The 253,726-nt window shown below is 42.8% G+C and overlaps 2 protein-coding genes and 1 long non-coding RNA gene across 6 annotated transcripts; 1 reads left to right on the forward strand and 2 right to left on the reverse strand.

The window, feature by feature from the left end:
• The first annotated feature begins 105,179 nt into the window (after nt 1–105,179).
• Nucleotides 105,180–168,937, forward strand: PTPN1 (protein tyrosine phosphatase non-receptor type 1). 3 transcript variants are annotated; one of them, XM_050918138.1, is made up of 9 exons: nt 105,180–105,353; nt 149,475–149,565; nt 151,750–151,850; nt 155,142–155,240; nt 158,290–158,427; nt 161,263–161,472; nt 161,995–162,156; nt 162,983–163,209; nt 165,346–168,937. In XM_050918138.1, the coding sequence occupies exons 1-9, from the start codon at nt 105,195–105,197 to the stop codon at nt 165,548–165,550; spliced, it is 1,392 nt and encodes a 463-aa protein (XP_050774095.1). In that variant the 5' UTR covers nt 105,180–105,194; the 3' UTR covers nt 165,551–168,937. The 3 variants fall into 3 exon arrangements, with proteins under 3 accessions (XP_050774095.1, XP_050774096.1, XP_050774097.1); XM_050918139.1 differs by lacking the exon at nt 105,180–105,353 and adding an exon at nt 139,691–139,793; XM_050918140.1 differs by lacking the exon at nt 105,180–105,353 and adding an exon at nt 151,577–151,648.
• On the reverse strand, nt 113,903–159,399 carry LOC127031388 (uncharacterized). The gene is made up of 4 exons (XR_007768538.1): nt 158,427–159,399; nt 157,618–157,699; nt 129,597–129,708; nt 113,903–114,244 (listed from the first exon to the last, which is right to left on the reverse strand). It is a non-coding gene; the product is annotated as an uncharacterized LOC127031388 (long non-coding RNA).
• Nucleotides 168,938–170,246: 1,309 nt separating the features above from the next.
• RIPOR3 (RIPOR family member 3) lies at nt 170,247–240,392 on the reverse strand. 2 transcript variants are annotated; one of them, XM_050918106.1, is made up of 22 exons: nt 240,289–240,392; nt 213,758–213,886; nt 209,790–209,936; nt 207,118–207,196; nt 206,329–206,352; nt 206,113–206,166; nt 204,218–204,367; nt 203,020–203,083; nt 202,584–202,627; nt 201,735–201,860; nt 198,871–199,016; nt 190,484–190,613; nt 188,809–189,393; nt 186,678–186,817; nt 184,410–184,533; nt 179,795–179,930; nt 178,235–178,396; nt 176,626–176,784; nt 175,246–175,448; nt 174,773–174,856; nt 173,197–173,287; nt 170,247–171,938 (listed from the first exon to the last, which is right to left on the reverse strand). In XM_050918106.1, the coding sequence occupies exons 2-22, from the start codon at nt 213,856–213,858 to the stop codon at nt 171,838–171,840; spliced, it is 2,850 nt and encodes a 949-aa protein (XP_050774063.1). In that variant the 5' UTR covers nt 213,859–213,886; nt 240,289–240,392; the 3' UTR covers nt 170,247–171,837. The 2 variants fall into 2 exon arrangements, with proteins under 2 accessions (XP_050774063.1, XP_050774064.1); XM_050918107.1 differs by having other exon boundaries at nt 240,293–240,366.
• Between the last annotated feature and the right edge of the window lie 13,334 nt (nt 240,393–253,726).

Consider the following 253,726-nt stretch of genomic DNA (forward strand, 5'->3'; position numbering starts at 1 on the left):
CTTTGAGCAACGTAATTTATGACGACTTAAGTGTCAGAGAGCTTCTCCCAACGACATAGCTGCTGCTGCCAGGGGGCAGGGGGGCTGAAGTAATTAAGCCAACGGGAGAGCTCTCTCCAGTCAGCTTAGAGTGGCTACCCAGAGAGCTCGCAGCTGAGCAACAAGTCAATGGCCAAACAGCTATGGGAGCAGGATCTGGGTTGTAGTTACTGGTGCAATTCTGCCTTCTGCCTTCGTGTAATTTGATTGACTTAATTTGGGTTACTTACATCAGGTTGAATTTTTGTCCCAGAATAGTTTAATATATAACCAAAATGTTCCCTGCTCAAGGTCCACTGCATCTTGTTCTATCCTCAGAGCTACCAGTTAACTAAGCCCTGTCCTCTTCATAACTTTCCTGACTTTTAAGTCAATGAGAGACCACTCCTTACTCAGGGCAGATTGTACAGTTACCTTCTAGCCTATTATGAGCACCTCATTATGAGCAAGGACCATGCTGGTTCTGTGTCTTGTACAAATTCTGTGCTTTTAAGCATCAGCACATAGTAAAGTCTCTCCTTCTTGCTCTCCTGAGCAGTTAAGTGAGGACTGTGACAATCAAGTCCAAAAGAAATAGCTAATACATCTGGCCATCTATATAATCTTGATAGAAGATTAGCAATAAGAGCACAATAGCTGAGTGGGGACTGGGTGTCTCCCAACCCAGGGCATACACCAAATCAGAGTTATTAATCCTTATGTGTTAAACATTCACCCAGCTGCTTTCTGGGAAAAAGATTTAAGGCAAAAATGCGCTCCTAGTCCTCATGTGACAAGAAAAAATAGGCTAATCCCTTGGTTCTGGCTAGTCTAGAACCTGTGAGTGATGTATGAGCATATTGTGTTGGAAAACCCCAGTTTTCAACAGAAAAAGATTGCAAAATCTTAAATTTTTTACAGATTCTTTCAGCAAACAGCACCAGGGTGGCTGTTCTTTAGGGTACTCAAACAATGCAGTAGGAGCTTTATTTGACCATTGCATCTTCTGCTGGTGATCACCCATTGTTTAGCTGATCTTCATCACATAGACCCCAACCCTGCATTGAAAACCAGGGTGTGCCTAGCTGGTTCTCAAGCAACAAATGGGGCCTTAGATAATATGTTCTAAGCTAGGATCATACGGACCTCAGGAGGTCATCTAGTCCAACCCCCTGCTGAAAGCAGGACCAATCCCCAGATTTTTAGCCCAGTTCCCCAAATGGCCCCCTCAAGGATGGAACTCACAACCCTGGGTTTAGGAGACCAACACTCAAACCACTGAGCTATCCCTCCCCCTCATAAGTTTCCTCAGTGTTGCAAGGGAATTGGCTCAAGGAGAGCCTGAACAACTGCTTGTCTGACTCCTCCTACACATACTAGGGCACAATAATAAATTAACTTTGAAAAATCTTGATAATTCTGAGAGCTGAACAATCTAATATTTCTACATATAAAGGGCCAAATAGTTTTTCTCAGGCAAAACACTCATTGGACAAAATCCTGTAAGGCACTGAGCATCTGCACTAACCCTAACTCTGCCCCTCCCATTGATCTCAGCCTCTCACACAGTGGCCCCTTGACTTTACTCAAAGTTTTGCCTGAGGAAGGACATCGAGATTTGGATCTTGTATTTCTTATCTCACTCTAAGAGGTTATGTTAAGATAAAGAGTCTGGAATGTCATAGCTATTAGGCTTTTAGGGGAATTACTAATAGGCCATTAATATATTTCCTGGAGAGCTGAAGTCACTGTGTGCTCAGTTCTTGACGCTCAACATAGCCAAGGCAGATGTTAATGGCCCAGAGGCACTCTTATTAGCTTAAATAATATATGTCTGGCACTACTGAAATGTGCATAACAAGTTTCCTCTTCTTCCTTCTGCATGACTCTTGCGGTCTCGTATTGCCTGGGTCACACTGTTGGGCAAAAGCAGCAGGTCACTTCCTCTGCTGCAGATGTTTCCAGAAGTCAGATCCATCTTGATGGGAAATCAAATCTTTGCAGTTACAGAAAGCAGCTTTGCTTTACGTATGTTTGCAACAGATTGAGCTTCACTAAAATCAAGGGCTCAACCCAAAAGAACCCTTGGTTCACAGGATAGTCTTCTGCTTTTTAGATATGCATGGATGAAACTACTGTTGAATGTAACGGTACTTAGAATATAATAATTTTCACTAGCTAAACCAATTCGATGGACTGTTGAGATAAGCTGGAGAACATGGCAAAAAGGGGCACAGTGGGGTGCAAAGCTCTCTCCCTTTCTCTCTCTGTGCATCTATTTATTCATCTAACCTAAATGTTTAGACTGCACTCATCAACACAGTGCCCGAGTACCTGTAAGCAATATAACCAACCACTTGTTCTATTCATGTCGACTCAGCAATAAGTAAAACTAGTTCTATTTGTTTAATAAGAAGTGACAAACAACAATATTCTCTAAGAAAAAGTTAAGGTGCAAGAGAAATTGGAGAGAAAATACACTAAGGATCACAAGGAAAAAAGAGAAAGAAACAAACAAACAAGAACAGAAAAAAGAAAACCAGTGGTGGGATTTTGGTAGTGCTATGTGTAACTGAGAGTGCTTTTAAAATGTTAGATAGGATCTTCAAATCAACTGGTAGCATTTGCTTACAGATCATTGTGGGCATAGTGAGGTGCAAGGGGATAGGGAAAGATGTGATTAATGAAAACAAAGCCTTGTATGAATTACAAACAGCTATGGAACAAATGTTAAGGATGTTACTTCAGCTCTTACGCACACTGAAGTCACCAGCAAAATTCTAATTAATGTCAATAAATGTAGGAGCAAGCCCTCAGGTAGGCTCCCATGGAAATCAAAGGAGTCCTGTCGTTCTGGAGCAGGAAGAGCTGAGTTCTATCTCTGCTGCTCTGTGGTTTTGGGGTACAGCAGAGTGACAGCCATGATGTTCCTGTCTGATATCTTTACAGTAGGTTACTTTAAAAACAAAACAAAACAGGGTCCTTTTATGTCAATTACTTGGGGGCATTTAACTGACTAACTATGTATAGGCCTTAGTTCCAAAAATGAAGCCTCCTTTTCAGTGGGTTCAGTTTCCATCACAATTCAATCTTAAACTATATGCTTATGGATGGGAATCACGTAATTAGAGATTCTGATCTGAACCCACAAATCAGTTCAAAATCCAGACAATATGAGGGGTTCAAAATCAATTCAAAGGAGGGAAACTGAGGTTTGGACCTTTGAATATGTAGCCCTAAGACTCAATATTAAGATGAGGAACTAGTATCTCTATTCAGTGCCTGCAGCTACGATGGAAGTCAACATAGAGCTGCTTAAAACATGCCCTATGTCCATTAAGTCTTTCATGAAATACTCTTGAAATCAGCTGAGAAGGCATAACAAGAACCAATGGCAGGAAGTTGAAGCCAGACAAATTCAAATTAGAAATAAACCATAATTTTTTTTTTAAACAGGGAGGGTAACTAGCCATTGGAACAAACTATCAAGGGAAGTGATGCATTCTTCATCTCTTGTTGTCTTCATATAAAGACTGGATGCTTCTCTAGAAGGTATGTTTTATTTAAACAAAAGATATCGGGCTCAGTGTAGAGGAAACTGGGTGAAATTTAATGCCCTGTTATATAAAGGAGGTCAGACTAGGTGATCTAATAGTCTCTTCTCATCTAAAAGTCTATGAATGAAAAAATCAAGGATGGATTGTTCAAAGGCTCTTGCTACTTTGGTTATTCCCAAATCACAACTAGGAATATGGTGGGGAACTTTCAGGACAACTTAGGTATTGCTTGGAGCATTGACTCTCCCCATTAGCTTTTACTTTGAAGCGCTGGTCAATCCAAGGCCTCTTTGTCCAAGACACTCTGCCCTGGACAGGAACACCTCAATGGAATAGCCACCCTGTCCACTCAGACTTTAATCCAGGTCCCAAGTGGCTGTAACTCAGAGACAGAAAAGTCCCCTCTAATGGACTGCTTTTTTCCGCTGGCACCACACAAGTCCGATATTTGGCAAGGATGCCACAATGTAAGATATATGCTTTGGCTTTTAGCTAGTCCATCCTGTCCCAAACCAGCTTATTGAATGAATCCCAGAATCATAGAAATGTAGGGCTGGAAGGGACTTTGAGAGATCATCTAGTCCATCCCCCACATTAAGGCAGGATTAAGTACACCAAGGAGAGTTGATGCTGAAGAAACATCTGGCACTGTTGTTCCTGGCCAATGGGAGCTGCAGAGCCCAGGCTGTGGTGGGAGCAGTGTGCAGAGTCTCCCTGGCTGCCCATCCCCTAGGAGCTGCAGGGACACACTGGTCAGAGCCAGGTAGGAAGCCTGCCAGCTCCGCTAACCCTCCCCCCACCAGCACCAGCAGGGGTCCCTGACCACCACCCACAGCACCCCCAGAATACCCCCTCTGTCCCCAGAGCATCCACAGCCCCCCGGCCTAAGTTTTAGTTAGGGATATATAGTAAAAGTCATGGACAGGTCAAGGGCCATGAATTTCTGTTTACTGCCAGTGACCTGTCCATGACTTTTACTAAAAATGCCCATGACTAAAACGTAAAGGTGCCCAGGATGTGCTAGTGCTTTCCAGGCACTCAGAAAAATGTCCTGAGTAACTCTCAGTGTAACGACAGACAGACAAGCAGACAGAGGTTAAGGGAGGGTGAACCACCAATGCAATTTTAATGCAAGAATCAGACAGAATTGCAGTTATAGGGCTTAATTATGGGCAGAGTAAGGGTCCTGTGGATATACCGAGGTAGGTTATCTTCAATGGTTTTTCTCTCTTGGTACTAACAGTCAGCACAATCTGAAAGCAAAACCATTTTCTACAGGGGAAATGAAGGCTGTTTTTAGCAAATGTGTTTTGTGGGATTAACAAGTGAGCAGCATGACACACTGCCCCACATATATTTGTCCTGTGTTGTAAAGCACAGCAAGTGGGCATGATGGGGCAAATCTGAGGCTTAGAGTAACAAAAAGACACTTTCCTGTGCAAAATTCCCTCTGAAGTTGACCCTGAAGAAAAATTCATACAAAAGAATTCTAAAATCTGAATGACAGCACTGAAGGTACCAGTCTGACAGCAGGGAGAGAGAGAAGACCTCTGTCCACAGAATAGAGACAGTGGTTTTTATGACATAGACATCAACATTTAAACATTTTCCATCTCTAAAAGCTGAAAATACTGAGCCTGGAAAATGTGAGTAGAGACTGGGTGAGCTCACACCCTCCATTTTATCTTTCACAACTTTCAACTTTCTTTTTGAGTGGCCAATAGCTTGGCTGGTGGGTTGATGTCCATAGCCCCTTCCTGTTCCTCAGAAAGTGTCCTGCCTCCATGAAGCCTGATCGTGCACTCTACTTGGTTCCCCTACCAACCCCACAAGCAGACATGAAACAAAACTCTAGTATTGCAGCTGTTGGCAAGGGGTGGGGGAGCTCAGCCTCACAGAACGCTCTCCTTCCATGAATACCTATGGGAATCCTCCATCCAGGCTTACTGGAGCAAATAGTTCACTAAAGCAACCAAGATTGAATGTACAATAGAAGGAGACTATGTTATGGGTGGGCATAGTCTCCTCCACACCCAGAGGATTTCCCATCAGGTGTGATGATGCTGTTAAAGTTATATTAATATCCATTGACTCACACCCTGCTTCCTACTGCGCTGACCATAAAGGATTCAGCCAATGGCAGAGGTCCATGGAGTTACACTACAGTTTGATTTGACTCTGGATCTTTAAAACTGACCTCTGCAAGGATAGTGTGTGTGGTGAGCAGGGGTGGCTCCAGGCCCCAGCACGCCAAGCACGTGCTTTGGGCGGCATGCCGCGGGGGGCGCTCTGCCAGTCGCCGGGAGGGCAGCAAGCAGGCAGCCTTCAGCAGCATGTCTGCGGAGGGTCCGCTGGTCCCACGGCTCCGGTGGACCTCCCGCGGGAGGTCCACCAGAGCTGTGGGACCGGCGACCGGCAGAGCACACCCCACGGCATGCCGCCATGCTTGGGGCAGCGAAATGTCTAGAGCCACCTGGTGGTGAGATGGCCAGCATAGAGAGATTATGAAAAATCACACCACATTTCCTTTCTGCAACAAACAACTTATTGAAGAGCATTTCTGCATTCTGAATGAGAAGCCTATGATCTGCCTCTTACGGGTAGGTTACTAAGAATACCCCAAAACCACATTTGTTGAAATTCTTATTGACTCTTTTTATTCACTGAAGTTTCACTTTGAATGTTCAGGGAGAACCACCAAAGACCACACCAGGGAAAAGACAAATTATAACCAGTGCAGCCTGTTCTCACAAACAACCCAACAGGGCAAGCTGCATGGAAAGGACACTACTTCTGCTGGTGAAGGATATTAGACACTAGATGGTATCAATTACCATCACGCCCTTTAGTGTACATGGACTAATAGTGAAACCAACTCATGGGTTTTTTTTGTTGTTGGTTTTTTTTAGCACGAGAAAAAAAACGGATCACACTATCAGCTCATCTAATATACTATGCCTCTGAGGTCCTGCTGTGGTGCTTTTTTAAAACCTGTGTTTCTTTAAGGGTTGAAGGCTCCGTAGAGCATCTCTGTTAGCTGGGGGCATGGATCAGCGTTCACGTCACACTCCCCATCAGTGCCTGGCCTGAGTCAGGGAAGCTAAAGATCCAACCAGTGGATTAAATCTGTGATGGATCCTGGTCACATACCACCTGAGTCACATTGCGCGTCATAGACTAAGACGACTGGTTGGCTGCCTGTGACACAAAAGCTCTTCACCATGGTGTTTCTTTGCCAGCTCCCACAGCTGCCTGAAAGTTGCTCACACTCTTGGTGATACGTTTGATGTAGAAAATGTTGAGGTGGTGTCATCTGGATAGATGCATGATTGTTCAAGCTCTCCTGGATTTCTTGCACTAGTCAGAATTCCTGCTTGCCTTGGTTTTGTCTTTATGGAAGTGTGTGCGTATGTACTAACGGCTCTATGGATTATGCAGCTAAACACGGTTCATTAAATAAACCACAGCATTAAACTGCTTTTACTTTCAATACTTTTACTTTTCTCTATTTGTTGCTTTTTTCTGTTGTCCCATCCCCCAGTTTTAATCCTCGATATTTACCCAGAAAACTGTGAAGTTAATTTTTGAACCAATTTTTACCTGTTATTCATTTTTGTAATAAACACCAATAAATTCCTGGGAAATGGGAAACAAATTGAAAACTGAAGGGGAAGGGCCTAGGGACTTCTTATTAATTAGTATTATTATTACTACAATGGGACTACTTCCAGCAATGAGCACTACTCCTGACAGTGTTAGCGGGTTCAGGCCCTACCTCCTCACTCATGAGAATGAGACTTCTCTTACATGTTAGTGCAAAGCCAGCATTTGGAAATCCCAGCTGCTGCTACACCCACAGTCTGCAAATGGTTCTACATCTTTAAGGGAAGTGGAGCAGAATCAAAACAAAACTTCCAAGTAAAATCACTCGACTGAAGTGAGCTTCATCCTTTCAGTGAAGGAGAATCTCATTTCTACAGGTGGGTGTCTTAAGGTGGATCTTATTAACATAGAATTATAGAACTGGAAGGGATCTCGAGAGGTCATCTAGTCCAATCCCCTGCACTCAAAGCAGGATTCATTATCTAGACCATCTCTGACAGGTGTTTGTCTAACCTGCTCTTAAAAATCTCCAATGATGGAGATTCCACAACCTCACTAGGCAGGTTAAATACCCTGACAATTATGAAGTTTTTCTTAATGTCCAACCTAAACCTCCCTTGCTGCAATTTAAGCCCATTGCTTCTTATTATATCCTCAGAGGTTAAGAAAAACAATTTTTCTTTCTCTTCCTTGTAACAACCTTTTATATACTATAAAACTGTTATGTCCCCTCTCGGTCTTCTCTTTTCCAGACTAAACAAACTCAATTTTTTCAGTCTTCCTTAATAGGTCATGTTTTCTAGACCTTTAATCATTTTTATTGCTCTTCCCTGGACTCTCTCCAATTTGTTCACATCGTTTCTAAAATGTGGTGCCCAGAACTGGACACAATACTCCAGTTGAGGCCTAATCAGAACGGAGTAGAGTGGAAGAATTACTTCTCATGCCTCGCTTATGACACTCCTGCTAATACATCGCAGAATGATGTTCTCTTTTTTTGCAACAGTAGTCCTTATTGAATTTCATCCTATTTACTTCAGACCATTACTCCAGTTTGTCCTGATCATTTTGAATTTTAATCCTACCCTCCAAAGCACTTGCAACCCCTCCCAGCTTGGTATCATCTACAAACTTTATAAGTGTATTCTCTATGCCGTTATCTAAACCATTGATGAAGATATTGAACAGAACCACACCCAGAACTGATCCCTGCAGGACCCCATTCCTTATGCCCTTCCAGTCTGACTGTGAACTGCTGATAACTACTCTCTGGGAATGGTTTTCCAACTAGTTTTACACCCATCTTATAGTAACTCCACCTAGGTTGCATTTCCCTAGTTTGTTTATGAGAAGGTCATGAGGGATAGTATTAAAAGCTTTACTAAAGTCAAGATATACCACATCTACTGCTACCCCCCTATACACAAGGCTTGTTACCCTGTCAAAGAAAGCTATCAGGTTAGTCTGACACGATTTGTTTTTGACAAATCCATGCTGACTGTTACTTATCACCTTATTATCGTTGAGATGTTTGCAAATTGATTGCTTAATTATTTGCTTCATTATGTTTCCAGGTTCAGAAGTTAAGATGACTGGTCTGTAATTTCCTGGGTTGTCCTTATTTTCCTTTTTATAGATGGGCACTATATTTGTCCTTTTCCAGTCTTCTGGAATCTCTCCTGTCTTCCATGGCTTCTCAAAGATAATTGCTAATGGCTCAGATATCTCCTCAGTCAGCTCTTTGAGTATTCTAGGTTGCATTTCATTAGGCTCTGGTGACTTGAAGACATCTAACTTGTCCAAGCAATTTCTACCTTGTTCTTTCCCTATTTTAGCTTCTTCTGATCAGGGCCAGCTCCAGGCACCAGCTAAGGAAGCAGGTGGTTGGGGCGGCCCATATCCGCTACTGGGGCGGATCTTCAGTGGCAATTCAGTGGCGGGTCCCTCAGTCCCTGTCGGAATGAAAGACCTGCCACCAAAGAGTGGAGTGGCGCGATCGCGCTGCTGCGGCATTTTCTTTTTTTTTGAGCCGCTTGGGGTAGCAGAAAACCTGGATCCGGCCTTGCTTCTGATCCTACCTCATTTTCACTGGCATTCACTACGTTAGACATCCAATCTCCACCAACGTTCTTGGTGAAAATTGAAAAAAAGATGTCATTAAGCACCTCTGCCATTTCCACATTTTCTGTTATTCCTCCCCTCTCATTGAGTAACAAGCCTACTCTGTCCTTGACCTTCTTCTTGCTTCTAATGTATCTGTAGAATGTTTTCTTGTTACCCTTTACGTCTCCGGCTAGTTTGAGCTCATTTTGTGCCTTGGCTTTTCTAATTTTGTCCCTACATACTTCTGTTATTTGTTTACAGAAGCTCCCCAGGTTACGCAAACCCCGACTTACGGAAAGCCGGACTTACGGAAAAGAGGTGTGTTTGGGCTTTTTTTTGGGGGGGGGGGCGTTGTGCATAATTGTTGGAGATACGTTCCCAACTTATGCAAAATTCAACTTATGCAGGCATTCCGGAACAGAATGCTTGCATAAGTCGGGGAGCTTCTGTATATCCATCCTTTGTAATTTGACCTAGTTTCCAGTTTTTATAGGACTCTCTTTTGATTTTCAGATCCTTGAAGATCTCGTTAGTAAGCCAGGGTGGTCTCCTGCCATACTTCTATTTTTCCTACCCAGTGGGATAGTTTCATCTTGTGCCCTTAATAACGTCTCTTTGAAAAACATCCAACTGTCTCCTATTGTTTTTCCCCTTAGACTTGCGTCCCATGGAATCTTACCTACCAGCTCCCTGAGTTTGCTGAAGTCTGCTGCCATGAAGTCCATTGTCTTTATTTTGCTGTTCTCTCTCCTACCATTCCTTAGAATCATGAACTCTATCATTCCATGATCACTTTCACCCAAGCTGCCTTCCACTTTCAAATTCTCAACCAGCTCCTCCCTATTTGTCAAAATCAAATCTACAACAGCCTCTCCCCGCTAGCTGTCTCCACTTTCTGAAATAAAAAATGGTCTCCAATATATTCCAATAATTTGTTGGATAATCTGTGCCCTGCTGTGTTATTTTCCCAACAGATGTCTGGGTAGTTGAAATCCCCCATCACCACCAAGTCCTGTACTTAGGATGATTTTTTTAGCTGTTTAAAAAAAGCCTCATCCACCTCTTCTTCCTGGTTTGGTGGTCTGTAATAGACCCCTACCATGACCTCACCCTTGTTTTTTACCCCTTTTTTCCTTACCCAGAGACTTTCAACAAGTCTGTCTCTTATTTCCATCTCAATCTTAGTGCAAGTGTATACATTTTTAATATACAAGGCAACACCTCCTCCCTTTTTTCCTTGCCGATCCTCTGAGCAAGCTGTATCCTTCTATACCAACATTCCAGTCATGTTTATTATCCCATCAGGTCTCTGTGATGCCAACTATATCATAGTTGTGGTTTTTTACTAGCATTACGAGTTCTTCCTGCTTATTCCCCATACTTCTCGCATTTGTATGCAGACATCAAAGATACTGATTTGATACCCTCTTCCCCCCAGTTGCAATTTTTAAACCATAAATGGTGTTGTGTTGATATTTTGGGATTCCTCTGCATTTTTACGCCAGACAAAATGATTCTACAGCATTCAGCTGTAGAAGCAATTGAACACAGCTGCATTCAAAATACCAGCATAAAAAAAGTGTGATGGCTTATGCAAGACAATAAGCAGGTTGGTATCATTTCAAATATGCAGGTGAAGAAGCTATTAATGGACTATACCAGAAACATACCCATGTTCCTTTACTAATTTGTCGTCTGCTTCCTTTCTATTTGAAGATTCTTTCTGATCCCTCATTATATCATATCATGATATATGTACTAAATTCCAAAAATATTATGAGTCTTATTATTATTAATATTATTCTCAAAAACATTCTTTGACTTCAGTAGGAGCAGAGACAGGCCAACACTGGATGCTGTTGAAAAATCTCTTTCATTCACACAAATTAGATTAGAAAAATAGTGCTAATGGCACCCTGTTTAGCCTATACCAGTACCACCATGGCCCAGAACCACAAAGGTACTTACTCTCCTAACTTCCATTGATTTAATTCCTTTGAAAGCAATGAAAGTTAGGAACCTAAACTCCTTTGTGGATCTGGGTCCATCTGAACTAGGCAACCTTCTGTTTGAAGAGACCACATTCCAGCAATCCTAAATGAACTGAGTACAAAGCTGAGCATTCTGCTGCTTCACTCTTGGGTGAAGTCCCACTAGATTTTTTTGGACAGTTATGGCCTGACCCAAAGCCCACTGAGCCAATGGAAAAATTCCACTTTGACATCAGTAGGCTTTGGATCAGGCCCTTAAGGGGGGGTCTCACTGTGAATTTCTGTTATAAATGTCTCTGTTAGGTTTACGATGCACCATTAAAAACAAAAAACAGCCCTGTGTTTCAGTATTTGCTTGTTCTGTTACTATGAACCTGAATAATTTCAATATAAAGTTAAATAAAAGCTTAAATGAACACATGGGCCAATTCTCTTACTATAGAAAATTAAAGTACACCACAGGTCAGGCCCATCATTGGAGCAGATTTACACCAGTTCAGGATTTTTCCCCTGAATGCCTGTAATTTCTGAACAACAAAGGTTAAAGTGTGCCAAGAACTTAAGCTGTTTCTGAAAGAAGGAAATCTAAGATGAGTTGATTAACTGTTTTATTTTTCTCCTTTATGAAATGTACAATTACCCTTTGTACTTTACCCTATATCTCACATACTCTGAAATCCCGGCCTGATCCCCTCTCTCTCGTGAATCACAAGGATTTGGACTATCTGATAGGTACGTCAGCTTGTTACTCTTTGTTCCTTGTCCTCTGACCAATCAAGCCACCTACACGCATCCTGTCTGCCAGCAGGTGTGTTAAAAGGGAGTGCCTCTGGTCTCAGCCACTGCTGTAACTTGGTACACACTTTAAAGAGGAAAATACCATCAAAGCAGCCAAACAGCAAGCACCGTCAGCCCAGCAATTAAGCTGTCAGGGTTCTTATGTGTACAGTGCGCTACATGTTCATTAACTCTTTCCTTACCTCTTAGCAATGACATCTAGATTATACACTCTTTGTGACATACTGCAGGAAATCTGATTATCCCGTTTTAAACGATTTTAGTTTCAAGTTGATGTTACTTTCCCCTGACTCGTGCCCATTTCACCGCATCACAACAATACTCACAGTTCTCATTTCTTTGCTTGTACAACCCCCTAAATTACTCAGTGGTTTGGGTAATTTTAAGGTTTGTGCAATAGGTTCTTCCACACACAAAGAGCATCCTCATAGCTTCAGTCTGCATTACTTTCCTTTTTTAGATTAAGGGAAACGACAAAAGAAGAACGAACAAATACAAATTCTCCATTAGACAGAGGAAGAGAGACAGCACAGTGTGGCTGTCTCACTTGTAATACACTGCCCACTTGATATGAACCTGCTCTGCAAAAGGGAAAGTGGAAACAGGCAGACGGACTGCTTAGAAATGTAAAGGCACAGCATGCAGAAAATTGTCCTACCAGCTAAAACATACTGACCTAGAGTTTATGTCCAAACTTTTAAAACACAAACAAATGTTCATCCTTTGAGCAAAGCTGAGTAAATAGGCTGTGCATAGAAGTGCCACAAACAGTCACTCTGAGACTGCGAGACAAGAATTTCAGCTGGTGGATCTAAGTAGTCTGATAGTTTGTGGGCCCACCGGCCACAACCCTGGTCTTCCTCGTCCCCTTCCAAATCCCTCACCCATGTTTCTATAAAGAGAGCAGCCATGGAACAATGCCATGGCACACAAGGATCATGGAGCTGGTTTTGGAGCCAACCTCCAACCATAAAGCACCAGGTTTAAGGTACATTCCACATCAGGGATTTGAGTCAGTAACACACACCCTGACCCACGTAGGGTTTGGGTTTTGGCTTCTCGGGCTAATGGTAAATAATGTAGGACAAAATGATACTTCCAGAAGTTGGTCCACTACAAGATAGTATCTCAACCGCCTTGTCACTTCCAAAAGATCTCTATTTAACTATTATTGTCAACATTTAGGGAAAATACTCCTCAGTGCACCACTCCCACTCTCTGCTCCACTTAATGCACTTAATGGAAATGCCTGATGGCAGCATGGCTAGAAGGTGTACAGAATGGAATAACTTCAGATGGCGTGAGGAAGGCTGTCTGAATAGAATATGCTGGTGCTCAGAGTTTATGGCCTACCAGGGGATTCACTACTACATGGATTAGGGTGAGTATTTGCAGAGGGGACTAAATTAGTTAGGCACCCTAATTCCATTGACTTTCAAGAGCAGTTGGCTACCTAACTCCTTTAGGCCCCTTTGAAAATCTCAGCCTAAATGGTCCCAAATCCCTGCATACAAGACATGGAGATGGTTGGGTTTCAGAAGGTGCTCACAGGAGTTGCTCCACCCTGGAGGAGTGCCCCTTACTTTCGATGTGGTGCGGGGGAAGGCTCGAATTGCCACCTTAAGGGAAAAATATAAATATTTTCTGCCTTATTTTATTTTGACAAAGAGTTTCATTCAGCCACCACCCAGGTGTGTGCTGAGCCATAAGGCCCCAGGCCCAAAGCAAAGCAGAGATGCACACAGCAGCCCTTTTAAATGTGTGAGAAAGAGTTTCATCATCATATCCCAATTTAGGAAAAAACTAATTAGAGCAAGGGTTAACTCAGCAAAATGGTGAGTCAGCTCTGAGCATCAAACACTTAATAGGTATTCCCGATTCCTGAACCTAATGACAGCAGATGGAAACTTTCATATTTAATTGTGTTTTAATGAAGCAAAATTTCCACACGCAGAGATGCTTAATATTAGGCTCTGAGGTTATCATCTTCTCAAAGCCAACGTCCCTTCTGACTATTTGCACTCATTAAGGATCCATGGGCTTAAATGCTGGGGTGAAGCGTACTACAGAAAAAGCTAAGCTGGAGCCGAGAAGGCATTTTTCAGAAGAATGAAAAGCGAGTCCCTAGCTTAGTGTCCTGGCCAACTTCCAGTCTGGGGAATTACACTCTGCCTCCTTAAATCCCCCTCTGCAGTTTCAATTGGGCACAATATTCATTTTGACTTTGTGTTCCAACAGCTAAACAGCTGCTGCCGAAAGTTGGCTGCATTTCAGTGGTGGGTAAAGTGATTCCTTTGCAGATAACCTATACAGAATTTCTGGAGCCTTTGTGATGTGGAGTGTAAGATATTGTTATCACTAGGCCCTACAATTCTGTGGCATTTGGAACATAAACCTGTAAAGTGCTGACTATCCTGAGCACCTGCTAAGTTATTGGGAGTTAAGGGTGCTCAGCAGCTGGCAGAATCAGGCTCTTAAAGTCAAATTTCTGTGGCTGGATTCTACAGCATGGGTCAGAAAACAAGAGCTACAAATAAAGTACCAGTTGTCCCCAAGTGAGCTGTCTAGTGCCGACTGAAGGACAATTCTGGCTAGGGCCAGCTTTTGAGGTTTCAAAATTTGTTTTCATTCCCCACTGGAATGAAAACAAAACCTGTCAAACTTTTTCACAAAAAATGTAATTGTGTCAAAAAGTCCATTTTTCAATTAAACCTGAGCTTTTTGAGTCAGATAGATGTGTTGGGGCACAGCAGGGATATGGGATACCCAAGTCCAAGTCCTTGCTCAACCTGAGTCAGAACCAAATTTTTCATCCCAAAACACCAAACTGGGGGAGAAGGAATTTGAACCTGAGTCTTTCATCAATTAGGCCAGTGCAGTAACTTGTCTGCCTTTTGATTATAATACTTGTTTTGCTCACTGCTGCTTGCTTCAGCTCATTTTAAGTTGCTAGATGCCACATACAGTAGTTTGAGGATAATTTCCCATAAGCCAGGATTTCACCTGAAAGTCTTTTTCTGCCAGCTCCTATTACAGAAGCTTATTTTCTGTTGCAGAAGGAAGAGAAGGGTCCCTACAGTTGTAAGGAGCCCATTGTCAGTAATTTTGTATAGGCTATCATTTAGGCCATATCTAATGTAGAACCCAAACCATGTAAGCTAGCACTGTTTCAAGCCATGTGCATAGTCTTTTTATTATAGTATCATCTCAAGACCCCAAATGAGATCAGGGCCCCCTTGTGCCAGGCATGGTACAAGCACACAGAAAGTGGCTAAAGCCCATTCATCTGCTTTATAACCCATACCGAGAAATATTTCCAATGGGGCTCCAGAAATCTATGATACTTTTGACTCTCCTATATTCTCTAAGTCACAGATTCTGCTCTCTTTTAAACTAGTGGAAATTCAGAGAAAATACACCAAAATTCAGTGTAACTGAGAACAGAATCTGATCCTAACTCCCGATTGCTTGTGATATTTTTTGGCCTAATAGTGACACCATCCAATAAAGTACAGCAGGAAAATGCATTCTGCATAACTGTGTCTAATTTCACTTTCTCCTGCGCTGTACATGGGTTTTCAGGAGCAGTAGAAATTATATTAATTGTCATCCCTTGGGCTAGGACTCAGTTATAAACCACATTGGTGTTGAATCTCAAAAGTGACTTTTTATTTCAAATATGAGCTAGAGTAGCCGCCAGGGCGATTTCATCATCACTGGTTCTACCAGTGTGAAATGTAGTGCTGACCAAAAAAATTACTTGCAATATATTATTCACTGACTGTCAAAAAATACATATAATGACTATTATTGAACCAGCAATAGAGCCAGATGAACAGTCAAAACCTCAGTTCACAAATTACCATGTGATGGAAACAAATTAGTCAGATAAACTCTCTGAAATATTATTCACCTAGCTCTAGTGAGATGCTCATGTTGTCAGCTATCACGATTTTATCATAGTCTAGCAATATTGTGCTGTTTGTCTTAAAGACCTAGCTCCTGGAGTCCACTGATTACATGATTAGTTGTCTTGTGGTTGCATCTGGGTGTCTTAGTCATGGACCAGGACTCCATTGTGCTAGATGCTGAACAAACACACAAAAAAGAACATGAGAATCTCAACTTTCATTTAAAAAACAGTAATGTCTAGCCTTCATGAATGCAGATAAAAAGTTTGAAAAGGTGAATCCTAAAGCCACAAGATGAATATTAGACCCCCCCCCTCCAATATTTATTATTTAAAAATCTTATGATTTATCACCAGTCTCGGGATTTTGGGATGCCCAGCTCATGCTTTTTGAATTCATGGGTTTGGCTACACTGGTGCTGGTGCATGAATAGTCTGTTGCTTCCCAGGTGATTTGCTCTCCATGCTACTAGCAGACCCAGGCAAGGATTTTTTTTTCCCCGTGTGCGGGCACACACACATACACACAATGGTACTGACAGAACAACAAATAGTCAAGGCTTGTGAGACAAGTTCTTCCAGTGGTTTATGGGAAGGTACTTTGGGATTTGCCCTGTTCCTCTTCCTCTTCCTCTTCATTATTAGACTTAGCTCCCTGCCTCTTCAGTGGTACAGTATTTATGCCAGGTTCAATCTATATCTGATAGATAATCCCAGAGAATGCTAATACCATGCCAAGGAAATTTGGAGATGGAGAATTGCTAATGGAGATTTATAAGAATTTGGCTTGCTTGCACTTGCAGTTATAATTCCAGCTAATCATTAAATACGTTGCTGTTCTTATTCACCCATTTATTCACTAAAAGGCCCTATAGATTTAATTTGGATTTATTTCCACTAGTGACTTGCCCTCTGAGTGGCCCTTTCAAGTATGACTTCCTTAGATACACATTGATGTTCACCTCACTTACACTTCTGTAGTACAGTGGGTAAATCTCTCTACAGGTTTGGATTGGGTTGATATGAACAAATGCCAGGCTGGGCTAAATTCAGAGATTTGTCGTGTTTAAGGCCCGAAGGAGCCATCAGATTGTCTAGCCTGACCTTCGGTATATCATAGGCCATTAAATGTCATCCAGTTACCCCCACACTGAGGCCCATCAGTTGTGTTTGACTAAAGCATAACTTGTGTTTAGTTACATCATACCTTCCAGAAAGACATTGAGTCTTGATCTGAAGACATCAAGAGATGGAGAATCCAGCACTTCACCTGGTAGTTTAAGCACTGGACCAATCACGCTCACTGATAAAAATTTGTGCCTTGTTATGAACAAATTTGAATTCGACTGGCTTTAGCTTCCAGGCTTTGGTTCTTGTTATGCCTTTCTTTGCTAGGCTAAAGAGCCGCTTAGTATCCAGGATTTTCTTCCTATCAAGTGTTTATGCACTGTAATCCATCACCGCTTTACCTTCTTTTTGATGATCGAAACAAATTGATCTACAAGCATCTCGTTTTCACCAGCCTTTGGATCATGTTTGTGGCTCTTCTCTGCACCATCTCCAATTTTTCAACTCCTTTTCAAAAGGTGGGCACCAGAACGGGGCCCAGTATTCTAGTATGGGTCAATGTTTCTTCATTAAAATCTTCAGAGTCTAAGTAGGATTTTTAAAAAAATCTCAAGCCATCTGAGCTAGATTTTTACTTGTGTGCTAACTTCCAAATGTTAGTCCTGAGTATCACGTAGCATGGACCAGCAAGATAATTGCTACACCATCAGGTGTGTCCCAGCCGTCATATGCCACATACCCACCTCTCAGTTTCCCTCAGAGTTCAGGGTCCGAGTTGGTCTGAGTTGTCCCCTTGTAAATCCAGAGTCCAGTGGAATGACTATGAAACTACATGGTATAACCTAGAGCACAACTGCATGAGTGCCTAATTTATGGTTTTTAAGGACTACACATGCTTAAACACACCAGTATTTATAAATGTACAATCGCCACATGACACTGGTAGGTCCTCTGAGAAGATTATTTGAATCCCAACCATCTTGAATTCTGAAGTGATTCTTGGCCATATTAAAACCTTCCTCTGCTGATGTTGTCTGTTTCTACCTGGATTATCCTGAATTGGAATGCCCAAGCACCTTTATTGTGACTTCATTTACCCCAGCCCTCAGAAACAATAGATAGTTCTTTACTCTGGCCAGAAATGTCTTGGCTCAGGTCTTCCGAGCAGGGTTTGCCCTTTAAATCCCCTCCCCCACATACACACATAAACACACAGAGAGAGACATTGAGCCCAGTTACAGCCATGGTTCCATTGTAGCTTGAACACTTAAAAAAATATATCACTGGACATTTACCATAGATTAATTTGGCCCAATGGAATAATGATGGTAATGCAACTGAACTTGTAAAGATGCTAGTATCTTGCCATTTCTCTTCCCTATGAATGGGAAGGTAAGGAAATAGCTAACAGTACCTGAAAAACAAAAAAGAATGGAAGCACTTCCACAGCATTCAGGGGCTCCCTCTTAGATAGACTTACATATTTTTCTGGTGTCAAGTACAGAGGGGTAGCCATGAATCTGTAAAAAGCGACAAAGAGTCCTGTGGCATCTTATAGACTAACAGACGTATTGGAGCGTAAGCTTTCGTGGGTGATGCATACCCGATGAGGTGCCACAGAACTCTTTGTCACTTTTTATATTTTTCTGGATTTATCATGTGTTCTCGTGACTTAATGCAGGGCGTTGTTGCCTTTATCTTAATGCCCCAGCAGATTATGTTAGATTATCCATATTGCTAATTAGCAAGATAAATAATTAAGCAATAGCACATGACAGGCAAATTGCATTTCTGGGCTATTATCAACATGCCTTGGGTGGTGTTGTCAGGAGCATCTTATTGCAAAATGCGATTTAAAAAAAAGAAGGAATGAAGTGAGAACAGTGTGTGTGACGCTTAGTAACTATGCCATGAGTGTGACTTCACCAGCAGCCAACTATAAAGCTCCACTTGCACCCAGTGTGACAGTGCTGTTTTGCAATATTGTAGAAACCTGCCAAACGCACAACCTCATTGCATACAAGCTGCATTCATATAATACATGTGATCATTTAAGGGAAAAATCCAGCTTCCACTCAGCCTCTTCTGCACGCAAGCAAGGCCTGAACACTTGTGGAGCCACCTTGAGTCTACTGCAGAGGTTGGCAACCTTTCAGAAGTAGTGTGCCAAGTCTTCATTCATCCTCTCTAATTTAAGGTTTTGTGTGCCAGTAATACATTTTAACATTTTTAGAAGGTCTCTCTCTATAAGTCTATATTATATAACTAAACTATTGTTGTATGTAAAGTAAACAAGGTTTTTAAAATGTTTAAGAAGCTTCATTTAAAATTAAATTAAAATGCAGATCTTATCAGTTTAGTACAGTGATTCTTAACATGGGGTGCTGGGCCCAGGCCAGGAGCAGAACCCTGAGCTGGCTGCTGGTAGCCCAGGGCAGCTGCAGAGCGCTGGGCCCAGGCCAGAAGCAAAGCCCTGGGCTGGCTGTCAGTACCCCAGGCGGCTGCAGAGCACTGGGCCCAGTCCAGGAGCAGAGCCCTAGGCTGGCTGCCGGTACCCCAAGCTGACAGCGGGCTGAGCAGGGCCGGAGGCCTGGAGCCTGGCTGGCAGAGGACTGGACAGCTGGAACCCCAGATCAGCAGTGAAGTGAGCAGGGCTGGTGGCTAGTATCTCAGGCTGGCAGCAGGCTGAGCAGGGCCAATGGCCAGGACCCCTTCTGGCAAGGGGCCGGTGGCCAGAACCCCAGACCATCAGCAGGCTGAGCGGGGTGGCGGACAGAACCCCAGACTGGCAGCGGCTTACCCGATGCCTGTCTGGGGTTCCACCAGCTCCTGCCAGCCAGGGTCCCAGCCACCATCCCCATTCAGCCTGCTGCAGGCCTAGGGTTCCGGCGGCCAGAACGCTGGCTGGTAGCAGCGTGCCAGTAAAAATCGGTTGCTGACCCTCAGTCTACTGCATAAGATGTAGGCCAGGGAAAACAGGCACAGGTGGTGGCAGGAGAGGCAGGAAGGTGTGGGGCCAGCGTATGAACCACAACTGGCTCACTATCCCCGAGCCCTGTGTGTCTGGGCAGGGAACAGGCCATGGCTGCTATTACAGTCCTCAGGCAGCAGCAATGACTAGAGAGGGGTTGCATTTACTCTGCTGTGTTATAACTGCCTCCTCTGCCTGAGGCCTCATTAGGTCAGGCTTTGCAGGAAGAGAATTTGGCTCTTTGTTTGCAAGCTATTCCAAGTCCTCTTCATCTTCCTTGTGTTACGCTGAGAGGTATTGGCAACTTCTTAGATCATAAACCTCTGAGCCAGAGTGTGAATGGACCCTTCAGTTAACATAACTGTCAGGATAAATTAATCAGACCGCCCCATCTCTGAGAAAAAAGAGGGTTGTGAACCTGCCCAGGAGTTTTTGGACTGCATGGGCAGAGGGGTTTTGCTGAGTACTGTTTTTTGGGAGAGGGAGGAAGAAGGAGCAAAGGCAGAACACAGAACAGAACAGACAAGAACACAAACACACGTAGCTGGAAGGAGCAGCTGAAAGTACTGTGTTTACTCCGGCCTGGAAGAAACCTGGGGAAACATTTTTGGGCCAGGAGTGCAGGAGGAAAAAGTTGGTGCTGCTAGCAAAAGAAGCAGTTTCCCGCTATTTGATTCCTCCTGGGTTCCGAGACACAGGACTTTGTACTTTCTTTGTAAATAAACAAAACTGCATCAAAGAAAAACCTCAATTGCATCAGTTTCTCCTCCCAATTGGAACATCCCCAGAGCCTGGATGTTGGCTAGATGCTCAGGTCTAAAAGGGGCATCATTCTTTCATTGTTCTGCCCCACCCTATTAAACAGTTGCCATCTCCCACCAGAGATGTGGCGCTATTTCAATCTGGCAAGGGAAGCGATGCCTGATGGTCCCTAAACAGCTTTGGATGCTTTGGCTGGCAAGGTTCTGTACAAATGTAAGATATTAATATTATTATTGCCCATTCATTGCCCCAGAATTGACTATGCCCTAGGATGTAATCAGATCTCCAAACTAAGTAGGTTGAAGTCTGGAGAATGAGAAGCTCTCAAAGACGCAAGGTGCTGTAAGAAATGGTGTTGGTGGCTCCATAGACAGCATTTTCCCCTCTGTCAGTCAGTAGGTGCTGCGCCCTCACCCCAGTATGGTGTTAGGGAGTGCTGTTATTCAAGTGCCTTTTAGTATTAGAAGGTAATCCAATGCACTGGCTACTTATGACTATTAAAGATTCTTTGGCATATTTCACAAGGATAGATTGTTCACCTCAATATAGATATTTATATTCTGCCTCCTTAAATTTGTCTTGTAGTTTCCACTGGCTCTGATAATATCCACTTCCTCCCAAAAATGCTGTGTGGAGTTGCAGGTGCAGAATGGCTGCCGAGCATTTCCACCCCACAGGCTGCCATATTTCAGAGCCAGATGTAGTTATTGTGTATCCCAGCTGTAGTTTGGGTCAGTGTTATTTATATAGCTCAAGGGCCTTGACCAGGACTCAGGCCCACTGTCATAGGCACTGCCCAAACACCCCCCTCTCACAGTCCAGGAGAAAAGAGGAGGAAATTCTGGCTGAAAACTATTATGAAGCAGTTTTTAATTTCAGAAAGTCCTGTCATCTAAAATATAGGGCCAGATTCTCAGCTGGTGGAGTTAGAGAGACTGGCACTCAGGAGGCGGCCCTGCCTTTAGGAAGGATCAGTCATGGTGCTTAAACAGCCGTGTACATAATTATTATTTCTACTCATGCCTTTGTGGAGAAAAGGTCTTTAAACCAGAGAGAGAGCAAGCAGCTGTATCTCCTACTTTGTGGAGCAAGGGACAGTGACCAACTGTACTGTATAGCTGAACTTAATCAATGGCAGTCTTGTGACTGCTGACAGCAATGTTCATCCAGTTCAAACACTGCCATGGACCCTTGATCCCTGCAGTTCAGGTCAGTCAATTCTGAAGGTGGCTATAAAAGATTGCACCCGTACAGGATTTTTCCACAAGGGAGAGAACATGCAAGATGCCTTGCTTCATTCTGTGTCCCCCTCCCCTCTGAGGGGGCCAGTCACTGAGGCTATCAAAAAGGGAGAGGAGGAGGTGGGGCCATGACCAACCAATCCCCATCTGCACTGGGATCAGACAGAGTGGCAAGCATGCATCCCTCCCCCCTTCAGGCTGGAGTGCTCCAAAATGCATCCCAGGGTTCTCACTGGGAGTGTGCAGCTTCGTGCTGACTTGTACCAGGGCTGTGTCCCAAAGTTACAATCAGAGCTTCCATCAGTGGCTCATGACCAATGCAAACAGAAGCCACAGTGAAGCATTTTGTATAGTTCTGTATAGAAATGTTCCATTGTACAGCATGTGCATTGCAAGCTAGGGTCAGTGTTAGATCCATAGAAACGCATCGGTAATTCTCTATTGGAAAGGAATTCATATTTGTTTTCTTTTATTAAATGAATGTAGAACTCAGAAATGTGAAAGAACAGCTCTCCTGGCTGAGGCACCTTTTCCTGACAGCTCTCTAGTGCACTCCAGCTCTGCCTGACCACACACCTTTAAGTCTATGCAAAATGGCATAGTGTTTTTTTCTGTTGTGTGCACAAAAGGGTACACGTCTCACCAGGGATAAGACTGAGACAGCAAACATTTTAGAAGAGGAGGCTTGTTTCTTCTTCCTAGTTGCAGGTGAGAAGAGTATCATAGGAGAAAAGGCAGCCCAGGAACTGGGGGGAAATGTATGAAAGTAACTCCTTGAACCTACTGGGGGCTTTGTGCCATGCACTGTAGCATTCAGTTTTGCTGAAGTCAGCGAGAAGGAGCATGGAAATACCACTCTGTTCACTGCCCTTATAACAGGGGGACCTGGGTTGAGTTAATCACTACTGGCATGCCAGCTCGGCAGGTAACAGCCTCTCGTGACAAGTTGTATGTCACTTGCTATCACAGTAGCAAAAGGGAACACCAGGGGTTTCCAACCAGGCTGCAAAGGAAAAGCTCAGCGAGAGACAGCTGCCTCGTTGGTTGGCTCTGTGCATAGTCAGCCATAGACACTTGGGCCATGGTATTCTCTAGTGGATGAACCTTCTCCTTGCCTTGGCTTTTCCCCAGCTTCTCCCTTTCTCATAGCATCACGTCAATGTTAATGATTGATATTAAACCAACAAGTGCAGGTTAGGGCAACTCTTATCAAAGTGATCTTTTAAAAAGTGCCAAGCACGTCAGGTCATGCAGTGGCTTGGATAGAAGAAGGACCTGCCTGAACTTTTTCTGGTTTTTGGTATCAGTTGTGACCTTAAGCAGATGCACCATCTAGCCACCAAGTTCCAAGATACTTATAGGAATGATAGTCATGTGGCATAGGCCACTGAAATCAGTGGGATTTCTGGCCCTATCCCATGGCAAGGTTGCTGATATTCATGGCCCCCTAGCCCAGATCAGAGAGCTGGGGCTGGGAAGAGCATTTTCCTCTCTTACTGTTACTTCCACTGTACCCCATGATTGTACCTCTTTTCCCATAGCACTGACTTTACTAACAATAGTAGAGTTATTTTCAAGTTATTATGTTAAAGCACTATGGGTCAAGCCTTGTGGATTTGCATATGGCTTATATACACACATGGTTGTTAGTGGAACTTTCTTACTCAGGTTTCTCTTAGGTCCTACTCTGATACACTCTGATTGAAGTCAAGGACCTCAAGATTCAGCCTGATGTTAACTGGAAGGGGATCTGAATCAAAACCCCTTGTAAGCATGTGAGACTCACCCCTGTGGCACCTCCTGCTGGTGTCTTCTGGAAATTAGCTCTCCAGCCTCCAGAGCACCCTCCACAGGCCAGTGTCCCGCTGCCTCTTGGCCTTCGTGTCCCTCCATTTGGGGTGCTTCCCCATAACAGTAACCCCTCAGTCTTAGGTTCTCCCCTCCCCAGGGAACCCCCACCCACTATCCCCACCTCAGTATACAGATACTCCCAGTCATTGTCTAGCCCCCATCCCCTGGGGCAGACTGCAGTATCAGCCTACTCATCACTGCCAAGGTTGGGTTTGGACCTGCTGCCTTTGCCTACCCCTTGGCTGCCCTCTGCAACGCCTGGTACCTATTTGCCTTCTGCTAGGCCACAGCCTGGGGCTTTCAATGCTGGAACTCCCTGGCTCCTGTGCCTTTCCCCAGCCTTACTTCACTCACGTATCTTGTCTTTTGCTCCCTGCAGCCAGGCCCTTCTCCCTCTACAAACAGAGAAAGACTATCTGAGCTTCTGGCTCACAGCCTCTTATAGGGGCCATCTGGGCCTGATTGGAGCATGGCCACAGCTGAGCCTACTTTCCCCAATCAACCCAGGCTTCTTGCCCCAGCCACAGCCCCAGCCTCTCCTGGGCTGTTTTAAGCCCTTCAGGGCAGGAGCCGGTGGACTACCCTGCTACACCCCCAGATTTCAAATAGCCCCATGCTTTGGGGATGTTTGAAATCTGAACCCAGATTTAAACATTGTGGTTTGAACCAGCATCTGTTAATATTGTTTATTGACAAAACTATGGCAGAAACTGGACTTTAAGGAACCTGCTTTGATTCTAAGTTCTTTGAGGTAGGGACACACTACACATATATATATTCGTATGGTACCCATAAAAATGGGAGCCCATTTCAGACTGCGGCCTTTGAATGTTACCATAATAATCCTTGTAATAGTTAGCAAATAGAAATGATACATGAGTACAACTGTGGAAAAATCACCTGATTTCCATTACAACCTTGAAAATCAGATCGGCTTTGTCAAAAAGGCTTGATAAGGTTCAAAAACCTTTCAAGCGAACCTGGCAGTGGTTTCAAGGGAGACTGGTGTAAGGAATCTGTGGCTGCATATGGTACATACAGACACCATGGTTGTTAGTGGATCTTTCAGCACCAAAAGCTCAAGACTCAACTAGGGACAGCTTGCTACTTAGCTGTGGGGCAGCCACTAGCTAGGGGAAGACTCCACCCCAGTCTGAGGTCCATGGAAGTTCAAGGCCCATTGAAGTGTCATTCTCTAATTTAATCCATGGAGAAGTACTGACAGACTCTCATGTTTATCAGCCCTGAGGATGCCACAAATTTGAGCTCCAAGACCCACAAATCCCTGCTACCTTTCTAGATTAAGATGTAGGGCTTCAGTTTTAATGCTGTGGGTCCTGGGTTTATCCTCACTGAAACCCAAAGGAGCAGCCATAAGGTTGAGATCCCAGGTAGGGGTCGGGCGTCTGACTTGCGGGTACAAAGGTTCCAATCCCTTGAAGAATCTTGAAACTATGGGGTGAGAGAAGATTGATCGGCCATTTTCTTCTGGGTGGAAGGCGGAGATGGCTGCCAGATGCACCTTTATGGAAGAGACCACTGGGCCCTGTTCTTTCAACCCCAACCCAGAGATGACACGTCCGTGGTTAGGGCCATCGAGGGTTGTGGTGGGCGGAATGGCATCCCTGCACAGACTAGAGTGGGGTTTAGCCACCAGGTTAGGGAGCTCAGAACCTTCTGGGGAATAGTGAGCACCGAGTCCAGGCTGTCTCTGTGTGGTTGGTATATTGAAGCAAGCCAGGTTTGAAAGGGACGGAGGCGTAGCCTTGCATGCTTGGTTATGAAGGTGCAGGAGGCCATGTGACCTACTAGGCTGAGGCAGGTGCACACCGACGTTGTCGGGAAGGTTTGAACACCTCGAATAATTGAAGCCATTGCTTGAAAACGTGACTGCGGGAGGCAGGATCTGGCCAGATTGGAGTCCAGAATCGCTCCTATGAAGTCTATTCTCTGCGTGGGTGTCAGAGTAGACTTCTCTGTGTTGATCATCAGGCCCAGGCTCCCGAAGAGGTCTTTGACGATGCGCAGGTGCTGTGACACTTGTAACTGGGAAGTCCCTCGAATGAGCCAATTGTCAAGATACGATTAGACGTGTACCTGACGACGTCGGAGGGAGGCGGTGACTACAGCCATGCATTTTGTGAACACACACAGGGCTGTAGAAAGGCCAAATGGAAGTACAGTGAACTGAAAGTGTTGATGGTTGACCACAAAATGGAGGTACCATCTGTGTGGTGGGTAAATTGCGATGTGGAAATACGCTTCCTTCATATCGAGGGCAGCATACCAGTCTCCCAGATCCAGGGATGGGATAATGGTCCCCAGGGTTACCATGCAGAACTTCAGCTTTATCATGAATTTGTTGAGCTCTCACAGGTCTAGGATTGGTCGTAGACCTCCCTTTGCCTTGGGGATTAGGAAGTAGCGAGAATAAAACCCCTTGCCCCTCATGTCTTTTGACACCTCCTCTATGGCTCCCATGGCTAGGAGTGACTGGACCTCTTGTAAGAGGAATTGCTCGTGAGAGGGGTCCCTGAAGAGGGATGGGGAGGGAGGGTGGGAAGGCGGGGTTGAAACAAACTGGAGGTAGTATCCCACTTCCACCGTGCGCAGGACCCAACGATCTGAAGTTAGCTGGGACCAGGCAGGGAGGAATTGTGGGAGAGGCAGTTGAAAAAGGGAGGAAAGGATCCGGTAGAGCAACTGGTGGGCCACCCTCGGGCAACCCATCAAAAGTTCTGCTTAGACCCCGCTGGTGGTTTAGGATGCGCCTGATTTTGACCTCCCTAAGGGCCAGACTGTCTCCGACAATTCCCTCTACCACGCCTTCTGCTAAAGTCCTGATGCGGCCTAGGCGAGGTGCTAGGGCGGTGTGGCTGGGGCCGGAAGGTCCTGTGTTGGGTCACTGGCATGTGCATACCCAGCAAGCGCATTATAGCATGATTGTCTTTCAGACTTTGCAGTCTGGGGTCAGTTTTTATCTGAGAACAGGCCCTGGCCTTCGAAGGGCAAATCCTGAATAGTTTGTTGTAATTCAGGGTAAAGGCCTGATACCTGGAGCCAGGAGATACGCCTCATCGTCACTCCTGATGCCAGAGTTCTGGCTGCAGAGTCTGCCGCATCCAGAGAGGCTTGGAGGGAGGTTCTTGCTACCTTTTTACCCTCCTCAAGTAGGTCCGTAAATTCTTGACGGGATTCCTGGGGAAGAAGCTCCGTAAACTTCCCCAAGGACACCCACGTGTTAAAGTTATATCTACTTAGGAGGGCTTGTTGGTTTGCCACCCTAACTTGGAGGTCCCCAGCCGAGTATATTTTGCGGCCTAGGAGGTCCATGCGTCTAGCCTCCTTTGACTTAGGAGCCGGGGCTTGCTGGCCATGACGCTCCCTCTCGTTCACCGATTGCACCACTAAAGAGCAAGGAGGTGGGTGAATGTAGAGATATTCATACCCCTTTGAGAGGACCATATATTTTCTCTCTACTCCCCTTGCTGTAGGTGGAATCGAGGCTGGAGATTGCCAAATGGTATCCGCATTAGCCTGTATGGTGCGCATAAATGGAAGAGCCACTCTAGTAGGTGCATCAGCCAATAGGATGTCCACGACAGGGTCTTCTATTTCAGGGACCTCCTCCACCTGTAAGTTCATATTCTGAGCCACTCATCTCAAAAGGTCTTGATGGGCCCTGAGATCAATTGGTGGAGGGCCTGAGGAGGACTTTCCCATCACCGCCTTGTCAGGCAAGGAGGAGGAGGAGAGGCCCGGGACCAGGGGGTCCTGTGGGGGCTCCTGCACTTGAGGAGCATCATCTGTGTCAGGTGGAACCTGGGTGTCTGCAGATGGTATCAGAGCCTCATCCGTGCCTGTGGGGGGTGCAGCTTACTGTCGCCTCTGGTACCCGGTGTTCTGACGGAGCCGATCGTGGAGCCATTGATGGGAGCACCTAGGCCTGGTGGTATGACCACATTGTCGAGAAGGACCAGTGATGAGACTCTTGCTCATGGCTCTGGCTCTCTGGGAGTGACTGCGGGATACATGGTGCTGAGAGTGGTGCCGTGAGTCGGATCAGTACCGGGAGTATCCAGCCGGCAAATGAGATGTCGAACAATGCCGTGAATGTGACTGGTACCGTGATGGAGAGCAATGCCGGGACTGCGAGCGGCACTGGGAGCAGGAACTTCATGATCGAGAGTGTCTGTGAGACCGTAATCTTGAATGATGTCTCTCTGTTGGAACAATGGAAGGTGGCCGTACCAGGGCCGGTTTTCCGATGTATTGTATGACCAGCTCCGGCAGTGCCAGGGGTTGAGGCCGTGTCGACTCCTTTATGGCGATGAGCTCCCTTGCCGTGGAGAAGGTCTCTGGTGTAGAAGGGAGGGCAAGCTCAACCACAGCATGAGCCGGGGAGCTGTCAGGCACCGGACTCAACGGCCCTTGTGGGACCGGAATTGACCGTGTCGCGCTCAGTGGAGCCGCAATCGGTGGTACCACAGTCGACGGTGCCGCAGCAGAGGATGGTGCCGGACGAACTGTCTTCGAAGAGCGTTCCTTCTGTGGAGCTGAAGCAGCTGGAGCGCTATGTTGCTTCCTGGGTCTCGGGGAGCTCTGCCGAGCAGATGTTGGTGCCGGTAGGGGTCGGTGCCGGGGCTCCTTCTCGGTACCGGAGCGGTCAGGGGCCAAAGGGGCGCTCCTTACAGAAGCAGTCTGTTGGGCCGATGCTGCAGGACTAAGTGCGGACTCCATGAGAAGCTGTTTCAATCGAAAGTCCTGCTCCTTCTTCGTCCTTGGTTTAAACGACTTGCAGATGCGGCATTTATCGGTAAGGTGGGATTCCCCTAGGCACTTGAGGCAGGAGTCATGGGGATCCCCTATTGGCATCATTTTTTGGCACGCCGAGCACAGTTTGAATCCCGGTGCCTTGGGCATGGGCCTGTACTGGGGTGGAGGAAAGGGGGCTAATCCCCGATCCCCCCGGAAACTATATACACTAACTATAAATACAACAATTAATACTAACTATAACTACAAGAACTCAAACTATACACACAATAAACAGTAGCTAGGGACGTGGAGATTAGCAAAGCCGTGCTCCACAGTTCCAACGACCATCACGGGCGGTAAGAAGGAACTGAAGGGCTGTTGGGTCGGCCGGGGTATATATCCGGCGCCAAGCCAGGGGGCGACCCAGCCTACCCACCGAGTGTTGCTAGGGTAAAAATCTTTCGACGAACATGCACACGGTGTGCGCACACCTAATTGGAATCGATATGAGCAAGCACTCGAAGAAGAATAATGCAGATTTGGAGCTTTCTAGACACCAATTCTACATAGCTTCACCACTCTGTTCTTTACTCTCAGTAGGTTTTCATACCAAACGCATCACCTTGGAATCTGAGCACCTATACATGAAAACAGTGGAAGTTAGTACTTGTTCTCACAGATTAGAGGGGCTACAAATGCAGAAAACCCAATAATAATGGGGGATTTCAACTATCACCTTATTAACTGGGAACATGTCACCTCAGGACAGGCTGCAGAGATAAAATTTCTAGACACCATTAATGACTGCATCTTGGAGCAGCTAGTACTGGAACTCACAAGGGGAGAAGCAATTCTTGATTTAATCCTAAGTGGTGCACAGGATCTGGTCCAAGACATGAATATAGCAGAACTGCCCAGTAGTAGTGACCATAATGAAATTAAATTTAATATCTTTGGAGGGGAGGAAATACCAAACAAACCCACCACAGTAGCTTTTAACTTCAAAAAGGGGAACAACACAAAAATGAGGAGGCTAGATAAATGGAAATTAAAAGGAACAGTCACAAGTATTAAATGCCTGTAAGCTGCAATGTCTGCATGGGAACTTTTAAAAAAGATCGTAATAGAGGCTCAGACTATATGTATACCCCAAATAAAATAATAATTAAAAAAAAAACAGTAAGCAGACCAAAAAAATCCTGAATAGGAAGAAACCACTTCTGTCCTTAAAATCCATGAAAAAGCCTCTAGAACAGTGGTTCTCAAAGCCGGTCCGCTGTTTGTTCAGGGAAAGCCCTTGGCGGGCTGGGTCGGTTTGTTTACCTGCCGTGTCTGCAGGTTTGGCCAATCGCGGCTCCCACTGGCCACAGTTCGCTGCTCCAGGCCATTGGGGGCTGTGGAAAGCGGCGTGGGCTGAGGGATGTGCTGGCTACCCTTCCCACAGCCTCCATTGGCCTGGGACGGTGAACCTCAGCCAGTGGAAGCCACAGTTGGCCAAACCTGCAGATGCAGCAGGTATGCAAACCAGCCCAGCCCACCAGGGGCTTTCCCTGAACAAGTGGCGGATGGGCTTTGAGAACCACTGCTCTAGAAGGGACCATTATGATCATCTAGTCTGATTCCTGTATAACCCAGCCACAGGACATCCCTGAAGTAATTCCTGCTTCAATTCAATAGGCTGAACTAGAGCAGATATTTTTGGAAAACATCCAGTCTCAGTTTAAGTTACCAGTGATGGAAAATCAACCAGAACCCTTGGCAAGTCGTTCAGTTAATTACCCATGTACTCCTTATTTCTAACCTAAGTTTGTCTAGCTTCAACTACCAACTATTGGATCTTGTTATATTTTTGTCTGCTTGATAACAGAGGGCTGTTCCCCATGTAGGTACTTACAGACTGGGATCCAGTCACCCTGAACTTTCTCTTTGATAAGCTAAATAAATTGAGCTCCTTGAGTCTCTCTCTGAGGCATGTTTTCCAGTCCTTTAATCAGTTCCATGACTCCTCTCTGAACTCTCTCCAATTTTTCAACATCCTTTTTGAAGCATGGACACCAGAACTGGACACAGTATTCCATAGGCGTGACACCAGTACCAAATGCAGCGGTAATATAACTCCCTGCTGTTACTCAGTAGTCTCCTGTTTATACATCCAAGGAATGCATAAGCCCTTTTAGCAACAGCTTCATGCTGGAAGCTCATGGTCAGCTGATTATCCAGCATGGCTTGCAACTCTTTTTCAGAGTCACTGCTTCCCAGGATAGATTTCCCCATCCTATAAGTGTGGCCTACATTCTTTGCTCCTAGATGTCTGACCCTACGTTGGCTGTAATGGAAGTCTGTTTGCTTGTACTGAGTTTACCAAATAAATATGCTTATGCTCAAATAAATTTGTTAGTCTCTAAGGTGCCACAAGTACTCCTGTTCTTTTTGCAGATACAGACTAATACGACAGCTACTCTGAAACCTGTCAGTTTACCAAGGAGTCAAGATCACTTCATATCAGCGATCACTCCTCCAATCTGTGTCTCAGCTGAAAATTTTCTGAGTTATGGTTTTATATCTTCTTTTAGGCCACCAAAAAAATCATCTAGTGTAGGGCCTAGAACCAATCCTTGTGAGACCCCACTGAAACATACCTTCTCAGTTGCAATTCCCTGTTTGCAATATTTTGAGAACTCTGTTAGCTAGTTGATCATCCAGTTCACATGTGCCATATTTTATAAAGTTCCAGTAAAAACGTTGTACAGCACCATGTAAAATGCCTCACAGAAGTCAAAGTATATTCATAGATTCCAAGGCCAGAAGAGACCACTGTGATCATCTAGTCTGATCTCCTGTATAACCAGGCCAGAGAACTTCCCCAAAATTACATCAATACTAGTTATTACCTTTATCAATCGAACTTGTAAGCTCATCAAACATTGATATCAATGTTAATGTCACAAGATCTATTTTCTATAAAACCATGTTGATTGGTATTAACCAAAAATACCCTCCTTAAATTCTTGATTAAGCAAGTCCCATTTCAGCCCCTCCATTATTTTTTCCAGGATCAGTGACAGGCTCACAGGCCTGTAATTACCCAGATACTCTCATTTACCCTTTTTAAAATATTGGCACAGCATTAGATTTCTTCTAGTCCTCTGGAACCTCCCCAGTGTTCCAAGTCTTATTAAAAATGAAGACCGATGGTCCAAGGGAGCTCCTATGCCACCTCTTTTAAAAACACTTGGAAGCAAGTTTTCCAGACCTGCTGATTTTAAAATGTTTAATTTTTCTAGCTGCTGTTAGACAGCAGCCTCGGCTACTGTTGGAACGGAAAGTATTTCATCATCATATATGCTAGGATTACATCATCTGGCTTTTTCACCCAAATACTGAAGAGAAATATTTATTGAACCCTTCTGCCGTTTCTGGTCACAGATTTCTCTTTTTGTCCTTTGGCTTCCTTTATTAGTTTTTAGCTTCTAGTTTATATTCAATAGCTATCCACATCCTCTTTTTTCCATTTGTTGCATGCTGTTGTATAAGTGAGGGGGCAGTCAGCACCCATTCATTCCCAGGCCTCTTCATTCCCAGACTGATAGTACAGGCCCCAGTTCCTGTGAGCAAAATATTAAACCTACTCCTTTGACCTGCCCTTCCCACTTTAACACCACATTTTAAAGACACCCCCCATTTAAAATACACAGGATGATACCTTGGCCCCACTGAAGCCAATAGCAAAACTGCCATTGACTTCAGTGGGACCAGGATTTCACCCATAAAGTCCACTGCCTACAGGGAAGAGAGGTTGTGGGTACTCTTAGGTTCATGAAAATCAGGCCATAATTTGGGAAGGCCATCAGATATCACTGGGATGCAGGCCATATAGGAAGCTAGCTAGGTAGACATAATAGAAACAGCGATTTATGTAACATGGACTCACTTGACCCCAGTGAACAGAACCAAGAACCCATAATTCCCCTTTTAGTAGGCCACAGAATAGCCAGCAAGTGGCAATGACTACCACTTAGTCAATACCCACCAGCTGGATTAGAACCCATGATCTAGCTGCAAAAAGATCTGTGTCCTATTACCAAGCCCACTGAGCCATCCAATCCCTCAGGAATGCTAGCTTTTAATAAAGATTTGATTTATTTCAGTGTTTCTCAAACTAGGGTCACTGCTTGTGTAGAGAAAGCCCCTGGAGGGCCAGGCCAGTTTGTTTACCTGCCCCGTCTGCAGGTCCAGCCAATCACGGCTCCTACTGGCCGTGATTCACTGCTCTGGGCCAATGGGGACTGCTGGAAGCAGCACGGGCCGAGGCACATACTGGCCACCACTTCCAGCAGCTCCCATTGGCCTGCAATGGTGAACCGCAGCCAGTGGGAGCCGCGATTGGCCAGCCCTGAGGACGGGGCAGGTAAACAAACCGGCCCAGCCCGCCAGGGGCTTTCCCTGCACAAGCAGCAACCCCAGTTTGAGAAACAGTGATTTATTCCATAAAGAATCTCTCATGCCTAAAAGCTTTTTATGGAAATTCTCACACATGAACTGAAACCACTATAGTCAGAAGAGGGAAATTTGCAAACAGACCATAAAATTGTCTTTAATTAAAAAAATTAAATGGTAGACTTCAAATCCAGGCTAAACACTTGGCATCTGAGATAGCAGAAGGGTCTGTTTAGTCTCCCCTAAACCACATCATCTCCTTTCATGACAAGGTAGCATTTCACTAGAGAGAGCAATCTAATATTTCCTTCTTCTTACCTTCTCCCACACCTGATGCTCAGCTCCTGGGCTGAGATAACTGAGAGCTTACACTGAATGTCTGACTCGAAAGAAAGTAACTGTCAAACACACACTCCCTTCTGAACAGGAAGCTTAGTGAAACGTTCCTTGTGGTTTTAAGTTTCAGATCACACTACCAGCTCTACAACATGGCACTTTGAAGTTAGCTTGTTTGGTTTATTCTCTGCAGTGTCCTATTTCCCATAACATGACAGCTGAATACACATAGGCCTTGTCTACATTAGAATTTCAGACCTGCTTGTAGCTGCACCCATGCAAACACTTAGCACAGACAATCGACACCAATGCAGCATGACTTGCACTGGTGCAGTTTGCCTCAGTGCAAATCTCAGTTTATAGAGGTTTACCCTGTCTACAATAGGGCCAGCTGCACCCGTGGCTGAAATCCCAGTGTGGACAAGGCCTTAAATAGACCAGAAATGATGTCTCTTCATAACTATACCCACAAACCCATGCAAGCTATTTATCCATACTGTGCTTGAATGTAGCGAGCCGGGGCCAAATTCTGCAGTCCTTAAGTTAAAGAGAGCCTGATTTTGCAAGATGGTAAGTGCCTTCTTCAGTACTGATTGCCATCAGCTGCAACTAAAGCCAATGGGAATGTTACCTGAATAAGAATTGGTGGGGGGGCTTGATTATGTAGCCTTTAGTGCGGTTCCCAGTGGTTGCAGTAGAAGTTTAGCCTGAGTAAGCTCCGCAGCATCAGACCCTGCAGGATTTGGTCCATTGCCTCTGATGGGAGTTTTGGGCAAGTAACAACTGCAGGACTGAGCTCTATATTACTATCCCGTACTTCGTTTTCAAAATAGAATTTCAAAGCAATATTACCAGCACTTGCTTCTTTCTTTGGGGTTTGTAGAGTTGTTGTAGCTGTCTTGGTCCCAGGATAGAAAGACAAGGTGGATGAGGTAATATCTTTTATTGGAGCAGCTTCTGCAGGTGAAAGAGACAAACTTTTAGCTACAGGGAGCTCTTCTTCCAATAAAAGATATTATCTCTCCCACCTCATCTCTTTCGTTGGTGGCATTTTCATCTGTACAGGGAGGTCACTGGCTCTGCCAGATACAGCTCATTACTTTAGCAGTCACTTTGTGAATGGCAAGTGTCCAAATTTCTTGCACAAGTAAAGGAGTTTTCTCCTTTGGGAGTAGTGGTCTCCTGGAGAGAGGAAAAATGCAGAGTAGGAGAGTCTGGCTTTGTTCCATGCTGATACTGCATTATTTCCCTCGTACTAGGCATGCAGAGAATGGGACGCTTTTCCGGGCTTGCTCTGTGGGCAGCTAGCTTGGAATACTTAGCCTGCCATTCAGTACCAGCAACAAGCAGCCAAAAATAGAAGCAGAGGTGGGAAATGATAGGCAGAAAACTGAAGAAAAGTCAAGCCAGTTGAAGAAGGCATGAGAACTGATTGCATAGTGACTCCGGGAAAGGCACTGTTCTTGTACTGCTATAGTTTTTCTTGGTTCTCCTATGTCCAGGTAAAGCAGGCACTAGTCACTACAGACGTGAAAAGGTAGGTAATAAAATGAATGTCTTGATGATCAAATAAAAAAGTTGTTCTCAGATCTCAACTATCTCCTTACAACCTGGTACCTGTATAACATTTAGACATGCCAGAGTTCGTCTCACACCATCATGAATTAATACAGTTCAAACACACATGGCTTATTTTGATAAGAGTATAACACAAGGCCACATGTTCCTCAGTAATGTATCTAGCTGACTGAAGGAGGCAAAACAGCTCTGGCAGATCAGCTGAAGGGGGAAATCCCTATTCTGGTCGGTTTAGTTTCTTAATCTATTACCAACCCCGTGAGATCAGAGGGCCTGTCTGTTCTAGAGATATTTGTAGCTCACCCAGAGATAAACCCCCAATGAAGATGGCGGGCCCTCCTGTGACTTACCCCACTTTGAAGCCCCATTTTGCACCACAGAAAGGGGAGGGGGACGTTATAGCAGCATAGCTGCATTTGTGTACTAGTACAGATATCCCTTGAAAAACAGAGAGGCTTTGAGAACCTGAGCATTCTTCCAGAGCAGTGGTTCTCAACCAGGGGTACATGTACCCCTGAGAATACACAGAGGTCTTCCAGGAGATACATCAACTCATCTAGATATTGGCCTAGTTTAACAAACAGGCTGCATAAAAAGCACTAGAGAAGTCAGTACAATCTAAAATTTCATACAGACAATGACTTGTTTATACTGCTCTATATACACTGAAATGTAAGTACAATATTTATAAAACGATTTATTTTATAATTATATGGTAGAAACGAGAAAGTCAGCAATTTGTCAGTAATAGTGTGGCTGTGCCCTTTTTGTATTTATGTCTGAATTTGTCAGCGAGTAGTTTTTAAGTGAGGTGAAACTTGGGGTACGCAAGACAAATCAGACTCCTGAAAGGGTTACAGTAGTCGGGATAGGTTGAGAGCCACTGATCTGGAGTATGGATTAGAATACTCTGCTTGTGGGAGAAAAGCATTATTCTTGGATTCTTTTAAAAGTGGTGTATGGGGGGAGGCATTGAGGAAGCAAAGAGGTTTTTTTAAATGAATACTTCCCATTTTTAAAACATTTCAGATAATGTGATGACTTTGCATAAAAATGTTCCTCCTCCTCATGACCTGTCAGGTAATCTTATCCTCTCTTTGTCATGATCAGAATTAGTTCTTCTGTTCTTTTCAGTTCCCAGAAATAGCTAAATTAAATAGTTTCTGGTTAAGCTCAAAGGCAATTGTGTGCACAAAACAGGTGCAGTTATTGCCAATACAAATAGCTAATAAAGCACTTTTGAGTGTTCAGGTCCCTTATCTGAAGTCTCATTTTGTGCATCCACTCACCACACATAGGTGTGCAAATGTAACATATGCTTTTTATCAATCATTAAGTATAATAGCTAGCACGCACACACACACACAGAGGAATTTTTTTACTGGATTAAAAAGTAATTAAAATAAACCAAAAGAAAGGGGATTCCTTCTAAATTGCACATACACCTGTAGCCCGATATAATGTGACCCAATAATAACATGAATTCAGATATAACACAGTAAAGCAGTGCTCCGGGGGGGGGGGAAGGCAGGCTGTGCACTCCAGTGGATCAAAGCAAGTTCGATATAATGCAGTTTCACCTACAATGCGGTAAGATTTTTTGGCTCCCAAGGACAGCGTTATATCGAGGTAGAGGTGTATTAAAAAATATTTTTAAACCATCTTTTCCATGAACAAATATTTTTCAACATTCATTTAGGGCTACATTTTCAAAAGGGTGCTTTTCCTTTCGCCTGCAAAAATTGTTCCCACAACATTTGCTCCCACGTTTTGACCTACAGCCAGGGGGACAGAGTTTCAGAGTGAATGTTTGAGGAGTAGCTATTTCACCGCTTGCAAAATGAGTATGCAGGGCTTACGCCTGCAAGGTGCCAAAGGCCTAGCTTTCTACAATGAGTGTGTCTATAGTCAGAGAGCACAAGAGAGAACCCCACATTTTGGGCTAGACTGTCATCCCTGGGTCAGGCTGCTGGAGCAGTATAAAGCACTTGGAGATCTGCCCTTGGAGCAACTCAGGATTGTCCCTAACACAAAGGAGACCTTGGGTGACAGAGCCAACCTCGCTGGTTTTACATCACTGGCTTCTTTCTGCCTTGCACATAGAGGGTATATTGGGACCAGTTGCAACAGGAGCATGGTGGAGCACACAGTGCTCACTAGAACGTTTCCCAGCACAAACACTCCTGATGATATCTCTGCAGCTTAGGGTACTCTAAATTACAACAAGGGCTGTTTTGGCCCTGACTATCCCAAGGCCATGAAAAGGTGATCTAGTACCTCCCCCCTACCCCCCAATTCTCCTCAGCTGTATCAAACAAACTCAGCACAGCTGCGGATATGACCCTAGAACTCAAGTGTCTGTTGGTTTCAGAATGCCTATATTTCTATGTAATGTGGAGCTATGTATTTAGAAGGGTTGGAACATTCAGTTAGAACATTCCTAAAAATCACCTAACCCTGAAAGAATGTAGCTTTACAATCTCTTGGGAGGGCAGGGGGCGCATTTGCTGGCACCAAACTTTATTTCCAGATGTTTCATTCAGGCACAATAGCCTTTTTTTTCTACTATTCAATCAGGACATTGAATGTTGCCTGCACTTTGCATGGAATTCAAACAGTTGAAACCCCTCAGCATTCCTTATACATTTTTACCTTGTACTTCACAGCGTACATTTGCTTAGACTCAGCATTATAAGAGTTCATAATCTGGTGACATTTCCATTTCAAGGGCTTGAAATCAAGTGTAAAAAATTTGCTCTTGGCTGATTTAGCCTACGAAGTCTGAACATGGTAGAGGTCATTTTGCATCATACATCTCTCCTTTAAAACTTGTGATGGCTCCCTGTAAATGGTTATATATGTACATTTACATCTAAGTTAGATGTATACGTTAAACTAAATTTTAAAAATATATCCCTTGTTAAAGACATAGTAGCTGGCCAGGTTTGCGCAAATGTCCCATGTTGGAGATATCTAAGGTCAATGAGATTACCCACTTTAAGCACACGTTTAAATGCTTTGCAGAATCAGGGTCTGAGAGCTCAGCATCATGCAGGATCGAGACATGAGTGAGCCAAGTTAAATTTTGATTTCCAAAAGCATTTGTGCAAGTGAAACTCAGTGGAATAAATACTTACGGGAAAATGACACTCAAAGAGTGCAAACTGGCCAAAACATATTAATTCAAACAAATACCCTAGACCTAGGAATGGGATGGGGCTTTGGTTGGTTGGTTGGTTGGGTTTGGGGCTTGGTTTGGTTTGGTTTTTCGCACTGCTAGCTGCAAATGTGGACAATGCTCATTGGATCAGACTTCCTTCCATTAATGTGATATGATGTAACATACTATTGCTCACCTGCTAGGCTGAATTTCTATGCACTAATTATATTACAAAGTGAAAACTATTGAGCAAAACTTAATCCCTCAGAATGTGTCAATGATCTGTTAATTGTTTTGTGTGATTTTCTGTTTAGTTTTGTGTAACAGCCCTGCTGTGTGCTTGTAATGCTGATGCAATCCAGACAATCAAAAGTTATTTTTTCACTTCTTTTTTGTTTCCTTCTTTCCACTTGATTGTCAAAGATGAGGTGACAAAGGATTTCTCCTTCTCAGTCCATTCTGATTTATCCACTAGTAGCTGCAGAATAGTAACAAGCCAAATTGACATTTGCACTCCATGCAATGTTCCCATTAAAGCTATAGTGTTTTGCCTGAGTACACACTAAGTAGAAAGTTTAGGAATTAGCCAGTCATTAAAAATTGTTGCACTCATACAGCATTTCACTTGTTTGTACAATGCTTTAAACATCAGTTAATTAGTCATCTGTATGCATGTTAATAATGTTTAAAGGAGGAGAGGCAAAAAAGCTTAAAGGCTGGTATTTTCCAAAGGTTCATAATGGAGTGAGGAGCCCTACTTCTATAGAAAATCATGGGAGTAGGGCACTCAACTCCCTTAGGCACCTTTGAAAATCCCAACCTGAAGTATTAGTCATGCAAGTTTAAGAGCACAAAGACGTTATCTAAGAAGCACTCACCAGGGCTCACAAAGAGGAACGGTTCTACAAGGAGATCTTTGGACCCACGAGTCAGCCCAGGTTCTGTACAATAGGACTGGATGAAAAGGAAAATGGGAGTGTGGTAATGATTATGGCTGTTGATTATGTGTTGTCACCTCTTCTGAAATGGTTGGTTTCACCAGTAGCATTACATGTATTTATGCACATAAGCTACACCTAAATAACCATATTACAGAGTGACAGTCAGGTAGCATTATAGAGATAATAGTATAGGCTCAGCATACTCAGATACAGTCAGAGATGAAGGACATATAAGTAACTAGAGAGAGAGAAGCTTGCCCATTATTGAAGGTAAGTGTCTAAAACATCAGTTTCTTATGTGAATGATTCAATCCATACCAGCTGGTCATTTGCTAGTGCTAGATTCTTCTTCTAGATATTGAAAAGTTATAGATCACGTACATAGACTCATAGACTCATAGACTCATAGGTCAGAAGGGACCAATCTGATCATCTAGTCTGACCTCCTGCACAAGGCAGGCCACAGAACCCCACCCATCCAATTTTATAACAACCCCTATCCCAGGACCGAGTTATTGAAATCCTCAAAAATGGTTTGAAGACCTCAAGCTGCAGGGAAACCACCAGCAAGTGACCCGTGCCCCACGCTGCAGGGGAAGGCGAAAAACCTCCAGGGCACCTGCCAATCCGCCCTGGAGGAAAATTCCTTCCCGACCCCAAATATGGCGATCAGCTAAACCCTGAGCATGTGGGCAAGAGTCACCAGCCAGCACCCAAGAAGGAATTCTCCGCAGCAACTCAGTACCCATCGCATCCAACATCTCCCCGCAGACCATTGAGCAGACCTGTCTGGTGGTAATTCAAGATCAATTGCCCAAATTAACGATCCTATCATAACATCCCCTCCATATACTTATCAAGCTTTGTCTTAAAGCCAGGAAAGTCTTTTGCCCCTACTACTTCCTTCGGAAGGCTATTCCAGAACTTCACTCCCCTAATGGTCAGAAACCTTCATCTAATTTCAAGTCTAAACTTCCTAATATCCAGTTTATACCCATTCGTCCTCGTGTCTACATTAGTACTAAACTTAAATAATTCCTCTCCCTCCCTAACGTTAACCCCCTTGATATATTTATATAGAGCGAGCATATCCCCCCTCAGCCTTCTTTTGGCCAGGCTAAACAAGCCAAGCTCTTTGAGTCTCCTTTCATAAGGCAGTTTTTCCATTCCTCGGATCATCCTCGTAGCCCGTCTCTGAACCTGTTCCAGTTTGAATTCATCCTTCTTGAACATGGGACACCAGAACTGCACACAGTATTCCAGATGGGGTCTCACCAATGCCTTATATAACGGTACTAACACCTCCTTGTCCTTGCAGGAAATACCCCGCCTGATGCATCCCAAAATCGCATTTGCTTTTTTAACAGCTGAATCACATTGGCGACTCATAGTCATCCTGCTGTCAACCAGTACCCCAAGGTCCTTCTCCTCCTCCGTCGCTTCCAACTGATGCGCCCCCAACGTATATCCAAAATTCTTATTATTAATTCCTAAATGCATGACCTTGCACTTTTCACTGTGGTATTTCATCCTATTTCTATTACTCCAGTTTACAAGGTGGTTCAGATCTTCCTGAATAGTATCCCTGTCCTTCTCCGTGTTAGCAATACCCCCCAGCTTCGTGTCATCCGCAAACTTTAGTAGCACATTCCCGCTCTTTGTGCCAAGGTCAGTAATAAAAAGGTTAAATAAGATCAGTCCCAAAACCGATCCTTGAGGGACTCCACTGGTGACCTCCTTCCAGCCCGACAGTTCACCTTTCAATACGACCCTCTGGAGTCTCCCCTTTAACCAGTTCCTTATCCACCTTACAACTTTCATATTCACTCCCATCTTTTCCAATTTAACTAACAGCTCCCTGTGCGGAACCGTGTCGAACGCCTTACTGAAATCTAGGTAAATTATATCTACCGCATTTCCTTTATCTAAGTAATCCGTCACCTTCTCAAAGAAGGAGATCAGGTGGGATTTTGGGGCACTTGTAGTAGAAGCAGGTGATGGGTATTTAAGTGCAATATTGTTTCTTCAGAGATGAAAACCCATCTTGTTTATTTCTCCAAAGATTCCCGAAGTGTGGAAGTCATAAGCACTGCTTCCTCAGATAAGTGGTGCTCAGCAGTAAGTAGGCTTTCATATAGGGTGACCAGACAGCAAATGTGAAAAGAAAATAGGAGCCTATATACGAAAAAGACCCAAACATCAGGACTATCTCTATAAAATCAGGACATCTGGTCACCCTACTTTCATATGAGAGAGACAGAGAGAGACAGAGAACACAGAAGTCTTGCTAAGTACACTATTGATGCAGAAAGTAACCTCTCTGTTATTCAAGTTGTGCCCTGGCTGATTTCAGAACTGGTCCATGTTTATGCTAAATTCATTAAGTGCCAATAAAAACTGTCATGAGCTGGAAACAAGAGACTTTATTCTGCATCCAAAATGGAAACATTCAGATGACTGAACAGTTTATTTAGCACTTTGATTTTGTTCAGAAAAAAGGTTCCATCACATGCATTTATGAGCTGTCAAAAAGTTCAGTCCAATGTTTGCACCAGATTTTAATTGCCATTTCTTCCATGCAACTATAAATAGTCATAAATGCAGATGCTCACAATACACAGCTAAATAGAAGCCTCATCCTCTGTTGTGTGTCCAGCTGCATCGTGACCTACTTTCTCATCAGGGTTAGGGATGCCTAATGTGCATGCTGGAGTTAGCAAAAAGAGCTAAGTCAGTTTTGCTTTACTTTAGTCTAAAAATAATGCCAGAGCTTAGCAGTGCTATGTTTAACCCTTCTCCTAGGAGTCACTTTCTTCTGCTCATTAACCTCCCTCCATCTTCCTGTGAACAACATACCACCTCACTTCAACTCTTAGAGGCTGAAAATCTGTCTCTGATCAAAGGTTTCTCTCCAGAGATGGTGCATGACATTTCACAACCCTTGCCAATTTTATGCCATTTTGCCTTTCCCCCTGGTGGTTATTCCTGCACTCCTGCCACTAAATTGCTCGAGTCCATTTTATATCCTTTTAGTTCATGATGCAAAGCTGCCCGCTATGTAATGGCACAGCAAGGAATGACAAAAATAGATATGCTGAGTGGAGGTCTCCCTTGAAGAATTCTCACCCAAGGAGGATTCAAAAAGGAGAGGACACTAAGGGCTGTTCAGAAGCACAGGAGGTTAATGTGAAATAAACTAGAATGTCAACTGAAAGCACAATAGCTATTCCACACTAACTCCTTACTTGGATACTTTGATTCCACACTGCATTTAGGTTAGTCCACTTCCATGGGGAATAAGAGCATGGAAAAAAGAGGGTCCACATGTCCAGTTGGAATAGCTGTTCCTCATAGGGCTTGAATGTACGGGGGAATAGCTAAGACAAACTCAAGAAACCAGGCGACCAAGGACCAGAGTACACTTCATGTTTGTACGGTACCTACCTGAATGGGGTCCTAGTCCATAGCCAGGCTTGTAGGTGCTACAGTATAATGCCAAATAAGAATAATGTCTTGGCTTGAACACAGATGTGCAGTATAAAGAAGGCAGAAGGGCCTGAATAAAGATTAGACTTAACTGAGATTCCTAAGCTTAAATGAACACAGGGACAGCTTCCACCCATACTCCCAAAGGGAGCAAGGAGGGGCAGGTTAGTGGTCCCATGTCCTATCTGTAGCAGCCCACAAATCCAGACTGTACTGTGTGGGGGCAATAAGCAGCAAACCCTATAGAACAGGGATTCTCAGCCTTTCCAAACTACTGTCCCCCTTTCAGGAGTCTGAGCTGTCCTGCCAGGGCCGGCTCCAGGCACCAGCATCCGAAGCAGGTGCTTGGGGCGGCAATCTGCAAGAGACAGCAGTCCCTGTGTTTTTGCCCCCAAGCAGTGCACGAATTGCAGCCGCAGAGGGCAGGGGCAGTCCATGTGCCTTTAGGGCGGCTCGCGTGTTTCCGCGGTGGCTACAATACGGCAGCAGCTTCTATGTTCAGCTGTCCCCTGTGGTGCAGCTTCTGTCTTCCCGCTGAAGAGAGAAGCTGCCTCTGAATAGCCACCGCCGCGGAAATGCGCGTGCCGCCCTAAGGGCACAGGGACTGCTCCCGCCTTGCGAGGCAATTTGGCGTGCTGCTTAGGGCAGAAAAAACAGTAGAGCCGGCCTTGTGTCCTGCGTACCCCCAAGTTTTACCTCACTTCAAAACTCCTTGCTTACAAAAATTGGACATAAAAATACAAAAATGTCACAGCACACTATGACTGAAAATTTGCTGACTTTCTCCTTATCATATAATTGTAAAATCAACTGGAATATAAATATTGTGTTTACATTTCAGTCTATAGTATATAGAGCATTATAAACAAGTCATTGTCTGTGTGAAATTTTAGTTGGTACAGACTTCACAAGTGCTTTTTATGTAGCCTGTTGTAAAACTAGACAAGTAGAAGTTGTTCCCCCTGGAAGGCCTCTGTGTACCCCTGGTTGAGAACCACTGCTGTAGAACATGAGCAGCAGACTCTGAGCGAGGAGTCTTCCCTGAGCTTCTTCAGGGGCAGTGCAGCACTACACTATGCTGGGCTGTGCCTGTACAGCACAACTAATCCCAGTGATCCATTTCCTCTGAAACATCTGGCTGCGAGCCTGGGAGCAAATAGCTGCATTGGTATTAATTGCTTTCAAGTGTAATTAAGTTTTGCTATCAACTCCTAGTCCTTAAACACACACCTCCTGCAGATCTGATGCAGTGCAGCAGCCTAAATGCATCCCTGGCATTATTCTTATTGATCTCACTGGAATGTCACTCAGAATGAACCCAACACCTAAGGTACATTTTCTTTCCCTTCAATTCATTTTTTCTAGATAAGCCCATTACAGCAGAATGCAGCCAACACTCACTCCTAGCACACAGCCGAAGCAAAGCCTGGAACCATGCTGATGTTTCACTGACAGAAAGAGAGGTTTATCTTCCAGCCTGATAAATGGAGCATTTTTTTGTTTGGGGCTGCAGGAGGTGATACCTTTTTATTAAGGCTCTGAAGAAGTCTTGGTTGTTGTGTTTGGGGAGACATTTCTCCCCCAGAATCTACAAAACAGACTGGTGCTCTGAGCAAAGCTTATGTCAAAGGCTTTCTACTAGCTTTTTGGGGGCCAAAATATTTGTGTAGAGACCAGGGGCAGCTCCAGGCACCAGCACACCAAGCATGTACCTGGGGCGGCAAGCCATGGGGGGCAGCCTGCTGGTCGATGTGAGGGCGGCAGTCAGGCTGCCTTCGGCAGCACCCCTACAGGAGGTCCACCAGTCCCACGGGTTTGGCGGCGATTCAGCAGTGGGTACGCCGAAGGTGTGGGACCAGCGGACCTCCCGCAGGCATGCTGCCAAATCCGCGTTACCAGCGGACCTCCCGCAGGCATGCTGCCAAAAGCCGCCTGACTGCCATGCTTGGGGCAGCAAAATACATAGAGCAGCCCCTGGTAGAGACAATGACTGGGCCCCTTCCTGTCCAGCAGAATTTGGGGCACTTTGAGTTCGGCTGGTTGCCAATTTCTGAGGAGTTGAAGAAGCCAGCAACAACTTTGCATTTCCATGACAAGGGGAAAGTGGGGGTGGGGTGGGGTGCATGTCAAAGGGTTTCTACAGAGGAGATAGCTATTATGGTGCCCTGAAATACTCCTTCTGTGACTTGTGTTTCATCATGATGCAGAGTGAATGGTAATTTACCTTTTGGCTCAGCCTTCTTTTCTATTTAGTTTTAGTATTTATATGGCCCATGTAGTGAGGTGGAGTGGCCTCTCTCCAGACTTGAGAGCAAGGGACCAGCTCGCTCCCCCTGGCAGGTAGAGCTGAACCTGCCCCGTTCCCCTAGCTGGAAGTGCCAGGGCTGGACAAGAAGTATAAAGGGAGGGCTCTGTTGCTCAACCGAGTGGGAACCCAGGGAGGAGATGGACATCTCCACTTTTCTGTGGTGCCTTGGAGCTGAACCTGTGCTATGCAGCGCCCTGCCCCTGGAGAAGACTGATCCTGGAAAGGAGTTGCCGGGACTGCTGTCTGCTGTGTATACAGAGGAGCTGTGGACTACACACCACCCCACCCAGACTGTGGTAGGAAGTAGCCCAGGGAAACCAGACTGTATTCTGATTGTGTTACCGGAGCATGAGTCAATGTGTTTCGGCTGGACACCTCTCCCCCACACCACTTCCCCACTGTTATGGCCCTAGGCTGGGATGCGGTGGAGTCAGGTGGGCCCAAGTCCCCCTACCACTCCCCTGGGGAGTGGCAGCTTCCCCCCTGTAGGCCAAGAGGCCTACCTTTGACTATAGTCTGCCCGAGTTAAGACACCAGACATTTTTTTGCTCTGCCCTGTCTGAGGGCTGGGGCGTGCTAAACTTGTACTTGTTGTCAGCCCAGACCAAGACCCTGTGGGCTGAAGCCTGCGCCCTGCTCTGCCCCACCCAAAGGGCCAGAACTTCAGACTGTTAATTACTACCCACCCCAGCCACGGGCTAGAGCCTGATCACTGCTTTGCCCTGCTCAAAGGGGCGGAGGCACCAGATTGTTCCTGCTCGTTTGCCTCTGAGAGGTGGCTACAGAACTAGAGACTTTACACAGCTTGGCCTCGCCAGTGAGGCCCAAGCCTGAGGGTTATTTGACTGATACAGTGAGGCAGAGTGGCCTGTCTCCCTACTTCAGAGCAAGGGACCACTACACCCCTCCACCACCATAACATCAGAGCAGCTCACAATCTTTAGAGTATTCATTCTCTCAACACCCTGTGAGAGAGGGCAGTGCTTTTACCCTCATTTTACAGATGGGGAACTGAGGCACAGAGAGGCTAAGTGACTTGCCCAAGGTCACACAGGAAGTTTGTTGCAGAATAGGAACTTAAGTGCAGGTCTCCCAAGTCCCAGACTAGTTCATAAATGCCAGACCACCCTTCTCAACACAACACAAAACTCCTTCTGGGTCTCTGCAATCAATTTTCATCCTGGACATGGGTTTCATCCTGTACACCTGCCCCACTTAGGTGGTAATTTCAAAACCGGAGATATTAACACAAATCTCCACTCTCAGGATTGTTTTGCAGGGGGAGCTTATTCCCTTGTTTGTAAATCTCTTAGAGAAGAAATGTACAAGAGTCAGGCATGATAGATCACTGCTTCACCCAGATATTTATGTCAGTCTCCGTTTTCAAGGTCGCTGAGGACCTCTTGACTTGAGATCCACCACAGAATCATTACCACCGTACATCAGATCCTGCCATGCAGTGACTTCCACCCATTTGAATGCTTCCCAGTGAAATGTCTCTTTAGCCTTTGCATGGTGGCAAAGCAGTAGTAACCACCAGTGATCCAACTGCCGTCCTTGCATCAGAGTATATTACATTGCATACTGGGCTATTCACAGAAACGTCCCATGCCCAGCAACATTGTGAAACTGAGGCAGAGAGGCTCAGAGAGTCAGTCAAGGTCACATTGCAAATTACAGGTTGGATTAGATTTTAGGGGGTTGCTAGCTGCCGGTACCACTTAACATCTCTTCTGTGCTATAGTGAAGACCTGTGAGTTTATCACAGCGTGTACAGTGCTCAAAAGCATAGAATCACTTTGACATATGCACTGAAAGTTTAACTGCAACCTGCATGCAGGATACTTAAGGGAAACTAAAGGAGGAAAGGCACCATATTTATGTTTAGTGTGAGATGAGCTTCAAAGCTAGCTTTCCTTTGCAAGACACATCTTGACCTGGTTGATCAGTGCAGCTAATTTATTAGCACCAGAATACTTTAAAAGTGTGACCATCTAATCAAAGCAGCACAGGTCAGGCAAATCTTAGCTGATCACATGAAATTAACTGAATGAAAATGGTGTGGGAAGAACCAAAGAGATCTGCTGAATATTCAGACAGTAGCGTCCCAACCTGATAGAGAAATTCAAAACCCCTCCCTAACCTTCACTGCTTGGGTTCTTGGGAAGAGGAAATATCTCTGATTCCTTGAAACTGAGAACGCAGTGGCTGGTACTGAATACTTTAGACAGTTCTTGGAAAAAGTTAGCAGATAAAGTCATTGCATGGTGAAGAATTCCATTCTGGTATTAAAAATAGGATTTAAAACAACCACTTTTGGCAACTCCATGCTCCTGGGAAAATTAGCCTGTTCTTATCAAATGACTAACAGGTACACTCCAAAATAATCAGTTTATTGTTTACCTAAGTCCTCCACAGCTCTCAGAGGGCAGCCTGATTGGTTATTCATTACTTTCCTATAATTATTTTTAATAAAACATATAAAGTGCAATGATCATTCTGATTTTTTGATGTTGGTGCAGTTTAACCTCACAATACAACACTGTAGAAACAGACCTGCAATTAACCATGTTGGTATGGAAATTAGAACTTAATGAGGAACAGTGGGGGTTGTTCACACCTTGCAACACTCAGTTGCCAGTAGAATGTTAAGGGGTAAATCACGTCTCTGTAAAGCATCTTGCTTTGTATAAAGGGTTAGAAGAATGTGCTCTACATTCGCTGGTAGAACAAGACGATTCTTCCCCACCTCCTCTCTCTTTGATGAAGAGCTTTCTTTATCTCTAATATGTTCTGTGGAGAAAGTAAATACATATAATTCTCTGCATCCTTTTAACTACGCTGTGTCCTTGATCCCACGTGAGGCACTCTGGGGTGGAGTTTGGAACTGTACTGGTCTGGGCAAAATGTTCCAAGACATTCTGTCCAGCTAAGGCAGATGCAGGCAGAACACCGTCAGGCGCGGGCTGTTTGCTGTTCTATCTACATGCTGTTGAATGAAGCACTATGTGCTCCCTAGCAGTGTCTGCCGTCAGATGCGAGCAGGCTACCCTCCGGTGCTGCTGGACACACCCTCTCGGTGAGGTCCAATGTGCCAGCTGTTACAACTGCTGCAAGATGTAGCTGGCACTGGTGGTCTGTGGGAGTCAGACTAGATGTGATGGTCCCTGCTTGCCTTACATTCTAGGACTCTATGTAGATCTGCAACCAAGCCTGCCCCAGAGTTTTGGGGTGTTCCAGCCCAGGGTCTGGCTTTGGCCATTATAGGCACAAGGCCAGTCTCAGCGTGTGCAGCCGGATTCCTCCAAATCCAACGAGAGTTTTGAGCCAGGATTTTGGTTTGGGCTCTTCTCTTGTTGTAATGCAGGCACTTCAGAAGAAAGGGCAGACATACAAAGCAGCCTGGACAATATGTTTTTCCCTGCATACCTGGCAGTTTAAGCAACACAACTGTGGTTGGTTAAGACTAGCTTGGCTCACTTCACCATGCACAAGCTATCAATTCTCCCTCACTCAGGCAGGTGTTCACTGCACAGATTGTCCAAAAGCTGCATTTTCAGAGACTCGCTGATAGCCACAAAGCCGCAGGGGAGTTGGGGTAGCTAGGGCAGTTTCCAAAATCCAACCCTGAGCAGAAACACAGTAAACTGCCACATTCCCAGGCTGGAAAAGAATGCCAATGCTTAAACATCTCTGTTGTTAAGCCTGGGCCTGATGACTGCCCTCAAACTAAACAGATTGTTCTTTACTGCACGGCACATCCACAGGGTAATTAGATAAGTCTGCCCTTTGAAATCATCCTCCACCTACAGTTCAGTCAAATCCCCTGAACTCAGCACTGTGCTCATTATCTTCTTACTTGTTAAGTATTCCCTCCCCACCCCTTTTTATCTTCCCATAGGCCACAGGCCATACACCTGCAGAACTCGGAGATGCAAAGTAAACAGCCCCAAAGCACTGTGTGCCTGAGCTCTCCGGGTACAGGATGTACTGCTTCTCCTAGGTTTGACAGTTCAGGAGAGTTATTTTGGACACGTTTGTGGATAGACAAATGAGTTCATGTGCATCCTTAACAATTCTGTGCTCTATTATTAAGCACCTGCATGGAATGACCTGTCTAGCAGTAATGTTCCCACCCCGTACCACTCCTGAGACATCTCAGCTACTTGCATTGGAACCACAGCTTCTAATAATTGTATCAGGAGTCATAGGATTGTTTTGCTTGGGTGTTTCTGACTCAGTAGACCACATATGATTAGGTTTCTTATCTTGAAGCAGAGCTTGCGAGCAGTAAAACATGCAACAAGTATGTCATGTTTCACGGTTCTAAACAGTCAGGTCCCATTTACATTGCAAGATGGAACTGAGTTTTCAACTATTTCCGGGACAGCCATGTGGTAAGTGGGTCCCTAACATAATTGATATTGTAATGTAGAATTTTAATTTTGATCATTTTTTGCCTTCTTCCCCCCACCCCCGTCTTTCTAGACCTTTACTATGATGCAACAAGGGGACTCAAATCCCAAACTTCTAAAACTGGGTTCAATTAGATATCAAAATGTAAAATAATGAGACAGTTCCTGATAACTGGAGAGCTGCAGAGGGTAATAATGCTTTAAGCCGGGGCTCTCAACCTTTTCAACCTTTCAGGAGTCTGATTTGTCTAGCGTACCCCAAGTTCCATCTGACTTAAAAACTACTTGCTTACAAAATCAGACAAATAGAAAAGTGTCACAGCACACTTACTGAAAAATTGCTTACTTTCTCATTGCTACCATATAATTATAAATCAATTGAAATATAAATATTATGCTTCTATTTCAGTGTATAGTATATAGAGCAGTATAAGCAAGTCATCTGTTTGAAATTTTAGTTTGCACTGACTTCACTAGTGCTTTTTATGTAGCCTGTTGTAAAAGTAGGCAAATATCTAGATGAGTTGAGGTTCCCCATAGAAGACTTCTACAAAATGGGAACTGACTGCCTAGGAAGGAGTACTGCAGAAAGGGATCTGGGGGTTATAGTGGATCACAAGCTAAATGAGAGTCAACAGTGTAACCCTGTTGCACAAAAAGAAACCAAAAAAAAGAGGGAAAACGGCATCCTGGGATGTATTAGCAGGAGTATTGTAAGTAAGACCTGAGAAGTAATTCTTTTGCTCTACTCTGTGCTGATTAGGCCTCAACTGGAGCATTGTGCCTAGGGTTGCCAGGCATCTGGTTTTCAACCAGAATGCCCAGTTGAAAAGGAACCCTGGTGGCTCCAGTAATCACCTGTGATCAGACCACTAAAAGTCCAGTCACCCACCTGCAGCAGGGCACGCAGGCAGCCTGTCCATCTCTGTGTGACTCCCAGAAGTGGCCACATGTCCGTTTGACTCCTAGGGGCACAGGTGGCCATGGGAACTCTGCATGTTGCCCCTGCCTTGAGTGCGGCTCTGCAGCTCCCATTGGCTGGGAACCGTGGCCAATGGGAGCTGCAGGGGCAGCACCTGCAGGCAGAGGCGGCACCTAGTGGCAGCTGAACGTAGGAGCTGGCTGCTTCCTGGAGCCACTTAAGGTAAGTGCTATCTGGAGCCTGCACTTTGTACCCTCTCCTGGACACCAGCCTGGAGGCTCCTCCTGCACCCCAAACCCCTCGGCCCCAGGGACCACCCCAGAGCCCGTACCTGCAGCTGGAGCCCTTCACCCCAACCCCCAACCAAACCCAGAACTCCCTCCCACACCCTGAACCCTTCATTTATGGGCCCACTCTGGAGCCCCCTCCCGCACCCTGAACCCCTCAGCCCTACCCCCCATCCTGGAGCCCCTCCCGCACCCCAAACTATTTATCCCTGGACTCACTCCAGAGCCCGCACCCCTCCCACACCCCAACCTCCTGCCCCAGCCTGGTGAAAATGAGTGAGGGAGGGAAAGGAGGGGAGACCAAACAACAGGAGATGGAGGTCTGGAAAACATATGAGGGGAAGACTGAAAATATTGAGTTTGTTTAATCTGGAGAGAGAAGACTGAGAGACGACAAAACAGTTTTCAAGTACATAAAAGGTTGTTATAAAGAAGAGGGAGAAAAATAGTTCTTAACCTCTGAGAATAGGACAAGAAGCAATTGGCTTAAATTGCAGCAGTTTAGGTTGGACGCTAGGAAAAACTTCCTAACTGTCCAAGTAGTTAAGCATTGGAATAAATTGCCTAGGGAGGTTCTGGAATTCCATCATTGAAGATTGTTAAGAGCAAGTTAGACCAATACCTGTCAGGGATGGTCTAGATAATACTTCGTCCTGCCTTGAGTGCAGGGGACTGGACTAGATGACCTCTTGAGGTCCCTTCCAGTCTTACACTCCTGTGATTCTATGTGATAGTTCTCCTTTATTTCTAATTGGCTGAACCTGTCTTTGTTCAGCTCTGCAGAAGATTTTTTTTCTTGGCAGGAGAGTCTTCTTTTTCTTTGGTTCTTTGATCCAACTGGGAAAATGAAACAAAACAAATCCTCCTAGCCCTCATGTCTGTTTGACTCAGCAACCCAGAGGCCTAGAGCAGTGGTTCTCTGGCAGGGGTACGCCTACCTTTAAGTCTCTAGCTAGTTTAATCTCATTTTGTGCCTTGGCCTTTCTAATTTGGTCTCTACATACTTGTATTTGTTTATATTCATCCTTTTTAATTTGACCTAGTTTCCACTTTTAGTAGGACTCTTTTTTGAGTTTTAGACCATTGAAGATATACTGGGTAAACCAGGGTGGTCTCTTGCCATACTTCCTATCTTTCCTATGCAGTGGAATAGTTTGATCTTGTGACCTTAATAATGTCTCTTTGAAATACTATCGGCTCTCTTGAACTGTTTTCCCTCTTAGACTTGCTTCCCATTGGATCTTACCTATGAACTCCCTGAGTTTGCTAAAGTCTGCCTTCTTGAAATCCATTACTTTTATTGTGCTGTTGTCCCTCCTACCGTTCCTTAGAATCATGAACTCTACCATTTCATGATCACTGTAACCTAAGCTGCCTTCAAATTTCAAATTCTCAACCAGTTCCTCCCTATTTGTCAAAATCAAATCTAGAACAGCCTCTCCCCAGTAGCTTTCGTCACCTTCTGAAATAAAAAAAATTATCTCCAATACATTCCAAGAACTTGTTGGATAATCCGTGTCCTGCTTGTGTTATTTTCCCAACAGATGTCTTGGTAATTGAAGTCCTCCATGGTAAAGGCTCAGCCAAGTGGGAACAGAAGATATCATCTGACTTCTCCATTAGACCTATCCCAATGAAATTGGTCAGAACTTGAAAACATACCTCAAACAATAGCCTAACTAACATTTTGCAGCTCTTCAGACAGAGCAAAAACAGTTCACTGAAAGCCTCTGTGGACAGTTCAGATATGGACAAAGCCCCAGATCTAGCCCCCAGATTTAGACACCTAACGCTCATCAAAATCAGCAGGGGTTGGCACTTAAATAACTGTAAGGATCTGGGCCAAAACATCAGCAAATACTGCTAGTTTGCAGTTACAGTTCATATTTGAACCATGTGCCTTTTATTAGTATACACACACACACACACACACACACACACACACACACACACACACACACACACACACACACACAAAGTAAAGGTTTCAGAGTAGCATCCGTGTTAGTCTGTATCAGAGATTGTGCCACACACTCTCCAAGAAACTGCAAAACCACCTGATCAACATCCTGTACAGCAAACAGGGAAAGATTAAGACTGAACTCTCAAAACTGGATACACAAAATAAAGCACTTAGAGGCCCCATTGTACCAAGCAGAGTATAAACACATAATGGGAGACAGCCCTTGCTCCAAACAAACAGATATTTGGGCAAAAGGTGTGAAGAGAAACAGAAGGATGAAGTAACTTGCCCAAAGTCACACTGCAGTTTAGTAGACTCAGAAATAGAACCTAGACCTCCTGGATCCCAAATCACTGCTCTGTCTTTCAGAGTAAAAAACTTCACAAAGCCCTAGTTAAAAGTCCAAGCTTTAGTTTTAATTCTGAATTTTCTGGCTATGGAGTTTTTAAATCAGATCCTCATTATTATAATTATCAGAACTCTTATGTAACATAATTGACCAATGAATGAGCTATGTTATTAGACTCCAAGACACAGATTGTATTGAAAAGGGGCCAGCAATCCATGTATATTTGTGCACCTAAATTTGCACTCACAATTATCCCAATTGTGGGTATAAATTGGGTATTGGTGCATGCAAGTTGAGTTCTTTGACATTTTAAAGACCTTTTGCACCTGGGAAGCAACACTTTTTTAAACCTCTGCCCCTAAGTATAAGAAGCCAAGTCCTGGAGTTCTTATTCAGTGTTTACCTAGTTAAAAATTTCACTGAAGTCATGTGACTCCATGGGAATAGAGGAAGGCCTTCAGGATTTTGGCCAGTAAATAAGCAGAACGGCTGGTATAACAGATTGGTTCTGGAAATAAGTACGGTTTCAGAGAAAACCTTTGTTACTGCAATAGCTCATTTACAAGTAGATTTTGTTCCTTTGGATTGTTTGGAACACCTTCCAGTGGGTATCAGAGTACTCTCAGAATGTGCTCCCACAGTCCTCTGAGTAGTGGCTCCATATTATGTGCCACACATGGCTACTGAGGACAGTGGACCTTCACAATCCATTAATGACAGCAAAAGATGGTAGCTCAGCAGATGGCCATGGAAGTCTCACTGCCTTTGTGCCCTTGATTGAGGCTGAGTTGCACTGAGTTTCCAGCTGTGGTGCTTTTGCAGCTAGTGCACATGAAATGTCTAGTCAGCGAAGTACAAAACCCCAAAACATCAAAACTATATTTGGTTCCTCATTGATGAATGAAAAAAAAAAATCACTGCAAATGCCAGTGACCTGGTTTCCTAGAAGGAGGCCATTGGCCGCTTTATAAAAGTGTTCTCATGGCTCTTTGTTGTGGCTGGTATGGCAATCTGTCGATCGCTGCACACTCAAAAAGAGGTGTTAAAGCAAGTATAAAAAGGATCTGGAGAGAAGCCACATGAAGTGCTATCATCCACACATGATTTTTCACTGCATGGACACTGGCAACCCAAAAGATCATTAGCAATGCTTTTGAACAGTAACATGCTTACAACTCTTTTCACTCTGCTTCTGCAAAGATAAGTTCTGCTGCATCTGTAAGTCAAAGCATGTGACATGACATAAGGTATCACAAAGGACAGCAGGGCAAGCAGAGAAGAGGGGGGAAAAAAAACCAAACACTCTCCTTGACACTCCATAGCAGTCTCCCCTGGGCACAGGCACCAACTGTCCTTGGCGCCAGTGGGTGCTCGCGCCACCCACCTCACCCCTGTCCGCACCCCAACTCTGCCCCCTTCCTAACCCTACTGGACCCCTCCCCAAATCCCCAGCCCCGTCTCTTCCCTGAGCACTCCATGTTCCTCCTCCTCCTTCTCCACCTCCCTCCCATCACTTGCTGCACAAAACAGCTGTTTCATGGCGCAAGGGCTGGGAGGGAGGGAGGAGAAGCAGGACTTGGCAGCGTGCTCAGGGGAGAAGGCAGAGGTGGAGTGGAGGCGGAGGTGAGCTGGGGAGGAGGGATGGGTTGTGGAGCTGCCAGTGGATGCAGAGCACCCACCAATTTTTCCCCATGGGTGCTCCAGCCCTGGAGCACCCACGAAGTCGGCGCCTATGCCCCTCGGTTTGTCCAAGCTCCTGTCTCACTCAAGATCCTGACAGTTCACAGTGCTTTCTCCAGTGCAGCCTGGGTACTCACTGTGGCTACGTCTACACAGCAGAGGGGAGGGTACTTCCCAGAGCTGGCAGGCTAGCTTGTGCTAGCTCTGCTCATGCTACTGCACTGAAAATATCAGTGTGGCTGCAGTAGCCCAAGCCACCTCCTGTGCTAGTTGTATAAACTATAAAGTATAAACCCACCCAATCCTCGGGGTATGTACTCTGGCAGCTAGCCCAAGCTGCCACCCCACGCCATTGTGGCCACATAACTATTTTTAGTGCAAGCTCGAGCCAAGCTAGTGCCTGTCTGACTACCCACATCAGGAAGTGCCCTCCCAGTTACTGTGTAGACATACAGTGTGTGTGTGGGGGGGGGGGGGTTTGATGGAGCATATTCTGCAAGACTTTTTAAATCATCATTGCAGAAATGATTCTACTGGCACCAATACGAGTATCTGGTATATCAAAATGTATTTTAAACTGAAACAAAAGAACATTTTAAAGAGGTCGTAAGGTGTGGGGGGGAGTAAACAAAACATAATAACCAGGAAAATCTTTTCTGAACGCGTATAGAATCAGCTGTGGTTCTCAAGGCCAGAGAGACTCACATACCCATCTCTGAGGTAGGTATTATACTCCTTTTGCGGCAGGGTAAACTGGCACAGGGAGGTTAGTCTTGGATTCAGCAGAACACTCAGTGCTTCACTTAAGCAAGTTATTAATCTAAACTGAAGTAACCTGCGTAGAGTTAAGCATATGCTTAACCGCTGTGCTGAATCAAGGCCTAAATGGCTTGCCCAAGTTCACAAAGCAAGATGGTGACAGAGCTGGAAATAAGAACCTCAGAGTTCTGACTACCAGCCACCCGCTCTGATTGCTAGACACTACTTCCTACTGTACATACATATAACTAAACAAAGCAAAACTAGGAAAAGAAAAAAGTATTCTTATATCAATAAAAACAACAGCACTTCCTTAATATTATAGGTCCATAACCTGCACGTGTTGAAGTCAACAGTATGTCGTATTTATCAACAAAACATTTCCTGAAAGAACAGGAATTTGATATTTTTAGTTTTCATTGTTTTGAAATGCTATCTTTGCTTGACTGGCTAGATTCCTACCTCCTACATGACTGCCTACTATTAACTGCTTTAGCTGACTTCTAGTTTTGCAAAATTCAGGCCAGACTTTCATAGCTGCACATGCGAAAATGCAGGTGTAATTTAACCATACAGTTACTGTGCTCCAACATGCATTCCTGGTATTTTTACATACATGTGACCAGTTAGATGTGTAACTGATCCATTTTGTGAATAGCTACGATGATTGCACATGCAATCCTGATAATTGCCCACCCTAATTCTGTGCATATACATTCAAATATTATAAGGCCAGAAAGGACCATTATAATCATCTAGTTTGACCTTCTGTAAACCACTAGCTACAGGACTTCCCTAAATTAGTTCCTATTTGAACTGGAGTCTCTTTTGTACAAAAACATCCTCTCTGGATTTGTGAATTCCCAATGATGGAGAATCTATCACAACTCTTGTTCAGTTATTCCAAGGGCTAATTATCCTCACTGTTAAAAAAATTACACCTCATTTCTGGTCTAAATTTGTTTAGCTTCAACTTCCAGCCTCTGGATCTTGTTATATATTTGCCTAATACATGGAAGAGCCCTTAGAATCAAATTCTGTTCCTATGTAAGTGCTTATAAAGTAGGATCAAGTCACCCTTTAACCTTCTCTTTGTTAAACCGATTGAACTCCTTAAGTCTTTCACTTTAAGCCATGTTTTCCAATCTTTTAATAATCCTCATTGCTCCTCTCTGAACCCACTCCAGTTTAACAATATCCTTCTTGAATTGTTGACCCAGAATTGTATACAATATTACAGTACTGATTTCACCAGTGCCAAATACAGTGGTAATATAATATCCATACCCTTCCTTGAGATCCAAGGACTGTGCTAGCCTTTTTGGCTACAGCATCTCACTAGGAACTCGTGTTCCCCTGATTATCCACCATGAACCCCAAGTCCTTTCCAGAGTGACTGCTTCCCAGGATAGCATCCTCGATTCTGTAAGTAAGGCCTGCATTCTTTGTTCCTAGAAGCATGACTTCACACTTGGCCATATTAAAATGCATATTGTTTGCCAGTGCTCAGCTTACCAAGTGATCCACATAACTCTGTATCAGTGACCTGACCTCTTCATTATTTACCATTCCCCAATCTTTGGGTCATCTGCAAACTTTAATCAGTACTGATTTTATGTTGATAAAAATCACAACCAGTGTAGGGTCAGAGCCGATCCCTATGGAAGCCCAATAGAAACACACCCACTCAACGATGACTCCCTGTTTAAAATTACATTTTGAGACCTGTCAGAGACAGTTTTTAATCCAGCTATTGTGCAGCTGTGAAAATCTGAACTATGAATTTGGATTAATGTTCTTTCATCATAAACTCTAAAAACTTAAATCAGGCAATGTAGGGCTGTTTTACACCAATATATACATATATTTGCTTTAAATGCATTGTAGAGTGGGAGATTACAAACACTCAACCAAATGCCAATTCCAAATCTGCGTGCTACAGCACTGGGCTCACACGTATGATGTTCTAAAGCCAAAAATGCTGTATTTACATAAGTTATCAGCTTTCACGGTCAGCCCCTCTGACCACTGTAGACTTTTCCAAATACAACATGAAGTCAAAGCGTCACTCTAAATAGGACAATTTTCAGCAGTGTCCTTGTCCACCTGATTCCTGCTGTTTTTCCGTGTCCCTGTGTGTAGGCCAAATCTTGTATTCTTAATTACTCAGTCCTTACTTAGGAACAGGAGTTTCACAGGAGCTTTTTTAATTAATAAAAATTTCTAATAAACCCATAAAGGCTCAGGTATGGCATCAAATATGCATCATTTGTTTAGAACAGGAAGCTTTAGAGGGAGAATATAAGCTTCATAACACATGACCTTGCATGATTGCCTAACATTATTTGTGTATTCAGAGTTAACCCATCCTTCCCCACCCACCCCCCAGGATCATCCTGATTTCAACAAGGAGAACCAAAGTGATCATAGTTGAGGGGTATGAGAAATAAATTAATCTATCTAAGATCCAAGCAGATCTTTCTGAGCATCTTTTAGCATTTGGTCTCTCAAGAACAAATCTTAGCTTGGTGAATGCCCAGTTTCCCCACTGGCCTCTGCTCAAAGGAACCACCCACAGGAACAAAGCAAGTAGATGTCCTGCAATACAAGTAATTGCTCCTATATCTACTGACTTTCTCTCTCCCCACAGGGGTTGTTAAGGCAGAGCACAGCCCATTTCACGCTGCAGCCTTTCATAGGACTTGCCAAGATGAGTTACATAAAATTCATTTGAACTAGTAACTGTTAGAGTGTGGGCAGAATGGAAAGAGCTCTAATGTGATTGGGTTTGAAAGCAGGAGGTGGTGAGGCAGAGGCAGGATGACAGAAGCAGGAAGTGGAGAGAGCAATTTGCTCCTTTCCTGCCCTCTCTGGACTCCAACTGAGTCCTACTAGCCCTTGGATTCTTCTGATTTCCCCCCTACACCAACACTCTGCTGATAGGTGCAACCCACTTCCAGATCATGCCCTACCACTCGAGAAACATCTACTCCATCTGTTTGCACTGTGTCAGCATTCTGCTACCCCTAAATAATCTCATCCAACTTGAAACTTTCCAAGGAGGGTGACTCCATCACAAGGTACGTTTATGTCACCCATATGGGCCTAATTCTCATTTACTCTATGGCCTCTTTTACACTGATCTGGCAGTGTAGCTACCTACCAGATGGCAGCATAATACATAGACACTTGAGCAAGCTGACATTCCTTCTTGCCTTGGAAGATTACGAAAGAAACATCCTGGTTCATGCTGCTTTGCAACATGAAAGGAAATCCACCTGGATGGCACTGTGCAAGAGACCCTCTTTCTTATCCAACAACCCATTGCTGCTGGATAGCTTATTTAGTTGCTAGCTGTTGAGGTAGGCCAGCTTGTTTTTTGGTTGGAACTAACTGATTCTAAGGAGGTTACTTACCTAAATCCTATTGAATTTAAGTGGGATTTGAATGCCTAATTCTTTGGAGCTTTTGAAAGTCCCAACTTAACATGAAGGGTAATATTTTCAGCATTGGCCCCACACTGCTCTCTTTGAAATCAATAGCTGACTTCAAGGGAGCAGAATTTAACCCACTGACTTCAGGGGAAGCAAAATTAGGCCAAAGATGAGCCCTTCTGAAAGAAGAAAAAAAAAGTCTTAATTTCCATTTCTTTCTTTTTCTTTGCCATTTTTGCAATAACATACATCTGTAAAATGGGGATCATGTCACTTATTCACTCTTCTAAAGTGCTTTGGGATCTACCAATGAAAAGCAAAATAGTGAGTGCCAAGTAGAATTTATTTAATTACTACCATTAGTTACTTATGCACAGACAGAGGATTAATGAAGGAGTCTGTCACCGTCTTGGGCTCTGTTCCTCAGCACATGTTGCAAGCACTTATATTCATTCTTTTCCTGGCTCCTCATTGTCTAAAGGCCACCATAATTTACTGTTTCTAGCCATCTTTGGTGTGTACTGATGCTTGAGAGAAAAAGATCTGTGCTGGTTGCATGAAAACAAAGACATGTTATGGTTTCACCTGTGGTTGGTTGCTGTTTTTCTCCCCTCAACGCAGAAAAGACAATTATGAGAAGCAGAAGGAAAAAAAAACTCACACAAACAAAAAACACCCTTTGTGGCAGAGAAAATGGTAAATTTATGCCTGAGGTAAAATGTGTGAAGAGTTGGAGTGGAATTTTAGCAGGTTTCTTTAGCTTCAAGTGAATAAATAAGAGAAAGAAAAGTCTTTTCAACTGAATGTTTTGCAGTGCCTGGGGCTATGTACATTGGACACTGTCTGCAGCTGGTTTCATTTAGGGATGAGTGAAGTGGTTCAAAAGGAAAACTAGGAGTTGCTCTGAACCCTTGCCTTTGAATAAAAAGGTACCTTTTGAGGAGTCCATTTAATTTCTTGTCATTATTCACCACTTTGGCATGTAGGCTCTGCCAGAACTGCAAAGTGTCAAATACAAGCCATACTTTTTTTCCCTTTGATTCTTTTTGTAGGCTGAAGAGACTTGGACAGTTTGGGTTAGCAAGATGGAAATTCTGGGGGGCCAGTCTGAACCAAATCTCTGAAGCTTTCAAGTCCACCTATCGCTAGGTTCCAACACCTACTGGTGCACTAATAACTAGAAGAGCCATTTAGTTCTGTGGGAGAGAGAAATCTGTTGGCAATGTCTAGGATAGGCATGCATCCGAAGAAGTGAGCTGTAGCTCACGAAAGCTCATGCTGAAATAAATTTGTTAGTCTCTAAGGTGCCACGAGTACTCCTGTTCTTTTTATTGGAGCACCGTATGCCCCAGTTTCCTTTCACTGCTTCATAGTCAGCTACATCAGCAAGCCACAGCCGCTGGAATGTGCTCCTCATTTCCATAATTCACCTCCTTTGGGTTTGGCCCATGTCACTGTGAAGGCTCACCACACCCCAGCCAGCTGAGGGAGTCAGTTGTTTGTAACAAAACGCAGGCATCAAACCTCATGAAAAAGAGGGAGCGGGTAAGCAAAAGAGATAGACTTGGCCCTTCCTGTGCATCCCAGCCTGACAAGCTCAGCAGGTTCCCCTGGTTCAACAAACCTGAGCTAGAGGAGGATGCTACTGCTGATTCTGCTGCCCCAGGTGCCCTGTGCGTCGTCAGGGGGATAAAGTACATCCAAAGACATCACAGAAGACTTCAACACAGGTCCTATTAACTTGCACTTTTGCTGGTGGCATCAGAGGCCAAGGATTGAATGGGCCCTTGGAGGCTGAACTCCCCACTCAGCTCTGGCAGTGGTCACCTCAGAAGAGGACTGGGTCAATGTAAAGGAAGCTTGACCTGCTGCTCCTGCCCCGTACTGCACCTGTTCGTTGCGCAGAGGTTTGCATTCTCCAGGGCTGTTAATAATCCAGCTCCTTTTACCAGCATTGATCTGCACTAATACAGCATTAAATCTTACTGATTTAAAAGGCTAAACAGACCATTTCTTTTCAGGTTGAGCTACCTTACTGCCAGAGATCATTTAATGCTATTTATGTGTTCCCAAATGGCTCAGAGTTTCATTACCACCATCCGATGTTTAGTTTTGCACGTTGAGCAGTGAACATTAATACAGTCCATCTCCATGCAGATTGGTACCCAAGACAACAGCCAGCTCAGGAGGAGCACCTGGATCACTTAGCACCAGAGAAAATATACGCGTTGTTAGACCTACTATTGAAATCAGTGAAGGTAAACTTAAGTAGGAGAATGAACTTCAAATGATCGTGATGGCTCAGAAAAGGCTTGGTCTCAAGAAAACATCTACCTCATCTCTCAAGTGTTTTCCAAAGAAGGTGCCAAACAGGTATTACTGGATGCCAGAGAGGCTGACAGAGCTGGTGCTGTTATTGTTGTCTAGACTTTATTTTATTACTACTCAAATCATAACAGAGTCAAATGATCCCATACCCCCTCCTCCCACCTTTGTAACCCAGGCATATTAGAGAGGCATGGGTAGCAACTGCATAGCTAAGATAATATTAGCTTTACACCTAAAGTAAGACTAATTTTCACCCTCTAGGCCTCAGTCTTCAAAGATTTATGCATGTGCTTAACTTTACTAGTGCTGGATTACCCCCAGGACTAGAGTTAAGCACATGCATAAGTGTTTGCAGGATCAGTGCTTAAATGGCTGAATTTAGTCTCTGTATGTGGCATGATTCCTGACAGGACAGTTTAAATTTTCTGTGCAATGTATTTTGCAAAATATTCAGTACACTTGTCCAAAGGAAATATCTATAATTCTCCCCGTTTGAAATGTTGCAGTTTGCTTCATGCAACTTAAGCTTCCTTTAACCTAAAATAGGTCATCAAAACATTTGGCATTTTATACAACAACTCATCTTCTGAGAGTGAGTGAAACAAAAGAGGAAGCCAGAAAGAGAAGTTTCCTCAATGGATATTCAGGCAAGTTATTCCACATATGACACAGATAGAAAGACTATCTTAGTTGCCCAAGTACAAACTGGAAGTCATCTCTCCTCCTGTTATTAAACACTAGCAATAACATTGCAGGACTTATTTAATTCAGGTTTGTCCTTTGGCAATCAAACTATTGAAACTAATGAATAAACCTTCTTACAGAAGCTATAAGCTCAAGGAACAGACAACATCTGAAATAAATAAACAAATGCTCAGGACCGTAAACTGTGGCTTTTCAATGAAATAAGTAAATTCATCCAGGAATCCAATCTTTTGCTACTGGCCAACAGGATAGTTTTGTTTCCCTTATAAAAAGCCTTATGGATCATATGGATGCCAAGATCATTGGTGCTTTCCCTTACCAAGCGGAACAGTAACAAGTGCTCCAGATTTCTTTACCTTCATCCAGTGGCAGTATCAATTAGTAAGATTTTTTTTAATTAAAATTCATAAATTTCTTTTAAAAACAGATATGTATTTTTAATTTCTGAACTAGAATAAATTATTTCTTACCAGTGTTCTCTGTGTATTTGCATGTTGTATATTAGGGATTAGGACATTTAATAATACCCCACAGTGTGCTTTGTGTAAGAGCGCTAAGTACTAGACAGCTTTTAATCCTGAAATTTGCCTCTATAAACCACAATGCCTCCTGTAGAACCTATCAGGTGTAGTATGTCATTGCTTCCTCCCCGAGGGCTTTTGGTCTACAGATCTTTGACATAATTCATTGATACGATATCTTCTGTCCATGTGTGTTAAGTATATAGTGAAAGTAATAAACCAAAGAGCCTTGCGGTGCCATCTAATCAATTCCATACATTAGGCCAGTTTGTTTCCCACATTGCCAATCTAAGCTTGGGGATTTTTTCCTTCTTCTACTTCTGTGTTGAAAGATTCTGTGCAATAAAACTGAAAGTGACAATATATGGCATTTCCCCATTCATGTGGTGTTCACTGGGCAGAAAGACAGCAACTCATGTAATAGATGACAGGACCTACTAAGGTCACCCATGACCCTTCCCAAGATGTTAGTCCTCATTCAAAGTGGTTGAAGGCAAATTTTATCTGTTCTAGTGAATCTCTTTAACTCTTCTGCTGGCCTCCTTGAGCAAATTATCCCATTGTCTAATTGATTTTTTTGTCACAGTTAGCAATGTTTTCCTAATATCTACTTCAGTTTTCCCACACGTAGGTTTCAAGGTATCTAGTAGACTGGTCTGATTTTAGCAGCTTTCCTTTAGGCTATATACGTAGAGGGTGGAATTTTCAGAAGTGCCAAAAGCAGTTAGGAGCATAAATCCCACATTTGCTCTTTTCATAAATCCAATCATTACTCGATTAACCGTTTTCCTTATTCTTCTTTAGAAATAAAATTATAAGTGGGCATTTGTGCAATGCTGTGCAAACTCCTGAAGAAATGAAAGGAATACTTCATCCTTCTTAAATTACACTTGGGATATGAGTTGCTGAGCTTTGGACATTATTGTATGTGGCTGTTCTAAAGAAATATTGGAAGGGGAATGTAGCGTCTGAAGGGAACTAAGTGGCTGAGACCTGTGAGTAGATTCAGTGAAAATCCTTAGGTTGTCTCCTATGCCATGTACTGAAAGTTAACCAGTTACACCTAGGATTTTGCACTTTGCATAGTGTTACCATACATCTTGGTATTCCCCAGACATTGCCTCTTTTTTGACCCTCCGCCCTCCATTTTTCAAATAAAACACAATGTCCGGGGTTTTTGCAGAGCAGACATTGCAGCTCCAAAAAAGTCCCGATTGGTCCACTTCCCAATTGGGCCCCTCCTCTGCATCCACAGCTGATTGGTCCATTTCCCTGCAGCCACAGCTGCCGAGATCCCACCCTCACCCCCCAACTCCCAACCATGGGGAGGGGGAGAGGCCTGCAGGGAGGCACTGACTGACCACTGGCACTGGGTCCTGGGCTTGCACTAGCTGCCCTACCACCATGACAGGGAGCAACACTGTCCCCCACCTCCAATTAGTACGTTTGCTGCAGGTACCCCTTCCTGTACCCCCAAATGCCCCCTCCAGCATCCCCAAATACCCCTCCCAGTACACATACCCATCCGGCACAACCCACCCAACTGCACCCTTCCTGCTGTGTTCTCTTTTGGGAAACTTGAAATATGGTAACTCTAACTTTATGTTAGGGATAGGATGAGACACTAAATGGATTATCTGTCATTGCATGGACTGTAAGTAGAACAGGGAATGCTATAAACATCCCCTATTCTCAGTCCTTCTGGGATGATGATTCTAATGTCAAGAAATCATCAAGAAGAATAGGCAGTAACTAAACATAAGCTCTTGAGCTATAGGCAAACTTTTTAGTGCAGCATTTTTGCTAGAGATGGGCCAGAGAAAGGAGCCCAGATTGGGATGACGGGGTTGAATCTAAGTTTGTGCTTTGAACTTCCCATTGAAAACATGGATTCAAATGTGAATTTTGAATCCCAATTTTGATCTCTCAGGTTTGTGAGTGCTCAAATCCAAGGGGTTTGTGTGGGTTTTAATCTGGGTTCTTTTTTTTTTTTTTGACCATCAGAAACAAACAAGATCTCTTAAGTGAGCCAAGTCACTAACATTTTGTGTTTGGTTTTTCTTCCTTTTGATTACTGAACACTGGATAGCACCAGTTCTAGGCTCAGCAAACTTTCTCTTATTATATTTACAAGGCACCATCCGTCATGTGTTGCATCACGTCTTGCTTCTGTCACAATTATGACTATTCTTCATACAATTCTGAACTTAAACCTTAAATGATAAATTACATTTTTTGTCCTGAACAGCTTTCAATAGCACGATCTCCCTCCTAGACTCCCCTTCTAATTGGATGAGCAAACATTCTGGACTTTGATTCCCCAATGGGCTGAATATTAAGAGAAGATTCCTGGCTCCAAAGAAGACGACTACAATGTGAACTGAAGAAAAAAAAAAATCCACCCATTCATTCATTTCTTCCCAGCAACATTCCTTGGCCCAGAGCCAGCTACCATTTGACGTCACCGTCTTAACCAAGAACATAATGTACTGGCACTGGGACAAACGTTTATTATGGAAAAACACAGTAACAAGTTGAAACATATCAGAGAAGCCAGGGGAGAGGGAGCTAAACGGAGAAAAGGAGTTGGGGGCAGATTGGCAGAAAGTGAAAAACTTTATCTATCAAAACCCACAGGGGGAGGCACTTTCATTTTACTGTGAGCACTTATGTCAGTTACACACATTAAAGCCTCAGGACTTTGTGGTAAGTGCCAACGTTGTAACACTAGCACAGTCAAAACAATGGAAAGTTGCTTACTTAAAGCACTGTTTGCTCCTTGCTGTGTTTAGTAAGCTAATAAGGAAAAGGCCCAATTCTTTCATTCCTTTTTTCTTTGAACTGTTTCAAACCAAGTATTCCCAGAGCATTTTTTTTTCCTTACGCAGTAGCTGCTCTTTAAGTTCTGGTCATTGGGGTTAAAAATTAACTGGATTTTGTGGGAGGAGAGAGGGGAAAACCCAGTCTCTGCAGCCCGGAATTAATGCTGTAAAGCCGGTTTGAAGATGGGAAAAATAACCCTTCTATGGTCCCTTTTTCACAGCTGCAATTAGTGGCTGTTAGGGAAAAAAAGCCACAGAGTACTTCGTCCCTAAGGTACTCCTAGCAGGGGAGAAAAAATAAATACTGAAAGTGGGCAGAAAGGATGAAGAAATAGTTGGGTGGTGATGAGACTTTAGGACACCAGTGTGACTACCCACAAACTCAACATGGATTTTGGCAAGTGCAAGCTTCCCCCGTGACTGGTAAGAGAGATCAGGGCTTGGCTTCACTGCCGAGACTGCAAAAAAGGTATCATTTAATGGTTTATTTTCAGAGCAGTGTGGCCTAGTGGATAGAGCAGTGCACTAGCACTCAGGTGACCTGAGTTCAATGCCCAACTCAGCCTCTAGCCTACTGTGTAATCTTAGACAAGTCATTGCACCTCTGCACCTCAGTTTCCCCGTCTGTAAAGTGGGGCCAATGATGACCTTTTTTGTAAACCATTTTGACATCTACTGATGAAAAGTGCTATGTAAGAGGTATGTATACATTGTTGGTGCCATTTTTGTGATACGAAAATTGGGAACGGGACTGAGACCCACCACGCTCTTCTGGCACCCACATCGCTAAGCTGTTACATGGTAAACACTTTCAGTTACTATGACTCTAGGCTAGGATTGAACCAGTGACTAGCTGGTGGGATTGGCTCTGAAACAGTCCCTTCTGGATAGCTCCAGCAGAGCAGCCGTAAATCTGTTTCTAAGGATGCCCCCACACAGGTACTGATTCTGTGGGGGTGGGGAGTTCTAGGAACTAGCCCAGCAGAGTGGGAGAGGCATGCCCAGAGAAACACTGTCCTCTGGCACTCCCTAGTACAGTGTTTCCTCAAACTGGGGCCGCTGCTTGTGTCGGGAAAGCCCCTGGCAGGCCGGGCCTGTTTGTTTACTTGCCCCATCCGCAGGTCCAGCCGATCGCGGCTCCCACTGGCCACAGTTTGCTCCTCCAGGCCAGTGGGAGCTGCTGGAAGCAGAGCGGGCCAAGCGACGTACTGGCCGCCACCTCCAGCAGTTCCCATGGGCCTGCAGCGGCGAACTACACCCAGTGGGAGCCACGATCGGTTGGACCTGCAGCCACAGCAGGTAAACAAACCAGCCCGGCCCACCAGGGGCTTCCCCGACACAAGCGGCGGCCCCAGTTTGAGAAACGCTGCCCCAGCAGGTGTTATCAGTTGGTGCAAATTAGAGCAGCTGTGCGGCTAAATTGCACCAGTGACCAAGCCAGGCCCAGATATCAGAGAAATGAGGCCCACTGTCACCACCTCTATTTCCAATTACCAGTCCCAAGAACCATCAAGAAGCCCCAAAGAACCAGGTTTTGCCATTCGCTGTTGACTGCAATTGCTTCACTTACTAAAACCGTTTTGTTCCAGACACTGCAGTGACATTTTCCATCCTGCCCAAGTAATCCCTCCAACAACAGCCTTCAGCTTTGCTTATTTCCACCCATGTGTGTTCCACATCAAGTTTACCTATTGGCCTGCTAAACCCAGTGTTGGGAGTTCAATCCTTGAAGGAGCCATTTAGGATCTAGGGCAAAAATCTGTCTGGGGATTGGCCCTGCTTTGAGCAGGGGGTTGGACTAGATGACCTCCTGAGATCCCTTCCAGTCCTGATATTCTATGATTCTATTATTCTCAACCTACAAAGCAGCAGGTCTAGAAGATGCCCTAAAAGGGCTGCATAAGTAACACACCTGTGAAGTTCAGAAATAGATCTGATTCCTGAAGTCCACAAAGAAACCTTCAGAAGCAGGATCTAAAAACTTCAGGGACATCAGATGCACAATTCTGTTTTAAAATGCAGATTATTATTATTAATATTAAAGAACCCTGCAAAGTTCCCAGGTTGCCTATCCATTCTTTATTGCCCTGATGTCACCACCACTGCTACCCTTACTTAATTCTCTATTTCCTGTCACTCTGAAGTCATTGGGTCTGTTGCCCAAACCCAGCACCAAAGTCAATAGATGTTCAACGTCTCTGTAAATCAGGCCAATTATTTAGATTTGGAAGTGTGGGTCTAGGTGCCTAGATTTAGGCACTCAACTTTGAAACATCTGTCCAGTGTATATTAGGATACTGGGAGTGTGCATCTTTGTGCCCTGAAGACATTAAGCATCCCCTTGCATCCAAACAGCCACCCTAGTCCCCAGTCCAACAAGCCACCCTGAACACCATTGGTGCTACAGGCTATAAAATTGTTCATAGCAGTGCAAAATGCATTTGGAACCTGATGCAGATACTCATTTTGCAGGCTGGTATGCTTTTCACAGGGCTCACCAGAGAGGAAAATGAAGTGTGGATTCTGAATAGCAGCACTAGAGAATGCAGTGAAGGTTCTAGGCAGCAGATCCAGCCTTCCACAGTGTAACAGAAAATTTGGTGTTGAGTCTGGGCAGCCCCAGGGTGATAAAGAAGGTAGAGCTGGGGACTTCCAAGTAACTTCATTGGAAACTGGGAGGGCACAAGGCCTCACAAATAAGATTACTTATTTAGGTCCTCCCATATGGATTCAGACTGAGCTCTCCAGTGGCACCTAGGGGAGCTGTGCACTCAAATCTCATTAATTTTCAATGGATCTGAGTGCCTAACTCCCTAGGTGCCTTAGGCATGTAACTTGAGGCAACCACGCTTTATTATTTGGCATGGACTCTTTCGAATTTTTGAGAATAATCAAAAATAAGCCACATATCTTGCATTTTCCCTTTCCATATAGTGTGACCCCATTGCTGGAAATACAATTTCCAGAGGGGTCGTTCTAAAGCTAACATCAGTGAATTGGCTTCTCTGATACAGCAGTCCCCAAAGAAGCATCTTCAGGATGTGTCTGCACAACTTCTTGTTCCAGACAAAGGAACTGATCCTAGGAGCTGCTGGCCTCCTCCAGGAAGGTGCTGAGAACACTCAACCTCTTTTGAAGCCAAGGGATTTCAGGTGCTTCAGGTCTGGCCCTAAGCAATTCTGTGTTTCTTTGAGGGCAGGAGTTTCTCAGAGTTCCTGTTCAGTTCAAAAGAGGAAGGGGGTCTGGGAAAGAGCTTCACACATACCTCTGCAAAGTGGAGCCAAAAGGCGATCATGCAGAGGCATACATTCCAGAAGCCTGTGGTTTTATCAGTCACAAGACCATGCCTTCTTGGCACAGCTTATGACCATCAGACTCACAGCATTAGTAAGCAGAGTCCAAAATCCCTATAAAGTTGAGCGTTTGCAGCCATCACACACACACGTGCAGGAAAAAGTTCCAGATTCCAATAAAACACAACACAGAGGAACTAGTCGGGCTGAAATTAGACAAATATGGGGAATAATATACCCCACTCCTGCATGGAAAAAACCCTGCTCAAAGTGGCACAGAAAGCAACCCCATGGGAATTGTAAACTGGGGCACTAGTGTCCTAGGAATCTCTCGTATGTGATTTTACCTGTATAACCAGTTAATTGAGAGTGACTCCATAGAATGTCTCTACAGAGAATTCAGATTTATTAAAATCCAGTGGGTTACCTTTTATTCAACTCATTCAAAAGATATTCACCTACAAAAAAAGGACACCTGTCCAATTTTTTTGAGAAATTGGACATTTGAAAGACATGGCTGGTCTGTTAAATATGTATATAGAGCTTTCACTCAATTTAATAAAGTCTGTAGAAATGACATATTATAGGTGTTGTGACAATGCTCACTGTAATACAGTAAAATCTTGTTAAAGAGAGAGATTGATCACTATATTCTTGTATGTCTCTTTAAACAAAAGCTAATGGTTCTACGATTGTTTTGCTTGTGATGTTTACATGGCAACAATTAGTAAACTTGTTAAATCTTCCTAAATAAAATTAAAAAACAGAGTGGCTGAAAGTAGATGACGCTGCCTGGTGTTTCAAGATCTTGTCCTGAAGAACGCTGTGTCCTATCATTAGGTCATCCTCTCAACTGGAGAGAGTTAAGGGTGTCATAGGAATTGGAAATCCAACTTTCCTGACCTCTCTGACTTAAATCACAAGCACAATGCTCTGAGGGCAGCTTTTGGGGTTTCATTTGCAATAATTTGAATATTAAGGGCCATATTTTCAAAGTATTAATTTATCCCAGCACTTTTGCGTGCTGGATGGATCAAATCATGCATTTATGTGCACAAAACAGGAACTACCAGAATGATTTCTGTGTGGGAAAACAAGAATGTTTGCTGCAACAGAAGTGCAGGCAATATAGAAAGTCCCCATCTGAAAGTGTGTTCCTGAATGATAGACTGAGACAATCCATGCCACAGGAATATTATGTAGGGAATGCAATACATCTGCTCCCCAGCCTGTCTCCTACCCCCAAGTACCTGTAACAGCAGTTTGACCACAGGGATGGAAGACTAACCAGCTGGCAGAGTAACACGGCTAGAAGTGCTCTCCAGTCCCCAGGGGGAAGTCAAGGGATGCTGAGATCATGGCCACAAACTCAGACTCAGAGGCCAGTGCTTGGGGAGCACAAGCCACAGCTTTTCTGTAGGTGTAGCAAGGACTATTACTGAGCATGCTCCCCCAGAGGTATTAAGCCTCCCCTTGTCACTGTTTGTGTGGCTGTCCCCAATCCTATAATTAGGGCCCTACCAAATTCACGGTCCATTCTGGTCAGTTTCAGGGCCATAGGATTTGACAATTAGTCACATTTCCCATTTCCAGATGTTTACATCTGAAATTTCATGGTGTTGTAACTGTGGGGGCCCAACCCAAAAGGGGATCGTGTGTGGGGGAGTCACAACTGGTGTTGTAGGGCAGTTGCGGGGTTGCCACCATCACTTCTGCATTATGCGGCCCTGGAGCTTCCTGTGGGGTAAGGATTACACCACATGTTTCTGCTCTCTGTTAGAGGGTCTGAATATTATCCAACTAAAATATGGCTTTTATCTGCATTCAAGTTACCATTTTCTCCAAGCATTCAAATACTTCATCATATCACAAGTTAACAGTATCTGTCTACATGCATATCCAGGTTTTGTCTAACAAGCTCATCTCTGGAAGGGACATGCTACTTTGTTACCTATCAAACAGAAAATCTAACCCCACTACTGTAAGTGTGGTCTAGTGGTCAGTGTCGAGGACTAGAAGCCAGAACCCTTGAGTGGAGTTAGTCAAAAAGACTGATTCTGAAAAGAAAGGAAAAAAGCTTCATTTTGATGAAACATGTCAATTGTGTGTAACTTTCTGTGGGGATAGAATTTCTAGTCAAAGCCATAGTCAGACACACACAGAATAGCCAGGTGGGTAGGACTCTCACCTGGCACGGGAGACCCAGGTTCAACCCCTGTCGGATTTGGAGCAGGGACTCTTGCTTCCTATATGACTGCCTTACCCACCAGGCTATTCGCTATTCATACATTCCAGAGCCAGAAGGACCCATTGTGATCTAGTCTTACCTCCTGTATAACAGGCCAGAGAACTTCCCAAAATAATTCCTAGAGCAGATCTGTTAGAAAAACATCCAATCTTGATTTAAAAGTTCAGTGATGAAGAATCCACCAGGACTTTGGTCAGTTGTTCCAATGGTTAATTACTCGCTATTAAAAATGTGCACCTAACTTTCAATCAGAATTCGTCCAGGCTCAACTTCCAGTCATCGGATCCCATTATACTTTTCTCAGCTAGACTGAAAGCCCATTATCATGTTCCCCATGTAGCTACATATAAAGGGTGATCAAGACACTCCTTAACCTTCTCTTTGGTCAGATAAGTAGATTGAGCTCCTTGAATCTGTTATAAGGCAGATTTTCTCATAACTACCATTCTTATGGCTCTTCTCTGAACCCTCTTCAGTTTTTCCCCCCATCGTTCTTGAATTGTAGACACCAGAACTGGACACAGTATTCCAGCAGCAGTCACACCAGGGCCAAATACAGAGGTAAAATAAGCTACTCCTACTTGAGGTGCCCCTGTTTAAGCATCCAAGGATCGCATTAACTCTTTAGGCCACACCGTCACACTGGGAGCTCATGTTCAGCTGATTGTCCATATGATCCCCCATCTCTTTTTCAAAGTCACTGCTTCCCAAGGATAGGGTCCCCCATCCTGTAAGTATGGCCTACATTATTTGTTCCTAGACGTATACCATTAGCTATATAAAAAACACATTGTTTGCTTAGCCCACTTTACCAAGCAATCCATATCACTATGTATCAGTGACATGTCTTCACTATTTCCTACTCTTTTAATTGGGGTCTTCTGCAAACCTTCAGTGATGATTTTATGATTTCTTCCAGCTCATTAAGCAAGATTTTAAATAGTGTGGGGCCAAGAACCAATTGCTGCAGCACTCCACTAGAAACACACCTGCTTTATGATGATTTCTCTTCTTTAAAATTACATTCAGACTTATCAATTAGCCAGTTTTTAATGCATTTAATGTGTGCTGTATTAATTTTGTATAGTTTTACAGGCGGTGGGGAAGTTAAATCAAAATTAGGGCTAAATGATTTTTTAAAAAAATCACGATTATCGCTCAAACAATGGAAAGCCATTTATTTAAATATTTTTGGATGTTTTCTACATTTTCAAATATATTGATTCCAATGACACAGAATACAAAGTACAGTGCTCACTTTATATTTATTTATATTACAAATATTTGCACTGTAAAAAAGAAAATAAATACTATTTTTCAATTCACCTACTACAAATACTGTGGTGCAATCTCTTTATCATGAAAGTTAAACTTACAAATGTAGAATTATGTACAAAGAAATAACTGCATTCAAAAATAAAACAATGTCACCTGAAAGAGAGAACAGGCATTCGCATGGGACTGTTGCAGCCAGCACTGCAAGATATTGACGTGCCAGATGTGGTAAAAATTAATACTTCCCTTCATGCTTCACCCATCATCCCAGAGGACATACTTCCATGCTGATGATGGGTTCTGCTTGATAACAAGCCACAGCAGTGCGCACTGACGCACATTCATTTTCATCATTTGAGTCAGATGCCGCCAACAAAAAGTTGTGGTTTTTTTTTTGGTGGTTCAGGTTCTGTAGTTTCCGCATCTGAGTGTTGCTCTTTTAAGACTTCTGAAAACATGCTCCACACCTCATCCCTCTCAGGTTTTGGAAGGCACTTCAGATTTTTAACCCTTGGGTCGAGTGCTGTAGCTATCTTTAGACATCTCACATTGGTACCGTCTTTTCATTATGTCAAGTCTGCAGTGAAAGTGTTCTTCAATCAAACAACACATACAGGGTCCTCATCTGAGACTGACATAACACAAAATATACGGCAGAATGCAGGTAAAACGGAGCAGGAGTTCAGTCTCAAATTTAATTAATACATTATTTTTAGCGAGCGTCATTGGCATGAAAGCATGTCTTCTGGAATGGTGGACAAAGCATGCAGGGTCATACGAATGTTTAGCACACCTGGCACGTAAATATCTAGCAACGCCAGGTACAACGATGCTATGCCAACGCCTGTTCTCACTTTCAGATGACATTGCAAGTAAGAAGTCAGCAGCATTATCTCCATAAAGTTAAACAAACTTGTTGGTCTTAGCGATTGGCTGAACAAGAAGTAGGACTTAGTGGACTTGTAGGTGCTAAAACTTTTACATTGTTTTATTTTTAATACACGTATGTAACCAAAAAAATCTACATTTTTAAGTTGCACTTTCACGATAAAGAGATTGCACTACAGTACTTCTATGAGGTGAATTGAAAAATACTATTTCTTGTGTTTATCATTTTTACAGTGCAAACATTTGTAATAAAAAATATAAAGTGAGCACTATGCACTTTGTATTATGTGTTGTAAATTAAAAACTAATATTCAAAAAATGTAGAAAAGCATCCAAAATATTTAATAAATTTCAATTGGTATTCTATTGTTTAACAGAATTTTTTTTAAATCACGGTTAACTTTTTTTAGTTAATTGTATGAGTTAACTGTGATTGACAGACCTAATCAAAATATCATATGATACCACGTCAAATGCCTTACTGAAGTCTAAGTATATTATATCAACACTTCGCTTTATCAACTAAACATGTAATATTTTTTGATGAGATAAAGTTAGACAGGCTCTATTTTCCATAAACCCATGCTGATCCGCATTGATTATATTACCTTCATTTGTTTCTTCAATCAATCAAGTCCCATATCAGCTCCTCCATTAACTTACCTGAGACTGATGTCAGACTGACAGGCCTATAATTACCCAGATCATCCCATTTACCATTTTTAAATATGGGCACAACGTTAGCTTTCCTCCAGTCTTCTGGAATTTCCCTAGTGTTCCAAAATTGATGAAAATCAAAGTTACGGCCCAGAGAGTGCCTCACCCACCTCTTTCAAAATTGGATGGAAGTGAGCTGGACCTACTAATTTAAAAAATAGTTTAACTTTAGTAGCTGCTGTTTAACATCCTCCTGAGACATCAGTGAAAGGGAAAGTGTTCTGTTTTTTCCCAAATGCAGAACAGAAATATTACTGCAGAAAAGGTAGACATGTTCAGTAAATAATAATTTGCCATGCCTATCTAGTAATGGACTAATACCATTGTCAAGATTCTTTATGTTCCTAATATATTTAAAAAAAAAAAAACTACCTAAGTCTTCTGGCCATAGATTTCTCCTTTTGCTCTTCTTTTGCTTTCCTACAATTCCTAACTTCTGGATTATATTCATTACTATCAACCTCTCCTTTCTTTCAGTTTCTATAGCTGCCTTCACTTCACTTCTAAACCAAGCTGGGTTTTTTTAAAAACCAATATGGCCTTCTTCTTTGATTGTGGGCTTTCTAGACATGTAGTAAAGTATTCTTAAACAATTCCCAATTAGTCAAACTTCTGATTAATTCTTCTTTCTGGCTGATTTGGCTCAATTATTTTCATCTTTGGACCTTTAGAAGACCAGTATCGCTGGTCTGGATTTTTTTGCTTGCACATTATAAATGTGATCAAATCATGATCGCTTATATCTAAGTTACCATTAATTTTTAGTTCTGTGATCAGTTCCTCTTTATCTGTCAAGACAAGGTCTAATATAAAATTCCCCTGTGTTGGATACAATTCTTGGAATTAGGAAATTGTCATCTAATATTTAGAAATCCCAAGGATGTTTTAGTATTGGCAGCATGAAAGCTCCAGCATGTGTCACTCAAACTGAAGTCCTCCACAACCGCACAGCTTTTCCCCCTACATGTTATAGGTGGGTGCATAAGGAACTTATCATCCTGTTCCCCAGTGTGATATGGTGTCCTGTAGCAGAATGGTTCTCAAAGCCGGACCGCCACTTGTTCAGGGAAAGCCCCTGGCGGGCCGGGCCAGCTTGTTTACCTACATGTCCGCAGGTTCGGCCAGTTGCAGCTCCCACTGGCAGCAGTTCGCCACTCCAGGCCAAAGAGGGCTGCGGGAAGGGAGTCCAGGACATCCCTCGGCCCACGCCACTTCCTGCAGTCCCTGATGGCCTGGAGCGGCAAACCGCAGTCAGTGGGAGCCGCGATCGGCCGAACCTCCAGACACAGCACGTAAACAAATCGGCCCAGCCTGCCAGGGGCTTTCCCTGAACAAGCAGCGGACCGGATTTGAGAACCACTGCTGTAGCAAACACCAGCTAATACCCCTGCCCCATCTTGTGCTTTGTCATTTTCTTCTGAATTGTCAGTGACTTGGAAACAGTGAATACCATTTTTGACAGAGTGCCACTCCCTCTCCCCCTTTGCCCACTCAAACCTTCCTAAATAGATTATAACCATTGATTAGGACATTACAGTCATGGGAATCATCCAACTAAGTTTCAAGAATACCAACTAAATCAAATTTATGCTCATGAAATGAACAATTTCTGCTTCTCTTGTTTGGAACCAAGCTACTTGCATGGTGTGTAGCCAATAAAAGAATTTCTTCACTTTGTGTCCTTTGGTTTTTGATTCATTTTGTTCTCAACTTCTCCATTCTGTGCTGAGTGTGCATATCTTAAGCTAATTACAAAAGGGGAGAGGTAAACATCCTTCTGACCATTCTAGCCAGCTTGTCATTGAGAAGATTGAGTCCCCTTCTACTGAGGTGGAGGCCATCCAAACTATACAGCCCCTTCTCCCCATAAATGGTGAACCAATGTTCCACAAAAACCAAAACCCTCCACCACTTCTCTAGCCAGCTGTTCACTTCCAGACTCCGCCTTCTGTCTTCCTTTGCTCATGGGACAGGAAGGATCTCAGATGATCACTTGGAATTCTTCTTCAGCACAGAAACTAGTTAATGTTTGTTAAGCACTTTGGGTTCATTGACTGAAAGATGCTCTATGGGAACTGCTCAAAACAATCCAGATTGACAGTTCCAACGTTTGGCCAGATTTGTGCCTCACGTACATCTTCAGGTCACTAAGCTTGATGGAGTTCACCACCAACAGTAAATCTGGTGGGGAATTAGATTATAATGTCGTATACGAGGAATGCACAGCACTGCACTGTATTCAATCACTAGAACCACTATGTGAAGAAACACAAGTCAGTCTGCCTTCAGTTTTTATTTTATAGCAGCTTTAACTGTGAAGTCTAGCAAACGTAACACATCCTAATGTGTAATAGAAAAGCATGGCAGATAGTGTCTAGGAGAACTTTCACAGGACTGTATCACTTCCTACATTTTTAAATAAATACACAGCCAGCTTTTCAGGATTGTGACACCTTCTTCTCCCCCTCAATTCAACAACACTTAAGTACATATATAACTCAAGGGGATTACTCATGTGAGTAATGTTAAGCACATCAGTGTTTCGCGGAAGCAGGTGAAATGGGTAGCAAGGGAAACTCCATTACTATGAAACTGCTTAAAACCACAAAGGGACAAAATCTTTGCAAAATACCTTAAGCTTGATCAATTCACATCTGAACTGCTTTGACACTTGCAGGTCTGTAATTGTAATCCCAAAGGGTGCGGGCAGAATGTTGAGCTCCCTAGTACTGATTTCTCTTCTGATGCTGCCATTTCATTGAATCGTCTACTCTGAAAGGTGCCTTGAGCCTCTTTCCTCCTCCAGAGGAAAGTATAGACCTTTCCTGAAGTGCCAAACACTTTAACAGATCACAGCACTCATGCAATCTGACACACATTATTGGAGTGTCTATCTGGGCAGCAAGAGCTCTGTCAGACTGCAGGCAGGACAATGACGCCTTAAGGACTTTCCAGTCTTTTAGCACTCAGTTGTGACTTGGTGACGGCCTAGATTTTCAGTATTTTGCACATAAAAGCATACACAGTTACCTTGATTTATCTAGGGTAAAATATTCAGAAGTACCTAATTTGCGCTTAAAGTTAAATGCCTCTGGCAAATGGGACATAGTTGCTTTTGAAAATTTTACTGGAAGCTTGACATTTGCGCATAAATTTGTTGCAGTTGTGTACAAAGTAGTGGTATTGTGCATAACATTAGGTTTCCTGTTCTACGTTGTCCCTTAATGTTTAAGAATTGTCATATTAAAATATTTCACTTCAAATAAAAGTGAAGTGAAATTGACAAGCAAGGCAGAATAAATGCCTCCAAATAAGATATGGTTGGGGTATGAGGTCTTCTGCCTGCATTGATGGAAACCTGCTTCTCATCCCCTATTACACAAAGTTAAAAGAAATCCACATTAACAGGGCCTGGTTATGAAGGACTTCTCATGTGAATCATCCCAGTCTGAGCAAAGAATACTCATGTGAATAAGGGTTTGCAGAAGTGGGCCCTAAATACATATTAATTTTGTTGTCATTCAGACCTGCCCTTCAAAAAGGTTACAGTGACCTGTTCACACTGTGACCTGTTCACACTGATCTCCGTGCGGAAAGGAGTGGAATGCTTCAGCATTTTGTAAAAGCCGTTATTTTTATGTGACATTTTTCTCAGTAATCAGAGTATATAATTTTGACTAATCTTCCTCCTGTTTTTATACAATGTCAACAGGAATAATAAACTACAAAGAAATGCCACTGATTGATTCACTGTTGCTGCGCAGAGCTTCCCACATTTAAAAATAAAGAGATCTTTCAATTTAATCATCTAGCAGGAAGCATTCATAAGCGATTCACACACCGTGTCCTCTTTTATTAATGCCATGGCCAGACAGACTGATTTGCACACAGATTTGCATGTTTGGCTTGATTGGAAAAATGTGCACACACCTGCCCACTCCTTATTACCACGCCTGCACATGCAAATTGAGTAATTCTGCTCCACATCTTTTGTGATAGCCTGGCACATGTCCTTGCTTATTGCCTTGTTAGCCATGTGCACATGCAGCTTATGGATTCATTTGCACAAGCGTGGTAACTGTACATGCAAAATTGATTCACATGCATCTGCCTGCCTAACTAAGTAGGCACAAAATGTTCATTACTGAACACAGGAAAAATATCTATGGGCTGAAAATCTATGAACATATTTTAATCATGCGTTTTGACTAAGGGCAGGTCTACAAATTTACATGAGTGCATCTGCACTGGTTCAGCTGAGCCACTTGAGTGCGTCTGGTGAAGATGCCCTAAGCTGATGGGAGAGAGCCCTCTTGTCGGCTTAATAACTCCACCTTTGCAAGAGCCAGGGCCAGCGCTTCCATTTAGGTGGCCTAGGCAATCGCCTAGGGTGCCAGGATTATTGGGGGGGCAGCATTTTGCTGGGGAGGGGGGGTGGCAGGCGGCCCCGGTGGACCTGCCACAATCGTGCCTGCAGAGGGTCCCCTGGTCCCGCTGCTCCAGTGGAGCTGCCGCAGGCATTCCTGCAGACGGTCTGCTGCTCCCGTGGCTCCAGTGGACCTCCCGCAGGCACGGTTGTGGCAGCTCCACCGGAGCCATGGGACCAGCGTGCGGGGCGGTGAAATGGCCATGCTCCTAGGGCGCTAAAAACACTAGCACTGGTCCTGGCAAAAGCCAATAGCTATGTTGTCAGGAGAAGCTTTCTGGCCAACATAGCACGGTCTACACGTGTGTATGGGGGAGGGAGTATGTCGGTATAACTACATCTCTCAGGGGTGTAGATTTTTAACAACTCTGAGCAACATAGTTCTACCAAAGTATGTAGTGTAGACCAAGTGGTGCTACTCAAAGTGGTGGTCCGTGGACCGGTGCCGGTCCACGAGCTATTGGCTGCTGGTCTGCGGCGAGTTTCCAAGAAAGAGAGAAATAATACTATAATTTTAAAATCGCACCGGAATTCCACCAAGAATAATCATCAGTAGATAAAAGTCGACGATATTAAATAATACTACGTTTTCAGAAGCACATATTATAATATTGATAATTATGCCGTAGCGCTACAGCATGTTTTGCATGAGACATGTGAGTGCAGGCTTACCTCACTCTTTCGCATATAAAGACCCTGCCCCACCGGCAGTTACCATCGAGAAGTTGAATAGAGAGTGTCATACAGATCTCTGCATGTTTGTCATTTGGGACCCTGTCTGAACCTACTGAGAATGTAAGTACTAATAATATTATATATTTTAATAATTATTTTCTATCCTATCCTGCCGTATCCCTTACGAAGTAGATAGAGACAACTGAGCACCACACACCTATAGCCAAATAGACAGTCCTTGTAGGAGCAGGATTTTATAATTGTACTACAAGAATTGATGTAAACTTTGATTTCATTCTGCCAGCCACCCTTTTTGGAATAACATAAAGGAATGACCGTCTGAGACTGGGATCCTGTTTCCAATATGCATTACAATTAGGACCTGTTATAAAGTTTAGTTAGTAAGAGACAGGATTTTGTATTGTGTCTATGATAAATAGGTTAGAGAAATGTTGAGGACCTGAAGCCCCAATGTGAATTACTTTAGTTATAAGATTTAGCAAAGCTTGATTTATAATGCATTCTGCTGCATATAAAACACTGCTGTCTGTATACCTTTGAAGATGTCTGTGAGAGACTGTTTGTGTGAATGAGGAACGAATGCACCAGGAAAAGTTAAGGTGTGAAAGCCATCATAAGTGTCCAGATGGTCAAGAAAAAGAGAGAGACTTGGAAAGACCAAGAGACAATCGGAAAACATCCATTGTATCAGATGCTAAACATGTTAGCAGCACTGATGACCTCAGAGGTGAGGCAGGCACCCCCGAAGGCGAGACAACAAATAGGAGATAATGATGGGAAGCCCGACAATAACCATCAAATGATAACAGCAAAAAAAACCAAGATTAACACTACATAAGGACTAATGATTACAGGATGACATTGCAAAATGCATGGACTCAAATGGGAATTTACAACTATAAAACTGGGGTGTTTTGCCATGGAACTCTGGGTTCAGTCCTGCAAAGCCTCGGAGCATCAGCTTCTCACTCGTGCTCAATCTAACTAGCCATTAGATTGACTCGAGCTACAACAGACTGGCAATTGTAAACATTATCTGGCAGGAGTGCGTGTGTGTGTGGGCTGGTCTACACTACGGGGGGAAATCGATCTTAGATACGCAACTTCAGCTACGTGAATCCCTGTCGATTCCGCAACTCCGTTGGGGTTGGTGGAGTTCCGGAATTGATATAAGCGCGCTCGGGGATCGATACATCGCGTCTAGATGAGACGCGATATATTGATCCCCGAGCAATCGATTTTAACCCGCCGATATGGCTGGTAGTCTAGATGTAGCCTGTGAGAGAGAGACTGTTCCCCCTGAAAAGATCCCATGTGCTTTGTATGAGCATAACATCCTCACTTCCTCCATATCCACATATTGTTTCATACACCTCTCATTGTTCTTACTTATATGCTTCCTCTCTTCTAGAATCAAACCTACATGTTCCTGCCTGGAAACTCTCAAAATTCCTCGCTTTCTCACTCCATATCTTTCAGATAGGTAAATCTTACTTTTGATGTTCATTATTAATTCTTTCTATATGTTCAAACCATCTTAACTTTCCAATTATTATCCTGTTTGCAATTTAATTTTAAAATTTATATTATCATCTTCTTATCCTAACACTACTTACCCTATTAATCAATGTTCTCCCACACAAATTTCTCAATAAAAGCATTTCCACTGCATTTATTCGGCTTTCATCCTAATATCATAAATTAAGTATCTACCCAGGGTAATGGAATTTATATTAATTATTTTTATGCCTAATTTACAGATGGTTTAGCGAGGCCCAATTGACATATTTATCAAGCAGAGACATCCGGTTGCTGAACACACAAGTAATTCTGAATCAGATGACGGCAATGTAAATGAAACCATACTATTGTCAACAAAAAGAATTCGTACTAGCTCTACTCTGAAATATGACTCCTCATACTTTCAGTTCAGTTTTGTAGCCGCAAATGATGGTGGAGTGCCAAAACTGCAGTGCATTGTTTGTGGCCATGTGTTGGTTAAAGCTGTCAAAGCTCAAGAGATATTTAAAAACAAAACTTAATTAAATTAGTTCAAAGCCAGAAGAGTTCTTCAAAAGAGAGCACATTGATTTAAAAGGCTGTCAGAAACAGATCTTTGAAGTGTCACACATAAATACTTGTGCTTTGTGAGCTTCTTGTAAAGTAGTGTTTTGTGTTGCTAAAACTAAAAAGTCATACAGTCAGTGAGACGCTAGTGATAGGCTGTATTAAAGATGTCTGCATGGAAACGCTGGGCGAGCCGGCAGCAAAGAAAGTGGCTCAGGTGCCACTTCCAAAGGACACTATATCTTGACAAATTCATGATCTGGCTCCCGATATGGAAGATCAGCTCATAGGACAGATTAAATCAGCAAAGTACTTTTCTTTGCATCTTGACAAATGTACAGACATTGCTAATATAGCAATTCTGCTGGTGTATATGTGCTTTGAACATGAGAGTGATTTGAAGGAAGAGTTTTTGTTTTCTGCTTCACTACCAACGAAAACAACTAGTTCTGAGGTGTTCAAGACTGTGAGTGACTATATCATTAACAAATGTGGGTTGGATTTCAAGTTTTGTGTAGGTGCGTGTTCTGATGGTGCTGCCGCAATGACAGGACGGCATTCTGGAGTGGTACCCAGATTAAGGCGCTTGCACCCAAATGCAATTCGACGCACTGCATCTTTCACCGAGAAAGTCTTGCAACAAAAAAAATGTCAACAGAACTAAACAGTGCGCTCAGCGAGGTCATAAAAATTGTGAACCATGTAAAGGTGAATGCTTTAAATTTGAGACTATTCGCTGCATTATGTGATGATATGGGAGCTGAACATAAACAGCTCCTATTGCATGCCGATGTATGTTGGTTATCGAGGGGGAAAGTTCTGTCAAGAGTATTGAGTTCCGAAACAAGCTTGCTGAGTTTCTTCAGGACAAAAAACCAAATTGGTCACAATTGTTCTGAGATGTGGATTGAATAGCCAACCTGGCTTATTTGGCTGAGATCTTTGCCATCTTTAATGATCTCAACACTTCCATGCAGGGAAGGATGCGTTTGTGTCTTACAATGGCAGACAAGATCGACAGACAGAAAAGAAAGCTAAAAGCATGGACGAGTCGAGTATCAAGAGATTGTTATGACATATTTCACAACTTAGTGACAATCATCGCTGATGCAGGCGAAGACATCAGATAGTTTGAGAAGCACTGATCTAGCCCATTTCTGCCTGCTCCCCATAAGAGGCAGGCTTAAGTGTACCTCAAGACCATCCCTGACAAATGTTTTGTCTAACTTGTTCTTAACACCTTGAAGGATGGAAATTCTACAACCTCCCTAGGTACCTTCTTCCAGTGCTTAAGCTATCCTTATAGCTCAAAAGCATTGTCGAATATCTACTCTAATCTCCCTTGCAGCAAACTAAGCAGATTACTTCTTGTTCTACCTTTGGTGGACAAGAAAAGTTGATCTCTATCCTCTTTATAACAACCCATTATTACCTATAGGAACACTTGTCAGGTCCTCCTTCAGCAGCCTCTTCTCTAGAAGTAAGATGACCAATTCTTTTAACCTTTCCTCACAGGTGATGTTTTCTATACCTCTTCTTTTTGTTACTCTGCTCTGGATTCTCTCCCATTTGCCAACACCTTTCTTCAGAGCAGTGCCCAAACCTGGACACAGTATTCTAGCTGAGGCCTCACCACTGTTGAATAGAACAGAATAACTGCTTCCCATTTCTTACATATGATAATCCTGTTAATGGCACCTATGCTGAAGTATGACTGCATGGGTGCTCCGGGGCTGAGTAGCAGGTGCTCAGCACCCACTGGCAGGCCCTGCCCACCAGCTCCTCCCATCCATGGGCCCCGCCTACACAGGATCAGCTGTTCAGCAGCAGGCAGGAGGTGCTGGGGGGAGGAGCAGGGGCAGGAAGAGGCAGAGTGTGCTCAGGGGAGGGGCGGGGTCTTAGGGAAGGGGAGAAGTGGGGGCGGGGCCTGGGGCAGAGTTGGGGGTTGAGTTCCCCCCAGGGAAATGAGAAAGCTGGCACCTATGGACTCCAGAATGACATGCCATTCTCACAACAGCAGTGTGATCCACTATAGACATTAGACCCTTTTTGGCAGTATTACAAACAAGCTAGTTACTTGCTGGTTTGTATTTGTTCATGTGATTTTTCCTTCCCAAGTGCTTGTCTTTATTGACTGTCATCTTGTTGATTTCAGATGAATTCTCTAATTCATCAAGATTTTGAAGACAGGAGGTATAGCAGTTGCACCTACCTTCCGTCTCCCTTGCTTGACGACAGAGCAGGCCTAGGGACAGGCTGCACCATCGTAAAGGATGATGCTGCACAATACATGCTCTGCCGATGTGCTACGGAGCTGGGGAGGGATTGCATCTCTTGAGGCACAGTCCTTCCTGGAGCTCCTCTTGGGGCAATGCAGCTCTGAATCACCACTATCACAGACCAACATCTAAATGGCGAAATGTGTCTGCAAGGGATTAGCCACAGAAGATTTTATAAACAATGACATGATACACAAGGAGCTAATTAATGGAACAAAAATTTTTTTAAACAGATGAAATATTTCTATATCTGTTTGAAATCCCAATTCTGAGCTGGTCTGGTGGCTCAGATGAGTACGCACTACACTGGTCAGGAGTAGGGGAAGAAATCAGCTGCTTCATCAGCTATTGGGGGTGGGGAAGGGCACATGTAAAGGAGATACTGTCAGCCAATGCATAGTAGAGAGCTCAATACTTGTTCGAGGCAATGGCTCAGAGAGCCCTAATGGTAACAGAGACTGCTGGGGTATTGGGATGGAGGCGACCAGTGGCCCAGAAGACACCGAGGGCTTGTGAGTACTGAAGGCTGAGCAGAGTTGGGGTGGGAGGGGGCAGAGCAAGTTTATTTTTTTTGAATGTTCGTAGCACATAATCTTAGAAGTTCAGTTCATGCTTCATACACCTCATAGCCATTTTTTCAGGCCCTGTGGAGTCAGAGCTGGATACAGCTGTGTTACCCAATTTCTTCTGGCTGGTATCTAGGGTGACCAGACAGCAAGTGTGAAAAATCGGGATGGAGGTAGGGGTGGGGGTAATAGAAGCCTATATAAGACAAAGCCCCAAATATTGGGACTGTCCCTACAAAATCAGGACATCTGGTCCCCCTACTGGTATCTTGGCGGCTTTATACCAGCTGTTGGAATATGTGTCCCTTAAGGTCCGATAGAACATCTGCCCCTGTATGTTGGCAGCAGCCTGCCTGCCACCCTCCCCCACAACATCTCTGTATTGCATAACTTCACCCCTACCTGTTCAGGTGGTGAGTTGATCCTCCAGGGACTTTATCCCTAAACCAGTATGGAGCTTAGCAATACACCCTCCACCCCCACTACAGTACTTATCCCTTGCTCCACCCCACCCTCAACTGTTCCTTTCCCTTGCTCTGTTTATTTTTGGGTTTAAACAGTGAGCAAAAATTGACTTTGGCTTCTTTGCCTGAACTCTGAAGTGTTTGAGTTGATAAGATCCAGGTGATGCATTCAGAGACAGTTACACAGTTCCCAGGGAGAAGACTGGTTCCTGGCAGGCAGCAATGAGTGAAGCTAAGCGAGGGTTGACGTTTCTTTTAACTGCAGCAGCATTGCTCTGCTTGCCTGTTCACCAAACTGTTAAAGCTAGATCACCGATTAGGAAGAACATTAAAAATCTTTGGCATTGAGGATTCCTGCTTAGATCCTGGAGGGGGATGAGAGGCTACATAGTATGGTGGAGCACCCACAGCTGCTGGGAGGAATGTGGGGGAGAGCATTACACATTGCTCTTGAGTGAGTCTACCTCCTGCCAACCCAGAGGCGTGTTAGACTCGAAAGGAGTCACATCCAGCCCTTCTTGGACTAAAGGAAAGGTCAGACTGGACTCAGGAGGGGAAATAATGGGGGAAACAGAGTAGTGGAAGATCCACACACTTTAAAAATTCTCCAAGGGACAGAGCCCCCCTTCCCCTGTCCTAGGCAGTTGGCCATCTATACAAGAAAGCTGAGTGCAATTAAGTTGGGATCCTGTTATGGTGACATCTTTATTCTCATACACTAACTCCACTCTACATAGAGGTTTACCTACAACTAGGACATCATGGTGCATTGAAGCTGCCGAAGACTCATTCCACTGCCTGTAACTGGAGTTGCACTGCATGTGAGTTCACTACAAGGCCAGTTCCACCCCATAAAATAAGCCTGCTTATATGATTTTTCAATACTTCATTATAAGAAGTTCCACATTTTTAAAGAGAGGCTTGAGTGAATACAATTGTGCAACTAGGTCTGCAACTAGGCCATTAGCAATTATCTTTGAGAAGTCATGGAAGACAGGAGACATTCCAGAAAACTGGAAAAGGGCAAATATTGTGCCCATCTATAAAAAGGGAAATAAAGACAACCAGGGGAATTAAAGACCAATCAGCTTAACTTCTGTACCCAGAAATATAATGGAGCAAATTATTAAGCAATCAATTTGCAAACACCTAGAAGATAATAAGGTGATAAATAACAGTCAGCATGGATTTGTCAAGAACAAATCATGTTAAACCAACCTGATAGCTTTCTTTGACAGGGTAACAAGCCTTGTGGATGGGTTAAGGGAGAAGCAGTAGATGTGGTATATCTTGATTTTAGTAAGGCTTCTGGGATGTATTAGCAGGAGTATTGTAAGCAAGACATGAGAAGTAATTTTTCCGCTCTACTTTGTGTTAATTAGGCCTCAACTGGAGTATTGTGTCCAATTCTGGGCACCACATTTCAGGAAAGATGTGGACAAATTGGAGAAAGTCCAGAGAAGAACTACAAAAATGACTGATGGTCTAGAAAACATGGCCTATGAGGGAAGATTGAAAAAATTGGGTTTGTTTGGTCTGGAGAAGAGAATGAGAGGGGACATAACAGTTTTCAAGTACATAAAATGTTGTTATAAGGAGGAGGGAGATAAATTGTTCTTGTTAAGCTCTGAGGATAGGTCAAGATGCAATGGGCTTAAATTGCTGCAAGTGAGGTTTAGGTTGGACATTAGGAAAAACTTTCTAACTGTCAGGGTAGTTAAGCGCTGGAATAAATTGCCTAGGGAGGTTGTGGAATCTCCATCATTGGAGATTTTTAAGAGCAGGTTGGACAAACACCTGTCAGGGATGGTCTAGATAATATGTAGTCCTGCCTTGAGTGCAGGGGACTGGACTAGATGACCTCTCAAGGGTCCCTTCCAGTTCTATGATTCACATGCATTACTATCACTGCACATGCACCTCAGGACACTGTACACACAAATGGCTGATGGCTGCATGCACACACACGTGTGGCACAAACCTCTCAAGAAATGTGGCCCTATTTCTGTGTGCACCTATCATTTACTGTAGTCCAGAGATGTTCTAGTCACTGACATGTGAAAACAGTGCGGGACAAACATCCACCTGACCTCAGCTGCAGGCTGAAATATTTGCACCTGCAAGAGAAAAGGCCCAGTTATACGGGCAGGTTGAAAAACTCACCCTTTCTGCAGATTCAGCCATCATGTGTATTTTTCAGGAATACAGCGAAGAGGATTTCATATACAAATTAGCCATCACTGCTGGGAGGAACAGTGAGAAGAGGAGGATGGAAGGGAGCACCCATAATATTTTATCTCCTCAGGGGTTCTTCATATAGTACGTCTTAAATGCAGCCCCCTCTGGAGGGTAGAGTAGCAAACCACCAGCCTACAGCACACTTGCATCAGTTGCAGGGAAGGGAACAGAAGTGTAGTCAAGGACATTGGGGTAAGTTTCCTAACATGCTCTGGGATCATTAATGCCCCCAACTGAGAACATCAAACTGCAAGGGGCTTCTTTTCTCTACCTCAAAAACTGAATCAACGTTGACAGAATTTGAACACGAGGTTCCTAAAATCTGATGCTCAAAAACAGAGACAACCCTTTAAGAATAAGTGTGATTTTCTACTACTTCCCACTGCTTTCCACTAGCAATATATATCACTCTAGTTACTATTCTTTATTATTTGGTGCTTGACCTAAAGCTTCTATTAGGAGTCAAACTATTCAGCCTACACAGCACAAATAGACTGTGGGGTACTATGGACTAGAGCACCACCCAGTGGTAAGATGTTCTTCTGAAGAAAAAACTTGCCACTGAATGCTCTACCTCCCTCTGCTGTGTCCAACGTTAAGATCAGAAGTCTCAAAAAGCAGCAACAAACCCCAGAGAAATAAATTACACACACGTGAACAATCTGGCACCTTGCTACTGGTGATTGGAACCCTATAAATATTATAAATGGATGGATATTGCCAGTTTCATTTCCCCAGAAGCTAGCAGTCTTATGACAGACCATTCCCTAAGACCACTTTTCAACAGATTAATGTCCTAGGCAAAGAAATGTTGCTCCCACTCCTTTGACAGGTTTAGGGACCCCAGACATGGAGCAAGATGAAGAAATTCTAGCCCATCACCCTTCCAAACTAGCTCCTGCACAGCACGAGAGCCCATACTGCAGGTCCCCTTCTCAAACCTGGCCTCAAAAGATTAGGCTTCCCCATGAAATCACTAGTCTTTCAATCTCAGCTAAGGGTATGGGGGAGGGATTTTTCCTCTTCATTTGTGCTAGTGCTAGCTCAAGATGGCATGAACACAGACTTCAGGGATGGGAGTGAGGAGGTAAATCAGATACCAGCAAGAAAAACATTAAACGTTCACAAACAAGCCAAGATGGGCAAGGGTCAAATTTACAAGGAGAAACATCTCACTCTAAAATATTTTGCCTGTGAGAGGAGTGCATTTTCGTGGTAAAGCTGTATATGCAGTCACCCAACAAGTATTAGATGTTAGTAACTTTCAATCTTTTGATCTGGAGTAAAATTTTCAAAACACCTACGTGATTTAGGAGCCTATGTCTCATTTTCAAAAGGGAGTTTGGGCAATAAGGAGCTTAAGTCTCAATGAAAGTCAATGGATCTTGTACTCCTGAGTCTCAAGGACACTTTTTTGGAAATGAGACTTAGGTTTCTAAATCATGTAGTTGCTTCTGAAAAATTTTACCCAGTGTGAATCTGAATTAGTGGTCTAGTAATAGAAAGCTTCCATGCCATTTCCAAGGCTATAAGCCATCCAGCCTCCTTAGAGAGCAATTATGGTCAAAACATTTATAAAATTAAGCTAATCAGAAAATGGTAAAACTATTTCAAAATTTCAATGTGTTTTGTGAATTTGTTTCCACTTCACAGGGTACAAAATTGACTCTCTTCACAAAATTGTGATTTCTTATATTAATATTTTTAACCAAGTTTTTCAAAATCATTTACAAGTTTTTTTAGTTATCAGAACAGCCAGTTAAACAACCAGTTTTCTTCTATAAGAAAATATGGTGCATAGTAAATTTCTGCAACAGTTTTGAAAGTGACTGATTAAAACATTAGTTACAAATACTATGAAAGGTTTCACAAAATGTGGAAAATTGATTGTTTCAAAATTCAAAAATGAAATGTTTCCTGAAAAATTGACATTAAGGCCATTTTTTGATAAAGAGAGAAAAATTTTTCTAGAGAGAAAAATTCTGTTATATTCGCACAGAACTCTGATTCTTTGGGGCCAAATAAATTGAAAACCTACATATGATGTTGTCAACTCATTATATCTGGATTTTTGTCTTAAAGTCCCAGCTATTGGAGTCATGTGATTACATGAGACTTAGTTTACACTTAAGAAAAGCAGTAAATTTCTAGCTCTCGTAGTTTGGAGAAAAATCTTGAAAACAGGAATTCTTAAGGCTCAAACAACAAAAGCAAGACAAACTCCAAAATTCATTATGTTTTATAGTCTCATGATCTTTTTAAAATCTTTGGATTTGGCAATTCAGAAAAATCCAGGGCAGAAGTTTGTAGGGTTTTGTTTACTGAGGCTAACACAAACAGACAACTAGCCCATTGAGTCAAGACCACAGAGAACACCCCAGGCCTTTATGAAGTACTTCCATTGACAGGTAAGACAAATAAGTTTCCCTGCTTCCCATCCTAAATCCTCATTTAAATTATTGTGATGCTTGGGTTTATCGGTGATAGTTTTCATATTGAAGGACTGGCTTGGTTTATGATTTCAGTGAGAAATAAACAAATTAAAGCTGATAAGAAGTTTCTGCAGATCATTTACAGCTCTTCATAAGAAGTAGTTACTATTTTTCCCTGTTATACTATATTCTTATATCTGTGCATACACATGTATGAGAGAGAGAGAATGAGTCATGCAAAGCTTCTAGAACTGTGCTTTCTCACAAAAAGTTCTCCTTGTATATCAAGTTATTAGATAAATGAACAAGTAAGTTTTAAAAATCCTACATCACTGCTACAATGTGTATAAGTAACGGGGAAGTTCTTCAGCTGACCAAGTTCCAACTCTTTCAGCAGGTGTAAGAAACCTGCATAAAGCCACTGAAATTTGACCTCCTGTATATTTAGGATGGAACTAAAGTGGTTTTCTTGAAACAGAGGGATGTAAGGACCAAGTTGGCAAAGGTGCTTAGATACCTAACTCCTTAGGCACTTCTGAAAACCCCACTAGGCTTCTATCTGCATCTGTAGGCACCTAAATACCTTTGCAAGCCTGGCCTCTAAATACCTAGGTGAGAGGAGGTACAGGAATGAAATTGTAGGGATGGCCAATCTCAGGAAGAAGATGCTATTGAAAGAATAAGTTTAAGCTCTTGGGTCAGTGAGCATCTGTTCTAGGTTTGTGGGGCCTGATCCATGACTGGAGCTCCTAAGAGTTACTACAATATAAACATAAACAAAAATATAAATAGCTAGCTAGCTATTGATTGAGTTACCAATGAAGCCAAACCCCAGAAAGGGTGACTATGTGATCTGCTGAGAATGAGGTAGAAACTCAGACTGTCCAATGTAATACAGGTATCTAAAATTAGCATAAAAGAAACTGTATTAAGAACTGTTCTATAGCATTCTCATTTCAAAGCAGAAGTGGAGAAGGGCTAGATGTTTAACAGGCTGAACATTTCCTAGTCAATTCTACTACAATATTTACTCAACAAGATACCAGCTGAGAAAACAAGACAGCTTTCTGTGTTTTTCCATCTTGTGCACCTTTAACAGCTTGAAAAGAGTGACACCAAGTGGTTATTTCTACTTTTGCTTGCTGTCTTTTCCCATATGCAGTGTTGTTGTAGACATATCAATCTCAGGACATTAGAAAGGGACACAAGATAGGTGAGGTAATATCTTTTATTGGACCATCTTCTGTTGGAAACTTGTCTCACCCATCAGCAGAAGTTGGTCCAATAAGAGATATTACCTCACTCACTATGTCTTTTACTATAGTCATTTTCACCAGTCAGAGCAGCAATTCATTAGAATTATTTTCCAAGGCCAAGTTAAATTGCCAAGGTCTGAAAAGTGGTAAGAGCAGTGCCATAATTTAGGGAAAGCCAGGAAGCCGTTATAGACTAGTTAGCTTAAAGTCAATTGGAGGAGGGGGTGGGGAGTTTGGAGAAATTTAGGAATCATTTAGTAGGATTTGAGAGCTACACTTCCAAAGCTAATTGGGTGCTGAAATGATCCACGGCCACAAACTGAACAAAACAACACAGTCGTCATCAGCTAAACCACAAACATGTGGTATCAGAGATAGAACCCGCTGTGACCTTCTGCTCTGAGAATATAGGCCTTTGCCACTGGAGATAAACAGAAAACATCTTATCTGTTAGCTGCCAGTGGATGGCGCTGTCCAAAATATTCACCACCAAATGTGAAATCCTCTGATAACTGGTTTTATTTTTGTCAAAAAGTGCTCTTTAAAATGATTTAATTTGTTTTCAAATTAGAAATAAGACTATCCCCAACTCTCACCACCACATTAGCCTGCTATTCTCCCTCCATCCCCAGATAATGGTGGTCTTAGTTAAAGCAGGAATGTGAATCAGGAAACCTGGGCTTACGACCTTAGACAATTAATCCAGTCTCACTGTGATGAATTTTATGTCTGTACAATGGGGACAATGCACACCTATCTCACAAGATATTAGTGAGCTCAGGGGTGGGGTGCAAGGGGTTATAAGGCATAGTTACTTCTAGAGCTGCCAGGATTGGCCTGGAGTCTCCCGGAATCAGCATTCCTCTCCTAGAGACTATTGAAAGCAATCTGGGACATTTTAATAGGATATTTTAAGAAAAATGACATTATGTCATGTTCCAGAATAGTTTCAGTCAGAGTTGGCAACTCTAGTTACTTCACATTTGCAAAAAACTTTGAGAATCTAGACTGGAAGGTGCTACAGAGGGACATTTAATGATTAGGACAATTTTCTGTGTGGATCTGGAGAGTTTGTGAAACTGTGCGCTGTCCTTCTATCTTCGGTCCAACCATGGTCTTGCACTCCTATGGAGTGGGTCCTCTTTCCACCGGGGTCCTCCCTTGTGTGGTTCAGCATTTCTTTGTCTCCACACACCCCACATCCACTTGCAGTGATTTCTCTATATTATGGGTGTAGCAGAGCACTGACTCACAAGCATGGCACTTCCAGCTGGCTCTCTCTGCCCCAGAGTACCCTCTATGGGCCGGTGTCTCACCCTCTGTTACCTACCCCACTGCAGTCCCTTTATCTCCACAACGTATAGGTCCCACGTCAGTCCTGGACCACAATGCCCCTTACCTTGGGGTGCTGTCCATCATCCAGGGAACCCCACTCCCCTGAGCCCACCTCACCTCAGTGACCCACTGCCAGTCCTAATCTAGCCCCTTTACTCAGGGGCAAACTGCAGTCTGAAGTGGCCATGCATCATTGGCTAGGGGGTTGAACCTGCTGCCTTTCCCCGCAGCCCCAGTACCTCCTTAGGCCTTCCCGTCAGGCCTCAGCCTGGGAGGTCACCAGGCCTGAGCTCCCTACCTCAGTCTGCCCCTTCCCCAGCACTGCTTTATTGAAGGTACCCTCCAGTCCCAGTCCCAGTCCCAGTCCCAGTCCCAGTCCCAGTCCCAGTCCCAGTCCCAGTCCCAGTCCCAGTCCCAGGGCTGGAGTGAGACTGCCTGCCTCCTAGCTCACAGCCCTCTTTATACCAGCCCTACCGGGCCTGGATTGGCTGCTACCTGCCTTCCCCTGATTGGCTCCTCGGGGCAGCCCTTTCCCAGAGCTGGTTTTAACCCCTTTCTCTCCGGAGCAGAGTGATCACCCCGCTACAATGGGCCCAAGTATGGTCCCAGGATTCCTACCCTTAAATGCTTTGTTTGCATTGCAGCAAGGGATTCCAGTATTCAAACACCAGATAGCAAATTCTAGCTTCTGTGTCTGCAGTAGTCAGTTTTCTATCTACTACTCTTTATACTCTCACTAACCTCCATCTATCTCCTCTAATGGAATTCCCCATCTTCACAGTAGCAGTTGCATTCATTACTGGACAAGATCAAGTGAACAGTGTCCCTTCAATGGATAAGAACTCAGAAGGGCTTAGTCTGCTGCACAGCCGTGTCTTCTCTTCTGAAATGTTTTAGAAACAAGCTGTCCTGTTTAAAAGAATGCTTTACATTTTCCACAACAGCTCCAGCACTGCACTTCAATTAAGAGGGAAAAAAAGAGCCTTATTCCCACTCCCACACACTGAATCACCCTCATATTTAAATAGTTTATCAACTTCTCTCTAAAAATATGCAGTAAAGAAAGTATAAGAAAACAAGCTCAAGTCAAAGAGCATTTCACTGGTGCATTTGGGAATCTACAGAGGGAAAATATTCTTGGCACAGGTCTCTCACGCTATAGATTACTAATGTAACCTAACAGTATTTTACAATTGTTTATCACCTTTAATCCTAAAGCTTAGTTCCTGGCTAGAAGAAACCTTCAAACCAGGAAATCATTTGAAGGCTTCACTACAAAAGGACAGTAGGATACTGGTGATGGTTGCAGAAATAATTCTGCCTGCTTCCTTGACTTCAGAGAAGACAACTTCCAGGCATTTCCCATTGACTTCCTCATGGGTTGAAGCCAAGCCAGAATTCAGTGTCCACTGACCCAGTAAAGCCAGAGAATTTAGTGGCCTGCTTCCCCCCATCCCTGCCCATTCACTTACAGTTGGGCTTCTCTCCATGAGATTTATTTAGTGTTGTAGGTTGACAACAGGGGTCTGACTCTTGTTTTCTTTCCACGCCACATTTAAAAAAGCTTTTATCAACCACACCTGCTGTTCCTTTTCTGATTTGAGAACCTAGCACTAGCAAACACCTTCTTGCAGCATCACAGAGCCACTTTCTTTGCTGAGCTCCATTTATTAGTTTACCTTTGTTATTTACCTTCTCTATGACCAGGTTATTTGTAACAGCTTGTTTCAATGTTCTGCCCTCTTCCTGGCATCTGTTTGCCTTTCCTGTGCCAACATCAAAACAGAGACAACAACAAGAAAGTCAGCCAGAAAAGAATCCTTGTATGTTGGGGGAGCAGTGTGGTTTAGTATGTGAAGTGCTGGCCTGCGTGCCAGAACTACTCAGCTGTAACTGTAAGTCTGCCACTAACCTGCTGTGAGACCATGGGCAAATCACTTCACCTCTTTTTCCCCCCTTCAGCCTTTTGTCTCTGCCTTGTCTATTTAGTTTGCAAACTTGTCTTACTGCATGTCTGGGCAGAGCCCCACTCTCAGCTGGAGGTCCTTGGTGCTACAAAAGATAAATAGCTTTTCAATGGGGGGAGGAGAGGGGAGGAAAATCACACGGACTTAAACCACCACCACCAACAAAAACCCACTCACACACCAAGTCTGATCTTTCTTACTGTAGCTGATGGAATTACTTCTGACTTCCAAGTAAGCAAAGTTACACTAGTGTGAGAACAGAGTCTGTAACTTAAATAACCCTGTGTTGAATTAAATTCCTTCTATGTCGCAGACATGATGTAAATAATAATAATTCCAGAAGACAACCCTATGATACACAGATCAAAGTCTTATATTCTGACCGTTCAGTAGGAGAGGAACTGTCTCATTTCTTGACATTGAAGACAATAGCACCAACAGATTAGCAGATGGGCAGCAGGTCTCAACATGCCAGCACAGTATCATTGCAATCCATATAGGAACACACAAAATGAAACAAAAAACCTTTAAGGGCTAGTCTACACTGGCAATGTGCGGCAGCACTTTAACGTGGTTTGTGTGGTGGCGGCGGAGCGCTGGGAGAGAGAGGTCTCCCAGCAATCTAAAAAACCCACGTCCATGAGAGGCGTGGCTCCCAGTGCTGGTGCACTGTCTATACTGGTGCTTTGCAGCACTGAAACTTGCTGCACTTGGGGTGAGGGTGGGGGTTCACACCCCTGAGCAAGAAAGTTGCAGCGCTGTAAATTGCCAGTGTAAACAAACCCTATGCCACTGCATGTGCTACCCAGACCAAGAATTCTGGCACACCCGGGTTAAGTGGGCACTGAATGCCTGTGTATTTCACCAGTGAATGGGATCTGTGCTGCTGAGCTGAGCAGGTGGGAAGGGATTGCTATAATTAGCTGCTACTGTTGATATAAACGCCTTCTTTCCCCCAAAGCATGTAGGGGGTATGGAGGCATTGTGACTGAGAGGTGTATCTGTGAGGCAACGTGCTTCCCAGCACTACCCCTGATGTGGCACAGCCATTGCTTAGAGCTGTGCCTAAATGTAGAACTTTATCCATAGCAAGCCACCTATTTGCATTCATTAAAGTGACTTTGTCAATACAAAACTAGTAATAAAAAAAGGTCCATGTCTCTGTTACCAACACATTATACCAGTCATAGAATTTAAGGCCAAACAGGATCATTAGGTCATCTAGTCTAAACCCCTGTATATCACAGGCCATTACATTTCATACAGATACCCTATATTAAGCCCAGTTACTTTAGTTAGACCAAAGAATTTTAGTCTTCTGAATACTAAGCTGTTCTCTGTCTGTGACACACAACAGGAGAAACCACACTGCCAGTGATGCCAGAGGCTCCTGCAATGGCAGGGAATTGATTAGATGACATGTCCAGATTGTGATGCAGGCAGATCAGGTACTAGTTCATGCCAAGGCCCCAGGCCTCATTAACACTGACAAATGCATAGCTGGAAACCAGTCTGGCTTACCTGTGGGTTAGTATGGTTAAAATAGTGTTATAAGGATATACTATATTTAGACTTTATGGAATGCTTGAAGAATGCTGCACATATTAATTCTGCTCATATCTTTATCTGTAGTATTAAGTTATGTTGGGCATTTGAGTTACACAATTACAGAGATTTACAATGCAAACAGGAAAAGAAGTATTTATTAAAATAAAGTGCGACCCTGCACATAAGATGGCCCATTGAAGGCAAATGAGGCATTGTGCAGTATCGAAGGACAGAAATCTTGTTGAATGCATTCCTTAGTTCCCCCAGGAAATGGAGGCCTGAGCATGAATTCATCCCATCAGCCTGGATTCTGAGATGAAGGAGATAAAAATCCCTGACAAGTTGAAACTTGGTCTCTTTATGCTGTCTGGACTCTGAGGGGCAAAGATTCCTAAACATAAGCAATAGATCCCCAGAATACCTGACATGGGTCAGCCTTGAAGGACATAAGGTTCTGTACTAAGCAGGTCTATATGTTACCTTTTTAAATCTAAGACAAACACATTTGTGTGTTTATGTTTCCTGTTTTAACCTTGTTAAATAACATTTATTTTCTTAATTAAATTTATCCTTAGTTAATTACAGGACTGGGTACTGCCATTATCTTTGATTTGAGATCTGAGTACAAGTAACCAGTCCTTTGGGTCTAGGAGTAACCTGAATGTTGTTGGTGTCTGCCCTGCTTTTTGAGAGTCTGCCCTGAGATTGGCACATACAGTCATAGGCCATTCCAGACAGCAGGACATAGATGACTCTAGCAGGCAAACACACATCATGCCGCAGAGAAAGACAAAAAAAAAAAACCTTAAAAGTTCCTGTCAATTTAACCTGAGGGAAAATTCCTTACCAACCCTGAATCTGACAATGAGTGTGACCCTGAGCATATAAGAAAACAGTCATGCATCCAAGTGAGATGATTCTCTACACCACTTCAAAGCCCTGGTCCCATCTTTAGAGGAAGGTTTAAACAAAACAAAAAAACCCCACAACATATCTGTCCAAGTATGCATCAAGAAAAAGAATTCCTTCCTGATCCCTGCAAGTGACTGTCTGAAGCCCTGACGCATGAGATTATCTTATATTCACTGTCTAAATGCAAAGCTGCAAGCACCATAAGCACATTGAGGACAATGGAGAGCTTCCTATTCCCCCATGGCCCAAGCAGAAAGATAAAGAACAAGGAATTCATAGAGTCACAGATTCCAAGGCCAGAGAGGATGCTACCACAACCATCCAGACTGAGCCCCTGTATACACAGGCTACACATTCTCTCCCAGAAACTGGATTAGAACATATCTTTTGGAGAGACGGCTAATCTTATTTTAAAGGCACCAAGCAATGGCAATTCCCCAAACTCCCTGGTATATTGTTCCACTGTTTAATCACCCTTACTGCTAGGAAACTGCATTTTATTTCAAGGTGGAATTGTCTAACTTCAGCTTCCAGCCCCTGCAAGGTTACATCTTTGTCAGACACACTGAAAAGCCAGAGTCAAGGAGTGAGCTCACCTCTGATGCATCTCCTTGTGGCTGGATGTAGCATAGTGGGCTCTCCTTCTTTAGCACCTTATGCTGACAGCTGCTCCAGCCCACTGATGATCTTTCTCATCTCGTGACATGACCCTCCAGCTAGGTCATTGTTAGAGACATCCCTTCCAGGGTTGGCAAAGAGTCCAACTCAAAAAACCATAACTCCTTGCCCCTTCAGCTGGACTTACACATCTACAGATTCTTCACCCCTTCCCAGGCTCTGCAGGGGCATCCTGCTCTTTTGCAGAGATTTCTTTCTGGAGGCCCAGCTCCAAACTCAGTAGTCCTTCCCCTCCTTGTGCCAGGGGGTTTCTGCACCCCCTTTCCTGGTAGACCCATAGGGGAACCCAGATTCAGCCTCTGCTCTGGTTTCCAGTTCAGAGACCCTATTATGAGCAACTAAGGTCCATTCCCTCAGACTCCTTTTGCTTCCCTAGACTTTTTGCTCTCTTGGCCTTCCTTCGAGTGCCTCCCACTGCCCCTCCATGGGCTTACTATACATCTGCCTATCTTTGTAGGCCTTTTTTTCTACTCTTTGGCAACCACCTACAATATCTACCTACAACCTCCTCTTTGTCTGGGTTTCTTCCCTTTGTGCTCACTACCCAGCTCCTCCCCAAGAGAGCTTCATCTTCAGTTGGGCCTGGCCCACGCGCCAGGTGCAACCCAGTACACTAATTGCTCTCTGTTGCCAGTTAACTGTTTCATTAACTCTGAGGGGAAACATGCTCCATCGCAGCCTCCCACTATCAAGTATCTTGTCCATGTGTAAGTATCTATACGAAGAAATCAAGTCACCTCTCACTTAGAGATGGACAAAAGTCAGGGCAGTCCACACGGAGGGGCTACCCCAGACCCACGAATCCTGTAACCTGGTCATAAGACTTTCAGGCTGTCCAAGCAGGGAGTCTGGAAGCTTTGGCCTGTCTCAGCTGCCCTAAAGCCAGGACTTCTAGACTCTCCACTACACAGCAGGGCCCTATGAGCCCTGACTCCAGACAGGGTTCCTGAAGGAGGCCCATAGAGAGAAATTTTGGGCCCTAGTATACCATGTTTGTCACCTCCTCCCCGCTCCCCGATTCCACTTCATTTACACACACATTGCAAACATTTTAGGGGTGCCATGAGCTTGGCACCCTGGAACAATTGTCCACCCTTTTCCTGTCTCTCATCAGCCCTGCCCCGGGCTGGCTTGGTCCCTGCCATGGAGCTAGGCGCCTATAGGGAATAGCAGGGCTGCTAGACTCCCAGTCCACAGGAGGAAGCTTGGTAATCTGAGGTCCCTGGGCCAGTACCAAGGAAGTCCTGATGGCAGGGCTTCCCCAGAGCTATAGACCCTGAAACTCAGACTACCAGTCGTGCACAAGGAAACCAGGCAAGCTGTATTAGCTGTTTTAAACTTCAAAACCAGACTCCAACGAGAGACTGCTGAATTGGAATTAATTTGCAAAATGGACACGATTAAATTAGGCTTGAATAAAGACTGGGAGTGGATGGGCCATCACACAAAGTAAAACTATTTCCCCATGTTTATTTCCCCCCTGCTGTTCCTCACACCTTCCTGTCAACTGCTGCAAATTGACCATTTTGATTACCACTACAAAAAGTTTTTTTCTCTCCTGCTGGTAATAGCTCACCTTAACTGATCACTCTCGTTAGAGTATGTATGGTAACACACATCGTTTCATGTTCTCTGTGTATATATATATCTTCCTGCTGTGGACGCATCCAATGAAGTGGGCTGTAGCCCACAAAAGCTTATGCTCAAATAAATTTATTAGTCTCTAAGGTGCCACAAGTACTCCTGTTCTTTTCAAGGATGATATAGAAACTCCGGTGGCTTTCTCGGTGAGTGTGTTGCTTGCCTTGCCACATAAATTAGACTAATTAAAACAGCCACTGATATATACAACTGCAAATTCTATCCAAGTTTTGTAAAAGGCATGGTTGACCCAGTTGCTTGTCTGAGGTCCCACATCCATCCACCTCATGATTTCTATGTAGTCACTGATACTGGTTTGATGACCTATAGTAATCATATTGTGGTCCCAGTCACTGAAGGACAATATATCAGAAAGAATAAACCAGCACCTCACAAACGATTATAAGCAAGTCCAAATGCCAGTGTGGTGGCATGGCCTCGAGCAAGACCTAAAACACAAGGGGGAATCATGAGAGCCTTCCAGATAGCAAACACTAAGCGTAGGTGAAGAAGAGGGACATACCCATCTCTAGTTATTGACTGTTTCTCCAGGTTTGAAGAAATCCTGTTCCTCACTTGTCCCACAGGTCAACAGGTCATAGAAAACTTAGAGTATTCGCTAGCCAAGGTAGTCAAAATAAAATCCAAACTCCCAAATTCAGCTCTTTCTTCCAGGCCACCTTTATTAATAAACAGAATATGCAAATGTCTTAAAATAACAACAACACTGAGTAACAAAGGCCCCTCCTCCTTTCCACAAGCTGGGAAGAGACAGACCACATCCTAGGTAGCCTTTCCCAGCCATTGCTCAAACCACATACTAGAGTCCCATGAAGGACCTTTCCTTACCTTAGAATTTTTCCTCATCTCTCATTTTCCTGAGACTAAGCTGGCATCCTTCCAGCAAGGCTGCCCAGAGGTGGGCTGCAAAAGGGTCACTTTGACCCAGCCCTCTCCTTTGAGAAGAGCCCAGACTGGCTTGTGGAGTTGCTGTAGCACTCAGGTTTGGCCTGGCTGCTCCTCTGTCACAATGAAGGGATGGCTGGGCCAAATTTGAGTGAATGATGCTGTGATCCTGCATGCCAAGTAGCAATGCTCAGAGCTGGAAGCTGGTATAGCTCTGCAGGACAGCAGCTGCCGGTGTGGGGTGAATGCAGGGCAGACTCACTCTGGAGCTCCCGATCTCCCAGACCTCCCCTCAATAGTAATTGTTTTGGAATGGTGGAAGAACTCCATTTCAGGTTTTGCCCATGGCCCAGAAAAGTCTCTGTGCAGCCATGGCTTCTAGCATATGATGCTTGTTTAACTGACTCATCACCATCATGTGCTCTCTCTGGAAACTGCAACTCCAGCAAGGGCTGTAGCAGACATACTGGGCTCTGTGCATGTGCCCCCACAAGGTACAGATTTTTCCCCCCTCACATTCTGGAGTTCTCAAAGACATAGTAACTAACCTTGGGGTACCGTTTGTTGGCACTGAATGTCAAACTTGTGGGCTACAAAGTGATTTCAAGCATATTTCCCATCCCCTCTCCCTCAGAACAGAAAGGGATGGTGGAGAAAACGATAGAGATGGCTACAATAAAAAAGAGCTGCCCTGAAGAGCTATGGGGCAGCCCCTTAGACACCAGGTTCATAGAGCAGAACAACACGGTCAATCTCTGAGATAAGTCTCACAGGCCTTGCTTAAAGAAGAAAGTACCCATGAGCCTCACCTCTTTTAATAGTCTGACTTGACTCAAGCTTAAACCAGCTGATTCAGTCACGATAAAAATGGATGAAGAAACCTATTAGACAACATCAGCTACTGCCACTGGATGTAGTTGCATCCCAAAATCATACCTGCTTGAGACCTACCTAGGTACTCCATAAAGAAGGAACAGGCAGTATATGTGAAGAGAGTCCTATTATTGTTGAGAAGAATCTTAATATTATTGAAGAGGACTCTACACCTTTGGGGTTTGAAAATGCAAGTGAACGAATGGAACAAAACACAAAAGATGTCTAGATCTGGGAAAGTAGTGAAGTCAATGACTCATCTGCATCTATAATTTATTGTTAAATATTAATTCTTGTTTTATACTGAAAAAGGAGAAGAGGTGATATGAGGACACCTGCTGTGTTTTCTAAGCTGTAGCTAGCTGCACTACACCAGGTCATTAGGAGGTCTGGCAAGTGTCTAAGTAGGAGCAGGGCTGGAGAAAGTAGAAGCTGTAAATTAAGTATGGATAGTACAGTTTCCCTTATTTTAATAAATGTTCTTGTTCAGTGTTAGGAAAAAAGTGATTCTGTCCTTAATTCTTTACCAGATTCCCTTTATAAAAAGAAGCAAAACAGCCCATTAATTAACATCAAATTGCTTTCTAGTTCTAGGAATTTGTGCCCATGCAGTATTATGTAAACTTAAGGCACAGTTGTCTGATTCTTTTAGATTTTGTTCTTGCTCCTGCAGGTGCTGAGAGATTCTGGACTCTCAGCTCCTAGTGTCTGGCTCTTTCTCACCGCAGTGTGTGTGCCTCATTTGACACTGTCGCATTGCTGTGGGGGAAATCAAGACTGAACTGTGTTGGGTCTTCACAGTGAATGCTCGGAATGCCTAACTTACTATCACCAGTTAGTAAGTAAATAAGGTCAAAGAATGTCTGAGGCTCAAGACCCAAAGAGCATCTCGGAAGCTGCCAATAGAGTATCATCTGTCTTTCTGGTAAATAAATCTGAGGTTTTAATGTGGAATCATGGGAAAATTGTGTGCAGCTTGATAGTGTGAAGGGTGCTGAATGTGAATGACAACCTTTCTAATTGTAAATGGACATCCAGCCTGCTGGAACTGTTTACTTATTATTAAACATAATTGTAGAGTTAGATTCACAATGCCACAGCGCAGGAACATCATGTATCTTATTTACAGACTTTTTTCTTGGCTGTTTTAAACTTGGTCATCTTGACATTTGAAATATTGTGACCACAGATGCAAATTTGTATCTAGTGGCTGAAATGGAGTAAGTCATTTTTTGGATCTCAAACTGGTGAAAAAATAGCATGTTCTTTATGTTTTGGTCAATTGTTTTGCTCTTTTCCAAATCCTTTTTTAAAATTGATATAACTCAGAAAGAGATTCATTTAAAAAAATGAAATTTTGCAGGTGCTTCGAGTTCAGTCTATGTCATGGGAGATGTAAAAGTTAATCCGGGACCCCTAACTACTGTAGTGCAGGCCAAAGATTAGGCAGAGTTCTGTGTACTCTGTCCTCACCACTTCCTGACACATAGCTAGGGTGTCTGGTTTTGGGAGTTTATTTATTTCGTTTTTCAGAGTTTATTTTTAGCAATTTTTGAGTTTTATGTAGATATCTAAAAATCAGGGTTTTTCGGGGCTTTCTTTTTGTATATACTGTAATGAGTAATCTTTTTGTAATGTTTCCCTAAAATGCACTAGGGAACCTTTAGTGCACACCAGCAGGGTCTTCACGGACCAATTAATGTGCAATGCATTAGTGCGTTTTAGAAAGCGCACCCCTATAGTCAGCATTACTGCACTGTGTATACAATCCTTAAATAAAATTACGATTTCTGGTGTTTTCCAAGGATTTATTTGCTAAACGCTGGTTTAATTGTTTTTTGGGGGGTTGTTTTGTTTGTTTTGGGTTTTTTTGGTATCAGGATGTTTTATCAGTGTTTATAAATTAAACCTAAAATCAGAGGCCCTATGCTTACACCAGGAGAAATCCAAGGATTCTCCTGCTCAGGGAATACCTTTGATGGCGGCATAAGGTGCTTTAAGGGCCCTTTCCACTCTTCCAGCAACACAAGGGGGACTTAACGAGGGCTATGAATCTGGCCATTTGCCTTTAATGTAGACTGGTGCCTATGCCTATATTTTAACATACTGAGCCCAGATTTTTAGAAATTTAAAGAACCATTCTGGTTGTTGCAGGTAGAAGTCACCAGCTTCTTGACATCTAAATGGTCATTTGTGCCCACAGTTAAAATTGTGCAAACAGTTGTTGCAACTGCTTTTAGAAATTATGTGCATAAAATTCTAAAAATCTGGGCTCAGATTTTAAAACACTAGAAGTACTATTGCATTTGTATACAAAGTATTTTAATTTTTTTAATGCATTTGCCATTGCTGTGTCTACCTAAAAAGTGTCTAAATTATCCAATTTGCAAGTGTAATTACATGTGGAAAGTACACAGGCTATTATACATGTATTTGCACATCTAACCTTTTGCAAATCTAATGCCTGGACCTTAATTGCACATGCACTTGGTCCATGTTTTTAATATTGTGCACACGTTTTAATGCCAAAACAGCACAGCAGTACATGCAATTACAGTGACTGAAAGTACAATTTAGATGTGCATTTTCTGAAAATTTGGGACAAGATTGCACCACTGCAGTGATTGTTATCCCCCATCCAAAGACATTATCATTTATATACATGTAAATGTTTGAGAATCTTTAGAATCCAATTTATACCAATAAATTAATGCTGAATCCCCAGAACAAAAAATTCCCGGTGATTTTAGCAAATCGTTAATGGAACTATACATTTAATTAACATGCATTTAACCTCATTTACTTCATAAGTACCTGACAGTATATGTTTAAAACTCCCATTGTTACGTATTTATCAAGTAATCTGAGCTATTACAGATGTGTATATTTGTATATACTCTTTAATGTGTCCATACAGTACTTAGTGATTTTTTAGAACTCTTTCTTTTTCTTACCTGAGCTCATTTTACACCAAGAATGCTGTCTTCAGTCTGTGGCAGACCCCCAAATTCTCCAGGGCAGCATATGGCTCTTAGTGACCTGGGGCAACTATCCTTGACTGACGAGTCTGCACTGATTTCATCTATCCAGTCAGAGCAGGTGACATGAATGCACAAGTCTGTATGCTAACTTTCCTTATGAAAAGCTTTTGTACTGCAGTAATTCAATTGCCTGCAGTCATAGCATCATGGGCTTTGATCCTGGCTTAAGTAGGCCTGTATTTGGAAGGGAAATGTCCAAGGGCTATCTATGTGTTGCAGTAACTGTTACTGGTGACTAAATGGAATCAAAGCCCAGAATGATGTTCAGTGTGTGCTGTTGAAAGCTGCTGCCTTTCATTACAGGGTCAGTTGCATTTCAGTGGAACCTACCCAATGGATATAATCTGCAAAGCATATGTGAAGCAATCCTTCAAGATTAAAAATGGTAGAGAGATGTAAACTACTGTAATTGGCTAAACTGCCAGTGCCTGACTGGACTGACTTTAAGAAGGATCCTATGGATTAAGAGCTGCCACCTGGACATTCTCTCACAGGAAAAAGATCTGTGCATCACAAAATGGTGATGTTCATGTCCCAGTAGCGTAGCTTCAAAATGTCTGAGTCTGAAATGTCTCAGTGACATTTTGATTAGATTTTGTTTGAGGTTGGGGGCAGCAAGCATAGTTCATTGGGGCTGGGAGAATGTTAACCCTTTTGAAAATGAATTATGCTCATGAAGTGGTATGCACAGTACATATAATGAATGATAGACAGGTTCACCTAGCAAGGGGAGGAGTGGCGAGAGTGGCAGAGTGAACTATGTGTCTGAGCTGGCAGATGGATTCCAGAGACCAGGAATGGAATAGGGAAAACCCATCCTCACTCCACCCATCTGTGCAGGCCCAGGTATAATTAGACATAACTAAGGTAAGAGTAAAAAGAATGAGGAGTACTTGTGGCACCTTAGAGACTAATAAATTTATTTAGGCATAAGCTTTTGTGGGCTAAAACCCACTTCATCAGACACATGCAGTGGAAAATACAGTAGGAAGATAGAAAGAGATATAGATATACATATAGAGAACATGAAAAAATGGGTGTTGCCATACCAACTCTAATGAGATTAATCAATTAAGGTGGGCTATTATCAGAAGAAAAAAAAACTTTTGTAGTGATAATCAGGATAGCCCATTTCAAACAGTTGACAAGAAGGTGTGATTAACAGTAGGCGAAAAATTACCATGGGGAAATAGTTTTTACTTTGTGTAATGACCCATCCACTCCCAGTCTTTATTCAAGCCTAATTTAATGGTGTCCAGTTTGCAAATTAATTCCAATTCTGCAGTTTCTGATTGGAGTCTATTTTTGAAGTGTTTTTTTGTCGGAAAATTGCAACTTTTAGGTCTGTAACTGAGTGACCAGGGAGGTTAAAGTGTTCACCAACTGGTTTTTGAATGTTATAATTCTTGACGTCTAATTTGTGTCCATTTATTCTTTTGCATAGAGACTCTCTAGTTTGGTCAATTACATGGCAGAGGAGCACTGCTGGCACATGATGGCATATACCACATTGGTAGATGTGCAGGTGAACGAGCCCCTGATGGTGTGGCTAACATGATTAGGTCTTATGATGGTGTCCCTTGAATAGATATGTGAACAGAGTTGGCAATGTCACCAAATTTGTCCATCTGTCTCTGGGCCTGAGAAAAAGGCACAGGTACCACCCATCTGTCAGTCCTCAGGCCTGGGGTGGGGGCATAGCTCCCCTGTCAGTCCTCAGGCTGGGGAGGGAGGCACGACTACCCTGTCTCTGTCATTGGAGGGGAACACAGGTCCCCTGTCTGTGAGTCCCCAGGCCTGGGGTGGGGGGCACAGCTCCCCTGTCTGTCAGTCCGTCCCCAGGCCTGGGGTTGGGGTCATGACTCCCCTGCCTGTCTGTCTGTGTCAGTCCCCAGGCCTGGGGTGGGGGCACGACTCCCCTGTCTGTCAGTTCCCAGGCCTGGGGTGGGGGCACGACTCCCCTGTCTGTCAGTTCCCAGGCCTGGGGTGGGGGCACGACTCCCCTGTCTGTCTGTGTTAGTCCCCAGGCCTGGGGCGAGAGCACAACTCTCCTGTCTGTCTGTCAGTCCCCAGGCCTGGGGCGAGGGGGCCCAGCTCTCCTGTTTGTCTGTCAGTCCCCAGGCCTGGGGTGGGGGGCACAGCTCCCCTGTCTGTCAGTCCGTCCCCAGGCCTGGGGTTGGGGTCATGACTCCCCTGCCTGTCTGTCTGTGTCAGTTCCCAGGCCTGGGGTGGGGGCACGACTCCCCTGTCAGTCAGTCCCCAGGCCTGGGGCGGGGACACGACTCCCCTGTCTGTCTCTCAGGCCGCCCCTCCCCTAGCGGGGGCGGGCCCGGAAGCGGCGTGGCCGGCCTGGCAGCGTAGTTCCTGTGGCCGGGGAGGGGGTGACATGCAGAGCAGGCAGCGGCGGCCCCGCGAGCAGCTGGAGCCGGAGGAGCAGGGAGCCGAGGCGGCGGCGGGGGGCCAGGCCCGGGGGGCCCCCACCATGGAGATCGAGAAGGAGTTCCACCGGCTCGACCAGGCCGCCAGCTGGGCCCTCATCTACCAGGTGAGGGGCCGGGCCGGCTTCCCCAGCGCCGGCGGGGAGCTCTGCCGCCCCCGGGCCCCGGCTGGGGAGGAGCTGCAGCCCCCTGACCCCCACTCCGGGCCGGGGCCCCAGGTGGGGGGTGGGAGCTGCGGCCCCTGACCGCCCCTCCGGGCCGGGGCCCCCGACCGCGGGGGAGGAGGGGAGCGCTGTTCTCTGCATAGCCGCTGGCTCTGGGCCCTGGTGGGGGAACTCTGCTCTCCAGGTCCGTCATTTATCTCCCCCACCACCGTCCTGCTCAGGGCTCTCCGGGGACCTCCGCCCCCTTCTCCCTCTGGACATGTCTGCCCCCCCCCCCGCTCCTTTCTCAGGGTCTTGTAGCGGGGAAGCTCTGCGCCCTGTGTAGGGCTCTGGGGAACGAGCTCTGCTCCCCCGCCTTGCCCTGTTCGGAAGTTTCCTTCCCGTGTCATGGGTCTCTACGGGGAGCGCTGCAATCTTCTTCCCCCGCAAGTGGCCAGCCGTTGTAGAGGGCCCTGTGGGAGCGCGGTCCGTCCCTTTTCTTCCAGCTTCTTTCCAAAACCAGCCTCCATATATGACTCCTGGATGACGGTCCTTAGTTCTGCCCCCTCCCCCCCCCCTTGCACAGCTTTCTGCACTGGGCTGTAAGGAAACTTGTCCTCCTCCTCCCTCCCAACCCCCACCTATTGCAAGGCTCGGGGGAATGGTGTGCCCCCAACCAGTCCTCTGTACAAAGCCCTAAGGTGAGCTTTTCTGCCCTCTTTCGTTGATATATCTCTACCACACAGCTCCCTGCAATGGGCCCTGGAGGGGGAATTTAGTGATGCATATATTTTCCCCCACAATGCACAGAACAGAGAACTGATACCCTTATAATCCCTCCCCCTCCAGTCTCAGGGTGGATGGGGGAAGGACTTTGTGGTACATGTTTTCTCAACCATCCTTGTACCATCACCACAACCCCCCACCCCACCTAAGGAGCAGCAATAAATTCCCTTCTCTGCCTTTTAACCTCTTTTTAAGCCCTGAGGGGTATGAAGTCATATATTCACACCTCATCCCACTTTCCCAGTGGAGTGATGGCGGGGTGGCTGTTGCATGTATGTGGCTTTTGAATCATTCTAATAATACAAAGGCTGTAAAATTAGTTAGGTATAGATTTGTATACAATTGTGGTTTCCCCAGGGAAGAGGCTATTTGTCAATAATGGTATTACATAAAATATCTTAAAATTGTTTTATTATATTTTACCCAGAAATATTTCAATTTCATAATGGCAGACTTTAGAAAAAGATACGTTTGTTACTTCACTGGTAGTGTGGTGGGTTTTGAATGTTCATAATTTACATTGCCTGTATTTTTAACAAGCTCCCTTGACAGTTTATCCCCAAAATAAACAGGCTGTGAGAGGGGATAAAGAACACTTACAGCTAGGTTCATAAACCCAAGATCCTAATATGTTGAGATCAGGTGGCATTATTATAAAGTAACAATGTTTTTGCTGTTAATGTATCTTGCTGTCTAGTTTCTCTACAAAGGCTTTATTGTATGTGACTGGGTTATCTCTTCCCAAGCCTCTTAAAAAAATTTTTTTTAAGCTGATGTTTTGTAAGATCCTTTAACGGGTGTTTTGACAGTGTTTTAGTTGATATGCTGCCAGGTTGCTATGATCTACAGAATGGATCAATATGTGAAATCGGGCTCCTCTGCCCATTCACTCTGAACTTTCTTCACCATAGAGTTTTACAGAAGTGGCACAATTGAGTTTGTTTCATATCCACAATATGCAGAGTGTAGAAAAATCTTTAATGGAACATTTTGAAGTGCTATGGGGCAGATGTTTGTTTCACAGAATTAGAGATGAAGAGTTGAAAGAACACCCAGTTCTGGGTTCCACTTCTGGGAAGATCTTCTACTGGTCTGAGTATTTTGCATCCTGCAGCATTCTAAATTTGATGTCCATTGAAAGTCATTAGGGTTTTTTTTCTAATCAGTTCTTGAAACATTTGATGTGTCATAGACCCAGTGTTCAGGAAACAACTTTGACTAATGAATTACAAAGTTGGTCTAATGTTAAGGTTGTGGATTATGACAGCAGAAATTCAATTGTAGCTGCTGCATCACTTTTAACTTGCATCATCAAACTGAAGTTCTTACACAATAGGGAATATAGGATTATGCTGTAACAGCCACAGTATTTGCAAGCAGTTGCTTGATTTGGGCTGTAGAAGCAGCCTTGAAAGGGATGCTGTGGATGTTCATAGCTTTTTAAGTTGAGCTCCTTTAGTTACCAGCTTGTACTGAATTTGAATTGGCAGTGATCAGAAGAGATAATCTGATTGCCATTTGACTTTTGTGAAATGAGTTAGTGGTGGGTCATGTTCTTGTTCCTGTGCATGTGTCACTGAAGAACACTGGCACCTTTTGCTGGCAGTCTCAGCAAGTCCATTAAATTTAAGTATAGGATCAGAGTAGGAGCATGTTGGCTGGGCAGCATGGAGATGTTTGTACAACAAATGTCAGTTGTATCCCTTGTGAAGGATAAATAGAGAATTCACTCTCCAGGGTTGACAGCTATGAGGCTGTCACCCCTCACCAACACTCCAGCTGTGTGTGTGGTCCACTGACCTCAGTAATTTGGGTCTTAGGTATGTGTGACAGAGTGCTAGCTGTAGCAACTGGAGACAGTGACCAGAGTACATCTGCAGCCTTCTGTATGCTATAGCAACTTTAACCTGTTTCCATGGGACTTACTGATACCAGGTGGTAATGGCTGGGCTAATGAGGTAATTACTTTAGTAATAGGAATTATATATAAATTGGTGGGAACAGGAAATAAAGAGGAAGCTCAGATGGTGAGCTAGGTGGAAGACACAAGTGGTGTGAAAGGCTACTCCTGCCCTGTTTTGCAAACAGTCAATTAAAGGTACACATGGTGGAAGAGTAACAGTGTGTGTTCGTGGCTGAGGGACCACAAAACAAGGCTAGGCAGGGGTCCTCACTAGATAGGTCAAGAAGCGGCCTGTGATATGTACGTGCTGCAGAGACTACCATAGTTTCTGTTAGTGTTCTCTATTCCTATGTGGATGAAGGCTGGATGTCTGCTGATTCTTTTTGCCTATCATCTGTCTTTGGTACCACTGGCCATGAGTTAGTGGGGATATGACTGCAGACCCCCACAGGAGTGGAAAGTGATTCTTTAGTAGCTCGCCTCCTTTCTTACTGAAATATCCTGGAGTGTAGTCATGAGCAATGGCCCTTTTGCTGAGACAGCAGTCTTCGGGGGTTTCACGAGTTGTAATTTATCATCCTCTCCTGTTTTAATGTCACTAAGGGGGCATTAACGGATACTGAAACACTTTTTACTTATCCCTCTAACAGTCAGCTTTAAATTTAGATTCCATCTCACCTGGCCAGTGTGGTTCAATAACTTGCTCTATCATAGTCTAGTGAGGTTCAATTTACCCCTGAAACACTGAAATGGTGCTTGGAGGCTGAGCAATGTAACTGGAAAAAAGAAAGAACATTTCAGGTCAATTTAATATAGTTTTCTTCGTAACCTAAGTCTCTTTTTGGGGCCCAAGTTGCGTCTGGATGTCCAGATATCAACAGTAGCCATGTTTTTCTAACCTAATTTGGATGGGAGAATGCACATCTTTTTTTCACATGTGCTCTTTGCTACAGTCCCTACTTTGACTGTCATGAGAATGGATTACTTCAGGGGTCAGCAGCCTTTCAGAAGTGGTGTGCTGAGTCTTCATTTATTCACTCTAATTTAAGGTTTTGCGTGCCATAATACATTTTAATGTTTTTATACGGTCTCTTTCTCTGAGTCTATAATATATAACTAAACTATTGTTGTTGTATGTAAAGTAAATAAGGTTTTAAAAATGTTTAAGAAGCTTCATTTAAAATTAAATTAAAATGCAAAACCAACCCCTCCACCCCACCCTACCCCGGACCAGTGACCAGGACCCAGGCAGTGTGAGTGCCACTGAAAATCAGCTCATGTGCCACCTTCGGCACACATGCCATAGGTTGCCTACCCCTGGATTACTTTAATGGATTGTTATTGCAACTTTCCTGTGTATAGCATCCTTCATCCAAAAATTGATGCATTATAGTGAGACACACATATGTAGCTTTGCCAATCAGGAGGGATACAGTTAACATTTTTCCTGATATTCTTCCTCAGCTTTAACAGGTCATTTAGCCTTATCAGAAGTTTCCAGTGTCTAGGTGATATGAAGCTAATTACTAAATGTCCAGGAGAAGGGTGTAGACCATGTCATTTCATACTGCCCTGAATGAAGCTTAACAGCAATTAACAAATGGACTCATTGGCTCATATTCTTGGACATAGGTGCCTGACCAGATTGCATTTAGTATAGGTGAGGGATACTGAATGCTACAAGGAGCTCAAAGCAGTGGTGGACGTGGCTAGCTTGGATCACTCTCATTGTAGGTGGTGGGAATATCCATTTGACCGCTGTCTAAGCATATGTGCTGATGAAGCTAAGTGGGAATCTGTCATCTCCTGCAGGATCAGGAGATCTTTGGTCATTGGTGCCAAGTGACTACTAAAACTCAGGCACCTTTTCAGTGGGATAGGAGGGGACTACGCTCAGCTGAGAGAATATAACCATTGTGAAGGAACAGAAATAAACCACAAGAAGACAATCTTTCTGAAATGAAGTACTTCGATATTGTGTGTACATTACAAAACATGATGAGAAATCGGCCCAACGTTGGGTACTTAGTGGAGCTACTTTGGTTCACCATAAATGATTGCTCAAAAATGGGAAAACATTTGTAAAACACTCAATTTTTCTTGACCAAAAAATCCTCTCAACACTTTAACCAGCTCTGTTTGCCGCAAAAACTGTAGAGCATGAGATGTTTTTGTCTTTGGCATCCTTCCAAGGAAAAGGGCCCAATCTCATTCTGTCCTATGCCAGTGTCATACGAAAAACTCTTGCTTAGAAAATACTTGAATAAAGTGAGAAGCCATTCTAGACCAATTACAGTAATGTAAGTATGCCTTGTACCGTGCATATAAATAGGGTCCTCTACATGAAAAACAGCAAGTTCAAGAAAGAGCTAGGGACAAGGATAGACAATAAATTTAAATATGAGCTTTGCAATATGAGACTGTGGCAAAGGTATGCATTTTGAAAATAAGTGGTGTAGGGGTGGGTGAATGACATGTTCAGTACATAAATATCTTCAAAAGGATCAATAGGAATGAAGAGAATTCACCCTCTGAAGATATCCCAACAAGGAGCAAAAGCCTGAAGCTAAGCAAAGTTTAGGTTTGCTGTTGAGGGAGGGAGTATGGTGTGTAAAGGGGACACTCAGCCATAACAGTAAGTGGACAGTGAAACATCACAGTTCTCCAAGAAAATAGACAAGATAAGATTTTAGTGAGATTGCTGCAAGGAGTAGTCCTTCAAAATGCAGGGTGACCTTTTGTAGGCCCCAATAGCTGATAGAGCTATATATGTCTAAAGAAATGCTCAAATATTGGCAGGTGTGCCCACTACAAGATACATGTTACTCCCACTAATTTAAACATATAATAAAGAAACAAAAAGGCAAAAAGCCTGATGTCTTTCCATTGCAGTTCACTTTTAAAAGGGGTGCCATCTGCTTGAAATCTAACAAACAGAAAAAAGAATTAAAATTAGTTTCAGATACTAATCTGCTCCTGAATTCCTATGCTACTTTTTATGGTTTTACAGTCACACTTCCATGATTTCTTATTTACATTCTTTTCTTTCTCCCTTTGCTGTAAGAGACTGGTTATAAGGAGGAGACAGTGAAATTGACTACACACAACCTGCTGTCAAATGCAGAAAGAAATATTTTCATTAATCCTTCAGTAATAGGAATCCTAGGTGTTACTTGGATCAGTGGTAAATCAAAAGTTTTTGGACAGATTACTTTCTTAATTGACAGTGTACCTTTTAAAATATGCTGCTTAGGCTTTAATACCTTTAACCTACCTAGTTTTAAGGCCCTTAGGCAACTAAACTGAAGTTTATAACTTAAATAAAAAGTTTCATTTTCCATCTTAAGACCGAGCTTGCACGTGAAACTGACATGAATTATAAATCGAAGTTGTCTTGTCCCAGAGGTTGGGTGCAACTGGAAGCTTCTAGTCCTTGGCACTTAAGTTGAGAAACTGTTGCTTCTTTCTAGGTGGCTACTCTAACTGGGAGTGTCAGTTCCGACTTTTGTATGAATGTTGATTTAGTGTATAATAGTGGATATGATTTGGAATAGTAGTTGTAAATTCAGATACTGGATTGCAAGTTGTTACTGTCCAGGTGTTGCAAAATGCTTTGAGATGTTGGACTCCATATAAATCAAACCAGGCTTGGGTATTTGTAACGAACTGGACAACGGGGGATGATCACTCAATAATTGTCCTGTTCTGTTGTTCTCTCTGAAGTGTCAGGCACTGGCTGCTGTCAAAAGACCGGATACTAGGCTAGATGGACTGTTGGTCTGACCTAGTGTGGCCGTTCTTACGTACAAGTAAAATGTTGTTTTCATGGTGGTTGAGAGCATGGCCCAGAGAGGGGCACAGGGTTGAAAGTTGGGAAACCTGAGTTCTGGCACCAGTTTTGCCACTGAATTCGTGTCCTTTGGCAAGTAAATTAACAGCTGTACCTCCTGTTTTTTCCACTTGTAAAATGGAATCATACTTAGTAACTAGATATCCATGGTAAAACTGATTTATAAAGCACCTGTGTTTTGACACCTAATTACTGTGGTGTGGGAAGGAAAGAAACAACTCTTCAGTAAGATCTTGATCCAGCTCCCATTGAAATCAGTAGGAGTTTGGCCATGGATTTCAGTGGGTACAGAACTGTACTTTAAGTTTGCCAAGAAAACATGAACATTTACTAGCAAGACAATAATAATGCCATAGGTGCAATCTGCAAGTGAGTGACATATCAGGTATTTATAAATAGTAATCATGAGGCCTAACACCATTCTCTTGTAGTGCTGAGCTGCTATAACAGTGGAAGTTATACATCATACAGGGATTTTCTCCTTTGACCGTTATCTCTGGCTTTACAGCTGTGTTTCCTTCTCTCAGAACAGAGGCCTTTTTGTCTATCAGAGGAATAGCTTTTCTGTACTGAGTGAAAATGTTTGAGAATGTGGACTGAGTGGGAGGCTACATCTCATTAAAATGGAGACTGATAAACATTGGCGCATGAATGTTATTTTTAAAAGCATTTTTTGAAAAATAATTTGAATGGCTAGTTTAAATGTCCCTGTGTTTTAATACTAATGTTTTACTTTATGTTGCTAATTTTAAAAGGGCTATTTCTTGGTATATTAATTCATAGGAAAGAGATTACTGTAAACTGACACTTAAAAAAGCAAACGTGTATGGGGATTGTCCAAAGACTTTTGGTATCTCTAAACATTTTAAATGTGTATATTTATATAATTATAAATGTAAAACTTCATTATTTTCAAAATAACTGTTAGCACATGTTCATGTAATAGTTGTTGAGAATTGCAGTGTACTAACACCTGTCACTTATGGGAAAGCAGATGCTCAGCAATTACCCTAAATGTTTGCAGTTCTTAGGGAAAAAGTCTTCAGGATTGGAAGATGAAACCATTTCTCTCATCTGTAGGTGAAGATTGAGAAGATATTCAGGAAAAAATCTCCCTTGAATTTAAAAATAAATAAATACTAACCTGCTGAAATTTAACTTGACCACTGTCGCCCTTGATTAGTCTGTCGTATACACAAGTGTCTGTTAAGTTCAGTCATTTCAAGTTCAAGGACTGTTTGTATGATTGTGGTTTAATAAAGAAAAAGTACCCAGTTCTTCGACAGCTGGGGAAGATGAAAAATAATATCCTTTCTGCTCTCTTCTGTAGGTGTAGAGGATGTCCATGAGTTATTGAAAAGCCTTTCTGCAAGAAGTCTGAAACAATCTTTGTGCAAGGCAAGCTCTGAAAATATTAGTTTCAGTGGAACTAGATGACCACTTTTAAAGTGGCTTAATGTACTTATTCTTGTCATTGGCAGGTGTAACAGTTTTTACACATTCCATGACATTAGTCTTAGCTAAGAACGCATTCTCTCTCAACAGCAGCATTCTACATGAACTATGAAATCTTAAACTGCAAGGGTTAAATTTGAGAGACGAGGACCAGGCCTTTCATGATGGCTGGTCGAACACTGTGGATCTCCCTTCTGGAGTGTGATCAGAGATCTTGCCACTTTAAATTTCACTTTTCTCTAGGGCTGTTGATTGATCACAGTTAACTCACGCAATTAATTCAAAATTAATCGAGGCTAAAAAAAATTAGTCACGATTAATTGCACTGTTAAACCATAGAAAACCAATTGAAATGTATTATATTTTTGGATTTTTTCTACATTTTCAAATATATTGATTTTAATTAACACAGAATACAAAGTGTACAGTGCTTACTTTATAACAAATATTTGCACTGTAAAAATGATAAAAGAAATAGTATTTTTCAATTCACCTCATACAAATACCATAATGCAATTTCTTTATTGTGAAAGTACAACTTAAAAATGTAAATTTTTTGTTTTGTTTTGTTACATAACTGCATTCAAAAACAAAACAGTGTAAAACTTTAGCGCCTACAGGTCCACTCAGTCCTACGTCTTGTTCAGCCAATCACTCAGGCAAGCAAGTTTGTTTACATTTACGGGAGATAAGGCTGCCGGCTTCTTACTTGCAATGTCATCTGAAAGTGAGAACAGGCGTTGGCATGGCACTTTTGTAGTTGGCATTCTAAGGTATTTAAGTGCCAGATATGCTAAACATTCATGTGCCCCTTCATGCTTTGGCCACCATTCCAGAGGACTTGCGTTCATGCTGATGACGCTCGTAAAAATAATAATAATAATAATTATAATGCATTAATTAAATTTTGACTGAACTCCTTAGGGGAGACTAGTATATCTCCTGCTCTGCCATATATTTCATGTTGAAGGAATCTCGGATGATGACCCAGCACATGTTCCAATGTGGAAACTACAGTACCCAAACCACCAATAAAAGAAAATCAACCTTTTTTTGGTGGCAGCTGACTTAGATGATAGTGAACATGCGTCAGTCAGTCTGCACTGCTTTGGAGGAGCAAAATAGTTATGTTCATCTATGTTTTTAATTATTAAATGCGAAACAATTAAAATTCTGCTTGACGTGCCACTTTAAGGTATAGTTTTATAGGCAGAGCATGAGATGAAGTATCTGTGATTCTGATAAAACATAATTTTAGACTTCTATACCATGCTTAATTTTAAATCAGTGACATTACCATGCTTACTTGTGTATTCTTTTCTTAAAGTATTTTAATTTTCCCTTCTTTCTCTCTCACTCACTCATCCCCACCCACCCACCAAAGCTGCACAAAGTCAGTCAGGCATAGATAATAGAACTTTGCAGTAAAGTTGAACTTAACAGAAATCCAAACATAGTAAGTAATATAGGAGAGCAGACTGTGCATAAAGTAGTTATGTAGGGGGAAAAACTAACCACCAAACTAGTTTGTATGCCATTTACTATTTTCAGTCTTTGCTATTGAACTTCATAATGTATAGTGGCTGAAAACACAGAGAAGTAAGATTTTATAAAATGCGCATAGCAAATGAAAACTGATAAATAGCTAACTTGCTCAGTGGTGAAGGATTCCACACCATAATGAACTACCTAGTTACTCTGATTTTAAAAACAGAAATCAGAGATTCAAAAATTTTGAGGGCTAGGATAGCCTCACAGTTCTATCTCTTGAGTGATTTGGCATCTAAAGATCTTTGAGTCTGCTAAAAATTAATTTTGACACATGAGAGTTTGGCGATCTGTTCTTTGTCACATTTAAAATGAGAAGCACAGAAAGCATGCTAACAGACACCACACTTTCAACTAACTGGACTGTGTAGTAAGATCAATATAGATTAATATATTGTCCAATAAATTGTTAAGTTGACAGGAGTATTTATTTTTCTAAACTATGGAAGATACTTCATGAAAACTAAATTATAAAGCAGTATTGGTAAGATTAACCTGATGCTAAGAAATGGGATCATAGAATTGGATGCAGTGGACTTTGAGCATATGCCAGGAAAGCAGGGAAATTCAAGAATGAGAGCCAACTTACAAGAAGGTTCTTTGTACAGGCATGACAGATCTTACCATGTTGAGGAGGAGAATGGGAGAAGATAGTGAAAGATCTTGCAATATGCAGTCCAAACAGAACTTCCCAAAAGTTTTTAAATGAGAGGCCTTTTTGTTTTAACTTCGGGGAAGTTAGTTCCATCTTCCACCTCGTACAGGCTGATGTGCTAAAATATCAAATGTTGACCAAATTATTTCCATGAGTTATTATTGCCCTTCCACTCATGAGTAGTGAGGTGGTAAAAGGCATCAGAGTTTGTGGAAAAGTTAACAGAACCTCTGAGCTGGCTGTGATTGATCACTTTTTTAATATCTGAAAAAAGAATGGATTTTAACTCTTAAAAAATAGTGCCATGACACATTGTCATTGCTCCTGACTGTTCTGTGTCTCATATGGAGATTCATCTGAGTACATTTCCACCTTAACCAGTTGCTTATGGCCTCTTCACCAACTACCTATTATCTGTTCCTATCCACTCAGTTATGGTAAACCAAATGCTGTCTTAATCTTTTAAGAGTAGTCTATTGAAATTACTAGTTTAAGGCGCATTTATGTGCAGTTTCCAAAGAGTTAATCCTTTGAATGGAAAAACTGAGATACATGTTCTTAAATGTAGCTGGACAGACTTATTTTGGGGACAGAGAGGAGAAATGGGTTAAGAGATGGATGTAATGAAAACTTAACCTGGTTTAGAGGTACCTATTGTGGCTTTGTCTGGGTAAGTACTATTAATAATATGTCAGTATTTACATTAATGAAGCTTATTTCAGAGCCTGTCATGCTTGCAGACTAAGGCTGTATTCCTCCTCTCTGGAACATTTGGGCATCATCTTATCTCTTCATAGTTGCTTCCTGCTTTAATAGAAGAGCCAGGCAGTAAGGTATCTCTTTGTTTTCTTTTTTTTCCATTTCCATTTTTCCTTCAAGAGATAGTGCTATGGAAAACAGTAAGCAGCATGCTCTGCGCAGCAACTGTCTCCTCCCTTCCATAGCAGTATCTCTGTTTTCCTTCTGTGCATACAACTGCTACTCCCACCACCTGAAGCTGTAGATGTTGGTTCTGGTGAATGCACTGCACGCACAAACCATGAGATGCAAGAAGAAATGCACCTTCACTACAAAAGGGTAAAAAGTTCAGTGAGGGTAAAGGTCCCACCTCAGAGGATATTTGGTCCTAGGCATCAGTAATTTAACCAGGGTTAAGTATGTAGCTCAGTTTTTTTCCCCTGTTGTGTAAGAAATTTGAATCCTCTTAAAAAAATTGTGGAAGTTGGAGGCAAATTCTGCCCTTGGTTTCACCACATAACCCCAATAATATTAGTGGAGCTGCACAGATACATTTTCTGTTTACCAGACATTTGACAGTTTTCTTTCTGCCCTTAATTGTATCTTTTTTACTACCTCATTGGATTCACTTATTTTTAAAGCACAGTTGTTGATGCTTCGGTTGATTAGGTTAAAATGAATGTTCTTCTGACCTTGATCTTTCAGATGCTTTTCTTGCCTTTCCAGCTCAGAACTTCACGTTTGCACTGAGGTGCTTAGTTTACCAAATGTAGAATGTCTGTCTCTCAGCATTAACTAAAAGCTGTTCTGTTCTTCAGATTCTTTGTAGAACAGGAGCAAGTGGTGGACATAGAGTAATGTTCTCATACCCCCTTTTTTCTTGTACACATTTCAATAAACATTACTTGTTTATATCATCCTGTAATTCCACAGCAACAGGTTCCAGTATTATACACAGTGTGACCTTTAAGTGTGATCACAAGGAAAATAGATAAGATCTATTTTTAAAATGAATCTTTTGACTAAGATTCTACTTCCTTTTGCTGGCAAGAAAAATAACCCATGTTGGTTCAGATGATCTCAATTCCACTATTACATGAGGCCTGATTTTTCCACTGCCCTACACAGCGTACAGTCATTTACACCTGTGTAAAGTTGGTGTGAAATGGGTATAAATTGCTACTATTCTGATTGGTCGCATTTTACACCCACTTCTGGCAGGTGTAAGTGATTGTACAAGGTGCAGGCCAGTGGAGGGAAAAATAAGCTTATGGCCTTTGACGCAAAAACACTCGATTAATTGGGATAGCAAGAGGAGGGAGTTGGAGGGAGACTTGTACAAATACTAAATTGCATCTTAAACATAACTACATGCGTAACATGGGCACTTTTTTTTTCCAATTAAAAAAGCTCCTCAAAATGAAGAAAATATTACAACTGACCAATACAAATGTAGTTCAGTGACTGCTACACTAGTCTAGAAGGTCTCCATAAACTATCCTTGTTCTCCTCCTTTACAGAGCTGACTGAACCACAGAGCAATATTTGTTTGCTAAACTTTTGATAAAGGGAAGTTTTCCACAGAAGCTGCAATTTGCCTACTTGCATGTGTCAGTGGTGATGATAGCATTCCAGGGTCACAAAAAGTAGAGAAGAGCTTGATTGAAAACTGTGCTAGTTAAATCAGCAATATTGATCTTCTCCAGAAGCATCACATAAGTGCAGCGCAAGGCTTCTCCTATTGATTGTTTCATACGGAACAAAAAACTTCAAGCATAGTAAGCATCTGAAGGATAACATCTGCTGTGATCCAGCAGCTGCCCCCTCTGATTCAAGTGGTCTGCCAGTATTACTCAATTGCTGAGTCCTCATCTTTGTCAATGAGTGTTGTCAAGAGGACTAATCGGAACAAAGAGGTGGTGGTTTCCAGCCAGTAGTATAAAGAAAAGAGTGTGCCTATGACAGTGGTTGCCCTTAGTCCTCATGTGCTCTAGTAGAGCTGCTGTTGTAGACTCTGCAACCATGAACTCAGATGCTAAAAGCTAAGTCATAGAAATTTGGTATGTGTACTGTACAAGAGTGGGAATGTGTCTTCTCAGTTGGTGCCTAGTTTCTTGAGGTGTCATGCTGAGGCAGAAGGGGGGTGGAAGTAGCAGTGGCTCCAGGGATTGGAGAAGGAGAGAGTTCGTCAAATGCTTCTTCCCACAACAGAAATGATGATACAGTCTGAAGCCCCAAACCAATAAACTAATGCTGCCGCAGATGAGATCAACACAACCATCAGAGCTGGCATGCCACTCATAAGATGGCAAGGCACCTTGTGAGAGCCACCTCAGCTTTTGAACTTGCTGCCTCGTCCCTGGTCTGAAGTAATCCTAGATTATCAACTTTAAGGGAGTGTTGCAAGTCCCATATGTTTTCCCTGGATATGGAGGATTTGGAATATTTTGGGAGATTAAGATTTTAAATGTTTTCTGATGGTAGGTTATAGAATGATAGAATATTAGGATTGGAAGAGACCTCAGGAGGTCATCTAGTCCAATCCCCTGCTCAAAGCAGGACTAACACCAACTAAATCATCCCAGCCAGGGCTCTGTCAAGCCTGACCTTAAAAACCTCTAAGGATGGAGATTCCACCACCACCCTAGGTAACCCATTCCAGTGCTTCACCACCGTCCTATTGAAACAGTGTTTCCTAATATCCAATCTAGACTTCCCTCACTGCAATTTGAGACCATTACTACTTGATCTGTCATCTGCCACCACTGAGAACAGCCTAGCTCCATCGTCTTTGGAACCCCCCTTCAGGTAGTTGAAGGCTGCTATCAAATTCCCCCTCACTCTTCTCTTCTGCAGACTAAATTACCCCAGTTCCCTCAGCCTCTCCTTGTAAGTCATGTGCCCTAGCCTCCTAATAATTTTCGTTGCCCTCCACTGGACTCTCTAATTTGTCCACATCCCTTCTGTGGTGGGGGGGGACCAAAACTGGACACAGTATTCCAGGTGTGGCCACACCAGTGCAGAATAGAGGGGAGTAATCACTTCCCTCGATCTGCTGGAAACGTTCCTACTAATACAGCCCAATATGCCATTGGCCTTCTTGGCAGCAAGGGCACACTGCTAACTCATATCCAGCATCTCAGCCACTGTAATCCCCAGGTCCTTTTCTGCAGAACTGCTGCTTAGCCAGTTGATCCCCAGCCTGTAGTGTTGCATGGGATTCTTTCTTCCTAAATCCAGGACTCTGCAATTCTCCTTGTTGAACCTCATCAGATTATGTTGGCTTGTTATTGTAGAAAGTGTTATTACATGAGTAGTCTAGTATTTTGAAAGTGTGTCAAGAAGGATGCAGAGCAAAGGAAAATCTTTTTATGGAATGAGTATATTTAATGAAAAAAAAATACCTGAGCTTCCTAAATGCAAAACCTAAGTTATATTGTATCATTTATGGACCAGAGACCCATTATGTTGTGCTCTGTACAGAGGCAGGAAAAGATGGTCCCTTCCAGGATTAAACCAGACTCAACAGGAAAGCAAGTTGCTTAGTTTTTTCTACTGCATCTGTTATGTTCTGGACTAGGCAAAGGTGAGTCACTTGTGCTACTTGCAGAGGCTTATGTGCCATTGTTGTGATGGCTTTAATAGCAGTAAATAAGATGATACTGCTATTTAGATTAGTGGTGCTTCCAGCAATAGTTATCCAAAAGAACAAACAATTCCAAATTTTCTCAGGTGTCACTATACCTGTGCTGTGTGAACTCCATAATTTTAAGGTCTTTTGCCTGTCCTGTAAGGGCTTTTAATTGTAAAACCTTTTCTACAGTGTGCATTCTCCATATTAAGAGCCTTTATATATGTAAATTCCTGTGCTTTTGGTTCTCTAGGCTTTGAATCTACCATTAAATACTCAGTGCTCCCATCCCCACTTCTAGCAAAATATGCTACTGCACTTATGTGCAAGCTTAGTAGTTAGTCATCCAGACACTGTTGTGTGCCTGATGGTCTTTAATTTAACGTCTAAGCATTTTCTTTTTTGGCCTATATTTTTACCCTTTTGTTCTTGTTTGCATTCTTAAGTAAGATGTTTCTGGAGGTGGATGTACTGCATACTTTTTATTCAGTGAGCTTCTTTAAATACTAGCACTGCTAACGAGGGGTTGAAGTAATCTTGCTTAAACATGCTTTATAATTTGGGAGCTGATATCTGCCAATGCTGACAGGAAGTGGAATTTTATGAGCAAGAGACTAGTCAAGTTGCAGGGTGTGGTGGAATCGGCATGGCAGTGTGGTCTGGACTGTAAAAGAGTATAAGGAAGTAATAGGAGTTGTATGTTTCCAAAGAGAGTTCCCTAAATATAGAGATGCAAGTCCTTGCTAGTCATTTGCCTTTGCAGAGCGGTGTTCCTTGGTAAATTGCTTTGGACGCAATACTAATAGATCATGAAATGAGAAAGTGTTTATCCTATCTCTCCTGTGTAACTTGCTTTCAACTCACAAATCTGAATTATTAGCATGAAGAAAACTACTAAAAAAAATCCCATGCATGCTTGGTTTATCTGGCCCTGTTTTTGTCTTTAATGTACTGGAGTGTTACAATGGTGCCCTAATTTAGTTGTGTGTTTGTGAAAGACGGTTCTTGGCATCAGGACATCCCTATTTAGCACGAGAGTCATTCTTTCAATCCAGGCTGCTTAAACTCTTCAGGTGAAAGAAAAGCATAAGGCCCCGTTCTCTTGGGGTATGTCTGCATTGCCAAAAAGTGTGTTCTTAGCTTGTGTTAGCTAACTCAGGTTAAAATAGCAGTGAGGATAAAACAACTTATCTTTTAACTCAAGTTAGCAGCTTGAGACAGAGTCTACAGAGGATCCTGGGTTTAGCAGCTCCAGTTCAGCCAGAGTTAAATGCTCAGTTTCCTTGTCTTCACTGCTATTTTAACCTGGGTTAGCTAATCTGAATTAACACACTTTCTTAGCAATGTAGACATATCCCTACATGAATAGGGTCTGTCTGTATATAACGGGTCGGCAACCTTTCAGAAGTTGTGTGCCAAGCCTTCATTTATTCACTCTAATTTAAGGTTTCGTGTGCCATAATACCTGTTAATGTTTTTAGAAGGTCTCTTTCTATAAGTCTAGATAACGTATAACTAAACTATTGTTTTATGTAAAGAAAATAAGGTATTTAAAATTAAATTAAAATGCAGAGCCCCCAAGACTGGTGGTCGGGACCTGAGCTGCATGAGTGCCACTGAAAATTGGATCGTGTGCTTGCCTGTATATGGTGCCATCACCATAGCAGGTGTACCTTTGCCTTATTCTTGCTATGGTTTCTGTATGCTAGTTGTTCGTTATCACTTTGTAAATTACAGAAATAATGCTAAATTAAATGTAGAATAAGGGGCAAGAATATGGCCTGTTTTCATTGTCCTTTGTGAGGTAGCTGGTTTTGTGTCTTTCTACAGAAACTCCTTAAACTGCTTGTCTGTCATAGATGGAGCAAGGTATTCAGAGCCTACTGTTAATCTCATACAGAACTGAAATTTATATTTAATTTTCAATCATAATCAAATTCCTTCAAATTGTCTTTGTTCCATAAGCATACTTTCTTGGTGCATGGTTAGCAAACGCTAATTTTCACAAACGGAGACATTTTTTCCGTTGCATAATAAAAGCCTCTTCTGTGTAGCAAAAAAAGCGTAGAATTTTAGCATAAAGAAATTAAGAACTTAAATTTGTATTGTATTTAGAAGCATATAAGAGAAGCTAGTTCTCTTCTGTCAGATGCATGTGTGTCTAGAACTTCACTCAGCTAGGCTTATGTGAACTGTGGTGCTTATCTCCATTTGTAGAATTCAGTGATTACGTTTCTTGGAGAAACAAAGAAGTATTGATTTTTCTTAGAACAGAGTTTTCAACACTCTAAATATTCATCAAGTGCACACAATTTAAGTTTATCTGTTATAATATTCTAAATGAAGGCCTTAATCTAATATAAAATTTCTGGATGCTGTTACATAGAAGTATACAGGCACAAATGGGAAAATGGGAGTAACCCAATCCAGCAGTCCTTTTTATTCCCAGGAGGATTTAGTGTGAACTGCATAAGTGATTTGGTAACAAAGAGGGCACCATTCAATAACTTGAAATCTGCCTACAGCAAGCATTTAAGTTTGATTTCCAAACTTGCATATTTAAGTAATAATTGCATGCCCTTGTTTCTCCATATTTTTCACGATCAGCAGAAATATGCTACAAAATAGATTGACAAACAAATTTAACTGTCCATGCCATTTTGCAGTGTAATGGTTTCTTAACACACACACACACACCCATCTTTGATCTTTAAGCTCAGTCAATAAATGAGTGATAAAGCTAGATTAAAAATAAATACTTTGAGTTTATTGGTTAGCAGTTACCTAAATAAAAACTACCTTAAACTGGCAAATTCAGATCTTGGGAATGTAATGAAAAACTGCTAGTAAAAGTTTGCAATCTTTGCTAGGTCTGTTGTGATAGCAAGGGTGAGTTTTGTTGCATGTGCGTGAACAAAATGCATGTGTAATCCCGGTAATTGTGCATGCACTCAGTTTTTAAAATGTGGATTTGAATATCCTAATAATGCTATGATTTTTTTTTACTAAGTGTGACAATACCTCTGTCTCTACAAATAGGGCCTACCTCCGCTGTTTACTATTGGACATTAGCTGAGGGTTAAGCTTGCAGTAGAGCACTCTTACCCCATAGATTGTAAAACACTAAAATACCACAGAATTTCAACCAGAAGAAATGAACTGTTTAAAAAAGGGAAATCCTCTTGCATGATGGAGTAATGTTGTCTGTCTGATATTCAGAACATTTCATTAGTGTGGTGTTCTTTGGGGCTTTGTTTTTTTTGTTTTTTTGGGTTTGGTTTTTTTTTTGAGTCTTTAAAGCAAATCTGTAGAAAACTTGAATTATCTGCACCCCTTTTAGGTAAGATAACTAATAGACCAGTGTATGGTGCAAAAGTCTTTAACTGTAAAGTCTGCATCTTACTTTAATGATACTTGATTTTTATGCAAGAGGAAAGAAAATTGGAATTCTTGATATATGGTGTGTTCTGTAGTGGTGTTCCAAGTGTGAAAATAGTACTGATATTACTAGCATCGATATATTCATAAAGTATTAGGTGTGCTATACCTAGTACTGACAGGATTTTTATCCTGTTAATATTAGGAGTTGTGCAAATCTATTAAACTTAAATGGCTTATTTTATTCTTCAAAGCTGGGGTCCCCAACCCGAGAATTCACCAGATGAGAATTCAGCAGCATTTTGGCAGATGCTCCGCCACTGCCACGGTTCTTCACCAGACAAAAAGGTTGGGGACCACTGCTTCAAAGACTATATTGCTAGCCTAGTCAATTCAGGATTAAAGTTATGAGAATAGTTACATTTGCATGTGCTTAAGCAGTAAGTGTAAAGATTCTCATCCTTCAACCTCTGACTTGAGTTGTGTAGTATTTCAGAGTATTGAGTGGTCAGTCTGAGTGAAAAATTGAACAAGTCCTTAGTCTTTTATGCCACAAGCATTCACTAGACCCTAATATTTGTTGTTTTCAAGGGTTTAACACAGATTTTATTGGTGGGTATTATTTTTTATATATTTTATTCACCCAGAAAGGCTAAGATAAGAGTATAGCAGTTTGTATTGGTTATTTTCTCTCCCCTCCCACCTGCCCTGTTGGTAACACCCTAATAAAATAAACTGATGTAGTACATTTAAACTAAAGGAAAACTGTTCTGAGGATGCCAGATGGCTCAACAGTGTGATAGCACCTTTTTTTACATTGAGTAGCCTTCAAGTGATTTTAATAATGCATCATTTCTCTTGGGTTGTCTTATTTTGCAAAAAGAACAGTTGGTAATAAAGGATGAATCTAGTACATGTGGAACTACCAATATTTCCATTTTCATACTCATTCTTAAGAATTTAGGATGGGATTTTCAAGTGCTCAGCGTTGGTCTAACACTGCTTCCACTGAAACCAATGGACATTTTGCTGTTGACTTCAATGGAAGGAGAGTTAAGTCAACACACAGCGCTTTTGAAAATAACACCCTATGAGTATTGGCATCTGCAAGAGCTTACTGAGCAGAAACTTGGGACAGATGGTCCAGATGCAGTATTTATATTTGGAGTTTGGCTAAAAAGAATGTAATTTGGTTTCTCATGCAGTACCACGAACCTCCAAATAACTTATTTTCTTTATAGAAATGTAGAGAGAGATTGCAGAAAGTCTTGCTGCAAATCCTAAATGGTTTTGCAATGGAAAGTTTGCTCATGTCCATCAATTTCATAATTTAGCTGCTACGTATGTATAGTAGCTAACTCTTCTGTGCACATTACTGAAATTTTGCACTTTCATGTCAAACCAGAGGTCTACACCAGAAATGTATGTTCTTAAGCAAATAGCTATGAATCAGAACTCTTTCCTTTCAAGACAGGCTCTTCTGAAAGTGCCAGAGAGAGAAGATTGACTTTACATTGTCAGATAAGAATGTGAGCCTTTGTAAATGAAACACTTTAGAAAAAATAGTGGTCAGTCTCTTAAAGTCCGAGTACCCTGTGGCATTTTACATGATAACAGTGCCATACTGTGAAAACTTAGTAATATAATAGATTTTTAAAAGCTTATGAGAAGGAAGTAACCTTTTGGAGCTCTTACAGTATGAAAATCAATGAGAGGCTACCGTGAATAAACTAGGAACTCTAAAATTGCTATTTTAAGCTAGTTTAGAATGTCCTTAGTTCTCAACAGTACCTACACAGTTACCTTTTAAAATTGGTGTAAATGTATAACCATAGGATTTATCACTGTGGGAGAAATAGACAAGTTTGAGGTCAGCAAGCTTGTTACTTATCAGTCCAAAACAGTGCATGCACAAATCAAAACACTTATGTGGCCATGGTGACTGAAAACGTCTGATTTACGCAAGATGAAAATGAAAGTTTCTTGAGGGAAAAGTACTTGTATAACAAAACTAATTCACTATGCAGAAAGGTGTTTTGAAAGATGTGTTGTAGTCAGTAAGAAACTGATTACAATTCACTACAGAACCAGGTTTCCTTGCTAGGGTGGATTTAAAAAAAAAAAGCTGAAATTCTTCATGACTTCAGGAGTTACAGCTTTTAGAAAAAATTACTGCATATCACAAGTTGGCAGCAGTGGAAGATTGGAGAATATTTTATATTTTGGAACTAATATTCAAATAACCATTGTGCAAACTAAAATTTTGTGCAGGACGCAATTGTAATATAAACAGCATATTTGTCAGAGTAAGTGTTGCTAAAGAATTTTCCAGATATAGTAGGTTTTTATCAAACCTACTGTTCCCTTCATTCATGGCCTTGACATCATTCTATATAGACTATAGCCAAGACTGTAACAGGCTTCAAAAAAGAACTAGATAAGTTCATGGACAACAGGTCCATCAATAGCTATTAGCCAGGATGGGCAGCGATGGTGTCCCTAGCCTCTGTTTGCCAGAAGTTGGAAATGGGCGACAGGGGAAGGATCACTTGATTACATGCTCTTTTCAGTCCATCTGAAGCACCTGGCATTGGCCACTGTCAGAAGACAGGATCCTGGGCTAGATGGGCCTTTGGTCTGACCCAGTATGGCCATTCTTGTGTTCTTACTCAGTTTCCATGTCAGCATTTAAAATACTTCATTTCATAAATTGCACAGAGTGCCAGCAGTAGCAAAAAATTTATGTGGGTTCAGCAGTCAGTTTTGCAGAGAATAATAAAGAACAAGCGAAGTCCAAACCACAAAGGTGTGATTCCTCACTTGATGATTTTGCATATATTCAGTAACAGTGGCAAATGATCAGAGAAGAATCTCATGTTACGTGGTCAGTTTAGACTCCAAGCTCTGTGGAGCAGGGACCATACCTTTGCTCCATCAATGGCTCATATGCATCTGGTGGTATACACAAATGTTGGAAAGACGTCTAGAGTAGACACTGTATCAGGCTTATTACCATAGAGTGAGTGCCTTTATAAACTTGCATTGCTTCAACAGGTTGTTTAAACATATTTTTAGCACCCATTTGCTTTTCCTTATGCTGAATGTTTTGAGAGGTGGTTTTTTTAATGTGTATTATAAATACATTAGTGGAGAACTTAGCAGTGAATGCACTAAACTTAATCTTGCTTAGTAAAGCCTCAGATGGGAGGCTATGACCATTTGGAGTGTTGTGATATGTTGCTAAGTTTTAAAACAATGTGTCAAGAGTAGTGAACTGAAACATGGGATAACCTTAACTCCTACACCTCTTGTGCAAAAGGCTTATGATTTACATTATTTTTAAAATGCTTTCCTGTAGTGTTACCGTCTAAGCTGAATAATATTAAATCAGCTGTGATCACACACATTTTAAAACAAAGTAAAATATGACCTATCCTGGTATTTGAACATCTTTTCTGCTGTCTTAAGGTGCTGTGTTATAAAATAACGGTACTAGTTTAAAAACTTGGAAAGCTTTTGGCATTTAATTTGAGATTTAGCCTTTGTGTACAGAGTTTACAAGTTTCCTGATACTGTCAAGTCAGAAGCAAGTTAGCATTAAAAATAAATTCACAACATATTTTTAGTAGTCTTGGTTAGCTGATGGCATATTTGGCTTTTAATATTTTACACACAGAGTATCAAAACCAGCTTCTATAAATCATTGTGTGTGTGTGTGTGTGTACTGTCTCACATGTTCAGCTATATTAGGTATTTGAATTTTTACAAATTAAGTATAGTTTTAACATGCCTTAGTAATGTATAGGAGAGAATATCCTAAAACTTCTTTACTTTCCAGAAGTCATCTTGAATCTGGCAACTTTTGAATATCTGGTTCAGTGGTTCTCAACCTAAAGGCTGATTGCGGCCCAGTCAGCACACTGTTGCAGTCCATGTGACATCCTCAGGGCCATACAGGTAGTGTGTATATCTACTGTGTGGATGTGGCCCCTGTAACACATAAAGAGCTGCATATGTGGCCCACAATGGTGTATAGCTTGAGAACCACTGATCTAGTTGAAGTGTGTGTTACTTAAACTTCACTCCAATCCTCATAATAGGCCGCAAAGTAGGTATTATCTCTTTTATAGAATATGGCAGATATGATTTGACCAACTTCCAAAAAGTGAATAGGCATTGGGTACAGAGGTCCTTAGTTACAGATTAATCATGCTCAACACACTAGACCGCACCTCTGTAATGGTAGGAGTAGACTTCTAGGGCAGCCCCAGGAAACGAGATATTCAAAGGACAAAGCAGTTCTGACTCCCACGAGCAGTAATCCTTTTGGTTTTGCTTGTTTGGATTCTGATGTAGGGGCACCTAAAATCTTAAAGAAGTGTACCTCTTAGGCTCTCCCTGACCTCTCCTCACTCCATCCCCCAGGCACGTCAAAGGAAACTTTTCCAGCCCTGACTTCCAGACATCCTTTTCATTCTTTACTCTGACAGCCAGTGCCAAGGACAATCCTGTTCTATAAATCTTAATGGTCAGGGAAAGGAAGAAAACAAAATCTAAAGCTCTTAATTTTTCCCAAGAGACCTAGGAAGACACATCCTACAAGAGCCAAAAAAAACTCCAAGAAATGCCTCTCCTTCTACTGACAGAAGAAGGGTACAATTATTCTTGCACGGCTGTCATCCAAAGGGAGCATTTCCACAGTGGCTAGATTCCTAAAGTAATGGTGATCAAAATCTCCCTCTCCCAGATCGCAAACTCAATCACAGAATTAATGACAATAACAGATGAAACTCTATCCAACTGAAGAGCACAAATGGTGCCAACAAGAACCCAGGAGCATCAGTTGGCTGCAGTCACAGATGATTTGGTGAACTGATGCATTCAGGAGCCTCATGATTGCATGGTAAAGCCTTTTGTAAACTGGCAAAATTAGAAGAAAGGTCACTGTTGCTTCATAAGTTATTTTTACATGGCAAAATGTGTGCTCCCCCCATCCTCGTCCAATTTCATAGCAAAGAACTGAGATTGCTGAACCATCAACGTTCAAATCAGATTTGACCCTAGTAACAGTGTATTCCAAAAATTGACATTTAGGTGTCCAAGGAACAGCCATAAAATATAGCAGTGTGTTTATACTTCAAGTGTAATGTATTTATTTATAGGTCTAGCACAGAGATACTTAACGTGGTTTTTTTGTGTTTTTACCTCTTAAAACTTACTAGACCATTTAATTTTTGGGATATGAGTTATATGCTGAAATTTATACTAAAATTCTGTAAAGGCCTCAATAAATGTATAAGCTCATGTACACACACATGTACTGCCTGTGTCCTCTTGGCATGCAAACTACAATGAAGCATATTAAAAACTGTAACAAAATACAGTCAGTGATAAACAGGTTTCAGCATGCAGGGCTTTGACTACCTTTCTGTGGAATGAAGTAATGTAACTTCCATTCCTCATTACAATTTACAAACTGTTGATTCCAGGAAGTACTATAAGAGTAAATTGAATCAGATTGACAAACTAACTGGTAACTAATATGGACATAAAGAACTGAAAACAAAAAGGATGTCTGGAAGTCAGGGTTGGAAATGTTTCCTTTGAAATGTATGCTGAAGTTGCTGGTGTGTGTGGCCTTTCTTTGTTTTGTTTTTAATGACTTAAAACACATTTTAGAAATGTTCTTGAAACATTTGTCTTGAGTAAATGGTTGCAGTGTTTGGCTGTTTATGTAGTTAAACTGCTGTGCTACTTGATTAAAAGACAAACATACTTTCCAGGAAAAGGTGAAAGAACACAGATACCACAGACCAGTTTCGTTTGCCATTCTCCGAACTTTAGGCAGATATTCTAGTGTGAAATGCAATCTTTATACTGAGGCTTGAGAAACAGTAAAATACAAGGATTCAGTCTGTTTCATTAAGTACACTGAGTTTAAGAGTGCACTATGTTGTATTTGAGGGCACAAGTTGAGACCACAAAGCTAATTCTCTGGATCTGATGGCCTTGAAGCCTCTTACTAGGTTTTATTTTCTCTTAATCTGAGGATATCAACATCTGTAATTGAGAGCTGGAGTTATTGTCACTCTTTCAAATATAGGTGAGTCCAGTCATTGTATATATTCATGCATCACAGATTTTGAAATTGGGAGAGTGGCTGCATACCTACGTAAAGGCATGTTGTTCAGCTAGAAAGTTTCTGAAGTGTTTCAGATCAAAAAAGAGGAGGCAGGACTCTTCAGTATTCCTGCTTTACTTACAGATGAGAGAGTCCACAATGTTACTGCAGAGAGGTTCCTCAGTTGAAGAGGCTGAGTGCAGAGATGGTGTGGAAGCCAGATCCCAGGAATCTATTTGGAGCCAAAATATCAACTGAGGGAACAAGACACATTTGTCTTACTGTCATAGATATGCCAGGGCTATTTTAAATTCCAAAACAATAATGCAAAAACCCAGGTTTCCATGGTTTAACTTTACAATATGCAGGTAAGCAGAGGGCTTCAATTGCAATTTAAGGCAATTGCTGTGTCATTTGGAAAGATGTGATTCAAAAACAATAAAAGACAACTAGCTTGGCCCTCCATCTGCAGGATTTTCCAAGGTAGAGGAGCCAACTTACCAGGATGAAAACCTTGGCAAACCAGTGTAGAGCAACGGATTTAAAGCTGTGATATTCAGACTGAGGCTTGGGAGCTGCAAGTGGCTTTTTAATGTATCTCATGTGGCTCTTAGCAGCACATGATTTTAAAACACTGTGTGATTTAATTAACAACCAATCAGGATGCTTTTACTATGCTAACAGATTGTAGTTGATAAAATAAGAGTTGGTCAGTCATTTCGCTAGGAGAATAAAATTATATAGAGAGTTGCTAGTTCTGGTTGGACGTATTCCTGGAAGGTTGAGGTTGACAACCATATATAAAATAACGAAACAATGAATTTGCCCTGCTGTGGCTCTTTAGGGTAATATTAATTGCTAATTTGGCTCCTGAATCACTGAGGTCTGAGTATCACAGGTTTGAAGAAAGGAGTAAGGTGAAGGAAACTTGCAGCAGGTCTCCAAGGTATTGCTATGTGAGCAGGAGCAGGTGACTGTTTTAAATGCTGCATGCCAATAATAAGGAGCCTTTACAGGAAACTGGGGACGTGCTAATTATTCCCTTAATGAAATAAAATATCCCAAGTGTTGCAACCCAAGAATAGAGCTTCTATGCTAATGTCCCAATTCTACACTCCTTTATGAGATAACATAGAAAAGTCTCACAACCGGCTTTACGAATAACACATTCAACTGAGTTTGTCTACACTGCTCCTAACCCCACCCCCGCCCCAAAAAAGAAAAACCTGTGGAAGCCAGTCTCAGAGCCTGAGTCAACTGGTTTGGTCTTGTGCTGTCAAACCGAAAATAGCAGTGTAGACATTCCCATTTGGACTGGAGCTCAGGCTCTGAGACAACACACCCTCCTTTGCTGGATTTCAGAGCCCAAATAGTCATGTCTACACTGCTATTTTTAGCCATGTAGTGGGAACCTGAGTCACTTGACTCCTGGCTCTGAAACTCGTTGGAGTGTGATAATTTTTTTTTTTTTTTAACAGGGTCACACATACCTTTTATCTTGCATGTAACCTAATGATTGCGTTAGATCTTTACTGTTTTTGTATCTGTAAAGTACTGTGTACACCTAAAACTTAAGTAAGTTGCATGTGAAAGGGGAAGACTGCTCATGAAACAGGATTTAATTACTGAGCTTGTGTTCATTTACAGGAACACTTTTTTTTTTTTTTTTTTTTTTTTTTTTTTTTTTTTTTGTGGTTCAAAGCCTTGTATGTAGTGGTTTCAAATATACTGAAATCAATTACAAGAAATCAGACTAGAGTGATTCATTTTCTGCATATTGATTTCTGCCCAAGGTGAAACTTGTGATTTTAACAAAACGTAAGTGATTCCTTTATTTTTTCATCTTCACATAGTCCCTTCAGGGAGTTTCTTAAATTTCTTTGTGATCAAGTCTTGTAAAAGTATGAAATTAGAATCCAAACAGAAATGGTACAGAATTATTCCTATGCTGTTAAATTATAGCTAGTTCATGTTCACATGGGATGAGCATACTCCATGGTTTTTGTTTTTTTGTTTATCTAGGCCAGAATTTTGAAAAGGACTCAGTGCCCAGAATCCAGTCCAGATTTTTAGAATAGCTCAGCATCCTCTTGGGTACCAAAATAAATGTCCAGATTTTTGGGACCATCAAAGCTCACCATCTTCTACTCTGAGCACAAACTGAATTTCTTTGGCCTTGCCTTCTCTAACAAACATGTGGCAACGTGTAAGCAAAAGAAAACTTGTACAACATTGCAAAACAAAACAGTCCACACACTTCTCCCCCAGGGAGAACATGAGAGAAATAGCACAGATTTTAGTCATGTTGCTTAATGCATTTCTGGAAGGCACTCAGCAATGGAGTTCAGTGCAAGAACCCAGATAGAATAGAATTTCAAAACAGTTCAGTGCTTATTGTGTGGTGGTCCTTGTTTTAATGAATCAGACTCAGTCCAGACACTTGAAATACCTTGAAATATTCTTTGCACCAAAAGTTGATGTAGTTTGCTTACACTGTTACAGTTTCAGGTTTGCTTCAGTGTGATGAAAGATCAGTTTTGAGGCTACTCATGTGCCTCGTAGGAAAACCTTTTGTTCTTAAGCTGTAAAGAACCTAGGAACTGAAACAATGGCTATATTGACCACAAATACATGAAGTGAATTTTTTTATTCTTGTGAACTTATTTTCTGTTTGAGTTATAGGCAATACCAATAACCCTCTCCTCTTTGCAAAGAAGTAAGTTGTTGATTGAGTACGCACAAGAGAATAGATTTGATAAAAGCAGTGTCAATTCATATGAAATAAACTTAAGGCAGGTAAAACATCTCCTAGTTTCTAGGTTTTTAAAAAGTTATCCACTTTTTTAGTGCCATTTCAGAGTAGAACGGATAACCCCAACATATTTAAGAAATTAGATCCCTTCTTTAATTCAGAACAAGGCAGCAGGTGTCACAATTTGAGGCTCCTTCCATAGATTTCAGAAAGTATCTATTAAAGAGTTTGCTAACTTCTTTTCTGTAATTCAGTAGCTTTTGAAACAGTTTTCATTGCATAACATTTGACACCTGCAATTCACATTTCTTATGACAATTTACATGTAACCTAGTTTGACAGTGCATTATCAATAGAACCTTTGAGGGGAAAAACAACTCTTTTTCCATTAACTTTGGTGGGTTTTGGATTAAGCCCATACTTGTGTGTTGGTGCTATATTTATTCTCTTGTTACTCTTGCTAAAAACTGGTCCCTGGCTGCTGCAAACTCTGGTGTATTTGAATATACAGTTAGAGGTTTTTTCTTTTTATTCTTTTGTGTATATGAGGAAGATGTCAGTAAGTGAGATTTTTATATTTAAAGAGAATTTTTAAATAGTTGGAGATTCTTGCTAGCATTGTTTAATGTAAACAGATTAGTGGCAAAGTCTATGCACAAGACCAAATCAAGCATTTTTTTCAACTTTGCAATCTCCTGCCCTTGCGCTAGAACAATCCTTGAAACTATTTGAACAAGATTATCATATCTCTAACCTTTAAAGAGACCATATTCTATGTAGTCCACTGTATAGCTTTATAATGTGAGGCTGAAATTTTTCAGGATTTATAACTACAATCTTCTAATACTCAAAATTCAGATGTCTTTTTTGCAATCAATACTGTAAGGCTGCAGTTCAGTTCTAGAAAGTTTAGACCTATGTAGGAGAACTTAAAGCATTTGAATTCCAAGTTTTGAAAATGTATAATAGAAAAATCACTAGAGACCTCCATTGTGTATTAGAGTTTTAAATTAGCAAACAAAATACTACATCCCAAGTCGTACCGTTGACAAAACAAGTGAACCATGTAGTTTCATTTTGCTAGGTTGGTAGTGTTCTGGTAAGCATATTTGGAACCTCACTATGTCACTATTAATCTTTGCTGAGAAACAGAATATGACTGGGTTAGTTCTCAAAATTTTTGCAGAGTGAGAATTAAGATTCCAGTATACTTTACTGAAAATCAGGCTTATTCTCTTTAGTATTGGATGCAGTTGTGCAAAACGCTTGTTTCAAAATGCAAATAAAATATCTCCATCTTGCTAACTTGAAAAAGTAGTGCATTTTTTTCTAGGTTTCTGATATCAAAAATATCATCTGCTCAATTTTCACAACTTTTGAGTTCCTGCAGAGCCATTGAGGGGGAGCAGTCCTGCTTTGTCACGTTTTTAAGATGGTCACTTGCTCTCATATTTCTCAGCTAATTTATTTGATTTTTTTTTTTGGAAAGGATAATTAGCTATTTGATTTAAAAACTAAAATCTGTTTGTCCCAGGACTTAAGTTCGGCCAGAGCAGAACTCTGGTAAATCTTTCTAAGCCCAGGTGGCTCCTCTTCTTCCCCCACTCCTCCCCTGGTGGGCCTGAAGCCCAGAGACTGGAGCCCTGAACTAGAGGTTTTTAATAGCATGGAGATTGAGGAAGGGGCTCTGGGAAATGATCTAAGAATTTAAACCCTGGTTTGTCCCAAACTATTATCTATGTATATATAAAATTGAGGCTACATTCTATACCAGTGGTTCTCAACCAGGGGCCGTCAGTCCAGGGCCCTCCCCATGGGGCCGTGAACAGAATTCATGGGGTCCACCAAGCATGGCTAGCGTTAGACTCGCTAGGGCCCAGGGCAGAAAGACACAGCCCGACCACACGGGATTGCAACACGGGCCCTCAGCAACAGTTACCCTTTTTGCCACCCCCTAATGCAGGCTCTGGCTTTTCTATGCAGAAAAACAGTTTGTGGCACAACTGGGCAGTGGAGGTTTTATAGCATGTTGGGGGGGCCTCAGAAAGAAAAAGGTTGAGAACCCATGTTCTATATCATTTTAAACATATTGTAAAATATTAAAGGTATAGTGGAGTCTTGCACTCTAATTCCTACTTTCCCTTAACCCTTTAAGGTTAATTTCATGTGTATAAAACATACTTCAGTGCAAAGTAATTGTGGGTACATATGTAATAAGATAATGACCGTGGGTGAACACAAAAGATGAAGTCACTCCACAGTTCCCTTTCCATCAATTATGTCATCAGAACCTCTGCACTGAATTGCATCTTTGTATTCATTCCAGGGCCATCTACTGTTCTGTTATAGCCCATATACAATGAGCTTCCTAGCTCTGGAAAGATTACTATCTCGATGATTGTACTCTGAGTGTGCAGCCAGAACCATCTAGTTTCATTGTCTTAAAGAGTGTGGGAGAAGCCTCTTGTCAGGTGCTTAATATTTTTGTTTCTCAAGCACTTTTCACAAAAATATTTAGATTTGCAAAAAGGCTACATATGTTATCAGAGAACATTCGGTGTTGATCATGTCCTTGTATAAGTAAGTAAAAATGAAGGCTGTCAGTAAGAAGTTGACACTGTCACTTGTCATTCCAGGGGTTAAAATGTTATGTAGCAACTTTCTTGAAATGTCATCCTATAAAAGGTTGAAATGTCCAAAGGGTCAGGGAGAATGAAATAAGTTTTAGTTCATATAAAAACACATGTTAGTGGAATCCAAACACCACTGTGCAAAAATTTGTTAAAGCTAAATTTTCTTTCAAAAACTGCATCTGAATTTGCTCTACAGACTGATGCAGAAACTACTTCAGGAGCTAAATAGACATCTGGATTTTCAAATGTCCCCAGTATACTAGAGATGAACCTGAGCCAAAATACTGGATCTGAAAACCTCCAATCTTTGGGGAACTTAAGATCTGTGTGTGATCATCACGATTCATTTCCCTTCTCTAAACTGCACAGGAGGTGGATTAACTGACTTGTATCTCAACGCTCTAGTAAGACTGTGGTTTGTTTCCTGGCACTGATTCTTGCTTGATATTGTAAATAGTAAAAGCTTTTCCTCTGCAAAAATACTTGTCAAAGAGCCATTTTGTTTCTCAGTCTCCACCTCCAATATTTTTCCCTCACACTCATTTCAGGAGCAGTGAAGAGAGTTGTTGAATAGGAAACAGAGTTGTGCAAGTGAGGAAGAGGGGAAAAAGCAAGTTTTTTTTTTTTTTTTTTAAAATATAGATGCTCCTGTTTTAGTTTTGTTTCCTGTTCAGCTATCATGTTATGAGCCTTTTGAAATATCGTAACAATGTATTCCTGCCACCTATTGTGAACTTATGTTCTTAGTCTTAGTTTTATCTTTTAACTTTCTAATTTATTTAAATTTTGAAGACATCCATACAACTTTTAGCCTAATATTAAACCTTCATTGATGCTGTCTTCTTTAAAAAAAAAAAAAAAAAAAGAGCCTTCACAACAAGTAATCAAAACCATAATTGATTTAAAAAAAAGTTGAAAAGTCAGAAATACGAAAGGTTGTAATATGTAGGGACTGACAAATTGTCAGATCCTCAGCTTCTGTAAAATCCACATAGCTCCAGTGACTTCAGTTTTACAACTTTTTTTCCTTTTTGCTTAATATATTTACATACAAAAAACATTTAAGTGTTCATAGTTTCCAAGGCCAGAAGGGATCAGTGTGATCATCTAGTGTGACTGCCTATATAACACAGGCCACAGAACTTCCCCAAAATAATTCCGATTAGAGCTAGAGTATGTCTTTTAGAAAAATATCCTATTTTGATTTTAAAATTGCCAGTAATGGAAAATCTGCCAAAATCTTTGGTAAATTGTTCCAATGGTTAATTACCGTCACTGTTAAAAACTGTTCCTTATTTCCAGTCTGAATTTGTCTATCTTCCACTTGTAGGCACTGGGTCTTGTTAGATTTTTTTTGTCCACTAGATTGAAGAGCCCATTATGAAATATCTGTTCGCTGTGTAGATACTTGGATTGTGATCAAGTCTCTCCTTAACTTTCTCTTTAAGATAAATAGAATCTTGTTTAGGTCGCAAAGTCAAACACTTGAAGGTTAGGAAATGCCAGATTTAGGGTAGCTCACATAACTTTCTTTCTACCCTCATTTTAAAGTTGCACATTTAGGGTTATGTGTGGGGTGGTTTTTTTTGTTGTTGTTTAACTTCCAATCATATATTGGGCTCCTATACAACTAGTTAGTCCTGTTTTCCCCCTTCTTGCCCTTCCTACCTAGAAGTTCCCAAATGGCAACTTATAAATCTTGGCCCAAATAATTAAATTTGTGTGGATAAGTGCACACCCAAATGATCAGAATTGAGAATGTGTATTCAGATAATTACCTAATTTACATAGTCCTTGGTGTAGAGGAGTAGACTCACTGCTAGAGTGAATCCTTAAAGCACAGGTGTGGTGTAGTAGCTCTCCTGTCTAGCACCCCTTGCCAAGAGTCATGCTGGTCCCTCAGTGGTCCACCTCTTCTTCAGGCTTGTGCTTTAGCTGCACCCCATTCAGGCTGACAAAGTCTAGCATAAATAAATCAATACCCCGGTCCTTCCAACTAATCTGTCTCCCTTGGGTTTTGGAACCTTCTCTCAAAGTTTCTAGCAGTCCATATCTTAAGAGCTTCCCATCACCTTAGCAGTGGCTGGTAGGGACCCCAGGTACATCCTCTACACTACACCCTCTTGCTGCCACCTTCCTGGACTTCCTCCAATGCTGCCTGTCCCTGGACTTCTCTCCTCACTCTGTGTAAAAGCTTCTTGTTCCTTACAGATCTCGCCACTCTGTACTATCAGGAGTGTAACTTGAAAGTTTCTCCTTGCAGCCCCTTTCTGCTTCATGTGTCCTCTGTTTATAGCACCCCCCAGCCCCTTCACAGATGGATTCCATCATTAATTAGGCCAGGCCTACATTAACCCTTTCACCACACATGTGGGGTAGTCACCCTATCACAGTAGGCAATACAGGTTTTGCAAATTACGATCCTCTAAATTTTGGGACTATGTTGTTTTTAGACCAGTTGTACCTTGTTCATGGTGCACAACAAAGCCCTAGCTTAGGGATTTCTGATTGCTAGGATAATCAAAATGGGTATAGGTTTCTTTAAAGCCCTTTCCTACGTGCTGACATAATTTAATGGCATGTTCCAGCCTAGCTTGCGCATTCTGGTGGCTGTGCATTTCAGCAACCACAGCCAACTGACTGTAGACATGGAAGTGCTGCTTTATACTGCATCACTACAGCCTGTTTCAAATTGCCCACATAGTACTGAATCAGCAAGGGGCTTTCTAGGAGAACCAAGTTTCAGGTCTGTGATTACAATTTCTTAACCTCATAGGGCAATCACTTGCTCAGCCAGCCTTACACAGTCCTCTTGAGAAATGTAAGTACACACCCACAGGCTTACTTAGTTCCCAGACGTGTGAACGAGCAAATCTCCATAACCAGTGTCACAGAAAGTGGTGTGAACATTTTATTCAGTTGTACAACTTCTACAGCTTGTCAGACTTTAGTTCATGAATCTGGGTGGAATTTTATAAGCTGTGTTTATACAGGTCAGATTAGATGATCATAATGGTTCCTTCTGGCCCTAATATCTATTAATGAACCGCTTGCATATGTGGTCCAAAACAACATCCCGAAAGAATGTTACATCAGGACTACTGAAGTCTGGTTAACAAGTTTATCAGGCAGGCATCTGCATAGAAAGGGAAAGCCACTCCTGTTGCCCCAACTGGTTGAATATCAGTTTCATCCAGTGTGTTCCTGAATGCTTTATCAGAATAATTCACTTCATATTCTGGCTCACCAGTGTTCTCTTTAGAGAAGGACCAGGGTCACTGATGCTCAATTCTGCAAAATCCTGCCTTTTCCCTTTTGAGCCTAAAAAGGTTTTCCCTCCAATTAATCCAGCTGTTTGTTTCTGCAGGACCTCTCAACACTTGTTTCTCTTGTGGTCTCAGGAGGGAAAAGCTTTGTAACTGCATGAAGTCACCTAGCAAAGGAACATTCCAAAGAGCAGCAGCTTTCCCTTGACTTCTAATTGTGACTTATTTTATTGTGCTGCCCTTCTTCGTGGCACCTGTATCAGTAAATGGAGATTAGGACATTGATAATTTAAGTAAAATTCATTCATTTTAAGATTAGTGTTGTGCTGATTACTAAAAGCATTAAGGAAGCTTTAAATGTTAAATGTGATCATTTCAGTGTACACCAGACTATAGTTCGCTGCAGCTGTGCTCATAGGGCAGGGGTCAGCAACCTCTTGCATGCAGCTCGCCAGGGTGCTTACCCTGAAGGGCCGAGCCAGTTTGTTTACCTGCCGTGTCCGCAGGTTCAGCCGATAGCAGGCTCCCACTGGCCGCAGTTCGCCGCTACAGGCCAATGGGGGCTGCGGGAAGCAGCGCAGGCTGAGGGATGTTCTGGCCGTGGCTTCCTGCCACCCCCATTGGCCTGGAGCTGTGAACTGTGGCCAGTGGAAGCCACGATTGGCTAAATCTGCAGACACAGCAGGTAAACAAACTGGCCCGGCCTGGCAGGATGCTTACACTGGCAAGCCACGTGCCAGAGGTTGCCAACCCCATCATAGGGTCTTAGCAACTGCTGTTTCCCAGAGATAGGCAGGCAATGAGTAACAGTTTAACATAGGACCTCTTATCCTATGCTACCCCGAAATTATTTTCCCAAAGGTTTTATGGGTAAATATTTTTCATTTTACCCATTAATCAAGCTATCTACAGACTTACGGTCCAATGCAGACCATTGAAGTCGGGGGGCTTTGGATCAAGCCTTTCTTTCCCCCCTCTGAAACAGTAATATGAGTTGTAAATATTGACACATGAATGCTTGCAAGGAGGTGATGTTCACCATGTGATTATGAATACAATGTACCTGAATGGTTGCTGACAGATCCACAGAGGTATGTAGGCTCCTAACTTGAAATCCGTGGAAGCTAGGACCCTAAATACCTCTGTGAATGTGGAACTTAATTTTTCTGTGGCTCAGTTTCCTGCCTATACAGTAAGGATGCATGTAGAGCACTCTTGATATATTCTGATGAAGGGCACTATAGAAGTTAGTGTAGCAGCTGGCCTAAAACTAAAATGAAAAAGCAGAACTTGCTTGTACATAGTGACTTAGTTCAGGGTTTGGGGCTACATAGCTTTATGGTACTTTGTAAAGCTGCTAGTGGTACTGGGGGCCAGAAACACTGATCTGACCAAGGTGTGCTCAGCTTAGGAGGAAGGGGAAAGTTGAGTCTAAATGACTTTTCCACTTACCGCGTCCTGGGCCCTTTTGGCCCGTAACATAGCTGAGAGCAGCTCTCCCCTCTTGAAAAGCACAGAAAGATCTTTAACTTTTACCTGTATCATTACGATAGATCTAGATCAGAAATGGGCAGAAAAACATTGATTTGTCTCATCTGAAGTACAGCATTTCAACAGACTTCCTCTTCCCAAGCTACAAGTTACTGCCCTGAAATATCTGTGGTGGGTACAGGACTTAAACCCATGAGGTGAGTGCTATCAAATGAGTCATACTCAAAACCAGATTTAACTTCAGAAAACTGACTTTCAGTTCTAATCCTCATTAAGTTTCATAATGCATGACATTTTAAATTGTGTTGTGCTTCCCTTTTAAATGATTGATAGTCACACTGTAGAGGCACCATATGAATGTAATTCAAGAAAGTGTTAATTATCCTTATCAATCCCTGTATTCATCTACCAGCCTTTCATTTACTATACTGACATTGACTTTGAGTCACTCTGACATGACACTTGCGTGTGAATTTTTGAATGAGTACTGTTTTTTCTTTTACTGTGGCTTCCTACGTAGATTATACTACCATAGGACTGACACCAGATCGGTAATTTCAAAATGTAACTAGTCTCTGATAGTGGCCAATACCAGAAGCTTCAGAGGAAAGTGCAAGAAACCCCAGAATGGACAATTTTATGTAATAACTTTGCCAGCAGAGGACTTTTCTTTTAATAACCCCCTCCACTGAGAGCATCTGTGCTATGATTAAGTCACTTCATTTTCTGTAGGACGTCTCATTTCCATTGGCTGCACAAAGAGCTACCATTGCACAAAAAAAAAAACAAAAAAAATACCATAAAGAAAAAGAACCACTATCATCAGACACATCAGATGAGCGCACTTCTTTCAGAAATATAGCTGGCTTCTGAGATCCATGCATTCAATACTTTCAAGATTGACTATTTTATGCAATTTGCTATATTTAGAATGAAGTCCCATGACTCATTGGGTTTTTTCCAGGACAACAATTAGCATCACAGGTCCCCTATGAACACTTCACTGCAGTGCTCCAGTCACTGCACTGGCTCCCCATTTAATGTAGAATCCAGTTCAAACTAAGGACAAACTTTGAAAGCTCTCCAGGGGTTTCTCGAGCTATCTGAGAGAAAGTATCCCCCTCCGTGACAGTGATTTTACCACAACAGGTATGTCTACACTGCAGTTAGACGTATTGCAGACCCATCCCCGCTGGCTCAGGCTTAAGGGCCTTTTAATTACGGTGTAGACATTTGGGCTGCAGCCTGAACCCAAATATCCGCACTGCAATTAAACAGCCCTTTAGCCTGAGCCCCATGAGTCTGAGTCAGCTGGCGTGGGCCAGCCAGGGCTATAGACATACCCAGTCAGGCAAAACAAGAGCGCCCACTAACTTCCTGCCTTCAGATCTAAATAGCAAACTGATCTGTTTGACCTAGCTTTCCTACAATAGTATTCTTTCTTAAGGCAATGCAAATTTAGTATATTTTCCTACCTTGGGGATTGAAAAGAGATCACTGCCTTTATTAAGACTTTGTCTACACTATGCACCTTTTAACGACACCGCTGTGCCACTGCAGCTGTGCTGCTAAAAGGAGCACAGTGTAACTACTGTTTTTAGGCAGGAGAGAGCTCTCCTGCTGACAAAAAACTTAGACCCGCAACGAGCGGCAGCAACTTTGTCATTTGTATACGATTTTTTCTTATCAATGAATATTCTTATAGTCTATATCAATGTCGTAACACTTTTTAACCTTATTGAACACTTGGCTTCAATGATATTTGTGGCAATGAGTTCTTAGGGAGGGTGGAGAGTATCTTCTATCAGTTATTAAAGTTCCTTTGTGTGACTGAAGCATCATTGTAATTCTTCTGTAAAATGTAAAAAGAGCTGATGTTAGCAGTTTAGTTACTTAAGAACCATTATTGGCTTACAGTGGCACAAGGCAGGTTAGTGCCTCTGCTTTATATATTGGTTTGAATTAATAAAACCGTATAGACTTTTTTGCTTACGTTACATGTTGATTTCTTTGCACATGGACCTTGTCTTTTTCTTTACACTTAAAAAGACTATATAGGCTCTGGGGAGTAGATTTAGAAAATCATCTTTTTTTGCCATTCCCTTTTTGGCCTTTACACTTCAATTCAGGCATGGTAGCAAAAACACTAAAATAAAAAATGACCAATTTATGAATATATATTTGTAAGTTGCAGGGGCTTCATGTTCCTGGGATGTTATACTGTTGAAGTTGAGACTACATTCACCATACTGGCAGCCTCCATTCTCATCAGACGTACTGGCAGCGATGTGTTAAATTATAAAAAGATAGCAGCTGATGTCAAGGCCTCTTGAGTAGGGAGCTATTTCAGATCACTGTACTAATTTGGGGCAAGTAGATATAAAATACAACTCATCACGCAATATAGTCTGTAAAGCATACTCGGAGATTGCTGCTAAATCTATGGAGAGGAGTAGGAAAGGAGGGGAAGGAATTGAATGCTTGCAGTTGGCAGGCACTTTGGACAAAAACATTCCTGTGATTTAGCACTTTTCTATATACCTAAGGTTACTTCTCTGCAAAATCATAAGAGTACCAGTCTGATTTGGTCCAAATTCGAAGGTCCAGATCCTCAGCTGGCATAAATTGATGTTTGTTCTGCCAATGTTAGGGAGCTACACCAGTTTAACCAGCTGAGGATATGATCCTAAAAATGTAAATTTCTTAATGTAAAATTTAGTTTAATTTGATTAACCAAATAAATCATAGTGTCTCAAATTCAACCCTAGTGGAAAGGGATGAATTTGCCCTAATATCTTTAGTATTTTTGGATGGCCTTTGAGCCATGCTAAACTGTACATTTCACACACATACAAGATGTCTGTGTTGGGACTCCTTAAATTTCATTGTAAAAGCTAAATCTGAATTCTACAGGAAGTGCATTTCCTGCAGATTTTGTTCCAGCGTGGGTGGGGGGAGAAATCTGCCATGGTCCTGGTAGCAACATTCGTACAGGTTGTACTCTTATGCGGTATACAATATGCATGTCTGCCCGATTTCTATAAATAAGGGTTTGTTTAAGTTGGGCAGTATTTTTGCTGCTGCTTCTTCGAGTGCTTGCTCATATCCATTCCAGTTAGTTGTGCGCGAGCCGCGTGCACATTCGTTGGAGATTTTTACCCTAGCAACACTCGGTGGGCCGGCAGGGCGCCCGCTGGAGTGGCACCGCTATGGTGCCGGATATATACCCCTGCCAGCCCCTCCGCTCCTCAGTTCCTTCTTGCCGCCTGTGTCGGTCATTGGAACAGTGGAGTGCAGCTTAGCTGACCTCCACCTCCCTAGCGATTCGCTCGTTTCCATTGTATTGTGTATATAGTTCGATTTCCTATAAGTATAGTTAGTGTTTAGTTATTAGTTCTGTAGTAGTTATTGTATATAGTTAAGAGAGCTCGGGGGTTAGCCCCTTCCCCTCACCCAGTACCGGGGCCCATGCCTGGTTCACCGGGCTTCAAACCGTGCTCGGCCTGTCATAAGCCAATGCCCATAGGAGACCCTAACGACTCCTGTCTCAAGTGCTTGGGTGAATCCCATTTCACAGACAAGTGCCGCACCTGCAAGGCTTTCAAGCCCCGGACTAAAAAAGAGCGGGACATTTGCCTGAAGCAACTCTTGATGGAGGCAGCTCTGACTCCGACAGTGAAGGCTCCTCGACATCAGCCATCACCAGCCCAAGCTCCTGCCCGGCACCGCGCTCTCTCACCAAGGAGCAAGAAATACAAGCCTCCTGCGGCTACTGTATCTATGCCACAGTCTGAGCGCTTAGCTAAGTCAGACCGCCCGGCACTGACAACTGCCGCGGCACCGACATCCTCCGCACCGTTGATTCCGGCCTCGCAAGAGCTGTCGAGTCCCCTGCCTACCAACTCCCCAGCACGCGCCATGGTTGAGCTTATCGTGCCCTCCACTCTGGAGACGTTCTCCACGGCATGGGACTTGATTGCCTTGACAGAGCCTGAGCTGCCTCAACCCCTGGCACCACCGGTGCGGATTGTTCAGTCAATAGGCAGGCCGGCCCTCATGAGACCATCTTCGCCCGGTACCACTGAATGTCGCCAGTCCCGATCCAGGTCCCGCAGACACTCTCGGTCTCGTCATCGATCCCAGTCCCAGCACCACTCGCAGTCCCGGTACCGCTCCCCATCGAGGTACTGATCGTACTTGCGGCACCGTTCGAGGTCCCGGTCAACAACCAGATACTCTCAGCACCGCTCTAGGTCCCGACACCACTCGCGGCACCGTACCTCTCGCAGCCGATCTCGGCACGGCGATTCAAGGCACTGGTCAATCTCCCGGCACCGCGCCGGTCGCAGGTCCCGGTCTCGTTCCCGGCACCGGTACGACTCCCGGTACCGTTCTCCGGCACCGTGTGGGGACAGATCGAGTGGACTCAGGGACCTGCATCAAACGGTCTCTGCCCCTCCATGGCCTTCTCGTCATCCATCTACCTCCTCCCATGCAGACAGTGCATCCTATGGGGATTTGGATACTCACAACAGGTTCGCCCAAGGAACCCTTGGCCCGGACCAGGGACCTCATCAGTGGTCCTTTTGGACACCTTGGGCTTATCACCAAGCCCAGAGTGAACCCCCTATACCATTGCGCTCTGGCCCTTCCGAACACCGAGTGCCAGAGGCCACCGTTAGCAGACCTCCCCCGGCTGGTACGGAGCCATCTCCTGCCCACGTACCGGACCCACAAGATCTACTGGCTCCGGACATTCCTCAGGATCAGGACTCAGTCCATGACCCGCTTGTCCCCGGGGTTTCATCCTCCTCCTCCTCCTCCTCCCCGGATGAAGCGGTGGCGGGGCCGTCATCATTAGGACCACCTCCAATCGACCTCAAGTCACACCAGGACCTTCTGCGCCGTGTTGCCCTTAATATCAACTTACCGGTAGAGGAAGTTCCTGAGGTGGAGGACCCGGTGATCGGTATACTGTCAGCAGAGGCGCCAACTAGGGTGGCCTTCCCCTTCATTCGTTCGATTCAGGCTAGAGCGGATACCATCTGGCAATCCCCAGCATCCATACTGCCCACAGCCAGAGGGGTTGAACAGAAATACATGGTGCCCTCAAGGGTATGAGTACCTTTATGTGCACCCCCCTCCCTGTGCATTGGTTGTACAGTCCGTCAATGAACGGGAGCTCCATGGCCAGCAAGCCCCTGCACCTAAATCAAGGGAGGCCAGGCGAATGGATCTGTTAGGAAGAAAAATCTATTCCGCAGGAGGCCTCCAACTCAGGGTGGCGAACCAACAAGCCCTCCTGAGTGGGTGCAGCTATAACACCTGGGAGGTGGTAGGGAAGTTTACAGAGCTAGTCCCGCAGGACTCCTGCCAGGAATTCACAGCACTCCTGGAGGAAGGGAAGAAAGTTGCGAGGACCTCCCTCCAGGCCTCGCTGGATGCCGCCGATTCGGCAGCTAGAACGGTCGCCCCTGGAATCGCCATGCAACGTATATCATGGCTGCAAGTGTCAAGCCTGCCATGTGAACTTCAGCAAACTATACAAGACTTACCTTTTGATGGCCAGGGCCTGTTCTCGCAGAAGACGGACCCTAGGCTACAGAGTCTAAAAGACAATTGCGTAATTATGCGTTCACTGGGAATGCATACGCCACAGACTCAAAGACGGTCTTTCCAGCCCCAACCTCAGAGCCCCTACCCCCCGCCTCGGCCAAGGCAAGACTTCACCAGAAGGCGAGGTCGTCCCAATCGCAGACGTCAGTCTGAGACTCAATGGGGTAACAATTCCGGTCCCACCAAGCCACCAGTGGGACCCAAACCAAACTTTTGAGGGTGCGCCCGAGAGCAGTGTACCAATGGCCTCCCAGGTTCCTTTTCAGTTCTACAACCGCCTTGCCCCATTTCTCCCTGTGTGGTCCCAACTAACCTCGAACCGTTGGGTCCTACGCACGGTGGAGTTTGGATACTATCTTCAGTTTATTTCAAAACCCCCCTCCCAGTCCCCCTCCTTGTCCCTCTTCAGGGACCCCCCTCACGAGCAACTCCTTTTGCAGGAGGTTTGGAGGCTCCTTGCAATGGGAACTATAGAGGAGGTACCGGAGGAGTTAAGAGGCAAGGGGTTCTATTCCAGATATTTCCTAATCCCCAAGGCAAAAGGGGGCCTCCGGCCTAGCCTGGACTTGCGAGGACTGAACAAATACATGAAAAAGTTCAAGTTCCACATGGTATCCCTGGGAACCATGATCCCTTCCCTGGATCCCGAAGATTGGTACGCCGCTCTCGACATGAAGGACGCATATTTCCACATCGCTATTTACCCCCCCGCACATACGGTATCTACACTTTGTGGTGAGTCATCAACATTACCAGTTTACGGTCCTTCCCTTTGGCCTCTCCTCGGCCCCTCGGGTATTCACAAAGTGTATGGCGGTAATCGCCACCTCCCTCCACCGTCGTTGAATACATGTCTTTCCATACCTTGATGACTGGCTTATTCGAGGGACCTTCGAGGCACAGGTCACCGCTCATGTGAGCGTCATCAGGGACCTATTCACCCGTCTAGGCCTGATAATCAATTTGAAAAAATCCACTTTGGTGCCTACGCAGAGAATAGAATTCATAGGGGCTACGCTGGACTCCAGTCTTGCAACAGCCAGCTTGCCTCCACCTCGGTTTCAGGCTATAGTCTCCTTTGTACAAAGACTACAAAGCTTCCCAACAACCTCTGCCCGCACTTGCCTTGGCCTCCTCGGTCACATGGCTGCGTTCACTTTCATCACAAAGCACGCCAGACTGCGCATGCGTCCACTTCAAACTTGGCTCGCCTCAGTCTATCATCCTCACAGGGACGCTATAGACATGATACTCACAGTTCCATCGAGCATTCTGGGCTCCCTCGACTGGTGGCTGATGCCATCCCTTATGTGTACGGATCGACCGTTCCATCCACTGCAGCCCTCCGCGTCCCTAACAATGGACGCCTCGTCTCTCGGCTGGGGTGCTGACCTAGGGCACCTTCGCACTCAAGGCCTTTGGTCCTCTCGGGAACTGGCTCTTCACATCAATGTCCACAAACTGAGAGCGGTCCGACCGGCGTGCCAAACCTTCCAGCATCATCTACAGGGCTGTTGTTGCAGTGTTCACAGACAACACGACGGCCATGTATTACATAAACAAGCAGGAGGGACACGATCCTCCCCCCTTTGTCAAGAGGCGATGCAACTGTGGGACTTCTGCATAGCCCACTCAATAGACCTGGTAGCCTCCTTTTCTCCCAGGAGTCCGGAACACTCTCGCGGATCACCTGAGCAGGTCCTTCTTGTCTCACGAGTGGTCCATCCGTCCAGACATTCTCCATTCTGTATTCCGGAAGTGGGGCTTTCCCCAGATAGACCTCTTTGCCTCCCAAGAGAACAGGAAATGCCAGGTGTTCTGCTCCCTGCAGGGTCGCTCCCCAGGCTCCCTCTCGGACGCGTTCCTAATTCCCTGGAAAGGTCACCTATTTTATCCCTTCCCACCTTTTCCTCTCATCCACAGAGTTCTACTGAAACTCCACAGGTACAGAGCCCAACTAATACTGATCGCTCCGGCATGGCCGAGACAGCACTGGTACACCACTGCTTGACCACTCTGGCAGCCCCGATCCCCCTGCCACTCTGCCTGGACCTCATAACGCAGGACTTCGGCAGGCTTCACCACCCGGACCTGCAATCCCTTCATCTGACAGCATGGCGGCTGTCTGGTTGAACCAATCTGAATTGCGTTGTTCCACCTCCTGTGCAACAGTGCTGCTGGGAAGCAGAAAGCATTCCATGCGGGCAACATATCTTGCCAAGGAGAAGCACTTCTCCCACTGGTGCGCCCAGCATGACTTTATTCCCGAAGGTGTATCGGTCCCCATTATCTTGGACTATTTATGGTCCCTCAAGGAGCAGGGCCTTGCAATCTCTTCTATAAGGGTGCATCTTGCAGCTATTTCCACCTTCCATCCTAGGGAAACTGGCAGTTCGATCTTCTCTCACCCCATAGTTTCCACATTCCTCAAGGGCTTGGAGCGGCTCTACTCTCAGGTCAAGCGTCCATCCCCTACTTGGGATCTCAACCTCGTATTAACTAGGCTCATGGGCCCCCTCTTTGAGCCTTTAGCCACATGCTCGCTGCTGTACCTGTCCTGGAAGACAGCCTTCCTCGTTGCTATCACCTCAGCTAGACAAGTATCGGAACTTCGCGCTTTGATTGTGGATCCTCCGTATATGGTATTCCACAAGGACAAGGTACAACTGCGACCGCACCTGGCATTCCTCTCTAAGGTGGTCTCTGCCTTCCACGTTAATCAAGACATCTTTCTACCAGTCTTTTTCCCGAAGCCGCACTCATCGTGCTGGGAACAACAGCTGCATACCCTGGATGTCCGCCGGGCTCTCGCCTTTTACATCCAGAGTACCAAACCTTTCAGACGTTCGCCTCCACTATTTGTAGTGGTCGCAGAATGCATGAAGGGCATGCCAGTCTCCCCCCAGCGGATCTCATCTTGGGTGACATTCTGTATCCGGACATGCTATGACTTGGCCCACATTCCGACTGGCCATCTCACCACCCACTCTATTCAAGCTCAAGCCTCATCTGCCGCTTTCCTGGCCCATGTTCCCATCCAGGAAATATGTCCCGTGGCTACCTGGTCTTCCATCCACACCTTTGCATCACACTATGCATTGGTCCAGCAGTCCAGAGACGATGCCGCCTTTGGCTCAGCGGTCTTACGTTCCGCATCGCCTCGCTCTGACCCCACCACCTAGCTAAGGCTTGGGAATCACCTAACTGGAATGGATATGAGCAAGCATTCGAAGAAGAAAAGATGGTTACTCACCTTTGTAACTGTATTGTTCTTCAAGATGTGTTGCTCATATCCATTCCAAACCCGCCCTCCTTCCCCACTGTCGGAGTAGCTGGCAAGAAGGAACTGAGGAGCAGAGGGGCCGGCAGGGGTATATATCTGGCACCATAGCGGCGCCACTCCAGAGGGCGCCCTGCCGGCCCACTGAGTGTTGCTAGGGTAAAAATCTCCGAACGTGCACGCGGCGCGCGCACACACCTAACTGGAATGGATATGAGCAACACATCTCGAAGAACAACAGTTGCAAAGGTGAGTAACCATCTTTTTATTTCTTCTGAGTTTCTCTCAGAGGCTGGAGCTGTTAGACACATCTGAAAAAAGGCTGGCAGAAGAGCTGGATAGTTCTGTCAGCATCAGCTTGGGGAATGGCATCCGTGCTTTTATGTAGAGCATGCACTGAGTACAAAGAACCCTTTTTGTCATTTGCAGCTCCAGAACAGCTTGCTGATGACTCGAGATAAGGATCCAAATTAACTTAACTAGACATGACTGCAGTTTTGGGCTGTTAATACAGACGTATGAAATGGTGATGTGTAGAATACTAAATAGCCATTTCTAACCATCTTTCTTAGCAAACTCTTTAATGTGTAGCTGAGTGCGATGAATAACTTAGTGGAAATATTTATGTAATGCCATATTCTGTACATCAAGTAAAATATGTTAGACGTGCTTTTACACAAAGTGTTGCAGTACTTCCTTTGTGAAAAGCTGATAGCCTGTTAGCGTAGCCAACAATGAGTCAGTGTCTTGCACTCCAAGAAATAATCTTACCTCAGTATTTAATCTAAAACGGAAAACATTTGTTCTAAACAGTTGCTGTCCAAAACCCTCAAGCAAATTGAAATGCCGTAACAAGCAGACACTTGCAGATGACTACAAAATAAAATAAAATCAACAACCCCTCCCTCACAGACACACTGAACTGTAAGCTTTTCTTGCAAACTGCTGGCAAGTTTAAATATCTTAATTTCTTTTGTTCTAGGATATCAGGCATGAAGCCAGTGACTTTCCATGTAAAGTGGCCAAACATCCCAGAAACAAAAACCGGAACAGGTACAGAGATGTCAGCCCCTGTAAGTATCCTTTCTTCACAATTATCTGTAACAGTCTGCTGACTTCTAAGAATTTGTCTCCAGAAGGCATTTGGTTGTATATTTTTGAATGGATGGCTACACATCGATGACTGAAATCTTGTCATTAATATACTTAATGACATAAGATATATCACAATACAGCATAGTATGGTATGTTATGGGATTACACTGCAGCAGTATGCAGTAGCTGCAGTATTCATGGACAGAAGTCTCTGCGGGAAAGCAGTTGTCTCATGGTCAAATCCCTGGGGACAGAGAAGAAGAATAGGTAGGATAGAACAAATGTTATCAATATTAAATGTACATTTATCCTCTCCATTACTGTAAATACGCTTTTGTGTGTGTGTGTGTGTGTATCATGCTACCAGTTAATATAGGATGATTGTAGCTGTACAGAGACGGGAGGACTCTTTCCAACATAATATAATTGAAAGTTAGTTTGAGAGGAGAAAAGGAGGCAAAGAAACCAGGAAAGCTAGCATTTAACTTACTCACTTCAGAAACTCTGGTCTCCATGTTTTCCTAATATATAAAGTTTAATTAGCAGATATTCAACTCTCTAAGTCTGTTCTCCCTGCACAGAGTGGGTCATGATTAGGGCATCTGATTTTCAGTCTTAACTGATAAGCGCCGAGAAAACATCCTAATACAAAAAATGCAATCAGCATTTCTTGGATAAACACCAGAAATGGTTATTTGTATGCAGGAGCTTGTCTACACAGACTGCTAATGTGGATTACAAGGGTGTAAATACTAAAGGACACTAATTTCTTGCACAATAATTGGTCCTGCTGGTGTTCATTAGAGGTTCCCTAGTACACTTCAGTATATTGCTGTTTGAAAGAGTACTATGTTAAAATACACTAGGGAATATTGCAAAGAGATTACTTATTATAGTATATACTGTAATGAGTAATGTATAGAAGGCCCCCAAAAACTCCAGCTTGAACGTTTACAAAACTCAAATGATAAAATAAACCCTGAAAAATTAAATTATAATAAACTCAATAAACCAGAAACCCTAATCCTTATGCACCTTTGTGACTTCTTTCCCCTCATCCCAAGTGTGTATTATTTATGTCCTCTGTTTTGTGAGACAAGGTGGGTGAGGCAATATATTTTATTGGACCAGCTTCTGTTGGTGAGAGAGACAAGGTTTTGAGCTACACAGGGCTCTTCTTCAGGTCAGGGAAATGTATTCAGTGTCACAGCTACGTACGAGGTGGAGCAGGTTGTTTAGCATAAGTAGTTAACACTGCATAGAAGAAACGTAAAGAACAGTAGTGGTGTATGCTGCAATCATAGGATTTCTGTACATATTGCAGCTGAACAAATATTTCCAGATAATGGCTAAAATTCAGTTGAGCCTTTCAAGAAATTCAGTAGGAACTATAATGTTGCACATAGCTTTGCTTACTGATCAGTTTCAAGAGTCTTATTTTTTTTTCTTGCTGACAATTGTTGATTTTGTTTTACTTTTGATGGTATTACTTTCAGTAAGTTTGGTTTTTCCTGTAAAATGTGGAAATTCTTATGCATTGGGGGAATCATAAATACTGCAAGCTTTGGAAAGAACAGAAGTGCAGTAAAATAAGCATCAAGTAATTTTTGTTCAGTAAATGGGGTAGATAGATTAGGGAAAATTTCAGTTGTATCTAGGACCTATAAGGAGTGATTAAGGTTTCCATTTGGTGATTATCTTACTAATACAGGCAATTTTGTTCAAATTTATCTTTTATCCAGGTTTTAAGGAACTGATTTTGACAAAGACCTGCAAAAACATGCATACAGTTGTGTAATTAGTTTGTACATGCTAATTGCATGTACAAGCAGTAGCTTGATATATAAATCTGTGTGCATAATTATCCAGTTTGCATGTACAATTGTGATAATTGCATATGCAAAATACTCTATACTTTACAACTTTTTTTAATTGGGTCCTAATTGTGTTATAACAATAAAATTAGTACAAATTATTGTCTGTTCCCAGTACAGCAAGTACAAAGAACTTTTCATTCAGAAACAATCCTTAATTGTTTCTAAAAGAACAAAAAGTGAAATAGTAAGTTACATTTTTAGTCCTAGCATTTGATGAAATTGGCCATGGATCATAACATATGCATGAAGGCATTAACCTGTGTTTTCTGATTGTCTGTGCTACAGTTGACCACAGTCGAATTAAGCTAACCAAAGGTGACAATGACTATATTAATGCCAGCTTGATAAAAATGGAAGAGGCCCAAAGAAGCTACATCCTTACCCAGGTAACTACTGGAAAAAAAAACAAACCCCTGCAAAACAGTTGATAGGGTAAAATGATTCTTTCTCAAACCAACACCTCCAAGAGCTTTTGTTAAACATGACTTTGCAAATATTGTATTGTCACTTGAACTGCACATCAGCCCTGGCTCTAATAGTTCATTCTGACTTTCTTGTGTTTTTAGCCTGTAACTTTTTATCCCCATCCACACTAGGAAAGTAGTGTGTATTGTAATACATTTTTAAATTTTGGCTCCACTGAAGTCTATTGGAATTTCACTATTGACTTTAATGGGACCAGGATTTTGCCTGATATGTTTTCCTAGACATTGACTCAGTACAGTTTCCAGATCTGCCTTTGGATTAAATGGAGGATCTTTCATTAGATAATAGTGCATCTCTCTTGCCACTTGAGAGACAGCATCCTCTAGATGCCAAACTTAAGTCTGTTGGACTCTGAACCCATCTCGTGGTAAATCCTGATTATCCGGATCTCTTGAGGGACATCTGAAACATCAGGGAAAGTAGAGTTTGGCAGGAAATGAAACTTGTATCTCAAATCCAAAATCCACATAGTAACATGTCCATGTTTTTAATAAATCAAACAGTAGGCACCCATACACAAAATATAAAATCTCACAAATTAACTTCACATTCATTTAGTTTTAACTTGAGAGTTCAGAAATTCCTCACAATTTGACTCCACCACTGTTGTTACACCTCAAACTAATTTCTGTTTTTTATGCAAATACTTGGGACAGCCTGATTCATTAGGAAATGAAAAGCCAGGTGCTCTGACCATTCTCTTTCTAAATCGTTTCATCAAGAGTTTGACAGGCTATATTTGCCAGTTTGTCATCCCTTTTGATAACTTGTCATGCTCCTTTACACAACAGTATTACAAGGAATATTAACTGTAGGTGCCTATATTCTTAAGTGTAGTACCAGTTAATATTCTGGTTTTGCAATATTTATATTTGAAATTGCATCCTGCATATACAGGCTATCCTTTTTGTATTCGTTTTTTAAATGAATGTTTCACTGATGAAACTGGAAAATTATAAGCTAAAGAACAGTGTAGAGAGGGATGTTCTGCTAGTGGTGCAAACCTTTATTAGCGCTATATTTGCGGGAGGATATCATAAGAACAGCCATACTGCGTCAGACCAAAGGTCCATCTAGTCAGTATCCTGTCTTCTTGACAGTGGCCAATGCCAGGTGCTTCGCAGAGGAATGAACAGAACAGGCAATCATCATGTGTTTGTTCAAAACACCACCAATTTTAAACAATCTAAATTAAAGTTTAGTTGAAGCAGCTGGCATGGTAAATATTGTTGAAGACCGTGGAATCTATAGAATGTTACTTACATAATCCTTGCCAGTCTTGAAAGAGAGTCTAAATATAGTTGAATGGATGAAATTTACCTCTGAGCATAGGGCTAGTGCAAAATCTATGCAGAAGTCCAATTAAGCCCTATTGTCAGTGCTGGCTCTGGGAATTTCACCCATTAAGACAGGTTCACACATGTAGAAAATAATGCAAATCAAATACCAAGGTTTTGGAAGTGTATTGTAAACACAGTTGATATTAAGCAGTCTATGACTGTTAAATTGAATTGGACTGAAACTATAAAGATACACAAGGGATTTTCCTTTTGTCATCTGTATACTCATAGTTATAAAATATAGTTACACTTTTAAGACTATTAAAATCCTCCATCCTCAAACAGCAGCACATTCCTGATTGTGTTACTATAGTGATCCTTCCTATAACTTTAATATAGCTGCCTCAATACAGCAATGTAGTTCTCCACTAGCTGAGGTTTAAAAGTGTGTAGTTTATCCACTGAGTAGACTATATCACCAACATACTATTTAGACGTAGTGAGGAGTCTCACCTCTTAGTTTAAACCTTCTTCAGATCAGGCTGTTGAGCTATTTTCTCTTAAGTTTCATTTAAAAATATAGAGGCAAAAAAAGTGTAGAAAAACAGATTTAAGAGTTTTTTTAATATAAAAAATAGCACCATTGAGTTACATTTCCTGTGAATCTAAACTTCAGCATCTTTGTATGTAATCAGACTGAATTATACCTTGCTAGCATGACTTGTTAGTTGCTAACTCTAAGCCTGTGCCAGAATTCTTGTTTGCCTTAATGTTGTTTAGACAATGAGATTTATGTTTCAGTTCCCTGGGAACAGTCATCTGTAATGCTTTTTTTTTTTTTAAACATCTATGTTTTTTAGATGATGGTAAACTGGGATTAATATTTTTTAGCAGAAGTCAAGAGCTCTCAGAAAATCAGCACCAATCTGTAGTACTGAAGTAGATTTTTTTTTAAGAAAATGAGTTAATTAGGATCTGTGATGTCCTAGGAAATTAGGAAAAACAATTGTGGATACAGATCTACTTGTTTTATTATTCAGGGCAAGGAAGTAAGAGGTACACTTAGCTGATAGCTTATATCAGTTCTAACCCAGTGTTTCTTTAATCAGTTTAAAATGAGGCCGCTGAGAATCCAGTTATTCTTTTCAAGGACCATGCCACATTTTGTCTTTGAGCCATGTGAGAAATCACAGCTGCACAATTTTGTTAGTCTAGGTTATCAAAAAGCAAACAAAAAAACAACCACCTAAGAGGATGTGTGGTGGTAGTATATCTCCCCACTACATAGATTAACTAACAGAGAGATTAGAGGTAAAGGAAAATCTTGACACACACAGAGAAGGTGCTTTGAAAGTAGATAGCTTTGGGATCTAGTGAAGAGCACTACCCCTTAAAGAACAATTGATAGAGGAGCTATTAAAGAAGACTAATACATTTTGTTTAGTGTTTGAGCAGTCCAAAATAGTTAGCTTGTTATTTTGACTGACCATTGTTTGCCAGGCCACAGTCAGTAACTTTGGCACATTATTACTAGCAAATTACAGGTAATACAGAACATGTATTTACTGTCAATCACGGTGGCCCCAGTTCTGCAAACTACTTACTCTTAAATCCCGTTGACTGGGTCAGAGTGAGATTATTTCCCCCATTAGATTCCTTTTTTGCCCTCTCTGAGCAAATTCTCTGTTTTTTCACTCCCATTTCCCTTCTTGCAAATACTCTTCCTATTTTCTGTGGGGAAACTTAAGCTGGTGACTTCATAGTTGGAAAATGGAACTTAAAGCTATTGTATTTCAGATGCTTAAAATGAGAAGTTACTTGCATGCATTAGGCTGTAAAGTTAGGGTACAGTGCTCTAATCTATTTCCACAGAAAATGTTGCTTATTTTAGACGATTCTCTGTCTTTGCAGGGTCCTCTGCCAAATACTTGTGGTCACTTTTGGGAGATGGTTTGGGAACAGAAAAGCCGTGGTGTTGTCATGCTCAACAGAGTGATGGAAAAAGGATCAGTAAGTATATGAGTGTTTTTTAGCTGTGTGTATTTAAAAACAAATAAATAACCAAAACATAATGGTAGCAGAAAGATGCATGTACAGAATTTTGTCCAGCAAAGCATATCTAAGATTCAGAAGCTGAGTATCTGAAAGTGGATCTTGGTTAACTCTGAGGGATATGTGAAAATTATCAAGTTCAGAATAGCAGATTGTAATTTCTTCTGAATTGAGATAAACTAAGGGCAACTGGAGTTTTCCATCCAGGAACACTGACTGGGTTTCTCTCTTCAGTCCTGCTGGTCTAGATGCTTATGGTAGTTCCTCTTTGTTAATGGCTGGAGACTGGGGCCCTGATTCCCATTTATATTAAGAACTCTTACGTTACTTTGGCACTATCCAGTGGCCTTAAAAGTAGTTGTAAGATCTTTGGGGCAGTACATTAATCTACATCTAAAGGCAGACAAAATATAAAGAAAGAAGAGCAATGCGTAAAGAAACCGATCAAGGTGGTGTTAGATAACTTCTTATTTCCAGGCTTCTTTCAAACTCTCCTGTTTCACTCCTCCTGATCTGCATATTTCCTATGTTGATCAGTTCACCCCTGCCCCTTACGTACCTACATTTCCCCGTAGCTTGGGACAGGGAATGAGGGGAGTTAGACACAGGGAATGATCACTAGAAACCAATTAGTGAAATATCTGGAAATCCACCAACCATTTCTGTACGTATTGGCCATTTGTCCTCCTGTGCTGTAAAAGGGGTTCAGCCCTTCTTGTAAGCAGGTGGGGGAGCACAGGCTCTACTAATAGCTCTTACCGCTTTTCATCCACTGCATGAGTGAGGAGGAGGAGGGGTGGCTTAGCTCCATGGCAGGTGGTGGGGGACATCCATCCCTAGGCCCAGGACTTGTTCTGCAGCCATGGGCTCAGGAGAAGTTACCATAGTTTGCTTGTTAATGGAAGCTGCCATTACTGTGATCACAGTAGTGGGTCTGCCAATGGAGCGGATTTTGTTAAAAAGTAATTGAAGATTGAATAGAACTGTACACTGAGATTTTTTTAGTTCCTTTGCGGACTGTAAGGCCATTTCAGAGGAGGGTAAGTGGGCATGTTGTGTCCCCTAATGGAAAATAGTTGTGCAGTGAGCTGTGTTCTAACTCTGGCCTTGATTTGAGTTTTTTGCTTTTTTAGTAAAGGAAATAGTGAACTGTAACCTTCAATGGGGATTTGCAGTAATTCTGTTTTAATCATCCTTCCTCTCCAACCACACACTCTCAATCTCTTCTCTTTCTCTCTTCTCCCACCCCCCTTTACTTTGAACAAAGCAAAGAATTATCAAGATCCCCTAGGCCAGAGGACTAATACTTCTCAACATCCAGCAGTGAGAGATTTTCAGTGGAACTCAGCAAAATGGTATTTGCAGAGCCATTTGGTGCAGAAATAAGACCTGAAGCTAACTGTTCTCTTCTAAGATAATTTTTAAAAAATTGCAGATGATTATAACGTATCCTTGCTTCATATTGTCACCTGCTCAGTATTTTAACCAGTATTGGAAGCATTGTAGGCCTTGATAATTTGTCCTGAGATTCCATCACTATCTACAAATGAAATGCCATTTGTAAAATGTTTGTCTAACTTCCCTGAGAGGTAAAATCCTCTTTGTCCCAACTCCCATTACACACATGACAGCTCTCTCGCATTTTATTACCATCCCATCATAATTTACTTTCCATTGGTAATAAACTATGTAATAACGAGTTTTCTTATTTCAACTTTGTTCCACTCCAAATTAAGGCCACTTCATTTACAATTTAATATAAGAAGCATTAACCATGTGCAGTAATCCATTTCCTCTGCAAACATAGATTTGGCACACTGATCAAAATCCTGTTTTGAAGGAGCTGTGTTAAATTCTGAAAAGTATCAGTTTAGTTGTTAGCATTCATAATATCCATATAGGTCTAGAGGTCAGAGACATTGTTGCAGACTTTATGTATACTTCTAACAAGATCGCTTGGTGTCATTTCCTCTTTGTACAGAGCAAAATGCAATACTTGTATTTTTGGCTGACTCATTTAAGTTTCTCGCATGTCAACAGTTTATTGGTGCAGACCTTCGGTTTCCTGGAAAATTATTACTGAGAAAATTACTATGTACAGTCAGAAGCTAGGTAGCAGGACTATTTGCAGACTCCTTTTTTAGCTCAATTAAAGTTTTGTAACTTTTAAACTGTGCCATATGGAATCACAATGATCTCAATACTTTTTTACATTTGTGGGGAGTGAATGGATACCCCAAAATCTCATCTGACATTTTTTACTTCCAAATTAGTAATTCTGTAACTTTCTATATGTAGAATATTATGGATTCTATAAACAAGCTTTCACACTTACATTGTGCTGTCTTTCATTAACACTTATTTTCTAACAGTAATCTCCTTCCTTGAGATGTTCAGTCCAACTTCATCTTTTATGCCTGTTGGTTGCAAAGTGAAACTGCCTAAAATCATGATCTCTGAAGTTCTTCTGAGCCCCCAAGCTTTTAAATGTATAGGATCCAGTTGACTCTTTTCATACTATATGGACTGCTGATGCAGGGTCCAAGTAAAAATATTGGGGTGCTTTTAACCAGATTCCAGGGGGGCTGTTCTGACTTACAGCAGCTTTGCACAGCCCCTGATCCCTCTCCAGCCCCGGCACACCCCTGTGCCCCAGGGGATGAGTAGAAGGGCTACATCCACCCTAAGCCACCGTTGTGCTCTGAAAATTTTCCAGGGGTGCAATGAGGGTCAGCCTCTGGGCCTTTGTGTGAAAGATACCAAGATGTGCTGAGGTAGTACTTGAATAATGTACTGGAAGCAGGAGGCCCTCCTGCAAGAACTAGCCTTTCTTTTTAGAAATGCATGTTCGAATTTATTGCAATATACTAGACCTCAGGACTCCTTAGTGCCACATGAATATATGTAATTAATAACTTAAAAAATGCTGGATTAAGGAACACTACTCTTTCCTCACCTTTAACATAGACCCAAGTGACTAGTGCTTGTCTTCTGTTTGCTTTTTTAGATAAAATGTGCCCAGTACTGGCCACAGAAAGAGGAGAAAGAAATGCTCTTTGAGGATACAAACTTGAAGTTAACCTTAATTTCTGAAGATATAAAATCATATTACACAGTACGACAGCTAGAATTGGAAAACCTTACCGTAAGTATGGAAAGCATACCAGTCAGATAGTGTTGTCCTTGAATTCCCCGTCAATGAGCTGTATTTCCTCATCCTGGTTTGTAAAGGCTCCGAGTACAAAGAGACTGGATGCTGAAATTGGGTAACATTCCCATCCGTGACATAGGAGGTTCTCAATATGTTAGCATTGCTCTAGTCTGTGAATGCCAATGCAGTTTGCTCTAGACTGTACTGGTTATGAGGATAAACATTTTTCAGCCTTTGATTTTCCCCATCAACATAGAAGTTAAACTCCAAGGTGTAAAGAATCAATATGTATTAACATTTATGAGGTTAACTGTTGTAATTCAAAACATAATTTGAATGAATGGACATTGTATTGCGAAGTCTTCAGCATTATCTTATCTACAGTGACAGCTACTTTTAGGATATGTGTAGTTGCACACTGCAGTGAAAAGCAGGCTGCATCCAAACTGTATGTGTGTGTGGCAGTGAAAGAGGCTGGCTGGGGAGAGACAGCAGGGAGCTGCCAGAGCCTTTTCCCACTGCCAGACTCTTTCATTGCATTGTGGAAAGGCTCTGCCAGCAGGGAGGCAGTGGGCCACTACTCCACTAAAGACATCAGTGTGGATAGAGGAGGCACTGCTCTGGGAGGATAGAGCCCTGTAGAGGACATACCCAAAGGTTCTGGAGTGTCTTTATTCGTCTAAGCAGTGTCCCACTATCTGCACTGCTGTTTTTACCCATGTTAGGGGGACATGCAGTGTATGAACTCGCTGCCGCAAGTATAGACCTAGGCTTAGAGTCAATGTGGAACATTAGGGCAGTGTTACCTTTATAACATCACTGTGTAAAAGTGCAGTACCTCTGTACAGGAATGTCTGTCTGGAATAATTACTCTTCCAAGCTCTCGGCCATTACCAATTTGCTAATGAATATATACATGGAGCTTTTTAAAAACCATCTTCTGAGAATAGACCTTCTCTTGGAATTTGTCTCATCATCCCTCCTGCGCTGACTTAAATCTTCACCTTTTCACACTGAAAACCTTCAGCAAGGAAATCAGCAGTCTTCCTCTCTTAGGGCTTGTCTTCACTACCAGGTTAAAGCGACCTGAGTTACGCTACTCCAGATATGTGAATAACGTAGCTGGAGTCGGTGTAGCTTAGGTCGATTTACCCTGGTGTTTTCACTGCACTGTGTTGACAGGAGATGCTCTCTGGTTGACTTACCTGACTCTTCTTGGAGAGGTGGAATACCGGGGTCGACCAGAGAGCGCTCTGCCGTCAATTTAGCAGGTCTTCGCTAGACCCACGAAGTCGACACCCAGCAGCGTTAGTCCTGGATCCTGCAATGAGCTCTGCGCAGGTGGAACTCTGTGCCCACATGGAGCCCCACTGAGGCTCAAGCTCTTAGTTGCTAAAAGGGGACTCTCTGGAACCGTTTATTTTTGGAGGTGACCAAATAAAACACTACAGTGGGGAACAGTGCAAAGCAATGCTGAGGATACACTGCGCACATGGATAAATACAGCAGAGAGGAGTCCTAGCAGAATCATTCACAGCAGAGGGAGGGGCAGGCCACTGAAACTATGCTGGAGGAGATTGGCTAAAGGGGCAGCTGCAATGAGCATGTCTAATCGAAACTAACATCTGCATCTAGTGAAAATCAAAGTCCACAGAGCATCTCGAACCTGTGTTGGAGCAGGTGCATGTGGACAGGTAGTGAACACCAAATACATTTTAGTGACATGCTAATTTCAGTTCTACTTTGCTGTTTCCAGTTTGCCTTTTTAGTTAGCTTTTTAAAAGCTAGTATTGCCTGTTATTGGAAGAGAATACTTATCCCCCGCACCTAATATCTATAATTTCTTGCCAGGAAGCTGAAAATAGGCCCATTGTCAGGTACAAATTTCACTAGCCAAACTATACTAGAAAGAACTCCGCAGTTGTCAGAAAAGCATCCCAGGTTACAGTGTCTGCAACAGACAAACTTCAAAAGCTTTGGTTCAAGATTTCAGGAGGCTGAGAGTATCAGTCTTAACACTCTTCTGAGATTGCTTTCAGCTTAGTAGAGGTTGTTGGTTGTGAAGGAAAAAACTGTGGTAATATAAGGTCCGTGCTTTGGACAAGTCCAAGCTGCTCTTGCAACTTGAGGTGCCTCATTTTCCAAAGAGTTCAGCCAGCCCATTTACTGGAAGGCTGTAGTGCCCATTTTATATGGGAATAAAATGTACATCTGAGCTATAAACTGTAAAATTATTCTGTATAATTTTAGTTTTATCTAGTGTCCTTCTTTCAAAACATCACAAGGCTTTTATGGTCAGAGAATTATCTATAAATTATATAGGTCCTTAGACACACACAATACTTTACAAGCACATAGTGCTTTAGAATTGGGTTCAGCAGCTCTTAAACGCTGAATGGGAGAACTTCATAGGAAAATGGATTGGGTTATATTAGAGGAAAGCAGCAAATGAGCAAGCAAGTATTTTTGCTGAGCGGTTCATAGAATGGTGAGTAGGATTTAGTCCATCATAAATTTAAAAGGAATCATTTTCAAGGTTAGATTTGAAAAGAGAAAGCAGCATGGCATGAATTCAATATGGAGTGGTACAAGTGAAATCCTGCCCCTTTCCTTATGAATTGTAGAATGTAGATGTGTATATTTGTAGTGTCAAGACTGATCTTGGAAATCCCTTTTAATGGAATATACTAGGAAAATTAGTCACTTACTAGGGATACAAATGTGATGAGTGGTATTCTTCCTCTGATTAGTATGTTATTGCAGACAGTAGCTGTGCTTGAGTACTCGTATCTAGAGATTCTTATAGCTTGGAAACATTATATTTTACAGGCACAAGAAACTAGAGAAATTCTGCACTTTCACTATACCACATGGCCTGACTTTGGAGTCCCAGAATCTCCTGCTTCGTTCCTCAACTTCCTGTTCAAAGTGAGAGAGTCTGGCTCACTAAGTCCTGAGCACGGACCCATTGTGGTGCATTGCAGTGCAGGAATTGGAAGATCGGGAACTTTTTGTTTGGTTGATACATGTCTTCTTCTGGTAAGAACCGCTTACTCTAGATGGGAATAAGGAGTGAGTTACAACTTTGTGTAGTTACTTCTGGGAATTCCTTATTTGAAGCCTGTGTGAGCCATGGCACCTTTCATGAATTGTGGTATAGTGACACACATTCCTCTGAGACATTTGTCTCTTACTCGACTTTTATATTTGTCTTTGGTAATATATTTTCATTTTAAAGCTAAAGCAAACTGAGCTTTGAATGGGCCATTGTGAGAGTATGAAAGAAAACTATCACTGGTTCCAGCTGGAGTGACTCGCAAAGTTAGGCTTTGTCTTCCCTGCTAAGAAAAGTGGTCCTTGCCCAATTTACCTTGCGGTAAAACTAAAGTGCTTGGTCTTTACTGTTTTTTTTTATTTATTTTTTTTTTTTTACTTTGGGGATAGCTCATATGCATTATTATCCTGAGGTAAAACTGCATCTTTTGTTAAGCAGCGAAGGCCTGATAGAAGGTCCCACATGTATGTATCTGTGTAAAGCAAATTTCAAATCTTTACCTTCAGATGGACAAAAGGAAAGATCCTTCTTCTGTGGACATTAAGCAAGTTCTCTTAGAAATGAGAAAGTACAGAATGGGGCTTATACAGACAGCAGATCAACTTCGTTTCTCTTACTTGGCTGTTATTGAAGGAGCAAAATTTATTATGGGAGATGCTTCGGTGCAGGTGAGTATTGAATGCATATCATTTGTACAGAGAGAAGCGGGGTGAGTTGGGCCAATAAAATATATTACATCCCCTACCTTGTGTGTCTCGTATTCTGGGATTGATGCAGCTACAATGCAGCATACGACAATATCAAGATTAAGATCCACAAACCTCATAATTGCATGTAGCTAGGCAAATGTTATGAGGGAAGTTAGTGTGGTTGAATAACGTTAAGAGGGCTGAATGAATCATCAAACTACATACTATCCTTAACATGAGCAGTGTAAAATAACTTTAGAGCACAATGCTCTTGGATCTAATGCATTGTTTTACACATGTTGATGTGTTTGTACAAGTACAAGTACAAATAGCCCACAGTAGCTGCTGTCATATGGAAAATTCTCCTTGTGACCCTATGGGAAACAGTTGGGAGATAGCCATTGCTGTGTGAGCCTCATGATGCTGTTTTGCTGTCTTCTATTTAGGCCCTTTACAATTTTCCAACATGCTGTAGATTCTTCCAGTGTTGTCTCCTTTGAAGTATGCATGTTTAAGTTATTGCTAAATAACACTACAGCACAAAATGGGATTCATGTTGCTGCTTAAAGAGTCTTTTCAAGCACAAAATTAAATCTCCAGTTAATGTTTCCCATATGTGTGGTTGGGCTGTGGGCATACTGTTTAGTTGGTGGGGGGGAGAGGTGAATGCATCTGAACAGTGACCCTGAAAGTAAAACAATGACTAATGTGTAAAGCCTCTGCCATGTTAATGTTAGAATTACAGTGGTTTTAATATAAAACATTATAATATAGCAGAGCTTAATAGGCACTTTCTTCTGTGTAGGAGCAGTGGAAAGAGCTTTCCAATGAAGACCTGGAGCCTCCACCAGAACATACTCCCCCACCCCCAAGGCCACCAAAGCGAACGTCAGAAATGCACAATGGTCGGATGCACGAACACACCGAGTTTTTCCCTAACCACCAGGTGGTAGAGGAAGAGATAAGATGTATAGTCAGCGCTGTGGAGGAGACGGTACCTGATGGCACATTTGTGCAGCTGGGTACAGACAGGTAATTCAGTCAAGTTGTTTGCGTTGATGTTTTTGACTGTTCCAGGAAATCCTGCTGTAGATTCACAGCTGTGTGTAGAAAGTTCCCTTGTTTGAGCCACTTAGCACCACCTATAAAGCGTGTTGGACAGAACTTGATGCTTTTTGTGTAACAGTGCTTCTAGAATAGGATTACAGCCCTTTATTTCCAAAGGCCCATGTGCTTTGTTTAGGTGAGATGTGAAAAGGATACGAGAGTGACCTGACAGCTCTTGCTAGGCTATGATGAAAGATGGAGGAGGCACAATGACTGCATGGTTTAGCGTCCCATGTAGGTGCATAAGGGGTTTGGTTATACAGGGCTCTTTTACATGTTAGGTGGATTGTCTGGCCTTTGGCTTGAAGCTAAGCCAGCTAGCTTCAACCACACCAATCAGTGCAGGTATCTGTTGCTCCACATACTTTTATCAGAGAGATCCTGCAACATTTGAAAATGTCCTTTTAAGTCAGTTCAGTACTGATATTAGAACATAGGAATGGACAGTTTTCATTCAATATCAAAACACTTTTTTGCCTTAAAGATGCAGTTCATCCCTTATTTAAAAAAAATTTTTTTTAATCTACAATTCTCTTGTCATATGCATCTTTCATGCTGGGGAACTATTTTTGCTTTCTACTACAGGTCAAATCAATTATGACCTTTAAAAAAAAAAATTCTTCAGCAGAAAATTTATTCTCCCTTTCAGTCTAGCTAGACCAAAGTGTTTGGCCTAAAGCATAAACCTGTAACTCGGGGGATGGGGAAATTAAGGGTTTGTGTTTTAACCACTAGATGTCACTGCTGTTCTATAAATCTGAAATATAGTATGGGATGTTACAGCAGATTCCAGTAGATTCTACTGTAACAATCCTTAGTTTGTGATGTACTGGATATTGATCTATTTCTGACAGTCTGTCCAAAATAGCCAACTAAAAACCCCTTCTCGGAGGAAAGGGCAAGGGGACATCAGAAGCCCCCAGGAGAACAGTTGAGGGGAGAATTCCAAGGGTATCTCAGGCAAATGAAACAAATGATCACACCTGGGACACACCCAGTTTTGCAAGGGAATGCTAGGAGTAGGCACATCTAACTTTCAACATTTCCTACAAAGCTCTGGAGATATTCTTTGTCAAATAAAGCTGGGAAACTTAGTGCCGTAAGCCACTCCGCTTGTGAAAGTGGCTGGGGAGTGACCCTGAGAGCTGTAAGTGTTGACACGAAATGAGGCACGTTCAGTAGTTCTTTCCGTCACCTTAAGCTGGTCTCCATAATTTTTTATCATTATTTCTGTTTATAAAAGGACATGCTTGCCCAGTAGCATCCCCTGCTGATAACCCATGTGGGAGTCAGTGTGATGCCAGAGGATGGAATTTCTGGTTATTTTTTGAGTTGCCTTTAAAAAAAAAAAAAAAAAATCTAGGAAACAAGCACAAAATTAAATATATAATTAAAACAAGAAGTTTAAGGGTATAGAAAAATAGTATGTGATCTTGTAATTATACTGTATCCGAATACATACACACAAGGGGGCCAAATTAAGATTACACAAGCAAACTTAATTCTGGCATGTCTTCACTTTTGAGTGCTTGATTTTGCAGCCTTAATTTAGGGGTGTGTTTACTGTATAATTATACAGAGCTCCATCCCTACTGTCTTGCTCCAACACTTGCGCATGCTTTGGTGATAACACGTTCAGCGTTTTGGTGCCATTAGCGATTGTGTGTTTTTATGGGCACAGAATAGTTTTGAATATATTCACTGTCAGGAATTCCTGTTTGTAAGAGTGATTGCCGATGTGTGGCCTTGAAGTGGAGAATCTGAACTGGGTAGATGCTTGAGCACCATCAGGGATATGGAATCAACTTGGGATAAGAAGCAACTTGTTTACTAGCAACACCCAGCTGATCAGGGCAATAAATATCAGCTTAAACCTCTAATTGAAAGCCCTAACTATAAAAGGATACATCTTGTGCATCAGGGGTAAAATCTTTTGGTGACAACTGATCTACAGCTTCATCTGTAAGTGTCCATGAGGTGTCTCTGGATTGGGCCTCAGTGTCCACACACCTTCCCCCTTGGAAGAATACTATACTGAATATTTATTTCTTCATCCCTCAGCACTAGTCAAGACACTGAACTGAGGAGGAGGACTGGTGAAAATCTGTGTGCCTCACCTCACAAAGAAGAGCCAGTGAAGTCAGAAAACATAGAAGAGGATGATGAGAACATGACAACAACTTGGAAGCCATTTCTAGTGAATATCTGCATGTTCACTGTCCTCACAGCAGGAGCTTACCTTTGTTACAGGGTATGTTTTCATTGATGGACATGTCTGCAAGATAGAGTATGCAGAGAACAACAACAATTTGACCAGTGTGTAATCCGCTTCTATGAAAGAAATCTAATTGAGGCATCTGAGCCTTGTCTCAGTGGAAATAGACCTTAGATTGAAAGGCTGGAACTTTTGGTTAGGGCTTAAAGAGAGAATTGATGCACTAGGGTTTAATTTAGCCCTGTGGTCCCAAGAACATAATATTCTAATCTCAGGGCCTTAAAATATTCAGGAGTAAGCAGAGAAAATGCCAAATAAGTCTTTTTTTTTTTTCTTTTTTTTCTTTTTTATGGAATAATAGAATTACAACACATTGTTGTTTTTAGCCTTTTTTAAAAGCCAGTTCTTTTTCTTTGTGTTACTTCAGAAAGAAACTAGGCACAAGTGAAACTTGCTTGTACTCTCCAAGTGTTGTAACCAAATACATGATTTATATTATTACTGAGTTCCCAAAAAGAGAGAGAATCCACATATCTGAAGAATGTAAACTTTTTGGAAGGGGGAAGGCTCTTTTTTTGTCTCACTTCATCTATTAAAGACTGAGTTGTGGGCAGTGCCTGTGGTATTGATATATTTAATCATGGCATAACTGTTCTTAACTAGCTTTTTGTTTTACATATCTTTATAAAAACAGGCTTCTGCATTTGCTCAGGGTATCCCAACATGTCAAACATTGTTTAAGGGGGAAAAAATTGTATTTCCCCATTGACTTTTTTTGTTGCACTCTACTTGCACCTATGCCTACTTACATTGTACCAATCTCTGTAAAGTTGTTTTTACCTTTATATTCTGGGATGTGGGGGAGGAGGGAAGCAGGAAGGGAAATTCAACCAAAACATGTCCACCAGCATTTTACAGCTGTTCAGCTGGCGTTGAGAAGGACCAGTTTTTAAACTTCATCATTTGGAATGTAAAAATGCAGTTTCACTCTAAATCTGCCTTGTACGGAGTAATGTGCTTTGTGCACAAACCAGAGGGAAAAGGAGCATACTCAAGGGTGATGTGGGAAACTATTTGGAAAGCATTTCAATATATCCAGAGCAATTAATGCCATGGCAGCTTCCTTAACAAACTTAAAAGATCAACAGAAGACATGTTGGTCTTTGAACATACCAGTTGGCTTATCATGATGCAAGCGATTGTGTAATTTTTTTAGTAAAGATTTCGATATTGACTTTAGTTTGGTTTGAAATTATGTTGTTAAATGATTACTGCGGTAGAGGGGCATAAGTGCCTGAGGCCTGGCAGCTCTGCAGATATGGGTGTTCCTATCTTAGCTTAAAGTGAGAAAAGAGCTGGGTGGTGTAGAGTAAAATTTAGGACAAAACAACCAAACAATGGTGACACAACTTGGCTCAGTTGGTTGTGCCAACTCGAGAGACCCAGGGCTTGAATAGTGTTAGGAGTGCATTAGCAGAGCTGTGACTGGAAGCTTGCACTGCACTAAACCGAATTCTCATCAATGCTGTTAGTCTTTTCCTTTCATGAGTACGAAATTCATACATTTTAAACAATAATAGAGAAAATCTTTGCTCGTAGGGCAGAGATTAGAAGCAAATTTGCTACTTAAAGCAGTAGTGGTGATAACTAAACTATGATGACTGATCTGCAGATGTTACTAATCAGTGCTTTTTAAATGCATTCTAGTTGTATAGCACTTAACCACTGTTCTAAGTGTAAACATCTTTATGGAGTATATTGTGTAACAGTCCTTTCACTCCATATTTATTTTTTTCAAAGCTGCCAGTAGCTCTTGCTCTTTCCTTAAATCCATAAGGTGTTGAGTTGGGATGGAAGGGTTGTTTTTATTTGTTTTGGAGTTTAACTGTTAAGCTTGCATCAAGGGCTTCTCAAAAGTACAATAATAAATAAATCCTCAGGTAGTACTGGGAATTAAAATTTTACCTGTGAGACTGTTGGTCAGACCAGTACTTGAAAGGGGGAATATTGTAAGCAGTCAGTATTTAGTATATTATTGGAAACATGAAAAATTGAGTATAGAAAATGATAATATATAATGGATCATTTGTGTATTTAAGATACAGTATGTGATTGCTTTGTCCCCATTATTCTCTCCATCTGGTAGAATATTGTTGTAGGGCAACATTTGTACCCCCTTTGTATTAGAATGCATGTAAAGTCTTCTGGTGTCCTGATTAAATATCATGTGCTTGAAAGATGAAAAAACTTATACTTCTGCTTACTGATGTGCCCAGATAATATTTGCATGATCTGATCATTTAAGTGGCTGTGGTTCAAAGGGTGTTGCTGAAAGTGTCTTCATTCAGCGATACATTGATTTGGTGTGTTATCAGGTAACATGTACTTGCCTAATATTTGGCACGATTTTCTATTGAATTTCTGCATACTCAATGTAACCCAGTTGTTTAGCATCGTTCATTTCAGCTGAGTAAGTATAATACAAACATTCCAAAGTGTGTGTTAAGCCATATTCACACCTCACCTCCAGTCAGTTTTGGCAGCAAATATCTCAACAATTTCAGAATGACTTGCTGTGCTGCATTCAGAAACTTGCACTTGGGGAAACTCTGCTTTTGGAAAGGTCACCAATAAAGCAAGGTTTCAAGTGAGTGTTTTGTGCCATTGAGCCCTAATTGATCTCTAGAAACAGACTGGTGAAATAAATGAGTGGCCCATGAACTGAATGTGTCTTGCAGTATTTCTCTCGATTTGGACAAATATAAAAGTTGGGGTTGATGAAAGCATAGCATCCCTCCTTAGAATCCACAGTTGTACTGTACTTGCAATCTTTTCCACAAAGAAAAACTTAAACACATTTCGCTATACAGAGAGAGAGCCACTCTAGCTAACATGCCCCTTTCTCCCAGCTAACTTCACTACTTGGCTTTCATCTGTTTAAAGTCAAGGAGGCCTTGTACTGTAGTGGGAACATACAGTGGAATGCCCTGTAAGCCGTGAGGTGTGTGTATAAGGCTTATAATGCTAAACTGTAAGCATTTTGTTTTGATGTCCTGTATATGTATGTAGTAGTTTGGGTGTGTGTATATACAGTAGTGTTTCAAAGTGGGTGTATTGATTAATCTGTTCTTGGAAAAATGGACAAATATCCATGTTAGAAAAGTAGCTGCTCTGCTATATGCCTTAAGCAAATATTTACTCATCAGGTCTTTCTTTTTTACAGATTGCCATAGAATAAACTTTTTTTTAAAAAAATATAAAAAAAATAAAAAACAAAAGCTAAATGTTTTGGTATAATACATTTTCAGGTATCTTGTCTTTTGTGTAAGGCGCTGCAATGACCTCACAGTTTTCAGTAACTGTACAGTTTTTCAATTTCCCATACAAGTTTTCAGTTCTCATTTTAGTTGCAACAATAAAATTTTTTTAAAGAATGGATGTATGAGTCTTTCCACTTCCTGTTTTATCACAGAGGTAGAGATGATTTAGTCACTAACAAATTTAGACCCTTGGGTTATCAACAAGATTTTACCTCCTACTGATTATTTTGTTATTTCTCACATTAATAGAAAATGTTAAGAATATTTCCACTAGTGCAGAAAACTTGCTTTCAGGTCAGTAACTAGCTGTCTGCTATAAAATAAAATGCATTTTCATTACACGTCGGCCTGCTCATAGATGTTCAACTGAGTTTAAATACGTAGTGTTTGGTTCGTATCAGTAAACTCTGAGGTGCAACCTGCAACATTAAAGATCTCTAAAGCACTGTAATTGTTTTTACAACAGTTTACCAGCTGTGGATTGATTTGCTAAATTTGTTCTTCAGGGTGGGACTATATGCTGCAGCAGTCTGTACAACAAGGATTGCTGCAGATGTAAATATGACATCTCTCAGGTGCTTTCAGAGACTTTTTTTTAAAGAGACAAGCTTCAGGCCTTTTGATTAACAGATGTTGATCTATGGGTAGAGTGGTGGTTGTACATGTTCCTCTGTATTTGAATATAATTTAAGTAAAGCTGCCTGGAGATGCCATTCCCAGTAACTCCTTACAATTACGTGAGAGAAACACCAGTGTCGAAGACCCTGAGTCTCACTAGAGTAACTGCATAAAGCGTAGCTCAGACTGCAGCTTGGATCAGCTTCGTTCTTGTGCCGCAGTCCTCTCTCGCTTTTAAACATAAGCTATTCCTTGTTCTCTTGTAAGGATGAACTTATAATATATGCAAATATTACAACTGTGTGCATGCCCTCTGCTTGTAAATGTCTGCAAATTAAGTGGAGCCCTGTGTACTGCTGCGGGAGAGCTCTCCTGTTTTATGTTGGGAGTGGAACAGTAACCTAAGGATGCTTTTCAAGCCAGCGTGTCTCCTCCCTAACAGCCCTGTTTTATTTGAGAGCAAAAAGTTTCAGCCTGATTTTGAATGCCAGACTTATATTCTGTTTGGTTTTCCCAAAAGAGCCAGAGCAGGTGTTATATAGACTTAGGAAATACTTTTGCTCTCTGATTTCAATGACTGTCAAGTTTGAAATGAGCTGAGAATGCTTCCAAAGTAACTACTGGTAACTAAACAAACTAACTTAAATTCAGGTTCATATTTCATAAGCAGTGACCATAGAACTAAAAGTGTGATAAATCCTCCCCCATATTTCAGCTGTGGTTTATTTCACTGGTTTTGTTCTGAGGAATGTATTAACTAATGGTTACTCCCATAATGTTTTCAGCATACAGACTGTTTGCAAAAAGGCAAGTATTTAATGTTTTATTTAAAATTTTAGAAAACTGTATGTAAACCAACATAGAAATAAATACTGAATAGAAAAGTACAAAGCACAATATACTGTATAATATATACATAGACCAAGACTGTTCAAGTATTATGCCTCATGTAAGGTTCCTCAACCCATATTTGAATACTCAGATTGGGTGGCCTTATTCTCAAGAGCTGACCATTCAGCAGCTTCTGCTGAAAATCAGGCCACTTCTGCGTACTTAAATATGGATTAAGGAGCCTGACTTCAGGTACCTTTTTTTAACCTTAGCCTAAGATTAAATGAGTAAGTGTATAAATTAAAAACTTGACACTTCTGCCTGGAGCTGTCCATATACAACTCAGTTCTGTACACTTACTCCATAAATGTGAAGGATATGCATGTTCTGAATTCTTAAACAAGTGAGGCTGAAGAAACATTGCCTCAATAGTTTCCTTCTATCTACGCTTACACTGTTTTCAGATTAATTTCAAACATCTCTTGCATCAAGCACTGAAATCCCAATTTGTTTACTGCACATTTTTACATTGCTTCCAGAAACTAGTGAACTTTTGAGCTCTTACTCAAATTTACAAGAAAGCACAGACCAGCGTAGAAATGATGTTTTAAAGTGCATGGCAGCTGCTATGACTTCTGACGGAACAAGTGCTGGTTTATAACTGCAATAGATGCTGATATGGGAGCTGGCTTGTACTAGTGTTCTGCAGATCTAGCATACATTGCCTAATTTATATAGGCATTCTGGCTCATTAGTGACACTGTCCACATCCACAGTGTCTTGTATTCATAAAATCAAAACTCCATGGCCTGTAGCAAAACTACATTTAAGACCAGCTCTTCAGCTGCTGTAACCTAAAGAGAGAGGCTCCTTTCACACCAGCTGAGAGCTGATCCTTCTATAGCACAAACTACTTCAAAATGAAGGGGAGAACACTTTGGGAGGATAACCAACAGGCCCAGTGCCATCAGTTCAGAGTTCCTACATGATGTTTCCTTTCTGCTTCACCACCTCTTCACACTAAGCTTCATTTGTGCTAAGCTTCATTTGTGCTAATGCTCTGAGTAAGATAGAGGCAGTACTGTCACATGTCAGTTATACAACTACACTTTACCTCTGCTCCCTTCCCACTCATGAATCCCCAAACCAACTGCAGAGAGTTGAGGGTTTTTAGGGGAGAAAGCTTTTGAAATTGAGTCAGGATTCTTAGTGAAAACAAACATGTTACCAAATCTCTTGTCAGATTTACCCTTTGCCTCCTATGTTGGCACTGCAGACTGAGTTGTTTCAAAGTTTGTGCTTCCTGGTGGGGACAGCCTGAGAGGGGCTGATGGATTTACTCTAGCACCAGCTAGTGATACTTCATGATTTTAGCTCAGTGTCAGATGCATTCTGAGCCAACTGCTGTGTGATTTTTAGTCCTAACCCCGAACTGGAAGAGCTGTCCCAAATGGATGCTCCCACTCAATCTTCTGCTAGATACCTGTGTGCGCTAATGTAACCACCTAGTGGTAAATCAACTCCTTCTCTAGCCACCTGGGCTGTAGGTCAGATTCAGCATTTCCTTAGTTAAAATATTGTGATTTCAATTTCAGCTTCTTGGTATACAGTGTCTCTCAACTCACAGCAAACTCTGTCCATTTTTTGAAATGCTAGTCGTCCTTTTTCACCTACAAATAGAGACAAATCATAGTAAGGACAAGAAATCTGGGAGAAGCTCTGAGGTGAGGATCTGTTGCAGTTTCACCATAACTCTGCACCTCCTCTTATGACCTTGTTACAAGTTGGGTGTTTAGTCACTCCTGAAAATCATTGCCTTAGTGTGTTTTTGGATACTCAGCTTCAGATACCTTTAAAAGGGACCCCATTTCCAAAAGCGGCTGAGCATCTACCTGCTGAAAATCAGGCCCCTTTAAGGCAGCAGAAAAGAGGCACCCAAAAGCACTAGTAGTTTGAAAAATCTGGCCTTAATGCAGATGAATTGTAAAGGAACATCTTAAAATGAAACAATTCTTGTTATCCTGGGGCAATTGTCTAGTCACTGGCTACGAATCTAGATGTGGTAAGAAATGTATCACAAGTGAAAGGAAGGCCAATACGTACTATCTATGCCAAAGGTATAGTAACTAAAGAGACTCTCCAAGTACATATGCTCCCATCCTGCCTCACTCAGACAGTAATTGCACAGGATCAGATCCCATCTTTGCCAACCTAATTTCAGTTCCTTGATGGCAGCTGGATCACAGCTTAATTTCTCTCTGGAAAATGCAAGTTCATTAATACACCCCTTGCTCTGGTATTTTTGGCAGTTACTCTCTGAGCCTGACCCCTCCCTCCCCTCGCTGTCAATCGAGTTTTATACTACTGTCACTTCATTGAATCAGTCCCTATATGTGCAACTGGCCCCTTTATTTACAACAGTGATGTCCACATTACATATTTTAAAATCAAATCCTACTTAGATTCAATAAGATTTCACCCTAGTTACCAGCCTGATTAGACTTTTATGTACACAGCTCCCAGAGGAGAGTACCAAGTGCTAATATTTTTATTGCTAACAGTAGTATTGACAGCAATGCTGGAATTTTAACCTTTAATTTTATGACTTGTTTGTTACATGAAATCATCTTGTTGCTCACTGTCCCTTTACAATGGTTAATAGTTTGTACAGCTCCCCCGCATCAAGCTGTCTTCTGGGCCTGTATATATACAAAGCCTTGAAAGACTTAGCACATATGTTGCATTAAGATTGTTGTAACGTTCTGACAGTGTGTCGCAAAACATCTCTGTACCTGTTAGCTCAGCCTTAAACATATTCTTTTACTGAAGAACGTGTTGGTAAAAACTTCAGGCCTATTTTGTTTTCTTAATCGCTCATCTGTCACTCTCCTTTCAGCATCTTTATTTAAAGCTGCAATAAAGATTTACCAAATGACAGCGTTGTTTCCCTGGCAGCGTTCCGTACATCCTCTGCTTCAGACTGATACAGGCTGGCAATCTGCTCAATGCTTTCTATGGCCTGTTGGGGAGAAGAAAAAACTGCAGCATTATCTGTTTAATAAGCAGTCCTGATCGTTTCTCTCAAACAGTTTTCCCACCATAACACCAAGGTACTATCTGTACATAAATACACAGACATGCACCAGCTGTTCAACTGCCATCTCTTGTATCTCAATTCTAGTATGATTGTGCTCCATTCCCATTCCCTCCCTCCCCCCCCCTCCTGAATTAGCTATAGGTTGATTTTCTTAGCATGGGCAGGGCCGGTGCTACCATTTAGGCAGCCTAGGCAATCGCCTAGGGCGCCAGAATAATTGGTGGGCAGCATTTTGCCGGAGAGGGCGGCAGGTAGCTCCGGTGGAGCTGCCACAGAGTCGTTGCCTGCGGATGGTCAGCTCCTCGCGGGGCTCCGGTGGACCTCCTGCAGGCACGACTGCAGCAGCTCCACTGGAACCGCGGACCAGCGGACCCTCCACAGGCACCACTGCGGCAGCTCCACCGGAGCCGCGGGACCAGCACGCGGGGCGGCGAAATTGCTGTCCGCCTAGGGCGCTCAAATCCCTAGCGCCGGTCCTGAGCATTGGCATAGGTTTGCCACCGCCTAACTTAGTCTCAAAGAATTAAAGTTTTGAAGATACAGGACATGATTCACCAAGGCATTACTCCAGTATTGTATGTGCAGTTTCAATGGAGTTACACTGGCATAAAACTGAAGTAATGCAATGGTGAACCAGGCCCAAAGAGCATTGAGTCAGCAAAGTTATCACATGGTTGCTGACACACAGGGCCCAAGACTGCTTTCTAACAGTCATTCCTAAAAAGTCAGAGTTAATGGCTTGGTCTATCTTATGACTGCATTTCCTTATAAAAATGAGTTGTGCCGACAGTAATTGCTTATGTGCAAACTGGTTATAAAAGTTATTGGAAGGATTTGACTCCCCTCTGCGCAGGAAAAGTTCTGCTAATTTGTGTTGGAGTCTGCTGGTAACTTAAGACAGAAAGTGGGCAGATGTTTTTAAAAAACAAGACAGCCTCTAGCATGCTGGGATTGTTGATGAGCAGTTACTCTCAAAACAGGATTAGAAATGTATTCAATAAATCAGCCAATCTTAAAGCAAGAGCACAAACTATATTCTGTGTTTGGTTCCATTGTTATTTTAGCTTCTAGCAAGGTACTCTCTCTCCAATCTGAACATGTTTTCCAACCCCACCATTCTCCCTATTGACAGGGACGCAGTAACTAAGACCACTCATTGTGTCTACTCTCTGTCGTCCCAGTTTTAATAGGGTTTAGATGATCAGTGCTCTCTCTCCTAGCTGCCTCAAGTAGCAGCAAAAACAATTCAGAGCTAAAGAAACTCCCCATTTCATGTACCGTATATAAGGTAATTTAAAGAAAAATCTGAACAATGCCCACCAGAAAAAATTAAGATGAACCTTTGGCCATACAGCTGTACACAGCCCCACCCAATAAAAATCCAGTTACCCAATCAAACACACTTACTCTGAGGTTTTTGAGAGCCAGACATGCAGCTTGCTGTATTTTTGCATCACACTCAGCTAAAATATCCGTGTAAAAAAGCAGAGCCTAGAAAATAAGATTGAGTGATTGGTTACCCTACAAATAACTTCTCAAGTGTTCTGAATGCCAAGAGGACTGAGATGCAGAGCAGTTTTAGCTATCTGAAACTGATCAAATAACATACAGGAATAATTTCTGATGCTGAAAGGCAGCAGTCTCTGGGATAGAATATGGGAGGAGTCAATAGTGCAGGATAGAACCAGTCAGTTTTGATCCTTAACTCACACTGCACCCACTGGGGTAGCAGATATTGAAAGCTTCCTAGAAATGGGGTGCAGCGTATAACTCCTTCCCCCAAAATACAGCTGCTCTCAGGGAGGTAGGATTCCTTGACTTGTAGCATCTCACTCTGAAAACTGGTGAGAAACCATGAAGTGGCCCAATTCAGTTAATACCTTCTCCCTGAAATTCTTATTCATTGCCGCCCGGGAGAGACAGGACGTTGCTGCTTTGCTGACGAGGCGGTTGTCATCGAGCTGCAGAATCCCGAGCAGCCGTAAAGTTTGAGGTAGAGGCTGGAGCTGGCTCAGTCGCTTCCCTTTTAATTTCTTGATTTTCTTAAGTCGCCCGGGACACTGTAGCTCCTCAATTAGCATCACTGCAAATGGAAGAATCACAGTTCAGCGACAAATGAGTGCAGTGTCTATGGAGAGCTGGTTCTGAGAAGTCCCTTCCAATTTTGTCTCCTACTTCAGATGTGTGCCCCTTATTAACATCACTACTGAGCAAGGCTGTCTCTTAGAAAATACTTTGTGAGGTACATGACTAGGCAAGAGGTGAGATGCAAGTACGGCTGGCCTGCACAAAACATGCTCCTTTTACCATTCTCTTATCCTCCCTTCTTCCCTCAGTTTGTCCTTTTCATCTCCTCATAAACCTAGCTTGTAAACTCTCTGAGGCTAGGGCTATGTTTTTACAATATGTATGCACAGTGCCTAGCAAAATGGGGCCCTGGTCCTTAACTGAGGCCCATAGATGCTAAATTAATACAAACATTCGGTGAATGCGAAACCTTTTGGAAGAGCGATAATTTGACTATTACTAAAAAAGAGAGAAAACTGAAAAATGTTAAAACAAGCATCTGTGAAAGATAAGGCTGCACTGGTTAGGAGGAGTGGAAGTGTACCATGGAGAGAGAATAATATGCCTAGTTTTAAAAATAATGCACCACACTGTCCTTTTGAAGTCCTACACGAGATAGCAGACAAACTTCCTACCCCTTTGCGTTTACGCACTGAATGGCCCAGAGGAAATGAAACTACCTCAGTATCTGCCACGTTCAGATTTTCAAAGTACTGGGTGGACTGGGTTTCAGCAGTAGTGCTCTCAGCAAATGCATATTAGTTACTGCTGGAATCTTAATGCCACTGATCTGTCTCTCATCACTGTCATGACCATGCGATACCGTAAACCATCTACTCCTCTGCGGAACACAGCAGCTTACTGTGCAACCAGTTTAGTCTCTCCTTATATTGCAGACTTTGAGACCTAACCCAGACACTTGAGCTAAATATTTGCATGAAATCTGTTCCTTTCCTGTCTAGCTCTGAAGCCTGATTTTGCCTTTCCTGCTCTAATTAAAACTGCATGGGCATAGTGAGGAGAAAGGATGAAAACAGAGTTGAACTGTATTATGATAGAGTTGTATCCTTACTCTTTAAAAAAAATATCCCTTTGGGATTGGGACAGGTACAGCCCCATAAGCCATTCCAGCAGCCAACTAGCTAGCCTGAGGGTTATTTGTCTGAGTGCAGTATCTGGCAGCCTGCTATCACCTTCTTTGATGAGTTCTGCCAAGTGCTTCTCCAGGCTGGTAACACGCTCTTTTTCCAGGTAGCTGTGAAACTGGAATAAGGTAAGCAGTTCTTCAGGGGGGCTCCTGGAGGGGAGCAACCCACTGCAGGTGACGATCTGCTCCAGCAGTCTTCGCAGCACTGAACAGACATGCAGAGAAGAGCAAACAAAGAAGGCCTGCTGAGGGGCAGGACACTTTGCACTCATGCATTTCATTTACAGTTTTAACAAGAAGTTGAAGGCTGGAATTTTCAAAGGAACATAAGGAAGCAAGGGCCTAAATTTCACTAAAATTCAGTAGGAGGCAGGCCCCCACTCTGCTGATAATTCCAGCTACAGTACAAAACAGACCGTATCCAACACCCACAGAAGCCAAGAGGAGTTACTGCATTGACTTAACAGACTTTGAATCAGGTCTGTAGCTGGTAACAAAGACAATTAAGGCAGCCTGGTTAAGAAGATTAATGCAGGGACTTAGGAACTGGCAACCTTTAATGCTAACTGCCATCAACTAGCTGTGTGACCCTGAAAGATCCACTAAACCTTTCTGGGCCTCAGTTTCCCCATCTGTAAAGCAGGGGATAATGATTTTACCACATAAAACAAAGCAGTACTCTGTGCACAAGTTTAGAAGCCCTTTGGAAACAATAGGGTTGCATAAGGAAATGTCTTTGTTTAGAAAGATCATCCTACGGAATTCCTGGCCATATTGTGCATTCAGTGTTGGGATTAAAATCTAAATGAAAGGGGTCATCCAATATGTAAGTCCTAATGTCAGATGTTGTTTGTGTCAGTCTTTTAGTCAATTTTTATCAATTTTGTTCTCTCTTCTACATGGGGGCACTGTGCATGTGGGCATGCACACATCCCTTTGCAGCAGAATCTGTACCGAGCTTTACTTTCAGTGTTTACACATCACCACAAGGCTACTGAGTGACATACAGATACAAACATACATATTTAAATGATAAACTCTTTGGGATATGGATGATGGCCCAGATTCTGGGAGTTAGACACCTAAATACCTTTGAAGATCTGGGCCTACGTCTGCCTCATGTTTGTACAGCACCTAGCGAAACAGAGCTTTCATCCCAACAGGGGCCTCTGGGCACCATTGCCAATACAAGAAATAATAGGAACTCCATATTGACTTTCTGAGATGTGTGTAACACAACACAGCACAGCATTCATAATTATCTGAGCAATTAAATGCCAACAATTTTTTATACCTCTTTGGTATATCAAATAGAAGGGAGGGATTGTCAAGAGTGCCCAAGTGAGTCAAGTTTCTAACTCCCATCGACTCCTAACCCCCGTAGGCGATTTGGTAAATCCCACCCAAAATAATTACAGAACAAAGTGAATAGTCCACAATGTCATGGGAGAGAAGTAATGCCTCATCAAGCCACGTGTGGAGAGCGCCATGGTCATTTTATAGTATAAGCAATAAATCAAGGGAATGGAGCTGGAATTTTAGATACAGTTTACCAAGAACAAGTTCTGTGTCATTTTAAAAAACCTACAGGGACAACCTTAAACTCAGTGTACAAATAAAATCAGGTGCCTTATCTCCTAGTAATTGACTGGTACCTGCTTCTAGGTGTCCTGGATATTTCTCCTTCACTTTGAACATTAATATGTATTTCAGTGGATTCTGGAATTTTTCTGCTGAACAGAACAAGATATTTCCTGGCTCTGTGAATTCACTCCAGATTTTCAGACACTCCTTCTGCTTTTTCGCCTTATGAATAACTGTAGAATAAAGTTTTACAAAAAGTTAGCAAGTGAGCTGGAGTGCATTTTAAATGAGACATGAGACACCAGATGGGATGTCTAACAAATGTATGAATGTCATTTGTATTTACATTCCATAGATGGATTTCTTTACAACTTAATTTTATTGCCAGTTTGTTAAAGACTCATTGAGGACCTGAGCCAAAGCCCACTAAAGCCAATGGGAGTCTTTCCATAAACTTCAATGGGCTTTGGATTGGGCTCTACGCAGTCATACCAGCATGTAAGTGAGACATCTACCATGCTCCCAGCTCCTGCCTTTGCAGGGACATGAACTGTGCTCTTCTAGGGATTCCCCATCTCTAGCATCTTAAATTATCTCATTGGACCACGATCAACCTATTAGAATTGCAGAATAACCTACTACAGTATTTTGCAAGATAAAAGGGTGCCGTGTTAGGTGATAGGATGATCACCGGGCCTTGCTCCATGTTCTAGTGGGCAAGTAAAAAACCACCTGCTCCTCTTCTCTAGGGGCTAATTCCTTCTCAAATCCAACTGTGGAGCCTAATCCTATAGTCCTTGCTTAGGCAAAATTCCCCTGGGTTTCTATCAGAGTTTTTCTGAGTCAGGCCTGCGGGGGCTGGTCAGCAGTTTAATTTGGATCATCACAATAAAAACCTGCATAGTTCAGTATCTAATAATCTCATTTGAGTTGCTATTTCACTCACTGCCTTTTGCTAGGGAGGGATAATGTTGGTGTCCAAGGGCCAGATTTTTAAAGGCATTTAGGCACCTAAAAATACAAATATGCACCTAGTGGGGTTTTCAAAACACCACGATATTGAAAGCATTGGGAGTGAGGAAACACCTTGTTTTGAAAATCCTACTGGACGCATATCTGCATATTTAGGTGCCTAAACTGACCCCAAATAACTACCCATTTTCCTTGAAGCCAAAGATTAAAATTTTCAGAAGTGCTCACTGTTGGCTTAACGCTGCTCACCCTGAATTCAGGGGGAGTTTTATCCATTTCAAGGGGAGTTGAGTTAAGCCAGTGTTGGGCACTTTTGAAAATCCTTCAAATGCAAAATTCAAAACACTTATGGCTCCCTCCTTATGGGGTGGGGAAAGCCCCTTTACATGAAATATACAAGCTCTGTAGTTTACTTGGTACATAAACGTTCAAGTTAATTATTGCCTGGGGCAGAAATTCTAAAAACCCTTTCCTTTCTAACCAAGAAAGATCTGAGCCCCAGCTGTTAGGGTTTATAACCTACCCATAAAAGCTGCTTTCACTGGGAATTTATTTTAAAGCCTTTAGAATCCATCCCTGATTTGTCATATGAGGTGAGAGCCATGTTACCCCTCTCTGGTCTCCTACATATGCCTTGGCATCACACCCACATTACTCACCCTCTTCAACAGAGGTGAAGTTCCCAACTTCCAGAACGCAGAGCTTTGAGACAGTTTCCAGCACATGTTTCTGCCGTGACACTTCTTCCAAAAGGCTGTCCTGGACAATTCGGGCTATGTTTGGTGAAACCAGTTTCTGAAACAAAGAGTACTTTTCCTCAGTGACTGAGATGAAAGCATTGAGCAAACTCAAGAAGTGCTGAACCCCCTGACTTTCAGAGCTCAACTCTCCAACAGACAGTGGGGAAGACAACTGCCTCTCACAGAAATCCACTTTTTGCATCATGTCTTGGATGGGCAGAGGATGAGATAGAAATAGGAGACAGACTTGTTGAAAGTCTCTGGGTAAGGATAAAACGTGTAAAAAACAAGAGTGATGTCATAGCAGGGTCTACTACAGACCATCTAACCAGGAAGAAGAGGTGCATGAGGCTTTTTTTAAAACAACTAACAAAATAATCCAAAGCACAGGATTTGGTGGTGATGGGGGACTTCAACTACCCAGACATCTGTGCGGAAAATAACACAACAGGGCACGGATTATCCAACAAATTCTTGGAATGTACTGGAGACAATTATTTTATTTCAGAAGGTGGAGAAAGCTACTAGGGGAGAGGCTGTTCTAGATTTGATTCTGGTTGAGAATTTGAAAATGGAAGGCAGCATAAGTGAAAGTGATCATGAAATGGTCGAGTTCATGATTCTAAGGAATGGTAGGAGGGAAAACAGCACAATAAAGGTAATGGATTTCAAGGTGACAGACTTTAGCAAACTCAGAGAGTTGGTAGGTAAGACCCCATGGGAATCAAGTCTAAGGGGGAAACAACTCAAGAGAGCTGACAGTTTTTCAAAGAGACATTATTAAGGGCACAAGAGGAAACTATCCCACTGCATAAGAAAAGATAGGAAGTATGGCAAGAGACCACCCTGGCTTAACCAGGAGACCTACAATGATCTGAAACTCAAAAAGAGTCCTACCAAAAGTGGAAAGTAGGTCAAATTTACAAGGTTAAATATAAACAAATGAACACAAATATGTAGAGACCAAATTAGAAAGGCCAAGGCACAAAATGAGATTAAACTAGCTAGAGACAGAGGGTAACAAGAAAACATCCTACAAATACATTAGAAGTAAGAGGAAGACCAAGGACAGGGTAGGCCCATTACTCAATGGGGGAACAATAACAGAAAATGTGGAAATGGCAGAAGTGCTAAATGATCTTTTTGTTTCAGTTTTCATCAAAAAGTTTAGTAGCAATTGGACGTCTAACAGTGAATGTTGAGGTAGGATGAGAGGCTAAAATAGGGAAAAAATAAGCTAAAAATTACTTAAGACAAGCTAGATGTCTTCAGGTCACCAGGGCCTGATGCAATCCCTCTTAGAATACTCAAGGAGCTGACTGAGGAGATATCTGAACCATTAGCGATTATCTTCAAAAAGTCATGGAAGATGGGAGAGATTCCAGAGGACTGGAAAAGGGCAAATATAGTGCCCATCTATAAAAAGGGAAATAAGGACAAGCCAGGGAATTGCAGACTAGTTAGCTTTACTTCAGTTCCTGGAAAGATAATGGAGCAAATAATTAGTAAGGTGATAAGTAACAGTCAGCATGGATTTGTCGAGAAGAAGTTGTGTCAAACCAACCTAATTGCTTTCTTTGACAGGGTAACAAGCCTTGTGGATAAGAGGGAAAGCGGTAGATGTGGTATATCTTGACTTTAGTAAGGTTTTTGAAACGGTCTCTCATGACCGCCTCATAAACAAACTAGGAAATATAACCTAGATTGAGCTACTATAAGATGGATGCATAACTGGTTGGAAAACTGTTCCCAGAGAGTAATCATCAGTAGATCACAGTCAAGCTGGAAGGGCATATTAAGTGGGGTTCCGTGGGAATCAGTTCTGGGGCCGGTTCTGTTCAATACCTTCATCAATGATTTAGAGAATGGCTTAGAAAGTACACTTATAAAGTTTGCAGACGATACCAAGCTGGGAAGGGTTGCAAGACCTTTGGTGGATAGATTAAAATTCAAAATGATCTGGACAAAGTAGAGAAATTGTCTGTAGTGAATAAGATGAAATTCAATAAGGACAAATGCAAAGCACTCCACTTAGGAAGGCACAATCAGTTGCACACATACAAAATGGGAAATGGCTGCCTAGGAAAGAGTACTGCAGAAAGGGATTTGCGGGGTCATAGTGGATCATGAGCTAAATTAAGAGTCAACAGTATAACAACATTGAAAAAAAAAATCAAACATCATTCTGGGATATATTAGCAGGAGTGTTGTAAGCAAGACATGAGAAGCAATTCTTCCACTCTACTCCATGCTGATTAGGCCTCGACTGGAGTATTGTGTCCAGTTCTGGGCACCACATTTCAAGAAAGATGTCAACAGATTGGAGAAAGTCCAGAGAGGAACAACAAAAATGATTAAAGTTCTAGAAAACATGACCTATGAAAGAAGATTGAAAAAATTGGGTTTGTTTAGTCTGGAAAAGAGAAGACAGAGGAGACATGACAACATTTTTTAAGTGTGTAAAAGATCGTTACAAGGGAGAGGGAGAAAAATTGTTCTCCTTAACCTCTGCGGATAAGACAAGAAGCAATGGGCTCAAATTGAAGGAAGGGTGGGTTAGGTTTAGAGTGACCATGCACCCTGTTTTGGCTGGGATAGTCCCTTTCTTAAGCCCTGTCCTGGCCATCCCAACTTTTTTGGCAAAACTGGGCATTTGTCTGGTTTGCTCTTGCCAAGTGATCATCATTTGGCAAGAGCAAAATGGACAAATGCCCAGTTTTGTCAAAAAAGCAGGTGTGACCCCTAGCGGTGGTGAACATGCCAGGGGCCAAGTGGCAATGCCAGCCTCGCGCAGAAGGGAGGGTTCAGGAGAGCCGCTCAGGCCAGGCCAGTCCCACATGGGTGGGTAGCAGGGGGGTTTGGGCCGCCCCATGCATGCAGGGAGAGGAGGGCCACGGGCTGGCCCCAGGAGGTGTCCCATTTTTCCTTTGGGAAAAAAATGTCACTCTAGTTAGACTGGACATTAGGAAAAACTACTTAACTGTCAGGATGGTTAAGCACTAGAATAAACTGCCTAGGGAGGTTGTGGAATCTCCATCGTTGGAGATTTTCAAGAGCAGGTTAGACAAACACCTGTCAGGGATGGTCTAGATAATATGTAATCCTGCCTTGAGTGCAGGAGACTGGACTAGATGATCTCTCGAAGGTCTCTTCCAGTCCTACAATTCTATGATTATATTTTCCATCTCTCCCTGAATGGGAAAGTCTTCTCTTCCCATCTGAAATGGTTATAACATTACATGGCTCAATAGATGTCCGAGGTTGATGTACTGGAGTAATCCTTGTATAATGCCTTGTATAATGCCTTGTATAAAGCCTTGTATAATGTGTTTCAGGGCCTGATCCTAGTTGATGCTGAGCACCCACTACTCCTAGTGAAATGAATAGGGATTGTGGCTGTTCAGCACCGATGAATCCCAGAGGTGTTCTAGGCTGAGAACCTCTGCTCTTTTTCTTTCTGAGCCCCCCCGCCCAACATGCTATAAAAACTCCACGGCCCATCTGTGCCACAACTGGTTTTCTGCATAAAAAAGCCTGAGTCGGTGTTAAGGGGTAGCAAGCAGGGCAATTGCCTGGAGCCCCATGCCACAGGGGCCCCCACAAAGCTACATTGCTTGGTCTTCTGCTTCAGCCTCGGGTGGGCTTCAGCTTTCTGCCCTGGGCCCCAGCGAGTGTAATGCTGGCCCTGCTCAGAGGCCCCCCTGAAACCTGCTCAAGGTCCCTTATGGGGGCCCTGGACCCCTGGTTGAGAACCGCTGTTCTAGAGAAATCATCATTACCTACCCTGGATACTGGCTATTTTACTCCAGTAATACCAAATCTTCTCTCTGAAAAATTGGTCGTTTGTCAATCAGCCATGCAGTTCATTCATACTTCATTCATAGCCAGCTCACGATGCATAAGTCCTCTGAGTGGAGAGCTACTAATTCCTACTCCAGCAAAAAAGGTTCAGTTTTGCAGAAGAAGTGCATCCCCACCTGATTTCCCTTTGCATATGTCTGTGCATTGCAGTTTGAAAAGTTGGCTCAAGTCATCTGCATTTCCATTCTCAGTCATTCCATCTTATAACCTAACCTAATAAATCACCAGCTCTGTCTGTGCTTGGTGGTTATAAATGATGGCCAGGAATGGGGGGAAATATGAGTGTTGCACTCCCTGATCCTCCACCAACTGAGTGAGGGGCTGGTTTCCAGCATCAATCATGGTAGCCTGAAGGCTGCCCTAAACTATTCCAGCTGCCTTTGGATGTGAGAGGCAAACAGAGCAGCAAGTGCTGTGACAGAAGTATGTCCCAGCCATGCCAGCTTTCCCTCCAACCATGTCCCCTTCACCATCAGCCAGAGAAGAAGGGTCTGGCATAGAAACTGTTACTCCCACATTATGCTACCAGAGAATCCTGCGCTAGGGGGATTCTCATATTGCTGGCTATGCCAGCTTTGTTCCTGTTGTACAAGGCAAGTGCCTGTACAGCATCCCAGGATCTGGGCCAGTATCAATCCACTGCAAATGGGTTCATCCATACGTCATTCCTTACCTGCAAGAGAGCTTTGCACAACTGCAGATGAACTATCAGAAGTTTATCTAAATCATCATTTCCTGTGGTTAACTCTTTCGTTTCTGTTTTCCTGTCATAGCCCAGTATGTTGCCAGTGTAAGTGCTGTTCAAGAAGTTAAGAAAGGGGAACAAGTAGTTAAAGTTAACCAGCCATTGTGTGCGGTAAAGCAAAAGGATCTAAAACACCAAGAAAAAAATAAAAATTGTTTAAAAACTCACAAAGCACCTCCTTAACGCCTATATCTTCAACAAATGAATGTGAAAGTTTCTCTTCCTGTTTTCTCAATAATAATCCCCAAACTCACCAAAGCGGTCACCACTTTTGACAAGTAACTGATGCTCTATAAGAGCAGTAAGCCTGCTAACAATCTGCTCTCTTGATTGTGTGTAAACTTCCTACAAAAGTGAAGATGGGGATTTAAATCTCTAATTCTCATGACAGGGAGGCAACAGTATGTCAGCTAATTCTGTGACCTCATTTTTGTGCGGACCACTGTGACGTTGCACTCTATCTGATTTTATGAAAAGATGCTAATATAACCGAAATATGCTTCATGCAAAAGGTCTCTTGTAAGATATCGTTACAAATCTTATAATCTACTGAGTGTGATCATCCTATTTGCATAAATGTACCACCCTTGTTTCTGAAACTAGAAATATGAAATATAACTCTAAGGGCCTATTGTAATTATGCAAAGTGTGGGCCATTAATGGTGGTCTGGAATCTTGATGACTCCCATCAACCAGGACAATTGACTGCAGATGGCTGTTTTACCTGTAAGTCTTCCTATACACCTGTGTGCTGGCAAGTGGGTAATGAAGTCTTACAGTGACATGTGATCATGTCACCTGAACTGGAATCTGTCTTTAACCTGGTGCTTTTCCATTGAGAAGGGGGTGGGAGGGGACCCAGAGGAACAAAGGATTCCCGCCTTATGCACAAGATATATAAGTGGTGGAACAGAGAAAAGGGAGAGCCATCATGAGAAATCCCCTGGCTACTATCTGAGCTGGAACAAGGGCTGTACCAGGGGAAAGGATTGTGCCCAGACTAGAAAGGCATCCAGTCTGTGAAAGAGACTCACTGAAACATCTTTCAGGGTGAGATTTTAATCTGTACTCAGTTGTATTACTGTATTAGGCTTAGATTTGCGTGTTCTATTCTATTTTGCATGGTAATTCATTTTGTTCTGTCTGTTACTACTTGAAACCACTTACATCCTACTTTCTGTACTTAATACAATCACTTTTTACTTATTAATTAACTCAGAGTATGTGTTAATACCTGGGGGGGGCAAACAGCTGTGGACACCTCTCTATCAGTGTTATAGAGGGCAAACAATTTATGAGTTTACTCTGTATAAGCTTTATACAGGGCAAAACAGATTTATTTGGGTTTAGACCCCATTAGGAGTTGGGCATCTGCATGTTAAAGACAAGAACACCTCTGTTAGCTGCTTTCAGTTAAGCCTACAGCTGTTAGGACACATGGTTCAGACCCTGGGTCTGGGTTTGCAGCAGGCTAGCATGTCTGGCTCAAACCAGGCAGGACAGTGAAGTCCTAAGCTGCCATGGCAGGAAAGCAGGGGCAGAACTAGTCTTGGCACATCAATTGGCAGCCCCAAGGGGGTTTCTGTGATCCAACCCGTCACAAACAAGACACTGACATCAATAATGTGTATTGACTGGCTGCCCCCTTTGAAATGACGTATTGCAGAAGGAAAATAAAAACACCTTGTTCTCTAGCAACTCCAGCTCAAGGATGCTCTATAGTCTGGTCTATCTGGGGCTACTCAGCACCTTTCAGGATCAGGCCCACAACACCAAAGGGTAAGTTTGAGTGTTATGAGCAAGGGTCAAAAATATGAAAGAGAACCCAGTAGAAGAGACCTGTGAGCTGCTCCTGGCCTATTCCCTTGCAAAACTGTTCCCCATCATACCTTACATCTGTTTTCTGAAGGCTAGTTTTAAGTATCCCAACTATCCCATTCTGCAGCCTAGTAGGAGGAAGGCTTTTCAAGATATTCAGCCTAAATATTTCCAAATTTCAACCCATTTATTGCTCTGACTGAGCTGTAAGTTTCATAGTATCCTAAACAATTCCTCTCTCTCCTGGGTGTCCACACCCTGGGCACCAACTTCTCCACACTTCACAGTCATTGCCTAACTGAGTTCAGTGCATTTACCTCCTAATCTTCCTCCTGTCAATCCCTTCATCCCTTCAACGGGATGCACTGGTGTGCTCACCTGGTAGTGTCTGTCCTTATGCTTCCAAATAAGGAAAGCTCATCAGCACTGCAGTCCGTGTTTAAAAAGTCAAAGCTTTCCAGCACCATCTCCACCATCAGACTCTCCATGGATGAATGTTTCTGATGAGATGTCTTCAGCTGTTGATAGATAAGAAATAAACTATTGTTCTTTGCAAGGATCCTGGTCCTCCCCAGCAGTTCACCGACATGATTTACAAATTACCATCTATTCAACCATGGGACAGTTTGCTCCCATCAGCCCATCCACAACGTGCTAGAAGAGCTGGTCCTTTCACACATACAAAGCACTTCAGCCACATCACCCCGATCCTGAAACAACTTTGCCAATTCATTTCAGGAACTAGTTCAAAAGGTTTATCCAATTTTAAAATTCTCCTGGGGTTTACTACAACCTCACCAGTGTGGGTGTAATACCCTTCTTCTCTGCAGCTCCTGTCCTTTGGTACAACTTTCCTGTCTTTCTCCTTCTCAAGATCTAGAGCTATCATTTTTATACTACCACCCATCACTGTAGTATCTGAGCAACTTCAATAGCAAAGTCCCTATCCCTTCATGGAGTCTCTGGCATTTCTCCCCTTTCTCTGCTTGGGGCAGAAGTTTTGGGAAAGGGGTTGGTTTGGGGGGTATTTAAGTTTTTTTAATTTTCTTTTAATTTTTCTGAGGGCTAAGGCTTTAGGAGTAGAAAGCGGTGTCAGTGATGTCAGTGTCATTCTTATCTCAGATCTCAGCTGAAATCTTACAGTGTCTTCTCTCTCTTGCCTTCACACAGGGCCTCGTGTATTCCACAGCTGTGGGACTACAAGTGCAATCCACCCTTTGCCACAAAGTTGTGCTCCAGAATCTTTCATATAAGGGGGGGAAATATTTCTAGGCTCATATGGTTGTGAAGATATCCTTACACATGGATGGCGGGTATAATAGCCACCTCCACGGGATGCCATTTACGGGATTTTACTTATTATTATGTGCCATGCAGGTTCCGGGGCAGCTGAAGAGGCTGTCTCTGCTATTCAGCTTCCCGAGTTCCTCAGTAACCTCCCTGGACTCCAGAGATGGACAGCTGGGGGAGGTGCGCTGCCTTTACCGTTCTCCAGCCAGTGCCAGGCTGCTCAGGCCAGCCGGCACAGCCCAAGCCGCCCTGGGGCTGCTGGAGCTGGCACAACTGGGACAGCTCAGGCTGGACTGGAGCTCGGGGTTGCTTGAGCTGGTCCATGGTTCGGGTAGGGTGGCCAGCATGGATGGGGCAGCCGCCGGAGGCGGGAGCGGGGGGGGCCTCAGGGCTCTGCTGAGGGGAGAGAGAAAGGGGCCTCGTGCAGAAGGGATGGGGCCAGGGGCTAGCCTTCCCTAATGGAGTGTCCACCAACAGCCCATGCTTAAACAGAAACTGAGTTTTAATCTGATTAAGTGTCATCTTTCTGAGGGGTGGAGAAGGCCTTAAACATTAGCTCTGATGGACTGACCCATTCATCAAGGCAGTGTTCGCTCTGAAACCTACAGATGACAACATACATGCCAACATTGTCAACAATTTCACTGTTGATCATTTTAACAGGGAAAAAAACCCATGAAATGTGTTTCCTCTAATCCCAGAATGTATCATCAGATGTAGAATTTAATATAAAAATAAAACACCGTGGCTAATATCCTGGTTGCCTTATTCATCTTCTTGGATTTTTTTTTCCATTAAAACTTCTATCTAAATGAAATTACTGTGGAATCCCATACCAGTGTCCCACAATGCAGGGACCTTACTACAGAATTTACGTCCAGTTTGGCTCAAAGAACACAGGTCCTTGATTATACTCTGCTTTTTAATGTCTCCTACCCTCTGTTATTCACCTCTGCAAAGCATGTTGGGATAGAGTGCATGAGAGATGTTATACAGACTGAAATGTCGTTGCTCTTAGATAGCTCTCTTGACTTTCAGCCATTTCTGAGAAATGCCTGAGCTCTGATAGCCAAACCAACATTTTGAGAATGTGCCACTGAAAATTTTGAAACCATCGATACTCCATCATGTGGTTTTGAGCCCTTTAGAATAGTAAGAGGAAAAAGGATGAACAGCAAAAACTACAGCATATTGCATAAAGGTGAAAATAATACCACACCTTTAATTTGTCCCTGATGCATAAAACTTGGTACTCCAATTCCTCCAATTGGGTTTGCCCTGGATTCTGTGACTTCAGCAAATTTAACACGTCTTGAAGGAGTTTCTCAACTGCTTTGGCGCTTCCGGCTAGTTTTCTGTCATCTTCAGTGTTCATGCTTTTCCGATCAACAGACGGGAAATTTTCTTGTTCCACAGGCTGGTGACTCCAGTGCTGGCTGATGGAATCTCTGCCATCTTTGTTAATGTCCCATGGGCTGGATGGGCTATTTGGAGCTCCATCCATGGAGGGTGTTTCTTTCAGGATATCTAGAGTTGTGTGGTTTGGAGACTTGTGTTGTCTTCCTTCTGCACAGGCATCCTGTACAAGAACCAATGACAGGATCCTGTGATCTGATGCTGGAGTCACGTTTCTGGTTTCTGTTCCTTTCTGATCCTGGGAGCTGAACGAGTCAGTCTCTGCAGAGCTGTGGTTGACATTCCTTAGATGCACATTGAAGTCACAGTCAGCCAAGTAGCTCAGTATGCAGGGGGCTCGCGCCTCGTCGTTTATGCCACCTTGGTTCATCCGTTGCTGCAAAACAGACTGCAGCAAACAGGTTCAAGTTTAAGTACAGGTACTTGATACATATGAGATTTATCCAGAGATGGAGAGCCCAGGAAAGACCCTCAGCCCCAAGTTGCCCCTCTGGAGAGATTCGGGGTGACAGACACAGCTATAATGGCCAAACAGAGAAAACCTCTGAGCCCCATGCAGACCAGAGCAGGAGGATCTGTCAGGGCAAGCCATGCATGGGCCCAATATTTACATTGATCCAGTAGCCCAAGAGCCTCAGGGAAGAGCTGAAGACAGACAGAGAATACTCCACATTTAAAGAACTTTAAACTGAATGTTAAAAAAAACAGTCTAAGATGCCACTGTCTGACACATTTTTCATTCCAAAGGGACCCTAACAAATTGGTTCTAACCCTCTTCAGCCCAATACAATATGATATTAAATTGGCTGGGAAATGTTTTCATGATTAGTTATTAAAAAATACAGCACACTCATTTAATAACTAGATAACCCCCATAACACTGCTGTGTGCAGAAGACCTATCTACAAGCAATGTTTTGTACTCCCTCTGCTGGCTTGGCAGGAGCACACAAACCTGACTGCCAGGCTGATATGGGAACCTGTCTTGAGGTTATGGGCGTATATGCACACATTCCTCTGCTACCTATTGCTTGTGCTATTAAGAGGCAGGAGCATACGGAACCAAGCAGTAACACTAAGTGAAAACCCCATTAGAAACACAGGAGATTGTCTGGTCCAACTAAACAGAACATGACACTAGACAGGGGAGAGGGAGGAGAGCAGGGGATGCTTTACACTCCACCTTTAAGCCACCACTATGGTTCACTGCTCCTGGGATTGGCCAGTTCCCAGTGTAGACCGCTCTAATTTATGCCTGGCTGCACATGGGGAATATTTGGCAGGGAAAATTTTTCTGCATTTCAAATTCTAAAATGGGATTGAAAACAATAGGGGTTAAATTAAAAAAAAAAACACCCCATAATGATCACCATACTGCCCTGTGGCTGTGGTCTGTCCATTTCTATTCAGCAACAATCTGATGTCCCAGCCCCAGCTCACTGTTTGGACCCAGTGTTTTACTTCCCCCATCATACTTACGAGATAATATTTCTCTCTGAAGCTGGGAGTGTTTGGCGGAGTCCAGCTGTATAAGGAGCTTTTCCTACTACCCAGAGAAAACTTGGCAGTACTTCCAGGCGACAAAAACAGGTTCTCTGTGTCAAATGGGCTATGAGCAGGGAATACAAAGGTGTAAGTGTTATCAAAGGCAAGGGAGCATTTAGATGTTTAGCAATAGGAACAGCTATTGGGATTTGAGCCCCATAGCATCATTCTGGTCCCTGAAGTTTATTAAATAATACTCAGCTCTAGGATAAAAGAAGAGGGAGACAGGTAGCACCTCTGACTTACTCCCTTGACACCTGAGCTGCAAGAAGGAAATAGTGGGGGATCATCCTTTTGCATGGAGAGAAGTACTGAATAACCTCATCCTTCAGGCATGGAGATCACAGGAGAGCCTAATCAATGCAGAGCACTCTGAGCTGGCTTCTCTCCCAGAATCAGATCAGAGTCTGATGAAAGCTCCCTCTCTTTCTGGGCGGTCTTATATCCCACACAGTAGTTCCCCAGCTATGGCCCATGAACAGCAGGATGCTTGCAGGTGGCAAGCAGAATGGTATATTGGCCGCATCGTGCTCCAGAAATGCGCGGGGGATATTAAATGAAGAATAAATGGAGTGTGTAACTATCTTTTTCCACAAAGGACAAAACACAATCACTTGAAAAGCCAATAAAAAGGTATTACATACAGTCTTGATCCTACACACACGTGTACACAATTGCTGTAGTTGCCACAGGGAAGTTATGTCATGCACGGCAGGAGATGTGGTTCATGCAACTGTGGCTGGGAAGGGAGCTTCCACACATCTATCCCTGTAAGATGCTGCCCGTGCTGTAAACAACCCTTATTCTAAGCACTTGCCAATTGTCCTCAACACTCCAGAGAAGGTCACTACTCTTCCTGTTTCCAACAGATGCACATGCTGGGTCCTCTTTCCTCAGAGAAGCACACTAAGGCAAAGCTGAGTGAACCTTCACCCACAACGCACTCCAACACAGAGGAAGAGAGGAAAATTCATGGACTCCCCCCTCTTCTTGATAGTGCTAGGGCATTTTTAATTAAATTACTTCCCCTCTCATGTGTGCTTTTGTGCACAAGGGGAATGTATCATTCATATTATCTCTGATCCCACAGAGTGGGGTGAGCAGACAGCAAGTGTGAAAAATCAGGACGGGGGTAGGAGGGAATAGGAGACTATATAAAAAAAAGACCCAAAAATTGGGACTGTCCCTATAAAATCGGGACATCGGGTCCCCCTACCACAGGCCATATTTTAAATGAAGGCTAACCACAAAGCTAAGGCATCTACACTCAACTGGAGCCCCTGAGAGATCTGAAACGATCCAAACAATAGTGGGCAAAATTAGTTACATGGAGAGTTTTGCCCTCAATTCAAAGCCAAGTTCTAGTTCCCTTTTATTGCAGGGGTGGAAGGCTGAATATAAACATTTCAGGCACAGACAGCAGTGTCCCTCATTGGAACATGCTGTTGTCATCCCACCATGGAAGTATCACTCTCAGAATGTTGGCCTAATGCATGTCAATTAGCTAAATTAACTAGTGTCATGCAGCTGGAGTTTGTCAAACAGGCCAGTTCCCTGGAGTCAGATTAGCAGCCATCTGTGCTTTCTCACTTTGCAGCAAATTAACTAAATCGGGTATCTGACAGCAAGAGAACTTTATCCAGAGAACGTCATGGACTTACTGACAGAGGCAAATTGCTTTCATCTATGGCATTTTGTTCTTAGAAGGAGGATGGCTGGGGCTGGGGAATCCTTTTGTTTAAGATTTTCAGTTTTAGTTTTTAATACAGCAACAAAGCAGTAATAATAAAGAACACAGACTAAAGATATAATGATATCAAGCTAAGGCCATTCTCCTCCTGTGATAACTGATATAATCCTATAGTAAAGAAAAAAGATTAAGGGTATGTTTACACTGCACATTAAGACCAGGTTCTGACTCAGGTTTGAGCCCAGCCCCCCTTCGTTCACACACAAATCAGTCTGACTCAGGTTAGCAAGCACTCAAGACTTAGGTCCTAGGACTTTGCTGGGAGGTTAGGTCAGAGCCCAAGTCCTGCTGTGACTTGGGTCCAAGCCCTGTCATACTGCAGTGTGAACACAGGGCAAGCTACAGACCCGAGTCAGAGGCTCTGTATAGCGCAGTAGGGACACATTAGCACAGCTGAGAGACCCAGGTCCAGTAAGTGTAAACCCAGCTTTACAATGCACTGGGGATTCTCAAGCACAGGCTTAGAAACACAGAGTCCATAAGGCTGGGTCGTACAGGTTCAGGTTTAATGTGCAGTGTAGACATATGCCCTTATGGAGTACATCTCAGGGTATCAGCCAGAAAACACGGTGAAGTGATGACATGGCTCTTGTGAGTGAGTGAGAGAGAGACCAAGACTGAATGGGAGAGAATGAGAGCTGCTCAACTATGGCCAGACCCTATATTGCAAACAAGTCAGATTTTCTCTTTAGCTCAAGTGGTAGGAGCCTGAGCTTTTGGAGCAGCAGGATCTGGGTTTTAGCCCTGTTGTTCCCATGTAGTACTGAGGTGCACGGAAACAGTCACAGCACTAAACTGTACGATTACCATTTGCAGGGGAAGCAGTGCTACATTTACATCTACTTGCCAAAGTCCACAGTTGTCTGGGTGTCTTTGATCCTTGGTTCAGTCCGATTCTCTCTTTTCCAGCCACATTTGCCATTTGGAACATACCATCAGGGTTGTATTCCTCCTCCACCCCACAGCATTCACACCATTCAAACAGTGAGGCAGCCCAGGGGGGCGCACTCCAACAAACGTACAGCCATTACAAGAATTATCATGGACCAGATGGTGCCATGATACCACAGTGAGGGGTGCAAACTTGAGGGAGAATGTAGCCTCCCTTTGTGATTCTCTTTGCTGTTTGGGCTGGCCTGGAGACCAGGTCCTGTTCCCAAGCCTGCAGAGCATCTACGTCCTCTCCACCCCAATCATAGAATATTAGGGTTGGAAGGGACCTCAGGAGGTCATCTAGTCCAATCCCCTGCTCAAAGCAGGACCAATCCCCAACTAAACCATCCCAGCCAAGACTTTGTCAAGCCTGACCTTAAAAACCTCTAAGGAAGGAGATTCCACCACCTCCCTAGGTAACCTATTCCAGTGCTTCATCAGTTTCACCCAAGCTTCCCTCCCTCCTCCCCTAAGCAAAGCTCTTAAGGGAGGTCTATGCCACAGCTGGAGGTGTGAGCACAGCTCAGGTAGGCATACCTGCATTAACTTTAATCTAGCTAGTATGGATACAAGTAGCAGTGAAGATGAGGTGGTGCAAATCCTGGCCAGGGCTAGCAACATGAGTTCAGAGTTGACCCAGAGTTCTGGGTGAGCTAGTACAGCCCATCATGAAGCCCTTAATGATGTAGCTTCACTGCCATGTTTAGCCATGCTAGCTTGTTTAAAACTAGCATAGGCATGACTGCCTCTGACTGCAGTCTGCAAAGGAGGTTTATCAGAGCTATCTAGGCTAAGGGAGCATGCACAGCTTAAAACCAAAAAAAGCAAGTTGCAGTTAGAGCTCTCACATCACAGCTACTGGGGTGGGAGCTGGCCCAGGAGGGAAGTTTGGGTGTCACAACTGGACTTGATTAGCTAGTCATCATTTCAGGGGGAACAGCTGCTATTGCTCTGAAAAGAGCTGTTATTTTGAGTGGTTTTGTTTTTTAAAATGGAAACACTCTTATCTTATCACTGTGCAAATACTCCTCTGTATGAACAGCTTCAGCAGATAATCTGTCAGAGAATAGGAGCTAGCCAGTTCCATGTGCAAGTGCTCTGGAGAAGCTGCTTGGTGGGATATCAAGGTATTGTGCAAACCTTACATGTTAGAGAAATATGGCAGAAATTCTCTGATAAGCATCAAGAGTCCTCAGGGGGGGATTAGCTCACAGGGGATGTATGTCACCATTAACGTTGGTCCCAGCTGGGCAGTTGCCAAGTTGAAAACCTCTTGTTTCTTGGAGGCAAAAAAGTGTCACCGCTGGACCAATGCTGCCAAGTATTACCAGCAGTGGTGCATGTATGGTGGTACAGTCCAGTACACCATATCAATCAGATATTTATAGCTGGTACAGTATACCAGAAAGACACAGGAGGAGCCTGCCCCCAGTCCCTCCCTTCCACACAGCTGCATCTCCTGAGTCCTTGGTGCCTGGTGTCTGTACAGTAGCTATGCCTGAGGACAGGGCTGGGTGTAGTACAGCAGCTGTATGGAAGGTGCTGACCGGCAGCCATATTTTCTTCTGCTCCTTTTGCTGCTGTGGTTCCAGAGAGCCCTGATCTCTCAGAAACTGCCGTGGCAAGAGGAGCAGAATGGGAGGTAGCTAGGTGACCTCACACTGACAGCTCCTCAGGCACAGCTGTATCAACTCCAGCCCTTCCACATAGCTGCATCTCCTGAGTCCTCCTGCCTGGGGTCTGAACAGCAGAAGTCTCCAGTGCCGCAGGGGGAGGATAGAGCTTCCACACCCCCACAGGTAACATGGGATGGATGTGGATGAAGGAGAGGGCACAGGGAAAAGTCACATGCCTCACTTCTGTGTCCCTCCCATGAGTGTAGCATACCAGCAAGAAATGATTTCTACTTGCACCACTGATTACCAGGAAATCATTTGAGTTTTTAAACTCAAGTCATTTCAGTTGTGTTCATGTCGCCTAGAGGTTGGTTTATTTGATCCTCAAAGGCATCATACTGTCTGACGTAAGCAGAGAGAGACTGAAAGTCTTAGGCTAGGTCTATGCTACCAAATTCTGCCAGCATAGCTACATCAGTCAGAGGCATGATCCCTGATCAACGTAGCAAGGCTAGGAAAAGTCCCTAGCACAAACGTGGTTATAGCAGCAAAACTGCTCTTTTGCCAGGAATACAGAATACTAGTATAGCTCTGTTAGCCAAGCGCTCTCACTATAGACCTGGCCTTAATCAGAATTGAGTGGGTTTGTGAGTAGTATGGTATTAGTATGTCATTCACACACTGCAGCTGCTGCTAACTGCCAAAAGAAGCAACAGTGTGCCAGGGAGATCAGTCAGAGGTGCCCTGTGCCTAGTGGAGTTTTTAAAATAGTCCACAAGGTTGAGGGACTAGCCCACAATCCCAGAACAAGAAGGTCCATTACCACCCTACCTTCCCACAGAGGCACAGTAATTTGTGCGCACACAGTTAGAGAAACAGTACTAGCAGGCTTAAAAGCAAAGCAACTGTGTTCAGCCTTGGCAGTCGTCTGCCCTTGTGGGTGAGAGGGAAAATTAGATAGGAAGAGATGTCTTCCAGGCTCAGCTCTGCGGCGGTACTCTCAGTACAGTACTCTCCAGATTTCAACAAAGATACTATGGCAAGAAATGGTTTAAAGACTCATTCAATATAGCAGAAGCACCTCCAACACTGCACTCAGGGTTTCAGATCACTTTTTCTAATGCAGTCTTCGTGTTCATTTTAAACCCAGAAGTAGAGCATGTAGGGATGGGTTTGTTCTTGCAAAGTAATTTGCAAGTGGTTGGCATATTGTTTTCTTCAACAAGTTTCTGTTTTTGTTGAAAACCTGAAAATACCATGCTGCTGCTCCTCCACCCCAAATTAGTTTAGGGTTGCTAAAAACTAAATAGGCTTAGTATTTGAGTAGAGACCTTAACAAAAATCGACACACACAAATCAGATATTTACCATGGACTTTTTTGAGGGGGTAAGGCGAGTTTGTCAAAATGGAAAGACATTTTCAGCATTAAAAAAAAAATTACATTAAAAAACTTGGCCAATTCTAGCCTGATGGCCTTTACTTACAACTGCAAATGGCATGCATGTAAATCCACACATAGGTATGACTAGTGATGCTGGAAGTAAGGGTGCTGGGGGTGCCCCTCTAGCTTGAAGTAATAATGACCACCAAATACAGGGAAACCAGGGTTTCTATCATCAGCACCCCCACTATAAAAATTGTTCCAGCTTTGCTGTCGAGCTGAGTACTAGCTCAAGCTTCCAAAGAAGAAATGTTAGGGCCCTCAAACCTCAGAGCAGCTGCAACAAAAAACCAAAACAAAAAACACAACCAAAAATAATATACATTGGAGCATAACACTAGCTTTCAGGAGAAGAAAAGAGCATTATAAACAACAGGTACAGGCATTGAGCTCTGATACATAAAAGTGTATTTTCATTTACTTCAAGGTGTTTGAAAACAAAAAAACTTCAGATGCTTTTGAGCACACTGATATTTTGTTGCAACAACACTGAGCTAAACAAGTGTGGGAAAAAATGGCAGGATGTGTGATGAAACATCTGCTCGCAAAAAGGCATTGGAAAACAGTGTAGGATACTCCATGAATGTTATATGTTCCAGAGAGCAACCTTAAAGTTCAGCTACTTAGCTACATTGGGGTTGGAAGATGCATGGGAAGGCTCTTTACGATATTTCACTTGTTAGTAGCCAAAGACAGTATCAAAAGAGAAGTCAAGCTAGGTTTCCCAAATACTCTTAGAAATAGAACTAGGGTTTTAGAACTCAAGATTAGAGTCAGGTTGTTCCCCATTCCTGAAGGAGCTTAAACCCACAAGTCCTTCAGATCTGAACTTTGCAGGTTAGTTCTAGTTGTTACCAAATATATTCCAAGACCCTTTTCCAGCCCTGAATGTGATGGAGCTGAAAACAGCCAGCAGTAAAGGTGCTGCTCTCATTGATTGGCTGGGTTCTTCACAAACATAGCTGGGTTTGAGGTAATGGAGAGTAAGTTAGCATTCTGCTGTACCAGAGGGGCACCCAGCACTTTGCAAATATAAAACAAGAGAGTTTGCAATATACTGCAAACCCTGAAATATGAAATGCATTATGACACTGACTCTCTCACACACACAGCTGCCTTCTAGCAGAAGTAGTTTGATTCATTACAGACACCAAACTGTTGATCCACAGGATGACAGTGGTTGCCTCTGCATCTCAAGAAAATTGAAGCTCTGCCACATTCTGTTAAATACTGACTCGGTCTGTTTCTTAGCTTGCTTTGCAAGCCGTTTCCTTCTCATATTGGCAGGAGGCACCAGTTTTAGATGGTTTTCCATTTCAAGTTTAGATGAGTTATGCTGTGCACCTGCGCTACTGAAAAATCCATAATAGATTAGTGACAAAAAAAGTCTTTTTCCAACCCCCCCCCAGCCCTATCAGGATAGCTGGTCACAGCTATTTAAAAAGGGAGTAATCATTTAATTCTGACCATGGCCAGAAAAAAAAACAAAACACCCACCACTCTGTGCCCCAGCAGAAGGGAGCTACAACAACTGAAATATACCAGCAATTGACATCAGGAGAGAATGGCTATTGAAGAGCCATCCTACAGTCAGATAGGCAGCACCAGCATGTGGCCACATCGTGTATAAAATCAGCCTCAACCACATATGAGAATACCAAATGCAGCAGCTATCTTCTGGGCATCTACACCTGCATCAGAGATCTTAGGATAAAGCCTTCACACAGATAGTACAATATGGAGCGGCTCAAGATGCAAGTTAAGATTTCTGGAGTGAGGATTTTGAGGTGTACCTGGCACAAAAGGATTCAGGAAATCTCTCAAGGCAGCACCCATAAAATGAAATTTTTCCTTTAATAGTAGTGGTAAAAAATAGTAGTACTAAAAAACTACAAATCTAAAATGTAAAACAATGCATCAAATCACAGGTACCACCTAACTGTTTGGGGGCAGGGTGTGTGCAATGCACCACAGAAGAAATCACACTGGGATCATTAGTGTTTCACAACTGTGCCCAAACAAAAAAAACTAGATCCTGCAACTGTGATCACCATGTCAAAAAGTGAAGTGTGACAGCAGCCAAACCTTTGAGGAAACCTCATTTTCAAAGGAGTGCTTGGTCCCTGTAACCACAGTGATTTCTCTAAACCTCAACCATATTCGTTGGTTGGTCGTGTCTAAGAGCTGCTGTTTTCAGCTTCATTCATCTTCTTTAAGTCCATTCTTTGCATTTCAGAGATGTGCCTACACCACAAACTGAACACGGACTCTGGACAAAGCAGAAAACTTAAAAGCCAGACACAGCTGGCTCCATTGTTGGCAGCCTCAACACAGAGCAAAGAACTGAAGGGCCATGGAGAGAGCAGCTATCCTCTCCTCCCTGGGATTGGTCCCTCCAGATCAGGGGTCAGGCACATTGGCTGTGGGGAGGCTTGTGCTGCTGCTACCTAGGCTGCACCTGTTGTGAACAGAAAGAGGACTGTAGTGTTCAGTGCTGTTAAAGTGGCACCCATCACAAGCATTAAGGCCCTGTTAACAGTCCTCTCCCCACCCACGTTTAGCATTTGGAGTTGTACTCACTTCCAGACGACCTCCAGCTGTAGCTTGATGGTGCCTAGCTCAGTTATATCCACAATGATCGCCTGAGGCCTGGTTGTAAAGAAGTCGATGCTGTCGCACGTTACCACACCAACGAGAATTGTGGTCAGTCCCCGCAGCTCTGTGACCTACAGAGGCACAAACGCATTTTCATTTTGCCAGATACCTGACACGCATGAAGCATAGCTGAGGAGTTTAGAGAGGCTCACAGGATGTGGCTGAGTCCAGTTCATGCTCAGGAGACACTGATTCTCTACCACTCATATTGAGGAACTGGCCAGTTTGTGTGTACAATGAACATGGCAGCCTAGGATCAGCTCTTTGAGGCCATAGGCCAAGTTCTTCAAGCCTGGGTGCCTACATTTAGGCCCAAATAACAATGGCTGATTTTCCACAGATGCTGAGCCATATGCAGCTCCCATTCACACCAAAGGGGGCTAGGAGTGTTTAGCACTTCTGAAAGTGAAAGTCATCCCACTTATTTAGGACCCTAAACTTAGGCACCCTGCAAATTGTAGTTTTAGTGTATTTCAAGTAACTCTGTATCAGACAAACAACCTTGAACCCTGGAGCCCACTTTGCTGCAAGCCTCATCCCTCCCTGGATTTGACCCAAAAAAATCTAGGGTAGAGATCCATTAGATTATCTAGTCCAGGGGTGGCCAACCTGTGGCCTCAGAGCCACATGCGGCTCTTCAGAAGTTAATATGCAGCTCCTTGTATAGGTACCAACTCCAGGGTTGGAGTTACAGGTGCCAACTTTCCAATGCGCCAGGGAGTGCTCACTGCTCAACTCCTGGCTCTGCTACAGGCCCTGCCCCCACTCCACCCCCTCCCCTGAGCCTGCCGTGCCCTTCCTCCTCCCACCTTCCCCCCAGACCCTCCTGCATGCCGCAAAACAGCTGATCGGCAGGTGAGGGGAAGGAAGGGAAAGGGAGGCGCTGATTGGCAGGGCTGCCAGTGGGTGGGAGGTACTGGGAGCAGGGTTGGGGAGCTGATAGGGGGCTGCTGACATATTACTGTGGCTCTTTGGCAATGTACATTGGTAAATTCTGGCTCCTTCTCAGGCTCAGGTTGGCCACCCCTATCAATGTAAGGCTGACTATCTCCAGAACGTGGACACAGCCCTTGTCTACCACTCCCTCTTGGGCCAAGCTGATCTCAGCTGCAGCTGAGAATCAAAGCCGACAGGTCTGCAGCATCTCTCCTCTCATGGCTTACAGGCAGCACACCCTTAATTTGTCAGTACCTCATCCTAGTTGTAGCCCATTACACATGCTTTGCAGCCTGACCCACAGCTTCTTCAGCCACAGCTGAGTCCAGAAATGGCAGAGAAACAGCTTCCCAGTTCTCAAGTCTGTCTGCAGTCCTGGGAAGTGGGGCTTGAAAACTTCCAACCAAGATGCAGTTGGACAAAAGCATATTACTACTTCTGTGCATCAAAGGGTCTGTCATATTTAGGATCGGGGACAGATTTAGTAGGAAAAGTTTTCAGAAGCACATATATCTCATCTGAGATGGTAATTAGGAACCTAAGTAACTTTTGGAGGTGGGACTCCAGCACTTGTGAAAATTTCACCCAATTCACGCTTGTGTGGAAAGGGAAAGCAGAGTCAGTCAGGTTTAATAAACTGGCATAAAACCCAAGTCATATAACCTCTCTCTTGAACTATGAGGTGACTCATCTTCACTGGCATACAGAACAATTCATGTTTTTGCAAATATTACGAGAAAACATGCATCTGAATTAGCTTCTCTCCTGATTCTCATTGTGCAGTGGGGGAAAAAAAATTTAAGAACATTTCTAAAAGCTCTACTGGCTAGAAGTCAGGAATTCTTTCCTATGTAACTCACATGCTGCCAGAAGGGATGGGATGTTGCAATAGCTATTTTGCATGGCTTTCAGGCATTGAAAGCCTTATGTTGGCACTACAAAACCATGTGTTTCACTCACATAGTGTAGGGTCCAGCCCAACCCTGCAACCTATTTTAGTCTCAACTCCCATCTAAGTTGAGACTAAAGGATCTGGCCTTCAGAGGATTCCAGATCACAACAGGAGTTTGCTCCTAAGCAGCAGCTGCCAGGTCAGGATGTAACGAAAAACAGGCGGACGCAGCAGTAGTAATAGTAACAGGAGGATCCAACTTTTACCTAAGTGAAAGAATAAAGTGCCTATCATGCATCTGTATGAGATAGCAGGGAGACAGATTCTAAGACACTAATAAAAATACAGGAGTTCTCCAATCAGCCACTCTAATGCCAAGTGGCAGAATCCTGCCCAAAGATACTGAATAATTATGTCCAGCTCACACGGGCAGGTGGATCTCATTAGCTCCAATAGGATATATATGGCTTTAGAGTATCTCTGGGGCAGAGGAAATTAGGGCCTCAGACAGAAGAGGTCATGTAGGGAAACCCCAGGAAGGGGCAAGTTTGGCTTATATACACACACCCCCAAAATATACATACATAGAGTTACCGTGCTCCAAAAAGCATGTCAGAAAATTCCAAAAATCTTGCATGCAATATAATTACTCCATCCAAGCCATGGACCCCTAACCACCACCAAATCTTGGATGCAGATCTTAAAAATGAGTCATTCTAATATATGGAAAAGCAGACGCATTAACCCAGTTGCCATTACAAGAGCCCTGGGAAAGAAAGCAGAACCAGAGATCAGAGGCCAGCTTAGCGAGCAGAACGTTGATTAATTGCTGTTTCTATGGAGCTGTGAAAATTCATGTTTTTGGTTTTTTTTTTTTTAAAGCGTGCTAGGCAGGGAGATGGGTCGGAAGGCAAGCTACTTGCTAACCAATGGCTCCAATCCAGCCACTGCAGACAACTACCTTTATTTCAAACTTCTCATGGAGGTTGGGTATAAAAACCTTCTCTTCCTCATCCCATGTTTGGCTGTCATCCGTCTCAATCTTGCCCTTCAGCTTCCACTTCTGGCGTCCCAGTCGCACAAACACCTAGAAGCCACATAGGGACGAGGAGGCTAGAATCAGCAAATCCCAAGTGTATGGAACTGCACCATCCCTCCCTTCCCATACTGCAGAGCTCGGGCTTGTTCCTTTGATTGCTATGCTTTTTAAGAAGCAGGGGTGGAGGTGCCGAGTAGTTCTGTGCCCCACCTGTCCTTGGGTGGCTAAGTCAGATACCAAAGCATTCATGTTGTGGTAATGCAGAGAGTTACTGACATGTAATGTCCTGCATCAGAGCAGGACAGATTTTAAAGTGATTTGGAGTTTTGTTAGTGGCAGGAAGAAAAGCGTGTTAGAATTGAAACTACTGGGATGAAAGCCATAGGCTTTATATACATAATTATGCAGTCCTGTGCCTTTCAGGGCAGTTGTTCCAATTGGTATCTACCCTATGGATAGGCAACAGTATTGCTGCTACCCTCCTTCAGGGTGGTTTTAGACTCCAGACAGGTCCCCAAAGGAGTTCTTCTGGAAGACTTATGTCTCCCAGGTACCTGGACACTGCCCTCTATCAAGGCACTTAGCTAAGTCCTTCAGCTTCACGCTGAGGCAGGAATAACTCTGTAGCTGTGCAGCACGCATATAGCTTCTGGTTTCCCTGCATTCTTTCTCCTGCCCAGCTTACAAATCCCCACACTCCCCACCTGCATGTTACAGGTGCAAGCCCATAATTGCATGTTGTAAGAGAAAATGGATTGCTGTGTACTGCACCTCATACTGGTCCCCAGGGCAGAGACGTGCGTAGCCCACCAACCCTAAAAAGAGAAGAAAAACCCCTTCCAATGTTTGTAGCTTGAGAGAGTTTCAAAATATCTATTAACAAACCTGGGCTTGCACTAAACACCCAGGTGACACTCTGATTAACGTCCCCTTACAGCAAAATCCCTGTGGAGATGCTGTTAGCATTTGTCTTATTTAATATTGCAAACTTTGCATAGGGGTAGGGAAGAGGAAAGTCCTGCTTCAACACTCCTATATAAAAGAATGCTGCAGAGCAGGGACAAAATTTGTTTCACATCAATGCGGATTAAAAAAAAAAATGAGGTTCATTAAGAGTCAGTTTAGGTCCCGACCCAAAGCCCAGCTCCCAGACTTCAATGAGCTTTTGGCTCAAGTGATGAATGCTGTAGAATAGTACAAGGGCTACCTTTCATTTTCAAGTGAAATTCTCCCAAGTGCACCTCCAGTGCCCCTTCAATCAGACACATATCCTGGAAGAGAAAGACAAAGCAATTACATTGACTGAAGAGTGGAGTAAAATGGGTACTATGAGAAAGTAACAGCCATTTGTCTCCATTCTTGAAGACAAACACATCAGACCAGTTTAGAGCGGTTTGCAAGAGAACATACATTTTTACACACCATTAATACTTTTCATTTCTGCATACTGAGGCAGTTTTTTTTAAATGCTACTTTCAGGATGGGACATTATATCCCAGCTCTGCAGAGGGGCAAGGTTGTTTAAGTAATATGCTTCCCACAGTCTTCTCCATTGAGGATACAGCTACACTTTGAGCTGTAGGAGTAAATTCCAGCTTGGGGAGACATTAGCGCTAGTTCTGATGGAGCTAGTGCACTTGAAGAAAAAAGATGAACGGCTGCTGTGGCTAGGGTCTAAGTAGAAAGATGGCCTAGCCAGCTAAAGACCCTAGGCCTATACTTAGACAGGTAGCCCCTCCCACTGCTTGCGCTGTTACAGCTATGCTATTTTGAACATACTAGAACCATTAGAGCTAATGTGAGTATGTCTCCTCAGACTGAAATTTACATCTCCAGCTTAAAGTGTAGACCTACCCTGACTTACTCATACAGTAGGTTACTAACTATGCAGAGGCGGCTCCAGGCCCCAGCATGCCAAGCCGTGGGACCAGCAGACCCTCCGCAGGTACACCACAGAAGGCAGCTTACCTGCCGCCCTTGCGGCAGCAAAATGTCTAGAGCCGCCCTTGTAACTATGTCTCCCATTGGAAGTCAACAAAGAGACATACACCCCACAAATAACTTCCTATGAAAGCTAGATTCGGCCCTAATATTACAGATCAAATTCAAGGGGCTTTCTATACACCCTTCATGAACACATTTGGATGTAAGCAAACAAAACTGCATTGCCCTGTGTATTTCACTGCATATTAAGGGGGAAGTTAGCTTCCTCTACAAAAGTATTTTGCTGTCTGTGAGTTGTACCTGATGTTATGTATCATCATCTAAATTTTACATATTATGTTCTAAGCCCAGGCCATCAGAGAGCCAACAGTTCACAATAGCACATCTTGGTACATTATCCACTGCTTTGATTTTAGCCAGAAGAGTCAGTTCTTTGTCAGATGCTTGAGGAGTTCTCCTACCTCTGTGCATTCTTGGAGGTTCTTATAAAGTTCTACCAGGCTCTCTCTGGAGGCTTTGGTGGAGGGAGTCAAGGAGAAGGCATGTTTCATATTAGAGGCCCCATCTCGCAGTCTGCATTGGATGCAGTAGGTTTCATATAGTTCTTCTACCTATAATAATAAATAAAAATAGACAACAACAAAGAAGAAAAAAACCAGGACTTTTACACCACTCCGGTGTCGGTTTCCAATTTTAGTGAGTTGAGGGAAGTAACATTTACATGAGGAATTTTTGTTTGATGCTTCCCCTTGTAAGAGAGCAGATCCCATCGTTCTAGCACTGACTCATACCCCCTACTCTCATAAGAAGCCTTTTCAACAAAGTGGTTCCAAGATTTCATATGGAGGGAAGAGTGGGTGAAGGATTAATCCCACCAGCTAAAGATTTTTTGAGGTTTTGTACAGTACAAGAAAAGCATGCTAATGAGAAGGTCCTACATAAGCTTGAAACTTGTCACTGTTAACAGTCTGTCCCAGGTTTGAGGCCAAACGCTTAAGTTCATTTCCCACCAGCACCAACAAAACTACTAACCCACCCCAAAGCCTGAAAGCCTCTAATTAGTTGTTCCACAGATACCTTAGAAATGATCAACTGAAGGTTATGAGTAAATAGTTTCTTGGGGATATTGTTTTTCTGCTGTTTTGGCTACACAGGCTACCCTACCTCACTTTGTTTTGTCTACCATGGACTCCAAAATCTGAGCCGAGAGCCATGTTTTTTCCAGCATTACTTCAAAAGAACTAGAACACCAGGCTGTGGAAACCATCACCACAGATACAAGACACAATAAGAAGCCCCACAATTCTGTCCAGCTTTCCAAGGTACTTAGTGTGTGGTAACGTGAGCCTTGTATCGGAGGGCCCTGAAATCTTTAATGCACTTCTCACAACATGCCTGTAAGGCAGGGCAATGCTATTATCTCCATTTTACCAATGGTGAATGGAGGTACAGCAAGGCTAAGTAACTTGCTTAAGGTCACACAAGTAGTTAGTGGCAGAACAGGGAATCAAATCTCAGTTTCCCAGGTCCTAGACTAGTGCCCTAACCACTGAGCTGTCCTTCCCATCTCCGAGTCAACAGAAGCATGTTGAGGTGGACAAAGATGGAGCTACTCTATTTGTTTAATCTTAAAGTGACTATAGAGGGAGACCTATGGTACTGATGCTTCAGTGCTAGCCCAGAGAAAGGCTTCTGCTTACTCAGGCTAACCAATCCCTTATCTACATCCAAGTCATGGTAAAATGGCCCTAAATGGATGGGTGTGTAGGGTACATCACGGCTCTCAAGTGTGTGTTTAGTGAAGGCATGACTCTAATCAGGGATAGCCAGAATGCAGGGTCATTCTACTATTACTAAGCCATGAGGCATGAAGGGTGAAAGGAGACATGGTTTAATTTGGGGGTGGAGTAAGGAAATAGGGGGCAGTCACTGAATTCTGGGTTGGAAACACACATGGATCCATGTATGTAAGAGAGATTTGAGCCCTTCAAATCAGACAGGAGATTGGCAGAATCCATTAAGTGCCACCACCTAGGTTTCCAGGAAGCAAAAAACACCCACCAACAAAAACAACCACCCTCTGCAACTCCTCCCAACAGCACCTTTCTTCTGAGTAAGCTGGTAGGATATAGAAACTAGTTCTGCAGGCTGAGGCTGGGCTATGCACAGGATTCAGTCTGAATAGAGCCATTCAGACAAAAACCACCACCCTCTCCTTTTCTAATGAAAGCAGTTACACCCTTCAGAAGTCCCAATGTTACTTCCCCACAAACAAGCGATCCTGAAAAGTATTTTCTAATCAGAATTTTTATACAGCAGTGTAAATCTCCCATACACCAAATAGTGTTCCCCTTACCTTGCTTATATGAAATTCCAGTTTTCTGATATACCTTTCAACAGAGCGAATTTGCTTTAGAAAGGGAAAGAAGGATTAAAAGCTATTTAAACAAACATTCACATAATATGGCATTGAATTATTCAGTGAGCATATAGCATCAGTGCTTCCACTTCGCTGTTCATTGCTTTCTATGACACGTCCCATCCCTACCCCTCCAAAAGAATGAGGACTTACCTTATCCAGATCATAATAGAAAGCCTGAAAGACAAATATGACAAGTTGCCTGTGAATTCGTTTGTACATATTAAAGACATTTCCACATCTGCTGCCAGAACAACTGCCCACGCTGCACAGAGTCCCTTTTTAGAGAGTTACAATGTTGTAAGCAGCATTGTGCAATACAGTGGGTGGATAGCAAGGCCAACATTTTCAAAAGTACCCTCTTAGTTTCAGTGTCTTGATTTTTGGGTGCCTAAACCGAGGCACCTCAAGTATGATTTTTCAGAAGTAGTAAGGATTTGAAAATTGGTTGGAGGTGGGTGGGAGGTTTTTGAATCCTTTATCCAGCCTTGGAAGGTTACTTTGTGTTCCCAAGGACAGCCCCAAGTCTGAAGTGCTTTGTACAGCTTAGCACTACAAATAGCAAAGGTTTAGTTGAGATTTTTGTATGTAGCAGAATCAGAGTTGCTAGGACCTATTAATCAATATTTCACTAGTTTTGTGTAATCTTAATTCTCCTCAGTTTCTAGACACAGCCAGACACGTATATTACTTGCCAGATAATAATCAGCAGTTAGCAACTGTCCCAAAAGGGAAGGAGTGCAAGCCAGGGAACACAGCAGGCTACTCCTGGGTTCTTTCCCCACATGTAGCGTTGACTTACTTGGTGAATTTAGCAGATAGGTATAATACTAGCCTCTCACTTTCAGCATTAACAAATGGAAAGCCCCTCTGAGTCCCAACGGCAAGAGACAGTTATTGTTTTTAAACCATCTAAGTGATTAATACTGAGAAGCATCTTACCAGTCTGGAGTTCCTTTTTGTATCTTTGTGTCGAGCAGACAGATAATCCAACTCAGCCTGATGCACTTGCAGGTATTCACTGGAGAGGGAAAAAAAAACCCGAAGTGATATTTTCTTCTAGTATGTGCAGTAGGATACTCCCAGGAACAGGTTTAAGAGGGCCAGGGGAAGGGAAAAAGATTCTCTGCACCCCCGACTCAAAAGTAGCCAGAGGTTGGGAAGAGCTGAGCTGGTGCAGCTGAAGGAACAGTTGGAAACGGGAAGGGGAGCCATGGCAGCTGGAAAAGAAGATGGGCTTCACGTGGGTTAAAAGCTGCTGCCCTCCTTCTTGCTACCTCTCATCCCCAGATATTTCCTCATGTGCCCTCCCAGCTCCAAGAGCTTCATGTTCTGTTGTCCCCACACTGAGAACACAGCCAGAACCTCGTTCTGAGGGACTTGTTTTAGATTAAGAGAAACAAGAAACAGTAAAAGTGCAAGTAAGCAGGCACAACATGCAGCACACTGCAGCAGGCACCATCTTGGGACAGGCTGCCCAAAGGAGGAACAGGGGCCCAGGAGGCTCCTAATGCTGGAAAGTGCTGTACATAGGAAACAAAATAGTACATCTATGTGCCCCTGCCCTCCCAGCAGTAACCTCCTGAATTGACCTTCTTCCCCTCAGGACAACCCTTTACCTGCACAAGCCACAATCCCTTCAGAGGAGCCCTCATGCCTGGGCCTGCTCCCATGTCTCATTCTCTCCTGCCACCTCCCCTGTGCTTGGCCATCCACAGTGGGGAAACAAGAAGTGGGAGAGGGAGGTGTCTCCAAGCCTCTGTGTCTCCTCAGAGGGGGAAGGTGGCTTTGGGCCACGCTGCTAGTTTCCCGCTCAGCTTCCCAGAGGAGCACTGGGGTAGGGAAGGTGGTGTTCTGGAGCTCCATGCTCCTGGTTAACCCTTGCAGCTGGAGCAAAAGCTGCCATTTGGGGAAGGAGGAGCTGCAGAGCTGACTGAGAACTGAGCAGCTCATTAGCCAGCTATAGCTCACAAGGCCAAAGGGTTGAAACACTGAACACTTCAGTCCTCTGGGCTTGATTTTCAGAGGTGCTGAGCATCTGCAGTCCAGCCAAAGTCAATAGGAACAGTCAGCACCTCTTCAATATGCCCTTTGTTTATCTGAGCAGCTGGGGGCTGAATGCTACCTTTGCTGTCCCCTAGAGCAGCCATTGGTTACTTCCTGATACTACAATTGCTTTTCCACACCAATTAAAAAGCAGGGGCCTTACTCTATAAAGTGTTGAGTGCTCAGCAGTTTTTGGCTTCAATGAGCCCCATGGCAGCTCCCAAAAGACAGAACTCCTCTTGAGCTGATCCTCTTCCAACTTCATTTTAATTCAGAACAGACATGAGTAAGTCTATTTTCCCCTTTTGTATTTAAAGAGCTGAAGACAATCACCTTCTGGAAAATGCTGCTTTACAAGACAGAACCTGAACAGCTTGATGTGTTTATATTAAGCAGCCTGCACTTTTCCAAAACTACTCTGTTGGTGTATTTTATTGTCTTACTATTATGAACACATTCCTGTTAATACACAAAACGTGACTCCAGCAATCAATTTTCTGCTCTCCACACTTGCTGATAACTCAATACAGCGGTAATCAGAGGGTTTTTTTTTTTAAAGTCATTTTAGGTTTTTGCAGCATTTTAAGATGCTCAGTTGGTGGGGAGGCACCCAAAAGGGGCATTAGACTTAAGGGCTAGTTGCTGTTACTATCTAAAAACAAAAAACATTCCAGCAAGAACAAATGGATTGAGTTTGAATCTGCTTAAAATTTGGCCTTTCAATTATTGGATGCAGCTGTTTTCTGCAGACAACTTTAATTAGTTATTTAGTTCTGCAAGGAGGTTGCTCAGGAGTCTGACTGTGCAATGTTCTTCACAGAATTGGGACCATAACTCTCTAATCCATCTGACAGTTTAGTCTCCCCAAGCCCTAACAAAATATTCGAGCCAAGTCAACTTTTTTCTAGGTTTAGAATTTTTATTGTTAATTCCATTAACTAGACACTGGTGCAACTTTTTAAAAGGCTAAGACCTTACAGTCCTTGAGGGAAACCAACTGTGTTAACTATGTGAGACACAATCAAGTAGTTGAGGTGTTTACATTTATGGCAGAAAATATCAGTACTCCGCCCCCATTATATTCTTAGCTTAAAATCTCATGGTATTAAAATCCTGGAGATGCCAATGTTGTATCTGAAGGAGCTCCATGCCAGCATGGTTCCCACAGATTAGAAGCACTGAGGGGAATTATAAAGCCAGATAAAGGTTATGATGATTCCATTTACTCTCTGTCTCTACTCGGTGATGGCCAGGTACCTAATGAAGTTCCTAGAGCTCCATGCTAGACCCGTGGATATCATGGAGTTTAACTATTACCATTAATAGAAGTAGGATAAAATCCTTGGCGTGAGGGAGGATTTGGTTCCAAATAAATGTGTTTGCCATTAGGTAGTGTGTTTACTAAGGGCCCAATTCTGTATCTAATGAAGACAATAGGAACTTTGCCATTGATTACAAGGGTTGTTGTATTGGACCCTTAAGCTAGAGCATAAGGAACAAAGTTGTGGTAGTAACAAAGACACTAAAGAAATCAAATTCCAACAAATTAATATTTGAAAAGTCCTTACTTAAGTCCTTTCTTCAAAGCTTCAAAAATTTTCTTCACCTGCTGTGGTTTTGGATTCCAGATGACAGCCCCTCTCTGCAGGGAGGAATACATTTTGGAGGATTTCACAGACATTTTAGACCTCACTGAATTCCTGCTGAGAGACTTTCTGTAAGGAAGGGAAGAGGAAAAAAAAAATAAAATAATCAGCACCACCTCAGAGCTGGAAGAAAGTCTCACACATAGCTACTACAATCCTAGTTACAGAGCTGCTCCTGCAAACCTTTACTCAAAGGAGAAGTTGCATTGAAAACAGTGGGACTTCTTAAATGAGTAAGGGAAGCAGGATCAGGACCTCTATTAGATCCATAACAGAGAGTGGTTCAGTGTTGGTCTTTAACCCATCAAAGCCAAGAAATGGCTACCGCATATTGGGACAAGAGGCTAAAGGAAGATAGAGAAGATTAGGTTATGAGTGTTAATTTAGAATTTCCTGGTTTCAAGGGAGACCACTAGGAGTCAAGTCCCCCTCTTCTGTTGTTAGTTTATTTTACGCACACAATTCCCCATTATTTGGGGGAACCAGAAATAGATTTTTTTATGTACTACCGATTCAACACTCAGTAATTAATCCTTGTGATCAAGATAGCTTATGCCTTGATCCTGTAAACACATTCATACAGGGTAGGTTTGTAGAACTGGGACCCAATTGTTATCATCCCTGTTTGTAAAATGGAGGAACTAAGGCAGAGAGTTTGTGGGTTACTCAAGGTCAGGAAAGAAGTTGGGATCAGAGTCAGGATTAGATCTTGGGCATTGCTGTTCTCCAAGTTTCACTAATCCCCTGACAAATGGTCCACTCTCATCAACTAAAGGGATCATATACACGATTAAAAGTACATTAACAGACCAGATCAGTTCTGGGCTATTAGGCAGTCTAGCAAAGATATGTTATAAAAGGACTTCAGAAATAGCTACTGTTTGGCTGCTTTCAATACCTGTTTAAATATTCACTCATTTATATTTTGTGTCTGAAACATGCCAGAAGTCTACAAGGCCCAGATTATAAAGTAGTGTTTGTTTGTTTTAAATCAAGAGGTTTTTTCCTAACCCAACCTGGCTTTCTATGACAGACACATTACATCTTTTTAAAGCAGTTAAAAATCAAATCCCTCTTAGCTCAGAAATCCCATAAAAAGTCATTATATAATGGGCCTGCTGTGCAAATATGAAGAACAATAGAACTTGTAGTCTTTAGCCATATACCTGTGATGGGTAAGCAAAGCCCAGAATAGGCTTTGAAATCACTGCTGACACTTGTCTCCCGTTGATAGATTCCTGGCTGGTTTACCTCCCTCTTTGTAGGCTCATAAACTCTGATTATTTTTAGCTGGTTTGATTAATTCCCCCTTCTACTTGCTTTTAACTTCCTCCTTTAAACTGAGCCTTTATTTGACAAAGTTAATCTAGAGAAATTCCCCACTCCTGATATCTATTCAGATTGTGTCGCTGGGTTGGGTTGAGCTGAGGCTCTCTCAGCTTTTGAGTGCTGAGTAAATCCTGGATTGGACACACCTGGGGAAATGACAAAAATCTGAATTCTAGAGTTGGCCTATGAATTATACAATGGGCCACCATAAAGAAGGTGCGTGAAACTCAAGGTGTGAGGAAGGATGGTCTGGGGATTGGTTCTAGCTGTGTCACAGGCTTTCTCTATGACCATTGGATAGGTCCTTCAGTTAGATGCCTAAATTCTTTCAAGGAGCTGGGTTTTCTGTGTCTTAATTTCCCCATTTTACAGTTGAGAATAACAATATTTATCTCCCTTGCTGTTGGGATGGAAAGTTAACTAATGTGCCTAAAGCATTTTGAGAGCTTCAGATGGAAGCTGCTGTAGAAATGCAATGTATGGTCAGTGTATGCTCAGAAGGGAGTCTGCCTGTGATCTGCTACTGTGTCATTCTAAAGTGCTAGTGCGAGAGATTGTGAAGGGAAAGGCAATGAGTAAATACATTCACTTTGCTGGGGAAAGTCCTTTGGTGTTTCAACTAGCACTGTCTTGCCCTTAACACTTAGCATCATCTCAAAATACTTCCCTAAATGTCTGAGTTCTCATCCCTGAGCAAAACTTTCCTCTATTGAAAGAGTTAAGAGGCAATGGGATTTTGCAAATAGGAAAAAAATGCATAAAGACTGATTGTTTAGAAATGCTTTATAGCTGAAAGTAACAGAGTAATCTTAGGGGAAATCTAAACTTGCTTATTTGGAGTTTTCTTTGCCTGCTGGAGGTGATTTGGTTATAGAAACAGCTGTTCAACTCTTTTTCTGCTAGACTCCTTCCCTGTAAGAACTCCCACTATGTATGTCAAGCTCAAATCCGTTTATGTAATTTACTGTGTTTTTCTCGACAGTTTAGTTATCAGTGTGACTTTAGACATCTGACTTATGCTAGGACTATTATTCAGGTTCCATAATGAATTTCATGAATTCACGTGCAAAGACTTCCAGAGTAGGTTACCAACCTGTGTCAGGTTCTCATTTCAACTCACAATTTTATAAATGCTGTGCTTGGTGACAAGGTTAATTAGTTTGTTCAGTGCTTTGAAAATACAAAGAACTGTATAAGAAGTGCCAGGTGTTTTACTGAGATACAAGCAGTTACTCAAGGATTGCTTTAAGAAGTGGAATACTTTTAGTGACATTTTTCAGCACTTGTATATGATTCAAATCAGTTCCCTTTGGTATTTTTCTGGCATATGTTGACAGCCAGAGCTGCTGCTGATCTTCCATTTATATAGCATTATTATCCTAAAAACATTTAACAGATTATTTAGGAATCACTTCAATCAGCATAGAAACACAAGCCACTCTTGGGTGGAAGTGGCAGCTATTTAACACTACCTAGCAATGTTACACAATACTTTAGAACAAGCAGGAAGGAAGGCTACTGGGTCACGCTGCTGACAGGGTCCTGGGACTGAGAAAACTGGGTTCTAGTCCCAGTTGTGTCACTAAACTGCTGTGTGACATTTGGGCAGTTCCCTTGATCTTCTCTGTGCCTCTACACACCCTTTGTCTGTCTTGTCTATTTCAGCTGCAAGAGACGTTCTCTGTCCCTATTATAATGGCATCCTGATCTCATCTGGGGTCTCCAGATGCCATTTAATAAAAATAACTGCAGGAGGAATGTAGGTGCACTGAATGTAATTACCTAGAGCTAACACCCTTGTTCTACTGAAAAGTGCCGTGAGATTTTTAAGGACTATAAGGAGTCAGGAAGTTTTACGTCTCCTCTCATAGATGGCATTGGCACAAGCATGCTAGTCACTACCACGCTGCTGGGAGAGGGTTGTTGCTTCGGTACAGACTCAAAGCTTAGATAGGGGGGTTCTTCCCTCTAACACCAATGCTTGCAGCACTCAATGTTCTCTTTGAGATCCTATCCAAACATGGATCTGTCACAACCCTGCTTCTTGTGTGAGATGTGAGCAGCTCCCTTTTAATTCCCATGCATGTCCTTTAAATCAGTATCTAGCGGCAAGTTTGCAAAATAGATTTTGCAGGTATTTCTGGGTAAGTACAGTTTTGCCCTCAACATGCCAGGGGAACTCAGCTGTGCTCTTCCTGCCAGATGGAAGAATGATCCATACAGTGTGACCTGCTTTTGACTCTGCAGAAATGTTGGGTGACAATGACAATGATAAATAGTACTTTAGATGCATCTTCCATCCCAAAGCAGTTTGTAGCCTAAAACTGATATGCAAACTATACGCAAAGGTTGCTTCATCCACTGCTGAAGTGCAGCCATCTCTAGAGCATGGTGAAGAAGATGTTTAACAGTGCACAACAACAGTACTCATCCATTTAGGACAAAAAAAGTAAGATACACCTTATGCAGGGAGGATTTAGGTTGGCGAGAAATGTTGACCTGTGTCTAATATCTGACTGCTCAGGGTGCATGTATTTGTTTTCACTTTTTATTCTACTTACGCTAACTTTCTGCTTTGCACCGTGCTGAATCCAGCAAAGGAACAGCTCCTGCTGATTCCACCTCCATCACTGGGAGAGACAAATGTCAATTTCACTGACATGATAACCGGTCAGGAAGTCTGTGGCCTCCTGAAATAAACAGGAAAACAGATGAGTCTAAACCTGCTTGGCAGTTCAGGTTGAGCCAGTGCTGCGCTGCAGGGAGGAGAAACCACTGAGTAATACAGCAGGCACTAGAGTTGCTAGAAGAAAAGATCTGTCTGCTGAACACATTTTCTCTGTCACACAATATAATTAATAAACAACGGAGTCATCTGAAACACACTCACGCCCTCAGGTATTTGCTGATCTGTTTAGCAAACTCTATACCTCATCCTATCAGAGGCCAAGCACCCTCAACTGCTGCAGAAGCCAGTGGGGCTGGAGGGCTGCCAGTACCTCATGCAGTAGTTCCTACAATTTGCAACAGCCCTACTGTCGAAGACCGAGGTTGATGCAACCCATGTACTCCCAAGTCATTCTGGGATACCAGAACAGTACTCGGGCCCCAGCCTTGCAATCAAGGACATGAAAATAGGGCCCTGCATCCATACAGAGCTCCACGGAAGTCAATGGGGCACAACATGGATGAAGCATGCGCACACACACAAGCGTGGATCTAATGGCAGGATCGGAGCCCTCATTTGTGGTGCTTGAGCCCACAGCAAAACCTCTTCTTCCATCAGTAAAACTCAGTCTCGTTCTCCCCTTCTGGCGAGTTTAATTTCCCTGGGATCCCTCACTTCTGTTTCCCATCAGTCATACTCTTTTGTTTCCTGGAGAATTATGTTCTCCACTGTATATGTATAGAATTCATACTGTAATACAAGTAACAGACACATCCACAAAACAGCTGTAGAAAATCATCCTAGGCAGTTAATATACAGAAGAATTCCCCTCCTGCCCCCCACAGGCTGGTATAATGTAAACACCAGAGCTAGCAGCTTTGCTTTCTTTTTTGAAATGGGGCCATGAAGAGGGCCAAACCCTGACATCTCCTCTCCATTCTTACTCTCGCAAAACTCCCATTGAGGTCAGTGGGGAATTTTTGCTTGAGTAAAATGTGAGAGCCAGAGCATCCCCTTCTGCAGAAATATCCGCGGGAGAGGAGAACGCCACAAGGATGTCCTCATGGAATTGTGACCAAATTACTCCATGGGGGAGAGGTATGTGCCTTGCACTGTGGAATGAGTTCCAGAGCCAGGATCCCTGGAGCTCAGTGTGCTGCTGCTCTGGCTCTCGCCTCAGTAGCATGGCTTCAATTAACAGCACAGCAGTCTTGGAGTCCAGAGAGCATTGTTCTATTCTTGGCTCCTCCAGTGACTTGCTGTGCAAATACAGGCATGGTACCCAACCTCCCTGTACCTCAGTTTCCCAGTGGATGAGGAGGATGATACTTCTCCTCCTATGTAAAGCACTTGCGCTTCCCAGGAGGGATGAGAGATTTTGAACGTATCTCCTGAATTCTAGGCTAAGCTAAGGGCCTTCCCAGTATAAGGCCTCTAAGTATTATTATCTGCAGCAACAGTAACTATATAAACAGTTCACCTAACCATGCCCATGTATATTTTTCCATCTGATCATTTGAACCTGAATGAGAAGTGACCATTTTACCTGCAGCTTTTCAGCTAATTGTTGCCTGTACTACTTGAGTTCTAACTTCTAGATCCCTGCATGTTTCACTGGCTTGTCCAGGCTTTGGGGAGTTCACGAGTAAGCCAATGGAAAGCAGTTGAAAGGTGTTAGAACAAGATCCAACAGTCAGGCTGTGGCACCAAACAGCATCTACTTTGCAACAGCCACTCAAGACAAAAGGGCCTGGGCACTAAGTATCTTTTCTCTTAGTACATTTAGCTTCACAAGATCTCAAAGGGTCTGATGCAACTCCTAGTGAAGTCAATGGAAACCCTCCTATGTGGCCCTGTAAGGTGTGCCCCAATCACACTTTAATCAGACAGCATGGGGCTTTTGGTTTCTTTGGCTGTGAGTGGGTGTCTGGTGGCCATCACTGTGTTTAAGGTTGCATTATAGCTTTCATTCTTGCCTGCAGTTTTCAGAAGCTCATAACTCTGTGAACAATCATCCCATTATCGTGATCACTGGGCTGAAATAAACATGCAACTTACTGAAAAATGTCATTGCCTAACAAGTCATTAGAGGAAGAAACAAAAGGAATGGCTTTGTGGTTATTGCCTGCATACCCAATGAAAGCTGGACTGGAGTCCTGGGTCCAGTCTTCCACCCCTTGGGGTTGGGAGTCTGACAGTGGGATGGAGGAGTACCTTGCCTTATTTTATTTACTCCTCAAGCCAATGTGGTAATGGACATTGAAGAGCTCTTAAAGGAAGTTTCGCAGACTTTGAGGGTGGGGGTAATACACCACAGACAAAAGGAGGGAGGCTTGTGGGAGCTGGAAGATTGTGAGAGGCCCCATGCAGGAAAGACTTGCAGGCTGAGTCCCAAGTTCAAAGGGCTAGGAAGTGTGAAACTTACAGATCCCAAAATCACACTTGATGCTGTAACTAAACTAAAAACCTTGGGCCTCTTCTCATTTATACTGGTGTAAACCAGGTGACACTACTGAACTCCAAGGAGTTACACTTGTGCAAAATGGATATAAATGTGAGGAGAACCAGGCCTTGTGACTGTCATGATCAGCCCTGAACTTATTTAAACTCACGTGGGCTCAGTTCTCAGCTGGATAGAGTATGTCCCTTTAGTTACAACATTTAGGGTTATGTTTCAAAGAAATTCACTGGCAGGATTTGCATGAACAGAAGCTTTTCTCATCAGAATAAAACGGAACTGAAATAACCTCAGAGAAAACATCGGGGGGGGGGCAATATCTTTATTTACTTTGAAATAACTGTGATAAAGTCAAATTATCTCCTGGTACAAAAAACATTTACATATTTTTGGTGGTGACTCATAGCTCAGTTCACATTTCTGACTACAAGGCCTTAAGTAGGATATCATGGTAGCATCTTTTTTTTAGCAGGGAGGATTTATAAGCACAGTTCTCTAGAGAGAGGCTCACAGAGTTTTGCAAGCCAGTGTGTCTATATCAGGGGTAGGCAACCTATGACACGGGTGCCGAAGGCGGCACGCAAGCTGATTTTCAGTGGCACTCACACTGCCCAGGTCCTGGCCACCAGTCCGGGGGGTTCTGCATTTTAATTTAACTTTAAATGAAGCTTCTTAAACATTTTAAAAGCCTTATTTACTTTACATACAACAATAGTTTGATAATATATTATAGACTTATAGAAAGAGACCTTCTAAAATGTTAAAATGTACTACTGGCACGCGAAACCTTAAATTAGAGTGAATGAATGAAGATTCGGCACAGCACTGCTGAAAGGTTGCCAACCCGTGGTCTATATAAAAGTGCTGAACTGCATTACAACTGCTCCTGGGAAAAAAAGCACCTGGTCACATCTCAAGCCAGTTCCTCCCTCAGGTTAGGAGTGAATCAGACAAGGACCTCCAGCAAAACTTAGTTGAAAATCAGTCTCAGAAGTTTTCTAACCTGGTAATCTCCGCTGGGTGGGTCCGAGTCTTCAAATCTCAAAATTTTGGGAGTTAACCCTTGGGGTCAGACTCAGCGGTACTTTCCCAATCCCAGAAGTCCCAGAAACCATAAAATGTGATGACAGTGGCTGACTGGGGCCCAGCACACGTAAAATACCAGACATCAGAGCGAATGTAAGGAGCAGGCTTCTGGGCGATGGAATTGTTAGGGGCAGTAGAAGGGCTGAGCTGAGGGGAAAAAGGACAGGGACTGAGAGTCAGTATCCATAGTTTGATGGGGCTTAAGCAAATCTCCCAAACAGTCAGAGATTAACTCAGTCAAATGTTAAGTGTCTGATTTTGCTGGATTGAGATTCTAATTCCCTCAAGATACATTTTGTATTTTTTGATGTAAGGAATAAGCTAATTTGTCCCAGCTTTAACAACTTGCAATGCCACAAAGACACTTTAATACTGTGCTGTACCGTTCCCATATAACCAGGCTATAGGGCCAACGATTCAACTATACTCGGCAATAGGTACTAAAAGTCAGCTCAGGTTGCCTGCAATACTCAGAATCTAGTTAGTATTAGGATATTCCTAAAGCCAAACCACCCTCATCCCCCGCAAACAAAAACCTGGTTTCTGTTTGTGTTTATCCCTAACTTTTCCAACCCTAGTCACATACTTGCTTGTTTCTGGGCACAATAGTTTCAACAATTTTATGAGGAAAATGTGACTCATTGACTTTTTGCAAATATTTCTGCTGATGTTTTGTCCTTTTAAACTAGTAGTTATGGTTTTTTAAATGACTCCAAGAAATTTATTTGTACTCATGCTATCACTAGAGAAGGCATTAGTGCCTCTATAAAATAGTAAAACATCCCATTTCTATTAATTAAAACAAACACACTTGCTTCTATTTAGTGTGTGTCTGAAAATAACTGTACTTGAGTTTTGCTTCCTGCAATAAATTGTGGATACATATATTAGTACTTAGATCTCTCCTGACCTATTTGTACCAACATATCAGATGGCTACTCATGCAATTAATACATATTTGCACCCACAGTTCATTGCATGCAGCAAAATGTGGGCTCAGCTATCTACTGCTGCAAAACACTATCCACAAAAATGGAGGCCAGGTTGAGTGCAAGATGAATACCAGGCCTTAAGTCTGAACATCATCTCAGATCCCTAACAGATATAGATTGAGAAAATACTGTACCATCCTTCCATAAAGCTGTAACATGAGACACAAGTGACTGAGCAGAGGATGTGTTATGTCACTGGTCTACTTTGTCTTTTACTTTGGATGTTGACTTTGTTAGACACACAGTACCCAAAAACCATTTTTATTTTTTTTATTTTTTGGTCCTACGTAGATTACTCTAAATTGTGTCATATATTGCTTGATGCTTACTTTCCCCCTCTGTATTTTGATTACTACTATTATTTATTTATTATTTCTGATAAATAATTTTGCTTTAGCTGCATAGTACTGGCATTGACTGGGTAGGGTACACAAGGTGCTCCCTTTCTGCAGGTTTGTGAAAGACAAAGGGAGTTATTGTATTTTGTCTTATCACAATTTAATCCTTTAATGCGGTAGCCTCAAGTGTGCCCAGCACTTACATAAGGAACTATGGCCCTGACTCTGAAATCGGATCCACATATGCCAATCCCTGTGCACATTTGGAGCTTTGTGGCTGTCAGTGGAGCTTCACATGAATCTGCCTACAGTACATGGATCAGTCTGCAGGGCTTATGCCTGGTGCATGGTGGCCAGACAAACTGTGCTGGCGGGAATGGTTTCTACACCATCTTTAACCAAACTGAATCTCCACTGTAGATGGAACCAAAACTAAGTAAAGAGAATGAATTACCTTCTGAAAATATCTAGTGTACACCTAGAAAAGGTTTGCCAATATAGCTAGCTACACTGGCAAATCTACCTATTGGAGGTGCAGTTTTACTGGCAAAAATGTGGTTTTGCTGGTATAGCTTATACCAGTTCTCAGAATGAAATAAGCTATACCAGCAACAGGGTTTTTGGTTTTTTTGTTTCTTTGTGCCCCATCCTCTTGCTCCCAAATAACTGCATGTACACTAAGCTTTCACTAGTATAAAAATGCCATTAAAAATCACATCCCTGTCCTATATTATTCAACTGTCAAAAGTTTCTAGTATAGATCTGGTTTACATCTCATTTTGCAAACAGTGCTTCGTTTTGCTCTAATCACATTCATATGATCAAAGATTGTTTTCTCCCTCTCAATAATTGAAAAGCTTGGAAGCAATGGACTCCAGCACAGTTTGTAGAGAGACTACAGGCCTGATCCTGCACCATTGAGTTTAAGGGGAGCTCTGCCATTGACTTCATTGGGTGCAGATAAGGTGTTAAATACACATTCCTAGTTTTAGGGCCCAGTCTTGCAGTTCTGGGACTCGTGAATAGCTTCACCTAAATTCCCATGTCTACTGATGTATGACAGCTTCAGAACTTGGCCATTAGTTATTTTGAAGATATATAAAAAGCAAGCAAACTAAATGAAGACTTAAGGCTCTATTTTACATACAACATAGTGTTAAATTCACTGGGAAAGTACACGCTACATGTAATCTCTGCTCTCAGGCATTCTTTAGAGAGACCACTGACCTCAGTAGCAATGTCTCCTTCACTAGATACTTTACTAGACAAACATTCCAAATTTATGATTAAAAAAACTTAACTTTTCAACTTTCCTTTTAGATTATTACCCAGTCATGGCAATAAAATTGTTAATGTCAGAACTAAAGAACCTTTCTCTAGTTATTTTTCTAGAGCTGGAAAGGCCATTTTAAGTCCTGGAATGGGAACATCATCTTCTTAATCCTTTCTCATAGGGCTATTTTCACACAGCATTATGTATACTGCATACAAATGGACTCTCTTTCCTCAGATGTATACTTGCACTTGGAAACTTACAGAAATAAGGAAGTGCAGAAAGCTCACATGCCATTCAGCCTTAGTCTAGAAGGTCTAATTGACAGACATCATTATTTTGGCACTGAAGCTTGTTGTCTCAGGCTGGCAAGCAAAGCATGAACCCAGGTTTCCAAGAAGGCTGGAGATAAGCCATCCTTACGACTTCCACAAAGAGCTTGTAAAATGTACAGTTTTTAATTATTGTTTTTGGATATAACTGCTGGAGCTAATGGGAGCAAAGCACAATCCTGAGAGCTTTAGAAAATCCTACCCCAATCTATTCAAAGTTTTGCATCTTGCCTCTAACATGTTGAGGATCAAATTCTGCTTTTTCCCCTCTGCACCTTCTCCACCCCACACTCCCCAGGAGCATAATGCGACATGAGCAGCCGGACTGGCACAGTCTGTTGTGCAGGATGTGGGGAGCCTGTCACAGAGCTGTGCTTGGCAGCAGCTTTGCATGACCAAGCTAAAGCTGGTCGGAGAAAGAAGGTATCCAGTGGCTCTGTGACTACACAGATTCACAAGCCAACCACCCCTTCATGCTCTGAGGCTGAGTAGTGGATACAGGGCAATTCTGCTACAGATCCACAGCCTGTAAGGGGGAAGATTTTGTTTTTACATCCATACCCACACATCTGCTGCTGTGGAACTCGCTGTCCCATGACAGTTTCACTGAGGCCCTAACAGACTTCTAGGTACAGGGTAACATTTTCAATAGTGCCTAGGAGGCATAGAAGCCTAAATACCTTTTTCAAAAGTGAGTTAGGTCTGTAGAAGCCCAAGTGTCATTTAAAGTCAGAATGACTTAGACTGCTAGGTGCCTAAATCATATTGACTTTGAGTTGGGCCCCTAAGAGCCTATTTCACTTTGGCAAATGGGACTTGGGAAGCTTTGAAAATGTTATCCATAAAATATATTTAACCCTTAAATATCTATTTTTAAACCAAATATCTGAAATCACTTTCCCCTTTAAACCTCTCACTCAGGCATATTTAAGAACACGTTAGACTGGTTTATCATGCATCATATCTCCACCCACATTGCCTAGCTTCAGACATTAAACCCAGCTCTGAGGCCAAGCAGATGGGGCCTTACACAACTTCCGAGAGCCAAATTCAGTACTCTGTGTTTGCCCTGCACCAGTGCATAGCATCACAACCAACCCCCTCAGACAGCTATCCCTGGGCTGCATAGGACATCTGTGAAATAACCAGCTATTGCAGAGAAAAAGCACAACCATGATCTCAGGCCCGGCCTCTCAAGTACAACATGACCCACTTTTCAAATAATGTATTCAAAATGCCATTGCATTTCTAACTGGCTTCAGTCTAAGCACATAAAGCCAAATTCTGCTGCCTGTGACACTGGTGTGAATCCAGAGTCAGTGGAATTACTCCAGATTTACACTGCATTCCCTGACAGGAGGATTTGACCCATATTCGAACAATGATCTGGAAATTATTTTTCAGGAGTGGGGTGTAGCTGTTAGTTTTGAGGTTCATTTTGACTCTCCCCCTAATGGCAGGATATTAGATGGCTGAAGCAGAAAAGAGAAGTTACAGGCCATATGCTGGTTCTAAAGCTCCCACTTCTTCCAGCCAGATTGTTTGCCAGAATCAGGATAGACAGTAAATCCCACTGTTATTTTTAAAATGCTTTTGGAATATTATGGCAAGAATCAGTTTGGATTTAACCACAAGCCCTGTGCAGTTTAGTTCCCTCCCCAGTATGTGGCATACGCATGTGGCACGCTCATTCGTCCACATGCTGAGTTGCTTCCTGCAGTATGTGGGGTGGCTTCATGCCCGCCTGTATCAGGGCTCTGCCCGTGGCACTGAGGTGTCCCTGTGAGGCTGCTCTAGTGCCATTCCTTGAGTTTTGCTTTCTTCCCCAGGGAAAGGCAGGGAACAATCCATCCATTACCAGCTGATTTACGTGCTCAGCTCCTGCTGCTTGCTCCTCTGGTTTCAATTTGAAGCTTTATGACAAACTTTAAAGCCTGAACCAGGGATTCTGGAATGCACCAGGCTCTACACGCTAGCCTGACTCATAGCTTGTTCTGCTTTGGCAGAAGCTGAGACTGAAGTTAGATGGATTCTAATGAATACTTACAAAAAATTCCTACCAAGAGAATAAGCAGATGGTGTTGAGAAAGGGAACTATTTACAAGCAACAAACAGCCCTTTCTAGTTCTGATAAGAAAAGTCTGCCTAGCACTGATGCACCAAATTCTACAGCCACTGCCATAGATAAGCTTTCCTTTGTCAACTGGGAAATCCTGAGTATTTCCATCAAACATCTGTCCTGTAGCACACTTCTCCTTTCCTCGCACCCCCGACCCAAGCCTGTACAAATGTAATACACAGGCTAAGTGCATGTGATTATGTCTCCCTCTAGTGGCTGGTCCCAGAGACTAAAACAGCCTGCTACTTACTCAGAGCTAAACTTCCCCTGTAGCTCTACTATGAAAGCCCTGGAGCTTTAGGGCTCAGACTCTCCTGTTTCTTTTTAACCCCTGCTGGAAACCATGGTGATGTAATGTCCCATGGGCACCTACATACATGTGCATGCACACTGCAGCCAAAGTGGATAGGTATGCCTAAGCAGTAATGAAGTTTGATGTTCAGCAGCATGAGGTGCCTTTAAATATCTCCAAGAGGCCAGCTCTGCAAATCACAGTGTATGGGAATTTCTACCAGGGCAGACTTCTGGCAACATAAGAAGGAACTATTATACTTCTCATTTAGTCTTGTCATTATGAAACTAGCCTCCCTTGCTAAGGACTCGGGTCCAGATTTTTAAAGCTATTTAGGTGTTGTTGCGCTAATACCTAACTGATTTAGAAGCCTAAATCTCATTTTCAAAAGTAATGCAGGCACTTTGGAGTCTAAATCTCATCAGTAGTCAATGGGATTTTGGTTTCCTTTTGCCATTGAGACTTAGGCTCCTAAATCATTTAGGCATTGCAATGATGAGCACAGCAAGACCTAAGTACCTTTTAAAAATCTAGATCTTAGCCATTATGCCAGCCACATGACCCAGGCTTTGATCCCTCAAGTACCCCAGGACACTTGATGTGATAGGCAACTAGTAGGGCCATGGGAGATGTGGGATGTACAGTACATTCTGCCATTCCACTCTTGCTCCCTAGAAAATGAGTCTGATAAAACAGGGTTAGTCTCCAGAAGCACATAGCAGATAGAGAAATGGAAATGAATACAAAACATCAGGTCACTGGGAATGGTGTTACGCTATAACTTCTTTGTTGACATCTAAAGCTAAATTATTTCCATAAGGCACAATCCAGTGAAGTGCTGAGTGGTGATGGAGTTACATAAAAGAGGTAAACATTTTTACAAGTGATTTTTGGGTGCCCAACTTGAGGCACCTTAAAGAGGGCTGATTTTCAGTAGGTGTTGAAAACCCACCCTCTGCGAGTTAGGTCCATGTCAAGTTAGGCACCCAGAAGCCAAGGGTCCCCCAAATCATTAGTTGTTTTTGGAAATTTTGCTGGGGACAAATTTGGCCCAATCTCTCTTAAGATAAACAGGCAAGCCTTGAAAAGTTATGATTTCTAATGAATTAGAAGTGGAGAGGTCTAGCCATTGCTGTCGCAGTACTAATCTCTGCCATTATATTCTGCATAAGCTGTTTTCTCTGCTGACACACAAAGGCTCCCCTGCCATGGTGCCTTCCTTACAGGAGACAATAAGGATCTCTGCCAATACCAGGGTGTGTTGTGTTTTTTGCCCTTTCATTTATATCACACCAAAGCACTGTTCCTATCCAATCTTGGCACACAAGATTCTGCCATTTGTAGCCCATAATATCTTATGCTGTCACTCCCTGATTTTATTTGGTTTGGTTTGGTTTTTAATGAGATGAAGTTCACAAATGCCCCCACTCCAGCTCTTATAAACCATTGGTCTTAAATGGGCAGATGTAGAGATTTTGCAGAAAAAACCTGGTCAGTAACCACACAGCTCTACTTAGAAACAGATGTTTTACCCCCTCTAAGCTGAACTAATGAGGCAGAAGTTTGGAAAGAACATGTCAGATTCAGTAAAAGTTCTGTTCAGAGAGCCGCACAAGCATGGTGCCACCAGACTAGGTGGCATATCCCCAGCTTGTGCAAACTGTTACAGTTCTACTGACTTTAATGATCTGCCCCTTTGAGTCCTAGATCACATCTAAACTAGACTGCAGACTCGGCCACAGTGAACTAAATGCTATTTGCCTAAATAATAAACTCAACATTAACAAGTTACCAGGACCAGATGGCATTCACCCAAGAGTTCTGAAAGAACTCAAATGTGAAGTTGCGGAACTATTAACTAAGGTTTGTAACCTGTCCTTTAAATCGGCTTCGGTACCCAATGACTGGAAGTTAGCTAATGTAACGCCAAGATTTAAAAAGGGCTCTAGAGGTGATCCCGGCAATTACAGACCAGTAAGTCTAACGCCAGTACCGGCCAAATCAGTCAAAACAATAGTTAAGAATAAAATTGTCAGACACATAGAAAAACATAAACTGTTGAGCAATAGTCAACATGGTTTCTGAAAAGGGAAATCGTGTCTTACTAATCTATTAGAGTTCTTTGAAGGGGTCAACAAACATGTGGACAAGGGGGATCCAGTGGACATAGTGTACTTAGATTTCCAGAAAGCCTTTGACAAGGTCCCTCACCAAAGGCTCTTACGTAAATTAAGCTGTCATGGGATAAAAGGGAAGGTCCTTTCATGGATTGAGAACTGGCTAAAAGACAAAGAACAAAGGGTAGGAATTAATGGTAAATTCTCAGAAAGGAGAGGTGTAACTAGTGGTGTTCCCCAAGGGTCAGTCCTAGGACCAGTCCTATTGAATTTATTCATTAATGATCTGGAGAAAGGGGTAAACAGTGAGGTGGAAAAGTTTGCAAATGATACTAAACTACTCAAGATAGTTAAGACCAAAGCAGATTGTGAAGAACTTCAAAAAGATCTCACAAAACTAAGTGATTGTGCAACAAAATGGCAAATTAAATTTAATGTGGATAAATGTAAAGTAATGCACATTGGAGAAAATAACCCCAACTATACATACAATATGATGGGGGCTAATTTAGCTACAATGAGTCAGGAAAAAGATCTTGGCATCATCATGGATAGTTCTCTGAAGATGACCACGCAGTGTGCAGAAGCGGTCAAAAAAGCAAACAAGATGTTAGGAATCATTAAAAAGGGGATAGAGAATAAGACTGAGAATATATTATTGCCCTTATATAAATCCATGGTACGCCCACATCTCGAATACTGTGTACAGATGTGGTCTCCTCACCTCAAAAAAGATATTCTAGCACTAGAAAAGGTTCGGAAAAGGGCAACTAAAATGATTAGGGGTTTGGAGAGGGTTCCATACGAGGAAAGATTAAAGAGGCTAGGCCTCTTCAGCTTGGAAAAGAGGAGACTAAGGAGGGATATGATAGAGGTATATAAAATCATGAGTGATGTTGAGAAAGTCAATAAGGAAAAGTTATTTACTTATTCGCATAATACAAGAACTAGGGGTCACCAAATGAAATTAATAGGTAGCAGGTTTAAAACAAATAAAAGGAAGCTCTTCTTCATACAGCACACAGTCAACTTGTGGAACTCCTTACCTGAGGAGGTTGTGAAGGCTAGGACTATAACAATGTTTAAAAGGGAACTGGATAAATTCATGGTGGCTAAGTCCATTATTAGCCAGGAAGGGTAAAAAATGGTGTCCCTAGCCTCTGTTCATCAGAGGATGGAGATGGATGGCAGGAGAGAGATCACTTGATCATTGCCTGTTAGCTTCACTCCCTCTGGGGCACCTGGCATTGGCCACTGTCAGTAGAGAGATACTGAACTAGATGGACCTTTGGTCTGACACAGAACGGCTGTTCTTATGTAATTTACAAATGTATCCCATTGGCATATTTCATGTAAATAAGGGAAGCCAGGCTTGGTCTTGTATGGAGAATATCACTTCAGTAAGCCAGATCCTCAGCTGATGAAACTGGCATAGCCTTATTGAAGTCAATGAAGCTATACTGATTTATACCAGGTGAGGATCCGGCCCTGCATCTGGTTTGCATTTAGCAGGCAAAACAAGGACTCTAAAGCCTATTTTTCAAAGCAGATCATCTAGGGTCAGATGCAACTAAAACTCTGACTGGCTGTAGAAATCTAGCCAAACGTAAAATTCTTTAAACTACTTCTGTGTGTAAGTGGGGGGAATGGTCCTGCTATTGTGGGGAACTTGCCTGGCTTCTGCACTACCCCAGTGAAGTGGGCTAGCGGAAGGATCTGAGTCCTCGCTCCCACTTCCTTTATCCAGAGGACTCCCTTTCCACTCTCCTGTCTGGCAGAGTCCTTTTAACTCCAACCATGCTGGGCCCAGGATTCCTGGGGGCTCGATCCCCAACCTTGCTGTGGTCACCTAGGTCAGGGGCTAGGGTATCCCCACTCTGGGGTACTCTTCTGCACTGGATGCTTTCCTGACCCACTGATCATTGCATATGATTTAAAGCAATACAGTTTATTTAATTAACAATTAGTTTAAAAAGGAATAAGGAAAAATGGGAAAGGTTAAAGGAAACACATCATCCCGCTCTGTGGCAGGGAACATCACAAACAGTGTCTCTGAATGTCAGGGCAGCTCAGTCTGTTTCTTGTAGGTCCCAGGCTTCCTTCTCAGGCTCTGGCTGTGCTGCAGGGATGCTGCGGGTTGGACACTTGCTCTGGCGGTGGCCCACACGCTCTCAGGCTCTAGATGGCAGGACCCTTCTTCCTAGCGTTGCCCCCACCCTGTCAGGGTTACGATCCCCCACCAAGTCTGGCCTGCAGAGCCTCTTGGCTGAGGCGTCTCCCTGTGCTGGGCCCACTGCCCAGGGTCCCCATCACTCTCCCCAACTGCTCACCATACCCAGCTCCGGACTGCTTCAGCCCCAGCTCCACTGTGCCTCAGCACAGCTGCTGCTGCTGCTCTGCCTCCAGCTCCCTGGGCTGCATCTCTGGGCCCTCTGGCTCTGGTTGCTGCAGCTCTGCTCCCAGGACAGATCTACTCTGCAGGCTGCTTCTGTGACTCTGCTCCCAGCTCTGACCTTCTCCCTGGGCGCTTTTCTGGCCCCTCTAGCTCTGGTTGGTGTAGCTCTCCTCCCAGGGCAGGTCTGCTCTCTCTGGGCTGTGCTCTGGTTTTGGGGCTGCAGCTCTGCTCCCAGCAGCTTAGCTTGGGCCCCTGCTCAGTGCTTAGCTTGGCCCCACTCTGTCTGACCCAGGCAATTCCAGCTCACACTGAGGACTGGACCCGTCCCCCTGACTCCTTGATTAGCCTGCCCACCCTATCAATCAGGCTGACCTGGAGTGTGGGCCTCTCCCCATTGCCCCTGGGGACCGTCAGCCTCAGGGGCCTGATTTCCCATCGACTCTTTCCTTTTAGTACTGGGAGCTAGCCAACCAAAACACCCACACTGAATGTTAGTAAAGGGATCACAGTCCCCTTACATGTGCATCAGTTGGACTTAAAATATAAAGTATTTTCTGCTTCTAATATAGCAACAGGTAAGGTTTCCAGGATCACTACCAGTCTGCCCAGTTTTGCTCCCATCGAAGTCACTGGGAGCTCTGGCATAACTTCAATGGAAGATCTCTGTAATCATAATTCGGCTTGCATGCTGGAAAAATGCATTAGTTATGGGCTTCTATAGAAAAGATGCATCACCATTTTCCCTCAGATTCACAGTTTAAAGCCTGCCTAAAATCCATCCAGGATCTGCCTTCATAAATTTCTTATTGACCTGTTCACTAATACTACAGACTGGGACTGACTTTGACAAGAAATATTGCCTGCTCCATTAGAATGTAACAACAGCAAAAGAAACATACAGCTTTGTGAGGATGAAGGAGAAGGAGGATGGGAAAGGAACAGAGTCTGGCACAATGGGGCCCTAGTTTTGGATTGGGGCATCTAGGAGCTACCATAATATAAATGATTAATAATGAAAATAAACATTGGTTGGCTCAGACCCTTTTTCTACTCCTTACCCAAGAGCGTATTTTTGTGATGGATGTCGCTAAACAAGGCCAACTTGAAAGAATGCTTAATTGCAAACAATCCACACAAAATGAAATACAATTAATTATATCTTAAAGGTTATACAATAACTCCTCACTTAACGTTGTAGCTATGTTCCTAAAATATGCGACTTTAAGTGAAATTATGTTAAGCGAATCCAATTTCCCCATAAGAATAAGTGTAAATGGGGAGAGTTGAGTTCCAGGGAATTTTTTTTTGCCATACAGTACAGTACAATAGTTGGGCAGTGCCCCCTCCTTACCCCACACAGGCACAGCCCACAGGCACTGGAGACAATGAGGCAGGCAAGGAGGCTGAAGGTGCTGTAGGCTAGGAGAAGCACGTTGTGCAGCAGAAGCGGCAGCTTCTCCTACTCTGCAAGCACCAGGGGCAGGGGGCTCAACCCTCAGCCCGCCCACTCCACCTCTTCCCCCAAGCCCCCACCCTTACCCTGCCTCTTCTTCCACCCCTTCTCCCCCTTTATTCTACATGCCACATCTTCCTCCCCACTCCCTCCCCGGCCTCCTGCCTGCAGTAATCAGCTGGCTTGCAGCATTCAGGAGGCAGGAGGGAGGGGGGAGGAGTGAGGACACGGCATGCAGGCTCTTCCTCCCTCCCCTGCCTCCCGAAAGTGGTAAGCCTGCTGATTGCCATGGGCAGGAGGCAGGGGAGGGAGGGGGAAGGTGCGCCACATCCTCACTTCTCCCCCATCCCTCCTGCCCGCAGGAATCAGCTGGTTCACGACATACAGGGGGCAGGAGGGAGGGGGGAGGAGCAAGGACTCAGCACACAGGCTCCCCCCTCCCTCCCCTGCCTCCTCCCACGGCAATCAGCTGGCTTGTGGTGTTCAGGTGGCAGGGGAGGGAGGGGGAGCCTGCGGGCTGAGTCCTCGCTCCTCCCTTCTCCCTCCTGAACACAGCAAGCCAGCTGATTGCCGCGGGCAGTTGGTGGGAGGAGGAGGGGGAAGGCGCTGATCTGTGGGGTCTACTGGCAGGCGGAAGGCGCGGCAGGGGGCATAGGGGAGCTGATGGGGGCTGCCAGCTGTGGACAAAGCAGACAGCCAAATGACGTTATAGCAAAGCATTGCACAACTTTAAATGGAGCATGTTCTGTAATTGAGCAGGGACTTAAGATCAAAAAAACGTTAAGCGAGAGGATGTTAAATGGGGAGTTACTGTACACTTAACAAGATCTTAAATCATGGTGACTTGGGAAGCAGCTGCTAAAGGATTATCTATCAGGAGGCAAGGAATGGAATTGGGTTTGGTCAGTAATCAGGTAAAAAGTTATTTTAAAAAATGTGTGTCTGTTTCTTTTTGAAGTAAAGGGACCTGAAAGATTTGTTTTTAATATGTTTTTATTCTGTTCTTTATTTTTAACTAGAAATTCAAGTCTTGTCTAGTCTGTTAGTTCTGGAAGGACATTACAGACTCCAAAAGAGTAAAATCTGAGCAGTTGTGAGGAGTCAGTCTTTTTATAATACTTTGCAAGGTTTTGTTTTTGTTAATATCTATTTCACTCAAACAGCTGACACACAGTTGGGAAAAAAGATCTCCTTGTGAAAGATTCAATACCCTTTGCATATTCAGGTAAGCGCTGAGAAAAGTTCCACATGCTATTTCTCTGGTCCTCCAAGGAATCCTCTAATAAAAACAAGAAACACAAGATTTGATGTGCCTGATATTTCCAAAGTTATAAAACAAAAGGAAAATAAAACTTAATCAAAAAAACTTTGGGGGACTTCTTTATATATCAAAGAGAAGCAATATAGGGCACAATTTCCAAACAAGAAGCAAAGAAATGGTAACTGACCTCATAAACTATCATTTAAAAAAATTCCTAGTAAACTGGAGATAGAATTAGTTTTCTTGGGGTCATTAACCACTGTGATAGGAAACTGGACTGGAAGCAAGGAATTGGCTGTCTAGTGCCTCATCAGCCAGCACATACTCTTCTGCTTATCAGTGACTACCAGTGGCAAGGTGACTGTCAGAGATAGAAAGTTTACAGTGGTGTCAGACTCTTCTAATGGTTTTATCTGTATAAATCACCCAAGACCCAATTTAAGAAGAGTCTAAGGACAAGAGAGAAGCACAAGTTACAGAGAAGGAAGGAACATAACTGGTAGTGCTGGACAGAAGTTGCCAGCAAATGGATATAGTGTTTTCAGCTGTGGAACCAACTAGGATCAAACCACTTAAAACATTTTATTTAAAAAACTGAAACTATTTTTAATGTACTTTGAACTACTATGGGTATCATCAGCATACACTATTAAGGGAACGTACTTCAAAATGGCCTTGAATTTTGTGCACACAGTTGATAGCATCTTTGTCCCAAGCCCTTCTCAATCTATAAACCCAATTCTTAACTCTTTTCAGCACTCAAAACTCTCACTGCAACCAACAGTTATTCACAGTATGGTCATTGTTTGGCTTTCTAAGAATCCATTCTTAAACCTTGTCTACAGTAGAAAGTTTTGTTTCTTTAACAATACAAGTGTAGTTTTGAAAGGTGTCAGGGCCCTGCACATTACAGCTCCTGCTCCCAGTGTTATACGGGTATAAAAGTACCTATATCCATATAGCTTAGGGCATGTCTACACTAGAAACACTATAGAAGCACAGCTGAAGTGCTGTAGCACTGTAGCACAGATACTTACTACAGCCACGTGAGGAGTTCTTCCATTGCTGTAGTATGCATAGGCACCAACTCCGTGGGTGCACCAGGGCTGGAGCACCCATGGAGAAAAATTGATGGGTGCTCTGCACCCACCGGCAGCTTCCTGCCCTGCCCCAGCTTGCCTCTGCTCCACCTCCTGAGTGCACCACATGCATGCATTTTCCCCCTAGCTCCCCAGTGCCTGCTGCCATGAAACAGCTATTTCATGCAGCAAGTGCTGGGAGGGAGGAGGGAGAATGCAGCACGCTCAGGAAAGTGGTGGGGCTGGGGCAGAGATTTGGGGAAGGGGTCCAATAGGGTCAGGGAGGGGGCGGAGACTTTGTGGAAGGAGTTGGAATGGGGGCAGGGCAGGTGCAAGGAAGAGGTGGAGTTGGGGTGGGGGAGGAGCAAGCACTCACCGAAGCAGGGGAAAGTTGGCACCTATGGTAGTACGTCTATCTCTCCATGAGAGGTAGTAGCTATGTCAACTAAAAAATTCTTCCATTGAGCTAGCTGGGTCTATAGTGGAGGTTAGGTCAATCTCACTGCATCATACAGGGTGAAAAAATTTTCACAGTCTTGACAGATGTAGTTAAGTCAATCTCATTTTTAGGTGTAGATCAGGCCTCCGGTCTGATATTAAAGCAATGCAGTTAATCTGGTGCAACTGTGTGTGTGGATGTTCTTACATCGGTTTAAACTGGGTATATATTGGTTTACCTTTCACTTGTAATAAAGCAAAGGAACAAGCTAAACCAATGAAGTTTAAACCAATGTAACAGTGTTCAGACACAAAGTTGCATCAACTTTACACCTTTACTTAAACCAGTGAAACTTTGTCTGTAGGCCAGGTCTTAACCACATTTGCACACACAATTACCCATTTTGTTCACACAACAGTGGTAATTGCTCATACAGCATTATGTGCATTTTCCACACCATTGTGTGCTAAATCTTTCAGAAATACTGGCCTCTCATTTTAACTCTGCAGATTTCATAAAACAAATCCTTTCTTATAATTTGGAGTGACTCTTTGAACTTTTTTGTGCTATTTCAATTATAGAATATAAATATTGCAGAAATCTTGAGCACACATAGCTAAAGGTTATTTAAATTGTATTTCGCCTGCAGTGATGGAAATGTAAACCTACTCATGTTATCACTAGAGCACTAAATGAAAATCCTTTAGCACACTGAGCTCTTTCAGTTGCTCCCTTCTTTGGTTTATCTGTCCAGCCCTGGTGTTGGGGAATGGGTGGGTAAGCATATTGGGAGGAGGGGATGTATTTCAAGTGTGTTACAACTTAAATCCTAAAAACAAAAAGTTATGTGAATTCAAAAAAAATATAGAAAACATGTAAATGGAAAACATGCATTTTTTAAAATGTATTTGAATAACTCAAAAAGTAACTGAGCTGACATTGTTCTAATTTTCCAAACATATTATATTTTGCGTTGAAAACAACCACAGGAAATTTCAGACCCAAAGGACAATTTCTGAGAAAATGATGACCACCTGAAATAGAAATTTTTCAATAGAAAGATTTAATTATAGTGTCTGAGTGAGGATGTGCTACACATACACAAAGACATATCCCATCTACTGAAGGGCCCAAATGAAAGAGATATGAACAAACTAGTGGGAAGTTTGGATCTGTTTGCTAACGTCATGACTGGCTCTAAATCCCAACATCTCCAGATTTATGGAGAAGTGTAGATCTGGATTTAGACCCAAATTTTGTACCCCAAACTCATTTTCTACCTTGCAGACACCAAGTGTGAGCCCAAATCCAAATTCTCTGCACACCTGAAACTCCCCCAGAAGTCAATGGAATTTTTATCTGAATAAGGAATGAAGGGTAGTGACCAGTTTCTTATCTTTATAGCTGATCATGCAGGGTAATATACCAGTCTTTCAATTTGGCTAGGCCTAAATGTGTGATACTGTATGTGACAGTCCCAAAAATGACAGATCCAAAAAAATTATCCATGCAGAAAACTTAAAATGATGCAGGATTCTATCCATAAGCATAAATAACTGAGTACAATTTTTGTTTCCTGATTCCTTATTTCTGACATAAATAATTTTCAACAACAAAAGTGAGGGAAAACCAGAATTGTGTCTAATCAGATAACCTGAGGACTAAAATGTCTGATATTTAAGAGGTATAGAGCTGTCTGAGGGACATGTTTATAATAGCAAAGTAAATTCAGGTTTTAAATTTTATGGGGGGGAAGAGTAATTGTTAAATGAGATAAACCATTCTCAGTTTAAGGCTTTTCAGCCAATATCTTCCAGACACAAAGAAGGTGAGGTCCTATCACCAAAAGTACACAATGTGAAATTCTTCTCCTACTGAGGTCAATGGGAGTTTTGCCATTAACATCAATGGCGCAAGGATTTCACTCATGCTTTCAGTGGGGAAAGCACTGATGTTGCCTTCTTCAGTGTGGGGATAATAGGGTTGCAAAGCTGGCAAGGAGCAAGGCCTTTCAATGGCAAGAATGACAAAGAAATGTGAAAACAAAAGAACCATATTTTGTGGAGTTTGCCCTGTTTACATTCTTTCCAGACTCTTTGGCCAGGCCTACAGGTCTAGAAACTTTTGCCAGTATAGTAACATCAGTTAGGGATGTGATTTTTTTTTTATGACATTTCTATATCAGCAAAAGCCCTACTGCAGACTGACATATAAGTGCTTTTGCTGATATAGTTTATTTCATTCAGGAAACTAGTATAAGCTATACCATATATAAACTATACCTGCAAAAGCACTTTTTTTTGCCAATATAAGCTGTGACTACATTTATCATGGCTTGCTGACATAGCTATATCAGCAAACCTTTTCTAATGTAAATTTGGCCTTCCTGACTAATTTCCTTGCTGTGCTAACCCAGGCAGTGTGTGCCATTCCTGGAAGCGTATACCCGTTTTGTGGCACGCAAAAGCCATGCAGTGGGAGTTAAGTAACCTATGTCACATTTTGCAACATGAGTTTTGTGGCAATAGAGAGGAAGGCATGTTGCCTGTGGCAGCTATCCAGTGCCACAGAGATGCTCGAACACATCTGCCTCCAACACCATTTTCATACTCCTGATCCTTCCCATGCTGCCACTGTTACTGGGCCTCAGTTACATATATACCAAGCCTTTCTATGTGAGATAAAACAAAGTTATTTCCCAGTTCGATTCCCTCTTTTCATCAACATGTCAACTGTTGTAGTTTAGAATGTGCTAGTAATTGTCAGCATCAAAATCTGGTCTAGTTCTATGTAGTCAGATACGCTTCTTTACTTTCAAAGAAACAACTGTTATTTGAAATTACTTCCAAAGCACGTTGCAAATGGGGCTAAATAAATCAGCTAGCAAAATGCACAGCTTTTCAAGGAAAAAAAGTTTATAAAATCCAGTCAGGATTTAATAAAAATGTCTCTGAGGTGCATAAATCATGTCCCTAATAGAGTATTCTTCAATTTCCAGTCCTGTATGGAGAATCTTAAAATGCTAACAGATGTAGGAAAGGAAAAGTACAATTCCCCCCTACTCTTTCTGTCTCACATATACACACACACATACAAACAAACAAACAAAACCCTACCAGCTCTGAAATATGTATATAACTTTTATATTTACTGCTATAAAGACTATTCACTTGAAGGTCCTTCTCCCTTTAAATTGTTTCTGTGGCAACACATCTGGTACTGTAACTCTGGGCCAGAATGTTAACTATCTTGGAAGAAGTGAGCTATGTTGTTGTTGTTGTTTGTTGTCTGCAAGAATGTGAAGCACAGATAGCTCTGCAGACACATGTGATCACATACCCTCTTTTGCCTCCACAACATAGAATATTTGCTATTGATTCTCATGCTTCACTATAAACAACAAGCCTGAAAGTGTCCCTGGCATCCTTTGGGGTGTGAGGGGGAGGGAGAAAGAAACCTTTGGGACTGTATTTTTAAACAAAATGAAGAATGTTTAGTTATCACCATTTCTGCTTAGTGTGTGAGAAATTCTCATGTTATTTCACAGCTGAGAGAAACAAAGATCTCTTCCTGATCACAGATATAAGCTCTACTCCTGGGGGAATTCTGCACCACTACTCATGTGTAGAATTTATGTCCCCACAGATTTCTTTGCTTCCTAGCAGAAAAATGACTTTCTGACGGGGAAGCAAAGGGAAACCATAAGAGCAATCATACAACACTCCCCAGCAGTATGTTTTGGGTGACCTGGGCAGCTGGCAGAGAGGTAAATCACTGTGGGGCAGGGGGCAGGACTGGGGAAGACCTGGTTGGTGGCTCCTACACTGTGCTGGGCTCAGCTGCTAGTCAGCACTGGCCAGGGGAGGACAGGACTTCCCCTTCCCCTGCATGGCATCCAGGGCCAGGTCAGACCCACCCCCAGATTTCTCCCGCAGCTGCAGGAAGCTCTGCAAACTCTCCCTTCCCTGCTTCCTGCACCCATCGCTCCTCAGCTGCAGGGGGAGGGATCCCTGGGCAGGAAGCTGCTCCCCCATCCATCCAGACCCCCTCATACCCAGACCCTCCCACCAAGCCTTACCTCCCCTGCACTCAGAACCCCACTCCCGATGAGCCCAACTCCCCCTGCTCCTGGACCACCCTGATAAGTCACTCACACCTGGATCCCCATCCCACTGAGTCCCAACCAGCTGCACCTGGATCCCCCCCCCCCATTGACCCCATTCCCACAGCATCTGGACCCTCAACTGAGCCTCCACACACCCAGACCCTCCTGCCGAGCTCTATCTCTCCTACACCCACACACACCCCACTAAGTCCCAACCACCTTCACCTGGATGCCCACTGCAGAGTCCCATTACCATTGCACCCAGAACCCCCCAACAAGTCCCTGTGCATCCAGATCCCCCCCAGATCTGGATCCTCCACTGAGCCACCTGCACCTAGATTGGCCCACACAGACCCTTCTCAACCCACATCTGGATCCCCTCATGCTAAGTCCCTCCACACTTGGATCCTGTCTTACTGAGCCTTCTTGCCCACATCTGGTGCACCTGGCATGGAGGGGCAGGGCCCTGGGATGTTTCTGACGCAGGCACGGTCCTTGCACTGTCAGGGTACCATCTCACCGCTGAGTCTGTGCCCTGGGATGAACTGCACAGTGCTTTTCCACTTCCATGCAGCCAGTGGCCCGTGCTCCCCAGTGCCATGCTGGAGCCTCCACATTTATTTGAGAAATCAAATTTGCAGAATTTTGAAAAATTTTAAAATATTGTGCACAGAATTTTTAATTTTTTGGTGCAGAATTTTAATTTTTTGGGCACAGAATGGCCTCAGGAGTAAAGTCCTCCTGCATAATGGAGAACCTAACAATACTTAGTACTTATCTTCTTCCAAGGGCTAAACATGGACTAACCATTACTGCACTGCAGTATTATCACCATTTCACAGATGAGAAACCTGAGACACACTTCTTAGCCCAAAATTTTCAAAAGTGGCCATTCATTTTGGGTGCCTCTATTTTTGGTTGCTTAACTTAACACCTGCAGGGCATGATTTACTGAGGTGCCAAGGACCCACAGATCCCACTGACGTTAGCTGAAGTTGTAGGTATTGAGCACCACTAAAAATCATGGCTTGTGTATCTCAAATTGAGCCACCAAAAACTGAGGCACTCAAAATTGGTGAACACTTTGGAAGTTGTACCCTGAGCAACTTATTTAAATTTACACAGAAAGAACAGGACAGAAGTAAAACTAGAACCCAGTAACCCTGATTCCCAATCATGTACTTTAATCATAAGGCTGTTTCCTTGGTAGAGATATTTATTCTGATCTTTTCCAATCTTCTTTCCCTGTTGGTTGTTATACTTAAGAAACCTCACAACAAGCACACTCACCATATAGTTCTGCTCTGAAATGTCACTAACAATTGCATCCCAATGACTCTAGGTCATTGTCTCCCAATGCCTTGAGATCAAATTTGCTCAGTTAACAAGTAAAGAGATGGGGGAGCGGGGGTGTTTTCTAACTACCAGCCAGACCTCCAAATTCAGCTTGGGTTTTAAAAGGCAAGCTAGGTTCTTTCAGGCTAATACATTATCAGCAATGAATATGACCCAATGAGGCCCATTAGTGATCTAGTTAGGCTGCAATTGAGATTGACACCTCAAGGTAAAAAATTAATGGAGTTGGAACTTAACTCATAATGCAAGGGCCAGAACAGAATCCATTTCTCTTTCTGTGCTCAGCGTGGAGTAACAATAGTAAAACATGATGAAAACAATGACCATTATAGCACTTTAAGTTCCCCGTGAAACAGATTTTATCATCTAACTTGAAACAGCTGAACTTACTTCTTGCTCAATTAAAAGATAAACTGAATCTGTACACTATGATTATAGCATTTCCAGCAACAGTGAGGAAGTAAACAAAATCATCACAGAGTTCTCTCCATCACTAATGATCAAATTCAATGACTGGCTGAATATCAATTTTCCCCTTGCAGCCGTACTAGACAGAAATCATGGCTATAGGCCTTCTGTCTTTGTAGACATATTGGTTTAAATATTAGTGCTTAGAGAGAACAAATTGGCAACAGAAACGGGAAAGTTAGAAAAAGAGGATAAAATTGGGATTTCAAAAATGGTTCTGTATGTCCCTGTTGTGCTGTTGGAGGTGCATCTTCAGATCAAAATTAAACTCGGGATCCTGAGCATGTGTAATGAGTAAAGGTCTGCTGATGCTTTTTGCAAGAGTTGTTCTGTGGGTAACTTTGGGTTGTCATCAGCCAGTCATCATTCAAAATCTAGTACTGGGCAAACTACAGTTTGGATGATTACATTCTGCCTATTCACTTCCTCTTGGCCTTTTGACTTTTTAAACCAAACTTTGTACTTGTGGATAACTTAAGCATTATGCCCAGATGGATGGAAATTCTTTTTTTAACCTGTGTATTAGATAATTTAAACATTAGTTTAAAATATTTATTAAAGTTAATATTACATATCTATTTCTTGACATTTTTATATATAAAATATCTTCTCTCCTTCCAATCCCTCTCTCCTTTGCTTAACCCAAACTTCCTAATTAACGACTCTCTTTGGGTCCTTCTCCCACACTTAACTCCTTGCCTTATTTCACACAACCGTCTATGATGGGAGCCCCCATCCTGCCCTTCTTCTCCATACCTTCAGCCTCTCACCCTTCAAGCACGTCTACAGGACACATTTCCTGTAATCCATCATCCTTCCCTCCAAGTAGACTGGATCTTGTAGTTGCTTTACAATCAAAAAAGAAGAGGACACCTACCAGATTCTTTTTTGGGAAACTAGATCCTGCATTTGCAAAGGGACAAATTTCAGGGGGGAAATGGGGTGGAGTTGTTAGAACAGCAGCTACAAGGATCCACTAACCATTGCCCTGTGGAGGGAAGTTTTAGGGAACACAGAGGGCTCTAATTTGATGGAAAGGAATCCTCTCCTCTCTACATTCACTCATAGAGAAGCCCAGGACACGTCCCACTGTTTGGCCTATGATTCCCAGGTCTTGGCTCTATGTCATCCACATAGAAATATTAGTATTTTGCTTCTGCTACAAACTGATTCCAAGGCAGAGCACAAGCTAGGGATACTGGAGTTGTCATCCCACGGCAGTCCACTAATCCTCCCAATCCGGTATGCTGGCTGGATGCTTCATCCTTCATAAGACTCCACGGTATACAAGGCCAGTTGTGCAATGTCACATCATATGCAGGGTGTGTGTATCTGTAGTGACTCACTTCCCCATCCCTTAGGCAAACAAGTGGGATTTGACCTGCCATTCATTAACATCAGGTCTATCCTGTCCTGGTGTGTTTTGTGCAGCCTCTTCTCTACTCTGCATGCAGCACATGTGTCACTCACTCAGCAAAGTGAAATGAATAGCAGAGGCAGCATAGCACGAGGAGAATCAATAGTGACACCCAGGCTCGATTTGTGTGCAAGGTGTTCTCAGATTCACGTTCCATTAGCCATCATTGTCAACTAGCTGTTTTTAGGACATGAATCACTATGTTCAATATCAAATATCTCTCAAGGTGAATTTTACATTGACACCATCAGCTCAGGATTGAACAAAGACTGTGAATGGCTTGCCAATTACAGAACCAGTTTCTCCTCTCTTGGTTTTCACACCTCAACTGCTAGAACAGGGCCTCATCCTCCCTGATTAAACTGACCTCGTTATCTCTAGCTTGCTTGCTAGCACACATATATATACCTGCCCCTGGATATTTCCATTACATGCATCTGAGGAAGTGGGTATTCACCCACGAAAGCTCATGCTCCAAAACGTCTGTTAGTCTATAAGGTGCCACAGGATTCTTTGCTGCTTTTACAGATCCAGACTAACACGGCTACCCTCTGATACTTTACATTGTTTGTTATCCCTCTATATAATCCTCTTTTCATTCCCATAAAGCCTTTCATGAATGCATTACACAAAATAATTGTCTCATTAATCGGTTTGATAATTATCCCCATGTTACAGTGGGGGAAACTGAGGCACAGAGGGATTAAGACTTGGTTCTGTTGCCAAGAATGGGCCCCAGGAGTGCTGAATGCCAGCCCTGTTCTCTGACCACCATCCCATCCGCTCTCCAACACAAATACAAAATTTCATTTTTTCCTAGTTAACACTGCGCTTCCTTAGTTGATGACCAATGCAATTTCCATATGGCCCAACTTAATTGAAACTTTTTTTTACAGAGAATTGCAACATTGTCAAAGGCAAAATGTAACTGGCCTGAGACCCCAAACCTGCAAAACCATCTCCATGCCGTCAAAAAAGAGTCTCTGCAATGTAACCAGCCCAGGCAATGACACATCCAAAATTCACAGTGGAAGAAGCAGTGTCCTGTGCCTTTGCCCTCTTTTTCCACCTGCTTCAGACAGTCATCCACCTCCTCCGGCTCCTCTCGGGCATCCCCCGGGGGTGCATATGCAGTCCCGGTGCCTGTGTCCCTCCTACAGATAGATGCATGCGCGTGGCTGGTGACTGTCCCCCCCGGTGCCTGCACACTCGGAGTGGCTTCCCACCTGGGAGCGTGCACACCCCCTGCAGGTGCACAGACCCCTGCTGGAAACCCCCCCACGGAAGCATCTTCTGCCCCCCTTCTGGTGTCTCTAGCCCCTTCCCACGGGGGGGGTGCATCAGCGGCGGGCAGCGCATCCCCTCTGCCCCCGAGCGGCCCCCTGGCCACCCGAGCTCGGGTCCGGCAGGGTCTGTCCCTTCTCCGCGACGCAGTGTCTCCTACCTGCCTTCAGCGCGGGAGGGAGCCGGGCCCCGCACCTTCCGCCGGGCGTGCGCCGTCTGCTGCCCAGCTCCGCAGCTGGCGCCCAGATAGCCGCCGCCTTATCGCGGCTGCCTGTCCCCACCTCTCCTCTCCGCTTCCTGGAAGCCGCGGCTCCGGGCTGCTGGTTGCGCTGCTGAATGCGGATCGCCCTGTCCCGTTCGCTGCCTCTCTCCCCTTCCCTCCCTCCCCCCATCCTGGCAGGGGGGCTGGGAAAGTGCGGCGAGGCTCCAGCACAAGCTGAGCCTGCGGTCACGGCCCGAACCCTCTGCTATTCATCAGGAAGCATCCCAGGCGCGCTCTCCGCCAATCCCCACCATGCTGCAGGCTAATGGCAAACAGGCTGTGCCCTGGCGGACTACCCGCTCCCTGCCTGCCCGCACCCCTTTCCTTCCCACCTTCCCTTCGCCTCTGGCCCCTGCCTTTCGCTGCCCGGGGCCGCCTTTTCCCAACTTTTCTTCCCCTTTCTCCGGCCCTGATCCGTAGCCACTGCCTCTCCCACCTCCTTCTCCTCTTCCCCTAGTCTCACGCTTTTCCCCGCTCCTGGACCCACTCCACCCCTTTCCCCCGATGTGAATCCCCCTGGCTGAAAGGGTGCTGGACCTGGTTTACCCTCGGCTACCCTTGCAGCTAGCCAGTGTTTGGCGCAGGTTCAGCTGCCCCCATTGCCATACCCAATGTCAGTAACAGGCACCTTTCCTTCTGCAGACCGGCCAGTTTTGCTCAGTTTTTGCTCTTGTCTTTTGCCATGTCACACTTTCATAGTTTTCCCGGGTGAAAAGCCTGAGTTTATAGGATACCAACAGTGTCCTTCCAATCCCTTTCCCCCCAGACCACCCCTACACAAACACACACCCCTTTTCTTTTTAACTAAACCTTTTCAGACCTTCTATCAACATCAGATCCAAACACACAGACCAATATTTCCCTCTTTGTAGGTCACCTCCCAGTCTCAACCCAGGCTTTGGAGCCCCAGTTTTGCTTTCATCTTGGTTTTCTGCACCATTTTTACAATGAAGCCAAGTAACAGGCCTCTCACTGTCACCACAGGAGTCTAGTCCTGGTCCTGTGAGGTGCTTGCCTTCAATGGGAGCTGGGAGTGCTCAGCACCTACCAAGTTTGGGCCTTCTTAATTTGTTCAGCCCTGCTAGTGGGCTCATGCCATCCAGAAAAAAACAGGAGATGTTTCATCCTGTCCCTCAGAGTTTTAAAATTTATTTTTTTTAAATCCACCAAGGAAGATTCTCAGAGCACCTAGTGAGGACAAGCCCAGTAAAAAGAACCTAGTAGGACAAGGTTATTTGTTTTCTTACCAGCTTCTCTGGGGGAGAAGATTAACACTGTCTTCATGTCAGTCTTTATGGCGGAGAGATGTGTGTTTTGAGGAAGGAACTGAAAGAGGAGAGGCGTGGTTCTTCTTGTGAAGTTGGATATGGAGGGCATTTCAGGCACAAGGAGATGCATGAGGGAAGCCATAGAAATAAGAATGGGAGGAGAAAGCAAAAAGGTAGGAGGTTCTGGTTGAGAAAAGAGCTCAAGGGCTGAGGGGGTATGGAAAGTAGGAAAAAGAAAGGTATTTGGGCTGAGATGTAGGCAGAAGGGGAGATGGTACCAAATCTTGAACATAAAGACAGGGATCCTGGATATGATTCAAAAGACAACTGATAGCATGGAACAGAATAGTTATAATAACTAGTATTCCTTTAGAATTTCTAGCAAGAGAAATAGAGGCACCAGTATACAGGGGAAGAGGGATTGCTGAAAATTGGAAATTCTGTTAACAGTTGTCCTCTTGATTATCCTCAGTCTGTTAGTTTTTATGATCAGCCACACTCACTTCAAAATAATACAACAAAATAACCACCCTTAATGCCAATTCTTCTTTCAAACACATGCATGCAACCAGCCCACATGCTGCCTTGCCATGTGCACACCATACTCCCCCGCTGCCCTCTGCCAACAAGGGCAAAATCTGGCCCTCACAGAAGATTCCATACATAAATCTCTGCACGTCAGCCCTATACAATAACTGTTTGTTGAGATAACAATCTCTGCTGAGAGCCTGTCATTTCCTCCTAAACGTGGAACTTGTTCATATTAACTTCATGGACCAGACCCTCAGCTAGTATACGTGGCAATAGCTCTATTGATTTCAATCTCCAAGTGCCTACTTACTCATCTTCATTTGTTGTGTCTTCCTCTGGTGTGTTTGTGTTAGTTGTTGGTTTTCATTATTTTTCACTGCATTCTGGACTATTTGTTGTATGGTTTTGTTCACGTTTTGCTTTTCCACAAACTCCCAATAAAATGCTCGGCTACAGATTATCCAAATTGAACACTGATGTTCCGAGCAGCTAATTAGGTACCTGGGTTCAAAGTGAATTCTAAAATGTAACTCTTGAAAACAATGGATGCAAGGCTACAATTTATTGTTTCTGGCTGATTGTGCATTCTTTTGGAATTCATTTTAAAAAGCAACATATGTTTATTTTTCTCATGCATATGAAAAAAAGCAAATATTTAATCTTTGGCACTTTTATTATATTTATAGTTAGAAAAGGGAAGTATTTAAATCCTGACACGTCTCAGGATCGCTAATGTGATAAATGTTAGTACTTTTCCTTCAAAGATCTTAAAGCACTTTACAAATATTAATTAACTAAGCCACATAACACCCACCAAGGAGTATGGAAGGAGTGTATAGAGATCTCTCAAAAGAAAAAAGATGCAGGATGTCAGCAATAACAGTACATGAGCACCTTCCCAGCCTCACCAGTGACCTGTCATTATCAGCTGGACAATTACCTTAACTGAACTTTTCTAATTAGTTCAGTTGCTAAACCAATTTAGCTACATCAGTACAAACTGTTCTGTGGACTCTTATTTCAGACTGAGAGTATCCTATGTTGATTTATTATTTAAATAAGTACATAAACTCTGTGTAGACAAGCCCTTGACTTTCAGATCCAAGAAAGTAGTTAAGCACATCCAGAACCTTAAACACATGAAAAGTCCCATTTGCTTAAGTATCTACTTGAATTGGAGGCTTTATATGCTCATGTCATCTATTGGGGGTTGGACTATATGGAAAGGGATAAGTTGAAGCAGAGGGAAGGTCAGGACATCTTTTGAAAGCCCAAGGGAGCTGGAACAATGGCTGAACTCCCATAAACTAAATGTGTCTTAAAAGTGACCTGCAGGGAAAAATGGGATTGTGTCCTTTTGGTCTTGTATGAGATAGATACTGATACATATGGAGAGAAGAGAACATTTATTGTGGTTACAAAGTGGTTAGTAAAGAGCAAAAGTTCTGTTATTTCAGTGTAAAAATGTGTATTCCCACATTTAATTCATTTGTTTCAAAAGGGATATGACCTTTGATGTATATTTATAAATTATATTGAGAAATAAAATCTTCACAGATCTGAATGGCAAATTTATAATCCATGGTTTTATATAGTCTTTTAAAAAGCTATTAGCTTCCTTGCCTTATGATTTAAATAACAAGAGGATACATTACTAAACAATCTTAATTATAAGATTAGTTATTGTATTGTGAAACAATTGTTTTTATAGACACAGGTTAATGCTATTATTACAAAGTAAAATTATATTTAACATCGGTCATAACAACTCCCCACATAATCCAAATATGTTTAACATTAATTCTGAATATATTACATGTATGATTTCATCCTAGTAAATCTACTTGAAAATACCAGATGCACAAGTAACGTGCATATTGCCCTCTACTGGATACTTTTTGAATTCCCTGTACAATTCAATATAATATATTATTGGCAGCGGAGGGGGACATTGTTTAAGTAATGTTAAACAGACCTGCCAAATTTAATCTGAAGGGAGACTCCTTTGTTTTGCATTAATTTAAAGGGAGTTTAAAAGCATATCCCTCTTATTCAGAAAGATTTTTCTTTGTGTTTACAGTGAGACATTACAAATCTCAGACCTATGGCTTATATGAGATTTATTACATTCCATGCTTAATCTTGTGTGAAAGCTCATATATCACATATGCACTGTAATACCTTAGACATATAAGATTGTTTTAAGGATACAGGGTCAGATTCTGAACTCAGTTACAGTGGTGCAAATCCAGAGTAACTCAAATGAGTGCATATCCTGGCCTTATTATCTTAATAACTCATTTTTTACTTCAGCAGACTTACTCTCAGTGTATCTGAGATCAGAATCTGGACCATCACATTTAGTCCTTTTTGGCTTGATGCAACAGGCAAGCGGTATGGAGGCAGAAGTCCAAGTGCTATGTTATCATTTTTATAATTACTTCTAAAGCACCCACAGTGCTCTAAGATAATTTTTTCAAATGTGCCTGTGTGATTTAGGAGCCTTTTGATGTGTTTTAGGCTCCTAAACCCCTTTTGTAAATGGGACTCAGACTTTGCGAAGCTGAGCAGCACAACACCTAAAACTCAGTGTCTACATTATTTTTTAAATGGAATTTAGGCTCCTAAGTTACTTAGGAAAATTTCACTTGGTCACTAGGGTCCAGATTCACAGGGGTAATTAGGCTCCTAATTTCAATTGATTTCAATGGAAATTAGGAAATTATGAGGCTAAATACTTCTGTGGATCTGGGCGTTTGTGATTTAATAGGGAGTTTTGCCTGCCAAAAGATTTCAGGATCATCCCCTTTCACCATGAATGTTTTTCCTTGTGATTTTTCTTCTTTCAGTCTTTCCTTACAGAGATTCCATCAAAACTTAAGTTAGATCCCCCAGCTTTGTTTTGGCTTGCATACACCTGCAGTTACCATCAAACACCCTGGGTTTGTTGGTGGGTCGCTTAGCAAAGGAGCTGACATTTTAACAATGCAGTAACTTTTGTTTGAAGTTGGATTTGTCTGCCTTGATATGTTATTTTTAGGGAAGGTTAAACTTTGGACCTCTCAACCTTGCTTGCCCCTTTAATGCCTACTTGAAAATCTCTAAAAATATAATCTTTCACCAATGACATTTGAGTTTTGCAGCTTCTTCAGTGTGATGGAAATGTAATGGAACCATTCTTTTTCTTAATATACATACTATTAATGGATCCTGGGGGCCATAAAATGTCAGTGGAAGTGTATGAAGCATTTGCAGATTGACACAATAACCCACAATATTCCCTTCCGAGCTATAGTGGAGCCTTGATCCATATTTCATTGACAACATACTCTGGATCCCTTGGAACCAGTACTGAGGACAGAGTCTACTGGAGCTAGCATATATCTTGTATATATCTTGGCAGCAGCCATGACACTTTGTGTTGTGATACTATTAGACTACACACGCTATGTTGGGTCAGGACTTGGATAGACCTCCAACGAATAACTAAGGCTACATCTACACTGCCAGTGGGGGTGTAATTTGCAGCTTCTGTAGACATAGCCAGGCTAGCTTTAATATCTAGCTCACTAAAAATAGAACTGAGGACGCAGCAGCATTGGCTTAAGTGCAGGTTAGCAATGCGTGTATGTAACCAGGGTGCCAGGTTTCTACGACCCATGGTAACACATCCCTATTGCTATTTGCAGCAAGATAATGAGGGCCATGTCTACACTACCAATTTGTGTAGACAAAAATTATGTTGATACTCAAAAGTCAATGTTAAAAATCACAATTTCATGTTCATACGTGCTCCCTCTGTCGGCAGATCGTGTCCACAGTAGGTGCACCATCATCAACAGCATGAGCAATGCACTGTGGGTACTTATCTCACAGTGCTTCTATTGCTAGGTGTTGTGGGACGACGGAGTGGATCACGGCACATCTTGGGACAGTGCTAAATGTCCCGTGATGCATTGCTTTCTGTCCCAGCACTCTGTGGGCTTCCAGCTTTCTTTTGTGGCATTTTTTCAATGGCCTTTCTTTGCTGTGCACCCTGACATCTTTGTGAGAAGGGATGCATCTCACATTGCTCTCATATGCTCTGTTGACTGTCATGAAGACATCATGGATGGCAGTGCAGTTAATCATGATGCTCATAACTGAAGAAGACTCGCAGGCACCCAACATTCCGCATATGGATAGGAGCAACTTTATATTGCTTTTGGCATTCACAGAGCAGGTGCATAGAGTAGACGGTCGCTTTTGGGCTTGTGAAACAAGCACTGAGTGGTGAGATCATATCATCATGCAGGCGTGGGATGATGAGTAATGACTACAGAACTTTCAGATGTGGAAAGCCACCTTCCTGCAACTGTATGTGGAGCTTGCCCCAGACCTGCGGCGCAAGGACACCAGAATGAGAGCTGCCCTCTCGGTAGAGAAGCATGTGGCAATTGCTGTGTGGAAGCTGGCAACTCCAGACTGCTAATGGTCAGTCGCAAACCAATTTGGAGTGGGGAAGTCGACCATTGGGGCTGTGTTAATGCAAGTGTGCAGAGCAATAAATGGCATCCTGCTACAAAGGGCCATTACTCAGCGAAATGTGTGTGAAGTAGTGGATGGTTTTGCAGAAATGGATTTCCCTAACTGTGATGGGGCGATAGATGGCACACATATTTCAGTTTTGGCACCAGACCACCTTGCAACAGAGTACATCAATAGGAAGGGGTAATTCTCCATGGTGTTGCTTCTAAGTTTAACAACTGGTGAGTTGAAGTGACCCAGGAACATAGCTATGGGAGAAGAAGTGGGAGCAGCCGCACCCCCTGAGCACATTTTCCAAAAGTGGCGCCTTAGGCGCCGACCCCCATGGGGGCTCCAGCTCCCCGCCCCCTGGCCCCAGCTCACCTCCCCCTCCTCCCCTGAATGCTCCGTCCTGCTCCTTCTCCTCCCCCCCCCACACTTCCCGCAAATCAGCTGTTCGCATGGGAAGCCTGGGAGGGTGGAGAAACAGTGCGGCGGCTTCACGCTCAGGCCCAGGGAGGCAGAGACCGAGCGGAGGTAAGCTGGGGCAGGGGGGCCGCCCGCGCCGCAGCAGGTTACCCTGGGGGGCGTGCAGGGGAACTGCTCCCTGCCCCAACTCACTTCCACTTCGCCTCCGCCTCCCTGGGCCTGAGTGCAAAGCCGCCTCTTGCTTCTCCACCCTCCCAGGCTTCCCGCGCAAACAGCTGATTTGCGGAAAGCGGAGGGGCTGTGAGCTTGGCCTGACCCAGTGTTCCAGGTGCTGCGCAGTGGCGGCGTGGCCTGGCCGTTGTCAAAGGAGCCCAGAGGGGAGCTATTCAAATCAGGCAGGCTTTGAGGCAGCACTTTGACAGTGTCCACCCGTAACATATATTCTGAGTTGCTTCAATGTTATGTTACATGTAGTTTTCCTAGGGGGCAATGGTGACATTTGTGGCCTTATATTCCTGTAATAAAGTGATTAAAATGCCTGTGCATGTATTGAGGTTGCCTGTAATCTCACCTTGTAGAAAAAAATTAAAGATGATTTACCATTATAAAAGTTTGCTTTTATTGCACAAGAAATAGCAGACTTTCACAACTGTGTGTAGGTCCAGCTATCATTGTGAAAGTTGTCCAAGGGGGTAAAGTGAAGGGGAAACCAAGAAGTCCTGGAAGGTGGAAAGGAATGTGTGGGCGGAGTTGGGGGGGGCCTTGAAAAGAGTTCTGAATGTGCTGCACTGGAGGTCGGGCACTGATCTGCTCAGTCTGCAGCATTATTAAGGACTTCAGCATCTGTGTTTGCTCCTCCATTACTTTAAGCATCCGCTGAGTAGCATCCTTAACAAATGCATGATTGTCTTGTCTGTCCTGCCGTTCCGCTTCCCAGCTCTCCTTTCTATCCCTTTTTTCTGCATTGGAGCACTGCAGGACCTCCCAGAACACATCTTATTTGCTGAATCTTGGGTGCTTTCTTATCTGATGGAGATGCTCAGCTGGGGTGCGTGGGGTGTTCCTGAAGTCTACATCTAGTCCAACACAGGGGACAATGCACAGAAGTGGGATTTTTAAATTCATGCACTGCACTGAAACATTTCTGTTAAACACACCTTTTGCAACATTGCCATCACTTTCTCCCTGACCTTAGCAATGAACACATCTCTGCGAACACCCAAAGCATGGTGAGCGTTGGCAGGGTGAGGGGGGGGTGCTCTACGTGGGGAAAAGAGCACACACTTTTTGCAAGGGTCATGGTGCAGCACTCCAGGGAACAAATTCTAAAATTCTCCCACACTTTTCCACAGGTGGAGGTAATTCTAGCAGACATCTCATTGCTAAGGGTAAGCAGGGAAATGAGGGTACATTTACTCCATGCTTGTGGCTTCTGCCCTGCTCCCTATGCTGCTTGCCTATGTGACGCCTTGGTCCCTGCACAAGTGATTGCCAAATGGGGAGGGAAAGTTTCCTACAATGAGAGAAGGAACAGACCTGCTCTGCCATGGAACCTTCAGCAGAGGATTACCGAATACCTCCAGGAAACTTTCCTGGAGATCTCGCTGGAGGATTCCCGTAAGATCTTGGCATGCATCAACACCCTGTTCTGCGTACCAGTTTGCTACACAGGTAAAAGTCCAGCTCACAGAAACACAGCCAACCTCCCACATTTCTACACACTGAACCCACCTCCGCACTGCACAAGCCACAGCCACTTACCAGGAGTCTCATCTCCTGCTTCTTGCTCACCGGAAAGCAAGTGCTGAGAGTTGCAAGAAGTGTTGATGAGTCAGTAGCTAACAGTCTTTCCTCTGGATTAATGCTGTTCTATAGAACAGCCAAACAAGGCACTCCTGGAGTGAATATTATTATTTATATACTGCTAACAATGTGCAAGGTGCTTTACCGGCAGGTACAAAGACAAAGTCATCAAAGAACTTTCTATGGAGTTTTCAGGTTCAATTCTGTCTTTAGGAATGAGACAAAACTGAAGTTCTGACCAATGACCAGACCATACTAGCACTACTACGGGTAGAGCTGCAGCAATGGGAAATGTTAAGAGAAAAAGTCTTGTACAGATACAGCCTTAATCTCTCTGTGTCTCAATTTTTCCACCTGTAAAATTGGGATAATAGTACACACCCACCTGTAAGGATTAAGTAATTAATGTTTGTAAAGTACTCTGAAGATGGAAAGGGTTAAATATTATGAACTGTTTTCTTCAAGCCAATTTAGAAATAAAAAGAGATAATAGATCGTTAAGTTGTAAACAAAGGTGAGAGGAGAGCACTGTGATTAGTTCAGTTAATTACTTTCCTTTTAAGCAAATCCAGAGTTGTTTAAAGCAAGGGAGAGTCCAAGGTTATCAGGATAAAAACCATTTTTTAAAAAGCCAGATTGTATTATTTAGTTGCAACATCCCCCAATAGAACAAATCAATAAATTAGGGCCATGGCTCAGTTTTAGGCTCATAATGAAGATGCATCCAAAACAAGCTTGCTTAGATGCAAAAGCCTGTATTTTAGCCAACAGCAGCCTGTGCCCAGGAATAATCACAGAAGCATGTTTCAGACCCACCACTGCCAGGCCAGACACACACTCACATAAACATGTGCATCACATCTGTCCCCTAGGCACTACCACAAAACGGCTGTTCCCAATTCTCCCTGCTGGGTCTTCTGACAAATACATATGTGCAAGAATTTGACTTGTGCCCCAATCCTGCAAACAGTTCTGCATATGCTTAATTTTAACTCATCATGACTGCTCATGTGGTTAAATTTAAGCATGTGTGCAAAGATTTGCAAAATTAGGGTAATAATTAATAGAACATCATAAGCAGATATTTATTCACTAGCTGGTATGATGTCAAGACAACTTTACACTTTTTAAAAGCTGGACAAAATCAATAAGTTACAAAAAAATCACCTCACTGGCAAATTAGCATGATATTTTATTAAAGAAAATATCACATAAATAAAAATTATAAATCACCAAATAAACATTTACTAATTAATTAATTCTCACAACATCCCAAGTAGGTAGATAAATATTGTTATCCTCATATTATAGTGAGGGCAGCCAAAGCAGAGGATAAATGATTTGCTAGAGTGGAGACCATACAGTGAATCAGTGGCAGAACCAGGGTTAGAATTCTTGTGTCCCATCCCTCTGGTCACTCCTCCAAACTATGCCATCTTTCCATATGTGAGATCATAGGTGTTCTTAAGAAAAGTAGACTGGACAGATAATGTACAATACTGGTTTACTGAACCAAACTATAATTTTAAATACATCATCTTTGGAGCCCTACATTTCTTCTTTTAGATTTTACAAACAAGCTGGTAAATTCCCTTTTCAAGAGTTTTATGGATATGGAAATACATTCGTTAAACCTTCCCAGTTACCTATAGAAAAACACTGTAAAAAGCTAATTGGCAGAGGAGTAGTGCTCATGAGTTGAGGGAGTAGGCTCATTTAGGGATTGGCTATGCACAGAAGTTGTACTGCTTTCAATATAGAGGTATAGTTATATCTGCACAACTCTTCAAGTGTGGACACAATTATACTTATTTCTGTACAGAAAGGCAATAAGGTATTCTAGTATAAGATACCTTTATACCTCATCCCCAGCAGGAGTTGTATTGCTATAACTATTTTGGTAAAAAAAATCACACACTCCTAACTGAAAATAATCAGTACAAAAACCACGTAAAGCAGCCTGGGCTTGCAGATTTTGCAGTTCTGATGCAAGAAAAGCCTTCCATGGCAGTTGGGACTGCATGATAGGAACTTTAACTTTTAGCTTTGATGGAAAACTGTTTGGATCTGATTTAGGCCATTGAGAAATGTGATTTATCATCTCAGCCCATTCCACAGCAAATATTTGCCCTTGCTATTTGCTTTAATATTATTATTATTATTAGCACATAAACCAAATCATTGGGCAATTGGGGTTAATTGGCAGGCTTTGCTTGGGACAAATCCAATGCTGGCATATTATTATTTATATATTACCACAAGTTTGCCTGATACTTTACAGGTATAAAATAAAACAAAGTCCTTGCCCTAAAGAATTTTCTATCTAATGTGTGGTATACAGATTTATATATCATGGACAGCAACAGGAATGTTAAGAAAGGAATGAAGTGCATTTACAGGCCTATGTGTGGACCTTTAGCTAGTGCTATACATTCTTCACATTCATGAACATTAAATGTCACAGAAAATGTATTGGTTATCTGTATGATCACTGTACTATGTGTGCATGAGGGAAACAATCTGGTCACACAAGCTTCGTAATGTTCTGACAAAGCTGTATTTATCAGAGGCCTGGTCCACACTACAGCGTTAAATCGATTTAAACAGCGTTAAATCGATTTAACGCTATACCCGTCCACAAGGCACTTTAAAACAATTTTAAGGGCTCTTAAAATCGATTTCTGTACTCCTCCCCAACGAGAGGAGTAACCCTAAAATCGATATTACTATATCGATTTAGGGTTAGTGTGGACGGAAATCGAAGTTATTGGTCTCATTCTTTTACTGAGCTACCCAGAGTGCACCGCTCCGGAAATCGATGGTAGCCTAGGACCATGGACGCACACCACCGAATTAATGTGCCCTAGTGTGGACGCGTAAAATCGATTTTATAAAACCAGTTTTATAAAACCAGTTTTAATAATTTCAATTTTATGCTGTAGTGTAGACGTGGCCAGAGAGAGAGAAAGAGGGTGTTAAATTCCTTTTATTTTTGTTCTCTTTAAGAGTAATAAATAATAACATTGTAATTTTGGAAGGGAGAAGCTTTGGTGAATGGGTGATGTGTCAAATAAAAGCTGTTATTGATGTGAAACATGATGGTTTGCAAACTTCAGATCCTTTTATGAAAAGGAAGTGTAAGAATCTAATTTATGACCTTCTATGTCTATCTTTCTCTTTTCTATACAACTCCCACTGATATTTTTTTCCACTTACTTGCTAATATTGAACAAAACGACCATTGGTTTCAATGGGTTCATGATTGAACCAAATCTATCTAATCTACTGGGCCCTATTCTGATCTGACAATATAAATGAAAAGTAACTTAGTTGAAATGTAAAAACAGTGCCAGCCTTGGTCTACAATAGAACATTTTACCACGTCTGAACCGCACTGTTGTCAACAAAAACAAAGAGGAGTCCGGTGGCATCTTAAAGACTAACAGATTTATTTGGGCATAAGCTTTCATGGATAAAAAACTCACTTCTTCAGATGTAATCACCAACATGGTGCTAAATACAGGCCTACTTCTACACTACAAACATTTGATGTTATTGTAATGTCAGTTAAGAGTGTGATTATTTATGAGATTTCTATTCCAGCTAAAGGTCTAGTGTAACTGCAGTTTTACCAGCATAAAAGTGTTTTTGTGGTATGGCTTATTTCACTTGGGGAATCAATAAAAACTATACCAGTAAAAGCATTTTTGCTGGTATAAACTGTGTACCGTAGTTACACAAGGAAAGTTTGCCAGTATAGCTATACCAATTTAGCTATGTCAGCAAATCTTTTCTAATGTAGACCTGGCCTATAAGTGTGATCAGAATCAAGAACTACATATGGTATTTCTACAGTGCCAATCACCATAGTAACTAAGCATTGAGTGTATGAGCCAAACCTTCCTCCTGCCCCTTCAATCTGAATTTTATCCCTCAATGCAACCTTTCAGGTGTTGGGTGCATGGAATAACACACTATTTAAAAAATAGTAACTCTTGGGATGAGAAAGCTACATTATGGGAGAATAGTTGATGGTATTGGAGTTCTGACCTGGGTGGTAAATGTAGGTGAGAGGGAGCTAAAAAACAACAAAAAATTAACAACCATTTCTTCCAGCTGTAAATAGGTCGGTACTGAACATTCCTTTCCTTGGGGGCAGTGAATAGTTTGAGTAAGTCTGAATCACAGGTTTTATGGAATTTGTGACTAAAATAGCTCTGTAATCTTGTGCTCTGCCTGGCATGGAAGTCCTGCCCCTCTCCTTACCTTTATCTGAAATCAAACTGTTCCTTACATTCCTTTCTTACACAATACCAGTTCATTGTGATGTAAGCTAGCTAGTGATTAATACCTTTTTATGAGTTTGGTTCCAGTGACTTGAGAGTATATCACCATGGCTGTCTCAGAAAGCATGAGGCCACACCCTACTCAGAGGAACTCCAACAACTCCAGGAATGCAAGAGAAGAAAAAAAAGTCATTAAAAGAAACCTAATAAATACGTAGCAATAACATCACCTGCATGGTGGTTTCAAGTGCTGGGAGCTGCCTGGAGGCTTTTTCACATCAGAAGAAGGCCAATTCAACTGCTCTGCAAATCCTTAGGAAGGCTGTGTTGTCCTCTGCACCTTCTCACTGTGGTCTGGCAGAATTGAGTAACTTGCTTGTAGAAGATGGCAGGGAAAAACAGGTTGAGCTGCTACCCTTCTCTAGTTTTGGTAATACGTAGTAAAATGATAGAATTAGAAGTTTGATCCACCCTTGCTCACACAATGGAAATTTCACTGACTTCTATTTACAT

This window comes from Gopherus flavomarginatus, chromosome 11 (genome assembly GCF_025201925.1).
Source record: "Gopherus flavomarginatus isolate rGopFla2 chromosome 11, rGopFla2.mat.asm, whole genome shotgun sequence".
NCBI classification, from domain to species: Eukaryota; Metazoa; Chordata; order Testudines; family Testudinidae; genus Gopherus; species Gopherus flavomarginatus.

What these genes read in the sequence shown, in the direction of transcription:
- PTPN1 (XM_050918138.1), top strand. Translation starts at nt 105,195, where the DNA reads ATGCAGAGCAGGCAGCGGCGGCCCCGCGAGCAGCTGGAGCCGGAGGAG. An exon ending in GAAGCTACATCCTTACCCAG is followed by an intron (nt 151,851 to 155,141) that starts GTAACTACTGGA and finishes CTGTCTTTGCAG; the next exon opens with GGTCCTCTGCCAAATACTTG. An exon ending in GTGCAGCTGGGTACAGACAG is followed by an intron (nt 163,210 to 165,345) that starts GTAATTCAGTCA and finishes TTCATCCCTCAG; the next exon opens with CACTAGTCAAGACACTGAAC.
- RIPOR3 (XM_050918106.1), bottom strand. Translation starts at nt 213,858, where the DNA reads ATGTCAGTGAAATTGACATTTGTCTCTCCCAGTGATGGAGGTGGAATC. An exon ending in CAAAAAGGAACTCCAGACTG is followed by an intron (nt 206,353 to 207,117) that starts GTAAGATGCTTC and finishes TTTGTCTTTCAG; the next exon opens with GCTTTCTATTATGATCTGGA. An exon ending in TCAGAGAGAAATATTATCTC is followed by an intron (nt 189,394 to 190,483) that starts GTAAGTATGATG and finishes TGTTTGCTGCAG; the next exon opens with TCTGTTTTGCAGCAACGGAT.